Source organism: Pseudorasbora parva, chromosome 7 (genome assembly GCF_024679245.1).
Source record: "Pseudorasbora parva isolate DD20220531a chromosome 7, ASM2467924v1, whole genome shotgun sequence".
Classification (NCBI taxonomy): Eukaryota; Metazoa; Chordata; class Actinopteri; order Cypriniformes; family Gobionidae; genus Pseudorasbora; species Pseudorasbora parva.
Window position 1 is genome coordinate 22,089,123 of NC_090178.1, and position 260,580 is coordinate 22,349,702.

At 38.3% G+C, this 260,580-nt stretch overlaps 8 protein-coding genes across 16 annotated transcripts; 4 read left to right on the top strand and 4 right to left on the bottom strand.

Moving 5' to 3' along the window:
* Positions 1-331: 331 nt before the first annotated feature.
* invs (inversin) lies at positions 332-41,389 on the bottom strand. 2 transcript variants are annotated; one of them, XM_067448587.1, is made up of 18 exons: positions 41,225-41,389; positions 39,961-40,074; positions 30,061-30,145; positions 27,166-27,329; positions 25,258-25,431; positions 20,095-20,262; positions 19,820-20,000; positions 19,607-19,716; positions 18,261-18,432; positions 17,854-18,009; positions 15,637-15,866; positions 15,411-15,517; positions 14,382-14,591; positions 12,801-13,030; positions 9,206-9,923; positions 7,341-7,546; positions 2,954-3,058; positions 332-1,528 (listed from the first exon to the last, which is right to left on the bottom strand). In XM_067448587.1, the coding sequence occupies exons 2-18, from the start codon at positions 39,961-39,963 to the stop codon at positions 1,410-1,412; spliced, it is 3,138 nt and encodes a 1,045-aa protein (XP_067304688.1). In that variant the 5' UTR covers positions 39,964-40,074; positions 41,225-41,389; the 3' UTR covers positions 332-1,409. The 2 variants fall into 2 exon arrangements, with proteins under 2 accessions (XP_067304688.1, XP_067304686.1); XM_067448585.1 differs by having other exon boundaries at positions 27,166-27,332.
* A 181-nt stretch (positions 41,390-41,570) lies between these two features.
* On the top strand, positions 41,571-60,268 carry erp44 (endoplasmic reticulum protein 44). 2 transcript variants are annotated; one of them, XM_067448601.1, is made up of 11 exons: positions 41,571-41,723; positions 47,879-47,951; positions 48,120-48,159; positions 49,526-49,641; positions 50,717-50,901; positions 51,041-51,156; positions 53,875-54,049; positions 54,604-54,715; positions 56,050-56,191; positions 56,778-56,880; positions 59,390-60,268. In XM_067448601.1, the coding sequence occupies exons 1-11, from the start codon at positions 41,667-41,669 to the stop codon at positions 59,495-59,497; spliced, it is 1,227 nt and encodes a 408-aa protein (XP_067304702.1). In that variant the 5' UTR covers positions 41,571-41,666; the 3' UTR covers positions 59,498-60,268. The 2 variants fall into 2 exon arrangements, with proteins under 2 accessions (XP_067304702.1, XP_067304703.1); XM_067448602.1 differs by having other exon boundaries at positions 59,393-60,268.
* A 6,744-nt stretch (positions 60,269-67,012) lies between these two features.
* stx17 (syntaxin 17) lies at positions 67,013-86,107 on the bottom strand. Of its 2 annotated transcripts, none has more exons than XM_067448589.1 (8): positions 85,998-86,107; positions 80,898-81,084; positions 80,534-80,599; positions 73,754-73,979; positions 73,540-73,649; positions 73,407-73,457; positions 69,568-69,654; positions 67,013-67,745 (listed from the first exon to the last, which is right to left on the bottom strand). In XM_067448589.1, the coding sequence occupies exons 2-8, from the start codon at positions 81,021-81,023 to the stop codon at positions 67,509-67,511; spliced, it is 903 nt and encodes a 300-aa protein (XP_067304690.1). In that variant the 5' UTR covers positions 81,024-81,084; positions 85,998-86,107; the 3' UTR covers positions 67,013-67,508. The 2 variants fall into 2 exon arrangements, with proteins under 2 accessions (XP_067304690.1, XP_067304689.1); XM_067448588.1 differs by lacking the exon at positions 85,998-86,107 and adding an exon at positions 85,356-85,494.
* A 7,130-nt stretch (positions 86,108-93,237) lies between these two features.
* On the bottom strand, positions 93,238-118,762 carry nr4a3 (nuclear receptor subfamily 4, group A, member 3). Of its 3 annotated transcripts, none has more exons than XM_067448590.1 (9): positions 118,427-118,762; positions 115,494-115,646; positions 114,575-114,656; positions 110,914-111,755; positions 105,527-105,656; positions 104,581-104,744; positions 103,939-104,135; positions 99,428-99,606; positions 93,238-95,045 (listed from the first exon to the last, which is right to left on the bottom strand). In XM_067448590.1, exons 3-9 carry the CDS (start codon positions 114,636-114,638, stop codon positions 94,774-94,776), a joined length of 1,848 nt encoding a protein of 615 aa, XP_067304691.1. In that variant the 5' UTR covers positions 114,639-114,656; positions 115,494-115,646; positions 118,427-118,762; the 3' UTR covers positions 93,238-94,773. The 3 variants fall into 3 exon arrangements, with proteins under 3 accessions (XP_067304691.1, XP_067304693.1, XP_067304692.1); XM_067448592.1 differs by lacking the exon at positions 118,427-118,762 and adding an exon at positions 116,470-116,487; XM_067448591.1 differs by lacking the exon at positions 114,575-114,656.
* Positions 118,763-119,760: 998 nt separating this feature from the next.
* alg2 (ALG2 alpha-1,3/1,6-mannosyltransferase) lies at positions 119,761-209,727 on the top strand. 2 transcript variants are annotated; one of them, XM_067448594.1, is made up of 5 exons: positions 119,761-119,952; positions 122,188-122,239; positions 122,414-122,520; positions 204,722-205,047; positions 206,727-209,727. In XM_067448594.1, the coding sequence occupies exons 4-5, from the start codon at positions 204,739-204,741 to the stop codon at positions 207,624-207,626; spliced, it is 1,209 nt and encodes a 402-aa protein (XP_067304695.1). In that variant the 5' UTR covers positions 119,761-119,952; positions 122,188-122,239; positions 122,414-122,520; positions 204,722-204,738; the 3' UTR covers positions 207,627-209,727. The 2 variants fall into 2 exon arrangements, with proteins under 2 accessions (XP_067304695.1, XP_067304694.1); XM_067448593.1 differs by lacking the exons at positions 119,761-119,952; positions 122,188-122,239; positions 122,414-122,520 and adding an exon at positions 203,949-204,137.
* On the bottom strand, positions 198,856-203,802 carry sec61b (SEC61 translocon subunit beta). The gene is made up of 4 exons (XM_067448595.1): positions 203,654-203,802; positions 201,397-201,494; positions 200,973-201,077; positions 198,856-199,207 (listed from the first exon to the last, which is right to left on the bottom strand). Exons 1-4 carry the CDS (start codon positions 203,654-203,656, stop codon positions 199,120-199,122), a joined length of 294 nt encoding a protein of 97 aa, XP_067304696.1. The 5' UTR covers positions 203,657-203,802; the 3' UTR covers positions 198,856-199,119.
* Positions 209,728-231,258: 21,531 nt separating the features above from the next.
* Positions 231,259-236,313, top strand: LOC137082982 (DOMON domain-containing protein FRRS1L). Its single transcript, XM_067448596.1, has 5 exons — positions 231,259-231,695; positions 232,530-232,614; positions 233,127-233,265; positions 233,346-233,592; positions 234,655-236,313. Exons 1-5 carry the CDS (start codon positions 231,491-231,493, stop codon positions 234,825-234,827), a joined length of 849 nt encoding a protein of 282 aa, XP_067304697.1. The 5' UTR covers positions 231,259-231,490; the 3' UTR covers positions 234,828-236,313.
* Positions 236,314-238,293: 1,980 nt separating this feature from the next.
* tmem245 (transmembrane protein 245) lies at positions 238,294-259,681 on the top strand. 3 transcript variants are annotated; one of them, XM_067448598.1, is made up of 18 exons: positions 238,294-239,239; positions 241,089-241,206; positions 241,594-241,689; positions 241,778-241,900; positions 242,085-242,264; positions 242,349-242,518; positions 245,596-245,619; positions 249,746-249,850; positions 249,972-250,054; positions 251,310-251,400; positions 252,330-252,428; positions 252,522-252,653; positions 252,733-252,855; positions 253,250-253,395; positions 255,541-255,641; positions 256,922-257,096; positions 257,882-258,069; positions 258,149-259,681. In XM_067448598.1, exons 1-18 carry the CDS (start codon positions 238,646-238,648, stop codon positions 258,175-258,177), a joined length of 2,577 nt encoding a protein of 858 aa, XP_067304699.1. In that variant the 5' UTR covers positions 238,294-238,645; the 3' UTR covers positions 258,178-259,681. The 3 variants fall into 3 exon arrangements, with proteins under 3 accessions (XP_067304699.1, XP_067304698.1, XP_067304700.1); XM_067448597.1 differs by having other exon boundaries at positions 238,300-239,239; positions 257,882-258,073; XM_067448599.1 differs by lacking the exon at positions 245,596-245,619 and having other exon boundaries at positions 238,301-239,239; positions 257,882-258,073.
* Positions 259,682-260,580: the final 899 nt, after the last annotated feature.

Consider the following 260,580-nt stretch of genomic DNA (forward strand, 5'->3'; position numbering starts at 1 on the left):
ATACTTGTATTATTCAATGATGCATTAAATTAATACAAATGTCACTTTTGATTGTTTTAAATATTTATATTTTAAATAACTGTTTGTACTTTTTAACTTTTTTATTCATCAAAGAAGCCTAAAAATGTATACGTTTTTCCAAAAATATTAAGCAGCATAACTGATTTCAGCATTGATAGGGAATGTTTCTTGACCAAATATATTAAAACAATTTCTGAAGGATCATGTGACACTTCAGACTGGAGTAATGACTGCTGTAAAAGGAATAAAGAGGAATAAATAACATTTTAAACTAATAAAATAGAAAACCGTTGAACCGTTTCAATGGTAATAATGCTTGAATATTACTATTTACTGCATTGCTATTTAATGATGAGCATAACCAAAAACAAAAACATTTTGTTTCAAAAACATTAAATTTAATTTACCGACCTCAACCAGGATTAAGAAGAAATGCTCCGTCTGTAATCCCATACTCTCTTGAGTAGGTACTTATATAGTATGAATGTAATCAGGATGTATTACTTTTGCCATTATCATTATTGTTGTCATTATCATGTGACCTATCAGCGTCAGTTGCGTTACTTCATTGCCATATGCAAATAGTCTCCCATGGCCTCATGGGTTAGTAAAGTGTCCATCATATGCACACTTCAGAATAATGCCAGAAGCAGGTCATCCTGGTATTGTGTACTGTGAATTCAAGCATGCATCTTTTATCACATATTGTTTTTAGCCTACTATATAGAAGAAAAGAATGCAATTTTGGATGCAGCCAAAGTCTGCGAGGTATGACTTTCAACAGCAAAAATGGCAGCAAAATCTTTCCCTTCTTAACACACAAATTGAGGTATCTTTACTTTTACAAAATGTATTTTACAATACATCAATGGTAAAAAGAGTACAATGATTTATAGTGATGAATAAAATGTAATAATATTCCAGCCCGCTCAAAAATAGGGTTGGCGATAGAGTATAAGAAGATATAACTAGATCTGTGACAGAATCAGAAATGGGCTGAAAATGAGTGTTTCAAAGAGAGGGGTGTCTTATAAGTCTTTTGACATCTTTACTGTAGCATAGTAACACTCAGCGGTCTTCCATGCAGGTGGTCTCATTATGTAAGGCGTATGTCACCCTTACGACAGGTATATGACCTGTTGTTGACAGAATGAAAGGTTATCTAATATATTTGTTGTGTTTATGATTTTAACCTCTAACCTCTGCAATAATCAAGGTGATACTGCAGATTTCACATGTAAACCCTGACACAGATCATGTGAGTTCACTGTACCTCATGCAATAGTTTAAATAGACATCAAATGAGTGCTTTATCATCCCTGTGTATCAAAAAGATTTAGATCCTGTAAAAAAAAAAACTCAAGCATGTTGGTGTCCATTTTGTGGTCTCATTTCTTAGTTCTGTTCTGACTGCTTTGACTGCCAGCACTGGGTGGGCGTAGATGGTATGAATATTGCTTTGCCTGACTTAAAGAATCCACCAGGCTCACACAGTCGATGGCGCTCACTGTGGATAAATAAAGCACACACGTATGCTATAGGTCAAACATTTGGAATAATTCAGATTTTTCACAAGTCTCAGGTCAATTCAAAACCAATGCAGACAATCACCAGATTACAGTGTCACTTCTCAGACAGACCATGACTTGACAAACACAGAAAACCTTTAAACAACAACATGAAACATGTCCAAAATTGTTTTATTTTGTTTAAATATAATAATTTTTCATTTAGTACTGCCCTTTGAAAGCTGTTTTCCCAGAGGAAAAAATAAGTACACTTTACCTTAATATGCAAATTCCAAAAAGTTTTCACCCCCATTTTAGTATAAATTCAGCCTTTTCTCTTTTTTTGGGCTATATATAAACATATTTTATGTAAAATATCTCAATCAGGACTGTACTAGATAAAATAAAAAATAACATTTTGCATGATCCCTCTTATTTTGTTAAACTTATTCTCATTTTCACAGATTCTGCAAGGGGTATATAAACTTTTGAGCACAACTGTACATTAAAAACAGTAATATTGTGAATTATTGGAACTAAAAAAAAATTATATATGAATATATTTTAAAATGTAATTTATTCCTGTGATGGCAAAGCTGCATTCTCAGCATCATTACTCCAGTCTTCAGTGTCACATAATCCTTCAGAAATCATTCTAACATGTTGATTTGCTGCTCAGTTATTACCAATTATTATTATTGGGGTTCTATTTATAATATAATATAAGTATATGTAACACTATATAATGTTGCCTTTTATTATCAATGGTGAAAACTGCTTTATGCTGCTTACTGATTTTGTGGAAACCGTTATTTATTCTTCTAATTTGTTAATTTAAAGCAGTTACATTATTAAAGGATTAAAATAGATTGAAGGAAATAAAGAAAAAGAAATAAGAATGGTTAAAGTTCCAGCTCTATTGTAGTTATGAAGTAGGCTAAACTATTTGCAAATAGTTGTACATGTATATACATGTTTTTTGTTTAGTTTTTTTAAATATGCACACTCATATTTTCGTCTATCTAATACGTAACAATTTAAAACGTTTCTTGTCATCGTATTCAGTTATGATTTACAAAGATAATGTCGTATTTTCAAATAAAAATGTGAAATTTCATTAAAAAATGTCAAGTATTTTGTATCATATTACTGTTGGACGCTGAACATTTTTAACGTAGTGTTAAATATTAAATGTTTATCTACTTATATCTTATTGTCCCCTCAGTGTCTATGGTGATTAGGGCCCTGGTTTACACAACAATATTAAGCAATATAACAATAATCAGAAATGTTTTTTGAGCTCCAAATCAGCATTAGAATGATTTCTGAAGGATCACGTGACAATGAAGACTGGAATAATGATGCTGAAAATGTACACCACCAAAGGACACAAGCAGTGATTATAAACCCCAGTAGCTACTTACACTGTTTGTTTGTTTTGAGTGACAGATCCAGCAGCACTTGGCTTTGGCTCTGTGGTTTAAGCACTGCAGCCCGCAGAGAGTGCCCTCTTTTGGACGGGGCGCCACCTAGACCAAATATAACAGCAGTGTTTATTGCTTTGGATGTGGTCACATGCACATTTTTTTTGCTTGAATGGATCAATATCTCTACATTGACATCACGACTGATACTAAAGCTGTTAAAATAACAAGATCTGGAGCGTTTGGTATCAAACGTGCAGGTGTGTGTGAGCGTGTTTCCATCTGGCAGGTCGAGGGGAGGGAGGTCTGCGTTTGTGAGCGAGAGGAGACAGCTCGACATTCCGTCTGACAGCAATGAACTTTTCAAAGCACTGTGACTGTCAGGGAGGAGCGAGGAGGGGAACAAGTGTCTGTGTGTGTACGTGTACGCGTGTGTTTGAGAATGAGAGCGTCTCTGGCCTGCTCAGCCATCATCACCTGTTCATGTCTGCTGAAGGTCAGTTGCGTTAACTGGGTCGAAACTCCACCTTATCAACTGATATGAAAGGAGGGGTGACGATGTGTGCGTGTGTGTTGGAACGTCACATAAAACATAACACCCCTCTGTAATAATCTTATTAGTGATGCTTGGCCTACTTTTAAACTGAACTTGTATCTTACATTTGTGCTACCGACAGGAATCAGAACTCAAATCATGTGGCTAGTTAGGGAAAGGTATCCTATTACATTTATAAGCGATCAGATATACAGTCTTGTTCAAAATAATAGCAGTACAATGTGACTAACCAGAATAATCAAGGTTTTTAGTATATTTTTTATTGCTACGTGGCAAACAAGTTACCAGTAGGTTCAGTAGATTGTCAGAAAACAAACAAGACCCAGCATTCATGATATGCACGCTCTTAAGGCTGTGCAATTGGGCAATTAGTTGAATTAGTTGAAAGGGGTGTGTTCAAAAAAATAGCAGTGTCTACCTTTGACTGTACAAACTCAAAACTATTTTGTACAAACATTTTTTTTTTTCTGGGATTTAGCAATCCTGTGAATCACTAAACTAATAATTAGTTGTATGACCACAGTTTTTTAAAACTGCTTGACATCTGTGTGGCATGGAGTCAACCAACTTGTGGCACCTCTCAGCTGTTATTCCACTCCATGATTCTTTAACAACATTCCACAATTCATTCACATTTCTTGGTTTTGCTTCAGAAACAGCATTTTTGATATCACCCCACAAGTTCTCAATTGGATTAAGGTCTGGAGATTGGGCTGGCCACTCCATAACATTCATTTTGTTGGTTTGGAACCAAGACTTTGCCCGTTTACTAGTGTGTTTTGGGTCATTGTCTTGTTGAAACAACCGTTCCAAGGGCATGTCCTCTTCAGCATAGGGCAACATGACCTCTTCAAGTATTTTAACATTTGCAAACTGATCCATGATCCCTGGTATGCGATAAATAGGCCCAACACCATAGTAGGAGAAACATGCCCATATCATGATGCTTGCACCTCCATGCTTCACTGTCTTCACTGTGTACTGTGGCTTGAATTCAGAGTTTGGGGGTCGACTCACAAACTGCCTGTGGCCCTTGGACCCAAAAAGAACAATTTTACTCTCATCAGTCCACAAAATGTTCCTCCATTTCTCTTTAGGCCAGTTGATGTGTTCTTTAGGAAATTGTAACCTCTTCTGCACATGCCTTTTTTTTAACAGAGGGACTTTGCGGGGGATTCTTGAAAATAGATTAGCTTCACACAGACGTCTTCTAACTGTCACAGTACTTACAGGTAACTCCAGACTGTCTTTGATCATCCTGGAGGTGATCATTGGCTGAGCCTTTGCCATTCTGGTTATTCTTCTATCCATTTTGATGGTTGTCTTCCGTTTTCTTCCACGTCTCTCTGGTTTTGCTCTCCATTTTAAGGCATTGGAGATCATTTTAGCTGAACAGCCTATCATTTTTTGCACCTCTTTATAGGTTTTCCCCTCTCTAATCAACTTTTTAATCAAAGTACGCTGTTCTTCTGAACAATGTCTTGAACGACCCATTTTCCTCAGCTTTCAAATGCATGCTCAACAAGTGTTGGCTTCATCCTTAAATAGGGGCCACCTGATTCACACCTGTTTCTTCACAAAATTGATGACCTCAGTGATTGAATGCCACACTGCTATTTTTTTGAACACACCCCTTTCAACTAATTCAACTAATTGCCCAATTGCACAGCCTTAAGAGCGTGCATATCATGAATGCTGGGTCTTGTTTGTTTTCTGAGAATCTACTGAACCTACTGGTAACTTGTTTGCCACGTAGCAATAAAAAAATATACGAAAAACCTTGATTATTCTGGTTAGTCACATTGTACTGCTATTATTTTGAACAAGACTGTATGAATAAAAATAAATACTAAATTATAATAAATTAATTTAAAAAAAATTGCATCAGATATTTGTTTTAAAACACACACACACACATATATATATATATTACATTATCGTTCAAAAGTTTGGGGTTTATCTTATGCTCACCAAGACTAATTTATTTAATCAAAAATGCAGTATAGCAGCAATACTTTGAAATATTATTACAATTCAAAATACATTTTAAGAATATTTTAATATATTTTAAATGGTCACATTAATTTTTTGAAATCATTATAATATGCTGATTTGGTGCTCAAGAAACATTTATTATCAATGTTAAAAACCCTAATGTAAAAAGAACAGCATTTATTTGAAATAAAATCTTTCATAACAATATGAATGTCTTTACTGTCACTTTTGATCAAATTAATGCATCCTTGCTGAATAAAAGTATTAATTCATTTAAAAAAAATGTTTTGAACGATATTGTATAATGTTGCAAAAGCTATATTTCAGATAAATGCTTTTTTTTTTGGAACTTCCTATTCATTAAAGTATCCCCCGAACAATTACACAACTGTTTTCAACACTAATAATAATCAAATTCAAATAAAATCAGCATATTAGAATGATTTCTGAAGGATCATGTGTAACTGAATACTGGAGTAATGATGTTAAAAAAATCACCTTTGCCATCAGAAGAATAAATTATATTTTAAAATATATTAAAATAGACAACAATTATTTTAAATTGCAATAATATTTCAAAATATTTTTTTCTGTATTTTGTTTTAAATAATAAAATAAAAATAAAAATAAATAAATAAATAAATAACTTACCGAAACTTTGAAAATAATAAATTAATAAAATAATAAATATATTATTTATTTATTAAGTTTGGGTAAGTTTTTGTATGTTTTTTAAAGAAGTCTCTTATGCTCACCAGAGCTGCTTTATATACACACTATATTGCAAAAAGTTTTGGGATGCCTGCCTTTACATGCATGTGAACTTTAATGACATCCCATTCTTGACCGTAATGTTTAATATGGAGTTGGCCAACCCTTTGCAGCTATAACAGCTTCAATTATTTTGGTTTAGGAGTGTGTTTATGGGAATTTTTGACCATTCTTCTAGAAGCACATTTGTGAGGTCAGGCACTGATGTTGTATGAGAAGGCCCAGCTTGGGGTGTCCACTCTTATTCATCCCAAAGGTGTTCCATCAGGCCAGTCAAGTTCATCAATACCAAAAACAAACTCATTGGAACAGGATGGGACCATTCCCAAACTGTTCCCACAAAATTGGGAGTATGAAATTGTCTAAAATATCTTGATTTGCTGAATCATTAAGAGTTCCTTTCACTGGAACTAAGGGCTCAAGCCCAACCTCTGAAAAACAACCCCACACCATAACCCCCCTCCACCAAACTTTACACTTGACACAATGCAGTCAGGCAAGTACTGTTCTCCTGGCAACGGGCAAACCCAGACTCATCCATCTGATTTCCAGACAGAGAAGCGGAATTTGTCACTCCAGAGAACACGTCTCCATTGCTCTAGAGTCCAGTGGTGGCATGCTTTACAACGCTTTGCATTGCACTTGGTGATGAAAGGCTTGAGTGCAGCTGCTCAGCCATGGAAACCCATTCCATGAAGCTCTCTACGTACTGTTCTTGAGCTAATCTGAAGGCCCTACAAAGTTTGGAGGTCTCTAGCTATTCACTCTGCAAAAAGTTGGTGACTTCTGAGCACTGTGCACCTCAGCATGTGCTGACCCCGCTCTGTGATGCTGACTTGCTGTTGTTCTCAGTTGCTTCCACTTTGTTATAAAACCACAAACAGTTGACCGTAGAATATTTAATAGTAAGGTAATTTCAAAATGCAAATTAGGGCTGGGAAAACATACACATTTCTGCAATTAACACAAACTCTTTAATGTGTAATGTCTTACTTAACATGACTAATCATGATTAAAAATCATGATTTTCATCCTTGTCAACAGTTCTAGAATTAGAACACTCACCATAGATATTTTGCAGCACAGAGCTCTTTTTCCCTGCATTCCTGGTAGAAGCAGCTTGAACTTCAGAAGTTGTATAGTGGTTGTGGTCATCATGAGTGATAGGCCACTCCCATAATAGCTGAATCAACAGGGCTGTGATTTCAGCAGATTCCTCCCCTTTCACAGTCCTGCACAGGACCTTACGAAGACGACCCCGAATACAAGACCTGAATGGAAAAACAGGTTAAGCTTTCACAAGCACATAAGCACCAGCAAATGCAGCGACAGCATATTAAAGATGTAGAATCAAATGAGCAAACCACATTACGGTTCATTAAAAGGACTTCAAGAAAGAATGTGCATATACCTTCTTTGTACTCTGAATCCCATTATTTTAGTGAACCTATTAAAAGACAGTGCACTCATGGGCCTGCATTACACTCCCTACACACACACACACACACACACACACACACACACACACACACACACACACACACACACAAATAGGAGGCATATTCTGGTGACCTCCCCTCGGAGGTGTTGATGTGCTGGTGGGCACAAAGCCATGCCACAACACAAACGAGGAACATGTGGGCAACATATGAGCAGACACAGACCAAATCTGCACTTTTCTTGCATTTTCTGTGCTGATTTGGAGGGAAAATGTATGCAATCATGTATGCAAAGTTTGGAACTTAACATTAATTTATCATGTTTTGAACTTAATTTATTGTCCATTTAACTGTAAATAAATAAATAGATCAATCTGAACACAATTTTACGTTGTTTTTATATCCAAAAGAAGACACACAGTAGCTATGTTTATATGCATCCAAATAATCAGTTTATAATCATATTGATGGCTCAATTGGACTGAAAAGCCTTCATGTAAAAGCCTTAATCGATCCAACAGGAAAAAATGATTTCATAAAGATTCATAAAGACCTTGTGCACATGCTCAGTGCCATGATAGCCTGGTCCTACCAGACTCTCCTACATTTCATTTGTATAGAGAGTCTGGCCACTCTCCATTGACAAGCGTTGAATTCCTTGAAGGCGGTTACTCTGCTGATGTTTAAAACGATTGGGTTCGCCATAACCAATCGCTAACGTTTGGTCGTGACGCATGTCATCTCAAACATCAGCACGACATCAATGTCATCGTTCTCAGCCACACCCTCTGTTCGCTGATTGGACCGGTTAAAATTTGACCAGAGAAAACCTGAGAATATGCCGCAATCCCAGGCGGAGCACTGAAGGAAAATGAAAATTGAGCGGAAGTACCTAGGAGGACGGAGCCAGTCTAGTTCCATGATGCACGCTTACACATTTTACATCATACAAACGTGCATGTTTATTCACGTCTCATGCCTTATAAACTGTCCAGTGGCCATATTTACTAAATATTTGCTATATTTTCTATGTCATCAAGGAAAAATCAACAATAATACTCACAGTAGCTCTGGTGACAACAATCACAATGACTTTCGGTTCTGAACGCGCCAACTGGAGATTAACTTTTGTTTGGGATACATGTAATGCACATGTAAACAAATGTGTAAATGGGATTGCAACGCTTAGGGTTCATATAAACAGAACTTTCTGATAACAAAATGGATTGGATTCATTCCGATTACTAGAAAAACATGAAAAATGTGAATATGCCTAGTTTAGGAGACTGTAGTCTCCTAAACTAGGCATATTCACTCAAACATTTTTGTCTAATGACTGTCTGACTGTTTCCCTGGAAAGTATACTTTCCAGGGAAACAGTCAGACACAGCCATTAGACAAAAATGTTTGAGTGAAAAATAGTGTTATTGGCCAATCAGAATCAAGTATTTAATGTAGTAGAGACGTAGTAGAAGCAAAAAACATCAGTACCTCCTCCATGCTCTCTGTATCACAACGGCCGCCCGGTTTTTACCACGAATGCCGTCTCTCTTCTTTTCCTTCTCTTTGTCCTGTGTTTTTTTTCTTGCTCTGCTCATCAATCTCTCTTTGTCCAACTCCATCCCTGTACATTTCTGTTTCTCTCTGCCAGTCTGTTTATCTCCCTCAGTCCTTGATCTTTTATCCTTTTCTCTGTCCATCTCTCTTTCTGCCCGTTTCTCTTTTTGTCGTGTGACAGAGGTTTTTTCTGAAGTGGAGTTGGAGACATTATATTGCTGGATTCCAGTAAATTTGTGATCTGATGCTGGCTTGTTCCCCTTGGACGGTGATCTATAAACGCCGTCTGTCGGTGCCTCGGTGGAACGCAGTGTAACCTGGGTCACTGGTTTTGAGTGGGAAGCTATAGTCCTGGGTCTGGTGTGTGTGGCTGGTTTGGGGGTTGTGGTGGTCTCCATGTGGCCTGGTGCTACATTGGACCCTGTGTGGACTGGTTTGGCGCTGCCTGGTCGACTGGACCCAGCAGGGGATCGGCGCTCATATGTGGATTCACATTCCACTGATACACATGCGTTTGGGCCACACGTCTCCATCACACACACCTCCTCTGCACTGCCTGAACACTTCTTGGTACTCAGATGGGTCACTGTGAGGCCAGAGGTCACGGGGGGGAGAGAAGCGTCAGGTGTTTCGGCCGCTCTCGTTCTGCGCTCTGACAGAGAAACAAAGCAATTTGTTAGAGATGACAGTGCAATAACATATGGTGGCACAACAGAAGATTATTCATTCTTATTATGGCCCTGCTGAATGCTTGATTCTGATTGGTAGACTATGGAAGCTTGTTTCCACCCCAGAATGCAAAAATAAAAAAGGTAACTGCATCTTTTTATCTCACAATTCTGACTTTATACCTCACAATTCTGACTTTATACCTCACAATTCTCACTTTATAACTCACAATTCTGACTTTATACCTCACAATTCTGACTTTATATCTCACAATTCTGACTTTATACCTCACAATTCTGACTTTATATCTCACAATTCTGACTTTATACCTCACAATTCTGACTTTATAACTCACAATTCTGACTTTATAACTCACAATTCTGACTTTATAACTCACAATTCTGACTTCATACCTCACAATTCTGACTTTATACCTCACAATTCTGACTTTATATCTCACAATTCTGACTTTATAACTCACAATTCTGACTTTATACCTCACAATTCTGACTTTATACCTTACAATTCTGACTTTATATCTCACAATTCTGACTTTATACCTCACAATTCTGACTTTATAACTCACAATTCTGACTTTATAACTCACAATTCTGACTTTATACCTCACAATTCTGACTTTATACCTCACAATTCTGACTTTATATCTCACAATTCTGACTTTATACCTCACAATTCTGACTTTATACCTCACAATTCTGACTTTATACCTCACAATTCTGACTTTATACCTCACAATTCTGACTTTATTATCACAATTCTGACTTTATATCTCACAATTCTGACTTTATACCTCACAATTCTGACTTTATATCTCACAATTCTGACTTTATACCTCACAATTCTGACTTTATATCTCACAATTCTGACTTTATATCTCACAATTCTGACTTTATACCTCACAATTCTGACTTTATACCTCACAATTCTGACTTTATACCTCACAATTCTGACTTTATATCTCACAATTCTGACTTTATACCTCACAATTCTGACTTTATACCTCACAATTCTGACTTTATACCTCACAATTCTGACTTTATATCTCACAATTCTAACTTTATACCTCACAATTCTGACTTTATACCTCACAATTCTGACTTTATATCTCACAATTCTGACTTCATACCTCACAATTCTGACTTTATATCTCACAATTCTAACTTTATACCTCACAATTCTGACTTTATACCTCACAATTCTGACTTTATAACTCACAATTCTGACTTTATAACTCACAATTCTGACTTTATACCTCACAATTCTGACTTTATATCTCACAATTCTGACTTTATACCTCACAATTCTGACTTTATATCTCACAATTCTAACTTTATAACTCACAATTCTGACTTTATACCTCACAATTCTGACTTTATATCTCACAATTCTGACTTTATATCTCACAATTCTGACTTTATACCTCACAATTCTGACTTTATACCTCACAATTCTGACTTTATACCTCACAATTCTGACTTTATATCTCACAATTCTGACTTTATACCTCACAATTCTGACTTTATATCTCACAATTCTGACTTTATACCTCACAATTCTGACTTTATACCTCACAATTCTGACTTTATACCTCACAATTCTGACTTTATACCTCACAATTCTGACTTTATACCTCACAATTCTGACTTTATATCTCACAATTCTGACTTTATACCTCACAATTCTGACTTTATACCTCACAATTCTGACTTTATACCTCACAATTCTGACTTTATATCTCACAATTCTGACTTTATACCTAACAATTCTGACTTCATACCTCACAATTCTGACTTTATACCTCACAATTCTGACTTTATACCTCACAATTCTGACTTTATATCTCACAATTCTGAATTTATACCTCACAATTCTGACTTTATACCTCACAATTCTGACTTTATACCTCACAATTCTGACTTTATACCACACAATTCTGACTTTATACCTCACAATTCTGACTTTAAATCTCACAATTCTGACTTTATATCTCACAATTCTGACTTTATACCACACAATTCTGACTTTATACCTCACAATTCTGACTTTATATCTCACAATTCTGACTTTATACCTCACAATTCTGACTTTATATCTCACAATTCTGAATTTATACCTCACAATTCTGACTTTATACCTCACAATTCTGACTTTATACCACACAATTCTGACTTTATACCTCACAATTCTGACTTTAAACCTCACAATTCTGACTTTATACCTCACAATTCTGACTTTATACCTCACAATTCTGACTTTATATCTCACAATTCTGACTTTATATCTCACAATTCTGACATTATATCTCAATTCTGACTTTATATCTCACAATTCTGACTTTATATCTCACAATTCTGACTTTATACCTCACAATTTGCAGATTGCACATTTATAAAACATTGTAAACGATAATTGAGGCTTTTTATCTCACAATTGTGGGTTTATATCTCACAATTCTGACCTAATAAGCAAATTCTGACTTTATAATTTCCAATTGCAAGTTTAAAAAACATATAAAAAACAATTGAATTGCAAGATGTAAATTCACAATTGTGAGATAAAAGTAAATTAAAATATATAGCTGCCTTTCATATTTTAGGATGGAGATATTTAATTTAATTAGACAATTTTTATTATTAAGAATTTTATATCAATATTACAGTATTTTTATTATTGGTCATTTATTGGTTAGTAGCCATAACATGAAAATAATTATCAGCTTATTGGCATCAGCCAGAATGAAAAAATGTGTTTTAATAAAATGTATTGACAAAATAATGTGCACTCAAGGTCAGCATTCCTTTTCATCATGCCTTCCTTTTTATTCATAAACTAAACTCACCAGTTCTATGTTGTTTCTCTCTCCTGCTCTGTGAATGAATGTTCTGAGCACCGGGGGACTTTTTGTGTTTGTGTCCTTTTACCGGCGCTGGATCTTTAACCCTCTGCTCCGTTTCATCCAGTGAAAGTTTTTCCACTCCAACTGCAGCCATTGAGATGTGCTGCTTCTGATCCGCCTCAGCCAATGAGAGCTGCTGCTTTGCCTCACGTCTGCGTTCCTCCTCCCTCTTCCTAGATAAACCAAAAAACACACAACACACATTCATTGACTTGACACATACTTATCCTGTTGATGATGACTGTCCTGGATCATTTACTTAATGTTTGTTGTGGCTGTGAGTGCTAGGTCAAATATCTTGATAAGGTTATGATTAAGAATATTCTAATACACTTAAACTACAGATTTAAAGTTTGGGATCAAAAAGATTTATTTTTTAAAAGAAATACTTTATTCAGCAAGGATGCATTAAAGTGCGTCAAAAGTGACAGTAAGACATTTACATTGTTAAAAATATCCTATTTCAAATAATAATGTTCTCTTGAACTTACAATTCATCCAATATCCTGAAAACATTTATCACTTTTTTTTTTTAGAAAAATATTAATCCACAGAAATGTTTCAACATGATAATATTAATAACTATTTCTTGCAGAGGAAAACAGCATATTAGAACGATTTCTGAAAGGTCATGTGACTTGAGTAATGATGCTGAAACTTCAGCTTGGCATCACAGGGAATTTTTTTATCAAATACATACAGCCTTGGTGAGCATAAGAGACTTGTTTAAAAATAAAAAAAATAAAACATGAAAAAAACCTTACCGACCACAAACCTTTGCGTACCTATTTTCATAAAAGTTAACCTATGGTTTTTAGAGTCCGAAAAATTAAGAATATTTCATCTGCTTTTTGTTCTAATTATTGCTTGGTACAGTAATATCTCTTTCAGGTCAATATCTGAGTTTAGCAAGGCACCATTACACATCGCTTCATGGTTTTTAACACCTTTCCCTAGCAGAAAACAAAAAAGAATGAGTAGATGGATAGACTGCAGGCAGAATAACACAGATAAAAGACAGAAGGTTAGAGATGGACTACGCAAATACGTTTAGAGGCAATGCAAAGAATGTATGTTAATGTGGGTATGCAGAGTCTAGAAAAGAGAGAACATATTCCAAGCTGTGTATGTGTGTATTCATTCTTCCTCAGAGCTGACAGACTCTAAATGTCAAGCTGTTGAGCAGCTGAGTGTTGCCCAATTAACAGAAAAGCAGGGAGGATGAGTGAATCTCTCTCTCTCTCTCTCTCTCTCTCTCTCTCTCTCTCTCTCTCTCTCTCATCTCATCTATTTCCATTATTGACAGCAAGAAATTGATGCTCATATTCCTCAGCAGGCAGGTAGATAGATGAGCTGGTTCTCAGCAAACACACATAATTAAACAACACGTATTATATTCATGCAAACATTCCGTGTCAGCTTCACAGATCAGCCTAGCCACATCAATCAGCACTGGCTTGTGGGTAAGAGAATATTTGCACCCCACCATTTATCTTATCTCTTTCTTTTCAAGGCAGGTCTTACTTTGCAGCGTCCTTGCGTAGTTGTTCATGTCTCATGAGGAGCTTCTTGCGTTCTTTGAAGGCCCGTCGGACCTTGTAGCCCTTGTAAAGAGCCTGGATGGATGAGGCGGCGATGTCCTGGATGGCTGCGATGGACAGAGCTCCATGCTCCAACAGAAACTGGGTCAGTTCCTGATGCTCCCCCAGCAGGGCATAGTCTAGAGGAGTGTACCTAGTTATTTAACACAGGGGGGGTTACAATTTTTGATACCAAGGACCCCCAAAAATTATATTATAGATAAAATTTATATATCACATTTGGGGTAAGTACACTGTAAAAAAATATATTTTCTAAAATAAGTTATAACAACATTTGTTTTTACATTGTATTAACTCAAAATAAGTTAAGAAATGTTAAACTTAGTTATACAAGATTAATCTAAGTTGAAATAACATTCAAGAGTGAGTCATGAACATGTCAAACAAGAACATGTCAAACTGCCAAACTGCTGAAATCACGTGACATTGGCGATCCGAATCATTGATCGATTCACTGATTCATAACGGGTTGACACTTTGTTTTGAAATCAGCCCATCACTATATAAGTCGTTATTTAGTTTTTTTGCGCACAAAAACTATTCTCGTCGCTTCATAAAATGATTGTAGAATCACTGTAGTGAGATGGGCTTTGTAGCGACGTCTTTAGTGTCTTTTATGGGTCTTGAGAGAGGAAATGACATTGGTGTCAATGAAGGCCTTTCTGAGCCATCGGATTTCAACAAAAATATCTTCATTTGTGTTCCGAAGACCAACGGAGGTCTTACGTGTGTCAAACGACATTAGGTAATTAGACATTAAAGTAATTAATGACAGATTTTTTTATTTTTGGGTGAACTAACCCTTTAATAATATATAACAATAAATGTATATTTTTGTAATTCTTAACATTTTAATGTCAGTTTTTTAACAAGATTTGAACCTGCAGTCTTTCAGCTCTGTAACCACTAGGTCACACCACAAGAATGGTGTGCATGTGTGAATGTTTGTTACCTTTCCTCAGTGTGCTCCATATGGTTGGGGAAGGTCCCACACCCCAGAAGCAACTTCACAGCATCCAGATAACCGTTATTACAGGACCAGTGGAGCGCAGTTCTCCCCTTAACACATAAGCACACACAAAAGTAAGACTATTTTTCAGTCATTCTTGAGCAGGCCGCTCATGGGTCATGGCCAGTACATGTTCAGTTTTGGCTTTGGGCTTGCTTTACAATAATACCTCCTTGTCCTGGATATTGGGGTCAGCATCATGCTGAATGAGCAAGGCCATGCAGTTGATGTAGCCGGCATATGCCGCACACTGCAGGGGAGTTCGTCCAGCGTGGTCCTGCAGGTTAGGACTGATCCCGTTCTCCATCAGCACCTCACATACCTCTGCGTTACCGCCCAGTGCCGCCCAGTGCAGTGCAGAGTGACCATCTATGTCTACCAGATCAACGCGTGCCCCTCCTAAACATATTCAAGATGCAGATTTACAATGAGCAATCAAATTTTTCTCCCATCTCATTTTTTTTTTCTTCACCAGGACCCTTTAGGGACTCCGTAGATTCCACAGCTGATGTGTGCCGTTTTTCTTTGCTATTTGCTTTAAAAGAGTTTTATCTTGTTCAGTAAAGTTTTTTGATTGCAGACTTTTTGATTGCCCTTGGATTTGCATCTCAGTTCCATGCAATTTCATGCAGTTTTATAGGCAACCTTGGTCGTGTTAATTCATATTAGCACAGTTGGTTTTAAATTAAAGGTGCAGTATGTAATATTGGCAGTTAGTGATTGAAAGGGGTACTGCAGTCCAAATTCTAAATATTGGAGAGGGTTGTTTCTCCCCACCTCTCCTCCTCGGATTCGACGCTCACACTGGTTGCCAGTTTGAGAACAACCATTAATGAGCGCAATGGACAATGAAAGACAATCAAGCCTTAAGGCCAATTTATACATCTGCGTCAATTGCACGCAGAAGGAACGCTGTACCATACGCATAGACGCGTTACATATTCCGTACCCTTCACCGTACCTGACGCGCACCTCTCCAAAAATGTAACTACGCGTCAATTCTACGCAGACCACAAGCGCCGTGATTGGTCTGCCAGAACCCCTCCCTCAGGTCTATAAATAAATAAATCTGCAAATCTATGTTTTTAAAATGATGTTATGACATTACTGCCGTGAAACTTGTTCACACTGCTAAGAGTAAAGCGTTTCTGCCAAATCCGAGGAACCCGAGGGTAACGCATATATGACGCAATTGACAGTCGACTCCCTTAGACGTCCCGGCTCCTTGGTTAAAATAGCAATTTACAAATAGTTGAAAACATTTGGGATATTGTAAGAACTCAACAGAACAAAATATATAACACTGGCCTTGTGGTTTTTTTGTGGTTAATATTTTACTGCAAAAATACTACATAGTCACCTTTAGAAGGACATATTTTACTACATATTAATACTCTTACTACTACTACTACTCTTAATTAAGCCCTAATCCTGATTTAATTTAAACTCTGTCTAAAATAAAATGATTTTTATTGTTTGTTTGTTTTTTTGCATATTTGTATTATTTTCCTGGTCAGCACTGTCTATAGGGAGGATAAAGGGGCATGTAATATAAATAAATATTTGCATAATTTGTAATTGATTTATTATTTGAAACTTTAATATTAATTTATGCAATCGCATGCCTTGATTTTTAGTAAAGTTACACAGTCATAGCATTAGCCATAAATGCAATAGTACTAATAATTGGCATCATTTCTTTTGCCGTTTTGGTTTTCGCCCTTGGTCTGTTCTTTTTTGGTTTCGGCCAAAAATTTTGATTTCGGTGCATCCCATTCTCTACTGACAAGGTTCTGCTTGGTATGTTGGCAACACGCTTCAGAAGATGCCAAAACTAATAGTTTCATTGTTGGGACTAAAAACCATAAAACTGGAAGCCATAAAAGACCACGAATCATCCAAATGCCACATCCAGGTAAAAAAAAGAGGGCCTAGAGTTTCATTGAGACTTGAGATTAAATAAACTGCTTAAGTATTGTAGAGCTTGTATAATTCATTTTAACATGCAGTTACACATTGTCTGTTAAAAACAAGAAAGTGGCTGGTAAAAACATTGAGTGGTAGATTTTGAAAAAAGTTAATTTCCATCCCTGGCACACGCGGTCTAAGGGTGACGTCACGTATTTTGCAAAATGCACAGTTAGGTAATCTCGCCCTCCATACGTTGCTAAACAGATATGCAATATAAACGATACAAAATTGGCCTACGATAGAGATTTTAATTCTACATTCTACTACACCTGTTTATTAAAGGTTTGTTGCAGATTAGAACAAGTGCGATCATGAGGTCTTAAAATATTTTGAGAAGGTCTTTAAAAAGTCTTAAAAAGGTATTGAAATTAACTTCAGGATTCCTGCATATACCCTGATGTATGCAGTTACAGACCTTTGATTAGTGTTAGGATGACATCTCGATGGCCCATCTCACAAGCGCGAAACAGAGGTGTGTGTTTCATTACGTCCAGCGGATCCACCATGGCTCCCAGCTCTAGCAACAAGCGCACAGTGGACACATGCCCTGAGAGAGCAGCCGCATGAAGTGCTACACACACACACACACACAAAGGAGCACATTAAGACATGGGGACAAACCGTCAACTCTTGTTATGGCTGTATGAGGGTACATACATAGGATATGGCTGGTTAATTGCTTGATTGAAAAGAAAATGCAATTATCACTGATCTGAGCTGAAACTAACACGTTTAGGCCAGGAATGGGTAATTGTGTTCAAAATGAATATCTCTCTGTGTGTACGTGTGTGTGTGTGGGGGGGGTATAACTCTCTCACACACCTGTCCCTCCATATTTGTCAGTCATGTTGATGTCGAGGTCCTTTTTCAGATCCAGCATAATTTTGATGACATCATCACTGCCCTTCCCAGCAGCCCACATGAAGGCTGTTCGTCCCTCCAGGTCGGGCTCATCGCGCACAGAGTGGTGTTTTAGGAACACTGCAACTGTGTCCTTAACAGACAGAAAACACAATAAATACATCAAATCACACATTATCAATTAAATAAAGCAATAGGATAAGTGGCTATGTGTTAGTGATGTTTGCCTCAAATAGCTTATAATTTGCTAATATAAATGGCAGCAATAACAGTAATCTCATAAAAGACACCAATGTTCATCAAACAAAAACATGTATTACTAATAATCCCAAATTATATTTGTATGTGTATAAATAAATAAAACTGCTAATAATACCAAATTTAAAAAACATTTTTTTAACTATGTATTTGTATGTAAATATATGAATAAAATGAATAAATAATTAAACAAACAAATAAATGACTAATAATAATCCCATAAATAAATAAATAATCTAGCAAGTATATTTATATTTGTGTATATATAAATATCTAAATAAATACATTAACAAAAAAAAATTCTACTACTACTAATAATACCCCATAAATAAATAATCTTGAAATTTTTATTTATATTTATGTGTATGAATTAATGAACATTTTTAAATTTGGATGTATATATATATATATATATATATATATATATATATATATATATATATATATATATATATATGTACATATACAAAATTCATGATGAATTAATAAAATAACATTTTTATGTGTATAAATAAATAATAAAGAAACAAACATTAATTAATTAATATATTTATTTGTAATGTATTTGTTTGTTCATTTATTTATTTATTTACATATTTATACAGCTCTGGAAAAAATTAAAAGACTAAGAGGTTTTTTTTATTATTTCTTATTAAGAGACCAAGAGACCAAGATGTCTTTAAATTTTTTCAGAGCTGTATATACACAAACAAAAATAAATGTACTTGCTAGATGATTTATTTAAGGGATTATTATTATTAGTCATTTATTTTTTTGTTTACTTATTTGTTTATTCATTTTATTAATATATTCACATACGAATACATAGTTAAAAAACATTGTGTTTTTAAATTGGGATTATTAGTAGTTTTATATATTTATTTATTTATTTATTTATTTATTTATTTATTTATTTATTTAAATTGATGTTCAGTTTCAACCTTTTCCAACAGATCTGATGAAGTCAAATTAAAAGAAACAAATGAAAAACAAAACACTCATTGTTCAATGAAACTAGATATTATTTTACACACTCAAAAATGTCTTACAGCATAGTTGCTCTGAGCTCCATAGTGAAGAGGTGTTGCTCCCTGACTGTCTGATGGGATCATCCCAGACTTGTTCCTCTCCAACAGGAGGTGGACAATCTTTGCGTGGCCTACACAAACACATACAAACCCATGTTAACATCTACACTTAGGGCACTTTTTTTTACTTTAAGCAGTCAAATTGTGCATATGCATGAGTGTAAATGTGTGTACCCAGCAGTGCCGCCCAGTGCAGTGGTGTCCTGAACAGATTGTCATAGGCTGTCACGCTGCAACCCTCATATGAAGTCAGGACATCAACAACCGCCTCATTCCCATCAGCCACTGCAAAGTGCAAAGGGGTGCGTCCCTCATAGTCCTGCCAGTTCAACAGAGACTCGGTGGGAGCAGCTTCCTACAATATACAAAATTTAGGGACATACTGACGATACTTTAAATGTATAATTTAAGTCTGAAGAGTACAAGTGAGGTTATGGCCGTGGACTCACCAGGATACAGCGCACTGTACGTGTGGCATTGGGGTGTTTGTTATGTGCTGCCCAGTGTAGGGGGATCTTTCCCTCGCTGTCTGGAATCCCGATGTTTGAGTCGTGCTTGATCAGCAGCTTAACATGCTCAGGGTGATTGTAGAAGGCGCTCCAGTGCAGTGCTGTCTGCTGTAGAACAAACAACATTCAATTTCGAAGATTACATTACCAGTTTTACTGTTCACTCGTGTTACACTGTAGCTACAAAGCTGATTCATGGCCTTCAAGCAAATTGGGGCTTAATGTGATAACAGCTACCAAGCTGTCAATGAACTGTAATCAAGAAAATAACATTATGGTGCTTTTCCAAAAACACAAATATAAAAAATAAAAAACACAAAATGAGTGAGGGCATTCGTTCTTTATCATATCACATCAGTCGGCCAGCTCCCTCTGGGCTTTGAGGGCCAAGACCTTCTTTAACTGCAATACTACCTGGCCCGAATATGTGGATTTTTTCATCACATTTCTTAATGGTGATTTTAGGGGAAGGTTCCAGATTTCCCCCTACTGAAGCCCCGCCCATAACTGGTGATGATCAGCCTTATTAGCAGCTACAGCCCTGAATGAGCCGCGGCAGTCCGCCATTTCTCTTTCCTTGCAGTAGCAGCTGGAGATATACAATATGTGCGCCAAAAAAACATTACAAATGTTCTGTTATTGAATGTACAAACAAACATAAGTGTCCCCATAGACTCCTGGCATCTCAGCCACTGAGGACACCAAAGTGCTATATATTTGAGCAAATCATTTTACGCTGAACTGCTTCACAAACGAGAGTCAGTTCAACGCAGTTCGCGCACCCAGATCAAGAAAGGAATGTTCTTATATATATACTTATATACTTTCTTATATACATATAAAAAAGACGTTTTACTCACATAAGTTTGTTGCACCATTCCTGTCGGATCAAATATAAAAGGCACATTGTGTCTGCAAATCTAACTGAGACTTGTTTACAAACGTTTCCGCAGTGAAATTAAGCAAACACGTACATTTCTTCCACACGTGAGCTGGAACTTCATTAAAAATAAATGTAGTATCACACATTCCTAATATTAGATTCCAAAGGAAGCTTATGCAGCGACTGTTCTTCCACAATATCTAGCTATCTTTTTCAGCATGTTTATTGCTGCTGGCTAACGTGATCCGATGAGTCGGTGGGCGCGGCTACTGAATTACACGTGCTTATTATTCTGTAGAAGCATGTTTCGCCAATAGATGATGTTAGGGTGAAGCACACGATCATTTTCTGGGCCTGGAGTCTATAAAAGATTTTCTTTGACTAACAAGGAAGTTTAAAACTCGTAAAAACTTACAGGATATTCTTATATTACCATGACCTTTTATATATATATAAAAAAAGTTAATTTCTCGATTCATCACCCCTTTCAGTCCATGTAGGGTGTCGCATTGTCATTTTAGGTTTCAGAAGGGTTTTCACAAGCGCACCCAGGCCCAATCCCATTGTGCAGTTTGCAGTCGATATCCACTCTCAATGCGCACTTTTGCTGAGCACGCAGGGGTGCAAGCTCCACAGCAGACTTCTTTCCGACAGTCAAAGCGCCGTTACTTCACGAAAGTGCAGACTCGTAGGACAGGGCCTAAAGTTGTAACTTCTTCAAAGTTAAAGTCTCTCCATCATCGATGTCCAATTCCGGTTTGAACATGTAAGGCTTAACACTGTTACTGACAATTTCTGAAAATTGCCTGAGTGCATGGGCGTAGATTACGCGGGGGACGCGGGGGACATGTCCCCCTCACTTTTAATAAAATGTATTTTCGTCCCCCGCACTTTTACTGGGTCTCACCGATCCTAGTCGACCCGCTCCGAGCGGGATCCGAACCGGCGTTACCTGTGCGGGGGCGGGCAAGTTAACAGGGACGCTAAAAACAGCTTTCTTTAATCTGGGTTGATAGCGCGCTTCTTGAGGTCACGGGCAAGTGTATTTACATAGAAACCAATGTGAATACATCAATATTTAATTTCAAAGACAAAAAATAATCTATGCATGACCTGTCATTTTATTCGCATCTAAATATGAGGAGGCTCTCACAGAATGTCAAACGTGGATTCGTAGAGGTAATATCCAGTCACGCTGGAGCTGCAGCTGAAGGAAAACAATGAGTTATGAAACGTGACGACGACAATCAGACGATTGCGGCAATATAGCATATATATATGCTTTTTGTGTGTTTTTCAAGGCATCTCAATGTAGGCTATTGACAATAAAGTATAGGCTATCATATGAATTATGCAGCTTTTAATGTTTAGTATCTTCTGCTCACCAAGGCTGCATTTATGTAATCAAAAATAGTTCAAACAGTAATATTTTGAAATAAAAAAAATATTTTGAAATAAAACAGCTTTTTTCCTATGTGAATATATAGTAATTTATTCCTGATCAAAGCTGAATTTATCATCATTACTCCAGTCTTCAGTGCCACATGATCCTTCACTATTCATTCTCATATGATGATTTTATAATCAAGAAACATGTATGATTATTATCTGTGTTGAAAACAGTTGTGCTGCTTAAAAATGTTGTGGAAACCATGATAGCCTACATGTTATTTTTCAGGATTCTTTAATGGATAGAAAGTTCGATGGACAGCATTTATTTGCATTCATTAAATAAATTATCTTTTGTAATATTAAAAATATCACTTGTGATCAATTTAATGCATGTCTGATCATCAAAAGTATTAATTTCTCTCTTTTTTAATTTTACCACAAATGTTTAGATGGTTTCCACAAAATTTAAGCAGCACTATGAGCAGCACAACTGATAATAATCATAAATGTGTGTTGATCATCAGATCCTCATATGAGAATGATTAGTGAAGGATCATTCTTCTAGTGAAGAATATATATTTTTTTTACATTGCATAAAATCTATGGAGTCTTAATGCACAAGTGTTTGTAGGCTAGTATATAAACCAATCATAAAATTGGCACAAAAAATAGGAGAATAATATTATAGATATTAATTAGTGGTTATTGTTCAGCAGTGTATTTGATATCTTGCCCAATTAAAAGCAAGAGATGCGATAAATTATATTGGTCCAAAAAATAAAAATCATTTCTGTCCCCCTCACTTCTGAAAAGATGGCTACGCCCCTGCCTGAGTGAGATTGTCCAGTTTTGTTGTTGCTGAAACAAACTGTCAAGGCTCTACCCTCTTCTGGAAAGGTGGCTTGCAGCAGCAGCTCATTTAAATGTAATGGGACACACAAAGAAGTTACTTTCTCATAATTCCAATTTTATATTTTGCAAATGTGAATTGTAAAATGCCTTATAAAAACTTAATTCAAGGTTTGCGTTATGATACAGCAGCATCTCAGCTTCACACATTAAACCACTGTTTGTATATACACAGTATATCAGTTGTAGATTCCAAATGCCTTTTTTGTGTGAGTGTCAGGCCAGTTTGGCACTGCTTGAGACTCCTGGTAGGTAGTCAGAGGTCAAACCCATCCTTTTCAGTATTACTAATATTTTTGGCTTGTCTGATAAATAGCTTGAACTGTTCTTCATGTGTTAGTCACTTTGGATGAACTGTCTGGTAAATGGTTACATTTAAATGGATGCTGGTCTCCAGCTTCTTCACATACTGAACCAGCAGGAGAAAACTGGTCAGCCATCTTCACCATAAAGACAGTTTGATTTCAAAATTAAAAAGGTTTGATTTTAAACACATGCCCTTCTCTCTTCATCCATCACTCAAGTTTCCTCAGCAATTTACAAACGTAGAAAGTGAAGACCGAAGACGCACTAGATGAGCTATTTTTGCATCTGGCCACCGAACAAGCCTCATCACGAGAAATCATGATTCTGCTTATCAAATTATTACAAAACCAACAGACGGATAAAGGCCTGCAAACAAAACTCCCTTATGTGACTCAATGGGAGCACTGATACAACCACAGTGCGCACTCGCGCACACACTCATGCTAGCGTAATCACAACCATACACACACACACAGAGAATAATGATTTAAAACAGGAGCCTTAATAACCCTGGTAGCTTTGAGCAGTTTGTCTGTGGAATGAGATTTTAAATGACGCCGTATCTAAAGAGTCGCTGTATGTGCGTAGATCATCGGAAAGTAAACTGGGGTGAATGTTTACAGTAATTGGAGCCAAAGTGAATAAAGCTGCATGTGGTCTGGTAATCTGGAGCAGTTGATAGTGTTTCCCAGGAAAACACGGGGCCCACATACGCATCTCTCCAACCTTTCCTTTTGCTCCATGGTGACCAGCTTCTTTTTATCTAGTCTGTGTTTGCTCATTTTAATACTATACTATAGATTTTTTTATTATCAGTATTATAGCTCATAGAGTAATATTACAAATATTTCAGTAAAGTACAAAATCAGTACCAACCAGTAACCAACAGTTATTTTGAAGTGCAATATTTCACAATTGTACTGTTTTTAATCAAATAAATGCAGCCTTGATGAGCTCAAGAGATTACCACAAATTTGAGTGAAGTCACCCTTTTGCGCCACCATGTTTCTACAGTAGCCCTAAACAGATAAACATCTCTACAGAGCGCTAATTACTCTCTGCTGTTTTAGAAGACAAAATCTTTGGCCTGTGTAAGCCACCGTAGCTTCTCTATGCTTCGAAAAGGGAGGGGTGAGCGTTTGCAATTCTCAACCTCACCACTAGATGCCGCTAACATTTACACAGTGTGCCTTTAAGATCCCATACATCCCGTATTTGTTGTGAATTTGGGTTGGTGATTCTCTCTGTGATTCATGGAAGACTTCTTTTGCATGCAGCGAGTGTGACTGTCACTCCACACACACACATAAGGTTAACATTGCGATGCGATTCTGAGCCTTGTAGGCGCCTGGCAAGCTCTCTCAGCAGCTCTGAGAAAATATCTTTTATTAGACAATTTAAACAGAGCTCATATCCTCTAGAGAAACATCAGAGGGTGCACAGACCCCCTGCTGCTTTACGGCATATATACGACCACAAACACACACGCACACATACACACACCACCTAACCTCATGTTCACCCCTGATCCCCACCCAAGCCATCTGTATACGAGCCACCGAGTGTGTAAGTGAGCATGTGCAATGTCTGTATCTGTGTGTATCGTTCGGTACCTTATTCCTGTCCTGTGTGTCCACCTCACCAGGTGCCATGTGCTTGAGGAGCAGAGACAGAGGTTTGGAGCTCGAGTGACGAGTTGCCAGGTGCAATGGAGTCATTTCCTCCAAATCCTTCAAACGCCAATCGGCATGGCGTGACAATAAGAGTTTCATGAAACGCACATTGCCCTGCAAAGCATTTGCACATGCACAAATACATAATCAACAACTTTTAACTTTAATTGCAGAAATATTTTGTCTGTTTGTAATGAATGGAGGATCACAACAACCTAATGAACAGCAGGAATCACACTAGATGTACTCCAAAAGTTATATTAAAGATTCCAAATACTTTTCACTATACTATTTAACTTTAATTCAGTTAGAGCTGTTAAAATAGTTTTTACTGCTTAAAAATAGTCATTATGGTCCAACTTTAAATTAGGTGGCCTTAACTACTCTGTATTTACATCAAAAAGTGCTTCGCATCAAGTAATTAATTAAAATGTTAGTACACTGTAGTTAAAGGGATAGTTCACCCAAAAATGACAATTCTGTCATTATTTTCCTAACCCTCAAGTTGTTCCAAACCTGAGTTTCTTTGTTCTGCTGAACACAAAAGAAAATATTTAGAAGAATGTTTGTAACAAAAGGAAGAAAACAACCATTCACTACCATAGTAGGGGGGAAATACTATGGAAGTGAATGGTTGTTCTCTCTGCTTCATTACAAACATTCTTCCAATTACCTTTTTTTTTTTTGTTAAGCAGAACAAAGAAACTTGTTCCAAATACAGGTTTGCAACAACCTGAGGGTGAGTAAATGATAACAGAATTTTCATTTTTTTGGTGAACTATCCCTTTAAGGCCCCCTAATATAAAGTGGGTGCATCATTATTTTAGCAATTTAATTTGGTTTATCTAGAAATTACATATTTCACCTAACTACTAAAAAAAAGAACCATAACTACTTTCTAAATACATGCATCCATGATATTTTTGTTAACAATCTTTATTTTTATTTTTTATTTTATTTTTTTAAACTATTTTCTGGTGAAACAACTGACTTCTCTGTCCAGACGTATGTCCGACTTATCCAATCATTAATTCGGCTTAAACCCTGCCCCCTTTATAACAATCGACCGCAAGCTCGCATTCAGATCTGCCTCCATCCAATTTAAAAATTATCAATACAACCAAGTCCCTGCTCTACATTTTTTTTATTTTATAAAAATCCCTTTCACTCGGATGAAGACCATAAAAAAATATCTTTATAATTCATTTTAAATTACACATATATTTTATCAAGCAGATATTTGATCTGCATTTTACTAAAATGATAAACCATCCAAAGCCAGCAAAATATCTACATGGAATCAAAAACGTTGCTAAGCGCACCCAGGGACATTTATTCTTGGGCTGTGTTTGGGATAGAGAAGGCTGTTTATCCATCTAAAGGGTCTGAATGTGTCTGAGTGCGAACGGCCCTGCCCTCTCATCAAGTATCCTCCCAGGCCTCCTTAGCTCCTGTGTAAAACATTCTGGGGAGAGCCCTTGTGTGTGTGTCAGGGTTCTCAGTCTCTATTCCCAGCCCAATTAGAGTGTTAATCCCTGAGCTACAGCTCTTATTGATCTAGATGTCAGAGTGTTACCCATCAATCCCGTCCCTCCCTGTCTTCCTCTCCTCACACTCGTCTCCTTTCCTCTCCACTCTGCTCTGCTGTCCAATCCTCTCCTCTTGTCTCATTCAAACCATCCCGTGTATTAAGTCAAAATACCATTGCACTCTCATATTTAAATCTCAGGGAGAAATGTGTCAACATCACAAACACTAGAGGGCAGTAAACCCTAACACCATCCTTTCATAAAAGTGTCTATCATAAACGGGTAAGCTCAGAGACATACGGCTTTGTGTGTGTGTCACCTTCTGTGCTGCAAGGTGAAGAGCAGTCCTCTGACTGTGGTCAGTCTTGTTGACGGCTGCGCCAGCCTTAAGCAGCACCTCTGCACAATCCAAGCGGTCAGCCAGCACACAATACATCAGAGGAGTCCGGCCAAACTGATCCTCGCTGTCCCGCAGACGAGACTCTGCTGTGAACACAAAACACAAAAACAACTCAACCCTAACCTGTTGAAATCCACATTTAAAGGAATAGTTCACCCCAAAAGGAAAATGCTATCATTAATTTCTCAACCTCATGTCGTTCCAAACCAAACAGAAGTCTTAAGAACTAGTACTTTGACACACGTCAAGATTGACTGAATCAAGTTCGGTTGAGCTTCCGCTTATGTTCGCTGATCAATGTTTAAATGTGAATAAAGGCTGAAATTCAAGCTATTCATCATATAAATTGAAGAAGTCTCTTTAGAAAATGTGGCCTTAACCTCTCAATCCATGTGGGTTTATTTTACGATCTCTTTAAGAACTTTTTAAAATGTCAATGTGGTAGTTGTGTAGACTATCAATGGAGGGACAGAAATCTCTTAGATTTCATCACAAATATCTTAATTCGCGTTCCGAAGATGAACGAAAGTCTTATGGGGTTGGAATGACATGATGTTGAGTAATTAATTTTCATGTTTGGGTGAACTAACCCTTTAATATAAAATATAATAAGGTAATAGGTAGTGATATATTAAATAGTGAGTGATATATTGAATATTCACAGTAGATTTATGATATAAAACTAAGCAATCCCAGGGGAAAAAGATAATACTAATAAATGTATTAAAAATGCATTATAGTATATTTGTATTCTATTGTATTGCATTTAATAGTACATATTTTTCACCTGGGATATCATATTGATTTTAATTGAGGTATTTTCTACCCATCTTTTATGAATGTGAAGTGTGAGCTATAGTGGACACTTTGCTATCCCATAAGGCCATGGGAGTTAAAATGTAAGCAGAGAAAGATTTTTTGTATCATCCATAAATTGATAAATGGTACTTGTTGGAACCTGAGTCAATGATCTCCATGGTTGTAGTTAGTACATCATATGTCAAAAAACATACAGGTCAGGACAATGCAAGATGCCAGATGTATGTCGGAAAAAATATTTATAGTAAAGAATGTATTTTAATGGTCAAGAAACAAATCACTAATTGAATTCAGTACATTCCTTGGAAGCATGCGTAAATAAATGAAAATTCATTTCACAGTAAAGAGTGACTACAGTAAAGACCTTTACACTAAAACTAAAAATGTCTATTTAAAATAAAATGCTGTATCAGAATTTCCACAAAAATATTAAACACCACAACTGTTTTCAACATTATAAGAAATGTTTCTTGTGCAGAAAATCATCATATTAGAATGATTTCTGAATAATCATGTGGCACTGAAATATATAAAATAAAACAATTATTTAAAATTGTAATGATATTTCACTTTAAAAGCAACAATATTTCATTTTTTTCAACAACATTTTCAATCACAAAGCAACATTGGTGAGCATAAGAGACTTGTTTCAAAAACATGTGAAAAATCTCACAATCAGATCACACTCACAAACCTTTGAATGCTAGTGTATTTTTTAGATATATCATACAGACTTACATAGAAAATAAAGTGAATTGCATGGAGCATTATGAGCATGGATATACAGTCATGGTCAAAATTATTGGCACCCTTTAGAAAATATGATATATGATTGCTGTGAAAATAAATTGTTTATCCACCGGAATATAAATATGATGAAACATAATGACAGGACAAATACCTAACCATTCATCACAATGAGTAAAATCCAAAAATATAGTTCTGATGTGCAGCTAAATATTTTTGAGCTTCACAAAATAAGTGGCTGTAAGAAAATAGCTAAAGCATTAAAAATCCCTATTTCCACCATCAGGGCAATAATTAATGAATCCGCCTGGAAGAGGATGTGTGTCTATAGCGTCCTAATGCACGTTAGGAGGAGAGTTTGACGGGCCAAAGGCACTCAAAGGATCACAGATTGTAGAAATGTATTTAGTCTTGGGGTCAGAAAGACTAAAGAAAAAAAAAATCAAAAAGCACCTACATCCGCACATGTTGTTTGGGAGGATTTCAAGAAAAAATCCTCTGCTTATCCAAAAACAAACTCCTGCATATTCAGTTGTCACTTGGTTCTATGGTCAGATGAAGTTTTTGGCAGCACACCCACCAGATGAGTTTAGTGCAAACAGGGATACAAGGTAGCCCATACCCCTTGTTGTGGGCCTATTTTTTTTTTGCTGGAGGTCCTGGACATCTTGTTCAGATACATGGTATTGTGGATTCTAGCAAATACCCACAGATAAAACAATCAAAACCTGACGGCATCTGCTGGAAATCTTATAACTGGCCATGGTTGGATCTTCAATCAGGACAAGGATCCAAAACAAACATCAAAAACCAAAAATGGGTCACTGAGCACAAAATGAAGTTTCTGCAGTGATCCTCCCAGTCCCTTGACCTGAACCCTATAGAAAATGAGTGGGGTGAAGAGTAGAGGCCCCAACATGGAGCTGGGAATCTGAAGGATCTGGAGAGATTCTATATGGAGGAATGATCTCTGAACTCTCGTCAGGTGTTCAAACTCATCAGGCATTATAGGAGAAGACTTTATAGGAGGGTGCCAATAATCGTAGCCAATGTGTTTGAGAGAAAAACAAATATTTCAAAATGAACATTTCTGCTTTATTAATTACTTTACTTCAATGAAAGGTTAGATTCTAGAATTTTTTAATTAAAGTCTGCATTAACAATGCAGATTTTCACATATCTCACATATTTTCACAGGCTTTTTGTTCGTATTTACCAAAGGTGGCAATAACTGTGTGTGTATGATACCTGTGATCAGTTTCTGTAAGGTGTTCTTGTCTCCATTCACAGCGGCCGCGTGCACCTGAGATGGATTCTGGGGGAGCAGCATCGCCTGGTGCACAAACACACATCAGCAGTCATGCAATATGTTTACTTAGAGGGCCAAACATCATGATTATAGGCCTAAAATCTAAACTCACTCTTTTTGAATCAACCTTTGAACAGTGACCGAGCTAACCATTGCATCCACTCGCAGTGGTTCAGCCGGGTAATGCTGGGTAATCCTCAGACAGGAAGTAGCAGGGAGGGCGCAAATCCCCCACTGGGACACACCCTGCCCAACTCATCTCTTATTCATGCTCATCAATATTGCAGGAGACTAAAAAAAAATCAATTACGTACACAAATCCACACTAAATGTGTGTGAAGCGTGTTTATGACCGCAGAAATAAAAGAATTCAATGAGCACTATAAACCATTCATACAACCCTCTTTACTTTTGCCATTCATTCTTGTCTTCTCTCTCTCTCTCTCTCTCTCTCTCTCTCTCTCTCTCTCTCTCTCTCTCTCTCTCTCTCTCTCTCTCTCTCTCTCTCTCTCTCTCTCTCTCTCTCTCTCTCTCACACACACACACACACACACACACACACAACTAATTAGCCGCTCTGTTCTCACGCACCTCATGAGAGGGTAATTGGGGTTAGTTAATGCAGACTCATAAAACTACTAAGAGTTGCAACTACTTCAGTAGCATGTGTGTTTGTGTGTGTATGTTCTGATTAAAGCCTTTAAAAGCCTTCTCCGATACACTATAATTCAGCTTTATATGCCTCCATGTACTTAAATGAAGGAAATCAGACATCACAAAAAAACATGGGCGCACACAGTCTGCTTTTGGGTTCACGATATGGAAAAAAGACAGCAGGGGGATGCCTTTGACAAAGGTGTGCGCGTAAGGGAAGAGCTCTATCTGTGCGTGTACTCGCAAGAGTGTTTGCGTCTGACCGCACGTTAGTGTGTGTGTGTGTGCTTGATCGCGTGGGAAGTGATTTTCCGTGAGAGAAGGTTTTTATGGAGGCTTCGCTCATATCGACCACAAGCTTTCCTCATTTTCCTCCAGACTACGACTCTTACATACATGCAAACACACACACACACACACACACACACACACACACACACACACACACACACACACACACACACACACACACACACAGGGACTTAATAACAGCAGTGCCTGGCATACAAATCAAACGACTTTCCCTCAAATCGAATGCTAAATAAAAGGGCTAAATAAAAGTCTAATTTCAGACTTCTTGGTAGTTCTCAACATGATAATATTTTTTTAATACATTTTTTTAATGGAGAGAGAAAATCTAATATAAATTGTAGTGGCATTATATTGATGATCATCTGAATGGTGCGTACTCATTTTTGACTAATTTAATTAACAATCTTTGCTATTGTAGATTATCACCGTTTAGAATTTAAGTGTGAATCATTTTAACGAACTAGTAATTCACTTAATAATAACATTTACAGCTGTAACAATTCCAAAAATATACAGCATCTGTCATATTAACTGTTTTACAAAAATGCTCAAGTGAAAAGCTGTATAATTATTCATTTAAAATAGTTTTAGATAAAAGTGAACAAAAAAACAAACGTGATATAGAGTCACCAAATAACTCCGATTTAGTCTTTCGCATCTTTCCATTGAAACTCTGGAACACATTAAGGATTCATACAATGTACACAAGAAGGAGAGCACTTCATCTTAAGTGTGTACGAGTGTATGTGCGTGTGTGCGTGTGTGTGTGTGTGTGTGTGTGTGTGTGTCTGTGTGTGTGGGCAAGCATCCAGCTTGTCTAGCCCAGCCAAATGACTCCCCACCAGCATCTTATTGAACAACCAGCTGAGTCAGGATTTAGGGAGAAAGAGAGACAGAGCAGGGAAAAGAATAAAGAATAATTTAGAACAAACCACCGGGTCAGAAGTTGAGCTTTGTGCACATTTGTCAGTAAAGCAGTGCCTGGCATTGCAATAGCAGATCTGTATGATTCACATCAACCCTTCCCTTTCCAAAAACAGTGCTTTTATTCAAATCTCTTCAAGTATCTTGCTGAGAGACACCAGTTCTTTCATCTAATGCCCAGAGGGCAAATCCTCCATACTGTCTCCAAGGAGAAAAGGCTCCATGCTGTGGATGCATGCAAGCATCCCTGCGGATGCCATCCATAGTGTGTCTTGACTGACATGATCACCTTGTGCCTCATTAGCTGGTCTCCCATAATGCAGAGCGACAAATGAGCCCCTCTGGTGAACGAGGTGTGCCTTCCAATGGGCAAAGTAATGCAATTATATAGTTCCAAAAGTGTCAGTCACAACAAGTGAAAAACATAAGTTGTATTAAACAGTTAAACAATACACACTGTCAACATGTGACATCTTAAGATGCTGAAAAACACACTGCACATTAGATGCCATCCGTGCAGTAGAGAATTATGTGCATACATATATAAATACACTTTTTATTCAATATTGCTATTTAAAACATACACCAATCAGGCATAACATTATGACCACCTTCCTAATATTGTGTTGTTCCCCTTTTGCTGCCAAAACTACCCTGACCCATCAAGGCATTGATGCCACTGGACACCAGAAGTTGTGCTGTGATATCTGGCAATAAGATGTTAGCAGCAGATCATTTAAGTTCTGTAAGTTGTGAGGTGGGGCCTCCATAGATGGGACTTGTTTGTTCAGCACATCCCACAGATGCTCGACTGGATTGAGATCTGGGGAATTTGGAGGACAAGTCAACACCTCAAACTATTTGTTATGCTCCTCAAACCATTCCTGAACCGTTTTTGCTTTGTGGCAGGGCACATTATCCTACCGAAGAGGCCACAGCCACCAGGGAATACCGTTTCCATGAAAGGATGGACATGGTCTGCAACAATGCTTAGGTAGGTGGTGTGTGTCAAAGAAACACCCACATGGATGGCAGGACCCAAGGTTTCCCAGCAGAACATTGTCCAAAGCATCACACTGCTTCCATGTGAACCACGTGATGAAAAAATAAACATGATTCATCAGAGCAGGCCACCTTTATCCATTGCTCCGTGGTCCAGTTTTGATAATCACGCCTCCACTGGCGCTTTCAGCAGTGGATAGGGGTCAACATGGACACCTGGACTGGTGTCTTGTAAGAAACTAGTCAACACTGACTTTTGAAATCTGAATTTTGAACTATTTTTATTTTTAATCACACAATCAATCAATCAATTAAATGTGTTTAAAATGTATGCAGTAAAATAAATAAATGAATAATATAGCCTATATATAACTGAAAGCACACAAAAAAACATTCAATTTCAAAAAGACATTTCAAGCTCATTTCAATACAAATTCAACTGAAAATAGTAATGTCATCATGTCAAAGCTTACCCTAGAAATCTAGACGCACCCTAGCTGCAGCAAATCTAATTTGCCACGAGTGTCGTCTAGCAACTCTCAATTCACTTCTGAGCTGTAAACGCCAAACTCTGGTCGGGCCAATCACATCGTGTATAGAGTCGGTGGGCGGGGCTTAACATAATGACGGCCGAGTGCTTCTAGTAATAGATACGGCGAATGTTGAATCTGTCAACGAGCTCTGCTTCACTTTCGTTGCTCTGGTTGGTTGTGGCGATATCAAATTGCGTGCACACTGTGCAGAGGGAGTTCGAAAGACAACCGTTTATCCCGCCCCTCGGATTGAGCCCTGTCAATGGTGAGTTTCCAGACCAAACATCTTGATGTGGGTCTGGCTTGTCAGGCTAGTCAAAGCTGGTTACCTCAATGAAGATGGCCTGAATGAGTCCAACGAGTATGCATTTTTAAGTTTGACCCATTCAGGCCATGCGTCGATTTGCAGGCCAGTTGTGAACAAGATAGGCAGTCATTACATTGTTGACAGCATCAGCCAATCATGACCATCTTTGCTTTAGGACCATCAGCTCAGAGACCACTATGAGAGACAAAAGGAATGTTGCCTATTTGATATCATATTGTGTATTTGAACCTTTAGTGTATGTGAACCTTTTGTACAAGATTCTGTGCCATTTCGAAGGAAACACCCTTGTTCTTTATGTTTCAATGAGGGTATGGCATCATTCACTGATAAACTGGGGCTGGTGGTGGCTCTCTCAGGTAACATGGCAGTTATTTGAACTGCAGCTGCTGCTGAGACTGAGAGATGGCACGGTCTGAGTCCCCGGAGCACACTTGGGCCAGGTTGCTGTGATAGGTCTCTTGGGGGCCGGACTCATAGTGAGGGGGGAAGTATCATGGCAGACCCTTTCTGACATCTCTAATGAGGCAGCCTAGAGAGAGATATCTCTCTTCCACCCTCCCATTCTCTCTCTTACTCCCCCTTCTCTGTATCTCCGTCCCTCGCTTTCTCTCTTCTCCATCTAGTCACATAAACACGCACCCAAAGACACACAAAGCCCCCAGGCTATCCCCTATCCTCCCTACAGCGACTAATTGGGCCAAATCTGTGATCTAATTAAACGTCCAATTAGTAGGAGAGGGGCCATTTAGCCGCTGGCTACACCGCTGTGCGCGGGAAATAATGTGATTGAAAAACAAACAGAAAATCAATGAGAAAGAGCGAGAGAGGGGGGAAAGTGAAGAAGAGAGAGAGTCAGCGGAAATGAAAAAGATGAAACAAGATTTGAATCAGTCGGGTGTTTATAAGGTTAGAAAGCAATGACCGACACGCACTGTGTTCCCTCACAGATCTTGTAGATGTGTGTATCTGCCTGCTCTCTCCCTCCGCAACAACCCCTTGAACACATGCTAATTACATTATTCTCCAAACACACACGTTAACTGCATTATTCTATTGGTGCAGTCAGTAAGTACATTATTCTATTAACACGCTCAAAGAACCATAAAAATCAGCACATCATCAATTATTAACAGCTCACTTAACCCTGGAGAGAGCCAAGCTTCCCTCAGAAACATTCACTTACCCTTCACTTCATTAAATATTAATATAAGGACCACATTCAACATGGAGGCCATATCGAATGGATTGTTTTGATTCATACTGTACATGCTGAGGCTAAAGGGTCACAAGGGTCAAACTAAAGTGGGCATTCCAAATTTGAGTTGTATCATTTGTCATGACGCAATGCAATACCAAATTGTGTGAACATATTTAAGTTTTAGCTCTAAATTAAAGGATTAGTTCACTTCAAAGTGATAATTTACTCACCCCTATGCCATCTAAGATGTTCATAAATTTCTTTCTTCACTGGAAAAGAAATTCAGTTTTTGCAGAAAACATTTCAGGATTTTTCTCCATATAATGGACTTCAAATGCAACTAAAATGTTGAAGGTCCAATGCAGTTTTAAAGGGTTTCAGAGGGCTCTGCACGATCCCAGCTAAGGAATAGGTTCTTATCTAGCAAAACCATCTGTCATTTTCTAAAACAAAACAAAAATGTATATAATTTTTTACTTAAATTGCTCATCTTGCGCTGCTCTGCGACGCACCACGGATTGCGCAATCACGTCGTAAAGGTCAGGCTAAACGTAGGCGGATGTGCCGCCCCCGTGTTTACAAAGCGCTCATGCAAAGACTAATACAAATATTCTTTATAGCAAAAAAAGGTGTAACAATGACGTCGGACGATTTTGAAGTTGGAGTTGGAGTTTTTTGTGTAAAGGGGAGTTTGTATTAGTCTGTGCACGGTTTCTTGGTGCAGTACATCCGCCTACGTCTAGCGTGACATTTCTGACGTAATTGCGCAATCCGTGGCACGTCGCAGAGCAGCGAAAAATTAACAATTTAGGTTAAAAAGACAGAGGATTTTGTAGATAAAGACCCTATTTCTCGCCTGGGATCATGCAGAGCTTCTGAAGCCCTTCAATGCCCTTTGAAACTGCATTGATTTGGACCTTTAACCCATTTAAGTCCATTATGTGAAGAAAAATCCTAGAATGGTTTCCTCAAAAATGTATTTTCGATTGAAGAAACAAAGACACAAACATCTTGGATGAAATGGGGGTTAGGGCATTTTCATTTAAAAATGAACTAATCCTTAAAGGGGGGATGAAACACTCAGTTTCAGTCAATCTCATGTCAATCTTGAGTACCTATAGAGTAGTATTGCATCCTTCATATCTCCGAAAAGTCTTTAGTTTTATCATATTTATAAAAGAAATATGGGCTGTCCCGAGCCTTTCCGGAAAAAACCGAGCGCCTGGAGGCGTATCGTGTGGGCGGAGCTAAAGAATGACGAATGTGCACAAAGCGGTGACGTCCTCAAGCGTGGAGAAACCCATGCTATCTCAGCTAATACAGATAATGATCCACAATCAAATCTGAGGCTGAAATAAATTGAACAGGAGAAACAGCAACATCAGGATGTCCGTCTCTGTGGTATGTACTGTATTTAGGGGCCTTTGTGTGTCTTTACGCGCAGTTTATGAGGACATGATTTGGTTTATGGACTATTGTATGCAACTAACGTTAGACCTTAGAGGTAGCAAGCAAAACGGTTTTGCACGTCAGAGTCAGAATAGTGTAACGTTATACAGAACAACAATGGAGTAACCGTTAGCGCATTTGAATGACGAAGCACGTGATCGTATTGTTTACTGATGTTTACTCATGCGACGGTAGCCAATAGCAGAGACATTTGAAGTTGATCTACTCACCGGCTGCTTCCAAGGACCGAACCTTTATCGCTGGGACCGCTCTGTCAAAAACACACTTCTTTGGTATGATTTGGTGAAGTCCTGTGACAGCAGTGACCGTGGAAATCCACTTTGCGACGCGACTGAAGCGATGCCTTGAGGCTTCCCGTCATTTCTGCGTTCAAATCGGTTCAAATGCCTTCCCGGAATGCTGTGCTGAAGCGTTGAAGTCGCTCGACGTCACCCATAGGAATAAAGTGGAGCGCGGCGCGTCATAAGTGTTCACGGACGACTGGATCTGCACCTGAGAGACTGTTTACGCCGTGCATTTCCTCTCTCTCCCTCTAGTTACGCGCGCGCGCACCCTACCGGGAGAAGAGCCCGTACGGCCCATACAAGGACAATCCGATCTATTTAACGTCAAGTAGACCCATACTCGAAAAAAACTCACCGAAACTTATGAGAAACCGGAAGGAGTATTTTTAACACAGAAATACTCCATCAAACGTCCAACATTAGTTTTTGAAACTTTGTCTATGTTTAGGATGGGAATCCAAGTCTTTAACAGTGTAAAAAGCTCAGTATGCATGAAACAGCATTTCACCCCCCTTTAAAGGTAGGATAGGTAGGAATTGGTTAAAAAGCTTTTTTCCCAAAATTGTTTAAACTTTCTTTATATATCAATACATAATTAAAATGTAAATACTCTGAAAAAGAAAGTATAAAAAAAATAGTGTCTGTAGACCTCTCACGACTGTTTTAAAGACAGCTCATTATTTACATTCACTCCACCTTCTCCTTCCCTGGGCTCTTTCCAAAGCCACACCCCCAAAATACATGGCCGCGCCTCACCGACCAATCAGATGGAAGACGCATTATTTACCTCAGACGAGCAGTGTGCATGTAGTGACATCATGTCAGAATCACATGGAATAAAACATCTAACTTTATCAGTATGAATATAAACAAATAAGATGTCTTTTAGTTGGCTACTCACTATCAAGCTAGAATGGTAAAGTTTAAAATATATTTGTGTTTGATTTGGTAACGCGCTAGTTATATTTATGAGGCAAAGAAAACGGGTAGCATCATGTTTTTCCAATAACATCAGTTATACTGTAATGAAGATGAATTTCGTGTAAGATTCATAACATATACAGTGTTTTGCATATAAAAGTTTCCATGATGAAAGCATTGTTGCTAAAGCTAACTTAGTTCTAAAAAAAAGTTCCTGGATGCGGTGTACTAGCTTTTACACATGCATTTTGTTATCTAAAGTTACATTTTGCGAAATTCAACACAACAGCAATCAACTTCAGCAAAACATATTGAGTATTTATCATCTCTGCTAATGGCTAAGTGTATAACATTGTAACTTTATGCTAAGTAATGTTATGTTAGCTATATTAGGCAGCTTCATGTGCTCTTGATACATGCTTCATGAAAACATAAACCAAAAAAATGTATAATCAAAATGAAAGATTACCTGTCTTTAGAAATACAGCCAGCAATGAGTCGTTTTTCAGGTCCCTCAGTTCTCACCATCATTAAAGATATTTACTCGTGTTTAATTTCTTTGTTTATCCAAAGACTTTCTGTGCATTGCCTTTACCTCGTACTGTCTTCCTTTTTTGCATTGTTTGCCTTCGCTGACTGTAAAACCCTGCACTGTGAATTTTGAATGCTCTTTCTCTGCCATTATTTTGCCTAGGTTTCTTGCCTCTTGAACTGCTCAAATCAAACGAGCGTGCGCATGTGGGCAGATCCTGTAGCGAAAGTGGTGGTCGCCATGGTAGCAAGAGAGAGTGACATTCGCCCAAGCTAATCATTTGTTTCGTCCCGAACGAAAATAATGAGCAGTGTTTATTGCAGATTAAAAAGTCTAGAGTCACTCGGTTTTTATACTCTCCTTTGCAGAGTACTTACATTTGAATTATGTATTGACATATCAAGAAAGTTTAAACAAATTTGGACAAAAGTGCTTTAGATCAGTCCTACCTATCCCACCTTTAAATTAGGCATATATTGTACATGTTATTACATTACATTATTGTTAACATTTATTTAATGATATATATTTCATAACTTATGTGAAGACAATATGTATCTGATTTAGACTTTTTTTGCCAAAAGCTGAAATCTTCTGGTTCTCATAGGCCCTATACCTCACGATAAGTGTATAATTTACAGCTTCTTAATTACATTCTACATCCACACCTGCTATTTTACTCTGTGAAATGCATATTGTTAATGTGACAAAATATTTAAAGAGAGTAATTTATAACTCTTTGATATGACGAAGTGTGTTGGAAATCTCTAGAGACATTAATGTGTCAGTAATATGCAAGCTTTTAATACACCCACAGTTTCTTTTTAATAAAATTAACAAAACTACCGTTGTCAATATTTATACCACAAATAACTCTTAAAGGGTTAGTTCACCCAAAAATTTAAATTATTTCATGAATTACTCACCCTCATGTCGTTAGACACCGGTAACACCTTCGTTCATCTTCGGAACACAAATGAAGATATTTTTGTTGAAAGCTGATGGCTGAGAAAGGCTTCAGAAAGGCCTCCATTGGCATTCAGTACATCCCCACTGACCCACTCACAGGACCCATAAAAGGCACTAAAGACATCGATACAAAGTCCATCTCACTACAGTGGCTGTACAATAATTTGCGATGATTATACAATGCAACGAAAATAGTTTTTGTGCACAAAAAAAAATCAAATTAATGACTTTATCCGCCAAGTTATTGTCTTCCGTGTAGGTCTCGGACGTGAACTCACGCGATAGCGGCACTCCTTTTTGCTTCCGGGTCATGTATCTGAACGGTGGAGCTGCAATGAAGTCGTTATTTCGATTTTTGTGTGCACAAAAACTATTTTCGTCGCATTGTAAAATGATTGTACAGCCACTGTAGTGAGATGGACTTTGTATCGATGTGTTTAGTGCCTTTATGGGTCCTGTGAGTGGGTCAGTGGGAATGTACTGAATGCCAATGGAGGCCTTTCTGAAGCCTTTCTCAGCCATCAGCTTTCAACAAAAAATATCTTAATTTGTATTCCAAAGATGAACGAAGGTGTTATGGGTGTCCAACGACATGAGGGTGAGTAATTAATTAAATAATTTTCATTTTTGGGTGAACTAACCCTTAAATACATAATACAATACTCATAATCTCTTCTAAATCTCAGCACAGCTCTTGGTTTCTGACACTTACCATTGTGATGTCCAGGAGGCAGGGGAGGCCTTATAGCAGATGTTACCCAGCTAAGTGAAGCTTGGCTGGGCTTGGCATAGCCGCAGCTCCCCCTGGCAGCTCTGATCTAGTGTTCTGCAGGAGAGAGAGAGGATCACTCACACACAGCGCACAAACCACCTGCTCTGACCTACTGTGCCAAACATTACCAGTGCTCAATGCCAAGGCCGACTTACAGAAGTGTGCTGACATAAAACGACAAAAATTGGAGTCTTGTAAGAAACTAGTCAACACTGACTTTGGAAATCTTATTTTTCTGACTTTTTTTTTTTTTTGACTTTGGAACTATTTTTATTTATATTGAAACCTGTTGTCTGTTAAAGCACACAATCAATCAATGAATTAGATGTGTTTAAAATGTATGCAGTAAAATAAATAAATTATATATATATATATATATATATATATATATATATATATATATATATATATATATATATATATATATATATATATATATATATAATTTATGTCAACAATACCAAGATAATTGCATTGCTTGTTGTTTCATTCAACTTTGTCTAAGATGTCCCTTAAAATTCCTTAGAAGAAATGATTACAGACAAAAAAATAGTAATTTGCTGAAATAAAGTAACAGTATTATGCTTAAAATGGATTATACAGCTTTAATAATTAACTCTTGGGAGAATTTAATGACATTTGTTTTAGTACAGATTGATAGCTTCGGCTTTATTACTTGTACCTTGGCAAATCTGAGCACAATATGAGACACTGGCATTGTTGAGAACTCTTCTGACACTCTAAATGAGACATTACTGAGTAATTTACTTAAGAGAAACAGTTATTTGCTATTTTCTTTCATTTGTATCAAACAGCCAGAATAAAAAAAACTGCACAATTATCAAAAACACTTTTTAATGCAGTGTTGACACTTGACAGTTTGTTTATTTAAGTGTGCGTGGTGTTTCGATTGGTAGATAAATCACTATTACAAAAGTCATGTTTATGAATCATCTGCAGAGCTCACTGACATTCACGAGCTCTTTGTGTCTAAGCTGCAAATAATTAAACAATACTTTTAACAAATGCAAACATAGTTGCATATCTGCTGTAGCCTAAGTTACTTCAAAGACAACAAATGACTGTCAATGTTTTGTTTTTTTAATCATTCATTAATCTCGCGTTTGGATGTGTTTGCATGTAGCTTGATTGCTAAATATTCAAAAGTCCCGTTATACAGCTGCGAAACGATGATGCAACTTACCAGTTTCAAAGTGAAACACAACTAATCCGACATTTCTATCCCTGATTTTAAACATCACTAACGTTTTCAACGCATTGTAGTGTGTTCGCTGTTTTCGTAATTTTGGGGACTTCAGCCTCGCTGTGGTCAATGATACTCCAAAAACTCTTGAGACCGCAAACACATCTGGGCACGTATGTAAATAAAACTACAAATACCAAGGACCACATTATTCCCACACGTTCCATACTGGGATTGTAGTTTTTTGATCAAACTAAATCTAGTTAGCTCAACAACAATGGCCCCAGCATGAAACAACATTTCCCATAATTCCAAGCAACCCGGAATTCCAGTTCCCGTGGCCGTATGTACTGCCTGTTTCCTGCAGCAGAGGAGAAGGAGGTGGTGTCGAGAGACTGGCAAGATCCAACAACATCGTAACCTCAACCAACACCACTATACAATGAAATTATCATCAATAATTCCCGCTCCCGAACTGCACTACTTCACCCTCCTGCTGGTATGTGTATAAGTATAAGTAATCGCGCGCTCGTTCAGTAACACACTTCTGGCAGGTTTGATTGTGATAGCTAGCTCACATATAACGTTAGCTATTATGAGGGTTTATGAACTTGGATGTGATGCTCTTGATTTACACTGTTATTTAACGGGTTATTATACGAAGGCCTCTGGAATTTGTGCAACGAACGACTTCGACTATGTCCACTCTGAAGCTAGGTCTAATGGCCTAACGTTATAGTGAATGTAGGCTGGCTACAGAAAGTGCTAGACAGCTGGCTAATGTAGCTAACCAGCTATTAGAGTTACCACCGGTCTTGTAGTCATGATGCAGCTGCAATTATGGGACATTTTAGGAGTTTATAGGCTGTGGGTCAACTATTCCCATTTAATTCGCAACCGTACGCGCATATAAACAGTGTCATTTTATAAACATTGTCATCTTATGTTGTCATTTAGGATGTCTGCAAGCAAACCAAGGATCGCTGAATCATAACTTTTATTTTTAGCAGTCTTAAATACAGTGTTGAAAGGGTCAAATTACATTTACTCTCATGAGTAGATAATGACGCAAATAAAGAAGTTTTAGATGGGTAAAAGAAGGCGCTACGTCACTCGCAACGCAGGTTTGCAACCTTCTTCCAAAAGTTTTTAAATGTTAAACGCAACTTGTTCAAATTAACAAGTAATTGAGGTGCTTGCATGTGTCCTGTTCCCATTTGTAGTTATAAAGTTTCACAGACAGCGACTGATGTGAGCCTGTTTAACTCGGAAAGGCATTTAAACAAATGAATTAAGCGTTTGAAGTCGTTTTAACAATAGGAGCTCTACACAATCCAGCTGTCAACCCTTTATAACCTAAAGTAAAGAGATGGATATTTTGGGGTTTGTTTCATCCGACTTCGCACTTAAGAAGCCGGTTGGTGAACTTCTCTGTTGTGGCCGAATCCTATTGGCTGTCAACCCGGAAGTGAGCCGCGCTGCTCCGTTTAGCACAGCATGATGTGAAAGCAGCAGTAGCCTTTCTGCCATTGTAGGTTATTTTTCAAGCTTTCAGTTTCGACAAGTATTTTTAGAAATTAAAAGGGCCACGTATTTTTGTAGACATTCTCATAAGTTGTAAAATGTCAAGAATTAGTTTTCCTTTTTGAACGTAATATTTATCAACATAGAGCACAGGTAGTAGCTTTGAGATTGACCTCTAAGCACTTCAGTCACTTTCTTTATTCATCATTTCATAAAAATTATTTAAAATGCTCGTAATCCTAACTTCTTTGATGTCACAGCACATACTGTTTCAAAACAACTTCATGATAGCAATAAATGAACCAATTGTACATACAGTGTGAAGCATTACTGGTTTGTTTATGATTTCAACCTTTTCAAGTAATGCTTTCAAGGTAATCACAAGTCATTTTCACAATGTTAGTAAGCTAGATAACACTACATTCATGACATTTTCTTCCATATTGTTAGTGTAATGGATTATCAAAAAGATAAATGAATGGCAGGGACTTTTTGAGACGTAAAAGATGAACACAAGCTTACAGGAGCAGTTTTAAATAGATTAAATGATTGGAGAAGTACTGCATATGCCACCAGAGAGAAGTCTGGTTTCACAATACTATTACACATTATAAGGTCAAGTATATATATCAGCTGATGAATGATAAAAATGGCTAATCAGTATCTACCTGATTGTTAAAGGGTGGTAAAACACGATTTCACTTTAGCTAGTGTGTAACGTTGCTGTTTGAGCATAAACAACATCTGCAAAGTTACAGCGCTCAAAGTTTAAAGCAAAGGGAGATATTTGCTTTTAAAGAAATCAATTTCTAAGGACTACAGCAAAGGCCGGTAGGGAACTACAGCCTTTTCCTCCAGACAAACATCAACAAAACATAACATAACAACATCAGCGGGTTCAATATTTACACAAACCTTCCTCCGAGAATATTAAATAAGGGGGGCAAGGCCATTTTTTATTTCTGTGGAGAAGAGTAAGCTGGAGGGCACTAGGCGGTTAGCCAATCACAACACAGCTGAGCCAATGAACCAATCAGAGCCTATTGCTTATTTCTGAGGGACTGGCTTCATAGAACCAGTCAACCAACAGACTTTTTATTATTATTAATAATGCCATAACCAGAACAATACAATGAGACATTCATTCAAATAAAAAAATAATGACTGAATACATAAGCTTAATCAACAAAATATTGTTTGTTTATTTCAGTCCAGCAGACCAGCGCAATGTTTGCCATTAAGTTTAGCAAAAGCATATTTGTGATATTTGAGGCTCGATGTGCTGCGGTGATACGCTAATTCCTGGTTGTATTCCGTGTCGACGCTTCCAAATATTGCACACAACCATGCTCTTGTTTTTTAAAACAAAATTTCCCATCCACGGGACCAAGCAAAGCAGTCTCATCAGCTTCTTTGTTCATGTTCACTCATGGTTTGTTGTTGTCGTGACTCCGGAGCGCTAGTTGGTGTTCCAGTATAATCGGTCCGTCGAAACTCGTTCATTGAAAAACGTTCCGCGGTGCAAAAATGAGTGTGGTTACTTTTTTTTTTTTTTTTTTCATAATTAATTAATGCGTTAAAGTCACGTAATTAATTAATCTTAATTAACGCGTTAAAGTCCCGGCCCTAATATTAATATGTCAAATCCACTCAGCTGCAAATTAACATTCAATTTTTTTATTAAACGCTCCACATCAATCCAAAATATTTTTGTATATATGCAATGGAAAAATAAATGAAAAATTGTTTCATTTTCACCATTACAGAAATTACAAGAGTAATCAATATTTAATTTAAATACTCGTTTTTACAAGGAGGGACAGAGCAGTGTAGAATAAAGGTAAAATAATGCTGTTTAAAAATGAAGCATGAACTCACGATACAGTGCACCCCACAAACACAACCAGGCCTTCGAAAGAATGCTTTACCACCCCTTTAAAAGCTTGAAAGCGGCAGACATAACTGTAGCACACGCTCATAATAAACAAAACACTATCATCTATTGGTGTGGATGCTATTATCATGTGCATAATTCTTGGTGTGAAGGGGCCTTAAATCTCTCATCAATCCTGGCTTTTAACCATATACTATAAAATACTCTGCAGTCCGCACTTCGCTCCACACTTATTTTTGTTTATCTGAGTAGAAACTCCCAGCATTAGAGCTGGGCTCTTTGTGATGAATCTCAGTAAGAAACGGATATGCACGGGTCCAAATTTGTTTACCGAAACTACAGCGTATGTTGGGTCTAGCTGTGATTTTTGTACTTTGTGATCCGAGCGGGTTAGATCAGCCCATGTGGAGCTGTGTGTTTGTTCTGTTTCTGTGGCTGTGGCTGTTGTGACAGTTGGAGACTTGAGTTCTGTGCGAGATTAGCCAGTACATTTAGGCAGTGTTGTTTAGCAGCTGCCTGTTTTTTTTTTTTTTTTTGAAGAGGATCACATATGCCAGTGGCCAGTGTGAGGAGATCTACATCATCGCAGTTGGTCTTGCCGTTCTCTCATAGCCAAGTCATAGCCTCTCTGTTTAATCAAGGAGAGGTGAAGCATCTATCGTAATATCATTATATTTGTCTTCAGGCTATCTCTGACACAAACAGGATGTAGTGAAATATAGCAACAGGAGACTCATCCAACAGCCACCAACTCTACTTTAACGCTTCACATTACCAAACCTGTTCACAGTTTCTTTTGGATTGGTCACATATGTTAGATAGCCACAGTAATTGGCTTCAATTAATTTTGGTTGTAATGTGCTCATTTTATAGTAATAACACATTTACCAAATTAATAATACCAACTAACCAGTGAGATAAATGACATCTTCACATGGCAAAAAGAAACGTCTAAAGTTAAAAAAAACCAGGGTTACAGGGTTGTTACAGCCAGGCTGTCACAGTTATGTTAGTTACAGTGCAAGTGTAATGCACATACATCTTAAAATGCCATTTATTAGCATGGAACTTTAAATATAAAGTAACATTTCCTTCTAGTAAAGAAATATTCTACTTAAATAAACAAATATAGTACCTGTCAAACGTTTGCAAACATTAAAAATAATTATTTTTTTAAAAGAACTCTCATATGCTCACCTGGGATGTATTTCTTTCATAAATTACAGTAAAAACAACAATATTTTGAAGTGTTATTACAATATTTTCTATTTCAATACATTTAAAGATGTCATTTGTTTCTGTGATGGCAAAGCTGAATTTTCAGCATCATTACTCCAGTCTTTAGTTTTATACGATCCTTCAGAAATCATCCTAATACTGATTTGATGATCAAGAAACATTCTTTAAAAAAGAAAAAATAAATTGAATGTTTCACAGTTTTGTCAGGTACTGTATAAATAAAATATTAATTAAATCTGGAAGTACATTATATACTAAAATGATAATCCGTATAATAATAAAACATGTTATTAATTATACTAAACATTTTATATATGTATGTATGTGTGTGTGTGGGTATGTGTGTGTGTGTGTATATATATATATATATATATATATATATATATATATAATATATATATATATATATATATATATATATATATATATATATATATATATATATATATATATATATATATATATATATATATATATATATATATATAATATATAATATATAATATATATATATATATATATATAATATATATATATATAAATTTGTACTGCAGATATAAAGCTGATAAAACCAAAGCGGTCTTCACCCTTATGAAATGTTATGATCACATAACCCACTACTCCCTGATAGAAAGGCATATCACTTTTATATCCTTTTCATATTTTTTTATCAATTCTGTATTTGATCAATTATTTTATTTGAGTGGTAGTATGTGATTGTCATTTAAATTGCGATTACAGTTATCTCAAATGACATTTAGATTAGATTGTAAGTTTATCAGTTCACTGTTACTAAGTACTCCAGCCTAATGTACTTTCCCATTTAAGGGGCTAAAGTACTTTCCCATCTAAGGGGAAAACTAGTTGGAGCAATAATAGAAAATATATTTTTATATTCTCATCCTTATAGCAATGCCACTAGACACTAGATTTTAGTCTTTAATCTCATTTTGACAGATAATTAAATACAGACTGGACTTGTTATAAGCACATTTTGCTTCTACTTATTTAGGATTATGGTGAAGCAACAATTTGCATGTTGTTTGCTTAGAGACATCCTGCATTTAAACACGCCAGAAGTATTCAGTAGAGGCTAGCGGTGGTGTGCCACATAAAAGCTTTAAAAACTGCCACATTGGTCAGCAAAGATTTATTTGCCATTTCTCAAATAATTATCATATTAGTCTTAAAAAACATTTAGGTACGTTAGATCTTTAATATTTTTGCCTGTACTGATAGTATTAAATATTTGTCATTTAAAGAAGCTACTGTCCCAGTCTGAATTTATCCCATGTGTTTTTCTTAATGCTTATTTGTATTTTTTCATAATGGACCATTTAAGGTTATTAGCATAAATAGGCTATCGTTAGTTTCCCATTTCAGTCCTCAATTCTGTCATTTTTATAACAAGCCATATTGCCAACTTTTCTCAGTTACAACTTTTCAAGCTTTTCAATGTATAATTATTATGTCGTATTTGTGTAATTGTTTATTTGTTTAAAATATATCTTTATTTATTATTAGTAAGAAACGTTGCACTGTTATTTTTTGTTCCACAAATTTTCTGAATTGTTGACTTGATGAGAGGACTGTTTTCCATGCCACCTTGACTTCTACACACAAAAAATAAAAAAAAATTGTTAAGTTGTTAAATGATGCAGGAGTTACAGATACTTTAGTAGGCTTATTCTACTTAATTTGAATAGTTCGCACCACTTACTCCCGCTGTTCTTATAATTCAGCTTTATTTATGATGTTGCAGTTCCTAGAAAATTACTTGGATTTTATTTGCAACGTCCATTTTTATTCTTATTCAGGGCTTTCCATTTTGGCCTCTGCATGAAAACCTGTATTTTTTGTATCAGATAGATTATAGATTATGAGTATGACTGTATGATGATCATTATCAATAATGATTTACCACTGGCTCCTTTATGAGCATTGTTAATGTTATTACTCACATGCACATACAAATGAACCATCTCTGTTGTTGCCAGGTAACGGGTCTGTATACTCCTGGACGAGGAGAAATAACCAGTCTGGATGCTGTAAACATCGATGACATCCTTAGTGAGTTCTTGCCTTGTTTATTTGTGTGTTTAAATGAGGCCGTTTCAATCAGCAGTCTCAATCAGACGGTTACCGCACCTGTGTCGTGCACGTGGGTGTGAGTTATCCAATGGTGCTTTGTCATTTTAGTAGATCAAATGACATTAAACCACACGTTTCTCTCCACAGACAGTGCAGGGGTGGCTCTAGTCAACTTCTATGCAGACTGGTGAGTGTCTCTGTCAGCTTAACGCCTCCAGATGTGTGTTTGTCAGAAAGGGTAATGATGATGAGAGTTGTTGCTTTACTTGCTGGACCTCCATATGGGTAGCTGACATGAAATGCTTAAAGAGATAGTTCAACCAAAAAAGAAAAGAAAAATTCTTATCAATAACTCACCCTCATGTCTTTCCAAAACGTAAGACTTTTGTTCGTCTTCGAAACATAAATGAAGATATTTAATGAAATCTCAGAGATTTATGTCCCTCCAGTAATAATACTTTGATGTTTTACAAATTTCATAAAGAGAGCACAAAACCAATCCATATCAATTGAGTGGTTTAGTCCAAATTTTATGAAGAGACTGCATCGCTTTATATGATGAACATATTAAATTAAGGCTTTCATTCACATATAAACATTGATCAGCGAACATTAACAGAATCTCATCCGAACCTGCTTGACACGCAAGAAAAAAACCTCATTGGCTCTTGTGGAAGCTCAAATGTGCAGTGTAACACAAGTATGAACCTCATTGATTCTCGCATGTCGAACATGCTTGAGCTTCTGTTTACCACAAGTGGTGTGTGATTTGATCAATGATGAAACCAATCTCTTATATAAAGGGATCGTGTCACTTCAGAAGATTTGGACTAAACCGCTCAATTAATTTATATTAGTTTTACAACATCTTTATGAAATTTTAATGGGATAGGTTACCCAAAAATGAAAGTGATCTCACCATTTTCTCGCCCTCATGCCATCCCTGATGTATATGACTTTATTTCTTTAGTTGATGAAAGGAAAATAATCCATCTCTGTGAGTTCATATAATGCCAATGAATGGATGTCGCTCGGTTGACGCTTAAAAAACTACACTGAGTGATAGTGACGGTACTTCATAACCCCAGTGGATAAGTCAAATGACTTCTGAAGTTAAACTATAGGTGTGTGTAAGAAAAATAATAATGTTTTAAACTTTTACATATAAGCCATTGCTTCCGGTCTAATGTCCTACAAGTCTAATAACGACAATAATGTAGTTTATTTGAGGGACACTAACATGGAACATAGGTGGGTTGTAAAGTTGGACTTGCAGATATTGATTATTTTTCTTTGTTTATCTGAAGAAAATAAGTCATGTATATTTGGGATGGCATGAGGGTAAGTAAATTGATGAGACACGTGTCAAAAAATTAAATTTTAAATAAGTCTACATGATGATGATCCACAAAATGAACAGTCCTGAAATATTAAAACTTTTTTTAACTGTTTAGAAACAATAAACACAAAAATAGCACTGGCATCTCATGTTCTAAGTCTAAAGTATCTGTATCCTGTTCTGAGGTCATTTTTTGTATGTATTTTTTTCACAGGTGTCGTTTCAGTCAGATGCTACATCCTATTTTTGAGGAGGCGTCGAATATAGTGCGGGAGGAATATCCAGACGCTACACAGGTGGTGTTTGCCCGGGTGGACTGTGACCAGCACTGTGAGTTTATACACACACACACACACACACAAACACACACACACATTGGTTTAGCCTTTGAGATAAAGCAAATTAAACAGAATTATTGATGTCTTGTAAAGTGTTTGATGGTTTAATGACAAAACTGCATCTTCTGTGAAGTCAAGGCGGCTCAAAGATACCCCACAGCGTGGGTGTGTGTGAGTGAGAGAGACCGCGTATGACTGATTCCAGCCGATCGGCTTTGGAGTATTTACCCCCCACATTGGTTGACTTTCATTTCTCTGCCCCTCCCCCTTTCCTTATTGCCTTCTCTCTTTCTGTTCTCTACTTTCTTTAATTCTTACCCTTTTTTCTCTCTCTTTAACCCTTTTTTAAGTCTCTATACTTTGACTCAAGACCATCTTTCTCTTTAAAACGAGCCTATCCCTGACCTCTGAGTCTGACCTATTGATCTTTCCCTCTCATAACCTATAAAGCTAAATATTCATAGATTGGCACCTATTTTGTTCTTCTAAACGCAGAGCAATCTGGAAGGTTAAAGTGTTCTTCTGCACATGGGTCCTAAAACTCAACCTTCTACGAACTGTAAGCCAAACAGAAATCAGTGTGACCAAAAGTCATGTCATCTCATTCTGTTGGTTTTCAGTGATTTAAACACACCTTTAGATGTTCACCTTAAGGTGTCTACAGCACCTGTTTTTAAATGTTTTTGAAAGAAGTCTCTTATGCTCACCAATGATGTATTTATTTTAATCAAACATACAGAAAAAGCTGAAATATTGTTAAATATTATTACAATTTCAAATAATTGTTTTCTATTTTAATACATTTTAAAAATGTATTTATTCCTGTGATGATTAAGCTGAATGTATAATGTTACAAAATTGTTTTTGTCTCAAATAAATGTTGTTCGTTTCCAAAAAAAATATTAAGCAGCACAACTGTTTTCAACATTGATAATACTAAATCTTTATTGAGCAGCCGCATATTAGAATTATTAGATATAATTATATTTTATAATTACGATATTAGATTTCTGAAGGATCATGTGACACTGAAGTAAAGCCTGCTGTTTTTATGTCTCTCCCAATAGCTGATATAGCCCATCGCTACAGGATAAGCAAATACCCCACACTCAAACTGTTCAGAAATGGCATGATGATGAAGCGAGAGTACAGAGGTCAAAGGTCAGTAACCGCCATCGCTGATTTCATCCGCCAGCAGAAAGTGGATCCAATCAAAGAGATAGAAAATCTGGAGGAAATCAGCACGGTAGATGTGAGTGTTTCAAAATCACAATACTATACAATTTAATTTCTGTGGCGCATTTTAAGTCCAGCAAAATGCTTTTCAGGTTTAGTAACTAAGAAAACGTCAAGTCGTGCTGTGTCATCGTACTTTCCTTCCTCTCTTTCAGAGGAGTAGACGCACCATCATTGGTTACTTCGAGAAAAAAGACTCTGACAATTACCATACTTATGAGAAAGTGGCCAACATCCTGAGAGATGACTGTGTTTTCCTGGCAGCTTTTGGGTAGGAGAAGCACTTAAGATACTTAAAGTCTCACCCTATCTGCTTTGTAAATGCATTCATTGATCTTATTGTGAATGATTTATCCATGCATACGTTTCTAAAAAAAGCCATAATTAAATCTCCAAATTTGATTCTACATAAGTCCTTCCCCTTTCTTACAATCTTTCATTCAGAACTGCCTCAATCAACAACTTCTAGATAGAAGTCCCTTGGGCCTTTTAAAGGGAAAGTTCACCCAAAGATGAAAATTCTGTCATTTACTCACCCTCATGTCATATCAAACCTGTATACTGTCATATTAACAGTGGAACATTAAAGGACATTTTCTAAATAATCTTCACGCTCTTTTTCCATATAACAGTACAGTTGTGGGTTGTGGCCATATGGCTTCAGAAGAAGCACAAATCATATTGGACTACTTTTATGATTTAGTCCATGGTGTTAAGTATGAACAGAAAACATCAAATGGGCTCGAAACGACGAGTATGGTTTAGGGATGCTCATTTCCGTTCATTTTCCCGTCAGACAACCGATGCTCATTAATCGATTATTAACCATTAACTAATAATATTATAATATACCATGGGCGTCGGAACCATTGTGTGTAGGTGGGACAAGACCCACCCACTTTTTAAGACCAATGATATTGGACCCACTCACTTTTATCGTTTCTAATTCAGCACATGTCTGCTTACCTTAACTACCCCTTAACCGAGAAACTTATTATTAAACACATGTTAAACGCTTTATTTCCCCTTTTCTAATATTATCTATTTTTTTATTGCAAAATAAATACCTTTCCGATCTGATATGTGATGGGTTAAGCGAGTGTGGCAAAAGGCGGATTCGAACATATGCTCGCGATATGCGTCTTACCCCTACTCTACAGCCACGGTAAATAATTTAGTGATTTCTGTATTTTGTCTGTCCCAATCAATCGTTTAGTAAACGGCACTTTTTCTGTCTCGACACAGAGCATAAAAAATATGCAACTTATTCATTATCATTTATCTGTGAAACTGTTGATGTCTATGGCAGTTAAATGAATATAGCCTTTTTATTAGACTATTGGTATTGACTGGTTTGAGGTCTTTTTTGGTATAGGGGGATATGGCCTAAAAAGCACCATAATGCAGGAAATTACATCTATAAAATCTTTTTTTTTTTTTCTGGGGGAGAACCCCCAAACCCCCCACAAAAGTTAGTCCCACACAGTAGGCTTCTTCTTTCCCATTGCTTCATTTTGCAAAATATGTCATTGTTGGGACATGTGGTTGCATGTGTCTACGTGCCCTGGGAGTTAGCAAATACAGTTTTTTTTTTAACCATGCAGTAAACAAGCAAACAAACCAAGCGGCAAACTCCTGTGATCTCTCTTGAAGCCAATACGGAAGTAATGTAAACTGCAATTCCTCAACTGGTCACTAGGGACAGGCTCCAGGAGGGAGCAGAATCATAGGCCATAAAAAAATATGGACGACTCGACATCATCCGTTTCCACTTGCCAGATTTAAAGCTTTCAGGCTGCCTGCACGACGCTGACATCTTGGAACCGAGTATGCGCAGTAGAGATTTCGGGACCGGAGTTGCGCAGTGTAGAGCAGGAAGTACAGTCGCGATATCAAAAGCCCGCCCACACTCTCGCAGATGCAGAACAATTCATTATGTTGGTGTGAAATAAACAGTTATGGAAATGTAGAAATTAAAGCTAAAGCTCCAATCTGCTCCCAAAAATTCCAAAAAAAGTCTGTTAGTGCCTCAGTGACAACTTCACTCAGAGACGTTGATCTCAGCTGTCAATCATGACGTCACACCCCCTGTTTTTATAGCATCAGATAAAGAACTAAAACTAAACTTATTTTAAAAAACGAACACTTGAAATGAAATCGTGATGATAACTGCCTTCAATGACAAAAAATATTTGAAGTGTAATTTTATTGTTTAGTTTGCCTCGCGTCCATTAGAAAACACAGAGGGGTAACTATACTGGGACCGGTCACCGGGGGACGATCGAGGCGCAAAAGCTTCAGTATCTGAGAGGGAGACTGCAGCCTTGAGCAGAATCTTATTGAGCCCCATGTTAAAATTCCCTGGTACAAAAAAAGTCCCATTTACAGCCTGGTACAAATTGTGGTTTTGGCTAATAAAATAATATGGCTAATTTTACCCTTCATGACAACTGTGAGGGGGGTGAATTTTTCATTCGTTTCCTTTATAAAAAGCCTTAAAGTTCTGCATAATTAAGGGCATGGTTACTTTGAGTGACCGGTGGATAGCCATTTATCCGCCGTCTATAGTCATTGGGTCACCTAAGCTCCGCCCATATCCCACCTCTTTGCCCATTTTCTGTTATCCGGGAGTGACTCGCGATGATGCGCTCGCAAGATTTCGACGCCCAGCTCGTTTCTACGCTTCAGAACGGCTTATCGGATTCCTCTGGGTGACTTCAAGGACACTACGTCCATATTTTTTACAGTCAATGAAACAAACGTGTAAAAAAATAAAATCAACTTTAAACCGTTTAACTGATAGTGTTAATTGGTCAAAATCGGTTAATGATTAAACGGTCAATATGAGCATCCCTTGTATGGTTAGTTAGTAAGTAATGACAGATTTTTCATTTTTGGTGAACTATTTAAGTTAAGTCAAGTGAGTCCTGCTTCATTACCTTTTCTCGCATCAGTCGCATGTGTTCTATGCCTTTCTCTTTTTTTTCAGGGAAATTTCAAAGCCTGAGCGGTTCAGCGGTGATAATATTATTTATAAGCCAATGGGAGAGAATACCCCTGACATGGTATACATGGGCTCGCTTACAAATTTTGACCTCAGCTATGCCTGGACACAGGACAAGTGTGTGCCGCTAGTCCGAGAAATCACATTTGAAAATGGAGAGGTATGATTTCCTTTCTCAAAATATCCGTTTTGTGTGTGTGTGTATATGAACTATCACATGTACTTTCTTTCCATTTTGTTCGTATTGTTGTTTGTGTACATCTAACAGTTCCGCCGAACAGCCAATTCATCATTTGCATAAGAAAAGTCCCCTCCCCCTCAGTGTACTTTTCCCACACTCAAGCTCATCTGAGTGTGTACGTTTCAAGTGTGTTTGTGTTTTAAAGACGTCCGCATGCCATGTCCTTTAGTAGGTGTGGGTTTTTTCTCTGATTTACTTGACCGCATGTTTTGAATATCTTCAGTCTCTGTTGCTTGGTGATATGGCAGATTCTCTGCAATCTGCTCCACTGACCCACCTCTGCTCAAGTGCACTTCACCCAGCCATCCTACACACTCTCAAAACCTATTATAAAGCACTTATTTCCAGGCCTCGAATTAGTACTACCAATGCTGCTAATATTTTGTATGATATCACTGGGACTTTTCACTGTTTGTATCACTCTGCTTGTCTGTTTGACTATGATTAGAATGTGTGTTTTTGTGTGTGTGAAGGAACTGACGGAAGAGGGCATCCCATTCCTGATCCTCTTCCATCAGAAGGATGACACAGAGAGTCTGGAGAAATTTCAGCAGGAAGTGGCTCGCCAGCTTATCAGTGAAAAGGGTATGGACGGGCCAGACAGGGTCAGGGTCATTTTTCATAATTCATACGTTGGATATCGCTTATGTGTATAGTATTGAAATCCAAAATGCTGTTTTGAATCAAAAATGGGTAATTTCTATGATTTGTGTGGATCAGATGAGTTTCTTTTTTACAATATAACCATAATAATAATAAATATTTATAATTACACTTTATTTTAGGGTTCAATAATTGCCTATTAACATGCATATGACTAGGATATTGGCTGTTTATTTGTACTTATAAAGCACATGTTAATGCCTAAAAAAAAAGACAAAAACACGGTTTGGAAAATAGATTCATGTTGTACATTCTCATTATATAATTTTTGTAAATCTTGAACACACAAAAATTACGGACAGCAGCTTTAAGTGAACTTAAAACAATCCTCACATAAACCCATTACAATAAATGTCATATTTACCTGTGCCCGTCATGCCTGTCTAACAGGAAGGAACTACACCATTTCTGTCGATCTTGAGTATGCATAGAGTAGTATTGCATCCTTCATGTCTCTGAAAAGTCTTAGTTTTATCATATTTATAAAAGACAAATACGCTCTACCAAGTCTTTCTGAATAAAACCGAGCAGTTGGAGGCGTAATGTATGGGCGGAGCTAAAGAGTGACGTGCACGCCGATAGCCAATAGCACAGATATTTGAAGCAGTTGTTCCAAACTTGTATGGATTTCTTTATTCTGCTGAACACAGAAAGATATTTGGAAGAATTTTATTTTTGGAACCAAGCAGATCTCAGCAGTCATTGAATACCATGGTATTTTTCTCCCCACTATGGTAGTTAATACGTAATCGTATGTGTTAACAGCAGTCATTTTTACACATTGATTGGTCTGAACGGACAAATCGCTTGGACATTTGTGTTGGTTTGAACAGGCCTTTAGATAGCATTGAATTCAGGCCTGCCTTTCTCAAAAGCATTAGAAGCATAAGTAGATCCTAGACCAGTGGCACCAATTGTATCTATGATCTATTAAGGTTAGGGTTAGGTTTACGATGCTTTTGGAACACGCAACCCTAGAATGGTTCAACTTTAAAAAATGTTTCAAGCTGTTGCATTCTATTGTGCTTTGTCTAGCTGTTTTTGAACCCAAGAACACACCCAATGTGATCACCTAATCTAATCAGGGCCTAATTTACTAATCAGGTAGTCCTTCAGATAACTGTCCCACCAACTTGTCAGTTTTGCTCAACCCTAATCCAAATGTACTTTTGATGGCCAAAAATGCTGTTTAGATCAGCTCACAAGGTTTTGAAGCTCTAAATTGACTTTCTTTCTCTCTCTTCTCTCTCTCGCAGGTTCTATAAATTTTCTTCATGCAGATTGCGATAAGTTCCGGCACCCTCTACTGCACATTCAGAAGACCCCCGCCGACTGCCCCGTAATTGCGATCGATAGTTTCCGCCACATGTATGTCTTCCCAGAGTTCAGCGACCTCGCGTAAGTATTGCGTTCGTCCGTGTGTCTTTTAATGCAGATTATTTCAGCCTCCTCCCTGCAGGTTATCTCTTGTTCCAGACACCTAGCAATTAAACCATGATTATAGACTTGGCCCCACAGCAACACGCACTCAAAAAGAGAGCGATGGAGCTTCTTTGGGCTTCATCTCTCAGCCAGTTACGGCAATTAATTTAACGGCTCCTGACTGATGGCTGTTATGTGCGTGAACGTAGTAGCTTAGTTTTCATAGGGTTATAACAATGCTATTACAACATCATAACTATTTATGACACCAGAGGCCGTATGACAGAAAGCATCATAATTCAGTGCATGCCTTATTTTATTAAGCACATCCTATTATCCAATAAGGACCTTATCAGCCTGCCTCCCATCAGTCTTTGATGCAGCTGATTGTCCAGGGGTCCGCGGAGTCTGGGGCAGTACAGATGATGCCATTATCTTGTTAAAATGCTGTGGTTTTGGAGACTGTCGGTCCTCTCGGGGTCTTATCACTCATTAAATCATGATGCTGCTTGTTGTTGCTTATTTTTTGGACCGTTTTATGATGCCTTGTGTGTATGAACAGGGTTCCAGGAAAGCTGAGGCAGTTTGTATTGGACCTGCACTCAGGAAAGTTGCACAGAGAGTTTCATCACGGCCCAGACCCCACTGACAGCACTCCAGGACAGGTCAGAGTTCACCACAGCTGCTGGATGAGTGTGCATTTGATTTATAAAAGGGATTTTTTTTTTTTTAGGCTTTTACTAGGAAAGGGCAGAGAACTTTGTAAAGTTTTAAAGTTCTTATTTCATACAAAATACCCCCCCCCCCCCCCCTTCTTTTTTTTAGTCGTGTTTCATGACTTTTTATTTTTATTTGCTTATTCAATAATAACTTTATTTAAATTCCCTTCCGTGGACACAATATTTCAAGCTTTTTTTTAAACTAATTTTCTCCCGCCACCCATACATCAATAAACATTTAATGCGTTTTTTATTGAATAATTTATTTGTAATATTTTCAGCAGAAATTTGCATTCTGGCAGCAAAAGCGCATGTACTGCATATAGCACCGCATGTCAGCCAACACCTGGGACGGGTTGGTGAACTGTCTTACAGACACCTGGACACTTTTAGATGTATTTTTAAAAGTCAAACTAATTTGCACGCCTTCTCAAACACAATGCAACTGATGTTCTGTGGAATATTCAAGTAAACAAATTGACAAATGCACCCACCCCTAGGTTCGTACTAGTTCCACAGTAGCACCACTGATCAGTAGTTTGGAGTATGTAAGATTTTTATAGTTTGCATTTATTTTCTATGTTTTCTATTTTTATATGTTTTAACATGTCATTTATTTTTTCTAATGGCAAAGCTGAATTTTCAGCAACTGTTATTGCAATCTTCAGTGTCACAGGATCCTTCATAAATCATACTAATATGCTGATTTGGGTCTCAGGAAACAATTCACATTTCATTTATACTTTATTTTGAAAAGTATATGATTAATAGAATGTTCAAAAGAACATTTGAAATATTTTTGAACAATTTAAAGGCATCAACCTGCAACTCTACTGCTACTTTCTACTGCTTCTGTTACACTCTTGAGGGAACAAATTGCAGGCTGACTTATCCACCTGGTGCGCTATTGGTGGATTTAACACAATGACTAATAGAGAAGCGATGGGTCGTTGCCCATTGATCACGCCTCTTGTGGTCTGATTGGTTGAAAGACTAATCGATTGCGTACAGTCATTCAAATAATGCCGGTTGATCACGCCTCTTGTGCAGTAGAAAATACAGAGCAGACTCCCCAGAACAATGTTCAATCTTAAAGGGTTAGTTCACCCAAAAATGAAATTGATGTCATTAATGACTCACCCTAATGTCGTTCCACACCCGTAAAACCTTCGTTCATCATCGGAACACAGTTTCAGATATTTTATATTTTAGTCCCAGAGCCTAATCAGTCAATGCCCACTTTACTGTCCATGTCCAGAAAGCTAATAAAAACATCATCAAAGTAGTCCGTCCATATGTGACATCAGTTAGTTAGAGTCTCTTGAAGCATCGAAAACTACGATTTAATTCAGCATTGTCTACTCCTCCATGTGCCTCCAAAAAGAATCAAACGGTTAATGAATCAGTGAATCGATCAAAGATCCGGGTCGCCAATGTAACGTGATTTCAGCAGTTTGGTGCTTCAGAACTGCTGAAATCTCGTGACATTGGCGACCCAAATCTTTGATCAATTCACTGATTCATTAACCGTTTGATTTCTTTTTGGAGGCACATGGAAGAGAAGACAATGCTGAATAAAGTGGTAGTTTTTGATATTTTTGAACCAAAATTTATTTTTGATGCTTCATGAGATTCTAATCAACCAACTGATGCCACATATGGACTACTTTGATGATGTTTTTATTACCTTTCTGGACATGGACAGTAAAGTGTGCATTGACTGCATTATGCTCTGGGACTAAAATATAAAATATCTTAAACTGTGTTCCGATGATGAACGGAGGTCTTACAGGTGCGAGTCATTAATCACATCTATTTCATTTTTGGGTGAACTAACCCTTTAAATTGAGCTTGGTCTGGTGATAGCCAGACAAGTCTTTACTATTAATTTTGATCAATTTTAAGCAACCTTGCTGAATAAAAGTATAGTATTAATTTCTTAAATACTGAATCCAAGCTTTTGAATAGTAGTGTAAAACTGCACTTCATATCAGTATCATTGCTTATAATTTCGCATCTCCTTTGTTAACAAATTACTGATTGTATTTAACAGCTCATCATTATGCTCCGTTGGTTAATCAGCTTCTCTGTTTGACTTGTGCATATCGAAGTGACATTTGCTGAAAATCAGTGTTGTCCAATTTTGCACTGATTAAAGTATCCCATAATGGCGGGCACTTTTACTCGGGTTGTGAGTTCAGCACACTTCCTGGTCAAAATCTCTGAAAAGAATCTTTCTTTTAGACTAATTAATGCAGACGTACATTAATTAAAACTATGACTGAATGAAATGTGCACGCTGACATTTCAGTGCGTGCACAGCAGAATGATCCCGGTGACCTCTGCTGACAGGAACACATCCATCTATCTGTGGTATAATGACTGTGTGAACAGTCGCTTTACAGATCCAGGTGATTTGTGGTTGTTTATTCGCCTGTCTCTGTGTGTATTCCAGCAGGAGGAGAACGGAGAGGTGGCCAGTAATCCCCCAGAAAGTTCGTTCCAGAAATTGGCCCCCAGTGAAACGCGTTACACCATCCTCAGGGACCGGGACGAGCTGTGATGTCACAACTGCATTGAGACCCAACCCAGAACCATACAGTCAGCTGGCGCCAACCTGGCACTGCCGCTGCCTGTGCAACGTCTATTTTCATAATTTTTATTTTTAGATAAAAAAAGGTGAGAAGGTGAACCCCTGAGCTTTTTTTGGGGTGGGAAATGAAGAGCGTTTTTACATTTGTTTTTGGAGCTTGTAAATATGTTTGTGCTCTGTGGGTCTTGTCTAAATTAAAAATTATCCCTCCTTTTTTTTTTCCTACATTTTTGTCTACCCAAGCCCCCTTTTTGTAGGAAAACATTGGTACATTGGTTGTCCTCTGTTTGGAACGCACATTGAGTTTATTATGGATCTTAAATGCGGGCAAGTGGAATCATCGAAAAATGTAGTCCAAGAACAAACCTGCAGTCGCCCTGTGGCGTTTCACTCCAGTCCTCAACAGTGTGTGTGTGTGCGTATGAGAGCGAGCGAGCGAACGAGCGAGAGAGAGAGAGAGAGAGAGAGAGAGAGTGTGTGTGTGTTATAGCACATGTATGTTACATGTGTTTATTAGTCTGTATTCATATGTACTGTACCGTTCCAGACTTGTTAAAATTCACGCTCGCTGAGATCCTTACTGGCTAGTCTCATATCATCCCATTCCATCAGGGGGAGTGGTCAGGGGCGGGTTTTTGTGGGGGTTGGGTTTAGAAGGTTGAGGATTATTTGTAAATCTGTCATCTCCGAGGGGACAAGGAAACCAAAAAAGAAAAGTAAATTAAAGAACGTTTTACAAGATTCGACTTTGTCTGTTTCATTCAATTGTAATCCACTTTTTTTCTACTTTTGCACTTACTAGGTCACATCTGTACTTTAAAAGACATCATAAAGGGTCAAAAGTTAGTAGGTCTTAAAAAAAAAAAAAATAATCCCAACCAAAATTACAGTAAGTATACAAGGCTCTTCCTGTTACGTCACTTTAAATAAAATAGGACTTGTCACTTTATATTTGTAAACCCTGGGCACAAAGAATCCTGGTTTGTCTTGCTTCACATTTCACATTGTTCATCGTTTTTACCCGGGGTTAACAATCAATTCTGGCCTGGCAACACGGGGGGAAACTGCTCCGGAGCAGGGTTTCATAACAAAAAAAACTTGCTGGCCTTGGTAAAAGTTCCTTTACCTGGGGTTAAAAGTAGTTTTTAGAACCATGATTACCCAGGGATTAGTGCAGTGTGGAAAAGCCCAAAGATTTTTAGCTTAACAGGATAGTCTACCCAAAAATGAAAATCATTCATCCCTTTCTTCTGCAGAACAAAAATGCACACATTTTGTTGGTAATCAAACCGTTAGATTTTCATTGACTTCCATTGTTTTTTGTCCTTATGATGGAAGTCAATGGGAACGATGTTTGGTTGACAACATTCTGGAAAAAAAAATGTTTTGTATTCCATAGAAGAAAGTCATGCATGTTTGGAATGACATGAAGGTGAGTAAATGACAGAACTTTCATGTTTGGGTGTAATCGCGCTTTAAAGTTGCTTGACCTATTGTGCATTTTAATCCAAATGCTATATCCTCACGATCTAATACTGTAAATTGGTGAGATATGGCAACACAATATTTCCTTGTGAGCACTTCATACTACATTTCAACATTGGGCTACCCTTTCAAATAGACATGCCAATCACGAATGTGGCAGACCAAGATGACTAAACTGAGATGAAAAAAAATTAGGGTTTAAGATAACCAAGAAACTGAGACTGACACAAAGAATGTAATTGCTCAAAAAGCCTTGTGTAATCAGTTGTGTTTTCATAAAATGTGTCATGATCTCAGTGTAAAGATGTGTGTGTCAAAAAGTCAACAGATCACAAACTACTCAGTATGTGTGCAAAAATAATACATTTAGGGGTATAATAGCTTGTCACTGGGGCAGTATTCTCAAAGTTAAACTTGTGTACTTTACCGACCCCTAAAGGAGCCATATTAGTGCCTTGTTATTGTCCCAGTGATGAGCTAAAGGTTTTTTTTCTTTTTCTAAGAGTGTGGGGGCAGCAGCATCATCCAAATGTCACTGACAAGGCTCACAGACACTAAAGAGTGCATGCAGCAACTTCAGACGGAGTTGTCAACAGAGAGAGATTGTGATAATCCAGACTAGACAAATAACTAGCAATCCATAACAATCCATAGAGAAAGGCCTAGTCGACATTTCAGCCATCGGCACAGATCCTCAGCAAAGACCACAAGAACCGCACAGACCCCCTGAGCCCCCAGCTGAAGATTTGATATATCTGAATTCTGACAGGTGACATAACCTGACCTGAATCATAACACTTACACATATCATACACACAAATCATAACACATAACACCCACAACTGAGCCTAGATGGTCTCCCAAGGTGTTTTCCCCCCCTCCATTTGGTCACCTGATGGATTTTGGGTTTCTTGTCACTGTCGCCTCTGGCTTGCTTATTTGGGGACATATTTAACAATATTATTAATCTGACTGTACTGACACTGCTGTGTCTGAACTGAGCTGGACGATGCTTTATAGATGAAGTGAACTAATATAATTGGTGATCTTTTCAGCGGAACTGAATCAATGATGAACTGACTTCAGATGAACATGCATTTTGCTATCGCTGAAAGCTGCTTTGAAACAATCTGGATTGTATAAAGCTCTATATACATAAAGGTTACCAGTTGTATTATTGCCACTTAGTAACGTTTTCTATTGACAAATAAACTGATTAAGCTTCTGGGATAAAATCTTAGAAAATAAACTACTGTCCACCAGTGTTGTTATTAACTTTTAAAAGTGTGTTTGTTTGTTTTTTGGTTAAAAAAAAAAAAAAAAAAAGTTAAGCTGGAATGAAATAAGAATATCAGATGAAAAACTTGTAATATAAATGTTTCCTGAACAACTAACCTAAATAAGATAAGAGACTAAAACGGAAAAAAATAAATAAACTAAAGTTGTTATATAGATATATTAAAGAATCTAATTTAAACTTAAAGATTAAAAAAAAAATGAAAAACTATAAAAGTATTTAAATAAATACTAAAATATCACTGCCATCTATCTAAAATAATGTTAAATTCAGTTTTCAGTCTTCTTTGCATAAACATACTCAAACTCAATCTTAGATTTATATTATATTCTAAAATGTAATTGACAATTTACCCAAAAAGTACAATTCTATCACCATTTACTTACACTCATGTCATTGTGAACCAGTATGACTTTTTTCCCCTGTGGAACATAAAATACATATTCTGGAAAAAGGATACAATCCAGTGTTTTATTTTGGACCCCATTGACTGGCAGTAAATGGACAAAAACAATTCCACAGAATGAAAGTCACAGGTTTGAAATTACATAAATAAATGATAACAGAATTTTCAGGTCTTCTATCCATTTTTATACCTATGAAGAGAAAGAAAAAAAAACTAGAATCCTAGTGACCAGCTCGACAACAGCAAATGTTACCTATTAATTAAAGGTGTCATGAACTGGCTTTTTATATTTTTTTATAATGTTGTCTGAGGTCAACTTATGACGTCATAAAAAACATAACTAATAAGTAGTAATAGGCTATTTTCTACACTGGTTTTGAGGCTCTCTCCTTAATGCTGGGTTTTGATGGGCGTGCCGCACGGAAGACGCCCACGGCTAGGATTGGATACGATTTGCATATTTAATGAGCTTCAGCTCCCCTGTCATCTTCACATCATAGACTGTAAAAATATGACTGTTCACATGAGGGAGGGATTGCTTTGAAAGCCGCTGTAATAATTCTCTGATGGGGCTCTGTCTCAAAACATATCTATCAAACAAACACAATGATTTATATCTGATCCGCCCGTGATTGATTGATTTTTTTATCACTTGGCCCACCCGATCGTTGGATATAAGCGTGAAACACACACACACACACACACACACACACACAAAATGGAGATAAAAAAAAACAATGTTATTTTACTATTTAAGGTTCACCGGCCTGCCGATGTGTGTCGTTGGGCTTTGCGAGCCCTGGGAGTCTGAACCCGAATCGCAGTGAACCAAAAAATAAGGGATTCTCCAGCCTGTGACAGCGTGCTGTTCTGTTAGATACGTCACATACACATAATCAATACAATCTGTAACAATGCAATACTATCGCATATAAAAACATGTTTTACTCACATAAGTGTGCTGCACCATTCCTGTCGTATCAAATATAGAAGGCACAGCATTGTGTTATGATCTCGATATGTCTGTCCGGTGTGGACCTGAATCTTGTTTACAAACGATTATCTTGCTATCTTCAATGTGTTTATTGCTCGTTTAGCTCCACGAGTCGGTGGGCGGGGCTACAGAAGCAGAGTTTTCCAGTTAAAAATTGCACATGAACGCCCTCTGATGTCGTGTTTACCACTGGGAATTTCGGAAATAATTTTGATACCCAAGTTCCCGAGATGGCCGTGGCATAACCGTCAAAATTTGCAGATGGGAGACGAATTTCTGCTGTGGCAGGTGTTTTATTCGTTTTTTTCTCATAACAATTTAATTGTCTTGTCTTGTCATTAAAGTAGTACACATTTACATAAATTAATAATCATTTGAAGCATATTGTGTATTTTAAACACATCGAAAATCGCATCTAGTTGACCATCATTCCAGAATACTGAGCAAGCTGACTATCTAGATAGTGTGGTAAAAGTAACTATACAATAGGATCATGTATGGCTGAAAACTATTGCCATTTTAGTCTTTTTAGCAGCCTTACCTTGTCTACATTATGCTTTTATTGTAAATGTAATTATAAACAATATGCTTTCGTGTTGTGCTGCTATGTTTGCCAGTGATTCTATGATTTTCTGGGACCGGGGAAATGACTGAAATGGCTATAGTGTTAAAATAACATTTTCCCAAGACGCACAAAAGTATGAACCTGGCGTCCTCCATTCTTTCCGACAACATAGCACCTGAACACAACGAGCTCGTAATCACGACTTCTGAAGTGGGAAGTAGGAAACTTCCGATAGCATGTGAAGGCAGCAATAGTCTCACCCTTCTAATACGTCATTGATTTGAGAGCCTCGTTTTCTGGGCCTGGTGTCTATAAAAGCTTTTCTTTTACTTACAAGTAAGTGTTCAGCTCTGAAACAGGATATTCCTGTTTCAGAAACCTCTGTACAGGATATTCTTATATTACCATGACCTTTTATATATCAAAGGCTCAAGGGAAAGTTGATTTCTCAATTCATCGCCCCTTTAATAACACCTCTAAATGTTAAATATTTAGTACATTTTTATAACAGCAGATATTTTTAGGCTACTCAAAATGATTGGTTGGTATTTAGAAGTGTGGGGAAAACAGCTTTGAACATAGAACATACTACTCTTTCCACAATATTTTATGAAATATTTATAGCCATTTTCAACTATAAACTAAGTTTCTAAATTCCAGGGACACGGATAAGTTGTGACTATGTTTTCTCCCCTCCATTCTTATCTTCAGACATCAAAGATTCCTTTTATCTTCACTTACTTCTTTATAGTAAAATGGAAATGATCTGAAGTGGGTGTTTGAAGGAGACACAAGAAAAAGTCTCTCTGATGTCATGTAACATCTTCCCGCCTACAGCAGGAACCCATGACATCACGACATGGAGATTACATCACAGCGCACCACAGATGGCCTGCCATGTTTTCCACTTGAGTGTGCGATTGAGTATACGCACAGAATATGGAAAGTGCAACGTGTCTGATACTCGGGCTGTGTGCAGGTCACTCGCACGGGACTTTCCCTCCCTGAGCAGCAAAGCCGAACGCATGCAGAGCTCAGCACTTGGGCTATCTCACTTGTGCATCACGCACAGGGTGGCTTGCATGTGCTGCTGGAGACGTTTGTTCGCCCCTTCTTAGGGGAAGTCCAGTGTGTTGTGATATGAGGAAGGCGTGGGGGCCAGTGTGCATCTCAGACCCAGCTCCGCGTTTCTAAGGGGATCCCCCATGCTCACCCCAAAAACAACGCGTGAGACCGGGGGCAGCGGCCATGGCTCCAAGTCAGGACAAAAACAGATTCAACATTGTTTTTCAAAAACAAGAAGCTTTTTGAGCTTTCCAAATGGCACTGAATCAAGTGTACAATGTGCTTCCTACCTTTTTGAGTGAGCCAGCACCACGAATGCGAAAGGACTGAACAAGTGTTTGACAACAGACAGCATTTTATTTTCCACTTTGCTTTTGACAAGTGAAACTAAAATAAGGATCGATAAACCATAAAAGGCTATTGTTCTTTTCTGCTGGTCCTTTGGGGCCATAATCAAATAACATTCAAATGTTGTTTGTGCTGAAGGAGGTCTCACAGTGCATTGATTTCAGTATTAGATTTGCCTCTCAGAGGCTTGTGTTATCAAAGCCTTACAGGGAAACCTCACCCAAATCTATCAGCCACCCCAGCAGCACACAGAAAGACACATGAAATACACCAGCAGCCACAGGTTGGAAGGGTTTTATCTAAACCTAAGCGTTTTCGATCAGAGTTGTCATAATTTACTCACCCTCATGTCATTACAAACCTGTATATATTTATTTGTTCTGCTGAACACAAAGAAAGGTATAAGAACGTTTGGACTCTCAAAAACGTTTGGATCTTTAGGTACAAAAATGGCATCTTTGTACCTTTTTTTACACCTAAAAGGTTCATAGCAGTACCTTAAGGTACATATTGCTACTCTAAAGTACTAATGTGCACATTTTAAGGATGAAAAAGGTACAAAGATGTCCTTTTAACAGTACTGCCCCAGTGACAAGCTGTTGTTCCATAGATTTTTTTTCCCATACTATGGAAGTCAATGGTGCCTCACAATTGTACAATTTGTAACAAACAAATTTATACAGGTGTGGAACAGCTTGAGGGTGAGCAAATGATGACAGAACGTTCATTTTTGGGTGAAATATCCCTTTAACCGCTAAGAAAGACCATAAGAAATCAAACATGAAGAATTTTTTCATTTATATTTCCACCATAACAGCTCACACAAAAAATTACCAAGGAGGCAAATTTTCTTCTCCAATGTGCAATTATAATTCAACTTATCCTGTAAAAATGTAGCGTTGTGTAAAGTATTGCTATAAAGACCTCGTCTGTGTTATAAATATTTAAACAATCATTAATTTGTATTTTGATTATTTATTACAATGGCTTACAAGTGTCACAACAATTAATTAAAACTGTACTTATTTTAAGCAGCCTGAGACATTATGAGATATCAAAATATCACTGGTTAAGGCAAAATAAAGTATTCATGGTTTGGAGCTCTACGGGCTATGGAAACTAGATATTACTGTGAATTTCATAATTTCCCATTGATAATGATGTGTGACTGTTTTTTATTGTACTGAGTTTCTCACTACTGTGCTTTGCATCCATTCTCATACCCATGAATGTTGTGATACATACAGACCTTATAAAGTAGTTTCATTTAAATCTCATAACATATTAAAAAGATTAAAAAGAAATCCATCATAGTTAAGACAGAACAGGGGCATTTTAAGTATTTATAATGGGATTGTGTGGTAAACGGTAACATTAAGCATAACAAAACCTGCATAACTGTAATAAACAGGACCATGTCACTGACTGCAAATCCCCAGTATATATAACAGATCTTGTGGTACAGTGAAATAATAAACCCTTACACAACAATCACCTATTACCTATAATCTCTAACCACCTCTAACACCTACAGTTACATTACTGCTACAAAGGTCAATCAGCTGTTTGGCAGCAGATCAGATAAAGGCCTTTTTTTGCTTTGGCATAGAAATGACTGATGGGTTAAGGCAAAAGTAAAATTGGCAGGTCCACTTTGTGTAGCACTTCTCATATGCAGGTTTGCACTGCATGTAGGAGTTATTCTGCAGTTGTGGTTGCTTTATGTGTGTATGTTGAGCGTCTGGTATTTCAGAACGAGCGTGGGTCGGCAACACCGTCGTCTCGTGGCCTCCTCGACAAAAACAAATGTGCTCGAGTATGTCACTGAGTGTCGTTCTTACTGTTGTTGTTGCTCTTAAGCTGTTGTAGCTGCAGGTCAATTCTTTCTTTCCTCTTTCGTTGGATAATGTTGCCCCCGGCAAAACCAAGCAGTCCACCTCCCACTGCAGTGGCGACCCCCGCCACTTTAAATCCCGCTAAGAGTCCCAGTGGCCCCCCAAGCACTCCCCCCACCACCGCACCTGCCACGGGCAAAACCGCCAGCTTCAAACGAGCCGCCTGTGGAGAAAGAGCATAACAAATATAACGTATACATGGGTCAATAAGTGTGTCCACAATAAAGGAAAAATATGTTCTAATATATTACAATTGATACAATTTTTATCATTTATTTTTTTTAAACAACAATACTGTTTTTTATACATTTGCCTGCATGTTTGTTGCACCACATGAATTTTCAAATATTAATAAGCAGTCAAGCTAAATAAATCCAAATATATTATAGGAAATATAAATGTATTTAAAATTATTAATTTATTATATATATATATATATATATATATATATATATATATATATATATATATATATATATATATATATATATATATATATTTTTTTTTTTTTTTTTTTATTATTATACAAACAATAATAATAAAAAAAACTAAATAAAGTTTTTTATTGTCAAGAATTGTATTCCTTTAAGGCTTTTTTTCTTCATTATGATATCAGGAAAATTATCCTGACATTTTTCACTTTTTACCTAAAAAATAAATAAGATACATCATATCAGATCTGTAATAAACTCGCTGTGTAAACTGCATTTTCTTTATATATGTATTACTAGAAAAAAGTCACCTCATGTCATTGACCTACATGCTATGTGCAGGAAAGCAACAGACAGGTGAGAAATTAATCATTTAGGTGGCATCAATATTCCAAAACGGTGTTTGAACTAACACACTTTTCATGTGCTGTTTTTCTGATAACCAAACAATTATAAAGTCTTTCATGTCCGGTTTCCATCCAAACAGGAACATATGCAGTCGTATGTAAACACGCGCACAATATTAATCGGAGATCTGAAAAAAAGCCACGGTGAAATTGGACGTGTGCAGATCAAACTGGAGCTGGTAAATGAATTGTTATCAGGTAAAAAGAAAAACTCCTTTAGCCAGATTATTCTTTAATTAGCACAACGAAACAAGCCTCCCGGCACGCGCACACGCAATTTAATTTCAGTGAAGATATGTAAACTTTAAAGGCAGGGTCGTCCATCAAATGCCACCTTTCCTCTCTTCTCATCTCTCTTTCACCCGTTCTCATGCTCTCGTTCTCTGTCATCTAATCATATTCACAAGGCAGGGTTAACTGAGCAGTTAATTATGCTTGGAGAGAGAGATTGAGGAAGCAACTCCTGTTATTTGGATCTGCCTGAGCCAGCACTTTAAGGACTGTGTGTGTGTGTGTGTGTGTGTGTGTGTGTCAGAATATGTCTTTAGCTGTGTGTGTGTGTGTGTGTGTGTGTGTGTGTGTGTGTTGTTGACCACCCCCTGTCCTTTTCAGCAGTCACAGAGGTGGGTCCACTTTCTACACGGGCATCAGACAAAATGCTCAATAGAACTGCATTAACTCTCAACTCCAAAAAAGAGAAACATTTCAATTGAGACTCGATCAATAAAACACATACAAACCATCGTTTGCACGCAAACACACACGGCCCATGCTTTTTTCTGTCAAAAGTTGGCACTCCGTGGCATGTGTATGTGTGTGCATATGTATCGAACCCCCAGCAGGAACTCGAATGCTGTTTATAGACTCTCTTTTACACTCTTTAGACTTCCATGCGCTCGCACACACATCGACTCCCTGTGAGGGGCCGACCAACACACATCGATCCCTCTCCACTCCATGCCTTCCGCCACCATCGCCACCCCTCTCTCTCTCTCTCTTTCTCTCTCTCTCTATCTCTCACTCTCTCTTAATTGTGGTTTCCTTGCGCTCTGAGGGGGATCAATAGGCTGATGGCAGGGTAGGCCGAGAGAAGCAGGGGGGTAGAGTGGAATCGATCCCCTAGCAGGAGTGTCCCCTCTCCCCTTACCTTCCCAAGGCTCTGGGTCCCCTCCTCTACATTAGCAGCTGCTATGCTAACATTCGCCTCAATGCTGTCGATCTTCTCCTGCTGAGCCTAAGACAGAAAGAAGCAAGTTACAGAATGTCCACATACGCACATGCAAAGTCCAGACAAGATATATGTATATATGAGTAGTTGATAAATGGACTTGAATGAAAAATGCTGTTTAAAATAGTTTTATATGGCATGTCAAATTGGCATCATATCAACTGCCCATATATGGGTCTACAATTATATAATGAAAGAAATTCAAAAGCTTATCCCATCAAAAACATAAGACACCTCATAAATAGCAATAGTAATGCAAACAAAGACATGATCAGTAATCTTAGTAGTAGGTAGCTGGGGGTTCGAGTGCTGGGACAGAAGGGTGAATGGGAGGGGGCTGGTTGTCGGGGGTAACTGGGTGGTCTGTCGGAAGCTTATAAAATATTCAAAGAGTGGCAGCTGTCTCTCTGTCTAAATCAGTGTGAGCTCAAAGTAATCACTACACACACATGCACACATAAACACACACAATAGAGACTGCTGGAAAAATCTTCTTTAACTCTCCGGCACAGAGTTGCATGAGCCTGGCACCTGCCCCTGTGTGGCATGTGTGTGTGTAAAAAAAGAAATCTGTATTTGCATTGCTCTCTGCAGCTCATGGCGACTGTAAAGTTAGTGTTCCTCTTCCTCTTCATTTTGAAATAATTTGTGTGTATGTAAATGTGTCTGAGTGTGCTTTCTCAGGACTCAACAATAAGGATGGCCTGCTGGCCCAGGGCCAGTTTGAGAGTGTTTCAGATCAGTTGATGAACTGTCCCTATCGGACCGGTGCTGCGCTGCCACTAAATCTTATATGTGTTGATCTTCTATATGTGTTTTATGCCGTGCAGCCTTAAAACATATGGGTTTCTGTGATTTATTAGACATTGTTGCTGTAAATTCTGCAGATTTAAATGTCACAAAATGTTATGTAGCTGGGCAACATAGATAGCATAGCATAGTTATATCAGAGTTGTGAAATTTTGACAGCATCAGTAAGAATGGGATGAAAAAGGATAACCAATCAGTAATGTTTCAAACTGCATGACATTATCCTATAATGTATATGCATATGACAGATAGACAGACAGACAGACAAAAATTCCATGGCTAACTGTAAGTGGTATTATAACAAAGTGATAACAACTGGGAACAATAGCAACTCAGCCTCAAAGTAGTAGCAGAGCAGGGTCACTACCTGCTGAGGCACACAGTGTGCAGAAGTCGCCAAATTTCTACAGACCTCCAAACTTTGTGTGGCCTTCAGATTAACTCAAAAACAGTGTGTTGAGAGTTTCATAGAATGGTTTTCCATGGTTGAGCAGCTGTATCCAAGCCTTACATCACCAAGTGCAATGCAAAGTGTCGGATGCTGTAGTGTAAAGCACGCCACCACTGGACTCTAGAGCAGTAGAGACGTGTTCTCTGGACTGACGAATCATGCTTCTCTGTCTGCCCATATAATGGACGATTCTGGGTTGTCTGAGTCTGGGTGTAAAGTTTGGCGGAGGGGGAATTATGGTGTGGGGTTGTTTTTCAGGGGTTGGGCTTGGTCCCATTCAGCATACCAAGACATTTTGGACAATTCCCAGCTCCCAACTTTGTGGGAACAATTTGGGAATGGCCCCTTCCTGTTTCAAAATGACTGCGGACCTCGACCTTGTGGAAGCCTCCCCAGAAGAGTTGAAGTTGTTATAGAGGGAGGACTGTAGTTAGTTAGACAGATAACCGTGTGATTGAATACCCTTTCAATCAGGGCCTATAATAACATTCGCTAAGTGGCAAATGCGTGTAAAAAACGTCATTGGCGACATTTTTATGAGTTACAATAACAATGTTTGAACGTGAACAACGCTCTGTACAGTTGACAGGTCAGTACTGCATCATTACTAAATCATCCTATCCAATGTAAATATTCAAGCACTAGAACACACAAAAGAGAATTTGTTACTCATGCACTATGTGAGTAGTTTAAACATCGAATCGTGATTTTTAAATTGCGATGTTTAAATCGCAAACCTTGAAGCCCCGTCTGACAGCGCGGAGTCTCTTTCTTGCCTTCCTGCACTTGAAAGGACAAATTCACTCAACAATATATGAAAAAATGTGAGTATCCTAGTTAACATAGTCGGTTATGTCTTAAGTGAATGTATGTTGCTAAAGAAAACATGATCTGTGCATGCATTCGATCTTAAAGAGACAGAATCCTAATAATCCTGCTGCTTTCTTAACGTTAATCAAACAACAAAGGACATGGGGAAAAATTCACTCACTGCTCTTCAACTTAGGATATGAAGGCTATGCAGTGTTATTTATTGTATTAGCCTATTATTTTATTAGCCAACAGCATCTAAAAACAGTTAGAACTTCTTGAAGAGCCCTGTTTATTTCATTTGTATCGTTTTTGTATTGTAGCCTATTTATTTGTGCTATTTCTTGTAATTTATTATTTGTTCTTATTTTATAACTGGCTGTTTACTTGTCTTAAAAAAACATGTAGGCTATTCAATTTATATTAGTTAAGCTAGTAGTTTTAGCTGTGGCATCAAAATTAGAATTGGATTGTGAATTTTCACAAGTATCTAAAATATTGTTGTCATAACTGCCTGTTTCATGACTTGTAAAAAAATATTTTTGGCCAGTACATTTTCTCTCAAGTCACTGGCCATTAGCAGGTGTGGCAAAAAGGCAGTTTTATTAAGCCTTGTTTCTGTTAATGAAATTATGCGATGTATCACTGATGGACAAGCCAAAACACTCATCGCTAATCAAAATCCAATAAGCATTTATTTATTAGTCATCCAAGCACACCTTCCCACTTAACTCTGTAAACAGACTATTTTAAGACACTCACTAATGACAAAAGCTATCGATGGTTTTCTTTTTCTCTCCCTCCCTCCCCTCAGGAGTAGACGGTAATCAGCACCGTCTGCTCACAAGCTGTATGGATGCTCAAGAGAACACACAGTCACACAAGTAGACCTCCTGGGTTCATCTGTGGCTCAGTGTTAACGGAATAAACGATACGGTGGGTGTACTCTACAGAGAGGTAAGCGCTAATAAGGCTGGCTATCATCATATTATACTTACCACTATCCAGATCCCATCATCGTTCCCCAACAGGGTGTGAAGTGTTTAGCGACAGCCATTTTACTTGCACATGAAGAAACATACACAATAATCTGAATATCTGATATTTAAAGGTACATTTTTGAAGCATTTCTTTGAAGCATTTCCGATGTATGTATGTATGGATGGATGTATGTATGGATGTATGGATGGATGGATGGATGGAATGATGGATGGATGGATGGATGGATAGAACTGAAGGTGCACAAATCATATCTGAGAAGGCAATGCCCCCTTTTGCGCCCTTATGGTGACAGACCTAGAATCATAACACTGTCTGCACTCCCCGAAAAACACATGCTCTCTCCTCTTTTACACCCAGTTTCCAATTGCATGTTGTTCTAATAACGGCTGTTATACAGCATGGATTCTCATTAATCCTCACTGGTTAGCACATGGCTGACAGACTGTCACCAATCTCTCTATGTCTTCTCAATCACACATATACACACACACTGATGGGATCAATAATACCACCATGTTGGCTCTCAGGAAACAAAGCCATTTGTCTGACAGCTCTGCCATACTTAAGGGTTTTGGTCAGCAACCTTTATCGACACACATGCACAACCATACATCGTTTCTCGCTGTCTCTCCCTTCTTTCCAAAAAACAAAGAATGAATAATTTCCATAGATGTGTGATACTTACATGAACAATCGTGGAGAACTCTTGCACTAAGCCGTTCAATTCCAGTAGGTCCTAAACAAACATACCACAAAAATCACACATACATACTTACGTTTTTTTTATTCAAATATATTTACGTGTTTGTAAGTGTTACCTCAGCTAAACTGTCCCAGGACTCAGCGGCGTTCTGTTCGGGAGGGATTTGGGGCAAGAGCAGCTGTGTTTGAGTGACAGAGGAACCAGGGACATCTGCATCACCATCACCTAACCCATCACATGAAAGTAAAAATGCTTGCAAACCCTAAAACTAAGTGAATAAAACTAAGCTAAAACCTAAATAAAACTAAGACACACCGAGAAACACATACTGTGCAATTTATCTGAGGCAGTGCCGAGAGTTTCGTGAAAGTCTGTGTTGATAGTTTCATGAAAGCAAGGCCTATTGACAGCATCCGAATGAATCTGCAGGAACTCTTGAATGGCAGTGGAGGCTCGATCCCTGACTGGCTGAACAAGTTGTTCCAGAGCTTCAGAATCAGCACTACGGACCCGCCCACACAATTTCTCCATCTCCCGCAGGTTAGATCGCAACTGCTACAAAGAGAAATAAAAGAAAGTCTGTGTTAAAAGTGGATCCATGTTTTCATTCAAAACCTATAGTATGTCCCTCCTATACAACCTTAACTTGTTAATTTGAACAGCAAAAATGTGATACATAACAATATGGAATATATAACACTCTGAATGATTAGGTCTATGATCCAACCCAGTACTGTCAAAGATCTGAAACCCAAAACCTTGCACTCTTTTTTTCTCTCCATGCAAGTACAACTAAATGCACATTTATCCAGATACATTCTCATTCACTGACAATTTCATGTTCTTCAGTTTAAGTTTGGCAACTTTAAATTTATCAGTTTTAAGCTTAAAGGGACAGTTCACGCAAAAATGATAGTTATGATTTACTCCTCAAGCCACCCTAGGTGTAGAGGTGCTGGTCAAATAATTTGAATATTTATCAAAAAAGTTGATTAATTCCACTAATTCCAGTTTCACTAATTCCATTCAAAAAGTAAAACGTGAACATTATATTGATTCATGACATACATACTGATATATTCCAAATGTTTTTTTATTTTAATTTGGATGAATATATCTGACAACTAAGGAAAATCCCAAATTAATTATCTCAGAAAATTACAACATTTTGAAAAGGTTTAATATTGAAGACACCTGGGGTGCTTCCCAATTCTTATTTGTGCATCCTCGTTTCCTTTCCTAGCTTCCTTTCCTCGCGCCTTAGCTCCACCCCTTCGGGATGCGAGGAAAAGACGCGAGGACGGAGGAATTGAGTCAAGTGAAATAATATATCCTCGCTCCCTTTAACGTCACTTTAAAGCGGCATCAGTTAATGATGACTGCACCGCTGGATTTAGTCTGGATTCTTGAACATTAGCGATAACTATTTATATTGTAAGCTTCAGCCTTCACAAAATACCACATTTGTCCATATTTTCATTATTATTACCAGTTATTATCAACAACGAATTCCAGTTATTAACTGCTTTGTATTCATTGTATAGTATTAGTTTCTATTTGTTTCTTTCATTTTCTTGTGCTTTGATTTAATTCTGCAACTGTCAGGTGTTATTATTTGACATACATTTGTGTCTTGTACATGTAAACATATTAATACTAATGAATAAACTGTGGCACATATGAAGGGGGAGGAGAATTAATACTTGCGTCACGTTTAGTCGATAAAACACTTCCACAAAGGATACTCCAGTGTATCCTCGCTCATGACTCCTCAGGAAGCTCCTCACTCCTCGATCCTCGCCTCCTCGCAGTGCAATTAGAGAATTGAGATGTCCTACAAGATGGCTGAGCTCCATCGGTTTCCAGGTCATAGGATGGAGGACGGATGAGCGAGGAAACGAGGAGGGATATTGAGAAGCACCCCTGGTGCCACACTTTAATCAACTAATTAACGCAAAAAACCTGCAAAGGCCTTTGAATGGTCTCTCATTCTAGTTCTGTAAGCTACACAATCATGGTGAAGACTGCTGACTTGACAGTTGTCCAAAAGGCAACCATCAACACCTTGCATAAGGAGGCCAAGACACAAAAGGTGATTGCAAAAGAGGCTGGCTGTTCACAGAGCTCTGGGTCCAAGCACATTAATAGAGAGGCGAAGGGAAGGAAAATATGTGGTAGGAAAAAAGTGTACAAGCAATAGGGATAACTGCACCCTGGAGGGAATTGTGAAACAAATCCCATTCAAAAATGTGGAAGAGATTCACAAAGAGTGGACTGCAGCTGGAGTCAGTGCTTCAAGAACCACTACGCACAGACGTATGCAAGACATGAGTTTCAGCTGGAGCATTCCTTGTGTTAAGCCACTCTTGAATATCAGAAAGCATCAGAAGTGTGTCACCTGAGATGAAGCACTTTCGAGCACTTCATGCTTCCTGCTGCTGACCAACTTTATGGAGATGCAGATTTTATTTTCCAACAGGACTTGGCACCTGCACACAGTGCCAAAGCAACCAGTACCTATTCTTAATTGGCCAGCAAACTCGCCTGACCTTAACCCGATAGAAAATCTATGGGGTATTGTAAAGAAGAAGATGCAATATGCCAGACCCAACAATTCAGAAGAGCTGAAGGCCACTTTCAGAGCAACCTGGGCTCTCATAACACCTGAGCAGTGCCACAGACTGATCGACTCCATGCCAAGCCACATTGCTGCAGCAATTCAGCCGAAAGAAGCCCCAACTAAGTATTGGGTGCTTTACATGCTCATGTTCATACTTTTCAGTTGGCCAAGATTTCTAAAAATCCTTTCTTTGTATTGGTCTTAAGTAATCTTGACATTATCTGAGAAACTGAATTTGGAATTTTCCTTAGTTGTTTTTATCATTAAATTTGTTTAAAGAAATAAACATTTGAAATGTATCAGTCTGTGTGTAATGAATGAATATAATATACAAGTTTCACTTTTTGAGTGGAATTAGTTAAATAAATCAACTTTTTGATTATATTCTAATTATATGACCAGCATGTGTATATGACTTATATTAACGAATACAATATGTGTATATTACTTATATTAACGAATACAATCTGAGTTATATTGAGCTATATTAAAAAAAATCTGCTCTTCCAGGCTTTATAATCATGCCCAAAAAAGTGCATCCATACATTATAAAAGTAATGTCCATATCCATATTTGAAACTTTATAAACTTAAATAACTAGCTTCCGGCAGATAGTCTATGCAAGCTGACCCCAAACAAGTAACCTCATGATGCGATGTAAGAGCAGCGTAAGCTTTGACGCCTCTCACAGTTCAAACAGATAGGGTTTTAAATTGCTCTATCTTCAGTGCGTGCATGTTCCTCAAATATGTCAGGTCAGGGGTTACCCTTTTGCCATAAAGCGATGCGCACAGCAGACGGTCGCAAGCTAGTTATTTTAGTCTATAAAGTTTTAAATGTGGATATTTTTCTTACACAGATGCATTGCTTCGCTTCATTTATTAACCCCCCAGAGAAGTATGGAATACTTTTAGAATGGATGGATGTGTTTTTTTTTTGGGCTTCAAAATCTAGTCCTCCATTCACTGCCATTACAAAGCTGGGAAGAGCCAGGACATTTTTTAATATAACTCAGATTGTATTCGTCTGAAAGAAGAAAGTCATATACACCTAGGATGGCTTGAGGGTGAGTAAATCATGGACTCATTTGAATTGAGAGTGCAAAATTAAATTAAATTGAATTAAATATACAAATATTCATAACAAACACAGGATTACTACACATCTTGACCAATTAATTCCCATTGCTTTCTAATGACCTTTACAGTTGTTACTAGATTTAAAAAAAAGAAGAAAAAAAATATTATTCTTAAATTGACTCAACAGACACTGATATTTTACACTAATTTTACACCCAATTTACCCAAACAGCAAAATCCAACTAATAGAATATAAATCAGCAGAGAGAGCTGAGCGCTTTTAAACATTAAAAGAGGTTAATACTGTATTTCCACATCGAGATGCAAGGGTTCTGTTCTTTTTCTATATATGCAAGTTTTCTATAAGCGTGAGAACCCAGTAATGATTTATTTTCTCATTAATTCCAAACCAGATCTTGACAAAAAACAGAAGTTATAAATAAACAAATAAATGGTGCTTTGACAGATCCTGTCGGCTCACGTCTGAAAGCAGACATCTAGCAGGGATTACAGATCAATTCATATGTATTGAACACAGAGGTCAAAGTTAACAGCCGGCCAATCAAAGTGTTCCGCTCGACTGCACTCATTTCACACTCTGAATAATCATCCTCAGGATCATACCTCTTAACTCATTCACACACACACACAGAACGCTAAAACATTAATAACATATGCAGCTTGCATTGTAATAAAGGATGGGGACAATAAGGATCTGAAAGACAGCATAAATCTTCATCAGCGTCAGCACAATCAACTCTCCCTCTCAATCCACCTTCTATAGGTGTCTGATGAAAGCAGTCTTAAGGATTTTTCCTCTCTCTCTCTCTCTCTCTCTCTCTCTCTCCCTTGGGAGCTACTTTAACAATGTCTGTCTTGTTTCCGTCTATTGTCAGTCGTCCACATCGCGCTGACACAGAAACACTTGCAGGCTCTCACATGCTCTCTGCAGTGGTGGACACAGGAAAGCTCTCTGGCATCTCTGGGGGGACCAGAACTGGGTGCTAAGGTCACACACACACACACTCACAGCACATAACACACGCCAAGGACTGCCCCGAGAGAGACAACGACAGACTCTCAGAGACATTAACACACAGGTTGCATGCTTGTCTGGCCATTAGGAAGAGAAAAGACATCATACGTACACCAAGGCATACACCAGAGGTCTGAGTCAAACATTACTTAATATATAGACACACTCACAGCTGTATCAGAACAGGTAAGACAGCATGTTATGAGATCTTTTTATCACGTTCAGATAAATTTTTGGATGCACAGATTGCTTCACTTTCTTTTAATCTTTAGTTTATCCTGGATTAAACCCGAACAACATTATTACTGTTCTTTTTTGTTCAATAATTGTTGCTTTTAAAGAGCCACTTTATTTATAGCAGAATGCTGCTCTTTTACAATGAACAATGCTGTTATATAATGAAATTTGCGATTTTCAGTTAACCATCATTTCAATTTCAGTCTGTTTTTCACACAAATCTTGAAAGACTTGGAATATAGTGCACGAGAAGTTTGAAAACCACTGTAGCTCAGACATCTTTTGAGTTTCATGGAAGAGAGTCATACAAGGTTACAGTTAAAGATAACAATTTTTCAATTTTGGTTGAACTGTGCCCATATGATGTGAAGATTTATTATGCAATTTAATCATAGCAACAGCCAGTTACATCACTAAGAATGTTTTGTCCAAGCAACATTCCACAGTGCCTTGTGGCACATGGGAATGTTTTCAAACCAGTTCACTACCCTGAGAACATCAACAAAACCAACAATAAAATGGAAAGACATTTTCTGTGAACTGAAACAACACATATGAATAAACACAATCTGCAGCCAAGTTCATCCTTGCAGTTAATGGTATTTGTCCCACACTTTGCAAGCATGACTTTCCGAACCATAAGAAATGATACATATTTTATGAGCATACACAACTTTTCAAAAGGTTTGGCGTAAGTAAGGTTTTTTTTTTAAAGTATTTTTGACTTAAGAAGTCTCTTATGCTTACTAGGATGCATTATACAGTAAAAATTGTAACATTCTATTTTCTACAATAATAAATACTCTAGTCTTCAGTGTCACATAATCCTCCAGAAATCATTCTAATACGCTGATTTTATGCTCAAGAAACATTTATGATTATTTTTATTAATGTTGAAAACTGTTGTGCTGCTTAATATTTTTGTGACAATATGATACATTTTACTCAGGATACTTTGATAATATAAAGTTCAAATTGAACAGCATTTAAAAAATACAAACTGATTCCAAAAAAGTTGGGACACAGTACAAATTGTGAATAAAAAAGGAACGCGATAGTTTACACATCTCATAAACTTATATTTTATTCACAATAGAATATGGATAACATACCAAATGTTGAAAGTGAGACATTTTGAAATGTCATACCAAATATTGACTCATTTTGGATTTCATGAGAGTTACACATTCCAAAAAAGTTTGCACAGGTAGTAGTAAGAGGCCGGCAAAGTTAAATGTATATAAGGAACAGCTGGAGGACCAATTGGCAACTTATTAGGGTCAATTGGCAACATGATTGGGAATAAAAAGACCCTCACAGAGTGGCATTGTCTCTCAGAAGTCAAGATGGGCAGAGGATCACCAATTCCCCCAATGCTGCGGTGAAAAATAGTGGAGCAATATCAGAAAGGAGCTTCTCAGAGAAAAATTGAAAAGAGTTTGAAGTTATCATCATCTACAGTGCATTATATCATCCAAAGATTCAGAGAATCTGGAACGATCTTTGTGCGTAAGGGTGCATCATAAAGAGGAAGATGTGACAAAGAAGACCTAAGACAGTTGAGCAACTAGAAGCCATATTAGACAAGACTGGGACAACATTCCTATTCCTAAACTTGAGCAACTTGTCTCCTCAGTCCCTAGAAGTTTGCAGACTGTTATAAAAAGAAGAGGGGATGCCACACAGTGGTAAACATGGCCGTGCCCCAACTTTTTTGAGATGTGCTGATGCCATGAAATTTAAAATCAACTTATTTTCCCCTTAAAATTATACATTTTTTCTCAGTTCAAACATTTAATATGTCATGTATGTTGTATTCTGAAAAAAATATTGAAATTTGAAACTTCCACATCATTGCATTCTGTTTTTATTCACAATTTGTACGGTGTCCCAACTTTTTTGGAATCAGGTTTATTGTAATGACATAGTAATCTTCTGTAACATAGATGTCTTCAAAATTCTGAATGATATTGTAACTATGAAAGGGTACATTAATGAACTATAGACATTTTCATAACTTTTTAAGATTTTATTAATTGCCATGATTTCTGGAAATCCCGATAATCACTGAAATATTTATTTATCGTCCACCATCATAATTTTCCATTTAAATCATTATGTTACAACTTTGTTGTACCTGGACAGTGCGGCTGGAGTTGATGTGCTCTTGGTGCAGTTTGTCCCACTGACTGCTTCTCTGAAACTGCAACAAGGAAGCTCAATTAATTTCACAGCTTTAACTGTTTATGGACATTGAATAATCTCATGATCACAGCCTGGTATTTCACAATCATCTAGGTTTCCATGGCTATGCAAGCCCTCCAAATACCCTGTTATCCTATTATATGTTGCTCAAGCAGACTGACTGGGAAAGATTTCAGATACACCATGAGATCTTCAGCACTCGACTCCCTATGGTGACCGCGCACACAGACACATGGCTCTCTCTGTTGACCATATGCTGGGCTTTGCTGTCGCTGTTCCTGTGTGAGTGTTTGTACCTTTTCTATGTTGTGTTGGTGCTGGTGGAGTCTCTCCAGGTCAGTGGGGATGGCCACTTTAATGAATTTCAGAATGGGGGGCTCCAGGCGCCGGAATGGTAGCTTACCACCCTCTTCCGCCATCATGACTGTCTCTTCTGACCTCTTTTATAAGGTCACAAGCTTAACATTCATACTCAGTCTTGCTCTAAAAGAGTCATATATATACTATATTAAATACAAAAAATTAAATGTTATTACATTTGTAACATTTTATAAAAAGTTACGGTAACACTACTATAACATTAGTTAACATTTGTTAATGTATTAACTAACAATGAGAAATACATCTGTTACAGTATTATTCATCTTTGTTAACTTGTTAACTTAATAACAATGCAACTGTTCATTGTTAATTTATGTTAACTCAAGTCTATTAAATAATAACAGATAAAACTCAAAATGTTGCAATTAACATTAACAGACTAATTAATGCTTCAGAAGTATTTTTTATCATTAGTTTATGATACCTAATGTAGTACAACTGGAACCAGTGTTACAGTTACAGTGCTATAGTGTAACTTAGTGTTACCAAAATTGTTAATACAAAAATATGATTGAAGATAACACATGATGAAATGTAAATTGAGTTTTCTTTTTTTTTTTTTACATTTAAAAATGTTTTCTCTATGAGACAGCAAAAAAAAAAAAAAAGTGTTGGGACGTTGTCATGCAACAATTATAGTATCAGATGGTAATGGTTCTTTAATAAAGTATCAGTACCATTGGATAACTGATTTTTGTCCAAAATATATATGTCCAAAAACATGGTATTACTACTATGTTATATGAGGGTGTTTCTGCAACTACGGGCACTTTTGACTATCCCAATTTTTAAAAAATCAACCTTTTTGAATTTACATTTTAACCATCATGGTCTGTAATACACATAACAATGTACACAAAATGTAATGTAGTCATTAAGATTTTAATCTGGAACATGTTTATTTTTTATGTTTTTGGGGTCATCTTCTTAAAAAGTGTCCTTACCGCAACGTTACAATAACGTTCATTTCATACATTTTCCTTTATTTGTTTCTAAAAAAAAATATCATATTTAAATAGCTTTTTCAAATTTTACACAGTTTTGTAAATACTGATATAAAAATGATAATATACAAAATAGGGAATTTCATGTTTTTTTCTATGCCATGTAAAAAATTTACAGTAACCTTAGATGTCAATTGTCTCCATACGCACAAAATTTAACATTTATTTTTTTTTTGTAACAGATTTTGCAATTTCAATGTGTAAATCATGTCAGCTTAAGTGTTAAAATATTTTTTTTGCAAATGAAAATGTGAAAAAAATAGAAAAAGAGCAGTGCTGCAGTAATGACATCTTGTGTCGGTAAGGACACTGTTAAAGTGCCACGAAATCAAAAACAGGCTAAAGAACAACAGTAAAAGAAACAGGTATTGCATGCAAGATACTGCAAAAATGCTACTAAATAACTCTTTTAATTAACTCTTTTAACTACTTTAAAAACATTTACATTTAATCATTTAGCAGACGCTTTTATCCAAAGCGACTTACAAAAAAGGGGAGAGCAATAGAAGCAACGAAACAAACAAGGCCAACAACCTGTAAGAGCTGTAAGAAGTCTCAGTTAATTAGCACAGTACACTATTTTTTTATTTTTTTTTGGGACAAACAAACAAAAATTAATGGATAGTTAAGTGCTAAAAACATTGTCTCCTAAAGTTGATGCTGCACAAACCTTAGTAATAAAATAATACAAACCCATAGCACTAACAACATCTCACCACAACATTTTTTTCTCATTAATGTACACACAGCACCCCATAATGTCAGAAAAACACAGAATTGTTGAAATTTTTGCAGATTTATTAAAAAAGAAAAACTGAAATATCACATGGTCCTCAGTATTCAGACCCTTTCCTCAGTATTTAGTAGAAGCACCCTTTTGATCTAATACAGCCATGAGTCTTTTTGGGAAAGTTGTTCACACCTGGATTTGGGGATCCTCTGCCATTCCTCCTGCAGATCCTCTCCAGTTCTGTCAGGTTGGATGGTAAATGTTGGTGGACAGCCATTTTCAGGTCTCTTCAGAGATGCTCAATTGGGTTTAAGTCAGGGCTTTGGCTGGGCCATTCAAGAACATTTTAAGGGTCATTGTCTTGTTGGAAGGTGAACCTTCGGCTCAGTTTGAGGTCTTGGGCACTCTGGAGAAGGTTTTCGTCCAGGATATCCCTGTACTTGGGCGCATTCATCTTTCCCTCGATTGCGACCAGTCGTCCTGTCCCTGCAGCTGAAAAACACCCCACAGCATGATGCTGCCACCACCATGCTGGTGATATTTTTCTCCACACATACCGCTTAGAATTAAGGCCAAAAGTTCTATCTTGGTCTCATCAGACCAGAGAATCATTATTTCTCACCATCTTGGAGTCCTTTAGGTGTTTTTTTAGCAAACTCCATGCAAACTTTCATGTGTCTTGCACTGAGGAGAGTCTTCCGTCGGGCCACTCTGCCATAAAGCCCTGACTGGTGGAGGGCTGCAGTGATGGTTGACTTTTACAACTTTCTCCCAGCTCTGCATCTCTGGAGCTCAGCCACAGTGATCTTTGGGTTCTTCTTTACCTCTCTCACCAAGGCTTTTCTCCCCGATAGCTCAGTTTGGCCAGACGGCCAGCTCTAGGAAGGATTCTGGTCATCCCAAACGTATTGCATTTAAGGATTCTGGAGGCCACAGTGCCAAGTGGAGCAGAAATATTTTTGTAACCTTGGCCAGATCTGAGCCGTGCCACAATTCTGTCTCGGAGCTATTCAGGCAGTTCCTTTGACCTCATGATTCTCATTTGCTCTGACCTGCACTGTGAGCTGTAAGGTCTTATATAGACAGGTGTGTGGCTTTCCTAATCAAGTCCAATCAGTATAATCAAACACAGCTGGACTCAAATGAAGGTGTGGATCAAGGATGATCAGAAGAAATGGACAGCACCTGAGTTAAATATATGAGTGTCACAGCAAAGTCTCTGAATACTTAGGACCATGTGATATTTCAGTTTAGATTTTTATAAAAATCTGCAAAAATGTCAACAATTCTGTGTTTTTCTGTCAATATGTGGTGCTGTGTGTACATTAATGAGAAAAAAATGAACTTAAATGATTTTAGCAAATGGCTGCAATATAACAAATACTTTCCGTACCTACTATAATATATATATATATATATATATATATATATATATATATATATATATATATATATATATATATATATATATATAATATATATTTCAGTACTAATACTGTCATTTAATTTAAAAAGAATGTAAAGTAAACCTTGAATTTGTCTCTACCGCGACACAAGGTCTTTACCGCAACACCTAAATTTGCTGCGGTAAAGACATGTTGCGGTAATGACATTTTTGCTAATATTTTAGCTAATTGCAGCTAGCAAGGCCTACTACATTAGTTTTGACTCTTAGCATCTTGATATACAATAATTCAACAGTAATTTAAATTTATTTTTTGAATGCAATCCAAAATACACAGTTATTAAGCTGAATGGTAAGGACGCACAATAAATACTAGAGCAGAAAAGATCATGTTTACCTTATTTTTTTGGCATCTTCTGAGTGAGGTAGTGTAGTGGCCCAGTCTGTCAGCAATGTGCTCAAGTGATAATTTCTGTTTCTATAAAAACTAGACTTGTTTGTGTTTGATGACATTTCATAATAAAAGTTTTTTTTCATTGTTGCGGTAAGGACTCAAAAGTGTGGGACAGGCACATTTAGTTCAAAAAATCATAAAAATGATCAGTAAATAATACAAATAATTTTAAGATGATTTAAATGAATCTGTATATTAAACAAGTCCATTTGAAATAATATCAAATTTTAATTAAATTAGCTTATGTTATGTATCTCAACATTGAGACCACAGGTGTGGGACACTAACAAAAATGGTGTTTTGAGCTATAAACGCTTCATAATATTATATTAAATCACATTACTCAGTAATTATATTTTTTGTCAAGGTGTGTAATGGCACTGTGAATATATTTATAAAGCATTATATGACAAATTTTAACATAAATCTAAAATTTCACTGCTGGGACTTAAAAGTGCCCGTAGTTGCAGAAACACCCACGAGTAGAAAACATGTAGACCACAATTTGATACTAAACTGCAACTGTCACATTATGTCAGCTGTCAAATAAATCACGTGTAAGTGAGATATGGATGTTAAATCATTGTTAGTTGACAAACCGGGACTTAATTTAACATTTTACCTTTAATAATCAATATTAATAAAATCCCTAGGGCAAACAGCTGTCCTAAGTTCAGCTAACGTTAGCTTGCTACACCCCCAGAGACTTCATTCTTAACGCTGTGATTGTAAACCACTTTGTCTGTGACTGTCTACAGTTTCACATAACTCTTCCCTTACCTGTCGAGAAAATGGTACACGGCGATCTCCTGCTGTCGATGATTTTAGTCGCTGTCATCAACTTTGTTTTTGTAAACAGTGGTTTCGCTTTTTGCTATGTGCAACGACAAAATGTGTCCGGCTATGCGGAACGAATACTGTTTTAAAAGAGTAAACGTGCTGGGAAAATTTTACTTTACAAACAAGCAATGTTTTGTTTCGAAAATGCTTAATGCTTCACATTAAATAGCAAAACTGTACATAATTTGATATGACTTAAACTAAGGTGTAATGTTAGATAGGTCATTATAGGCAAACTCACTCAGTGTTCGAGGTGTGGAGTTGCAACATAGCTTACTGCTGTTTCTAAGATGCCCCTAAAAATCTTCCTACAAATCAATATCTTCAATGAGCTGTGTAAAAATGCACAGTAGCCTACATAGCCTATCTTTTGCCAAGAAAGTCTACAACAAAATTTTCCAGAGGTTTGGATTGAGGAAGTTATATGAGTATAACAGTATGATAATGATAAAATAATTGCACCACATAATCACAGTATACTTTGCAAATACTACTCCAGGCCTTTTAAGCATAGTATGCATATTAAATATGCAAGAAAGTAATATGAGTTATTATCTTTTGTGTATGCAAATATATTAGGACCTTATAATTAGGGTTCAGGCACAAGGCACCTGCTCTTCAGACTCCCAAGGATCAGTGTTTCCGGCTTTAAGGACAACCAACACCAACGGATTAACCACATGTGAGCACCGAGATCCAACCAAAGCCCACGGTGTGCTCCCTCCCTCCTTTTCTCTCTCTCCCATGCGCTCTCTGGGTATCTTTATTTCTGTGTCTCCCAAAGGCTTTTTGAAAAGCTCTGGCTCTATGGGTTTATTTTCCAGCCACACAGAGGAACACAAACAGAATGACATAGAGATGTAACTACCATTTCAGTTTATAAAAGAACCTACAAAGAAATCACCCACACAACCAGCGTGAAAAGCCACAGTGCAGACAAGTTTCATAAACCTCTTTTACAGGTAGCCTACAAACCACCATATCTACATGACTGATAATCACTCCTCTGCTCTCAAATTGACTGTTTACTATCATAATAAATCAATACAAATCTACAAAGAAAAGGTGTGTATTATTATTATTTTCTTTATGTATTTTGTATGCATATTTATAGCCTAAATAAAAAATAAAAAATGTAGGCTATTTATAGATTATATATTACAATTTGCATACTATATATTTTCTAAGTTATTTTATTTTTTCTTAAATACGCTTCCATTAAAAAGATTTTGTCAATAAGATTTTGTAAAGAATGCATAAAATTGATCAAAAGTAACTAAAGGCACAGAATGTAATTTTTCACCACTAGAGGTCACTTATTCAAAACAAAGGCGTAGCTTGGAGATGCCTTGTTTTTGCTGAGCTTTTTCTTATGCCGCAATCGACCGCCTCCGTTTTTTCCAGTCATGCGTACGCTACATTTTATCATATTACATTATACATTATTTGAGTGAGTTCAATCAATCAATCAATCAACTTTATTTATATAGCGCTTTTACAATGATGATTGTTTCAAAGCAGCTTCACAGTGTTGAACAGGACAATATTGCAACAAAATTTGATTTGGCTAGTTTGATTTGGATAGTTTATAGAATTAAATATGACCTAATTAATACATTTGTATATTTACCTATATATATATATATATATATATATATATATATATATATATATATATATATATATATATATATATATATATATATATATATCCTCAAATGAAAGCCTGTAGTCAATTAAACGCCGGGCCTCTGATAGTGGCCGGGGGCGTGGTCAGCACAAACAAATACAGGCCGGTCTTAAATAAAGGCCGGGGGAAATTGAGTGGATAATCTCCTATATGGCGTTAATTTAATGCGAAACCATCCTGATGCCACGCGCCCGATGCGAGTCATGCCAGTGCGACACACACTAATTCTGGTCTCTTATAGTTAACCTAAAAACTTTACAAGGATTGCTTTGTAAATTAAATTGAGAATATAACGGATGCATGTGCCATTTTAAATAGGCTACTGTAGTCTATGAGAGATGCGACGTCTGTGAAAATGCCGTGTAAGGCCGGCTACAAATATCGATCTTCACAATGCGTGCGCCTCAAAATCTGAGCAGCGCTGCGTCTCACGCCTTGTTTATACTTTCGCCTGTCTCCTCTGCACGAGCCTCCGCTGACTGCACGCGCTCCTCCCCAAACGGACGAGGAGTACCTGGCGCACTCGCCCTTGTGCTATTCTTTGAAACGACAGAGGGCGATTCGGAGTAATTGTTCTATAAACCAACGCGTCGAGAAGAAGTGGGCTATTGTGCACAGGTGATGATATTTATTTTAGTACATTTCATCAAAACCACACTACAAAAGAATCGTGTAAAACTCAGTAAACCTTGGCTTGATATTATTAGGCTACTTGTGACATGAGAACAAAATATGCACTAAATTAACGATCTCTTAAATAATTCCTAATTTCACTAAACTTTAATGTTGTGATTTATATATTTATTTGCTTAAACCTGGATCTTTATTTAAAATGGCTTATTTCTGCTTTTGTAGGCTCATTCAGTAAATATAAGCACCTAATGTGCAAACTGGGGGCCAGTGTGATGAGACGTCATGCTCGAGTAGATTCGGCGAGAACTCATTCATCTTCGGATGGAGCTGCGCGCGGAATTACTAAAAATGCGTATTAGTTTGTTGTATGGTGATACTTTTGCAAATGTTTCTTAAAAAAATCTATGATATTTGTCCACTGGAACGATCACTTTAAATTGAAAACGGTTTACATAAAGCAATTATATTTCAAACAGATGGAATTAAAAATACAGGTCTGCCCCTAATAAAAGGCTGCTTCAAATAAAAGCCGGTTCCCATCGGCAGTTCAGGTAAATAAAGGCCCCGGTCTTTATTTGAGGAATTACGGTAGTTGAATAACTTGGATCATAATTTTAGTGTCCCCAACTGAGCAAGCCAAGCCAAAGGCGACAGGCGAGTTGAAAGTTATGTTATAATGCTTCTCTGTGCATTTACTTGGCGGCTACTATGAGACACTAAATTGTTTATTTAGTTTTGAAGGTCTCCAATAACAAGTTTCACAGACTGTAAAGAAATATGGATGAAGTGTCTGTGACGTCACCCATAGGATTCTGAAGACCAGTTTTGAAGCGTAAAGTAAAGACGAGCAGGCTGTTGCCATCTTGGCATCTTGGCTTAAACTTCAGCTCCGGAGGCTTTCTAAAGCTTAGCGATACACTGTAAAGTAACGATGACATTTACACAAATCCCAGCGTGAGTCAGAATCAATGATGAAACCTTGGAAGGACTAGTTATTCAATCTGAAACTTGAGCTGGATGTTTCTCAGTGATTCTTCTCAATTTGAGGTTCATTATGAGATGTTTCTACTGTAATTCCTCACCATCAGCCTTAACATGTGTGTGTGTGTGTGTGTGTGTGTGTGTGTGTGTGTGTGTGTGTGTGTGTGTGTGTGTGTGTGTGTGTGTGTGTGTGTGTGTGCACTTGTTTATATTACATTGTGGGGACCAAATGTCCCCACAATGTAATATAAACCTGAGATCACCTACATCAGGGGTCCCCAGCTGGCGGACTCCGGTCCGGATCCGGACTGTGAGATGCATCCATCCGGACCGCAAAGCCTTTTGACATAATGAAATAAATAAATGCCAAATGCGATTTAAAAAAAAAACATAAAAAATAAATAAAAATAATCACATTTATATCAGGCAGCTCAGTAAAACCGTTTTTCCTATGTTGCCACGGTTGCGTTGACAGTTAAAGGGGTCGCACACTGGACACTCAGCTCAGCTCTGCGTCTCAGGTATCTCACACCGGACGCACACATTATATACGCACAAGCTCAGTTTTGAATCGATGTCTGACATAACAACTGCACGATGGGTGTATCTTGTAGCACAGGGTGAAATCTGATTTGAGGGAAATATAATATAAATGTAATAAATCGTGCAGCTCGTGGTATGTCCGTTTTTATTTCGGCTCCCATGTTAACGTTCAGCTCAACTTTTGAAATGTTATTTGAGGTTATTTACGTTCTTCTGGATTTAAAGGAAAAGTTGAAATAAAGAGATAAAATGTTTCTTGCACTTTTTCATTTTTCCAACACTGGTGGCACTTTATTTTTAAATGTTTGTGTTTTTGGATAATATTGCTAATGATTTTTTACCAGTGCATTTTGAAGCACAGAGAGAGCAGTTCTGAAGATAGCCTACATTTAGTAAGGTAGAGACTGTTACTGTTTATCTCAGTTCAGCAGAAAAAGCACTTTAGTTGCTGCTAGTAATGTTGAAATTAATGTATTTTCAGTGCAGATTTAGAGATGAAGGCATTTTTTCATTTATCATATTTTTTGTCAGACATGGCTACTGGTTGAATTAGATAGTTTGTACCAACGCAACTTAAACAGAACAACCTCAAAATGAGATACATTTAGTAAAGGATTACCTATGTTTGCTTTAACAATATGAAAAGAATTGTTTATCTATATGAGAACTATATTATATTTTGTTCAATAAAGACATTTTTTTTAATCTACACTAATTTCTTTGGTCTGGCAAAAAGACATCAATTCATGTTTTTAGGTATATAATTGTCCGTCCTCGGCCAGTGAGGAAGGTTTATTTACTGGACCCCAAGCTATTTTAGTTGAAGACCCCTGACCTACATTGTGGGGACCAGCCAGCAGATTTATAAAAATACAAAGTTATGTTTATCTGAAAATGTAAAAATGCAGCGTGTTTCCTGTGATGGGTTGGTTTAGGGGCAGGGGCAGTGTAGGAGGATAGAATGTACAGTTTGTACAGTATAAAAACCATTACGCCTATGGAGAGTCCCCACAATTCACAAAAACAAACGTGTGTGTGTGTGTGTGTGTGTGTGTGTGTGTGTGTGTGTGTGTGTGTGTGTGTGTGTGTGTGTGTGTGTGTGTGTGTGTGTGTGTGTGTGTGTGTGTGTGTGTGTGTGTGTGTGTGTTTCTAATTTACGTGCACATGTGGGAACTGAAACAATACAAGCACATACGTTAGCCCAGCACTAACATGAATGACTGATGGAACATTAAAGTTTGCAAAACAGTAGTAATTTGCAAGACAGTAATAATGTGAGTTAGCCAAACTAAACGCATTGTAGAGCACAGCATCTTCTCGACATGATGCTATCCAGTATCCGGAGGAATCAGCTGTAGTGTTTGAGGTGGTTCAAGTTCTCTATGGTGTCTGTGTGCGCAGTAAGTGGACAGACAATATGCTAACAGTTCGCCTTGACGTCACAACTAAACGGCTTTAGTGTTCCCATGGTTTCTACAAAATAAAACCGGAAATTGTGTCATTGATAGGTGACACACGGGCACGGTCCATTTCTCTGGATTAAACCATTTGTGAAAACATTTGGGATAATGTAAGTACACACATGGATAATTTAATCCAAAAATCTTACATGTTGTGCCTTTAAGTACATTTATAATGTAACAAAATATTATTTTTCAAATAAAAGCAGTTATTTTGAATTTTCTGCTCATCAAAGAGAAAAAATATATAATTGTAAGAAATGCTTCTTGAGCAGCAATTCAGCATATTAGGATTATATCTGAAGGATCATGTGATACTGAAGACTGGAGTGGCTGCTGAAAGTTCAACTTTGCAGTCACAGGAATATATCTTAATATATTTTCAATATATATTGATACACCGTATAATACATGTGCTTACATAAATGTGTGATCTTTAAATATAGATAAAACACTGATTGAGCAGAGACATCAAGAAAAGAGAGCGTGAGATACATAAAGACAGAGAGAAAGAGTGGGAGGATGGAAAAACTGAAAGTGTTTGTGGTGGAATCTAAAAGAGCTTTTGAGGGGAGAATCTGAACCCAACCACCTGGCAGCCTGCAGTAGGTTCAGCGAATCAGTCTTAACTTCTGACAAGAAGCAGTGCTCTCCATCTCTCCAGAATGTCCCTCCCCCACAGGCCGAGGGGGAGTCCCACTGTAGTGGAGTAATACCACATGCCTGTGTAGGGACCAGTCTTCTTCATATCTCCATCATCTTCACTTGAACCCTACCACCCAAAAGGCCAGACCACATTATTTCAGATGAGATTAGAATCTGGAATACCCCTCACAGTTCAAACAGGGCAGAGCAGCCTACACCCATGCTTAATGTCAAAACAATATGGGACCTAGTCTGTTTAAAATTTTATGACTAAATGTGCACATTTTCTTCAAATAATAAAAAAAAAAAAAGTGTTTGCCTGTGCCACAGTGCTAAGGTGTTTTCATGCATTCTGTGTTTTCATAGCTATACGGTTGCTGGGTGGGTTCGTTTATCTGTATCTCTGATCTGTTGACCAGCTCTTTTATGCTATGTCATAATTGGTTTATCAGGGGGAGAATTCAATATTACTGGGTCAATATTATGATTAGATTTGGGGGTCGAGTTAGAGCTTTTTTCAATATCTTTGAAACCATTCTAATATTAGTTATCGCATCAAGCAGTATTAATAAATATATAAAATAAAAGTTTTTAAACATAAGATCTGTCAGGTAATCTATTTAATAAACCTTTATTTTATTTATTCAAATTCCATATTAGAATTAATCAGCATCAATAAATAATCTGACAAATCAAAATTTTAATTTATTTTTGAAATAGTTATAAAGAATGATCTCAGCTAATGCAAATGTGCTCTTTAGCATTAGAGATGATTTGCATGTGTGTGTGTGTGTGTGTGTGTGTGTGTGTGTGTGTGTGTGTGTGTGTGTGTGTGTGTGTGTGTGTGTGTGTGTGTTGTGAGTGCCAGTCCCACTCTTACGCTAAAGCTTTGTTTCCAGACTACACGATGTGAGTCCAGCCCTGCTGATCCCCTCAACACACTCGCTAACAGTCAATCAATATATCATGAGCCACACAAACACTCCACACCATACTTACAGGGAAATGAGCTGTGTGTGTGTGTGTGTGTGTGTGCCCCTCCCCTGCAGCTCTAATACAGGGTTTTAATGAAGACTCCAGGGGGGTCGGCTACCTGTCACTCTGAATCGATCTGCCCTCCTCCAGACTGACAGCTTCACCAACCTACCATCCACCTGTCTTAAGTGTGTGTGCCACTGTGAGTGTGTTTATAACAGCCTCTGAAAGCTTTATATATATTGTTATAGAAAATAAAGAAAATGTTATAGAAAATGTTATATATATATATATAATTTTTATTTTTTATAAGCAATAGCCTTTGAGATAGACACACACACACACACACACACACGAGTGTATGGCCAAGCCTTTTGTAACTATCTATTAGTTATTTAAAAAAAAAAAGATGTGTGTGGACACGTTTATGTGCATGTATGCTCATGCATGCTGAGCTTTGCTTTTGACAATCCAAGACAAATTAGGAGGGTGATGGAGGAAGACAGAGAAAGAGCAGCCGTGTGTGCGAGTGTGCCTCTGCACCGAAATGTCACAAAATGGATCGATGAGGCTTAACGAGGACCGTGGGCCTGATGTGGTCAGAATCCCCCAAAATGATCTGAATCTTACCCCCAGCTCAATCTCGTACCTGAACCTCAATGCAATGGGGCCCTTGACCAGAACCCCCACCCCCCCACACACATATTAGGGTACTTGATGGTATTGGACTGTAAGGACACCTGGCCCGTCAATGCTTGTTGAACTTTACGAAGGGGGAGTCCCTCGTTCTCATCCTGAGTCGCGACAACAAACATAAGAGAAAAACACTTCTGACGCTTTTACGCAGAGGTGAACAGAAAAACGACACTTCCACTCAAATAATCAGAAGGTTTTTTTATGATTTCAAAGTGCTGAACAGAGCCTCCAGTGAACCAAAGAGAAAAAAAAAAATAAACAAACCAAAAGAGACATTGAAAAACATGTTTTTTTCTTTTTTTCATGTTTCTTTTTCAAAAAACAATGCACAACTTGTACCACAAGATTTGAAAAAGCTATCAGATAAAAACACTTCAAAATATTAGTTTTGTATTGTGTATATATATATATATTTATATATTTATATAATTTGTACTTTCTCATCTGTTCAAACTGCTGCCGTATGATAAAGTAAGCGAGAACGCCCAGTCAGTACGTGTGTTCAAGCCCTTGTGGAGCCGGCAGTCTTTGCAAAATAAATACAAGCACAGGCGAGAAGGAGAAAACCATGCATATAATCCGTTTTTACTTTTTTGTACATACAAAAGACATTTTTGCAACAATGTCCTCCATATTAATAAATGGCAAAGACAGTATAAACATACAAAAAGCATGAACGCGGAATGTTTCATTCCTTCCATCCTCTCTCTGCACCTGCATCTCACCGGCCTTCTCTTATCCTCCTCCTCTTCCTGTTTTTAAGTGCTTGAAGCCCAATTCTAATCTTTTAGTCTGTTATCCTAATGATAAAATCCCTTGTTTTTTTCTTTATAATAATAATAAAAACTACAGTAATTTCAAGTCTGTGGAACTTCGTCATTAAAAAGTTAGTGAGCAGACTGGGCTAATTCATCTCAATTGAAACCGTTACCTTACAAGGTGAGTCTTAGTATTAAAATAATTTAGAGTTTGAAATAGGACTGGAACAAACACACAAACACACACACACACACACACACACTCACGTTCTCTCCTCTCTCTCGTCGTTTACAATAGCACTTAGTAAATTGCACTTGTTTGCAGGTTTTTGGGGTGAGATCAACTGTGATTCTGGACATTAATGCACTCTGTCGTTCTGTCTGTGTGGCGAAGGCCTCCCTCAGAGACACTCCTACGTGTTTTCTCACACACATCCACTTCGCTTCTGCCAACGACAGTTGATATGTCATAATCTGGCATCTGAAGCTGGCGTTTTGGATCCGCGCGTATGTGTGAAAGGACAGTTCGCGTGCGCTTGTGTGTCTGTGAGTGTATGTTTGTGATGAACACAACTGCTGTCATTGAGGTGGATTGTGGTGGAACTTTTGGACCGCCTGCAAAGGAGCCGTAAAAGACACACTTACACACATTCTCGCATCGTAATACTTCTCCCGATGTGCCACACTGAGCTATAGGCATCACTCTCATTCCCAGTGCGTTTTACGCCAGATAAGCTCAAACCCTGCCTCGTATCTACACTATCAGGCGCAGAGCAGAGATTAAAAGCGCTTATATGATTGGTTTCTCCTCAGACACGTTTGTTTCCTGTGAGGATTTAGGGACTCGTGGGAAATCGAGTTCAGTATCACTGTTAGCTACTGGCTCTGTCCCTTCCCAGGGTGAGTTTATAGCCGTTGTGGGCGTGTCTGAGTGAGCTTGTGGGCGTGTCAGTGGTGTGCAAAAGTGGGCGTGGTCATCAATAGGGCAAGGTGTCCAGAAACCTATCGATGAGTGGCGGGGGTGGGACCAGGTCCTCAAGCTTCAGGTAGAAGATCCTCTGTAAGCCTTGCGTACGCTGAGACCGAAGCTCCGCCCTCAAGTTCAGCACAGCTCCCACTGGGGGTGGGGCCTTGACAGTTGAAGCCACACCTCCCGCGCAGACCGAGCTCAGATGATCTCGCAGGCAGCAGATTAGTTTGGATTGCAGTTCCTCCACTTTTTTGGGCTCCTTCAGACCAGGACATTGTTCTAAAATAAGAGGAAAGAGCGGGAAAGAGGTTGAGTGCTTTTAAGTTTATTTACGTTTAAAATGTCGCTACATCTGCACCACAGAAGAAGAAAAAAAAACACATCCCATACAGACACATGACTTAAAGGGTGAGTTCACCCAAAAATGATTTCATTAATTACTCACCCTCATGTCGTTGGACACTGGTAACACCTTCGTTCATCTTCGGAACACAAATGAAGATATTTTTGTTGAAAGCTGATGGCTGAGAAAGGCTTCAGAAAGGCCTCCATTGGCATTCAGTACATTCCCACTGACCCACTCACAGGACCCATTAGGGCATTAAAGAAGACATTACAAAGTCCATCTCACTACAGTGGCTGTACAATCATTTTACGAAGTGACAAGAATAGTTTTTGTGCGCAAAAAAAAATCTAAATAATGACTTTATCCACCAAGTTATTGTCTTCCGTGTAGGTCTCGGATGTGAACTCAGCGTTAGCGGCGCTCCTCCTCTTCCGGGTCATGTATTCGAACGGCAGAGCTGCATCATATTCTTGCACATCCGTCAAGTTCTCGTCATTAACTTAGTGGATAAAGTCGTTATTTTGATTTTTGTGTGCACAATAACTATTCTCGTCGCATTGTAAAATGATTGTACAGCCACTGTAGTGAGATGGACTTTGTATCGATGTCTTTAGTGCCTTTTATGGGTCTTGTGAGTGGGTCAGTGGGAATGTACTGAATGCCAATGGAGGCCTTTCTGAAGCCTTTCTCAGCCATCAGCTTTCAACAAAAATATCTTTATTTGTGTTCCAAAGATGAACGAAGGTGTTACGGGTGTCCAACGACATGAGGGTGAGTAATTAATGAAATCATTTTCACTTTTGGGTGAACTAACCCTTTAACTCACTTTGTATTACCGTAGCAATATCTGTGGTTGGTTTAGGAATTGAGAAACATTTTTATTTCACTTTTGAAATAGTACTGAAACCAAATTATTTTCCTGCCGTTTGGATCACTAACATATATAATGCCTCAACATGAACAAGTGACTGATATAGACATAATAACATATTACATAAATTAAATATTATTAATAACTATTATAGTTCTAATTCCTAATCAGAAGCCTAGTGAGACTTTCTACCACACTTCAAGCTACACTTTGTGTGTAAGTGCCCACAGTATGTCTTTAGAACCGAAGAAGTGCAATGGGATGCTGGCTTGCTGTGTGTGTATGTGTGTGTTTGTGTGTGTGTGTGTATGTGTTCCAAATCTATGCCTATGTCTGCATTCAGCCTACTCCCTCTCTCACTCTGGCTGTTTTTTTTCCTCGCTTTCTCTGTCTCTCCCTCTTTCCTGGGGGATGATCGATGGCACTCTTTCACCACAGACACTTTTAGAGGGTCGATAGACTGAGTGGAGAGAGGGAGAGAGAGAGAGCTAGAAAAAGAGAGAGGTGGGGACTAGAGCTCTGCTGAGTAGCACTCAATTCCTCTACAGAGTTAAGTGCTGCTCCATAGGGGCATACAAACACACACACACACACACACGTTCCTCTGTAGATTGTGGCAGAGAAAGGGGAGGTGAAGATTGGGAGCTGGGTGGGTGACTAAATAAATTGATTGATATATATATATATATATATATATATATATATATATATATATATATATATATATATATATATATATATATATATATATATATATATATATAACCGTTTCGTTTCCCACACTTAAATTTGCTGTCTTTAAAGTCAACATGGTTTCTATTTTTATTATTTTTATTGTGAATTATTCATTGGTGCATTGGTGGATGAAATATTTGTCTTCGTAATCTTTAATCAAAGTGTAATATTTAGCATTTCCTTTGAAACGATTTCACATTTCCACTAGCCTTTTCTCATTAAATATGCAGTTTCAATGTTTCATTACAGAAGTAAAAAGAATGTGATATGACATTTATTTTCTTTTTTAGATTTCACATTGTTTGTTTTAACATTTAACAAAAATCTGAATATCGCAAAAACATTTTTGCGAATAAAGCTTCCACATTCCATCCACATTATATTGATCGAATGACTCATTTACATGACTTATTGAATTTCATTTCAATGAAATCTGAAAAATCGCAACATTTAAAAAACAGTGTTTCTATTGCATGTAATATTTTCTTCTAAGAGAATTATTCAGTCATGACTAGCTGAATTTTATGCAAAAAATCTGAATATTGCAAAAATGTATTTGCGAATGAAACATGTTACAATGTCCAATGATACATTTTCTTCTCTGAGCAAATGGTCAAATCACGTGACTTTTGAGTCAAAGTCACGTGACTTTTATTGAAACAACTATGATTTTATTTCATAAATGCTTTTCCAACATCATTTGTTTTAATTTGATTAACAAATATAATTTGTTTTATTTGAGTAGCATCTCTGTGTGTTTCCACTCAGCAAGTTTTATGCAATATTCCAATTCTTTTAATGCTTTCCAGAATGTGCCCATGTTTCTGTACGTGCTGTGAAAGGTGTGTTGGTCTGTATATAGGTCGACCTGCTGTTTAGCCTCTGTGTTAATAATGCATGGTAAGACTCGAGCACCTGCTGACCCAAACACACACACTGTCCTACTTTGTCAACCAATAATCAACTAACTCCACCTGTGCTCAGAGAGGAGAGGCGCACAAACCTCACACCATCTCTGTGTCTCTTCTGTGTGTGATTAATGGGGATTATTTCTGCTGCCCAGGTAAACCTAATCTCTGACAGCACCTGCCCCACACCTGTGATCACTGTGACGACTAGGGCTGGGCGATATGGCCAAAATTTCATATCCCGATATAGCTCATTTGATATCCCGATAACGATATACATAACGATATAGCAATTTTTCTGTTAATTCAGTTTATGAATAGTCTATACAAAATTGCAATGTGGAAATGCAGTTTGAAATGATATACAAAACAAATAAAGGTAGTATGGACTACATTTTTATTTTATTTAGAACCTTTTTTTTCAAGCAAGACTGTTGGTAAAGTTAACACCTGCCTAGGGATGTTAACCGATGACCGTTTGACCGATGGCTGACCGTATCAACGTTAACCGATCAAAGTTGTCGGTTAAAATAAATAAAAAAAGTGATCTCTAAATTAGGCTATTATAGACAGTGGACTAAACGCTACTACAGTTGGCCGTCTCATTCCAAAATCTTTTTGTGTGATTGAACATCCCTCGCACTCAATTTTTCATAACTCGCCTGTTTGTACTTAATAAACCAATAAAAACATTCTGCACGAGGTCACAGCGTTTGGGTTTGCGCGCTCACAAGGTTTGCAAAAAGTAAACACTCGAGGTTAGAGCCAGAGCAGACGACAGTATGAAGCGTGCATTTGGCTTTAGATGGGCTTACATTTGGAAATATCTTCATTTCAGCGGTAACACATAAGGTGTTGATCGTCTTTCTTTATTATTGTTAGCACTACCTCGAACTAAAGCGGCGTGTCTTCGGAGCTGTCATTTTCTTAAATGAGCCGCGGCAATGATTCAAATGAGCTTCTAACGCTGGACAAACGCCTTTATTTTCAACGCGATCACCTTGTACCCAAACCATTTCGAAATTAAGGAGCCATTTGTCCTCAGATTACAAACAAGCTCCTCTGCGGCGCGTTTGCGGGACTCGTGTTTCGCGCTGTGGGGGATTTTAAAAAAGTGACGTGAGTGGAAGGGAGACGGCAGCGCTTGGACAGTGCGTGTGTGTGTGTGTGTGTGTGAGAGTGAGAGAGAGAGAGACAGAGGGAGCGCAGCTCGCGGCTGTTATTTCAAATAGCGCAGCATATTTTAAACTAATTGGTTAACCGGTTTCAACCGGCTAATGAGGCTCGGTGGTCGGTCAAGAAAATGTTTAGTTTTCGCCATCCCAACACCTGCCATTAAAATATTTCAATAAATGGCTATATGGTGTGCCAAGCGTAAAAGCCCGTAGCAGCGTCTGTGTCTGAAGTTTGCTTTGAGCGCATGCCACCACTCTGGCATAATTACTCTGAGAATTACCCTGGTCTGAACCGCGTCTACTACCGTCTCACGTTTGTTTATGTATTGCAGCGTGCATGGGCATGCCGTGGCGTGAGGTGCATCTTGACGTAAAATTCTGCCGTAAACGCCTTATCGTGGCGTAAGCGATAGAGCCTTATATAAAACGATAGACATTTTCTATCGTCCAGACGATATATTTCGTCATATCGCCCAGCCCTAGTGACGACTGCTAGCAGCCGCACAAAAGGGGTGTAAATATACAAAAACAAGAACGACAACGGGAAAAAGGAAACGGCAGGAAGTAAATGTGTGCGTGAAATGCATAGAGAGGGGTTTGGGTGCGTTTCAGAGGTTGTGTGGTACCTGTGAGGAGCACTAGGGCACACAAGCAGGAGAACGCAGGCATGTCGAGGTTGAGACCCTGCAGGTGAGCGCTAAAGTCTCGGATAGAGTCCAGCCATTCTCCGAAGCCACGTAGACACTGTAGCCGGTGCAGGACCAGGCCCGTGCAAAACACAAACTTCTCGTCCACCAGCATAGACCTGAGCAAAAGAGATGAAGAACTGTTGTTATTTATACTGCTTCAAGGTGCTGTTTGAAGCCACGAGTTCAGCTGCCACCTTTCATCTTTTAATTAATCGCCGTTCTTCTCGTTCCCTTCAGAACAGGTACCTGTTTCAATTTAGTAAGCCTCTAATTCTGTACGTAGCCACACACACTATCAGAAAGCACACACAGTCTTTGCTGTGACACACGCTGATTATCACCTCTCTCTGATTCATGTGATGATGATCTGCGCTATGATTGGCTGCTGAATCTGTGTTTAAGGCACACTGCACGGAAACAATTACCATAGCGACAAATGAAAGCCAGTACAGGGAAGAGCACATCAAAGATAGGAATGGACCTAATTATGCCAAGCTTTCCCAATTAAAGCTTTTAAAACATTCCTGAGATTACACTCACACACTCTCTCTCTCTCTCTCTCTCTCTCTCTCTCAGGGTTGGAGGGTTCTGGGTCAAAGCAGTAAAGTTTTATCTTCACGGTCTCACTGAAATCTCAAGAAGAACGTTTGTGTGTAATTGAGGCAAAACACCAAAAACACTCGCTCTCCACTCATCCAACGCTCTCTTCTTCTTTTTCCTCTCCTTCACCATCCACTCATCCTCTCTTTCTCTTCACTCTCAACCCTGCAATTTAGGAAGAAAAACTTCCTCTCTCTTTTCCCGTAGAGTGCTGGCTTCTGCTGCGCGAACTGTTCTTCATTAGTCTGCACGAAAAACACACACTTGTATAGACGAGGAGAGGAGGAGTAATGGAAAGGGGATGAAGGGAAATACGGCGAGGAGGAATATTTGAGAGTCATCTTCCAAGCCGCTTTTGAAGCCCAATGGGGTAAATAATCAAAATGTGTGCTTCATTAATGCAGTCTAATGGTTTTACGCCACTACACTTGAATGCATATGTACAGAAACCACAAACACACTGCTGGCGATTTTATTTTGGAAAGTGAGAATCACTTTACCCAGCCTATTCACTCCAGTAGAGCGCTTGAAGTGAGTACTATGAAGGGCTTTACGCTCTTGTGTGTGGGCGTCTGGAAAACCCTACATGAAGACGTACGTCACTTTTAAAAGCGGAAAGTTACCTTAATAACAGCAGCAAAATGTATGCTTATAGCCCTTAAAGGAACTAAAAATATATTTTTAAATAATTTATTTATTGATTGTTTGCTTATACATATTTGTTTTTGACAATATGAGTAAGTAAATATGTCTTTTTTTGGGGGGGGGGGCTATCCCTTTAAGATTGTTATAGCAAATAAAATCTTAAACATTGCCTTGTTGTGTCTTAAATTCAAACTTCTTTTAAGCACGATGTCTCTCACATTCACATTTTATTCAGTTTATGTACACTACCATTCAAAATGATCAGGTCAGTAAGATTTTAAGACATGAATACATTTTTGATTAAAAGTGACAGTATATATTTTTACAATTATATTTTAATTAAAAAAAAATGTTTCAAATAAATGTTGCTCTTTTGAATTTTCTATTTACCAAATAATCCTGGAAAAAAGTCTCATGGTTTCCACAAAAATATTAAGGAGCTGTTTTCAACATTGATAATAATGAGAAATGTTTCTTGAGCAGCAAATCAGCATATTAGAAAGATTTCTGAAGGATCATGTGACACTGAAGATTGGCGTAATAAGCTGAAAATTCAGCTTTGACATATGACACTGACATATTTAAGATATGAGATCTTAAGATTTTAAATTGTAAAAAATATTTTACAGCGTTCCTGTTTTAAATATATATATTTTATCAAATAAATGCGGCCTCTGTGAGCATTACAGACTTCTTTCAAAACATTTTAAAATTGCAGGTAAGATACATCGCAAGTTTAAAAAAATCACCACTTGTTGTAAAATGAATCATGAGGATCCGCCACCCAGGATCACATGATCATAAACGCCAAATTACTTTCTTGCATGTAACAGTCACTTCACTTTATGAAGGGTTCAAAATGCCATTTGCAATCAGTCCATTATCTACAGTGGCATAGAGAAAGAGGGAAAAGAGGAAGTGAGCAAACACAGAACGAGTGAAAGCTCCTCATTATTACAGAACAAAATTAACAACAGCACCCTTGAGGAGGGAAACGCACACATTCCTTTTACATTTGCGTCAGAGCAAGTCGGTCTCTTTGCCATCCATTCATTCATTAGCCTCAATGTGGCCACGTGGCCTAATATGTGTATGTGTGCATTTGTGAGCCACATCAGATACCGTTCTTTGGTGTGTTTTGGCGGTGTAGTCTATTTTCATCATGTGAAAACCGTGAACGTTTGCGAGCGGAAAATGTGCAAGTATTGTGAAGTCGCCACACATTGTGAGCGCGTATCTTGTGAGTTTTCAAGTGTCCATGACGTAAGCCCGGATGAATCCCCCCACTTAAATGAGTCAGAACCCTAGTCTGCAGCTCCCTACTGAGGCTGTGACGCCACCACCCACTGCCCTCCCTCCCCGCACCTGCTCCTACACCATCAGAGAGGGAGAGAGAAACACAGAGAGAGCACCAGAGCTAGTTAAACAGGGAGCAGCTGAGCTGAGACAAAAATCCACTTCCTGTTAAAGCAACATCAGAATGTCACTGAGTCACTGAGACACATCCACGCACGCACATTTCTCCTTAAAGTCAAGAAACAACAGGTTACTTCAAGTTTGGATTCAAACCGTTTCGGACTTTTGAGTAAAACGGAGATGCAACTTAACAATATGCAAGCGTTTGAGGTATGTAATATAAGTGATCGTCGAAACAGAGCTGTTTCTGCCACAAATAATGTCTTGGGAGGGGTAGGTGTTTAAGCTGGGGTGTTAACCTATAAACTTAAATAAGTGAATTCCGCAGGATCTTCCACACAGTGTCCATAGTAACCTTACAGTGCTGAATAGAGTGCGAGAACACACACTCGCGCTCACGCACACACACTCATTGTTGCATAGGAAGTCACAATGTAACTAATAGCGACTGCAGCATATTACGCAATATAAATCCTCACACTGCCTGTGAATGACTTCTTTCACAGTCATAATGATACTTTTCACCTCGATCTAATTTCTAAACCAGAAAGAAAATCCTAAGAGACTTATGCGACATTAAAAGCAAGTCATAGAAAAGTCTGTCATAGTCTGACAGTTGCTATGAGATATTATGAGTGTAAAGTGTAATTGCTATAACCGTTTCCTCCCACAGCTGTAGCCATTCTGAAGAGAACTGAAAATGACTAATTAGGATATTATCACAGGCATACAGAGTATTTGCATGTGGGCTGGGCAATATAGCAAATATTAACGATATATTGTTGTTAATATAATATTAAGCAACATTGTGAATATGTTGATGGTTCTAATGCACTATTTGGCATCTCTGATTAAAGCAAAAAAGCAATTAGAGTTCATTCCTGAGAATCAGTTCAAACTAATTTCCGATTCATAATTCTGATTCAGTGATTCACTAGTGTTATCAGAAATGTTCACTGAAGTCTTTATGTGAGATTTTTATATATTAAAATATTTAACTATTGTGTGTGTGTGTGTGTGTGTGTGTGTGTGTGTGTGTGTGTGTGTGTGTGTGTGTGTGTGTGTGTGTGTGTGTGTGTGAGCCTGTTTATGTGGTTTACTAACTACATGTCTATTACACTGCTATTACACTATAAATGTGGTTTATGAGGACATTTCAAATGTCCTCATATTTTAAATAGCTTTAAAAACATACTAAATTATGTTTTTTGAGAAAGTACAAACCAGAATGTTTCCTGTGATGGGTTAGGATAGGTTTAGGGGTAGGGGCAGTGTAAGGGGTAATACATAATACGGTTTGTACGGTATAAAAACCATTACGCCCATGGAGAGTCCTTGTAAACCACATAGACCAACATGTGTGTGTGTACTTACATTTTTTACTTAAAACATTGGAATTTTTTTTTTTTCTTGTGCAATTTAATAATTAATGCATCAAACATTTATATAACAACAACGACATTAAATATCATTCTTCTTTATATTTATTTAGTGAACAGTAAAGAAACTAGATTTTAAATGCAGTTTTCTTTCTTGCATTATACATTTTGAATCTACTTGGATAAAGTCATTGAACCTTTGCTTTTAAACAATATTAGATAAATGCATAAATATTGAGATATATACAAAAAAATATTTTGCTAAATGTTTTGCTATATCACCCAGGTCTATTGTTATGGATGTTTTAGTGTATGCTAAAGTTTGCATACTTTTGAAGTCAGAGCCATACACCGAAAGTCTACTTTAGAAGTATGAGTGATTTGAGATCTGTGTGTGTCTGCATGTACCTGTTGGCGAGGCGAAGCACAAAAAGCTCAAGGAAGGCAGAGTCAATGAGAAGGTTCTGGTCATCGTGGTGAAGCTCAGAGAATCCAGGCAGCCGTTCGGCCCAACAGCGCGTCACCTCCATGGAGCCGGTTAGCACTCTGTAGAACATCTGGATCTGCTGAGACTCAGATAGACCCACTGGCTCCACCGCACTAAACTACAGGAAGAGAGAGACAGAGAGAGAAATGAAAATGGTGAACCCTCTGATTCATAACAACTACTATATAATAAACTAATATTTGCATTTTTTAACCATTCATGGAAAATATGCTGGGACGTATCCATCATGAGTAAGTCACCATCTTTAACCCTTTCTCATAGTTCTAAATGACTCTAAAATGTGATTTCGAACATTTTTATAAATTCAAAAGTGTGCCTTGTCATTTATTGCAATAAAAAAAAGTGTCAATCTTTAAAAATAATTTTTTGGAAAGTACAATAAAATTAAATACAAATCGGGAATGGTTATATTGTTGTTTGAAGTCAAAAGAAAAAGTATGATTTTTTGTTTTGTAATTTAATAATTCATGCATCCAGTGGTTAAATAATGATTTCTGAAAATTAGCCTCATTTGATGCCAGGCTTTCCCCACATTTAGGTACCTGACTGTAGTCTAGTTCTCGGGGTGTAGATTGGGAATAGGCCCGCACTAGTGCGTTCAGCAGGCTGAGGGGAGGTGATGGGGGCGAGGGCTCTGGCTGCAGGGGACTCTTTGGTTTAGACGGCAAGCGACCTCTCCTCCCCTTCAGGTTGTCTGTGCGCACCACTGTATCAAACAAAACAAACAAACATAGTGAACACAGGTAAAACATTTAAATAATATTAGAAATTATTATAATTCAGATCATACAATGCAATTTCCCAATTAGTGATAATGTATTTGAACACCTATACCTAATAGTACTTTACACGTCTGTTTAGCAGCTTTTTAAAAACTTCAGAAGTTTCTCTCTATCTTTTTCTAGTGCTTGACTGACCAGTAGGGGGCAGTTTAAAGCTGCACGATTGCAGGTCTTGGAGGGAACTGGGTGAGCAAACGTGAGAGATAATGAGAACAATGTAGCCTATGTCTGTCCTAATCACCGGCCGAGGTGGATAAGATGATCTAAGGTGTGATCTTTTTAAATCAGATGGTATTCACACTTAAATTCTACGAGAATTAAATTTCCCCATGAACACATGTGCTTGTGACTGTCCTGTGTGTTGTGTTATTACCGGTTGTGAAGCTGCTGATATGCTGTGATTGCAGAGGCGAAGCACTGCCGGTAAACACCTCCATTATAGTTTAATTCATGCATTCATACTAACCAACCAAACCAGCTACGAGCCAAATCTGTATTAATCCACTCTGCTTCTTGAGCGTACTGTGTGTATCTGGAGGTTTTAAGTCATTAACATAAAGAGTGTCTATCTCCTCTGCATCAGTCTCTAACCAGAGGTCCATCCGAGGTCATATGCATCGGGGCCTATTGTGTGATAATTGGCTTGAGTGGCTTGGCCAGACACATATTATAGGTGTGTGTGTTTGTGTGTGTCTGTGTTAGATACCTTCTTTCACCATGCCTACACTGAGACACTTCTGGAAGCGGCAGTACTGGCAGCGATTTCTTCTCCTTTTGTCCACAGGGCAGTTTTTACTGGCCAAACACACGTACTTCGCATTCTTCTGCACCGTCCTCTGCAGCCACCGACAATAAAAAAAGAAAAAGGAGAGAGAGGGGAAAACAATAAGCTAACAGGTCTAAACATTTCATTTATTTAATTTGATCCCATTTTTGGCTAAGAATTAAAAAGGAAGCTTGCAGGTCAGATTTTAATTACAATGTGAAAAAGCGCCAGCTCCATCAGGATAATTAGATAAAATTAATTTCCCAACATGCCTTGCCTGCAGGAGGGACAATTTTATTAGCGCAAGCCACTGACAATGAAGATCAGTGCAAAGCGTGCTGAGGCCGCTCCCGCGAGACATCCCGCGCCGCATGATAAAATTGTTTGTGAAACTCGCGGGTCAGCTCACGGCACCTCGGGGTTTTGGCGGATCGTGCCTCTGCAATAACCCCCCCTGGAGTTGTTTTCTCCTCGGCTGGATATGCACGATTATTACTGACCTTATTAAAATAAAATAAAAATGATCTGCGAGCACTCCCGTCGCTAAAAACCGTAGAAAAGAGGAAAAAGACTACACAAGCTTCAGGTTAAGACATCAAGTGCACGTGCTACCGCTGAGCCAAAAGATTAAGCACTTGCGTGAGACCAGTTAGTTCTGTGGTAATTGAGGTAATATCCCAAACAAACAAAAACAATGCTTTAACAAGCTACAACTGCGGTCAGTTTAATTGTACTAAAAACGTAAATCGACAATGCTGGATTCATTGTGCAGTTATGCAACCAGTAGTTAAAACTGTAGTGGGAAACATAGCCTTCATGATAGTCATCTAGGTATGAATTTTATTATATCTTTACAAACAAAACAAAAAGGTTACAGTTTATCTTTGTGTATCAAGTGATAGGCCCACTCAAGTCATTTTATTTTCTAGTTTAATCCGACTTCAATTTTTTGGTTTGTATTAAAGCACTTTCAATAAAAACTTTAAAGACACATCATAAAACACAGCTGTTTCCAACAGGTGTAAATGAAATCAATTAAACCACCTGCTTTTCCCAGGAAGCTTAAATTTTACCGTCAGGTGAAGCTACCCCCCCCCCCCCCCCCCCCAAACACACACACGTTATCCTTGTGATTTGCACGGCTTCTTATATTTCACTTAAATTGAACATAAAACTACCACGGCGGTGTACTAGAGTGGACTAATCTCCCAGTGGGCACACAAATACACTTGTTAGCTAGGGGAGTCTACTCAGTTACAGCTAGAGTCACACTGATTCAGTATGACTTGATTAGAATACAACCTGTGGAGCACATCATCTCAAAAACACCCTGGGCTTAGTCGGAAAAAATGCAGCCACCTCGTCGTTTCCCTCTGAACCACATGCACGAGTTATGTGAATGCAACTCCATTCTATACTTCATAGCCGGTTCAGACTGTGACAGATTCTGTCTGTCGGTCACGGTCAGTGTACAGTGCTCAAAACAAAGGTTTTATTGCTGCAGGAGCTCGCTAGATGAATAGACATCTCATGATGTTCATAAAATGAGATAAACGGCTGTACATATGACGGCCATTAAGGGACAGAAACATCTTCTGTGTGTGTACGTGCATGTGTATTTGTGTTTATTTATGCTCTAAACGATGTCACAGTGCAAAATTGTCAAGGTTACAATAGGTTTCAGACTTTACTTTTCAATGGGAAAAGGATAGCTGAGGTTATTGTAACTTTTATGAATATATCTATCAATTTCTCCCCACAAACAAATGGCAAAATGCTTGAATAACACACAACACTCCTTTATATATTAAGATTCCGAAAGGAGCTTTTCACAGCAGTGCCATAGAAGAACCATTTGGTTTGAACATAAAGAACATTTTATTATTCAGAAGAACTATTTTCCACTGTAAAGTATATTTTGTGTATTGAAAAGGTTCTTCAAGGAACCGTACATGCCGATACAGTGTTTGTACTGTCTAACTCCCATCATTCTCTAATGCAAGCACACATATCTACAAACGCACACACACTGAGCTGTGGTCCAGTGCACAGCAGGGTCCGTAGGGTCGGTAAAGACAAGCAGTTGTGGATTCATGACATGTAACATGTGCTAATGGCCCTGTCGCACATTAAAACCCCTTAGGGAACACATATCCCCCTCTCTTCGTCCTTTCCTCTCCTAATCAGAGATGATCAGACCATCTTCTCTGGCCCTCTCCTCTGGGTGTGTAATTAGACGTGTGTGTGTGGCTGTTCAATGGGAGAGGTGGAACTGGGTCATCATTAATTGGTTAAGTATGTGTGCCTGCGTGTATTGCGCACTTAGACTGTATTATAAGATGACTGTGTCTGTGAATTAAGCACATTTTAGTGTGTTTATTATTCAGCAATGCCATAATGCTGGCACAAATGCACATCTGTCTTTGTTGCAAATGATTTAATAAATGCAAGTTCTAATTCAGTTACTAGCAGTTAAGAGCTGTTAAACTTTTATTCCAGTGAAGCGGGTTGAATGTGGAGGTTTTGTGAATGAGCGAGCCTGTGCCGACCCTCCATTAGGTAGATTTTCAGACTAAATATTCTTACTCGGAGGACGTTATGAGTCAGAGAGCAAATTACAAACCAAATAAATGGTGTGAAAATAAGTGATGTGAGCAAATAAGAGAGAGAAAAGATTTTGCGCACTGAAATTTTCCTATTATTTACAGTTTTTCATTGTGAAACAGCAAAACAGTTTGTATTCAGATGTAAAGTAGAATCATAAGTGAAATGATTTAGAGGCTGTTAATGAACACAACTAAAGCCAAGGGGACAAATCTGAATAAGTGGTTAAATGCATCCACACACCATTAAAAATGTATCTTAAAAACTAATGTACTAGAAATCAATGTGCATGAATATCACAATAAACCCTATTGTGTAAAAACACATTTATGAGAATTTTTAAAAGAGTTAGCAGTTTGACAAAAGCTATACACTGCCACACAATACACCAGCTTGCATTAAAATTCACCTGCTAATATTTATATTGTGAGTTAATGAGTTGCCTGAGATAATTAAATGGTGAGTGTTTTGTGAGTTAGGGGTGACGCCTGTGTGAATGCATAAAAAATAAGTATGCTGATCGTCTAAGACTTGCCAATGTGCATATGTCATTGTTTGTGGATGTCATTTGTGTGTGTGCATGTGTGCCAGTGTTGCAGTAATAGCTACAAAGCCTCAGGCTTGCCAACCCCTGCTTTTATTAATTACTAAATAAAAACTAATTGTGAAACTAATTGAAAAGAGGCATAATTTATTTCTGCACCAGACCACAGGCCATTTTCAATTATTTCAGCTCTGCCACTCTCGCTCCTTCACTTCCATTGTAAGTCTTTCAGCAAAGTCTTTGTATATTTTAAGTCTTCTCACTGTTTCTGTAATATTAACCTAAGCAAATTAAAAATAATACTTACCTTTTAATGTGAAATATTTTAGATTCAATGTAAATGTTAAATTGAATCCCAATTGAAACTTTCTATGCTACAGACTATCCTCAGTCTGTGTGTGTGTGTGTGTGTGTGTGTGTGTGTGTGTGTGTGTGTGTGTGTGTGTGTGTGTGTGTGTGTGTGTGTATGTTTCTGGCTACAGCTCCAAGCTGCTATATTTTAAGTGCGCGCCGCTGTCACACCTCTAACTGGTCACCGAGGGAAACGACCCTCACAGACGCCGTGGCAACCGCCGCTCAGACGATTTGTGAGAGCACTCAAAGACACACACACACACACACACACGCACATTTCACACTCAGTACACACAAGCCAATGCTTTCATGAAAAAGGCTGAGCAAACCTGTCACAGTTGTGCCTCTGAAACTGAAACTAAACAATTTTTCAGTTTTTGTGCACATATTTTCTATACAGCTTCTTGTATGTCACATAGGCCATATCCCAACCCCCTCTTCAAAACGAAACAACAAAAACACACACAGCTCACTGAAGAATCACTATTCACATAGTGGGCTTTAACCTTGGTTCAAACGCCTGCAGAGTGTGTTACAATGGTTGGTTAACCCTGAGCCTCACACTCAGAGAACGAGGTGCGATCGGTGTAGAGCCGCGTGAGGCTCTTCAGCCAAGAGCTCCTTTCAAAGCAAAAACAAAACTAATGACCACTAATGAATACACAATTAACAAACACTACCCTGGCCACACCGCCACATAAGAGACAAAAAAAACAGCCACACTGAGTGACACACACTGTACAATAAACCAAGTACAACCCTCTTACACTCCATTTAATGACAGACACACTCAAATACACAATGAGGCATGCTATTCAAATAAAACACACACTGAGGAACACGTATCAATCAACATAAACTCAAAACACCCACTTCAGCGTCTACAATACTACAACCATGTGCAATACTAAGAAAAAATGTAAAGCATTATGGGAAATCCAAATGAGAGATTTCCCAACTGGCAAGTATTTCCTGTCAGTTCATTTCTTTTACTAGTTTATTTCTCTGATTTAAAGGGATAGTTCACCCAAAAAGAGATATTTTGAAGAATTGTTTTTGTCCATATGGGGATAGTCAGGGGTCTAAATCAGAGGTTCTGAACCAGGGGGCTGGGGAGGCCTCAGCAAACTTCCAAAGGGGCCATAGCTTAAAAGTATTTCAATTAATAAATTATTATTAATAACGCTAATTCATATTCAAATGCTTAAAAAGATAAAAAATCATAATTTTAACATTTTTTACTCCTCAATAACTACTGTTATTGAAACTTCTGGATTAAAAATCAGTTCAAGTTAATAAAACAAGTTTGAAAGCCTGCAGTTTTGCCATAATTACAGCAGAAATTCTCTGGTCCAGAAAGTCACTGGTCCAAAACAGCATATGACCCTACTAAATTTCATTGTACGAACAAAAAGAAACTTTGAAACATTTTCTAAAATATCTTCTTTTGTGTTCCGAGGAAAAAAGCAAGGAGAGGAAAAATGTATACATGTTTTCAATTCATGTTTCATTTTTGGGTGAACTATACCTTTAAAGGCCCAAGTACACGTGAGTCAGTTATCCTGCAGTGGAATCCTCCTGTTTGCATTAAACAGAACAATAAAACGCAAGTACAGCCCTCTTATACTCCATTAGGATAGGGCTTGTTGTATGATTCTTTAAGTGATAGTGTGTGTCACTAAGGATTATTATTATATTTGCAATGGCGTACTTGCGTAAATAGTAGTGACAATGATGGAACTTGGGTGCGTCTGTATTTGATCTGGTCGAGAGTTTTAATAAGAAAACGAAAGACCTCTGCCCTGCAGAGATGCTGAACTCTTACCTTAAAAAAGCCTTTGCAGCCCTCACAGGTGCGCACGCCATAGTGCTGACAGGCTGCGTTGTCTCCGCACACCGCACAGGTACCCTCTCCGGAGCTGGTGCGACTGGGCGGAGATGGCAAACTCTCTCCCAGAAGTGGCGGGCACGGGCCCATGCCCAGAGAGCGGAACGCCAGGCCTCCCGGCTTACCCATGTTCAGCGGGTACATGTGCGAGTGCGTATGGGAGTGCACGTGTGAGTGTGTGTGCGTGTCCAGGTTGGGTGGCACATGTGAAGATGAAGAGGAGGATGACGGAGAGCGTTCGGGGCGCAGCGGAAGGCCGATGGCGCTGTCGTAGCCGCTGGTGGACGGTGGGGCCGTCTGCTCGTAGAAATGGGGGAAGCGAGGGCTCTTCAGTGGGCCTTCAATCAAGCAGGGCTGGGGAACTGGGGGAAGACTGTGTTCATCCCACAAGAAAGAGCTGCTGGGTGGCCCGGGGTGAAGCGGCGTGGGGGGCGTTGAAGGGGGAGACTGCTTAAAGTACATGGAGCTTCCAGCTATTGCTTCGTCGGATGGTGCCATGGGTGGGTAAGACTCCTCCTCCTTCTTGATGATAGGGCGTTGAGGAGGGAGTTGATACAGACAGGAGGGTTTCGGCTCAAAGCCGCCCTCCACAAACACATTAAAACTGGGCAGGGAAGTAGTGGCGGCTGCCGCCGAGATCTCCCCCCCTCCGAGCTCACACTTCGTGTAGTCTGTCGCCATGAGGTCAGCGCTGTAGTCACCATGGTAACCAAAGGACTGGGCGGAGTAGCTGGACCCATGAGGTGCTGGGCCGTACTGGGCCTGAACGCAGGGCATGTCTACAGAGACGGGGAGAGATGGAGAGAAAAACGAGAAAGAGGCTTAATGACTATCATATTGCCTTTTGGCTGAACTTTGTCTTCAGGTGTGCAGAGGATGTGATGTCAGAAACACGGCATTTCAGTACTATTCTGTTAGTACCAAGTTAGTAGATAAACCATTCCTGGAAACATGGGTTAGGCTGTGAGCTGGTGGGCACACATGCAAAAAAAAAGTAAAAATGCACGCCTCATTCCTGGCCTGGATTCTCACTTGTTAAAAAGAGCAGATTAAAAGATCTTCTGGATTCAAAATAATTCTGTCATTATTCATGTACACTTATATTGCACGATTTTCTTTTCTCAGTGGACCTCAAAGATATTTTCAGCACCTCTTATTTTATTTATTTATTTTAAGTACAATGAAAGTTACTGAGGCTGACATCTCCACTGAAGAAATTCATACATAAGGACAACATAAGGGTGAGTAAATGATAACAGAAGGAGCATTTCTGGGTCTGGTGAACACTCATTAATAATCATAATTATTCAAATATGTCCTTAGTCACATTTTTTTCTGGATTGGAATTGCAGGCCACTCTTGTCAGCAAACAGTCCAACCCAACATGTGCCTACACTTAACTCACAAATCATTTTTTAATTATCTATCAAAAGTCATAACATTTCGCTCACTTTGCATAATAAATGCATAGATGTAAGCATGAAAACTGCCAAAAAAATACGCGCACGAAAAAGATGCTTTCTAAACATAACGCATAAAAGTTAATCAAAACAATTTTAGATAAATATTCTAGATCATTTTAATATGTGCACCAAGCACCTGTTGAATAATATGTTCTTATTAAAACCCACGAGGAACTCCCTTGTTCCTGTTCATTCGTAGTAGGCTGTCTCCTGAGCCAGCTTTGCGCTCCAGGAAAACCATATTGCCAGCGCGCGCTCTCAAAGTTATATAACCTACAACTGCGCGCCTTGACACAGCTGTTTAAGTGCGTCTGTGCAGTTACCTGAGTCCGCTAGGAGATGTGTGTGTGCGTGTCCTTTGTTTGCTTATTTTCCCTAGGTGGGGAAGTGTAAACAGACCCGACGTCGGATTGACGCTGTCGTATAGTGATTCCGTAATGCTTGTGCCTCCAACACGTCATGTGTGTTTAGTAAAATCAGGAGGCTTATCAATTATGAACGCCTCTTTACCTGTGATGACTCGGACTGGGGCGCGCGCGTTCCATTTCCTAAGCAGTTCGCTGGCTATACATACAAACGCATATTGTGGCATACAGCATCATGGATAACTGTGAGTTTAACGTCGGTGAATATTTCTGTCACACCACTGGATTCAAAGGATATTGCACATAAACAGACAGAGGTTACCTAAAAATAAAGAAAAAAATAAAGAAAAAAAACTTTTCTTTTTCTGTATTGTGTGTATTGTGGCAGTTGTGTTTACTTTTCTTTAAATTAACAACAAACATACTCCTTATTAACCGCCTTACTTTAAATATTATTTTAAAGTTATAGGCTAATAGCTTAACTCATGTTGCTATGTTATTTTTTTCACTATTAAATTTAGCTATATGAACCTGTTTATTGTAAGTTTGGATGTCAAGATAAGCTAACCGTTTACAGATAAATATAATAAAAACCTACTTGGGTTCAGTGTACAAATTATGAAATTACTTTCAAGGGTGTAAAGTTAAATTAATTTATGTTACATTTTGGGCTGGGTGCATGTTCAACTGGTTGATCTCGCGCGCAACCCAAACAGTATTTTAGCGCCCCTAGTGCACATAGCAAACCATCAACTAGCCTTAAAGACGATTTAAACTAAATTGGTTTTAAATATTGCCAGTACTTCTGTTTTATCCATGTCAATCCATGTACCTCAACTTATTATATCCCCAATTTACAACTTGACACAATGTGGGCTACAAGAGAAGAGTGAAGACCCCTTCATGGATACTTACTGGGGAATGAATGGTTTCAGGGTCAATCTGTCTCGCGCTGGATGGAGCATTGCAAAAAACGAGTCAAACTTCCTTACACCACTGACATCACACAGAAAAAAAATATCTTTCTAACGTGCGCTTGAGATACACATTTTCTTCTCAAGACAATTGATTTACCGGAACTCCAGCCTAAGCAGTGTCATTCTCGTTTTACACTTGCAATTAAGATAGCCTAATAACAGTAATAGTAATATAATAATAATAATAATAATAATAATAATAATAATAATAATAATAATAATAATAATTTAAAAAAAATCGAATCCCCCTAAGTCAAAAATACGCCAGCCTGCGATATAATCAAAGGTAGACGTGCTGATAAAGTTGTTGCTTTTTTTTTTTGAAGATCGTGTTAAATATGGCATTTAGCCAATCAAGCTTTAGCTGTCTTTTTGACACACTTAAAGGTCAGCAATTTATGTAACACTAGACAAATCCGCGCGCACACACACACACACACACACACACAAAACAGGACACTTTCTGTCAGACTCTCTCGTGTGTATCCGTTTATGGTTAGTTTGCGCACGTGCAAAGCCCACAGCACGTCGATCCTCTACCTCAGCTCCACATTTCACCATGACACGGATAATAAAAATGGAAACGGAGCCAACGTAACGTAAAAAGTCCAAATATTAAAAAGGTCTAGACCACATAAAGTCATACTGAAACGATGCTTTACAGCTCGAGTGAGTGAGTGAGTGAGTGTGTGTGTGTGTGTGTGTGTGTGTGTGTGTGTGCACCAGACAGCCTCACACAAATACACACGCAGGCTTAAAGAAAGCGCTTTAGAGGGATAAAACAGTTTCTAACCTCGAGGTGTGCATTTTAGATGGACAAAATGCAGCTGTTCCAATAACTGTGATCGCTTGTTCATTGTCAGAGTGCCATAGATCTAACAAACAAAAAATCAACGACATAAAAAAATAAATGCACATGACACTAACCAGTATGAATTTGCTCTTGAGGCAAAGAAGCAGCAGTTGGTGCAGCAAAAATACATTTGCGCAAACTTTCACTTTCTATACACTAAGGCAAACAGTGCTAACAGCTGCACGAGGTTGCTATGACCATGAAGAAGACAGTGTGTTGTGATAAAATTGGTAGGGTAGCCTACAAATAGCCTATAAAATAAAAGCTATAGGCCTAATATAGATTGCGCTCGTTTCATGTATTGGAACACAAGTGCATGATGCATTATCTGCTATATAAATGTCCAACCATCTCGACTCATGTTTTAAAAAAGAATTTGATGAGCAATGTTGTACTGAGACGACAATGCCTTTAAAAATCAGTTATTGATCCAGTTATTTGCATTTATTTCCGAAAACACAAACCAGCTCTCACGAAAAAATAGTTTAAACTACACCACATCAAAACTCTCTAGACATAGTGATTATAGTTTTAAATATAGGCTACTGACAGATTCGTTTTAATATAGCCTAGGCCTACTTTTAACAAGTACAAAAGCATATCACTGAGATTTCCTGACATTTCCAAGTTTCCAAAGTATAAAACAAACCACTTAACAGCACGTTCATCGGCGATAAGGTATTCAAAATTATAACAAACTTTATTATCTTACTAGTCGGTTTACATTGAGTAAATGTGATGCTCTTAAAACTAGAAGTGTAGGCTATGTAGTTTAATATAAAAGGTTTAAATGTGAAAAACATATCAAGTATGTTTGGAAAAGCTCTCCAGAGTGGATTTTGTTTTGTTTTTGTGGTACCTGATTGGGCTTTTGCTCGCTGAATCGTGGTCGGTTTCTCGGCTGGAGGCTGCACGCGTCTGGGGTTCGAGGCTGCTTCAGCACACGCGGCGGGTGAGGTATCCGGTAACCGGGACTCAGACCTGGGCTGCAGGCGCTCTTCCGAACCGGTGTCTGGAATCGGGAACAGAGAATGATTTAGTTCTCTACGACAAAAAAATAGAGACATACTCCAACTTTTCTGATAGTGTAGATTAGGTGAGTTAAACTTATTTTATTGTACTTTTTCTAGTTATTTACGTTTTAAATACAAGTGTGCAAGACAATAAACAAGAGTTAAAGGTTAAAAGAGCGTTCAGGCTCTACCAATATTTCCCAAGTCTAAGCAATTTTTTTTTTACCATGCAAAATGTAAAACAGATGCATTAGGTCACAAAAATTCATTTACTGGCATTTTGTATATTTTTTTTTAAATCAGAAAATAACACAAATGTCCACATCATTAACTTATTAATTCTATTCACAAATAGGCCTACTGGAATATTAGGTTACTTAAACAGAAATATAATAAATAAATAAATAAAAATAAAACGTTGACAACGATGCAAACGCAACCTTTGGAAACAACCCAACATTAATCAAAAAAGAAAAACCCAAGTAGGCCTTCAAAAAAATGGACAAAAATTAAAAACACTCGATGAAAAGTAATGCATTCAAGTCGAGAGGAAATACATTGTTTAAGCACACACACACACAGACACACACACACACACGCACGCGCACACACACTAAACAACCACAAAATCTCACACATGCATGCAATCTATAACGGATTATTATTATTTTTCCTTCTGGTGCTGCATTCGACCATGAAGATTGAACAGTTTCTAGGCGTCTAATAAAATCTTGTCATGCAGTTTTTTGTTGTTCCATTAGCTCCAAATAAAAGGCAATCTCGGTGACAGTTGGATAATATTCACCTGTGCACTTCACTCACCGTAGTCTGACTATCCCCGTCTTTGGTCAAATAAAACACAAGCGCAAAGAGCCCACCGAATAGTTTTTAAAAGCGACTAGCGCCCCCTCTCTGACAGTGGCGCGCTCGCAAAAAGCCAGCCCTCGAAATGAGCACTGTCTTCAAGTCCCTCAAACTGCCAGAATCAAAACCCAGAAACATTCATGTTTTGGGAATATTAAAACGGCAGGCAGTAATTTATGGTTTCATTGACAGCTGTAGTCAAAAATTAAACAGGCCAAAATTTTGGAGAATTTCGAGCGTCCTTATAAATAAGCTATTTTATTTCAAACATATAGCACATCGTAGGCTACTATGAAGCTGGCAGCTTTCTGTAGACTTAATTATGTTTGTTTTTGAGTTCAACCTTTTGTCCTTCTGAGGTTAGGTTATGTGTGATTTTGACAGAGCGTGTTTCAGTGTGTACGCATGGAGCCGCCGGTCCGCTTGTGCCCCGGTAACCTAGAGAACCGCGAGAGAGCACTGAAGCACGCGCTTTGTAGAGGCGCTCCGTTCTGCGTTCAATAAGCGCGCGAGATAGAGGCTTTCCAGCAAACACACAAAGAAAGGGAGAGAGTGGAGATAAAGGGATGGGAAAAAAACAAAACAAGTACAGTAAATTAGCTTTGAGAACGGGATTTGACACCCGACGGGGACAGAGACCTGAGGGGAAAAAGAGACAGAGCCTTTACCAGGCTATGTACTCTGTGACCCGATCTCGCGTGCTTTGGAATAAAACTAAAGTAGGCTACAACTCACTTGGATCACTTCTATGATCAATACAAGGCTATTGGCGTATCATACACATCTTGGGGGCGGGACCACTCTCACTATTCTGACATGTAGGCTATACTGCCAATGCAATAAACAGCCTAACCTACTTCTGTATAGCTTATTACCAAGTTTTACGTTTTAATTAGGCTAATGTGTATATAGGTGTGCCCATAAATAGCCCAAGTGTCATTGCATCGTGTGCCTTGATTCATACTGAAATGAAATTCACACCACTTACTACAGTGAAAGAAAGCACATGAGCGTGTTTCTTGTGTATCGGTGTTAACATAAGATTGTAAACACCACACAGACACTCCCGATATACTCAGTCACGTTTTATAAACTCAGTCATGTTGTTTGTTCAGAAATTACAGATTTTAAGGTCTTCTAAAAGCAGGGAATTACAAACTTTACAAATGTGTTGGCAGCCTAGCTCCTTAAAAGCAGACCCTGGCAAGAACTAGCCTTTAGAGTGCGAGAATGGTAAATATAAGTCCTAAGTTATTTGCGACGACATCGTGAATGTTTATATTTGATTACTGGCAAATGTGGATTTCACTGTGTATATTGGCGCGCGGTCCTTCCGTAGCTATAGCTTCATGGCAGAATGAATGAAGATCGGTCATCTCGTTGAAACGTGGCAAAGCAATATTGACGAGACTCTATATCAAATAACTTAAAGCATTCTTGATGCAGATACTACTACAAACGAAAAAAAAAACATTCGCGGAATATTAAGTCACGCTTTTAAGAAACGCGGAGCGCGCAACACTCACTCCGTCTACTGGGCGCATCTCACGAGACTCTCTGCCGGCCCCGCGCGAGCTCACAGCGGTTTCACCGGGGTGAGTAAGAGGCATCTCATTTCCATGACAACCTGAGAGAATATTATAGGCTACCTTTCGCAAATTAAAATCGGATTCACGCCATCCGTCTACAATGACATAGCACACAAAACAGTTTATTTACGCGGTGGGGGATCGGACATTCAACAGGTCCGGACCAGAAAGTTCTCTATAACATAATGTCATGCAGAAATATATGAATGGAGAGCGCAATACAAATGACACATAACAGCCAAAGCATGTTTCAAGAGATTTTACATTTCAATGCGTTCAGTTGTGCGTTTGTTCTATAAAGCGTATTGAATTAAATTCACACTTACTTGATTTCTGTTGAGGTTCCGTCTTTACATATGTTTGTAAAGCCCTAATAATTCCTTGTACATATCCAACTGAATTTTGTAAAAACTGAAAATAGTGGTTGAATGGAAGTTGGCTTTAAAGTCGCAAAAGTTGATGGATTTTCAATAAAAAATATTATTTGACTTATTTTCCTCTTAGCTAAGAAGAAAAAAGTACTCCGTGGTTCTGTCAGCTCCACTATAACAGAGTCGGTGTTAGTAACGGAGAGGATGCGCTGAGCTTAAGTTGCAATGTGCCTTTGTTTATGTGGCGCGCTGAACGAGAGAAAGTCTAATAGCACATTTATGTGTGTGCCTCTACATAGCCAGCCTGGAATGCGCTACGTCAATGTGACGCCATGGGAGAGGTGACGTCGAGCCTGCTTGCACTAGCGCTCCCCCAACCTCGCTGGTACAGTATACACATAGGCTAAGCCGTACAGTCCATGCCAGGAGAGAGAGAGAGAGAGAGAGAGAGAGAGAGAGAGAGAGAGAGAGAGAGAGAGAGAGAGAGAGAGAGAGAGAGAGAGAGAGAGAGAGAGAGAGAGAGAGAGAGAGAGAGAGAGAGAGAGAGAGAGAGAGAGAGAGAGAGAGAGAGAGAGAGAGAGTTCCTCTGACTCTCTATCGGAGGTACTCTGAAATCGCGCGGTAGGGCATGTTGTCGAGCTAGTGGAAATTAGCACAATAACATGTAATTCGTGTCACAATAACTCCAGAGCTGATGGAACACAAATATTTGAAATGTTCTTATTTTGTTAGCCGGTGCCGATTTATAAAACAAGTTAATTGATAATAGCAAAATGCACATAAGTGTTGCCTCTTAATTTTTTCTCTCTCTCGCAATATTAAACAATAGACGTTTATTAAAGTGTGCACGTTGTATGAACTTGCGGGCTTCAAAATGTTTACTTAAAAGATATTGGTAAGCAAGCCATTGGACAAGCAGGCTAGCCCATAAAAAATAAAACAAATAAAAAACATTTTTATTTTTGTACTTATGTAAGTAATTTGCTAAAATTTCACTATACTCAATGCAAACAAAGATATAAAACAATAATCAAATATAAATTATAAAGCTGTGTGTTTGGGTGGATTTAAAACACCAGTGTGCTTTCGCCGTGCTCACTAAACAAAATATTAAATATAGCTAGCGTACGCCATACTTAAAAAAAAAATCATCAACAGCCAATCACAAGACGCGTAATTTCTTGGCCACGTTCTAATTCTGGCCAATGATTAGCTCTTGGAGGCGTGGTGAGGACTTGACGCACTGAGGCGCGTGATTGACGCAATCGATGTTACTAAATTTAGCGAGATAGCAGATCCTTCATTCATTGCGCCTGGGCGGGGCCGTTTATTTTGGACATTTGATTGTGTTCCAGCCAATCCAAATATAGTCGTAGACAGGTATTTTTAGCGGAAGCGTGTCCCCGTTACCTCTTACCAGGGAACAACCTTATGATATCCCCATACTGTAATGGGAGAACGTAGAGAACCGATAGCCTCAGGTAATTTCGCTGTCCGTTGGCTCAAAATGAAGCATTAATTCGCAGGTTTTCCGTTCTAACCATGTTGTTTAACTCGCATGGCTCTCCGGAAAAGCAGGATAGAATGAATTCGGACGTCCAGAGGACACTTAACAGGTTTCGGTTGTTGTACTAAATGTGTTTTTAGGTCGAATGTTGTTTAAAGGCAACCGTTTAAAAGGAAAGTTCGTACTTAGCATGAGCAAAAACGGTCATTTTCTTCCACAGCTCACGAAAGGCTTTTTCAAAGATGTTGTAAATAAGTTCTTGCTAAGCACGGGGATCAGGGTCCATATCTGAAAAACCATATATGCCTGAATTAATATTCTTCCAGTTTGGAGCGAGCAATTGGTATGTGCTTGTAAAACTGTATTGCCGAAATAGAACGTTTTATTTATATTTTAACCATTCCCCAATTTCAAGAAGTCCAGTAGAGTACACCGGGTGCTAGTTGCGGAGAAACATGTTCCGCGTCGCGAGACCTGGGGCTAGGTATGGAAACGGCGCGCGCGCGGAGGGAAACTCGCTCCTTTTAGCGCTGCTGCTTTGCCGTCACGGGGAATCCCCTCTCCGTGACCCTCCCCCGCCCTTTTTAGACGCGTTAGGAAGGAGCGGGCTAACCGGGTCAAGTGGTATCAGCCTCCTTCCTAAGACCGGTTCTGCTCGCAGTGGATAGAGGCATCTAGTTAAATGAAATACACTTTAAAGAACCAGAAACGGGCTCAGCATTTACAGGTATAACATATAAGTGCAAAAGTTAAATCTGAATGAAAGCAGAAAACAAAACAGTCAAAGTCAAAAGGGGTATCATAACTTCCTAAATTGGGAAAACATTTCTTAAAAATGTCAGGGAATTGTGATTTTCACAATGTCAAATTATTTGGTAAAAAAGGTGTGAGGATGTTCTGTCTTGATAAAGGCACACTTCTCATGCGTTAACTTTTTTACATTGACATTGGTCTTTAGAAAATAAAACATGGCCCCTGATTGCTGCTAGTAAGCATATGACTTAATTCATATTTTTAACTAAAAGGCTCTGCACTAACCATAACATCTGTAGGCCTATCTTTATTATAACAGAAATGCACATGCTTTTTCATTTTGCAATCAATGCGATCACACCTAAACATCTTATGTTGCTCATATCTTTAGTGGAGGTTCTTTTTTAAAATGTCACACTCACTCGAACTGGTTAGAACAGTGAACTTCCTATAGTACTTCCTATATTACTGCTAATGAATAGTAGGCCTTACTTTATTATTTCACATGAACGAATATATACACAAATGGTATCTGTGTGGGGAATATTATGAATAATGAACACATATATGTAGGTCTTGAACTTTACTCTTTACGTTGCAACAACAAGGAATTTCAACTTAAACTCCCACGTTTTCCGGCAGTGATTGTATAATACATATACGAATATGAGTGACAGAAATGGCTTTATCAGCACTGACTCATCAAAAAAAAGGGAAAACTGCTTTCCTTGACTGAGAATGGGATAATAGTCACATGAGGACTATTAGCAGAGTCCAGTAGTGATGTCTACAATTAATAGTATTATGCCTTAAACCACAATGGGCAGGTATGTGATTGTAATTTGCATTGTGGGCATATATTCTCACATAGTCATACATGAAACAGGTAGGTGCGCAGAAACTTAGTGTTATTTTATTGTACAAGTGTTAAATCATGCATATCACAGGTTTACAAGCTTAAAGGTCAGCTTGCTTAAGTTTGTGAGTGGGCGTTTGTACTTATGTTTGCTGCTACACTCAAGCAATGACCTGGATGTGAGTGAAATCCTCATATACCTGCTTAATTTTTTATTTTATTTTTAATATGTGAAGTTTAATTTTACATGTTCCAATGTCCATGTATGTGTTGTGACTATAACTACTTAGCAGAAAAGGGCAGTTTCTGTGAGTGGAAATATAAATGTCATTTTACTTTTCTTCTATAAACCCATGTGTGTTAATAACAGTTAAAATGGAGCGCACATGCTTTTACTGAGCACAGTGGCGGGAAATGTTGCTCGCCCTTCAAGCATTCAAAAGCTTGTGCAACAGGAGAGCAATGGTTGATTTTGGCAAAATTATAGATTACATTTCATTTTATTTTACTAAACCATTTCATGTGCTTTCATAACACTTGGAATATTCAACAAGAGTGGTATGAGATTTTTTTTATGATACTTTTGCATCTTTTTTTAAGCTTGGAGGGGGTCACCATTCACGCCAATAAATGGACAAGTGCAAGCACAATGGTGAGTAAATAATGACTGAAATTTTAGTTTTTAGTCAACTAGTCAACTTTATTAAAACTAGAAACAAACTTGTTGAATTGTCAATTGTTATTCCATGTATGTGATGTGATTTCACATGTACATCTAATCTTTGAATGGAATGGGAAATAAGCATATTTGACTCCCTGTCCATAGTGGAGGCCTCAAGTTCGAGGCTTGACCCGAAACCCGGCTGGGTTAGAGAAAAACCAGCAGAGAAGGTGGGAGTGGTATGGATATCGGAAATCAGCCACAGGACTGAGGTAAGTGGTGTTCCTCTGATGCTGGTTGGTTGGATTGTCATGTTCCTCATGAACTATTTTGTGGTATTTTATGACAGTGGGGTTATTTGTGCAAAGCCCAAGCATGAATGGAACAGTTTAAAGAATTAAAATTAATTTTTGCTAGTTTCATTTTGGTAAAATTATGTCAGTTAATGGACATTGTGTCAGTTATGAAAGGTAAAAATATAAAGGCACCAAAATGCCATCCTGTAATGTCTTTTACGTTGTCATCAGACCAAATAAATTGTTTAGTGTATTTTATGTCCCCATGAAACAATACCTCATATTTTACACTAAATGTTAATCAACTTCCATGCCGCATTGGTACTTATTCTCTAATGCAATTTTTATTGTGATGCAAATTTTTTATATATGTGTAAAAGCATTACAATTGTTTATGTCTCAAACTCCACTCTACCCTGTTACACGGGTACTACTTGCCCTTTAACATCTTCAGCATATTAAATCACGCTAGAAGTGACATCATTTCCTTGTAGGAAAAGCGACTCCAAGAAAAAAGTAAATTTTTCTCATTCATTTTTGGAAGACTTGCCTAATAACATAAAACATGGCATGTCCACCCTGTTGTGTCAATAAATACTGGGCATGAAAACTGTGTCTTTTTCAAGTAGATTTTATATTTATTTATTTATAATAACTTTGATACTGTAAATGCAATGTTGTTTATTGGCTTAAAACATCCACCTAGTTACACATTGCATTGTAAAAATGTAATTTGGGTGGACAGGGTGGACAAATAGCATAGACCACATGTGAAATATTTGGTCAGGATTGTTAATTATTATCAAAGGAACTAAATTAAACAAAAATTCTTTAAACTAACTAAAATCTACCGAACAGTAGGAATGAGCATCTTATTTAGTTTACAATGAATGTCTGGCAACCACACCTTCCAGTTTTTTTAAACCGTAATTTTAACCGGATTTTCACGGTGCATGAAGCATGTGGGTGTATGCGTGCATCTCTTCCTCTTACCACTCCTCAGTATTTGTGTTGCCCCCACTGTGTGGGGTGTCAGAACAATTGTACAGGAATTCTGACTGACAGTTCAGCAGGTGTTCAGAGGTGAAGTATGCAGACTGCTTTTGTTTGGAGCGTTCCATTGAGTCAGAATGATAAATAAACTAAAAAAAAAATCATGGTTCATGAATGTGAGGACTGACTATTGATCCAATTAATTTTGCAGTATAATGATTAATCATAACTTCAAAAATTGAATACAAAACAAATAATCTCTTAACAGCGCAGAAATATTCATATATTACCGAATATTATAAAAGATAGTTCTGTCAGAACTTCTAAAAAATATTTTTATTCGCACCCTTACCATTAATTAGAAGATTCATTAAACATTAAACAAATGCACAGACATACCAAACTTATGAATGAGGCTTTCCCAGTGAGTAAGCAATCACAAGTTGATTAGCTATTTTAAAATCTTTGCTGTATATTGTATAAGTGATACCCATGTGCAAACCTCTTGGAATGCATGCACAGTAGTTTTCTTTGTGTGCATGTTTGTTTTTAACTTTTCAGGGGAGCAGACCATGACATGTATGTTGTCTGTTGGATAGGTGAATGAGAGATTGAGTGTGTGTGTGTGTGTGTGTGTGTGTGTGTGTGTGTGTGTGTGTGTGTGTGTGTGTGCGCAAAAAAAGAGATGTACTCTTTCTTAAGATAACAAAAATTTAACATTCACCTTGTAGCACACCTCATAGAGACTCATAAACACACAAACGGATTACTTCTTTATGTATGTTGCAAGGGTTAGTTTAAAATGTCAGTGCGTTGGTGTTCTTAATTGCTTTTATTAATGGAGACTGACTTTTATTTAAATGCTACGAGTAATGACACATCTACTGCTGTTGATGGATTTGGTGAAAATATGTCCTTGTTCTCACAGCTCAAAAGTTCAAATCAGATTTTTGATTTGTTATTTGAAATGGTACAGTGGAGCTAAAATTTCTTTCTTGGGGAACACAACATATATCTGTACCATTGTTTTCCTCTACTTTGAGGTACATACAATCTACTCTTTAGGGTTGCCACCCAGTAAAGGCTACCTGTTTGTTGTCTTTTTTCTTTTCTTTTTGAGAGTTTTGGACACCCCACCCCCATGTGAGTGAAATCCTCAAACATAGGGTATACCTGCTTGATTTTTTTTTTTTTTTTTATAAGTGTGAAGTTTAATTTTACACGTTAAAATGTCCATGTATGTGATGTGACTATAACTACTTAGCAGAAAAGGGCAGTTTCTGGGAGTGGATATATAAATGCCTTTTTAATTTTCTTCCATAAACCCATGTGTGTTAATAAAAGTGAAAATGGAGCACACATGCTTTTACTGAGCACAGTGGCGGTAAATGTTGATCGCCCGAGTGTGCAATGTCGTGGAATGTATACTCCAAAACTCATTTTGGCTTGCATATGATACGCTGTTTTTCACGTGCATATGATGCGCACTTTATGGCGTATTATACATACGAACCCCCCACCCCACTACCCTAAACCTACCCAAGAGAGCGTGTCATATATATACATCATATGCACGCGAAAAACAGCGTATCATATGCACGCCAAAATGAGTTTTGACGTATACATTCCACGACATTGCACACTCTTACTATTTATACGCATTTATGTGTGATCGGGTTGAGCATTCAAATGCTTGTGCAACAGGAGAGCAATGGTTGATTTTGGCAAAATTATAGATTACATTTCATTTTATTTTACTAAACCATTTCATGTGCTGTAACTGTAATTTAAGCTTTTTGATAAGACTGTGAATTTTTATTTTTAATTATTACACAACTAAAAAACCTTTTTTATGTTTCATGTGGAATCATAAAATGGTTAGAAAATGTATTTATAAATACTTTTAAATATGCACATATTCCCAGGGTTTTCAGATGATTTTTTTTCCGTTTGGGATTTGTGTAAATAATGTTAAATCAGTTTATCTGGGATTACTTGGCGCTGAAAACAGATTAATAAAATGAATAAGTAATAACGAATGATTCTAAATTCTGATTGGATCGTGAATGTTCTGACTAAATTAAACTTTTTATAAAATTCTATATGTAACAATATTTACTCTCAGAAAATAAGGTACAGTGGAGGTACAATTTTGTTTCTTGGGGAACACAACATATATCTGTACCATTGTTTACCATTTGTTGTACAAAAAATCTACTCTTTAGGGCTACCACCCAGTAAAGGCTACCTGCTTGTTTTCTTTTTCTCTCCCACCCCCCCACCCCATAATTATAAATGGGCTAATTATCTCCCAATTACATTTTTAAACGTATCTGTCTCAGTGGCTGAATAGTGCTCATCGCTGTCAGAATGAGTGAGTTGGCCAATCAAATCAAAGAAAGTGGGGCTTATAGTGTGAATTCCAGTGCGAGTGCATTGTAAGATGTAAGTAGCTAAACAATGAATATTTGACAACTGTTTTATGATAGAAACATTCAGCGTTCGTAATTATTTACATAATTGTTTTAACTGAATTAGACAAGGCAGGAAACGTTTTAAATATTTTACATATTAGACATATGAATGGAGAGTGAATATAAAAAAATAGATTATTTGCAAGTAGTTTACTTCATAACAACAATAGACATGGAACTTTTACCGTTCTTATTTCTTTTTTTTAATTTCCTTTAATCCCTTTGAATCTTTAAATTATTGAATTCCTCTAAATAAACCACCAAGGCCCCCCTAACCATGGTAAAATCACAATGACACTTGGCCTTTTGTGGATTTCGTGACTTGAAAAGTTTTTTTATGTAGCCTCTTCTTAAAATGCAGCCCATGTGTATAATCGACACTGTTTATTTCAGTATTTAGAGTGTATTTTCAGACACCCACTTTTTTGGCTTTTTGATTGTAAGGACAAGTCCATGAAAGTGGAAAACTTGTCTAATGTCTTCTGACCTTCCGTCGTAGTTGTGAATAAGCACATCGGCATCTTGACCTTTAAATCTGGGGTCACTCTCAGTGATAAATTTACGCTTACAAAGGGCACATTACTCATCATTTTGGTGAAAGTTGAGGGAATAGTTTCGGTGATGATAAAAAGCAATCTCACATATTCATACAATGTGTGGGTTTTTAAGATCCATACCTGCCATTGTGACTTTCCCAGCAACAGTTGTAGAAAAAAACTGCCGCCTAGCATTTTTTAACCAATAAAGTCCAGCCAGTTTTCGTCATATTCCGGAATCACCGTCTCTTGCCTGGTTTCACACCAAACCGGTGCCACTCCCTTTTTCTGACACACGATGTAATCAATGTGTGGGACGTTGCCTTTAACTAAGGCATTACTTACATAACAGTTGCCTGTTTTATGCAATTTCATTCAAAGGATTTCAGATGGGGGAAGGGGGTACACAGGTTGAGCCTGCAATTATATTTTCAGCAATGATCCTGAAACCTGCATTCTGAACAAATGTCGGGGTTGCCTTGAGGCAAGAAAAAAAAAATCTGTAAAACCCACACACAAACGTACAGAGGTTATGACATACTAGCATTTAGGTAAACAGCAAATACTTTTTCATCCTTTTAGTTTACCAAATGACTCATGGCTCATGTTCAGACAGGGATTCCCCAAACCCTTTAATACAGGCTCACTGAAAATCATTAGATGTACAGTATGACATTTTAAAACATTTTTAAAATGTATAATGATGTACATAAAAGAATCTGTCTATGAAAAAATCTATAAAATAGAGGCATCAGTATTGACATTTTTTGCAGGTCACAACAAAACCTAAAATTAACCTAAAATTCTTTTATATACACTATATTGCCAAAAGTATTGGGACACCCCTCCAAATCATTGAATTTAGGTGTTCCAATCCCTTTCATGTCCACAGGTATAAAATCAAGCACCTAGGCATGCAGACTGCTTCTACAAACATTTGTGAAAGAATGGGTCGCTCTCAGGAGCTCAGTGAATTCAAGCGTGGTACTATGATAGGTTGCCACGTGTGCAATAAGTCCATTTGTGAAATTTCCTTACAATTCAATATTCTACGGACAACAGTTAGTGGTAGTATAATAATGTGGAAGCAACTGGGAACAAAAGCAACTCAGACACAAAGTGGTAGGCCACGTAAAATCACAGAGCAGGGTCAGCACATGCTGAGGTGCACAGTGCACAGAAGTCACCAACTTTCTGCAGAGTCAATAGCTAGAGACCTCCAAACTTTGTGTGGCCTTCAGATTAGCACAAGAACAATACGTAGAGAGCTTCATGGAATGGGTTTCCATAGCCGAGCAGCTGCATCCCAAGCCTTACATCACCAAGTGCAATGCAAAGCGTTGGATGCTGTGGTGTAAAGCACGCCGCCACTGGACTTTAGATCAATGGAGACGTGTTCTCTGGAGTGACAAATTCCGCTTCTCTGTCTGGAAATCTGATGGATGAGTCTGGGTTTGCCAGTTGCCAGGAGAACGGGCCTGACTGCATTGTGTCAAGTGTAAAGTTTGGTGGAGGGGGGTTATGGTGTGGGGTTGTTTTTCAGGGGTTGAGCTTGGCCCCTTATTTCCAGTGAAAGAAACTCTTAATGCTTCCGCATACCAAGACATTTTGTACAATTTCATGCTCCCAACATTTTGAGAACAGTTTGGGGATTATCCCTTTCTGTTCCAACATGACTGCATACCAGTGCACAAGTCAAGGTCCATAAAGACATGGATGAGCGACTTTGGTGTGGAGGCACCTGACTGGCCTGAACTGAGTCCTAACCTGATAAAACATTTTTGGGATGAATTAAAGCGGAGACTGTGAGCCAGGCCTTCTCGTCTAACATCAGCACCTGACCTTCTAGAAGAATGGTCAAAAATTCCCATAAACGCACTTCTAAACCTTGTGGAAAGCCTTCCCAGAAGAGTTGAAGCTGTTATAGCTGCAAAGAGCCAACCCCATATTAAACCCTACGGGTTAAGAATGGGATGTCATTAAAGTTCATGTGCATGTAAAGGCAGACGTCCCAGAACTTTTTGCAATATAGTGTATGAATGCAAGAATTATGTAGCCTGACGTGGTCATACTCAATTCTAGTCAGAATATGAGTCTGATACTGCTCCATTGGGCTGTGATTATGAGGCGTGTTTCAACCAAACCAGGAAAGACATCAAGACCTACAACCAATCAGAGCAACGGAGCGACGCATTACGTTAGTTGTCAAATGTCAACAGAGCTCAACTGCACTGTGTTGCCAAGTCCACATTTTTTTTCCATGGGTTGTTTTCCATGTCCTCTTGTTGAAGCGACTATTATGTGATATATAGTACATTTACATTTACATTTAATCATTTAGCAGACGCTTTTATCCAAAGCGACTTACAAAAAAAGGGGAGAGCAATAGAAGCAACAAAACAAACAAGGCCAACAACCTGTAAGAGCTGTAAGAAGTCTCAATTAATTAGCACAGTACACACATTTTTTTTGTCTACAATATAGACCCATGAATGCGAATTTTAGCAGGCAACCTTGCCAAAATAACACATTTTATCCCTCTAACGCCAAAAAGCTATTGTTTAGGGCTAGTAGTTGGCGGGTTTTGTTGTAAAAACTTGGCAACCCTGTCTGCATGTGCGCTGGAATTAACAATCTTTGCCGGTGTTGAAAAAAAAAGAATTTAATGATACACAGAGTACTTACCAACATGATCATCATTTCAGAGAGAAATAGTGAAGGTGAATGCATATACAAACAAGCTCTCCGTTTAGGATTTGAACAAATATAATCCAACCAAGCGCCGTTGATGACGTGCATGATTACGTTACTGTTTATCATCTATCCATCATCGTCTAAAGCCCGTCCTGATAATTTGATTGGTCCGAACAGTTTCTGTTCGAGCATAATCACTCCTCTATGGATCGAGTCCAGACCGAACCACCCGAGCTTAAATGTTGTGAGCTGGGCTGAGTTCGGCTGGCATCCAGGCTAAGAATTAGGCACAATATAATGCAATTTGGTATTTAAATTAGTTTGAATCAAAATTAGTGTTTTTCTTCTTATTTTTTATAATTGTGAATGCATTTTTGTTTGCTTTTTCTATATAATGAACAGGGTGTGCCCTGTTTTCCAGCATCTTGACATTTCGGATGTAAATGACTCATATTACATTGTCTTCTCATATCAATAGAAATGTCAGTTTGATATAGGAGTTTGATCTTAGTAGAAAGTGGGCGATGAGGTGACCTTTGAACTTTTAAATTCTGACAGTAATTTTTCACTCAAGCTTTAAGTGTATAAATGAGTGCAAGAGAGTGTTGAAGTGAATGAGAATTTAGTACTCTGAACCTTATCTTGTATTTTTCCCTCTGTGCTGTGGATTTTTCTCTGCAAGAATATCAAAACTCTAAAATTATGTTTGAAAAGGTTCACAAACATCTTTAATTAGATCAGTCCTTTGGTGTCTGTTATTAGATTTATGATAATTTTTACTGTATGTACTTTCTTACATTTAAATTTATAAAGTATACATTTTGGTTAGTATCTAGAGTTTGTATGCAAGATAATTTATGATTTATGTAATTAAATGAAATTTATGTTTAGATTCTCAAGATTATTATTTTTGCAAGACCTGGTATGTTACAGATTACACAGTTTATATTTACTAATGGTGGCAAGTTAACTCTGCAACATGGCTACAAATTGTGTCTGTTTTGTGTAATATTTCTTATGGTTGCATGTTGAGTGAATGTATGTGGGGGTGTATGTGTGTTTGTATGTTTCTAAGAGGATATGATTCAGATGTGCTAGTTTGAATGTGGAAAGGGGATGGTCTTATCTAAATGTTTGGACAGAGATGTTTTTGTATAATAAATAATTGCATTAAGCGTCACTCTGCCATGTCGGTTCCCCCCACCATGGCTGCTTTCACCAGTAAACCACATTAAACATTACTGTCTCCTGATTTTATAGGGCCAATAATAGGTCAGGACCAGGACAATACACCTAGCATACTACTCTGCATGTTTAATGAACTTACGACATCTGAGATTGACCTGCAGTTATATCAAGGTACCGGTAATAGATCATAAACATAATCTGGCTTTGATATGACAGTCAGTTGTATGGCTCACATGACTCACAATTAAATGTCAGAGACAGGTTTTGTGGGAGGAGACACACACGCAAACACACTATACTTCTTCTGTCTTGTGATTACTGGAGGTTTTAGGAACCAAAGGCTCTTTATTTAGGCTTTCTGTGTCAAGAAGGAAGCTCATCAGCTTATCGCCCTCTTTAACTAATGCACAGAGAAAACTCTGTATTATTAACGAACACTTCCAAACACAAAACTCTTTTGTATTGATGTGAGGTTACGAGGGTAAAAAATAATACGCCATCTGATGTTTCCTGTGTTTAGTGATATGATGGTTTCTTCAGTGCTGGATCAGTGGACAGCTGGATGACTGCCAAGTGTGCAGTACAGTGGTTACAGTGTGAATTGAACCGATCTTCACTCTAGAGAGAGAGGGACTTCCCCATATGACTCCATTACAACATTGAAAACTCATTCAAAGTACTTAGATAAGTAATGCACAAGAGATGAGGGCAGACTACTAGTTGTTTAATGAAAAATTATGCATTAGCATTAATACAGCTCATAGTATTGCTTGGCTACTATTTTAGATGCCCATAAAAGGATCAAATGTATCTGTTTAATGCAAACTAAGGCACTTTGGATATAATTGCTTCTATAATGTAAAAAGAATCATTAAAGCAGGTTGTTTATGACATTTGAGGAGCTTTTGTGCACATGAGACATTGAGTCCAACCCGGGTAAAGCCTTTATCCCATTCTCCCCCTTCCTCTACATTTCACTTCACTTCTACAATAAATTAAAAAATATACACTCACCTAAAGGATTATTAGGAACACCTGTTCAATTTTGCATTAATGCAATTATATAATCAAGCAATCACATGGCAGTTGCTTCAATTCATTAAGGGGTGTGGTCTTGGTCCAGACAATCTCCTGAAATCCAAACTGAATGCCAGATTGGAAATGAAAGGTGATTTAAGCAATTTTGAGCGTGGCATGGTTGTTTGTGCCAGACGGGCCGGTCTGAGTATTTCACAATCTGCTCAGTTACTGGGATTTTCACGCACAACCACTTCTAGGGTTTACAAAGAATGGTGTGAAAAGGGAAAAACATCCAGTATGCAGCAGTCCTGTGGGCGAAAATGCCTTGTTGATGCTAGAGGTCAGAGGAGAATGGGCCGACTGATTCAAGCTGATAGAAGAGCAACTTTAACTGAAATAACCACTCAAACAAGGTATTCAGCAAAGCATTTGTGAAGCCACAACACATACAACCTTGAGGTGGATAGGCCACAACAGCAGAAGGCCCCACCAGGTACCACTCATCTCCACTACAAATAGGAAAAAGAGGCTACATTTTGCATTACCTCACCAAAATTGGACATTTGAAGACTGGAAAAATGTTGCCTGGTCTGATGAGTCTCAATTTCTGTTGAGACATTCAGATGGAAAAGTCAGAATTTGATGCAAACAGACTGAGAACATGGATCCATCATGCCTTGTTACCACTGTGCAGGCTGGTGGTGGTGGTGTAATGGTGTGGGGGATGTTTTCTTCAGGGATGCAAACAGCGTGATTTGCATTAAAAAAAGTAATTCTGGATTGCCTCCACCAAACAGTAAATATGAGCTAAGTAAATCAGAACACTGAGCACCAATGCACGCGGGTGAACCGTTAGTGTTTCTTCTGGCTGCGTATCTTTTACCATCTATGGTATTTGCCACTGCAACAGTTCTCCCTGAGACCAGAGTTCAGTGCTGCGCCTTCCTGTTTTAATTGCAAAGTTCTAGTAAGATCACTGGGGGTTAGGATATTGTTGGTTTATAATGTTATACAGGGTTTTTCCTGCATAGAGAATTAAGAGACGGCTGCCTTCGTCTGTTGGAAAAACTCAGACAGGCAGATAATTGCTCAGATTCGGCCTGCCATGATAATTAAATAATCAGAAAAATATATCGTCACATGATCCTGCAGCAATCACTCTTATATTATGATTTGATGGTGGTACAAAGTCATCTAAAGCCATTCCATAGCTGAATGTGCGGGACAAGAATATTATATTTTTATTATTACCATCGTTAAATTAAAATTGACAGAAACTTGTCTTCCCTCCACTGCAGCTGTCAATCATCATCTCCGTTCAGCATTCAATCTGCGCGTCGCGTTCGGTTACGACAGTCAGCAGGTAAAACTCTTTTCAAGATCATATATTGCCATTATAATACTTGTTCTGTAAATAAAGGGCTGTGGATTTGAGTTTATAGTTGTTTCTGAACAATGTTGTACTCGTTATCGGATGACAACACATTGGCTACCTTGTGGTTAATTTACCTTTCTCTTTTTTGACCATACATGTGTTTGCATCCCTGTTTCTTGGCACACTTTAGGCCCCTTAGTGCCAATTGGGCATCGTTTAAATGCCACGGCCTACCTGAGCATTGTTTCTGACCATGTCCATCACTTTATGACCACCATGTACCCATCCTCTGATGGCTACTTCCAGCAGGATAATGCACCATGTCACCAAGCTCGAATCATTTCAAATTGGTTTCTTGAACATGACAATGAGTTCACTGAACTAAAATGGCCCCCACAGTCACCAGATCTCAACCCAATAGAGCATCTTTGGGATGTGGTGGAACGGGAGCTTCGTGCTCTGGATGTGCATCCTATAAATCTCCATTAACTGCAAGATGCTATCCTATCAATTTGGGGCCAACATTTCTAAAGAATGTTTTCAGCACCTTGTTGAATCAATGCCACGAAGAATTAAGGCAGTTCTGAAGGCGAAAGGGGGTCAAACACAGTATTAGTATGGTGTTCCTAATAATCCTTTGGGTGAGTGTATATACACTGATCAGGCATTAACATCAGGCACATTATGACAGGTGAAGTGTAAGGATTTGAGCGAGCTTGACAAGGGACAAACTGTGATGACTAGACGACTGGGCAGAGTGTGTCCAAAACTGCAGCTCTTGTGGGGTGTTCCCAGTCTGCAGTTGTCAGTATCGATCAAAAGTGGTTCAAGGAAGGAACAGTGGTGAACCTGCAAAAGGGTCATAGGCGGCCAGTGCTCATTGATGCACGTGGGGAGTGAAGGTTGGCCCGTGTGGTACGATCAAACAGACGGAGCTCTGTACAGGTTGCTCAAGAAGTTAATGCTGGTTCTGATAGAAAGGTGTCCGAATACACACATACACATACACAAACCATCATAATGTTATGCCTGATTGGTGTATGTAATAATAAACCAGTGACACATTTACTGCTCAAACTTTGCAGATGTTTTGCTGTTTGAATATCTTGTTTGGACAAATTCTTATTGATCTTATTGATGAAGCTTATTGATCATCATCCACCTTATATTGAATTAGGACTCATGAGTGTTGGCTGAGTTTGGCTCTAATTAAAGAACTGTTTGTGCACTATAAAGTTAAAGATTTTCTTATAACAGAGGCATACTTCTAGTTACAGCCTAACAGATGTGTTCTGCCCTTGAAGGTGTTTGAAGCCAGACTCAGGGTCAAACTCATCTCTTATTGCCTGAGATTCAGCAGCCGGCAGTCTGATTGGATCCTTGGCACAAACAATCCTCAGGCTCGATTGGCTGAGATAATAAATCATATCACCTGTCCTGTGGTCATCCCATGAACACGTGCCCATGGGGACTGAGGTGTTAAACTATAACCATAGCCGTAAATATCATCATACCCAGTTTATCTAAATTATAGATAAGGTAGGTTTAATGATATTACGCCATATCTTTTTGAAGTCTTTTAATAATTAAGAGTAATTCTCACACACATACTCAACCATGGCGCTCTGATACGCGCGCAGACAGGAAGTTTGAAACAGTGGGGCTTTTGTTAGTGATTTGGCTTCAGTGGTTTAGAACACGGTATAAGGGAGCTAAGAGCTGCTCTATCTCGCATGAGCACCTTTATCAACACTCCTTCACTTTCACTCCATCCTTACTCCTTTTTTTCTTCTTCTTGTATTCCCCTGCAGACTTTATCTGATTTTCATTGACTTAAAACGTATGGCTTTCTATTGAACTGCCTACAACCCTACAACAGTCAATCTGCAATCTATTAATCTCTTTTAATCCCTTGCCTTTAATTTTTATTCATGCTCAAGCTTAAACTATTGATTTTCTGGTATAAAAAGTGGTTTCATTAAGCATGAATTGAAACAATATAAAAAAATGTAGTTTATTCAGCAACAATTTGAACAGAGTGAGAGAGAAGAGACTGCAGACTTTTTTGTTACTGTAGACGCTACTGGCCAGTCGCTGTGGTCAGGGTCAGGTTTGATTGGCGGCTGATGAATGAATTTAACACAGTGGGCCAGCCGAGTGTGCAGCCCATGGGTGGTTAAAGTTACAGGTAGTAGCGTCGCATGCTGGGTTAAATGGTCACAGAAAATCTGTCTCCATATAGGTGGTTGGGTCCATAGGACAGGGTGCAAGAGGACAAAATCATGCCTTACAGCCCTGCCGTTGAGGCTAGAATGAAGAAATTAAGATTTGATTACTTGAGAGTAAAACGCACTCTTTTGGATTCACATATAGTTTTGTTAACATTTGCTTTTCTGTTCTGTTAGGTCATTTTTTGTGTGAATGCAATTTTGTATTAGAATTAAAGGTGTGTGTGTGTGTGTGTGTGTGTGTGTGTGTGTGTGTGTGTGTGTGTGTGTGTGTGTGTGTGTGTGTGTGTGTGTGTGTGTAAATGGAAAAGCAGAGGTAGATTGTTCTCTTTTTTCCCCCAAGTGGGGTACTTTGATGGTCATGGAAGTTCCCAAATGGATGAGAGTTTAAAAGAAGCCAAAAAGATCTTGTTACACACACACACACTCTCTCCCTTTCTCACATATGCACTCAGTGCTGCTGAAAGGTTAAAAATGGGCGAAGAAAGGAGACACATAGATTGCTGTCATTCTAGGTCAATTCAGCACCAAATATGATATGTTATCAGGGAAGGAAAGAAGAAAATGGAATAAATATGACTGGCAGGAGCTGCTGAACAGGTGCATTCCACTAACCTGAACCTGTAGTAAACACTGGAAAATTCAAACGAGGCGTTGAGCGTGCATGTGTCCAACTGTCAAACTCCACGCAACCACTTATCTTTTCATCTGCTCAGAAGTCCTGTTTTTCTTCCATTAAGCAAAGCTGATAACTATAAAGGCATATCTCCACCTCAAAGTAAAAACAAACAAACAAACAAAACCATTGTGCCTTTATTTCTCATTATTATATGACTTTATCTTATATTTTACATTTGTCACAATCTGACTACTTCTCAAAATGCCTCTTTTTTTCATAATTAACTTTTTCTCATAAATACAACATATACTCATATTTCATAAGTGAGACTCATAATTGCAATTTTCTCCCATCTACTTTATTTCTTTTGAATGCACATATGTATTATTGTTGTATAAAAATATCCCCCAAACACTAGTTTTATATATTTTGTTGACTTGTGAACTTACATTATCCCAAATGTTTCCAAAATGTTTAAATCCAGAGAAATAAGGTATTCTATCCAGGACACGGACTGTGTTTGTGCGTCGCCAATCAATGGCATCATACCCGCTTCAACCTTGATTTACCATGTAAACACCAAAGATGATTTAATATATTATGGCGTCATCTTTAATATATAAAGGTGTCATCAAGCTACAGCTTTGTTTTCAATAAGTGACCAGACCAGTGGCGAAAAATGACATATTGTGGCTTTAATTGTGATTGCCGTAATTGAGACAATCCTTATATTGCACATTTGACTCATTGTGACTTTATATCTCACATTTGCATTTTTTTTCTCTTAAATCTCATGTAATTTATTTTTAATTGTGATTTATATCTCACTTTTGCCTGTATTGTATCACATAATATGATATACTATGACTTTTATTTTTACTTTTTTTAATTTAAACTGACGTGGAAACAGGATTCTATAAATAACTGCTACAAATCTATATTTGTCAATAACTATTTTTGTTTGCCTATTTATGTTCAGTATCCAGGTCAAATGGCTAGAGGCGTGCTGTGATCATTATACTCAAACCACAACCTACGTAACAGAACCCTTTCTGCACTATTAACGGAAACAGTATTCAAATCACCCAGGCAATACTATGCATGTCCATCAGACCTTAGGTCATAGCAACTGTGCCATTGATAATAAGTTCCTTTACCACTGGAATGGTATTTCATTCAAACTTTGGATTCAAATGAGTGGGCCTGGACTGCCACAAAGAGATGAGGTCATCTTCAATATACAGTATAACTAGCCATCACCAACTGTGATGGATCAGGCTCTCTCTAAATATTGGCTACTCACTGTTTATATTCTGACCAACATAGCTCTAGTTTCTTCCCCGGCGAACTTAATGTTTGTTACAAGTTGAATAAATGGAGCAGATTTGTTTATATTTGCTTGAGAGTGAGCAGCGCAGTTAGAAGGAGACCTTGGTATTTAAGAGCTGTTTCACCAATTAAAAATGTGAGGAATGCATTAAGGGTTCTTCCCTTTTAGAACTTACTGATGCTAGAAATAAACTATTACACATTCTCATCGTTGATTAACCTCTTAACCTCTGTGTAACTCTGGTTTTGTACAGAATGAAATTCTAGTTTACTTTTTGTCTTCGCCCCAAATGGCGCCCGAACCTCTTCCTTCCACGCTTTAGTGATGTAATGCAAATACAGGCGTTTGGGTAAAAGTGGGGCTTGCTTGACCTGCTTGAAAGTGTGACATGATGACCCAGGTTAGATTCAATTCAAACCTGGGTCCCCATAGCCAGCTTAGTTTAGCTTTGTTGACTAGTCAAAAAAGGACCACAAAAAAATGTGTTACCATTATTACTTCAGATCTGTCAAACTGGTTATGGAAGGTCAAAGTATGGAGTGCAAATAGTATACAGTATTATGCACTTTGGCAGATGTGGTTGCCTTAGTATTGCCATACTGTGCACAGTATGAATACTATACAATATACTCTTGTGTCACATGAGAACATAGAAACAATTAATTTGCATGGCTGCGGACAGCTGAATTCAATTAGATCTAAAAAAAATTCTTGGGCAACCAAGCACTTGCTTTTCTGTTTTGCTTTTCTCGCTGTATTCACACCATTTGAATCATCCTCATATTTACAGTTTTTTTTCATCCAGCGTTGGCCGGTTTCATGTAACGGTTAGGTGGATGATGCTTGAGTTGGATATCGCTCTCTCTCTCTCACTCTCTCTCTTTTCCTATGATGCAATCTCCCTTGCTCATGTCTGTCGTTCCCTTTCTCTTTCACTCATTAGTCGCCATGGTGAATCAAACTATCATCGCCATGACAACTCAGGCCTTCAACAGCCTGGTTCCACACCAAACACGCAAAGGTCTCCTACGCACGGCTGCCCAAAACGCCGCTTTGTGTGTTTTTGAGCGTGAATGTTTGTGTGTGTGCATATGTGTGTATGTTGGTAAAACACAAGGGCTGTTAGAGAAACAGTCTAATTACAGATCTGTGATTTATGCAATAGCATGACCTTGTTTACAGCGTGGCGTCCTGTTTAAATTTGTCACAATAGGACTATTTTTCAACCTCACTTACATTTCAACCAAACGTGCAGGGTTTTTTCCCCCTCCAAATTGCTTGTGGACTTATTAGATATTATTTTGAAGGTGTCATGGTTATTTTTTTACTGACTGGTATGTTGTAAGATATTATTTATCCAGAGCAACACACAATTTCTAAACCTAACCATTTGTAAAGTCTGAGGCTGTTTGATAATTATAATTAAACATTGACAATTAGATAAATAATCAGGATTGTTTCTGTGTGCTTTGAATGTCCTTTTATGGATGAAACGCGTAGCCTACCTCAGTCTGGTTGACTGCCTGACCCTCCTCCCACCAGTGTCTTGTATACCTGTAGAAAGGGGAAGTGGCTGGTCATGAGTCTCTGGTGACACACCCACGCTTCTACAGGTTACCACGCATTTTCAGTCTCTGTCACAAGTTACAATGGAACTGAAATATCTCTGTTTCACTCGAACACAGACACCCCTATTTGGGGAGTTGCATCGGGAGTACATGTATTGTAGTAAGTGCAACATATATATGCAAGTATGTAAAAAATAAATAAATAAAAATAAAATGTTGGGTAGTTTTTATGTAACTCACCTTCTGGGTCATTTTTTTCTGTTAATACAAATGATAAACCCCCTCACATAGGCCTACCTACCCAGTGCTTGGTCAATGTAGCCCAAAGCTGAGTCTGTGCCAAACTGGTTAAAACTAGATACATTTGTCAACGGTCATTTTGCTTTCTGCTCTAAGTAAATCCTGACAGTAGTTCTTTAATGGTAAAAGTTTGTTTGCAACGGCACAAGTTGTTAATAAATATGACCCTTAGAGAGTGTGTGTATATATATATATATATATATATATATATATATATATATATATATATATATATATATATATATATATATATATATATATATATATATATATATATATATATACACACACAGGTCCTTCTAAAAAAATTAGCATATTGTGATAAAGTTAATTATTTTCCGTAATGTAATGATAAAAATTAAACTTTCATATATTTTAGATTCATTGCACACCAACTGAAATATTTCAGGTCTTTTGTTTTAATACTGATGATTTTGGCATGCAGCTCATGAAAATCAAAAAATCTCAAAAAATTAGCATATTTCATCCGACCAATAAAAGAAAAGTGTTTTTAATACAAAAAAGTCAACCTTCAAATAATTATGTTCAGTTATGCACTCAATACTTGGTCGGGAATCCTTTTGCAGAAATGACCACTTCAATGCGGCGTGACATGGAGGCAATCAGCCTGTGGCACTGCTGAGGTGTTATAGAGGCCCAGGATGCTTCGATAGCGGCCTCAACTTTCTCTTCACAATATCCCTCAGATTCTCTATGGGGTTCAGGTCAGGAGAGTTGGCAGGCCAATTGAGCACAGTAATACCATGGTCAGTAAACCATTTACCAGTGGTTTTGACACTGTGAGTAGGTGCCAGGTCGTGGTGAAAAACAAAATCTTCATCTCCATAAAGCTTTTCAGCAGATGGAAGCATGAAGTGCTCCAAAATCTCCTGATAGCTAGCTGCATTGACCCTGCCCTTGATAAAACACAGTGGACCAACACCAGCAGCTGACATGACACACCAGACCATCACTGACTGTGGGTACTTGACACTGAACTTCAGGCATTTTGGCATTTCCTTCTCCCCAGTCTTACTCCAGACTCTGGCACCTTGATTTCTGAATGACATGCAAAATTTGCTTTCATTCAAAAAAAGTACTTTGGACCACTGAGCAACAGTCCAATGCTGCTTCTCTGTAGCCTCAAAGTGGCTTGACCTGGGGAATGCGGCACCTGTAGCGCATTTCCTGCACACGCCTGTGCACCGTGGCTCTGGATGTTTCTACTATGATACAGCACTCTGGGAACAGCCTATTCGTTCAGAAATGTCTTTCTGTGTCTTACCGTCTCGCTTGAGGGTGTCAATGATGGCCTTCTGGACAGCAGTCAGGTCGGCAGTCTTACCCATGATTGCGGTTTTGAGTAATGAACCAGGCTGGGAGTTTTTAAAAGCCTCAGGAATCTTTTGCAGGTGTTTAGAGTTAATTAGTTGATTCAGATGATTAGGTTCATGATATGCTAATTTTTTGAGATAATGCAATGAATGTAAAATATATGAAAGTTTAAATTGTATCATTACATTATGGAAAATAATGAACTTTATCACAATATGATATTTTTTGAGAAGGTCACTGTGTATATATATATATATACAGTGCCTTGTGAAAGTAATCAGCCCCCTTGAACTTTGCGACCTTTTGCCACATTTCAGGGTTCAAACATAGATATAAAACTGTATTTTCTGTGAAGAATCAACAGGTGGGACACAATCGTGAAGTGGAATACAATTTATTGGATATTTCAAACTTTTTTAACAAATCAAAAACTGAAAAATTGGGCATGCAAAATTATTCGGCCCCTTTACTTTCAGTGCAGCAAACTTTCTCCAGAAGTTCTGTGAGGATCTCTGAATGATCCAATGTTGACCTAAATGACTAATGATGATAAATAGAGTCCACCTGTGTGTAATCAAGTGTCCGTGTAAATGCACCTGCACTGTGCTAGTCTCAGAGGTCCGTTTAAAGCGCAGAGAGCATCATGAAGAACAAGGAACACACCAGGCAGGTCCGAGATACTGTTGTGGAGAAGTTTAAAGCCGGATTTGGATACAAAAAGATTTCCCAAGCTTTAAACATCCCAAGGAGCACTGTGCAAGTGATAATATTGAAATGGAAGGAGTATCAGACCACTGCAAATTTACCAAGACCTGGCCGTCCCTCTAAACTTTCAGCTCATACAAGGAGAAGACTGATCAGAGATGCAGCCAAAAGGCCCATGATCACTCTGGATGAACTGCAGAGATCTACAGCTGAGGTGGGAGACTCTGTCCATAGAACAACAATCAGTCGTATACTGCACAAATCTGGCCTTTATGGAAGAGTGGCAAGAAGAAAGCCATTTCTTAAAGATATCTATAAAAAGTGTTGTTTAAAGTTTGCCACAAGCCACCTGGGAGACACACCAAACATGTGGAAGAAGGTGCTCTGGTCAGATGAAACCAACATTTTTGGCAACAATGCAAAACGTTATGTTTGGCGTAAAAGCAACACAGCTCATCACCCTGAAAACACCATCCCCACTGTCAAACATGGTGGTGGCAGCATCATGGTTTGGGCCTGCTTTTCTTCAGCAGGGCCAGGGAAGATGGTTCAAATTGATGGAGCCAATCAATCAATTGGATGGAGCCAAATACAGGACCATTCTGGAAGAAAACCTGATGGAGTCTACAAAAAACCTGAGACTGGGACGGAGATTTGTCGTCCCACAAGACAATGATCCAAAACATAAAGCAAAATCTACAATGGAATGGTTCAGAAATAAACATATCCAGGTGTTAGAATGGCCAAGTCAAAGTCCAGACCTGAATCCAATCGAGAATCTGTGAAAAAAAACTGAAAACTGCTGTTCACAAACGCTCTCCATCCAACCTCACTGAGCTCGAGCTGTTCTGCAAGAAGGAATGGGCAAAAATTTCAGTCTCTCAATGTGCAAAACTGATAGAGACATACCCCAAGCGACTTAGAGCTGTAATTGCAGAAAAAGGTGGTGCGACAAAGTACTAACTTAAGGGGGCCGAATAATTTTGCACGCCTAATTTTTCCGTTTTTGATTTGTTAAAAGTTTGAAATATCCAATCAATTTCGTTCCACTTCATGATTGTGTACCACTTGTTGTTGATTCTTTACAAAAAAAATTACAGTTTCATATCATTATGTTTGAAGCCTGAAATGTGGCAAATGTTCAAGGGGGCCGAATACTTTCGCAAGGCACTGTATATACAGTTGCATAGTTAAAAAAAGTTCACATTATGAAAAAGTAAATAAAAATGGGCACAACTTAGATATGCACTTCCCCTTATACTTCTGAAAAAGTCAATGGATGTGTTATGCGTCAACTACCCAAAAATAAATGCTTTTACTTCCCTGTTACAAAAATAAATTTAGAACTGAATATAGACCAAAGAAACAATACTCCATCTGACACAAATTGTGAATCTCTCTCTCTCTCTCTCAAACACAAACACAGTCTTTTGTGATGTTCAGCCCATCATGGATGCAGCTGTCATGCTGTAATTGTCTAAGTGTTTGTGCGAAACATGGAAAGTTGTTTGTTGCAATGGTGAAATTCGTGGGTGGAGAGAAAGGCAGCTGGTGACTCTAGTGTACAGTTGCCAAATGTGTATGTGAGTGTGTATATGAGCGTGTGTGAGGGGGTGGGTTACGCACAATGGAAAGTGAACTCTGTCCACGTGACGTTTGTGGTGTTTCCTACTTTCATCAACCAAGGAACTGGAACTAGCGATGACGAGTGAACCGTTAACATCCTCATCTCTCTTATAGTTTTCTCTCTTTCTCTCTCTGTCTTTCTGTTTCCCTTTCCTTCTTTTCTTCTCACTCCTTTCCCTTTCAGGGTATATGTCTCTCTGTTTCTGCTCTGTGTGGTTTAAGGTCACATGACTTGATGATGACAGACCATGTATGGGTGGAGACTGAGCTGCTTTTTATGAATGAAATGTGTTGTTTATGCTGACTGAGCTATTTTTGTGCATGAGAGAGAGTGTGTGTGTGTGCGCGCACATATATATGTGAGTGAGTGCGTTAACGTGTACTTGTGTGCTCAACCACAACATTTCCTTCTCTTTTTTCCTCTCTGCTGATTCATTCTGTGAATAACAGCTCTCTATGTTAACGTTTAACACATTCGTCGACACACACTCTCTCAAATGAGGTGACAGGGTTTTAGATATAGACTTCTAAATTTGTTGGTGAGTGTGTTTACTCATTGAATCTATGTGTGTGATAAGGCAGCATCCTGTTTCCAGTGGGGGCTTGTGTAACAAGGCACAGTGTTCCTAGTGACGTGTATTTGTGTGTGTCAGTAAGAGGATATTTATTCCACTTCTTGTCACTGTAGCTCTATGAGGAAACCACAGACAGATCTGCATCTAACCTAAAATATTTCACTTTCTCCCCGCACACACTTGACTGTGCATATTCACAGGATAACGAAATCCAGAATCTTTTCATCTTATTTATTCGGTCAATACAGAATCTAAATGTTGTCATAAATGTGTAAGAGGATGTACAGTGATCTAACAGGGGTCTGTCCCACTTATATGAGAGTCCTTTAAACAAGATTCACTTATATAGACTGCAGTTCCCATTTGTTTGATCCACACACAAAAAAACCTGCAAGGCGGTTTGTTACCTGAATTAGGATGGGCTATTAGTTCTAATAGTTATAATGTTATAATGTGCTTACATATGAAAACTGTTAAATACTTTTATATAAATGCTTTGTATATTTTATACATTACTGTTTAAAACCAGTACATTTTTTATTATATTTTGTTTCAGCAAGGATGCATTTAATTGGTCAAAGTGGTCCTTATGTTCCTTAGTTTAACATGATCCTAGTTTAACTTTAAGGACCATGTGACACTGAAAAATCAGTTTTGCCGTCACAGGAATAGATTGCATTCCGAAAATATTAAAATAGAAAACAGTTGGTTGTGATGGTTCCTGGTGCTCAATGCAGTGTTGGTCTTGTTTCACACTCACTTGATTCTCTTAAACCCTGGTGCATTTGCATTCATCTTACATGATAACAAACGTGCATGGCGCATGATAGTAAACAGAATGTGTTTTTAATGTATGTGCTCCGCATGAAGACAGCTTTCTGCCGCTTGCAAACTCACATTCATGAAAATCATGAAAATCTTGCAAATCCAGTGCAGCTGAACTCTAACCACCTTCTACAGGTAGTCTCGGGTTTGGTGCACTCCTGGATCCGTATGACACTTGACACAAAATTTCACGGTACATATACTTTTCATACCATCACATTTGATAAAGGCTGTTAATCTAAATTCATTCAAGATTTATTTTACTTATTATGGTCAAATAATATTAACAGACTCTGTTATGATTATTAAGAGACTTAGTCTGTGGAATATCTACCATTACCATGCAATATTTAGAACAACCTCCAGCAAAGGACAGTGGTAAAAAGTACAGTAAAAAATACTCTCATGTTTTTACATTAAATTGACCTAGATGGCCTGTTAGTATGTGTAAATGGCAAGTCGTAATATTTGGCCTGGCATATATGTGCATAGGCAATGAAAGTGATAAATGTTTAATCTGTTTGTCAAGGAGAATATTCCAGAACAGGACTATCATTCTTCACATACAAGCATGCTATATACAGGGCCAAAGAGATTCAAAATCAAAAATTCTCCGTCTCAAAACTTGAAAGTCTCAGATTATACTTCCAGTTTAAGCTAAAAGAGACCACCACACATTAAACATTACATTGCAGCCTACAAAGATGATTTGTTGGAAACTGAACTGTAGGAGAAATACAAGATTACAAGGAACAAAATTGGTCTGAAAACTGTATTCTATGCAGAATAGTTCTGTTTGTGTTTGTTTAAGATTTAGAAATAGAATAAAGGAGTGCTGCTCTGTTCTTTTTGTTCCTTGTGTCGTTTGTTCCGGTGGAAAGACACTCATCGTCAGAATTATGACTCACAAGTTCACAAAGCCCCACAGAATGAAGTCAGTGAGACCCCACTGACAAACGTGCACACACAAAAAACATACACATTTACACTAATGAATAAAAGCGCAGCAGATGCTGTGGAAATTGTCCAGGTTGTATATTTGTCGTCATGGAGGCCAGTTTATGTCTTTCATGTATACAGAATATGAAAACTAGCAGCACACGCACTCACATTCTCCACCAACCTACTCAAAAAACAGCCATGTTCCATTGTGCATTGAAATGGTCCAATGTTAGTTAAATGTTTCAGGATGCGGCGATACAAAGCCAGGGAGCAAAGCTGCGATTTGGGCTTGAACAGAACAGTCCTGCAGTCTACAGAGTGCATTCTTTTCTGACCTTTACCCAAATGCCAGACAGAACAGATAAGAAACTCTGAAAATGTTATAGCAGAAGTGACGCAGGTGCAAATTAAATTCATTTTTAGTCTTTTAGTACTTTGTGAAGTCGTAGCATATTTTGGGGCTGAAAGGACAGATGGCTACACCTGTTCTTAGCATCTTTTGAAAGGGGTTAGTGACAGACACAATAAATAAAAAATATATATTACCAAATGCACACTGTAGTGAAAAGTTTGCTGAAAGTCACACAGAAACTAAAATAGTCATAGATTCTGTATTGTGACATACATCAGAGTATGCCGAAACATTTATCATTTTGGATTTTGTGATGTAGTCATTGTGAGGGTGGGTTTAAGCAAACTAAATGATTGGAATAATGTGCCATACTAAATTATTGTAATAGTGTGCCATATTCACTATAAGGCAGTTATGACATTTTGATTAAACATTATAAGGTCAAAACAATAGCACTTGGATGAATCATTCACACAAAAATGTCTGTATGCAGACAGTTCATCATTCATGAGAGAAAATGGAATGTTTTGCTGAATTTCTCAGAATGTTTAAAAAATGCTTGTTTCTACAGGCTTTCCCCAGGTATTTACAATTTGATTAAATGCCACACAAAACAACAAATGTTTGCTTTCATGTGCCATCACATTACCCGGCCTGGATTAAGAACACGTAGGGCCCTGGGGCTACTGCAAACCCAAGGCCCCACATAGTAGCACATTAACAGCATAAATGCATTAACTCCATATAACAGGTTTGCAGAAACAGCAACAACTTTTGAGCATAAGGCACAACTGCCTTAAGAGATTTTACAACCAGAGGTCCCAAATTTGAGCTATTTTATACTTCCACGTGGAACCATGCCCCCCAAAATAGCTCAAATTTGTAGGGTTTTTTTTGTAAAGTTTTTTTTTTTTTAAAGAAATTTCTCTGATCTATATAAGTGCATTTTAACATGCTTAAAGGCTAAAAAATCTGTCATACCAGCTCTCTCCTCATTTCATCACCTTCATTCTATCACTCTCTCATTTCCATCACTCTTTCACTCTTTTGTCCTTATCTTGCCCTGTCTCTTCCCCTCCTAAAGCTGAGCTCTGACTAGTCTGTTTATTGTTTAACATTTCTATTCTAAAACAGCTGTTAAATATGACATGTTTAGTTTAGCTACATCTCACAACATTTACTGAAGCGTTACTTGACTCGCACTGCAAAATGCAAATTTGCACTTAGCAGCTTTTGTGAACGCCTGTCTACTTTAATTTGATTGGCCATCTCAAATATTATTACATTGTCGAGCGGTGACAGACCACAGACAGGGCAGCTCAGATAAGAAAATACCTTTGCAGCACTAAAGTAGTGTTAATACTCGTCAAGTATTTCACAATAGTTATTATGTACAGCTCAGAAAAATACAGAGGTCCGGACCTCTGTGACCTCATAGCTGACCACGCACATAAATTCAGTCGTGTAGGCAGCCTGTGGTTTACTTCGACACTTCACTGTACATGGTCAGAGCTGTACAGTCTGGTGCAGCTAGTTTCGCCACAGAGCCTGTACAAATGATGTTGCGCTTGTATTAAAATCAATTGGATAATTACTTCGGATACCATATGCCTCAGGAGCATCTGAAAATCTGTCAGTTGGGTTGCTGTTCTGTGTCTGAATGAATTCTAGCAGTTCAACACCGACTGGACGTGCTCTGCGGTGAGGAGCGCTGTCAGATTGATATAGTCCAACTCCATACTGAGAAAAGAGATCCTCTGCATGGGGGAGAGTTTGCTCTTTTCCCAGTTGACTGGTTGAGGTGACTGAGCACCATGTCCCTGTCTTCTCACAGCGGCTCTCTCGACTGGGCCAATATGAGCCAATATGCGAACACCACACTTTCACATAGGAGTATAGGTTGCGTCCACAACTATCGTGAAGACACTGGGCAACAGGGACCACCCTAAGGGCAGGATGTACTGATATGGATGTCCCCAGAACACAAAGTGTAGGAGAGGTCTGTATCGAGGTTGAATTGAGACATGAAAGTATGCGTCTTTCAGGTTGATCGCTGCAAACCAATCTGGGGGACGGATGCAGCCCAAGATGCATTTCTGTGTCAACATCTTGAACGGCAGCCTGTGGAGGGACCAATTCAAAAGAATTTGCCAAAGTGGAGTCTGAGTGTGCGGTACAATGCTTACCTTTTCCCATTGGAGGGCAGAGAGGTTGTGTGGTGGCCTCTTGAGTGCATCCTGGACACAGACGCTGCCCTCCGTTGGCAATGATAGAGGGACCTGAGGGTGACAAGGCATAGCCATACACCGCCAAGCGGCTATATCTCTTGGGACCCAGAGATATAGGAATCTGCTCTTTTATTGACAATTTAATTATCTGGAGCCAGCAGCAGAACAAAAACAAAAGGAATCAGAATTTGCCACACGGCCCTTCTACAACTGAATGTGCAGTGAGGTCCATCGCTACACGGAGCTCACACAAGAGCTCTGGGTCAGGGCTACCCTCATTCATGTCCCTCAGTGCCTGGGCCTAATGCACTTGTAATAGCGTATTGACATGCAGAGCAGAAAACACCTGTCCACAGGCTCTGTGTGCCTTGTCTGCGAGAATGAACAAGAACATACAGGTCTTGGATGGGAGACGCGAATTACCCCTCCAGAAGGAAGCGGATGCCGGAAACAGTTGCATCTTGGTGGCCTGCGTGCGGGTAGTGAGGTGTGAGGAGGTATCAGATTGGTTCATGGCAGAAAAACATGCTTTCCATGACCTGGTAATCTCCTCATGAGGATGAATGGCACAGTGGCAGGATGCTGAGAACCAGAATGACCCGCTCCAAGAAACCAGTAGCCCAGCCTAGAAGGTTCAGGACAAGGTGGAGGATTCCACATGAGTCCAACCTTGTGGGGAGCCTGTGCTAGCATAGCTGTCAATTCTGGGTCTAGAAGGCAGTAACGTAGCCGAGATGACTGAAGCTCCCACTCCGATGCAGCGGTGGGCATCTATTCATCATGGTGCTCCGAAAGAAACGACTGGACGCCCACCCTGTCTAGAAGGCCAAACACGCTCTTTGGGAAGCACCACAGACTGTGGCATTACAGTGGTGATGGGTCCATGGAGATTGCCTCAGCGGGGAAGCCCTCACCGTGATCCTCAAATCACCCTGGCCCTGTGCCAAAGTAGCCCTTTGCTGCTGGACAGCGGGCAAAGAACTAGATCGGGGTATGGGTAAGGGGACTCTCCACAAAAGCTGCCTCAGCGTGCTGAATGCCCAAACACGTGCGCATAGAAAAGACAACAGGGAACGACCGCATCCAGAAACACATCGAAAGACATATTGAATATATGCTTCACACCCATGCCACTCTTTTAGGGAGATAACTTTCTTTAAGTGCTGAAGCACCCAGGGCTGGCCACAGTGCACAGCAGGAAATAGTACAGCCTGCTGGCACACTCAATGAAGCGCCCACATTCCAACTGCAAAGCAACACTCTTTGTAGACACTCCAACACCTGGTACAGAGAGGTAGCCTAACTTGGTTTGCACTCTCAGAAAACTGCAGATACATCAGTCTCGGCTCCGAAGTGAAGAACAAATGTGCGCTGCGTCTACTTCCACATTTATACTCACGATGCAGGGCAGGGTGCAAGATACAATATCTGACATACATAGAACGTGACCGACTGAAAGGGAATATCTGTCGCTGCTTTTGTTACATCATGACTTTATGTTAAGGATAGGATGGAAGTGTACTAAGTGGAAGTGAAGTAAGTAAATACAAAAAATGCTCACATAATAAATATCAATGGTTCCAGGGCATCAGGACATCCAGGTTTCTGAGAGTCTTTGTATGTGAATGTTTTAAGTACAAAAAGTATCAATGTGAATGCCCTGATCTTGGGTCAGTCCGATAGTGTTTATACTTCACTGCTTCTTTTTTTACTGTGGAAATCCTGATCTTCCTGCTTCCACCACAGAAATGTCAATGAATGTTATGGATTTTATTCACAGTTCCCTTGATGGTAGCAGTCTGAACTAACAGGCTGCACATATACTCACAATGGTGGCATGCTGATCCCGGCCACTGCACAATTTACAAAGTCACGCTGTGACAGCAGCAAGTTTGACACAAGCACAAATGAAAAATGAGAGGTTTTGAAAAAGAGTAGAGACAGAAACACAGATGTCAAATGAAAAGTTTATTGCCTCTAGTGTTCTGAGCTGAAGGGAATATGAGAGTCAGCATTGTCTCCCTATGGGTATATCTTGAGGAGAGAGAGAGAGAGAGAGAGAGAGAGATAGAGAGAGAGAGAGAGAGAGAGAGAGAGAAGGCAAATGAAAAGTAAGAAAGAGTGAGACAGTACTGAGATGCACTCTGGGATGATTTTATTTCTAGAGTGCTGTGTTCTGATTTCCTTCCCAAAGACAGTCGGGCGTTTGCTGACGATTCGGTCCTAAAACAACAACGTGACCATTTCAATGCTGGGTGGCCTGCGTATACTTGCGCAAAGCTTCTCAGAATGCTGTATGTACATGCGTATGTGCGTGTGTTTCTGACCGTACAGGGAGACAAAGAGGCTCATTCAGGCCCAGTGTGACTGATCTATTACTTGAGATATAGTCAGAGTTCACACAGCAGACTTTGGTAACTTCAACCACGCTGTGGGAAAAAAAAGAGAATGTTCCGTAACCCGGTTTATATAAAATAAATCAGGTCAGGGGAGGTTACATATTGAGGTTACACAAATACAACTTTTGGCATATTTTAGCAGAATGTTTGGCAGCATTTACACATGAGGTAAAATATTTAGCAGGATTCACCAAGAATGAATTGCACCTACTAACATTATAAAATCTCAGAGTGTGTTCTCCATGTGACAGGTGAGCTGCTGATGGAATTCTCAGTCAGCAGGAGGAATAAAGAGGAGGTAATCCTGTCAACATGGAGTGACGACATGGGGGACACATTGCAGGTTCTTACGTGGAATCTGGATTAGGATTACAGAAAGCTGACTTCACACACTATGTCACTGATGAGGGAATTCCATCCAGGATTATGACACACATACACATTACATTATGACCACTAATAGGTGAAGTGGTTAACACTGATTATCTCTTCATAACAGCACCTGTTAGAGGGTGGGATATATTTGGCAGCAACTGAACATTTTGTCCTCACACTTGATGTGTTAGAAGCAAGAAAAATGGGAAAGCATGAGGATTTTAACGAGTTTGACAAGGGCCAAACTGCGATGGCTAGACGACTGGGTCAGAGCATCTAAAAAACTCCAGCTCTTGTGGGATTTTCCCGTTCTGCATTGGTCAGTATCTATCAATAGATGTCCAATTAAGCAACAGTCGTGAACTGGTGAAAGGGTCATGGGTGGCCAAGGCTCATTGATGCACATGTGGAGTGAAAGCTGGCCCGTGTGACCCCATCAAACAAACAAGCTACTGTAGCTCAAATTGCTCAATAAATTAATGCTATTTCTGATAGAAAGATGTCAGAGTACACAGTTTTAACACAGTTTGTTGTGTATGGGGCTGCATAGCCGCAGACCAGTCTGGGTGCCCGTGTTGACCCCTGTCCACTGGCGAAAGCACCAAAAGTGGGGATGTGAGCAACAGAACTGGACCATGGAGCAATGGAAGAAGGTGGCTTTGTCTGATGAATCACGTTTTCTTTTACATCACATGGATGGCCGGGTGCGTGCGTCACTTACCTGTGGAACACATGGCACCAGGATGCACTATGGGAAGAAGGCAAAAGCTGGTGGAGGCAGTGGGATGCTTTGGGCAATGTTCTGTTGGGAAACCTTGGGTCCTGCCATCCATGTGGATGTTACTTTGATATGTACCACCTCCCTAAGCATTGTTGCAGACCTTGTACACTCTTTCATGTAAATGGTATTCCCTGGTGGCTGTGGCCACTTTCAGCAGGATAATTTGCCCTGCCACAAAGCAGGAATGGTTTGAGGAGCGTAGCAACGAGTTCGACTTGACCTCCAAATTCCCCAGATCTCAATCTAATCGAGCATCTGTGAGATGTGCTGAACAAACAAGTCCGATCCATGGAGGACTTAAAGGACTTGCCTCACAACTTACAGGACTTAATGGATCTGTTGCTAAAATCTTGGTGCCAGATACTACAGCACACAACATGGGTCTAATGGAGTCCATGCCTCGAAGTGTCAAGGCTGTTTTGGCAGCAGATGGGAGACCAACAAAATATTAATATTAGTCATAATGTTATGCCTGATCGATGTATACACACTACACTACATTGCAAACAATAACTGGGTTTCATTCACGAACTGTGCATATACAGTTTGTGTGTAAAATCTGCATATGCTATTTTCAAGAACAAATTGGTTTGTGAAAATGTTAATATGTTTTTATACACAAATTTGTTCTTGAAAAATTTAATATATGTATACTCCCATACATACAGTAAAAGTGTAAGAAAAGGTACATTATTGTGCTTTATAAAAAATTACTGGTAAGTGCTCTCATTTCAAACACTAAAAATAACTAAAAATGCATTTGGTTAAGAAGCTAAATTGAATTTTTGTAAGTTTATTTTTCTTACACCATTGGTTTTTTTTTTACACTAAGTGCAAATAGCCAGCTTTTTTGACAGAGGCTATTTACACTAACTTCACCTACTGATATCTGGTTGTGATATCCAGACAAAGTTGCAGAAGATTCTAGTTTGTAAACAGTAAGAATAGTGTAGGGTTAGACGTGTGGCAGAAATATTTGATGCGAATTGACGCAAGTTCGAAGCCGAACGTGCCAAACTCGCTCTACTCCCTTTTCCCTTTCCCCCTTCCTTTTCCCTTCATATATAAGATCAGAAAGGCATTTATTTTCTATATAAATTAATAAAATATTCAAAAAGTAAGAAAAAGTGTCTAGTATGTGTTTGATAATAGAGAGTTTAATAAAGAGATCTGCCACTATATAAAATTCTGAATAGCATCTAACTATTTACATTTATTACAAAGAAATTACTGCAAATAGCCACTGACTTTTTTTCTTCTTGTTTTAAATCTAAATCTAATATTTAGTGTGATTTATACTTAAGACAAGGAATAACACCATGGGTCAATATGTAGTGTGGTAACAGCTTGGTTTATAACCTTATTTCCCACACAAAACCACAATATACCACATATGTGTAGGCCAATCACTTATTTTGACCTTAATAGCCACAGACATTAATATAAATTGTGTCAATGTTTGTGTCTGTGTTCTAGATATACACAAGCACACTCACAAACACACTGATGGTGATCTTGTAAGGTCAGGCTACCCCATTAAGCCTATTAGCCATCCTTTAGAAGTGTATTTGTCCCTCCTTGTAGCTATTTGTGGCACAGGAGAAGCCATGAGGCAACAGGAGCTGGGGAAGCCGCAGCCGGAAACGTTTAACTTGTTTAGCCAGGACTGCCCTAAGAGCCTTGATCCTCTCACACGTCACACCAAGATATGCTAACTCGTAAAGGCTGTCTTAAGAGTCTTTCCCCGTACGCACATTTGAGTCTAAACGTGGACACCTTGTAGGAAGGGATTTGAGATCAGAAACACAGCATGGACAAGAGGAGAACATATTGAGAGAGGGCAAAGGCTGAGGAAGGAGTTTGGTAGATGCCAATAAACCTGTTCAGAGCTTCTGGATGTGTTACATGTTACATGCACAAAATGTTGAGGCATGTGCACTACCTGTGAAATAGAAATAATGCAGGCAGGACTTAAACCTGTACCCTCACAAACACAACGGCTCTGCACGCGCCTTGACGAAATACTCTACCCACATCACCACATGGCTCTGACACTTTTTATCTTGTCGTGTGCATGGGTCATATTTTAGAAAATCCAACTTTACAAGAAAAAAATACTACATACTAAATAGTGTCTTAATAAAAATAATAAAAAGGTTTAGGGTGTATGTTAACCTAATTATCCCCAGAATTTGTGTGTGTGTGCGCCCTTGTTTATATTACATTGTGGGGACTAAATGTCCCCATAAGGATAGTAAATCCTGAGATCACCTACATTGTGCTACCAGCCAGTGGTCCCCACTTTTCACAAGGCTTATAAATCATACAGGATGAGTTTTTTTGAGAAAGTAAAAATGCAGAATGTTTCCTGTGAATGGGTAGGTTTAGGGGCAGGGGCGGTGTAGGGGATAGAAAATACGGTTTGTACAGTATAAAAACCATTACATCTATGGAGAGTCCCCACAAAGATAGTGAACCAGACGTGTGTGCGCGCGTGTGTGTGTGTATATGTGTATGTGTGCATGTATACGTGTGTATAAGAGCTCAACATACCATTGACTCATGCAGGTCTGTGTGTATGTGATAAGCCACAGTGGCACTGGGTTTAAGGTTAGGGCCCCCTGTAGCAGAGCAATGTAGCTGGGAAGGGGCCCGGGGCTCAGGGTTCTTCTCCTAGTCTGACTCAGAGCTCTAATAGAGTGGCTCTGTCTCCTTACCATCTCTGCTTGTAATCTCATTAGACCAGCCCAGCAGCACATAAATTAATAAGACACACTTCTTACCTCTCTCCCTCCTCCACAATCTTCAGACTGCTTGGCTATTTTTTTAATCAGAAATACATTTCAAAATGACATTCTGTGTGGATTATAGTTATTATCGTCCAGTGTGAGGTAACATTACTTTTGAAATGAAATAATTAATTAGTTTTTTAGCATTTAGTGATGATTAAAAAATGGGCATGTTTATCATATAGTGATCTACAAGTTATGGAAAGCTTAAAGATTATGGAAGCTATTCATATTTATTTAATAATAATAAAATAAATCCCCCTGTAAGTTTCTCTCTCAGTCTGTCTGTCTCTCTCTCTCTCCATGTCCCTCAGGAGACTGTATGAGGTGATTTGTTCTGACAGGCTCAGTCTGAACTGGGGGACGAGAGTAGAGTGGAAGGGGGGGAGGGTCCAATGGTGATTTACCGATCCAAGTGGCACATTCCCCCTAAGGGAAATGCCCCCCTCACTTGGCATACACACACACACACACACACACACACACACACACACACACACACACACACACACACACACACACACACACACAGTCATCTCTATCTCTCTTTCTAATAATGTCTGTCTCCAGCACACAGTCAGCCCACCCAGCTTCATTGTACAATGTACTGAGTCCTTTTGACATCAGGCATATTTCAAAAGAGCACATTAGACGGTTTCGTTGTGACTTGGGTACCTGTTTGTAATATGGAGTGTGTGTTTTATTAGTGACAGACACTGAAAATATCTTGCTGCAGACAGGTCATTTTTGCGTAACGTTACCAATACCATCATACAAAGCGTGTGTTTCGGTTTATGTGTGCACATTTGTGATTGTGTAAACATTAAACAAACACCGGATTTGGAAACGGGCATTTACGCTTTACTGTTCCATTTGTTTATTTTTTCCATTTTTTTTCCAGGCTGCTTTGCATTCATATTCCACTCTCTTGTGTCAAAACTTGGGATATGGAAAAATGATCTCAGAGAGAACTGAATAAGATGGGTCAGCTTACCTTCCTTCTAGGTGATTTATTTAGAAGAATGTTTGTGTACTGCAATATATACATGTATATGGACATCTGTGTGTGTGTATATATATATAATATGTTATTTAAATTTAAAGCTAATATGTTATTTACAATATATATATATATATATATATATATATATATATATATATATATATATATATATATATATATATATATATATATATATTGTAAATAACATATTAGCTTTAAATTTCACTAAATTTGCCAGAATTTCTTTGTCCCCTACCTAAACACTTTCACTTTCCCTCTACAATAAAGTAAGTTAATATTTCTAAAGTAATTGGTGGGTTTGGTTAAGATGCACTTAGCTGTATACGTAAAATTTTTGTATCACATCAGCGTTTCGTCCACACTGATATTTTTTGAAACCGTGTCTCAGAGTAGATACATCTAAAAAACAGACTTGTGTTAACGTGTCCAGCCAATCTGTATATTTTGTGAAACGGTGATGTCATCACACCATGTCCCGCGCAGTAAAGACTATGGCCCTGTCCCAGATGTCACCCTAAACCCTCAAGGTCTTCCTCTGATTCCACACTTTCACAACGTAATGCTGCTTTGACTGCCAGGTAGAAGTCCTCTGCGTAGCTCACAAACTTGCAGGATCAGCTGAAGTGTGCAACGAGGGCGCATAGCAGCCGCAAAGGGGGCGCTTACAAGCACCCTTCTTTAAGCTTAAATGAGGAATGGGACACCTTACAGTCTTGTGGACTTAAAGGGATAGTTCACCCAAAAATAAAATTAGATGTTTATCTGCTTACCCCCAGTGCATCCAACATGTAGGTGTGTCTGTTTCTTCAGTAGATCACAAGTTAAGATTTTAACTCCAACCGTTGCTGTGTGCCAGTCATATAATGGGGTGAATAGGTAATGATTCTATGAGAGGAAAACATACAAACAAAAAAACATGCTTAGGCGATCGGTTTCTGTGAGAAACCGAACCGTATTTATGCTTCTTTTTTCTTTTTTTACCTCATATCACGACAAGTCTCATCAAGTTTTCCCATCAGCAGTAACTTTCGTCTGATGAGGAGGTCAAGTTGGCACGAGATATATACCATTCAGATTCCTCATTCGATCGATCTGCGCAGGCACTAATGAGGATTCTAGAACAGCAACGGTTGGAGTTAAAAATCTTCATTTGTGTTCTACTGAAGAAACAGACACACCTACATGTTGGATGCACTGGGGGTAAGCAGATAAACATCTAATTTTCATTTTTGGATGAACTAACCCTTTAACAGACACGCACGTAATGGCCATTTTAAGCCCACAAGACCGAAAGTGTGCATGAAGTGTGCCATTTGGAACAGGGCCTATAAGGAACAACTCTTCTTTTCCACTTTTAGTGTATTTATGTGGCAGAATTACAGCGCCACTACTGGCCTGGCATGTATACTACATCGTTTGGGTCGGTTTCAGTGGTTTCGTGTCAATGCAGATATTTCTTGAGATGAGGAGGAATAAAAGATTGGATAGGGAAAGTGTGTGGATGTGGCCTTAGTTGTCTTTTTGTTTATGTGTTTCATTTGTGTTTTAATTGCAGTTTAGTTCTGATTCCGTGGTAACTTATTATATAGGTCCTTGTTTATTACTATGTTTACCTATGATTTATACCTGTGTCTTCCTTAGTTGCCTGTGTTTGTCTCAGTGTATCATCTTTGTCGATATCCTATCTCCTGATTATTTTAGTTTGCAATTATATTCAGATTGTATGATTTGTGCATTTTGGGTTACCATACAAATATGTGACACAACCACTGATCTATATAGAAAACATTATATAGATCAGTGGTTTATCACTGATCTAGTTTCACGTTTATCCAACAAAAGTTTCAGGTTTATCCAACAAAAGAAAAAAAAAATTAATGTATGAATTATACAAATATGAAGTTTCAGTTTTCAAGTGATCAAACGAAAGAATCACTATGTGTCTTTATTTTTAACTTTATCTCATGATTTTAAACTTTGCCCATATGTATGTGAAACAACTTGTCTATAAAGCTTTGAAACTAGGGTTACAAAATGTATGTGGTCATAAATGTCTGATTTGTAAACAGGATGTTCATCATACATTATTGATTAATTTTACTTTTTTCTTTGAATCCTGATGCTATATAAGATCATTTTGTGTTTTAAAGGTGTTATGAAGGTGTTATTTTATTTTTATTTTTACTGTTGTCTGAGGTCAGCTAATGATGTTTGTGTGGTTTTTACATTCAAAAACATAACTAATAAGTAATAGGCTATTTTCTACACTGGTTTTGAGGCTCTCTGCTGAACTCTGGGTTTTGATGGCCGTGCTGCACTGGAGACTTAGAAGTAAATGCCCACGGCTAGGATTGGATAAGATTTGCATATAATGAGCGCTCCCCTGTCAAATCTATGCCCCTGTCAGTTCAGTTCACATGAGGGGCAGAGGGAGGGATTGTTTTGAAAACGGCAACCGGAATGATTCTCCCGACCACAGGGCTCGTAAACGTCTTTATCAAACAAACACAATGATTTATTTCTCATCCACCCGCGATTGATTGGAATATTATAATATTATAATGTATTAATTGGCCGGCCTGATTGGTGGATATAAGCGTGAACCTTCAAATGTCAAGTCAAGAGAAAGTGAACAGCGCAGCTTAAGAAATTAATATTATTTCACTATTTGAGATTCACCGGCCTTTTGGTACCCCGTCTAGAAAACACACAGCCCCGGGACGTTGGGCATTGCGAGCGCTGGCCCATACATGTCTGAGTCCAGCGTGCTAGAGTTATGTTCTGTTAGACACGTACATACAAAAAACATGTTTTTACTCACATATGTGTGCTGCACCATTTCTGTTGGATCCAATATAGAAGTGTGTAAATCTCATTATGTTTTTCAAATCCAGCATTGACCTGAGACTTGTTTACAAATGATTCCGCAGTGAAATGGAGCGAACACGCACGCATGCATTTTCTTCCCCACGTGAGCTGAAACTTCATTAAAAATAAATGAAGTATCACACATTCCTAATATTAGGATCTGAAGGAAGCTTATGCAGTGACTGTGTTCTTTCACAATCAGGAATAGCGCAATATCTTGCTATCTTCTTCAGCATGTTTATTGCTGCTGGCTAACGTGATCTGAACAGCTCTATGAGTCAGTGGGCGGCGTCTACTGATTTAGACACGGTGTAGAGGCGGTGTTTCGTAACAGATGACATCAAGATGCGCACACGATCGTTTTCTGGGATGGGGGTCTATAAAAGCTTTTCTTTGACTAACAAGGAAGTTTTCAGCCCTGAAACTTACAGGATTACCATGACTTTTTATATATCAAAAGTTCAAGGGAAAGTTGATTTCTCATTTCATCACCCCTTTAAAGAACCCAAACAGTTTTACTTTTTCTCCGTTAACGGATAATACTTAGAAGCATTACATAGAAAGAACATATTAAAGGTCCCGTTCTTCGCGTGTTTTCGAAGCTTTGATTATGTTTACAGTGTGCAATATAACATGAGTTCATGTTTCACGTGTAAAAAACCACAGTATTTTTCACACAATTGACTTATCTGTACAGCGCTGTTTTCTCTGTCCTAAAAACGGCCTGATGATTTCCTTGTTCTATGAAGTCCCTCCTTCAGAAACACGTAACGAGTTCTGATTGGGCCAGCGCTTCCCGTGTTGTGATTGGACAGCAGCTTAGCGCACTTTGTCCGGAAAGGTCCCGCCTCTTACCATAACGGGGAGATGCAAGCGCTGAATGCGCGCTCTTCTCCATGTGGGAGAGCAACAAGACCACGCCCCCTATTTTGCGTGTTCTTGTGGGCGGAGGGTTAGTCAACAAATGGTTCTAGTGACGTCATTCCTGAAGGAAGTCCAGGGGTGTAGTCCAAACCAGCCGTTCGCTGTAGGCTTTGAAAGGGAGCTTCTGTTAAATAAAATAGCTCGCTTGGCATTGAACTTTGAGCTTTATAATTTTACAGGTATTATTTATGCTCTAACAGCAACATTTCACACTAACTAAAGTTTGAAAGATGGAATCGCAAAGAATGGGACTTTTAAGGTTATTCTAGCAAGAATTAATAAGGAATCCTTATTTTTCACATTGTAAATTTATCTGTGGCTTGCTTACATACAAATGGACACATGCATACATACCTTGCTCAAGGTCAACAGCCCTGGGTCAGCAGAATTAGTCAGACATTAAAAGATGAGTAAAACTCGTTTAAATAATCAGCACTTCATCTGGATAAATCCAACATAGCCATATGCCCTTGCCAACACTCTCATTATAACACTGCTGGGAGCCAGAGAATGTTCACTGTGTGTGTGTGTGCGCGCGCGTGTGGGTGTGTGTGTATGAGCGTGCGCGTGTGCGAGTGAGTGAGTGTGCTTAAATGTATATACAGGGTGCTTTGATCATTCTATGTGTGTATGAAATGTGTTTTCTTTATATTTCTACACCTGTGTCAGTATTCAGTATGTTTGAAGTACAGAGAGTGTGAGAGTATCTCTCTCTCTCTCTCTCTCTCTCTCTCTCTCTCTCTCTCTCTCTCTCTCTCTCTCTCTCTCTCTCTCTCTCTCTCTCTCTCTCTCTCTCTCTCTCTCTCTCTCTATCTCTCTCTCTCTCTCTCTATCTCTCTCTCTCTCTCTCTCTCTGTGTGTGTGTGTGTGTGCGCGCGCGCGCGCGCGCGCGCGCGTGTGTGTAGTGATGTGTCTGTAATGAGATAATGTTTAATTGGCAGGAAGAGCACAGTGCCACCGGGTCAAACAAGATGATCGGACAGAAAACTTCTGGGAGTGTTTAAGGGCCAATTACACACAAACACCCATAAACGTGCATAATGGTGTAAAAGGGACACCATTCATTTTGTCAATATTCATTCACAGTCAGCAATTTAATTATACATTTCAATAAAGTGGTATAAAAATTAAGTAATTGAAGTAATTAAATAATAGTGTTTTGGACTAACAAAACATTTATTACTTATTATTTATTTGATGGATGAATTTTTATGTTCATACAGCATTTTAGAGGTCAGTGGATTGAAAAGTATCTGTCGGAATAGATAAGTCAAGCTATTTTTCTATTCTTGCGATTTCATTCAATTTCCTTTAAAGGTGCAGCAAGCGATTTATGAAAAACGCTGTTGAAAAAGTGGATCGGACCAAACACCACTACACACTTGCAGCCATTCAGAACTAGGGGTGTATCACCTTTGATGGGAAGGAGATCGAGTGAGCAAGAAGGAGATTTAAAGAAAGACTGTTAAAAGAAAGAAGACTTTAAGACTACAAAGAGAAAAAGTATTTTTGGAGAAGAAAAAAAAGTTACGATAAGGCAAGAGCTTTAGTATTAGAAAACCTTTCCAGCGCTGGGGAAACCTAAGCACAGCCTGAAAATAGACGCAGCGGCGGCATTGTTTCTGCTCATTACGTTACACACATCCACTCTTGCATTACGTTTTCATACATTTTGGGGGCAGAGCAATGTAGGGAGGGGTGTGTTTGTTTGGGTTGATTTCAAATATCAACCGTGTTCAACAATGAACCTTAGAAATCACTTACTGCACCTAGAAGCATAATGAACTAATAATGAACAGTAATTTGACAGCATTTTATATCATTTTAACAAATATGAACAAATATTGTAAAGTGTGTTACCAATATAACTGCAAGTGCCTGTTAGCAGCAAAGAAACATCTAACACCTTCAAACAGTAATCTTCCACATTGTGCATTAGAAGCAACACCCATATCAATTACAAAACCAGTTTCTTGGTTCTCTCGTTGTTTGAGCGTTGTACCTTCAAATTTAGCCAGGCATAGATTATAGAGAAAACCAACAAGAGAGTGAGAGAGACAATGCACTGATGACTGAAACGCGCTGGCTTCTGACAGCTGCACCGACCGCCTGCGTACCTGGTGTTACATGTGTTTCCCTGTAGCAATGCTGTGTTACGGATTGCTCCCTGATGTCTCTATTCATCTCTGTAAAGCCTAGGGCTGTTCTCTTGCCCTCACTCATGCCTACGCACACACACCTGTGTTCAGTGGGCCATCGGTTGTTAGTTACTGCTTTGACTGACAGTATGGATAGAAATCTTAAGTTATTTTGTTCTCCGCAGCCTCTCTGAGCCAATATAGCTCTTAATGAACCAAAACACTCCAGAGACTTCTGCCCTCAAGCTCAATATCACTGCTGTAGTCATATTGGAACTTATATTCACGTTTTTAATATGCTTCATAGATCTTAACTATACTTTGTATGGGATACAGTTTCAAGTCATGTGTTTGATGTGTTTTGGTTCATGAGATGAATTTTTTTTTTCTCTCACTATACCTGTGCATACAGTCATTCTGTACTGAAACACAAAATATGCTCTGTCTTATGTCTCTTGTGTTGGCGTGTGGTTTCCTTCCGTTGGTGTAGTGCATCCTGATTAATATATGAGATATACAAACAATCCGAGGCAGAATTCAGCGGGGAGGTTGACTGAACCCAGTGGGCCTACAACTTTATTATAATATTCATACTAGATCTGTAAAGTTTGTGATGTCATACTCTGATGTTGGCTTGGCAAAGCCTTGTCTAAAAGTTTAGATTAGTTTTAGCTTTGAGGCTTGATAGATATAACATGCATTATGGTAAGTAATGGAGTAAGACAAATAGTCACCTCACTAGCTAGATGCATAGTATCATATAGATTGTCAGACATAAACCCAATTCGTGCCAGATTAGTATTATCTGCAGACCCTGTGTGATTTAGAAATCCCCCCCACACACACAGACCTGAATTTCGTGTGGCGCATTCGCATGCGATAATTTGCACTCAAATTTACTGATATCTCCCAGATATGATGTCTATAGGTCTAGCTGTATGATATATCATATACAGAAGATTGTTACACTGCATGCTGCTATACATCATCCATTTCCATCTAATCAATCTTTTGGTTTTCGGTCTTCTGATGGTTTTTAGCTTTCTCATTCTGCAAGTTGTATAGTTGTATGGTGTATAGCGATCAAAACACTCCAATGCAGCCTCAATTCTTTGCCAAAGATGGATAAAAAGACACAGAGGAAACAAAAAACTCCCATTTGCGAGGGTATTTTTACAAATTACAGTCATGGATTGGTGGATAGTTGGTTGGGTGGGTGGGTAGGTGGATGGATGGATGGATGGATGGATGGATGGATGGATGGATGGGTGGTTTGTTGGTTGGTTGGTTGGATGGGTGGGTGGGTGGATAGATGTCTTAAGATATAATACATGAAAGAATAGTTTTGACCATCAGAAAAAAGTGATCATGCCCATATAAGGATGAGGGGCAGGAGCTTCCTTCAGCCTGAGTAATATCGATGAGAGAGCTCCTAAACTTGATGATATGAATGTGGTGGTCATTTTATTGTGTGTTGTGTAATAGGTTTAATCTGGTGTGGCTCTCACTCCTCAGGCATGTTCAGACGCCTCACTTGCAGCAAACTTCAGAAGGAACGGCTCCAAACTCATACACATCAAAGCTGGGATCTTTATCATTTTGGATTTCATTTGGAGTGTGTGTTCACTCCCCATACCATACTAGGTCTGGTTGGCTAGAAGAGCGTGTTGAGGAGCAGTGTCTGTGTGGGAGTTTTCCCATAATTCTGAGTGCAGAGGGAATTCCTGCTGTAGTCCTTTTTTGAATGCTCAGCTAAGTCTTCCTGATTCTTCAGTGCTTCACGTGATGCTGATGCGGTAACCGTGCCCACAGATGTATTCCGAAAGGGGAAGCGTTGAAGACTATGTGAGGAATTCCAAATATGTAACATTCCAGGTGAAGAACATAGTGATTGTGATGATGTATTAGGGACATAGGAGGTTCTTTCTGATAAGGAACCGCTAACAGAGTAGTCTGAATTCCACAGAAAGATTTACACTAGTCTGGTGGGTGTTTTTTGGCCATCAATACCAAATCCACAGAATCATATCCTTGCACTGCTGCTACTCTGAGTGAACTCTGCTGGCTTAGCGATAACATATTTGTAGCCATTAAAAAAAAAAACTGTGCACATGCAAATGCAAGCATACACACACACTCACACCCCTCAGAAGAATCTGCTTTGATCTTCAACAGCAACAGACAAGCTTTGCACAAGGTGTCTGTTTGTCTGTATGAGAAAAGAGGAACAATTGACCAGAGTTGGACGGGGGAAGGATGCAAAGCAATTCATTTGTTGTGTATACATGGGCTGTTTACTTCAGTTTCTTTTGTGTGACCCGCTTACATAAGCATGTGGCATGTAGTAAAAAAAGAGACAAATAGAGTATGTTTGTGCTGAGATAACGCCTCACAGACCCAACCCATAATGAGGGCATGTTTAGGGCATAAACTCAAGGCCAAACCACACACAAAAACACTTCATTTAGGGCAGGTAAGCTTTCGTGTGCCAGTAAAAATTCTATATGAAGTGTATATCAATCTACCACACAGATAAGCAAATCTTATCCATTAGTGAAAAAGACCATATAAAAAGAAAAAGTATTAGAACAAAAACAAATGTCCATTTAGCATTAGCTTAGCTTTAATGTCAGTTTATTTAAATGTTTTTTTTATAATATTATTCATTTATATTTAGTTTTTTATTTGAACTTTAATTTTTATATTTTTATATTCTGTTTTTTATTGTTCTTTATTAATTTATTTAATTTATATTTTAGTGACTTTAGTTCTTTATTTCAGTTGGTTCTCAATGAATTCGTGCCATTCTTTCATAGTTTTTTTATATTTAATAATAAAAGTAGAAAAAAGAGCAAACAAAGCCTTTTTCGTTTTTAATTTTTCAGATTTTTTTTTTGGGGGGGGTACAAGATTTAAACTAGTTTTTTTGTTTGTTTATACTTTCAAAGGTATAAAGCTGATAAACAGCTTGAATATTTGATCTCCGCATGCGGGTGGTAATGTAACGCTGCTTTCCACTGATTGTTCAACCAAAGATCAAATCGTGCCTTCATTAGTTGTTCCTCAGTTCTGTGTAACAGAATATAATCCTCCGCTGCTATGGATTCTTAAAGCATTTATTGCAACTACAGGTGCTGGTCATAAAATTAGAATATTATCAAAAAGTTGATTTATAAATAAAAAGTTGAAAATATGTATGGTAAAAAAAAGTGTACAAACAATAGAGATAACTGCACCCTGGAGAGGATTGTGAAACAAAACCCATTCAAAAATGTAGGGGAAATTCATAAAAAGTGGACTGCAGCTGGAGTCAGTGCTTCAAGAACCACTACACACAGATTTGTACAAGACATGGGTTTCAGCTGGCGCATTCGTTAGTGTCAAGCTGCTCTTGAAAAACAGATGGCGTCAGAAGTGTCTCATCTGGGCTAAAGACAAAAAGGACTGGACTGCTGCTGAGTGGTCCAAAGTTATGTTCTCTGATTAAAGTAAATTGTGCATTTCCTTTGGAAATCAGGGTCCCAGAGTCTGGAGGAAGAGAGGAGAGGCACACAATCCACGTTGCTTGAGGTCCAGTGTAAAGTTTCCACAGTCAGTGATGGTTTGGGTTGCCATGTCATCTGCTGGTGTTGGTCCACTGTGTTTTCTGAGGTCCAAGGTCAATGCAGCCATATACCAGGATGTTTTAGAGCACTTCATGCTTCCTGCTGCTGACCAACTTTATGGAGATGCAGATTTTATTTTCCAACAGGACTTGGCACCTGCACACAGTGTCAAAGCAACCAGTGCCTGGTTTAAGGACCATGGTATCCCTGTTCTTAATTGGCCAGCAAACTTAACCTTAACAGACCTTAACCCAATAGAAAATCTATGGGGTATTGTGAAGAAGAAGATGCGATATGCCAGACCCAACAATGCAGAAGAGCTGAAGGCCACCATCAGAGCAACCTGGGCTCTCATAACACCTGAGCAGTGCCACAGACTGATCGACTCCATGCCAAGCCGCATTGGTGCAGCAATTTAGCCAAAAGAAGCCCCAACTAAGTATCGAGTGCTGTTCATGCTTATACTTTTAATGTTCATACTTTTCAGTTGGCCAAGATTTCTAAAAATCCTTTCTTTGTATTGTTCTTAAGTAATATTCTAATTTTCTGCAGATATTGAGAAAATTTGGGATTTTCCCTAGTTGTCTGTTATAATCATCAAAACTAAAATAAATAAACATTTATTATAAATATATCAGTTTGAGTGTAATTAATTAATATAATATACAACTTCAACTTTTTGATGATATTCTAATTATATGACCAACACCTGTATTTTATTTAGGTGCCTGTTTTATTTACCAACGGATAAAATCTTTGTGAATGGGTTCTGTTGGGCTACGCTTTACTTAGAGCATTTATTTGTTTTAGAGAGTTAATTCAACCTTTCGTTATAACTGTGCAAACTAGGACAACTACTCAGCTAGATGTTGCCTTTTTCCCCAAAAAGAAAAGAAAAAAGGTGACGTCCATTATGGCCCTGTCCCAAATAGCACCCTAAACACTTGTGGGCTTCTTACGACTCCCCACTTTTGTGACGTAACAGTGCTTTAGAAGTGCCGGGAAAAAGTCTGCTGCGGAAGGCTCTGCAAAAGTGTGCATCGAGGGCGCATATCAACCACAAAGGGGCTCTTGCGTGAATACCCTTCTGTAACCTAAAATTACAAATGGGACACCCATGGACTTAACAGACATGCGCACATGGCAGCCATTGTAAGTCCACAAGACCAAAAGTGCATATGAAGTGTGACATTTGGGACAGGGCCAAAGTGTTTTTTTGTGTGTCATAAAATAATACCATGCAATTTGTGCCGCATATTCCAAATGTTCTGAAGGTATACTGTAAGGCTTGGTGGAAAACAAAACAAAGATGTACTTTATTTTTAAGTGAGAATCTTGGCATTGCAAACCTGTGAACATTCATGCAAGTGGGCAGTTCACGCCGCACACGAGCACATCATTATGAGATATTAATTATAATCAATTTTAAAAGAAAACAAGACCTACAGGCCTATACACTTCAAAAGAGCATGGTCAGAATTATTGGCACCTTTGGGAAATATAAGCAAGAAGCAAGGAAGGCTGTGAAAATAAATCTGCATTGTGTATCCTTTTGATCTTTCATTTAAAATAAATCACATAAATCTAACCTTTCATTAATGTAAAACAATAGAAAATGTTTTTCTCCAATACACATTGGCCACAATTAATGGGACCATTTTATTTAATACTTTTTGCAACCACCATTTATCAAGATTCTGCCAGCTCTGAGTCTTCTCCTATAATGCCTGATGAGTTTGAACACCTGACGAGAGTTCAGAGATCATTCCTCCATATAGAATCTCTCCAGATCCTTCAGATTCCCAGCTCCATGTTGGGGCCTCTACTCTTCACCCCACTCATTTTCTATAGGGTTCAGGTCAAGGGACTGGGAGGATCACTGCAGAAACTTCATTTTGTGCTCAGTGACCAATTTTTGTGTTGATTTTGATGTTTGTTTTGGATCCTTGTCCTGATTGAAGATCCAACCACGGCCAGTTGAACAAGATCTCAGTCACCCAAAAAAATAAGGTGGTTTTTATCCCTGTTTGCACCAAACCCATCTGGTGGGTGTACTACAAAAAAAGTTCTGTTTTATTAGTTTCATCTGACCATAGAACCAGGTCCCTTTTGAAGTTCCGATCATGTCTGACAACTAAATTTGCTATATGCTGAGAATTTTTAAAATCTTTTTTGATGCAATTAATTTGATGCAGATGATTTTTATCAACATGTGCTGATATAGGTGCTGTTTGAATTTTTGTCAGGCTTTCTGTCCCCAGTTCTCTAATTCTCCAGCTGTGATCCTTGACGAGTTTTTATCCACCCAAACTCTCCTCCTTACCGTGCATTAAGACAATATAGACACACGTCCTCTTCCAGGCAGATTTGTAACTTTTTAGTTCATTGTAACTTCTTAATTATTGCCCTGATTGTAGAAATTTGGATTTTCAATGCTAAAGTTGGAAAATCAAAAAGAAAAAACAAATGCAAATTATTTTCACAACCTTTTTTGCTCATATTTAACTTATGTTAGGAGGAGAAATAATATAGGCCTATAACTTAAGTCAATGTATTATTCAGTTCTTTTTGAATTAGTATTTAAAATTATTTAATTTACAACATATGTATTATTTTATATCTTGATTTATTATATTTAGTTGCAATAAATGCTTTATTTCTGAGAAAAAAAGTAAACGGATGATACATCAATTAATCTAATATTTATATTTATATTTTATTTTACATTTTATTTTTTATTTAAGGTTTGTTCTGTTTTGTGTACAGAGGGACAGAACGATTATATTCAGGTAATTCTGGCTTATGGCTACGTAATGTTTCTTTAGGTTTTGCTTTCACAGACAAAGAAATGAAAAGAAACACTTTCCATTGACAGTGTCTCCGTTGTTACACAACTTACAAATGTACAGGTCGATGCCAGAGAGTCTAAGAGCATCATCTCCATATAATGCACTGTAACCATACCCCTGTGTTACGTGTGTGTGTCTGTGAGACATTAATAGCTCGCCTGCTGATATATCTGGCTCTCTTTCCATCACACTCTGTGTCGTCGCACCACCTGATTCCTCTTTGGGTTGGGAGGAGGGGCAGGGTGTAGTTTAAGATCCCCTACCCCACCCAGCTCATCCAGCAAGCTGACAAATTCTTCTATGGCATCCTTGGGTGTGTGTATACTTTGGCAAGTGGGATCCCTTGTGACTGTTTCTTGAGTCCAGTACTCACAGAATGTGCCAAGGGTTTGCCCTGCCTCGAGGGTATGAGGTGACCCCATAATATCTCTCACTGACACACACACACACATAAAGGCAGCAGCTTTAAATTACAAAACACACTCGTCGTCGTCTTACTGTTAAACTCACAGTCTTTTGATGTTAAGTGAAGGAACGTTATTAATTGAAATAACATTTTAAACATAAAAAAAAGTGAAGCTAAATTCCATTCAATGGATAATGCATTTGCTTTTTCTTCCCTATTTGTGACAAGAAAGGGCTCTGAAGTTGTACAGTAGGTACATTGATAAATTCAGATTCAGAATCGCTGCACACTTGAGAGAACAAGGGAGTGCTGGGTTAAAAGTTATCTGTGAGTTTTACATTTCATAATCTTCCTCGAAATCTCCATTATAAAACGTCCTCCTTTTTCTTTTTACTAAGCTAAAGGAAATGCATTATAACAAATAACCATTACATATCAGAGCTGCGTGCATACATGGACGTATATTTAATTTGCATGTGTGTCTGAAGTTACGCAATATGACACAAGTGTTCCGTCATGAGGTGGCGGTTTTGTGGATGCTCCCACCCGGTCCAGAAAACACTGTGGGCCATTGCTTTTGGATGTTTTTCACATCCAAGTTCATCGTGAGTTCAGCTCCCGAGAGAGGTGTGAGTGTATCCGTATGCGTCTGAGTGTGTAAGAGGGGTCTCTATTCCCCAGACGCCGCTGAAACGTATCACTAACACTGGTATAACGCTAGCCAAACTCTTTCCCGGGTTTTATTTTTAACTCCGCCGCTGAGACAAAGAGTCCAGTCACTGCTGCCCCTGAGAACCAGGCCACAGGAGCCCAACCAAGTCTGGCTGCGTCACACACTCCCGTGTGTGTGTGTGTGGCGCAAGAGCAGACGCGCAAAACGGGCCAGAGCGGAGGAGTGGAAAGAGAGAAAGAAAGAAGCCTGGCGTGGAGTCATCGCTGTGGTGAGAGCATCAGGGGCAGTGGGCCATCGTGATGATGTCATAGAAGGAGGAAGTGGTTTGAGTTGTGTGATATAAGGGGGGGACAGTTTCGCCAAATGCAGATGGCAGACCATGCGACATTACCGTGGGTCCCGTCTCAATACGTAAAAGCTTTAGGACCGAACGTCTTATTCTTCTTTGAGAGGAGCTTGCATACGTCTTGTTACGCAACCCACCAGATCCAACGCACAGATCCAAAACACGCATACATACAAGGCTTCTTGTTTGCCGAACCCCATAATCCCCTCTGGTAACCGGTTCCCCCTGCCAACTACTACGCCCTCACTCTTTCTTTCCTTTCCTTTCTTTAATTTTTTTCCTCTTTTTCACTTTTTTTCCACCTCATAATGACGCACTCCTCACATAATGAAACTGTTAAACAAGGGGACAGGCTCTCTCTCTCTCAGGGTGAGTAAAACGATAGTGCTGCTCTGTATTTGTGGCTGGCTGCATTCAGAGGGAGGCTATTTTTAGTCTTGGTGGAGCTATTTGGAGGCGCTACTTGTGTCATCAGCAGCACCATGCCACGCGCTTGCCATCATATGGGCAGTATTTTTACACTGAGATTGAACACTTGCAAACTCCGAAACTCACGCTCGGGCTTATAAATGAGCATGCATGTGCAAACCAACAAGGACATCAGCACCTGAGCCAGAGGGCATGAGGAGTATAACCTGTGTTGGCCCCATCCTTTCCCTCTCTAATAATATGATAACAAATACCACTTTGCAATATCAAGCAGCATAATGGACTGTGTGTGTGGGTGCCTGTTTTTGAATGAGGTGAATTTTAATTGTAATGGATTTGAAATTCGTTTTTTTGTGTGTGATGGATAGGTTTAGGGGTTAGTGTAAGGAGAGAAAATATACAGTTTGTACAGTATTAACACCATTACGTTTATGGAGAGTCCCCACAAAGATAGTGAACCATACGTGTGTGTGTGTGTGTGTGTGTGTGTGTGTGTGTGTGTGTGTGTGTGTGTGTGTGTGTGTGTGTGTGAACCTGTTTATGTGGTTTATGAGGACATATCAAATGTCCTCATAATTCAAATGGCCTTAAAAACATACTAAATGATGTTTTTTTGAGAAAGTAAAAATGCAGAATGTTTCCTGTGATGGGTAGGTTTAGGGGCAGGGGCAGTGTAAGGGGATAGAAAATACGATTTGTACAGCATAAAAACCATTACGCCTATGGAGAGTCCCTGTAAACCATATAGACCTGTGTGTGTGTGTGTGTGTGTGTGTGTGTGTGTGTGTGTGTGTGTGTGTGTGTGTGTGTGTGTGTGTGTGTGTGTGTGTGTGTGTGTGTGTGTGTGTGTGTGTGTGTGTGTGTGTGTGTGTGTGTGTGTGTGTGTGTGTGTGTGTGTGTGTGTGTGTGTGTGTGATTGCAGTAATTAATTTCATTAACCCATGAACAAAACCCTGGCAACATTTTTGATACTGAAGAACAAGGGCTTGCAAAATACTCTTAGGCCCTGTTTACACCTGCTATTAAGATGTGTTTTTGTCGATCTGATCTCAAAGCAGCCACATAGCCATTTACACCTTGTGTTTAAAGTTTCTTTTGTCCACTTTTGATCATTTGTTTCCTGATTTCTGAGTGGAGGGGTCTTATGTGTGGGTAAATGTATAGGTCTTTTCAGCCCTTTCGAGCTAATGGATGAAATAAGCTCAAGCTAATTTACATATTAGATGATATTTTTTACATATTTTTAAAAAGATGACGGAGAAACATACAGAGAGCATCATCTTTAATTTGTGCTCTGATGCAGATGAGTGCGTGTTAGAAATCAGGAATGGTGAGAGAACATTGTGCTTTGGTATGTATTATCTTCAAACCAAACTTGTGTCTTCAGCCAACAAAATTTAAATCCTGTCTGGCTAGTGGGAGTCCCATAATGTTTACGCATGACCCCATGCGCATCTCTACATCTTAAAACCACTGCAGTCTATTGTGTTTTCGATTACCTCTGGAAAAAGTGGATAAGCTCAAAACTTTTCAGACCCCAATTACATTTGTATTAAAGGAGTAGGTCACTTTAAAATGAAAATGACCCCATGATTTACTCATCCTCAAGCCATCTTAGGTGTAAATGACTTTCTTCTTTCTGATGAACACAATCTGTTTTATATTAATAAATATCCTGATGTCTCCAAGCTTTATAATGGCAGTGGCGGGGTCCATTGAGTTTGAAGTTTAAAAAAGCACATCCACCTATAATCAATGCACTTGCAGACCACCTTCCGTATTCCGAATAAAGAGTAACTGGCACGACGTATTACTAGAACGTAGAGGCGTTATACTTTCTGCTTAAGTTGAATACAGAAGACAGTATTTTACTGTATTACATTTAATATTATTAAATTGTTTAATAGTATTAAATATATATATATATATATATATATATATATATATATATATATATATATATATATATATATATTTATTTATTTTATTTTATTTTTTATTTATTTTTTCAAAAACCCAATCTATTCGCTTCTGAAGGTATTTATTAACCCCCTTGAGCAATGTGTGGAGTATGTTTATTATGGATGGATGTGCTTTTTTGATCTTCAAACTCAATGGACCCCATCCTTTCCATTATAAAAGCGTTAGGATATTTATTAGTATAACTCTGATTGTGTTCGTATGAAAGAAGAAAGTCATATACACATAGGATGGCTTGAGAGGGAGTAAATCATGGGGTCATTTTCATTTTAAAGTGAACTCTCCTTTAAGTGTCATCTACTTTTTATCAGATTGACAAAAAATGCTTCTTAATAACAGGTTTAAACAGTGCTTTAAATGTCTGGGTCTGTGTATGTCTGGGTCTGTGTGTATCATGTAACAGAATATGTCTGTATTACAAGGGTCACGTGTTACAGGAGACAGCCAAACATGAAAAGTACATTTGAGAGGATTTGTTTAGACAAAAGATTCTGATCCATTATTGATGAGTACATTACCAGAGGAATGAGAAAAACAATATCCAAAACCACATAACTCTCCAAGACTATCAATGTTTCTCACCACTTTTTGCTCTGTCTCACTATCTCTTTCCCTCTCACACAATTATACATACTGCCTACAGGGAAACAGCTGTGGCACAATGTGGAACTAGAGCTTCTTGCTTCAACACACAGGCGGCTATCACAAATATAAACTTTGCGATGGGGCATTTGATATTTGAATCTAAGGCCCAAGACATGTACTCAATTAAATGAACGCAAACATTTCAGCTATATGCAAGTTGGATTTCACTGCAAATATGTGGTTTACATTTTAAGCTTTGTCAGATGCATCTTGCTTTGCTTTCAAGGTATATATTTTGTAAGTTCATGCATTCCCTAGGACTCAAACCCATGACCATGGCATTCTGACCTAGAGCCTGTAGACATTTCTCTTTTCCAGATCGATGAATGTCAAGGCAGGAAAACAGTTTGAAAATAATCTTGCTCAGCAAGTTAGTGAAGCTTTTGACATGTTCAGCTTTTAACATGATTAATACGTTTAAAGGTAAGATTCTGGTCAAAACTGGTACTGCAATCACTTTCAAATTACCGTAGAGCGGTGTTGATATAAAAGTTGATATAACTTTAAATTGTAAGGCAACCTGCTGCACAGCTTTTTTGAGTTCACTCAACTTTAAAACAAAGTAGATCACTTAACTCAATTAACTGAGTATGGTCACCCGTCTATGTGTGGATAAATGTATGTTTTTCCCCCCATCTTTTGATCTAAATCAGGAATAGTGAGAGAACATTGTGCTTTGGTATGTTTTTCATCTTCATGTCTTTAGCCGACAAAGTTTAAATCCTGTCTGGCAAGTGGGAGTCCCATAATGTTTACGCATTAGATCAGTAGGCGGTCTTTTGTTGCTGTTCGAACAGATTCGGACACATGAGTGTGGCCTTTTCCCTTCCCTTAGAAAACTCTTCCACACAAGCAAACAGTCACAGATACATGCTGCTGCATGTGAATTGAACTGATGTACAAGGACATGCTGACACTTGCTGAACTGCGTCCAATAATCAGGATTCTTGTCCAGCAAAGATTCATGGCCCATCTAACATAAATGTACATACATTCAATTCATGGCATAAAGAGATATTTTGCAAGCATTTTTTTTCCAGCACTCTCTGCTCCTGCATTGATGCACATTTGTGGTTCTGTTGGACGCTTTACTTGAGCTGTTTACAACTCTAGAAATTGTCCCTAGGATGTAATGCTCTGTTTTTGCCTTATTTGGAAGAGTCGTGAATATTAATGTAGATTTCTAACTTTTGTCTTTTGACAAACTGTTATGTGCTACTTGGAGTTTCCAATGCTAGCATCTTGCGTTAGATCTAGACAACACAGGGGATATTATTGTAATGTTGTCTTGAAGAGAACTTCCAATTTAATCAGAAATGGGTTCGACAGTCAAGAAGTGGATAAAATCACTACTTACTGTTTGCAGGAATATGGTTTGGAATCGGCAATTTCTTCAGTTTTAGACGCTATGCGAATCCTGCTTGATTTTGTCCTAGGTTAGAAAACTATCCGTGGTGAAATGGGCTGAGAAAACGAACAACTTTGAAATAATTGTTCCGGTAGCCGATTGTAGATAAACTTCAACCATGACTGTTGACATTGTTTATCTGTGGGAAGGCTATGAAAAGTCCTCACGTCCCCTGCACAGGCTGGAACCTGACATTTGTGTCCATGATCTGCCGATTTCGTTATCCTCGTGTGACGCTTGTTTTTATCTGCTGAACTCCTGACGGTTGCGCACTGCACAGTTCCGCCGGACAATGAACATGGGCTGACATGCAAATGTTGGGGGCGTACATATTAAGGATCCCAGCGGTTACGTGAATGTGAATATGGAGTTATGATGAAAATAGCCTGGTTTTCTGTGGTGTTTTTCACAAACAAGATTTACATATGAAGGAGGAGGCAATGGTGTTTGAGACTCACTGTATGTGATGCCCATGTACTCAACTCTTTTTATTTAACTATGGCAAGGTTAATTACATTTTTCATTAACAATGCATTATTCAATAACATGCTAAAACTAGAGATGCACTGATCGACTGGCCAGGGATGGGAATCGGCAGATTTTATGCATGATGTGTTTGTTGGCAATGACTGCAGCTCATCAGCTGCGAATTCTTGTTCTCTTCTCTCTGATGGTGAAGGGACACCCGCGTCTTCTTACTCACTCGTCTCATTCGCTCCTGTAAATAGTGCTTGTATTTCCCATAATTTTAGTCATTCCCGAAGGTTTCGTGGTCACACCAAAAGCATGCGCACCACTGATCTACAATGGTGCATTCACACAGGCCATCTGCATTAATACTTCTCCTTTACTTTGAATGGGTGATGTAATTTGTTGCCTAACTGAATTGTGAGTTGTGCATGTCATGCAGTTGAAAATGGTTAAACTTTTCAAGCGCCAGAGCAGGCGTCAGCAGATCAGATCGCCTATACCAATGTAGCGTAAGTGGAGTGCACAAGACTCTCAAAATACAAAATGATGTTAAAATGCCTTTCTTGGCGAGTATTCAGTTAAACACAGTCAGTTGTACAATGGTATTAGTTATAACATATAATACAGATAACGCATGTTGTATAACAGTATAGTGGATCTGTGCATAAACTCTAATATTACTGCTGCTGTCTGACATGCTAATCATAGAACAAAAGACAAAGAAAATCAATCTCTACTCTTGACTGAATGTTTTATAACATTCAGTAGTATGCTGTTAGACCCACCTGAAAAACTTAAAGCCATGTTTATTTCATATCTCTCTTTATTGCATTGTATTTATTTGTGCTGTTGTTTGCAATTTGTTTTTATTTTATTACTGACTTTTTTTAATGAAAATAAAATGTTGCAATGAAGAAAAGTAGATTTTTGTTGGCCAAAAAATAGCACTTTTTGCATCTCTAGCTAAAACTATTCTGAGAGTTGTGATGATTTAACTATAATTATTAGGCTAAAATTAGACAAAAAGCGTAAATACTGTGGTTCTGTAAGTTTTTGCTTTTATACAATCAAGTCTGTTTAAGTAATGTGTTTTTTATTTTCTATTCTAGATAAATATTCAGAGACATAGGTGTAAATTTTTTTATTTATTCTATTCAGCTGCAACTATAACTATAAGTAAACATTTTAAAGTCAAGTCACCTATAGCGATTTATACAAAGTAGATTTACAGTGATAACATGAAAATTATGTATTGTGGCTGTTATTCAGCTGAAGTCTGTTCGGTGATGATTTAGTTCCTTTGTAATGATCATTAATTTTTAAATTAGTTCATTTTATCGTCCATCTCAGTTCAGTTCTCATGCAACAGCATCAGGGCAGTTGGATCAGTAATACTGAGGAATATTAATATTGTTGAATTAAAGCCATGTTCTTACCAACAGGTAAGAAACGTGGCTCCCTATCTTTTAGCACCCGGGCCAGTCAGTGATGCTTTAAAGTCATTTCAGATTCAGGCATTCAGAATAACATACAATATATACTTTTTTGTAATTTATTTTTTTAACTGTGTATTTTTGGTGAAATGCTAGGAAACCACATGTAAATGGGATTTGTGGTTTTCACGCAGGCTGAGGTCATTTGTAATGGCCTTTAAGAGAAAGACTGAAAGCCAACCAAAAAAATGAAACAATGAGAAAACGCTCAGGCAAAGGAGACTTCCTGTTGTCAGATGGACATCTGCCCAGACTGTGGTCTACAGGGCGTCACTGTAGTGGCCTAGTGAACGTGTGCTGTATGTGAGCAAGTTGCTGTGATGCTGGATGACGTGCTCCCTTCTGGTCTGAAGGAGGGTGTTTACGGGGTAAAATCAAGTCGGAAGAGAGAAATGAAAGCTGGTGCACGTCAGAAAACATTATTATTCAGCTGCCCTCTCAGCGCAGTCTACGTGCTGCGGTAAGCATGTGTGTATGTTTGTGCGTACATGTCTGTTTGACTGTGTTTATCTGCAAGAGACAGTCTGATTTTTCCCATTTGTCTCACGGGGACCTGAGACAGCTGCTGTAGGCGGAGCTTGTTGACCAGCACAGCTGTGACCTCACAGCCCAGCGTCGTCTCTCTGACAAAGACGCAAACAGACACACACATACACACACTATGGAGTTTCTGGCAGCGAATTACTGCATTCCATCTGTCCCTGATGTGCAGTGGTCAAGATTTGTCTGGGTCAAGGGTCATGTGTCTGTGAAGGCGTGGTCAGCCTGGAACGCTGCTCCGATGTCATTTAGCCTGGACCGTGCTGCATGGATGACATAATGACGTGTGCAAACAGCACTGCAGTGCAATGTAACTCTCAGGGGGGGTGTATTATGGGATACTATGTAAATAGGAGAATTATATAACATGTCCATCATATTGCTCTCCCAATGCTGGAAAACCACACAGTTATTCCAAGTGCTGTATAATGTTTGGAAAAAGTTGAAACTTTCTGCATGTGATTAAACATGCATGTTCTTGCTAGGTGATGGTTTATTATGAAAATGGTTACCATTAATAGCATAATAACTTGCTGTTAGCCATCAAACAAAGATTGACAGAAAGACAAAGAACATGTTATACTGCCAAGTGTGCGCTGTAAAGTTTTTTTGTTATCATGGTCATTTTTTAACACTTTTTTTTCATCATTATAGGTCACACTTTAGATTAGGGTCCAGTTCTCACTATTAACAACTTTTGACTCGGTAAACTCCTTATTAATAGTTAGCACAGTAGTTGTTAAGTTTAGGTATTGAGTAGGATTAAGGGATGTAGAATATGGTCATGCAGAACAATGCATTAATATGTTCTTTATACACCGATCAGGCATAACAATAGGACCTTATATTGTGTTGTTCCCCTTTTGCTGCTAAAACAACCCTGACCCATCAAGGCACGAACTCCACTAGACCCCTGTGCTGTGATATCTGCCACTAAGATGTTAGGAGCAGATCCTTTAAATCCTGTAAGTTGCGAGGTGGAGCCTCCATGGATCGGACTTATTTGTTCAGCACATACAACTGGTGCTCAATTGGATTGAGATCTGGGGAATTAGGAGGACAAGTCAACACCTCAAACTCGTTGTGCTCCTCAAACCCTTCCTGAACCATTTTTGGTTCTGAGCAAAACATTGCCCAAAGCATCCCATTGCCTCCGCCTGCTTAATCGGAAATGGAATTCCCGATCAAGTGGGTTCCTATTGAAATTAATGCATTTCGCCTGCAAAACTTTGTCAAATAACCGTAAATGTGACCGCACCTAACTGCTAATTGCATTTGTAATCTTGGCATAATTGTGGAAACCTGATGAGAATAAAAGTTTGCTTAATCCTTCATATCAAATACACACACACACACACACACACACACACACACACACACATTACACATTCATCACCAAATTAAAGTGCTGTTGTGTCTTATGTTACCGCCACTGTATGATCCCCCATATTTGTTTACTAAAATGTAACAGATACCGCAAATCAAGATAGCGAGGATATACCTTCTCATCAGCCTTTTAGATAATCTCACTTCTGTGCATGTGTGTGTGTGCCTGTGTTCGCAGGGCTCATGCTCAATGGTGCAAAGCCCAATTGTTATCCCTGTGTGTGTGCATGTGTGTGTGTGTGTTATGCTGCCACAGTCTTTCCATGTTATCCTGTATGTAATGCATATTTTATAGACGGGGAGACCCCATCGTGAGGTGACACGTTCCGGACGCATGCACTGATAAACCCAGGACAACCGCCAGCTTTCCACACCAGCATCCACCTAGAATCACACACTCAACACAGTTTTTGTTTTCCTATGGCTGTATGCACAACGGACTAGGTGATGAAAATATGTAGGCCTACTATTGTGCATCCCTAGTAGTTTGTTAGTTCCACGCAGGGCAGAAGGGTGAGAGAAGGTGTAGCAGCAGTCAGACAGGTCTAGCATGTCATCTGTGTCTCTTAATAATCCCAGCCAAGTTCCTTCACACACAGGAGCTTGTGTGCGAGGGGCTCTCGTGATCATCAGGGCTGTGCACTTTTGATGATATAGTCCCTCTGCAGGGCTGAACATAATTAAATTAGATTAGAATTTATTCAATTAAGTCTTACCGAGCAATTATAAAAATGTCTTCTGTAGTGGAACAAAGGTTTTTGGAGACTGCAGCTTCAGGTGAGGGTACACACAGACAGTCTGACGTGCTGTTTTAACATGTTAAAGGGATAGTTCACTTTAAAAGTTTGTTCACTCAAACATTCTGTCATCATTTACTCACCCTCATGTCGTTCCAAACCTGTTTGACTGTATGCAAAACCAAGACATTTTTAAAGACTAGTTTTGCTGACAAAATACCACTTAGGCTATGTCCACATTTGAAAATGACGTCCACAAAAAAAGTCAGAAAACTTACTGTGCATACACGATACCGAAGTAGTTATGCTATTCCTCTGCCATAATATTTTTTAAGCAAAATATCTCGCCACTAACAGTGTCCAGGTCTCACTCATTCACCATTCTATGAAGTTTTTGCCACAGGACATCAGTTGCAGGTCAATTTTATGTCATATTTGTAGGAGTGTAATATGAAGATTGTACAAAGTAACATTTATCTTTAGCAACACTGTGAAAGTGAAACGTGTGCTGATTTAAAATATCCAGACACACAGGTTTCACATAAAACAATTTAGTTTGAACGAATTGAGGAACTGGCAGCACAGGTTTAATATCTGCTGACTGAGGCACTGAAGCAACGGATGTCAGCGTGAGACTAAATCAAACTAAGTTTTGTAGGAAGAGAGATGTTATTCTGCTTTAGTTGAGAGCCCTTTTTGTCCACAGAGAAACAAATCACGAAACGTCTCTAACCTAAAAATATATTAATATATAATAATCTCCACTACAACCTGTTCTCTGAAAAGTTCAGTTATGCATCAATGACCAACGCACACGCACAACTCCTTAGCCAGTTAAGCACGCTCACTACCATATTCAAAAACAAATAATATCAGCTGCCTCTCTAATGTGCACATTCAGAAGAAACAAACACATATACATTAGTTATTCACCCCATTCTTTCCCCGCTCAAGGCCATCAATCTTTTAAAAGAACAAATATCTGTGTGCTAAATCTGCGAGTTTGCATTTTTCTTTCGTGCATGAATCATTCAGGATGGCCGCTCAGTGTACCCCTCCCTTTCCTCGCCCCAGAGCCTCCACCGCTGCCTACAGCCAACACATCAAAGTAATCAACCTCACCTGACTGACCACGCCTCTCAGCTCAACGGGACCAGCGCCGTTTTATTTTAGCCCTGAAAACAACATTCTGTACTTGAATTATAATGGGCCTAATTCAGAGATCAAGGTTAATTGCAGCCGATTACTTGTCCTTTGATTAGCAAGGCTTTGCCTGCTTTAGAGGTTAAAACCGAACAGTTTATTCGTTGAATTGTGAATATCAAAGGTTTTCGCAAAAAACAAGAATTCTTCTGATCTAAAACGAAGTGTGTAGATTATAAGTGAATATATATCAATGCGTGATGGCTTTAGCAATATAAGCTTATACTATTACTAGCTGATTATTAGCTGTTACTGACACACACTCACACATGTAAAGGAGTTGAAGTGTTGTTCTGTCATGACAACTCTCTGAGAGATTGGCATGCAAATGGATGTGTCCATGTTAATTTGATCTTGGCGGAATATATCTGCTATGCTGCTGCAGAGCAAGTACTGAGACTTGCTCCTGTCAGTACATTCCCAGACATTGCTTTGAGCATGTAAGACATGCTGCTGCTGCTGCTGCTGCTGCTGCACATGTAACATACAATTAACCCCATAGCAGATCTATACAGGTGGAGCTGGGGAAGGTGGAGGATTTCTAAAAGTGCGCTGCAGATTGCTAACAGTAAACAATGCCAAGTATTTGAAACGTTTGAGCAGCAAGCTCATTGGCTGCTGATGGCACAACAACCAATCAGCTGTGCTATGTAGATAACGGTTATAGTTACAAACTGAATTAAGTACCTGCCTGCGCCATCTAGAGTTAAATGACAGAACTTTGTATTTGTGGAAAATGGTCCTTTACAAATGTATGTCACATTGTGACGTCACAAATTGATTAGAAAACAAGTCATTTTAGGAGCTTGGTATCAACAAATGCTAGTTTTGCAGTGAGGAGGAATTTTTCAAGTCTGAAACGCAATTTGACCATTGTGCAGCATCTCGTGCTGGAGACCCTGCCTTCTTTTCCATTCATCAGCAATGCAGCTCTGCTGTTTTTTGTATTAATATAGTAACTGCAGTATAGTAACTGTTATGTGGCTTGTGCTTTTAAGAGCAAAACCGTGTTCTGTGTGGTCATCCCTGTCACTCAGAAGAAGAAAAAATGTAGCGAAAAAGAAACTAAAGCACTTCTCTTCATCCAGGATGGATTTACGATGGTTGACATCACAGAGTTTACCAGTTGTGTATGTTCCTATTTTGTAATTTACTGTAGATAAAAGTGTATTATGTCTACATTTCAAATGTAGATGTTCAAAAATTGATGTTATGAGGAGGAATGGGGGTTCAATATTTCAATATTTTATTCAGAATATAACATAGATGATCAAATGCTTAAACTGAGAAAATTTATAATTTTAAGAGGAAAATAAGTTGATTTTAAATTTCATGGCATCAACACATCTCAAAAAAATTGGGACAAGGCCATGTTTACCACTGTGTGGCATCCCCTCTTCTTTTTATAACAGTCTGCAAACGTCTGGGAACTGAGGAGATAAATTACTCAAGTTTAGGAATAGGAATGTTGTCCCATTCTTGTCTAATATGGCTTCTAGTTGCTCAACTGTCTTAGCTCTTCCTTAGGTCTTTCTTCTTTATGATGCGCCAAATGTTTTCTATGGGTGAAAGATCTGGACTGCAGGCTGGTCATTTTAGTAACCAGATCCTTTTATGCAGCCATGATGTAGTCATGCAATATTTGGTCTGGTATTGTCATGTTGGAAAATGCAAGGTCTTCCCTGAAAGAGACGACATCTGGATGGGAGCATATGTTGTTCTAGAACTTGGATATACCTTTCAGCATTGATGGTGCCTTTCCAGTTACATATGCAGGCTTCTGAACTGAGCGCTGATAACAACTTGGGTTGTCCTTGCCCTCTTTAGTCCGGATGAAATTTTGATTCGTCTGACCACAGAACAGTTTTCCACTTTGCCACAGTCCATTTTAAATGAGCCTTGACCTAGAGCAGTGGTTCCCAAACATTTTGTAGCACACACCCCTTTCTAATGTTTGGTACCTGTCTAGCACCCCCACCACATTATTTCGGTTAAACATCCCATTTTTAATAGCAATAACTAAATACAAATAGTCTCTGTATACAAGAAACATCAACATTTCAGTTTTAATATATATACAGTATAGAGTTATAGTATAGAGGGGGGTTCGGGGGCATGCTCCCCCGAGAATTTCTTTAAATTTTCTAATCTACATATGGGTTTTTTAAGACATTTGAAAGTCAAAAAATCATTCACAATATTTACACATTCATTATTAATCTTATGCATTATATGAAGAAAACAGATTCATTCATGTTTCTTGTCCTCTCACATTGACAGTATAGCTTTATCACATTAAATCACATAAATTATATAGTTTTCCTGATTATTTTTATCGGCAGTTTAACATTTCAATCCTAAAACAGCTGCCAAATATGAAATGTTTAGTTTAGCTACCACACCATACCTGGAGGAGGTCCATATTCCACAAGTAGGAATATAGTGTGGCCCCTTTAAGAGATACGTGTTCCCTATTGAACTGCTGGTATTTTGTGTGTGTGTGTGTGTGTGTGTGTGTGTGTGTGTGTGTGTGTGTGTGTGTGTGTGTGTGTGTGTGTGTGTGTGTGTGTGTGTGTGTGTGTGTGTGTGTGTGTGTGTGTGCGCCGAACTGTGCCGTGATTCACATGAACAGTGTGAGAAACACGGACGCGGGAGCGCTCTTGTTCAGAAAAGTAACCTACATATTAGTTCTAGCCGGTGTACATCTCCACAGATGATCCCGATGTAGATGGCTCACTGTCCTTTCATTTCTTTAAAATGCAAGTTTTTAAGCAGGTGTCCATTTTGATAAATGTAGAAAGCGTAAGAATGAATGAATGGTCACTCACGCCTAAAATGAAAAGGGCAGGTCTTTGACGCAGATGCGCTTGTAAAATGAAATGAAAATATGATTTACTATCATTTACTACAGCTTGTAATGTAAAATTTGTATTTATCAATAATACTCTGACATGTGAATTTTATCTAAGTTAGATACGTAAAAATAAAAAATGAGAAAAAATTTCTGCCATTACAAACATTCTCTCGCGCACCCCCGGTGGTCAGTCTGCGCACCCCAGTGTGGGAACTGCTGACCTAGAGAATACACCTGTGCTTCTGGATCATATGGCTTCTTTTTTGACCTATAGTGTTTTAGCCGGCAACGGCTAATAACACGGTGGATTGTGTTCACCCTTCACTGGCAATGTTTTCTGAAAGTATTCCTGAGCCCATGTTGTGATTTCTATTACAGTAGCATTCCTGTATGTAATGCAGTGCCGTCTAAGGGCCTGAAGATCATGGGTCTCCAGTATGGTTTCCCGGCCTTGGCCCTTAAGCACAGAGATTGTTCCAGATTCTCTGGATGATATTATGCAATGTAGATGAGGATAACTACAAACTCTTTACAATTTTTCTCTGAGAAGCTCCTTTCTGATATTGCTCCACTATTTTTCACCGCAGCATTGGGGGAATTGGTGATCCTCTGCCCATCTTGACTTCTGAGAGACAATGCCACTCTGAGAGGGTCTTTTTATTCCCAATCATGTTGCCAATTGACCTAATAAATTGCAAATTGATCCTCCAGCTGTTCCTTATATGTACATTTACCTTTTCCGGCCTCTTATTGCTACCTGACCCAACTTTGTTTGGAATGTGTAACTTTCATGAAATAGAAAATGAGCCAATATTTGGCATGACATTTCAAAATGTCTCGCTTTCAACATTTAATGTTATCTATATTCTATTGTGGATAAAATATAATTTTATGAGATGTGTAAGTTATTGCATTCCTTTTTTTATTCACAATTTGTACTATGTCCCAACTTTTTGGGAATCAGGTTTGTAAAAAAAAAACTGAAGCTTTGAAGAAAGTCTTTCAGGACAATGATCCCAAATACTTGAAAGGCCTGAAATGCCAGTCAAGGTTCTGATCTTAATCCAACATTGTGGCTGACCAGCATCATTGGAGTCTGAAGAACCTGCAGAAGGTCTGCCCAGAATAATGGGCCAGAAGCAAAGCTGGCTCAAAGTCTGCAAAACTGTTTCTACAAAATATTAACATTTGTTGAATGTGCGTGAGAAGAGTGAATCTATATTCCTTCGGCAAATCACTCTCATACGTGTCCACTCATCATTATAGACTTTTGTATGCAAGTTGGTCAGTCAGGTCTACAGACATTTTTTAAAGTAGCAGTTATCTTAACTGACAAAGGGTTTTTGGTTTTTTGGTTGTTTGGATGTTTAAGACACTTTCACTTTTTCTGTAGCACAAATTAATATACCTATAGTGAACTCAAATAAACTCGAAATATATTTGTGAAAAGTATGATATATTTGATACATGATTTTTTTACAGCATTCTTAAATGGATGTAAATTTCAAAAGCAGTTTTTATTTGAATGACAAATCTTTTGTAATATTATAAATATCTTTACTATCACTGTCACTTTACAGTGTTGATTCAGTACCACTGAAACAGACTTCAGCTCAACAATGAGCTGCTGTACAGTTGAAATAAACGTTGCTTGCTTGTTTTTTAATCATAAATTTAATGCATCGTAATAAATAAAATAATAATTATTTTATTATTATTATTATTATTATTATTTATTTATTTTTTTAACTTTGAAATTCAAACACAAGTAAAAACGTTCTCATAGAAATGTTCATCTTAAAAGGATTCAACCAAGACCATGTCTGATCTCCCCGGCTACGCTTTGACTGCTGACTGTGGATGAATCAAACTGATTTTCCATGACACAAAATTAAGAGTGTCCTTTCATCTGCTCTTGTAAGCAACTGAAGACCTAGATAAACACTCAAAACATAAGAACACACAACCTTGTTCATGTAAGATCATGTAACATTTATATATGAACATTTATATCTTTTTTTGCTATAAAAGGGGAATGGGGGACAGATTTATTTAAATGTAGCCCCCTTTTATACGTGGTTGGCTTTCCAGAATGTGCAAAGAAAACAGAAGAGGGATAAACAAGTAGAGATGTACTGTACTGCAGTGGACAAGGAGAGAGGAAGGACACAGAGCAGTGCAGAGTGTGTGTGAGACGTGACAGTGACACCCCGATCCTGTGTCCACCCCCTGCCCCGTGACATCACCGGGTGATGCTGGCTGGGACAGCAAGAAAACACACATGCACACTCATGCTTCCATAATCCCTGTCTCCCTGCTGTCCCGAAAGGATTACAACGGTCACGTCTGTTTAGACATGTGAAAGCTGAGAGAAAGAGAACAATTCGTTCAGTTGGAACTTGGGAGTTGTTTCCACAGTTTTAATGCCAAAATGTTAAAATATTTTATTCAGTTCTCTTTATTTTTAATAGTTCTCCCAAAAAAGATTTTGAATTTTTTTTGGTCATCATGCTCTCTAACAACAGAAAGAAACTGTTAACCAGATATGTCAAAAAAAACGTCTTTTTTTTTTACTTAAACTGCTTGTCTTGATTTGTTGTAAAAAATTATATTTTAGTATAATCTATGTATATGATTATATTATTTATTCATATTTTAAAATTAGGTTTTTATGATTTTTTATTGACTTCCATTTTCATTTGAATTAAATTTTTAGTAATTTTGTCATGTTTTTGATATATATATTGAATTGAAGCAACTGCCATGTGATTGGTTGATTAGATAATTGCATTAATGAGAAATTCAACAGGTGTTCCTAATAATCCTTTAAGTGAGTACTCACCTAAAGGATTATTAGGAACACCTGTTCAATTTTATTCTGCTGGAAGGGTTTTTGGTTTTTTGGTTGTTTGGATGTTTAAGACACTTTCACTTTTTCTGTAGCACAAATTAATATACCTATAGTGAACTCAAATAAACTCGAAATATATTTGTGAAAAGCATGATATATTTGATACATGATTTTTTTACAGCATTCTTAAATGGATGTACATTTCAAAAGCAGTTTTTATTTGAATGACAAATCTTTTGTAATATTATAAATATCTTTACTATCACTGTCACTTTACAGTTGAAGCAACTGCCATGTGAAGTTGGTTCAACTGAGTACTCACCTAAAGGATTATTAGGAACACCTGTTCAATTTTATTCTGCTTCAATGCATTTAGGGGTGTGGTCCTGGTTAAGACAATCTCCTAAACTCCAAACTGAATGTCAGAATGGGAAAGAAAGGTGATTTAAGCAATTTTGAGCGTGGCATGGTTGTTGGTGCCAGACGGGCCGGTCTGAGTATTTCACAATCTGCTCAGTTACTGGGATTTTCACACACAACCAATTCAAGGGTTTACAAAGAATGGTGTGAAAAGGGAAAAACATCCAGTATGTGGCAGTCCTGTGGGCGAAAATGCCTTGTTGATGCTCGAGTTCAGAGGAGAATGGGCCAACTTATTCAAGCTGATAGAAGAGCAACTTTGACTGAAATAACCACTCGTTACAAACGAGGTATGCTGCAAAGCATCTGTGAAGCCACAACACACACAACCTTGGGGCGGATGGGCTACAACAGCAGAAGACCCCACCAGGTACCACTCATCTCCACTACAAATAAGAAAAAGAGGCTACAATTTGCACCGTGCTCGCTAAAATTGGACAGTTGAAGACTGGAAAAAAGTTGTCTGGTCTGATGAGTCTCGATTTCTGTTGAGACATTAAGATGGTAGAGTCAGAATTTGGCGTAAACAGAATGAGAGCATGGATCCATCATGCCTTTTTACCACTGTGCGGGCTGGTGGTGGTGGTGTAATGGTGTGGGGGATCTTTTCTTGGCACATTTTAGGCTCCTTAGTGCTAATTGGACATCATTTAAAAATGCCACGTCCTACCTGAGCATTGTTTCTGACCATGTCAATCCCTTTATGACCACCATGTACCCATCCTCTGATGGCTTCTTCCAGCAGGATAATGCACCATGTCACAAAGCTTGAATAATTTCAAATTGGTTTCTTGAACATGACAATGAGTTAACTGAACTAAAATGGCCCCCAAAGTGGTCAGATCTCAACCCAATAGAGCATCTTTGGGATGTGGTGGAACGGGAGTTTTGTGTCCTGGATGTGCATCCCTTAAATCTCCATCAACTGCAAGAGGCTATCCTATCAATATGGGCCAACATTTATAAAGAATGCTTTCAGCACCTTGTTGAATCAATGCCACGAAGAATTAAGGCAGTTCTGAAGGCGAAAGGGTGTCAACCACAGTATTAGTATGGTGTTCCTTATAATCCTTTAGGTGTGTGTTTTTTATATATATATATATATATATATATATATATATATATATATATATATATATATATATATATATATATATATATATATAGTTTTATTATTATTGTTCTAATTTTGTTTGGTTTTCATCTAATATTTATATTTTATTACAGAGTTATTTCAATTACCAAGCTTGTTTTTATTGTTTTATTTAACAATAGCAAAACTGCAGAAATATACTATATATTCATAAAAATGTAAAATGATGATAACTGTACAATTGTGCTATCAGTTAAAGATTTACACATGCCCTTGGATGACATGAAATCTTTTATTTTGGGCCTTTTTGTCCATGTTGGGGCATAAAAGCCTATATTCAGTTAATGAAAAAGCAGCCAGGACATTCTGTGAAATATCTCAACTTGTGTCCCAAGTTAAATTAGTTTGAAGCAACATGAACGTGAGTAAATGACAAAGCTTTTAATAAAATTAAATCAACAAATAAGAATATATTCTCGGCTGACAACTGCACCTGACTAGTAGCCTCAAAAAGCAAATTACACACTCATGCATGTTCTGTCTGGCTCCACTACCCATGAAATACACACTGGGAGTGTGTGTTGTCTTGTGAGATCTAATTCAGGCTCCACAGAAGCATGTGTTACAATTGCTGAGGTCTTTGGTGATTTATAACATGTGTTTGTGTAATAGTGCTGAGTGTCTGTTAGTCTTGCCTTTGGCCCCCTCTCATTAGGCAAGCCCCTCTCACGTCTCACCACCTGACTGGCCTCCTTGAGCATACTGGATGCAGTAGTGGAAAAAAAGCAGGCCCTAAAAATAACGCTCACACACTCATCCACCTCAGGGATGGGACAGAACATGCGTGCTGGTGAGAGGGGGGTTAATATTAGAAAGCACATACAGTAATAGGAAGAGGGTAGACCGACCGCTCTGCCTGCAACATTTTAATCTGTGACTTGGGATCTCCTCGTGCCCCCCAACGTCATACGAACGTAGCGCATTCTTCAGCAAGTCACACGTTCGTACAGACACACACATTCCAGCGGCAGTCACACGCGCTGTTTCATCACTGCTGGCGTTGCTGCCTCCTCAGCGCACCGTGCTCTGCTATTTCTGTCTGTCTGAACCTGGAAAAAGATAGTGGTGGACAAATCGAGAGGAAGAGAGAAAGAAAGGTAGGGGGTATTCGCTCCCCACTGCCAACAGTCACACTAGGCCAACTTACTGTCTGTCAGCCGTCCAGAGTTACAACAGTTCCAGATGATCAGCCTGGTTTGGTATAAACCACCACCGTGCCAGCTGACGTTTGGCCACGTGCCACTGTTCAAAATGAAGACGTGATGACACCATTATCACCTTGCATCAGATGATGATATTGAGCCCATTGGCTCGCAGTCGTTTGCTTGTCTTCTGTCTGTTCTTCTGCTCTCCTGCGCACACGGTGGCCGGTTCTTCCTCATTAATGATTGACTGATCAAAACTGGCATTCGGTAAACAGTTTTATTGGTTTAGGACAGAGGTCTTGAACCCTGCTCCCGGGGACCCACTGTCCTGAAAAGTTTATTTCCAACCTGCTTCAGCACACCTGCCTGTGTACGTTCAAGAATCGATCCTAACAGGCTTGATTAGCTTCAGCTGTCTTTGATTAGGGTTGGAGCAGGGTTGGAGCAGGGTTGGAGACCTCTGGTTTAGAAAGTAAACCAGGCCTCTGTTTGGTTCTGCATTGCAATTTTAGTATTAGAGTATTAATATGTGAATTCATGCACACACGAGGTAGTCAGATTCACAAACAAAAGACCCTTATGAGCTGACTCTTGTAATGAATAGTTCATTTAATTTCACTAGGTAATAAATCTTTGGCACCATGGGAAACATATTCTTGAATAATTAAATTATTAAAAGGGATTTAAGGGAATAAAGAAGGAATAAGAATGATAAAAGTTGTTCAAGGTCTAATTATAGCCTATATGTGACCCTGGACCACACAACCAGTCATAAGGGTTAATGTTTTGAAATTGAGTTTTATACATCATCTATAAATATTTCCATTGATGTATGGTTTGTTAGGGCAATATTTGACTGAGATACAACTATTTGAAAATCTGGAATCTGAGGGTGCAAAAAAGTATAAATATTCAGAAAATGCATATTACTACTAATCATTAAGTTTTGAAATATTAACAGTAGGAAAGTTACAAAATATCTTTACTTAATATCCTAATGATTTTTAGCATGAAACAAAAATGGATTATTTTGATCCATACAATGTATTGTTGGCCATTGCCACAAATATACCCGTGCGACTTGATTGGTTTTGTGGGCCGGGTCACATATAGTTGTTAAAGTAATCCAATTAAACTCTTTGCTAATAATATTTTTTTGACATATTTACTCTTGTTTGTATGTATGTTACTGTGGGTCGTTAAACATATTTATCATAAAACAGTTGTCAAATATTAAATGTTTAGCTACTTATATCTAGCCACACGCACACTTTTAAAAACTAAAAGTGTCGTGTTTGAATTCACACTAATCTTCAGTGACCATTAAGCCCCGCCTTCTTTGATCTGATAGGCCATCATTTTGGAACTGAAGGGCACTGTTATTAGACTGCTGCGGCAGAACAGATAGATTAAAAATGTTACTTTTTTTACTTTTTCAAATGTCAAATATTGGGGGTATATTTATATTTGGTCATTTCCAATTATTGTCCCCCTCAATACCTATGGTGGTTATGGCCTTGGTGAAGTCTCACGCGACTGTAACAACGTCACAAGGTGTTTCATTGTATATGAATGTGTACAATGTAAATTGTACCAAAGCGTAGGAATGAAGGTTCCCTAACCCCACCCCTAAAACATATTACTGGGCATAAGCAGATCATACTGAAACGTACAATTGAGATTTATACGAATTAACCACCAATTTGCCAAAACATAAAATTGTTGTGAATTGCCAAGGGTGCTGTACACTGAAAAAAGTGACAAAAATACTTTGTCATTTATTTAAAGTACATTTTTATATTGGACTAAGTGAAAATCATGATTTCTGGTTTAAACCTGTTTTGTTCAGGTTTCCTTAAAGTAAATAACAAACACCCTAGGCAAAATTAAAAGCAACAGTTTGAGTTAAATAGCATTCTTAACTTAAACCAAAGTTTTTAATGTCACGTGACCCCATGACGTCACATCAACGAACTCCTTGCCGAGGTGGAAAGACTAGGATAATGACTAAGGGCCCTGGTCAGACAGGGCCAAAACTGACAAATAAATTTGGCACCACGATCCATTTTAATGAAGCAATAATATAGTCTGCTTCATGAACAAATGACTCTTATGAGCCGGATCTTTTAATGAATAGTTCAGTCAAAGATGGGATGATGGGAAGTTAAAAAGATGGGAAGTTATCAGTTTCAACCAGAATGACGAAACCTTTACTTAACTGAATCAGCATCAGACTCACTGAACTGAATATTCAGTTACGACCATATCAAAATGTCAAAATGAAGAAAGATTTCTGTCATTATTTATAAGCGATGTCAGCTGCGGAACATAGTGTCCCTCGCTGTGTGTGTGTGTGTGTCTCAAAGGGCCTCAGTATAGCATTGGTATAGCCTTAGTGTAGGATCGATAGCGGCTGTCTCTCCATTCCACGCTTTATCAACCATATGATCCATTAAAACCAGGCACTCTACTAGCACGCTTCCCTACACACACACACACACTACCATCCTGAAGCTGCTGCTCTTCTCCCGCCATTCCACACCAGTTGTCCGCTCTGGCTCCCTGAGGAGAGTAGGCAATTCCAATACGGCTCAAACTCATTGAGCCATACGCCCAGTTACACTGCCAGACACACACACACAGTGCACACGAGGCACAAATGGACAGAGACAGAGACCGAAACAGAAATACACCCATACATCAGAAGCGCACAGATCAAACAGACAGATTACTAATGGAGGCCAACAATCAGCTTTCTTTTTGACTTTAAACACTTATCATAGATTCGGTCTGAGCCATAAATGGGTGAAGGTGTCATAACCACAAAGTCTCTGTTACATGGGCGATTCTTCAATTAGAGGACAAAATAGAGACAAGATACTTTAATGAAAACATTTCGACTTTGCAAGGATGCTATAGCACTGTAAGCGAGGGGATGAAATTTGAACATTTTATTGTTGTGTTTATAGTGTTGAAATTTAAAATTTTCTGACTTGGTAAGTTTCCCTTTGCTCTAAATGTATTAAAAAAAAAATTAAATCAGAGAAATTCTACTTCAAAATTGTACTCTATTTTTCCAATGAATCTAAAAATCATATTTTCATTTAGTGATAATTTGCAATTTTTTGTAATAAATAAATAAAAACTTATAATAATTCACTGTCCCCGATTTGTATCACCATCATGCCAATCATTCTAGAAAACTTTTTTTCTTTTTTTTACTTGTATGTTTATTAGTTATTACAGGTATAGTTATTTTAGAAATAATATACATCCTGGTGCAAGTTTGATAAAAATGTAATCTTTCGTATATATAGTAAGAATTGTATCTCTAGATTCAATGACATTTGATAAATGTTTTAACATACAGGAAACGTTTTAATAGTCTTGTGTGAGCAGATGTGTATATTTAGGGTAACAATTTTGAGATTATCATGAATTTCTTAAGAACAGTGAAACTCCTTTGGCAGAGATCTCGGTGAGGTTCATGCTAAGTTATTTGAAAAGATTGAGAATGCAGGAGGCTAACTTCCCACAGACAAGGAGTGGCTTGCACAGCACTATCTCTTGTTCTACTTATGCAAATGTCACTGTCATCACCTCCGGGCTATTACAGTCATCCTCACACGATATTTCTCTTTCAAGAAGACAAACCGCACTGGTCAGTTTTTATTTCACATGTATCGTAGTATGACAGTGACATGGCACAGATGCTGCTGTAATGTGTGACACCTGGGTTGCTGTGCATGTGAATGTGATTCACCTGTATTTCAAATAACTACTGAAATATCCAAGGTGTGAATCATGTTTCAGTTTGACAGTGTTAAGTGACCAGATTAAGACGAGCAAGACCAGGCCTGTTTAGACCTGCACTGAAAAAAGTATAACTTTAGTGTTGTTCGTTTAATGTGTATTTTCTCATTGAAATAGCTTAATTTTTTTAATTTTTTCATGTCAAGTAAACATTTTAGCTTAGATTTATGGTTCAATCAGTTTTTTTACATTGATAGAATCTAAATGGGCAGCGGGACATTAAACTGAATTTATTAATTTGATCAGAGCATTTTTTTTAGATTAAGCAGGATTTGCACATGCGCATTGTTGACTTGCAGATCCCGCTGGTTCAAAAAAAAAAAAAAAAAAAAAGTCTGAGAACTGTCTGAGAAGAACACAGCACGAACTTGAGCGGTGGCCGTGACGATAACGTTACATTTCAACGGACGTCAGACCCATCCAGCCAGGCTCCGAGACAGAACTACGAGGAACATTGATAAGGTAAGAGAAACTTTGTCTACCGTTAACGTTTTTACCTCAAGTATATCTGACGGGACTTGAGTCTGGCCGTAATTTCAGCGCTAACGCTTGATAGCGTGTAAATTAACTTTTAAGATAGCACTCGAAATGTTCGTAATCTTCATTCAAACTATAACGTTCGGTTATTTTAGCCCCTCATTGGGCGGGTGAGTAACGTTAATAACCTGCATGCAAACTATCTAAATTCATTTTGTGGGGGCATTGACCGTGTCAAGGGAAAGAGTTAACAATAACATTTCTCGAAACAAGTGCAGTTATAGCCTATATAAGCTACAATATTTTCTGCTTAACTTTTATTAGACTCCAGTTCAAAAGAAAAGTGTGTTTTTTCGCTGAGCACATTCTCTGCAGTCCGAGCGCGCTGAAGCGCTTGCTCATATATCTGAGGTAAATCATTAACACCATCACTGCTTACAGTATTGAACTAAATACATTACAATCGGCTAAAACGAATAAGCAGGTTACTTTTCTGAAAAAGAGTGCTCCCGAGTCTGTGTTTCTCACAGTTTGCGTGAATCGCGGCACAGTTCCACACACACACACAATACCGGCAGTTCAATAGTGAAACTCGCAGCTCTTAAAGGGGCCACACTCTATTCCAGCTCTTAAAGGGTTAGTTCACCCAAAAATGAAATTAATGTCATTAACTCCTCACCCTAATGTCGTTCCTTACTTTTAAGACCTCCATCTTCACACACAGTTTAAGATATTTTATATTTTAGTCCCAGAGCATATGCAGTCAATGCCCACTTTACTGTCCATTTCCAGAAAGCTAATAAAAACATCGAAAATACATTTTGGTCCAAAAATATCAAAAAGACTTTATTCAGCATTGTCTTCTCTTTCGTGTTCCTAAAAAAAGATTAAAACGGTTCGTGAATCAGTGAATTGATCAATGATTCGGATCGCCAATGTCACGTGATTTCAGCAGTTTGGGAGTTCGACACGCGATCCGAACTGTTGAAATCACGTGACATTGGCGATCCGAATCATTGATTAATTCACTGATTCATGAACCATTTTAATCTTTTTTGAGGAACACGTCGTAGATTGAAAGTCATAGTTTTTGTGATACTTGGACCAAAATGTATTTTCGATGCTTCGAGATTCGAATTAACTAACTGATGTCACATATGGACTGCTTTGATGATGATTTTATGAAAGTGAATGTTTTAGGTCGGCATATAGCAGAGAATAGACTGGGCACACGACTACTCGTTTACGTATGGCATTTGCCATACCCTGGCATTCCACATTTTTAGACCTAACTGTTGATTCACTAATGAGTTGTTGTTGTTGTAATTTAGTACGGTTGTGCTGGGGATTCTGTTTTGTGTTCACCATCTTCTAAACTTATTTCTGTATGCTCTACTTTTAAGATCAATTTAAGTTCATGCGAATTACAACAGTTCCTTTGGTGACAAGTTGGATTACAAGTTCTTGGTGCAGTTGGACAAGCACTCCACCAAACTGTTGGAGGTCATCAGGAGCAAGGGAGGAGTCCACCAGGACATTGCAGGTTTTAGATGAGGTATCTATGAATTTGATAATCAGTGGGATCCATGGCTGAATAGTGTTTTTTTTTTTTTTTTTTTGTAATTGTTTAATTTTAATTCATAGTTATTGTTCTTACTCAGACTGCAGACATCACCATCAGAAGAGAATGCATCCTCAAATCTCTGATCTACCTCGGCGAACCTTTTGCGCACCTTTTCAAAGAATACCAGGTAAGGGCATCTCTCTCACTTGCTCACACAAATAACACCTACAGACTAACATGGTCATAGTCTAGGTTTTCCTAGCCACTTTTAATAAATAGGGGTGTGATGAGAAACTCAGCTCACAAGATGAGATTTTAACACTATTTATGAGAAATCTTTGATGCTGAATTTTGAGCTGTGAACACTTAGACCATGTCCAGATGTACCAAAACAATCTTTTTTTTCCTTGTCTTCCCTGGAACACTGTCAAAATAAGTGTGTCCAAAGGAATCCATTTGCAAATGACTTAACACCTATATGCTATGTAAAATCCATGCCTGGTCCTCTCTCTTCCTTCACTGTCGTCGCTCCTCCTTTTATTCTCCCTTCACTCCTCTGTGAAAGCTCTGAGACCAGTGTGACGTGCAGTTGGCACTGATCATCCAATTACTTACCGGCCTCGCTTTGCTCTCACTCGTCACGCGCCTATTCAAGTTCAGTTTAGAGTGTGTAAGAGCTGAAAATGGGAGAGTTCTGAAACTATAATGTACTTATTTTCTCTTTCTTTTTTTATGCAGGAAAATGAGATTGAAGAACTGGAGCAAACAACCATGGCGATCTTTATCACTGGGAAAGAGGATCCTCTTCATCCACCAAAAGACATTAAAATTGTCATTGAAGGATCAGAGGTCCGGAACCTGCTTGCTATATTGCATAGGTTATATTTAAAGGTTTAGTTCGCCCAAAAACGAATATTCTGTCATTAAAGGTCCCGTTCTTCGCAATTCTATCTTTCAAACTTTAGTTAGTGTGAAATGTTGCTGTTAGAGCATAAATAATACCTGTAAAATTATAAAGCTCAAAGTTCAATGCCAAGCGAGATATTTTATTTAACAGAAGTTCCCTTTCAAAGCCTACAGCGAGCGGCCGGTTTGGACTACAGCCCTGCACTTCCTGCTGTAATGAGGTCACTAGAACCGTTTGTTGACTAACCCTCCACCCACAAGAACACACAAAATAGGGGGCATGGTCTCGTTGCTCTCCTACGTGGAGAAGAGCACGCATGCAGCGCTTGCATCGCCCCGTTATGGTAAGAGGCGGGACCTTTCCGGGCAAAGTGCGCTAAGCTGCTGTCCAATCACATCACGGGAAGCGCTGGCCCAATCAGAACTCTTTATGGGTCTTAAGAGAGAGAAATGACATTGGTGTCATTAAAGGCCTGTCTGAGCCATCGGATTTCAACTAAAATATCTTCAATTGTGTTCCGAAGATGAACAGAGGTCTCACGAGTGTCGAACAACATGAGGATAAGTGATTAATGACAGAATTTTTATTTTTGGGTAAACTAACCCTTTAAATGTAGAGCTTACAGCTCTGTATCAGAAACTGATGCAGTGATCACTGTTCACTGTCTGAGGAGCAGTTCCAGGATTTGTCTCTGGTGTTCAGCTGAAAGAGACTGTTCATCATCATATACATTTATGGACATGAAATACATTTGTATCTTAATATTTTAATTGTATTTTAGGATGTTTTATGGTGAACTGTGTTGTCAGGACAAACATTCCTAATTTAATATTACTACTAATGTGATGTCATCAAGTGGTGATTTGATTATTTGTAACAAATTTGTATTTTTGTGTGAAGCAGACTGTTCTTCATACATGTGAACATGTTCATTGAACAATAAATATAAATGTGTTCTAAAGGAAAGTGTTATGATAGTCATTGATCAAAATGTTTTAAAAGCTTTTTTTTGTTTTGATTATACATTTTAAATAATGACATCTTAATTTGAGACAACCTAAAATAATTAATTTACTTTGGCCTATAAATATTACTTTGTTTTAATTTAAATAATTAGTTTATCCCAACATAAAATAATGATTTGTTAGTTTGATCCAATTTAAAATAATTAGTTTGTTCCAATCTAAAATAATTAGTTTGATCAACCTTTAAAAAGTGGTTGCATGGATTTAAACTTTTCAAATTAAACTAAATTAAATTATTTACTTGAGTCAATGTAAAATATTTCGTGTGATCGATTACTTCAATTTTTTTAAGTTGATCCAAGGGTTTTATTTTTTCAGTGTGGTATTTTCATCCATCTGTGGTGTTCCAGGAATATGTATGCGTTTTGCCTATATTCGTTATATTCCCGTCAATGTTCAAAACATTGAGTAGGTGGACTTTCAATCAACAACACATTAACATTTACACTCCAAATGTGATGTCGTAATGTGCGTTTCAATGTGATTTGAGTCATCGGATCGCAAAGCGTTTTGGGACCCCCTTTGTAGATTTGACCAACTTTCTTGTTCCAGTATTACACAGAATTTCCCCAAGTGGAAGGGTCCACCATACCAACTTTTGGGGGTGGGGACAAACTGCACTCTTTCCTGAACCACATCCTCTGAAAGTGAGTTAAATCTGCATTTCCACCTTGACTTGCTGCTGCCAACCTGGGGTTTCCAAACAAATCCACTAACTTTCTGGTTTCCCCTTTCTTTTGAAATATATTTATTGTATATTTAATTATAACAAGTAAAAATAAAAAAATAAAAAATGATACAGAGAATGTTTTGAAAGTGATATCACTGAAGTAGGGGTGAATGTTTGACAGTGTTTGTCCGCTGAGGAAAAAGAAAGAAAGAAAGAAAGAAAGAAAGAAAGAAAGAAAGAAAGAAAGAAAGAAAGAAAGAAAGAAAGAAAGAAAGAAAGAAAGAAAGAAAGAAAAGTATCTGCATAGAAAATGAGCCATGTGGCCTTTTAAAAGTGTGTGTATGAAAGCATGAGCTTCTGCATGCAGCTGTTGTTGGTGATATCTGTGAGTGTGTTTTCTCTGGGGCTGTCCCTCTACACAGGCAGTGGTTAGAGCTCAGGAAATGGTTTCAAGAAAAAAGAAAAATAAATGAACAGAAAAAACTCTGAATCTCGAGGTGTGAGCATGCTCACCCAAACACGTTTTTAAATTTCAGCTAAATTTGAAAACGTTTCAGTGTGACTTCCTCTAGTCCTTGAATATGCAAATGCCTTGGATAAACATATCCGTGCCAAAATAAATATACATAAATACACTAAGGGTGCAACATATGACCAAATAAAATACACAAAAAGATTGTTTTTTTAATCGAAATATTAAAAAAAACTCAAGTAGCTACGTTAGAATGGACACAGTGTTCTTTAAATTTGCTGTGCGCTTACATTATGGTCACTCTTTTTGTATCTGAGCAGACATTTAAATTATTGTACGTTTAATGCATTTGTCATAAACACTGGATCTCAGCCTAAAGTAGCACATAGAGCCCAGTAGACAACAATAGAAACAGACGGCATGCAATCTCTTTCACAAACACTCAAATGCACCACTCCTTATATGGATCCATTTTTAAGATGATGCTGAATAATTCGGAGTGTGTTGTTAGCTGTTGGGATTAGAATGAACCAGAGGGAAACCTTACTCTCAGTTAGGACATGAATAATGAAGAACACTGGCTCAAACTCTCTCAGCTTCTCTCTCTCTCTGTGTGTGTGTGTGTGTGTGAGAGAGAAGCAGAGAGGCTGTTTATTAACTCGTAAGAGTGTGTCACAGCGCCTCCTACAGGCTAGTGAGCTAATGTTTAAGCTTTCGGGTGAAGATTATGATTGACGTTCGGTTCTATGAATACACGGTAGCAATCTTCAGTTTTACGTGTGTTTATGGATATTATCAGCAAAAACAATGTAGAAAATTTTAATTTTCAAATATTAATTTAACAAATATTAATTTGATCAAATTGATTATGAGGTAAATTACATGAACTTGCTTGTTTTGGCTAACATGCCTCACTAGGCTCTACAGTATATACCCTGTGTATCACCAAATATACAAAAAAAAAAAAAATAGAATATTTTATGTAGATGTTAAATGAACATGTATTTCAGTGTTGCAAATGTAAGAAATGCTAATCCCTTTTTCCCCCCAAATGAAGATTTCTGTTAAACTGAGGCTATGCATTTGTATCTTTCAACCAATCGATAAGCCATATGGAGTCCCTCATGAATTAATACAGCATGAGTTTTACAATTCTACTAATCACTACAATTTTAATAACCACTTGCCTTGGTTTTCCTTTAAACACAACTCTGCCACAACACATTTATGTCCAGCTTCAACTCAGTCCCCCCCATTACAGGCTGCAAGTTAAACCTGTCCACTTCAATAAAGTATCCTATAAAAAGCTCAGAAGTGAAACCATGCAGTTACAGATTTTCTGGTTTCTGGGGTGCATTTCTATGACAAAAAAAGAAAAGAAAACTACCCATTTACAACAGATTAGAAACATCTGATGTGACATTTAAAGGCAAAGCCACCTATCAAAGTTTTAAAAATAAATAAATAGAAAGCCAAATACAGGTCCTTCTCAAAAAATTAGCATATTGTGATAAAGTTCATTATTTTCCATAATGTAATGATAAAAATTAAACTTTTATATATTTTAGATTCATTGCACACCAACTGAAATATTTCAGGTCTTTTATTGTTTTAATACTGATGGTTTTGATTTTGGAGCACTTCATGCTTCCATCTGCTGAAAAGCTTTATGGAGATGATTTCATTTTTCACCACGACCTGGCACCTGCTCACAGTGCCAAAACCACTGGTAAATGGTTTACTGACCATGGTATTACTGTGCTCAATTGGCCTGCCAACTCTCCTGACCTGAACCCCATAGAGAATCTGAGGGATATTGTGAAGAGAAAGTTGAGACACGCAAGACCCAACACTCTGGGTGAGCTTAAGGCCGCTATCGAAGCATCCTGGGCCTCCATAACACCTCAGCAGTGCCACAGGCTGATCGCCTCCATGCCACGCCGCATTGAAGCAGTCATTTCTGCAAAAGGATTCCCGACCAAGTATTGAGTGCATAACTGAACATAATTATTTGAAGGTTGACTTTTTTTGTATTAAAAACACTTTTCTTTCATTGGTCGGATGAAATATGCTAATTTTTTGAGATTTTGGGTTTTCATGAGCTGTATGCCAAAATCATCAGTATTAAAACAAAAGACCTGAAATATTTCAGTTGGTGTGCAATGAATCTAAAATATATGAAAGTTTAATTTTTATCATTACATTATGGAAAATAATTAACTTTATCACAATATGCTATTTTTTTGAGAATTACCTGTATAACCTTTTTTTTTTTTAAATGCCCATGGTATATCATTGTGAGCAAGATTTAGTTTTTGCAGAGGGACGCTTGATTTAGTGTTGATGGGACATGACTGCAGGCTCAATGGAATTGAGATAATAGCACACCTATTACGTCACATTCAGAGACTAGTGGAGCTGAACCAGCTTGCACAGTAACGGCACGTCTGGAATGCACATTTGCATACAACCACTTCTTATCCCACAAACTAAAGATATGCTAATTATGCCCTGTGATGCAAATCAAACCCTCTGATTTTTTTCCCCTACTGAAGATGAAAGAAAAACAGTGGTAACAAATGTTTTACAGCATTTTATTGTACAATTTTACATATTAGTTTGTACAAAGGTTTAACAAAAAAAGATGGTTGGAGGAGGATGCTGAGATTTTTTTTAAATGAACACAGGGTTGTAGTGGCTGGGTAAAGGGGAGTGGGGGTGAAAACCCCTTGAAATGGAGGTTAATAAAGAAAAAGGTGTTGATGGTCAGAGTTTGGTCCAAGTCCAATGGCTTAAGATTTGGCGGCAGGCTTCAGGGTCAGAGTCCAAAGGTCATGCGGGTTTAGGAGCGTGTGTACTTTCCCCAGATGTGAAGCATGAATACAGATGCGATGAACAACAGACTCATCACCAAAACAGGTACTGGGCCACTGCATGAATGGGGAAAGAGAAATAGATGCATTACCGTCAGAGCTCTATGATTTTTTTTCTTTTTCCCGGACAAGAACCCCTTGTGGAGGATAGACAAACTAAAATCAGTAACTAATTCTCAAATTTCAGAAGATCCTTGATTACAATATGAGAAGGAGTTTAAATAAAAAGTTTGTCGCAAACTTCCTCCCTGTGGGCCAATCAGAACTGCTCGTCTTGATCATGTGATCATAATTAGGTAATTAGGATTCTAAATGCTGGCAAGTAGGATACTGTTAACGAGCTAGATGGAAAATGTGGGGCTTTATTAAAGCAGGAACTGACCATCCCCTGAGTCGCTAGGCAGCTGCGTAACCATGCCGACTGAAGGCCCACCCCTCAGGCTTTAATTGATGTGACCTTTTCCAACGGAACTTTAATTAAGCTCAAAACACACAGACACACACACACACAAAATCTAAAGAGTGAAAAATACTTCACACACATAACTCCAGACTCTCTTACTTACAAGAGACTCTTGACTGTAAATACAGCCACTGTAACCATGCACACTCAAATCCATTGACATACTCGGCTAATTCGTACATACGGAATGAACAGATGTAACATTACAAACTAGAACAGCTCTTTATAAAGGAGAAATTGCCATAGGTGAACACTATAACAGAAGATAGTTGCGTTGAGAGAACAGCTGTGAATACAGGCACACACATACACAGCTGTAGGAGGGGAAACGGCAGGAGAGACATCAAATAAAGACGGAGGTTGAGCCCATGAGGCCAATTTCCTGTCGTTAAAATTTCATGTTTATCCTTATAAATGCTAAACCTCTCAGAACCCGTCCCTTTCGTGTCACTTCCTGTTGAGCTGAGGGGATGAATTAAAAATGAGCGTCTGTGTTGGTTCTTTGCACATTAAGTACCTCAAATTAAAACCTTCTCTTATTGTCCTTAAATCAAGCAATAAAAATATGTCTAGCATGATTTCATTGCTAATGTTTTTATTGGTATGACTTTAAATCAAATTCTCTCTTATTACAATAAACATCTTAGAATGATTTAACATTTGTAAAATTGTTTTCACATTTTCAAATTGCTTCCTTTCTCCAGTCTATTTTCAAATGCAAGCCAATTATATATTTGAATAACTGAATAATAAATGTTACTCCAACAGTACTAACAGCACTATTTCTCCAATAATTTATAGCTAAACAAATAAATTATTTTTTTATTTATTATATTTTTCAAGTATATAATACCATTAAAAATTTGTTTAAAGAAGTATAGAAAAAAATACAGTACTACTGTGAAATATTACCAATTATAGTATAAGTTCTCTTTCTTTTTGGTGATTTTTGCCTTTATAATATTAGGATAGTACAAAGTGGACAAGAAGCAAGGTGGGAGAGGGGGGTGGGGGGTTCGGGAAAGGTCCACAACTCGAATTTGGGTCGCCCCAATATTTAAAAATTATAATTTATCCCTGTGATTGCTGTGCTGCTTAATATTTCTTTGGAAAGCATTTTTTCGGGATTCTTTGATGAATAAAACCTTTTTTTATTTTAAAGACAACAGCATTTGTTTTAAATGAAAAATATTGTGTAATATTATAAAAAAATATATACTGTCACTTTATAAATGTAATGCATCCCTGCTAAATACAAGTATTAATTACTTTCAAACAAAAAAAAATTATACGTTTTATATTTTGCTCTCTCTTTGAGTAGAAAGAGTTCTATATTCTTCGGTGTGAGTGAGTACTCACACTTTAAGTCCCGGAGAGTCCTCAGTGTAAAAGCGCCACATCCCTCCTGTACCAGCTGATGCTGTGGATCTGCCTCCGCTGCGTGCGCTGCTGCTAGGGGCTTTCCTGAGGGAATCGACAATAAGAAAATAGGTTTTAATATACAAGACAAATAAAAGATATTATCAAACACTCAAATTCAATTAAATGCCAACCAACTAGAGCATGACTATCAGTTCTGAGAGCAACTTAATCATACCCTGATTATGTCAAATTCACAAGACAAAGATTGAATAGAACCAAATGATTGTCAACTGTGACACTTTTAGAGGTCCAAATAAACAACATCCCTCAGTTCTGCTGAACTAATCACAGAAAACTAAGAAAGCTATTTGATCCAGCTTGGTGCATTAAGGTACAAACAAAACTGTTGTAAGGTGCTTACCTCTGTCTGGCTGATGTGCCGGCAGTGCGGGGGGCCACGGTCTTACTTGGGGAACGGCTGGCGGCCCCAACATTCGTTGCACTAGATGCGGGTCCAGGCTGAGATGACAGATAAATAAAAGGACTTTAGTAAACCAAATGCACTGTGATTGACTTAATACAGGCCCCAAAATTTGCATATTGTGATAAAGGTAATTATTTTCCATAATGTAATGATAAAAATTTAACTTTCATATATTTTAGATTCATTGCGCACCAACTGAAATATTTCAGGTCTTGTATTGTTTTAATACTGATGATTTTAGCATACAGCTCATGAAAACCCAAAATTCCTATCTCAAAAAATTAGCATGAAAATGACTGCTTCAAAGCGGCGTGGCACGGAGGCAATCAGCCTGTGGCACTGCTGAGGTGTTATGGAGGCCCAGGATGCTTCGATAGCGGCCTTAAGCTCATCCAGAGTGTTGGGTCTTGCATCTCTCAACTTTCTCTTCACAATATCCCTCAGATTCTCTATGGGGTTCAGGTCAGGAGAGTTGGCAGGCCAATTGAGCACAGTAATACCATGGTCAGTAAACCATTTACCAGTGGTTTTGGCACTGTGAGCAGGGGCCAGATTGTGCTAAAAAAATAGAAATCTTCATCTCCATAAAGGTTTTCAGCAGATGGAAGCATGAAATGCTCCAAAATCTCCTGATAGCTAGCTGCATTGACCCTGCCCTTGATAAAACACAGTGGACCAACACCAGCAGCTGACATGACACACCAGACCATCACTGACTGTGGGTACTTGACACTGAACTTCAGGCATTTTGGCATTTCCTTCTCCCCAGTCTTCCTCCAGACTCTGGCACCTTGATTTCCAAATGACATGCAAAATTTGCGCAACAGTCCAGTGCTGCTTCTCTGTAGCCCAGGTCAGGCCCTTCTGCTGCTGTTTCTGGTTCAAAAGTGGCTTGACCTGGGGAATGCGGCACCTGTAGCCCATTTCCTGCACACGCCTGTGCACGGTGGCTCTGGATGTTTCTACTCCAGACTCAGTCCACTGCTTCCACAGGTCCCCCAAGGTCTGGAATCGGTCCTTCTCCTCAATCTTCCACAGGGTCCAGTCACCTCTTCTTGTTCTGCAGCGTTTTTTGCCACACTTTTTCCTTCCCACAGACTTCCCACTGAGGTGCCTTGATACAGCACTCTGGGAACAGCCTATTCATTCAGGAATGTCTTTCTGTGTCTTAGCGTCTCGCTTGAGGGTGTCAATGATGGCCTCCTGGACAGGGTCAGGTCAGCAGTCTTACCCATGATTGCGGTTTTGAGTAATGAACCAGGCTAGGAGTTTTTAAGCCTCAGGAATCTTTTGCAGGTGTTTAGAGTTAATTAGTTGATTCAGATGATTAGGTTAATAGCTTGTTTAGAGAACCTTTTCATGATATGCTAATTTTTTGAGATAGGAATTTTGGGTTTTCATGAGCTGTATGCCAAAATCATCAGTATTAAAACAATAAAAGACCTGAAATATTTCAGTTGGTGCAATGACTAAAATACATGAAAGTTTAATTTGTATCATTACATTATGGAAAATAATGAACTTTATCACAATATGCTAATTTGTTGAGAAGGACCTGTATTATGCCCTTTGGCATCAACAGAACCTTTCATTTCCATCTGTAAGGCATTACACGCCTATAAGAACAATACGTTAATAATGCTATAGCAAATAACGTTACCTTAAATGGCTGATATATTCTATCAAGATATACACTATGTAACTCATATACGAGCACAATAAATTCGTATTAAAATATATAGATCATATATATTGATCATATATCACTAGATGATCAATTCTAGATACTAGTGAGTTAATGCTAAATAGACTTAATAGCACAAGTTAGCATTCACACTAAAAGAGTGGGCCAGATTTAGACTGAAGAGATGGTGTGGGGGTCCAAGAGAGCCACGTCTACCAAACAAATGCGGTGATTGCAGCTAGTGAACCAACCCAAACAAACTGCATATGAATCTTCTGGCACGAGACTAAATACTATTCAAACCCCCCACTGCTAGTCATTGAAACTCACGTTATAAGCTACTAAGCTGTTAAATGACTGAACTAACTTGACTAGTCTAATAACGGTAACGCTACGTTATCACAGAGCATGACAGGCTAGACAGCTAGCAATCCAGATATAACTGTAATGCGGGCAAAACATTATTTATAAAGCTACACAGCTACGGAAAAACTGCATTAAGACACTTACCATTTTATTTAATAGTGTATGTTTCAGGAGACTGCGGGTAAAAAATGAATCGAGGTGACTGCCTCAATAACTGAACTCCAGCCGATCCAGACAACTACACGAGAAAGACTATTGATGACGTTTCGCTGAAAAGGCCACGACAGCCATGGAAAGGACCCTCATAGGAGCCAGTAGAGCGCCTGACCGGAACTTTGATCCTGCGTGTTACTTTAAACGCAATTTGGATGCTTTTTTAAAAGTAATTTGATATAAAACGTTAAAATACACCATAACGAAGGCAAATAAAAGCATCAATTGTAGCATACAATCAAGATTTATTTAGTGAAAACTCAAAGGCGGGAGGACAGAGTGCGTTGCGTGTCACGTGTAATTGATGATGTGTACAAAGCAGGGCAGACATTTTGGCTCAAACAGGAAGCTAGTTTAACTAAATCGCGAACTTTGAGCCATATTTGATAAATCATACAGACAGCCGTGGGTAAAGGTAAGCGTTTTTTTCGTCTGGGTGTTTTGTTAACATACTGTAAGCACGATATAAGTTTGTGTAAAGAAAATATTATATTGTATGTGCTCAGTGCAATGTTATTACTACTTAGTATGTAGAGTATTTACTGAGTCTACTATGTATGACATTGTATAAACATAAATATTTAGTGTCTTCCCAATTCTGATTTGGCGTGTCGCGCTTGTTTATTGATATCTGAAGACATTTAATGATGTAGGACTGTAATAATAACAGAAGTAGAGTTTATGACATGAGTTCCATTGAGTCAGTGTCATAGACACGTGAACGAGCCTCTGCCTTGTTGCAGCAACACAGAGACATGATATACTTGATGTAATCAAGATTAAGATGTGATTCGATTAATCATCTGAGTGACAATTGGGTTATAGACAGTATTTATAAATAGCTGTATAAAATAGAATTCTATGAAATATTTACATAGCTTAGCAAATATTTGTAATAATAACTAGGTTTTCTGGAAAGCAGTAAATGGAAAATCTAGTTGCTTTGTGTTGAGCTGAAAAATGAGGTGTAACTCATTTGACCTCCTTTTGACTGAACAGGTTCTGGCCAGGACAGGATGGCTCGGGTGGTGTTCCTGCACCCTGATCTGGGTATAGGTGGAGCGGAGCGTCTGGTGGTGGATGCAGCTGTAGCTCTGCGATCTCGTGGCTGCAACGTTCAGATTTGGACGGCACACTATGACCCACAGCACTGCTTCTCTGAGACTCTCTCACCTGACCTGCCTGTGGTGTGTGTGGGCGACTGGCTGCCCACCAGCATGTTTGGCTATTTCCATGCTCTCTGTGCATACCTGCGCATGATCTACCTGACTCTTTATCTTGTGCTCTTTAGTGGGGAGGAGTTCGATGTTATTTTCTGTGATCAGGTAACTACTAATACTACTAAAAATAACTACTAATTATCAGTGTTATTTTTGTATTGTCTTTGTATAGTATACATTTGGAAATACCCTTTCTTTTTATGTTTTTGTTTGTTTTAGTTATTAATATTTTTATTTAGCTTCAATTTATTTTTATTTAAGTTTTAGTACTTCAACTTAACCCTGTTTATTTCAGTTAGTTGCAAAGATAATACATTTTTCATAATTTTTTATTGTATAGATCTACTACAAATACCAGAGTATTTGTACTTGCTGTACTTATTTTTCAAGTATCTTTTATTTTCATTACTTTATTACATTTCCATGCATGCATAATATGTGACTTTTTACTTCACTATATTTCATAAAAACATCGTTAATTGTTGTTTCAAACTGAAGAGATCTAGATATCAATCGCACAGAATCTGACTAATCTGCAGCTATTCTCTATTCAACAACTCATTGATTCAATGATCAGGGGTGCGTTTCCCAAAATCATCGTTAGACAACTATGGTCTCAAGCTCCATCATTATCAGCATAGTTCAACGACTCGGGTGTTTCCCGAAACCACCGTTCCAACGAACATTCGCAAACAGCATTGCAAATTTGAGTGGTTGGAACGACAGCTCTCAACCTGTGGTTAGAAGCAGTTTTTTTTTGTTTGCATGACATGGACTTAATAAATCCTTATCTTAAACAAAATAAGCAAGCTGACATTAATTTCAAATACATACAAATGTAATTTATGCCTTTTAAGTTTGTCAAGATTTTAAACACCGTTTTGAAGAGTATGTTTGTGCTCTAGTGCGTGAGCCTGTGATTGAATGAAGCAAAATAACTGGGAAACATTAGAATTACTTCTATGTCCATGCCATCTCAAACAAATTCATTAAAAGAAGTTATTACTCTTACTTGTACGACAAATTTGTGACAAAATGGTTTCGGGAGTTGTGACTAGCTAGTTGATTTTTTTTTTTTCAACGATGCATTGTACTAGATAATTAAGCAGCGGGTTACGTCGTTGTACGGGAAACGCACCCCATGTCAGATTGAGTCTCTAGATAATTTTTAACAAGTGAATTGGTCAAGTCTGACTCAAAATAAGAAAAGAACCAGGAGTAAAATTACAACTTTTATTATTCTTTATTGTAAAATGTAATGTTATAGTTAAATAAAAATATTTAGCTTGTACATAAGTTGTTTGAGAATGGAACATTGCATAAAAAAATCATAAATTAATATAAAATATGCTATAAAAACCATATATGAATATTTGAACCAGGAGGTAAATAATTAGTCTTCATTCAAGTCATCATCCTGAGGAATCCTGAAATCTCAAAAACTGCTTGACGATCTCTCATTGAAATAACACATTTTAAATCGGCAACAAAATCTAACATGAGCTGTCTCTTATATGTTGTTTCTTATCCTCAAATAGCGTTTAAAAAAAGCTTAAGCCAATGTGCATATGCAGTCCTAAGTGTGAGTCTCTTATGTCAGTTGCAATGACATGATGACTTTACCAATTGCAGATTTTTTAGTTTTTTTTTTATTTAAGCAGGATTTATTTCGCTATATTGAGCACTACACTTTCTCACTCATAAATAATAGGACTGCACCACTTTGTATAACATCTTTGGTTCTCAGCAAAGCCATCAGGTTTAATTTCATCTCCTATTTTCAGGTTTCAGCATGCATTCCCTTTTTGCGTTTGGCACGTCACAGGAAGAAAGTCCTGTTCTACTGTCATTTCCCTGACCAACTTCTAACTCAGCGCCGCTCTGCTTTAAAGCGCCTATATCGTGGCCCCATCGACTGGTTTGAGGAACTGACCACAGGCATGGCAGATCGAATTTTGGTTAACAGCCAGTTCACTGCAAGAGTCTTCAAACAGACGTTCCCCAAACTAGCTGAGCTCCACACCGACGTCCTTTATCCCTCTTTAAACTCGGCAGCTTTCAATGATGAAGTGGAGGACCTCAGCGGGCTGCTCCCTGAAGGGCGGAGCTTCCTCTTTCTGTCGATCAACCGCTATGAACGCAAAAAGAACCTGCCACTGGCGCTGCAAGCGTTAGCAGCCCTGAAGGAGCGTCTGTCTTCAGGGGAATGGGAGCGCGTGCACCTCGTAATGGCCGGGGGTTACGATGAACGCGTTGTTGAGAATGTAGAGCACTACGAAGAGCTGCGCTCACTGGTGGCCTCGCTTGGCCTGGAGGACCACGTCACCTTTCTGCGCTCTTTTTCAGACAAACAGAAACTGTCTTTGCTGCATAGCAGCACTTGTGTACTGTACACTCCCAGCAATGAACATTTTGGCATTGTACCCATTGAAGCAATGTACTCGCGTTGCCCCGTTATTGCAGTTAACTCGGGTGGACCGCTTGAGTCTGTGGCCCATGAGGAAACGGGCTTCCTCTGCGAACCCACCCCTGAGTGCTTTTCCGAAGCAATGCAGAAGTTTGTTACAGACTCTAAACTCAAGCAGCGCATGGGGCAGGCTGGCAGAGAGCGGGTACAGCAGCGCTTCTCACTGCAGGCCTTCACTGAGCAGCTCTACAGTCATATCATCAGCCTTACCCAATAACCAATTATGACATCATAAAGGCCAGTCCGCTTTGGACCAGCACACGGATTCATTCTGCCAGTCCGGTTGCTGTGGAGGGACTAATGAAAGTATGTCGTCTCTAATGAAAGAAAAGAGCAGCAGGAGTTATCATGGCTTAAGAGTTCAATACAAGCCTTGAAGAATGTGGAGCACTCGTCTGACCAAGAGGGTAATGAATTATTGTGCGGCGGCCACATTGATCAAGCGGGTCATTGCGAGGCCTAAAGAGACCATATATGTGTGTCTGTTTTTTTTTTTTTTTTTTTAATGCCAAAGGACCATTAGAGAGTTTCTCGGGCAGAAATCGATAGACAAGATTCTGTGTCCTGCTCTGTTCGCCCGTGCTTTTGTTTAGTGATAACAATAGAGCATGTTAAGAGTTATTAAAGTCTCTAACTAAAGATGCTCATAACAAGTTTGTTTGAGTAGAAAAAGAAAAAGTTTTCCTAGGACATTGAAGGTCATATGCTGTATTGGGTTTGAGGTTGTTACTGACTGTGTATCATGACCTCATGCTATTGATGCAAGACCAAAGCCCGGATTAAATGAGATGCTGTGTCATGTTTGACTTGGTCTATTGAAGCTTTTATATTTGTATACATTGGATACAGACTGACCAGACAGAACAGTAGCCTGTTTACTCTAAATTAAAATAGATTACTGTTGCGTTAACATTTCTATTTTAATGTAATTTGACCAACCGTTTTGTACCTGGTCTTTGTCAGCTCATTGGCCTCACAGGGCTGTTTCCAAGCTGAATCAGAAAATATTGGGGAAGTCACAGAAGTGGTGTGTGATTATGTGTCCTTCTGTACAGATATGATTATTCGTAACAAAACCGTTATAGATTTTCAAAATAAAAATAAACAATGGATCTCAAACCAAACAAAAGACCTTTAGAAAATTGAAGGCAGCATTTAAATGGGGTGATCTGAATGCAGTTAGGGAATTCAAAAGGCCGTGAGAGTTCAATTGAATAAGGACTAAAATATGGATAAAATAAACAATTAAGTGGTAATAATTTTAGATCGACCTTGCAAGGTAGGAAGGAAAGGTAGGGCAAGATATATTACACTGAATGGGTTTAGTTTAGCAAAGAAGTTTGCTGATGGGTTGAAAACATTTAAATTTTGATGATTATGATTTTATATCAGATATAGTTTAAAAACAAAAAAATACAAGCAGTCTGAGCCTTTAATGTCATCCAGTGTGTTTACACTCATAAACGTCCCGGTCCAGATCATTTTGGAGGAAGGGTGTTGTGTACATTGTGTGAGATATTCTAGTTCCTGGGGCTTCAAGGAACCTCAATGATTTTAGGCCGATAGCTGTTATTTCAATACTAAGTAGTTAAGGGTGAACATTTACAGCAGTTCAAAGATAGTCTTGACCCTTTGCAGTTTGCATTTGATCAGGGCAGGGGTGTTGAGAATGCTAACCATATTATGTTTAATTGTTTGTTCCGATTCTTGGAGAAGCCAAAGACCCATGCTAGACTGCTATTTATTGGTTTTTCTTCTGCTTTTAATACAATACGGCCCCATTTATTGGTAGATATTGCAATTGTTGACATTCACAATTACTTGGGGGTGGTTATTGAGAATAAGTTGAGCTGCCAACCACATGTTTTGGATGTTTGTGAAGGGTTCTAACGAGAGCTTATGATGATACTGTTTTACAAACAATTTATTGTATTCTGGCATAATGGTACTTTAAGTTTGACTAACAAAAACAGGTTAAGTAGCCTTATGAAGGTAGTAGGCAAGATCATTGGTGTTGATCTGACTGAACCTTCCGACATTTTTCATAGTTATAGAGTGCCTGTAAGCAGGACGAAAACAACTAAAGGTTAATTTATGACTGGCCACTAAGCTAAACTGTTCAGGCCTGGAGGAGAGTGTACTTATTAAGAATAGAGTATGATATTTTAATGTGTGTGTGGGGGGCAATGTTATTGTTTATAATTTGTAATTTTATTGGTGAAATAGTATATTTGATATGTGCATGGATGTGGTGGTTAGTGCTCTTGCTGCAATCATATTTTTCCTAAATGGGACAATAAAGCTGAGTCGAAATCTGAGTCTGACCATTTTATTTTCAGATTTTCCAAAACCCCTGTTTTGGGATAGTTCATATAAAATGAAAGGCATTATTTAATCACCCTCATGTTGTTCTAAACTTGCATGACTTCCTTTCTTCTGCTAAACACATATTTTGAAGAATATTTAAAATGTTTTTGTGCATACAATGAAATACGTGATTTGGACCCCATTGGAAGTTTCGCTTACATTTATGTAAAAAAAAAAAAATCGTAATTCCCCCCCCCCCCCCCCCCCCCCCCCGCCCCCAAGAAAAAAAGACTTTTTCGAACATCTCCTAGACGATTTATCTCAAATCAGATAATCTATAGACCATGCTGGCAAAAGGTTATCGAAAGCTTTTTGATCAAACCCAATCTTTCTTAAATTACGTGCGATTGAATTCAGCGAAGAACATGCCAAATTGGACACAAGGCTATAGAGTATTCAGACCAAACTTGGTACGTCATCACAAGCATGATTTGAGGCTTTATGCAGTACAGCGTCACCTACTGGTCAGAAGATATGAAAAATGCTATATTTAAAAATAGATTAAGCGTATCATTACGAAATTCTGTGTGGTTAGGACCATGCCATGAAGACACTCAAACAGTGTCGAGACTAGCCCAGAAATCTAGACGCACCCTAGCGGCAGCAAATCTAATCTGCCGCAAGTGTCGTCTAGCAACTCTCAATACACTTCTGAGCTGTAAAAGCCAAACTCTGGTCGGGCCAATCACATTGTGTATAGAGTCGGTGGGCCGGGCTTAACCGGGCTAAAACCGGCGAACGGCTATCTTTCGAATCAGCTTTGACTCCTACTACCCCGACTCTGGAAGACTTGAAGTTAAGCTTTTCTCTGATAAAAGAACAAAGAAAGGCACTGAAGTCATTCTTAAGAAGGGAAGATGTGTTCTGAGTTTTGCCGACCGGATACGGCAAAAGTTCTTGACGTGAAAAGTTCTTTGAGAGAAAAAATCTTTATACTGGCTCTGCTTCACCTTCACTGGTTGGTTGTAGCGATATCCAATTGCGTGCACACTGTGCAGAGGGAGTTTTGGCACTTAAAGGGTTATTTCAGCGATTAGCATATGGCTTTGTATCAGTAGAAACCCTGGAGTATATTCGAAATATCGTGCTCCCCACCCCTGTCAATTTGCATCATCTTTAAAAAATTTGGCCAGAGGCTAAAAACTACAGCCAGCAGAGGGAGCCATTTCCACATGTTTTCAATCGCACATGGGGAGTGGGATTGCACCAGCTTGCAGCTGCAGGCATTCATGTAAACGGTGCGGCCAGCGGAGCAAAGTGAGTGTTTTAACTTCTCAAATTAATTCCTATTAAAAGTTAAGCTTCCAAAGGCATGAACTGAAAAAGCGCCAGACTGAACATGTGCTGATAATAACTACTGCCTCAGCTCTCATCATGAGAGCTCTTACCTCAGCTCATTCACGATGACTGCAATCTTACTCCTGCTGCGTTTGTGACACTCACTCAGCTGCTAATTCACAATATATTGAACAGACGCGTTCAGTTTTTAATTGTAGTGTCTGTTCTCTAACTGGACTGATTTTAATGAAGATGAACACGGTGGTGAGAAAGTGATTAGTGATTCAGTAGTGGTGGCTTTGGGAGTGGTCTCACAGGGCAACAAAGCTTTCTGGGAATTGTAGTCTTTCATCCCCATGAGACAAAACATTTTCTTTCTTTTCTCAGTCTAGAAAGCACCAGATTCAAAAATAATGTCACATTTCTACTACATTAATGACCCAGTTTAAATACAGATTCATCTTCCCAGCGCTGAAGTACACCTTTAAAAAGGGTTCTATTTTTTAGAGGTTCCAAATACGTAGCGCCGATAGAACCTTTTCTTCTAAGAATGTACAGTGATTGTATTTGTGTTTTTTCAGCCATTTTGACTAAAAGAATCGAAAACCTTCTTTAATTGCTTATTGTTGATGTTTTTCTGAAGCTCCCAGCCATGCGTGCATGTCACATTGTTCCTTTCTGATAATTGCTGCTTGTAGCTATTTTCTAGTTTTCACTTATTTTAAAGTTTGTTTTGTCTTACTTCAAATAATTTGAGTCATCTTGACGCCCCTTTGAAGTTTGCTGCTTAGTAGGCCCTAGGCCCCTGATTGAGAAGAACTGCTTTAAACGACCCATCCGCTCGTAGGAAACGGAGTATCTGCGATAACCTCAGAGGTGAGCGCACTTGAGCTTGCTTGCTAAATTAATAAAGGGTGAGGGGTGGAGGGGGTATTTTTAAATAGGCTTTAATTCTGCATCGCAGACGGTCAGATGTATTGCCTCGCTAGCGTCACATCCGTTTTGTTGGCAGTTTGGGAGCAGTTTTTGTTGCATTTCCTCATTAACACTCAATGCGTTAAAGATGAGGACCTTATTTTTAGCCTTGCACTGATTGGGTTTTAATCATACATAAAAAGAGGGGTTACGGGGCCAGCGAACATGTAAATCAAGTGGGCACAATAACAAGGTCAGAATGCACAACCTTCAAACCTCTCGCTAGCTCTGCCTGTGTTAGGGCTTAAGATATTTGGATGCGATCACTGAATAGGAGAACGAGGGAAGTTTTAGTTTTTGCTGTGCAGATGTGACAGACATGACCTGTAATTAACCGTTTTCATCAAGCCTGCACTCGAGAACACAATAAACGAGACATATTGTTTGCTGCAATCGCACATTAATTAAAATATAAGCAATACATTTTCTCCAAACTAGCTCTGCAATGGTGTCAAAAAAGATGGAACTCTCATTCATTTATAACTGTGATAAATGTTGGCTTTCGGACTAAGAGAAATCTGCGTAAAACACACGCAGCACTGATTGCCAGTTGAGCATTTGCTGATCAGTAGTAAGTCTCATAATAACAGCATTTGTTCCCAAAGACGCGGCATAGAGCACAGTGTAAAAAGGGAATAGGAATAACATCTTCCCCCTGATGGATACACGCAGACAGGAATATCTCTTGACTGTTTTGTATGACATATTAGTTTACAACCATTTGTATTCATAGCCTGTCTTTTAGTGTTTTCTTATATGAAACGTTTGCAAATTATGATTTCAAATTTTACAGCTTCAATAAAATATTCCAGCACATTAGCATATATCTGGTGGGGATTATTGGTGCACTGTGAGGGGTGGGCTTTGATTTACATTTGTGGTATAAAACATAAAAATCGTGCTCCTTTTTATTAAAAATATAGCAATCAATAACATCTCTCCGTGACAGGTTATGAGCAAAATGATAGCCTCAATAAAACCAGTTATTTATAGCCAAAGATAAAGAAACATTACGTGTCAAATTTACAATTGACAATGGCCCCATGCAGGAAGGTTAGGAAATGGGATTTAGTGTTATAGTGTATGACTGTTACATCAAATACATAAGGGACCATTTTTATTCAGGTGGCTTTGCGTACCATTGAAGCTTTGGATGTCATTTTAACTGAGTGAAAGTTGACCCACACAAGAACACAAGACCAACCCCTTCAGGTTTTGCTTCTCTGTTGAGGTGGTTTGCTCTGATCTAAGTGCCGTGTGTGTGTGTGTGTGTGTGTGTGTGTGTGTGTGTGTGTGTGTGTGTGTGTGTGTGTGTGTGTGTGTGTGTGTGTGTGTGTGTGTGTGTGTGTGTGTGTGTGTGTGTGTGTGTGTGTGTGTGTGTGTGTGTGTGAGAGAGAGAGAGAGATGCTCATTGCCCTCAGTGATCCTGGCTGCTTTCCAGCCCTCAGTTGGCCCTTAATCAGCGAGCTGTCACTCAAACATAGGGAGTGACACCACGCATATTTACCAGTCACCTGGGACCCCCTAAGCTACCCCCATCTACCCTCCCTGGGCACAAAAAACAACTCCCCTCAGTCAACCACACACACACACACTTAGCAAACCAGGTTTTGTCCAACACACACACACACACTTGATACCCATGGACTCCACTCTAGAAAGTGTTTTGCTGTATTGCAGGTGTGTGTTTACAGTAAATGTATTTTAATTTAAGCAGTTCGATCCTGTTGTAATCAGCAGGCCTGATCGCGCGAGGCTGGCAGCGGTTGGCAGTGTGACAGTGATGCCAGCGAGCCCTCGGCCCAGCTGGAGATCAGTGCTCACCTGACGAGGGGTCGCGTCAATCACCCATCCCGTCCTGCTTGCCGCGCGCCCCCCGACACCGCCTATTTACCCTCAAACAAAAGCGCCGTTCAACTTGAAAGCGTTGCGCGTGTGAGCGGGTGTGTGTCGCGATGGCAGAATAGATTGAGCTGTCAGAGCAGTTGCTCAGAGGGAAGATTAATAACCAACACAAACAATAACGTTCCCGCCATCACCATAAATATGCTAATGACCGTTATCAATACAGCAGCTAATGGAAGCGCAGGAATTACAGAGACGGCCAAGAGAGAGGGCACGAGGGTTAGCCATTTATTCACAGACCGCTCTGATAAACCCACAGCGAGGCCCCTCAATAAAAGCACCCACCCTTAAAAGATATCAGCTCGCGAGTAAAACAACACTTCATTGTGCGAGTGTGTGTGTGAAGAGGTAAAGGAATATGCGTGCCAAGGATTTAATTAAGAGTCAACGGGGTGAGTGGAGCTGTTGGGTCGGGAGAGAGAAACTCAGTTGTTGAGATAATGACATTGTGGACCACTGACGTTTATTAGTAATCAGGCATCTGTTTTAGAAGCTGAATAAAACTCAGAGAGAGAGAACTTTTTTACAGCCATAAAAAAACCTAATCTGTAATTTGGATGGATATGTGGATGTCATGGCTTTCAAGTAAAATATAGACTAATTTAAACATTCTTAACCATTAAACAGGCATGACTGGAAAATGATCAGCAACAAATAATTTCGTATTTCATGTGGTAAAACATATCCAAATTAATTTTTATTTTTTTAAATAATTGATGTAGTTTTGATTTTCTGAGTTGTAACTCCCAGGTCACTCAGTGTCCCCCTTCTCAATATATTTTTATGTGTTTTGAGTAACACGTTTTTGCAAATGTTAATATTTACATGTAAAACTGATATTTTTTTTGTTGACTGCATCTTTGCATTTCTAACTACTTGCAGAGATTTTTTTCTTTTTCTTGCAACTCTGCAGAAAGGAAGCCCTGCAGGAGTAGGGTTGGACTGGACACCTCATAAAATGAGTGTGTGAAACTCAGCAAGAAAATATCTAGTTTAAAATGCGAAGCTGTAGTAAACAGGCAGTTATAATATCAGTTTTACATGTGAATATTAACATTTGCGCAAAAAAAAAGTAATTCAAAATTCATAGATTGAGAAGAGGGACTGTGTAGGCATGGACGGCCTTTAAGGGTCTTCCCTAAGGGCCCCGGTCCTGGAACGAGATTTCTACTGGCCCTCCCACCCACAACCTACCCCTCACTCGTCACCCTGCAATTCGCAATAGTGCAGTGACCAGTACAGGGAGCCCAGTTTACCTTAAAGGGGGTCGCACACCGGACGCGGAGCTCGGCGGCGCTCGGCGGCGCGCCACGCAGCGTCTCAGGTATCGCACACCGGACGCGCACATTTTAAAAGGCTAAGTTTATTATACATTTCCCCAAAATATGTTTAGACTTTATTCAAGCTGTTGAACTCAGAATGTAAAACAAATGTGTCTTGTAGCAAAGGTTGAAATCAGTATACCTTAACGATAATATACTTTTAATATAAAGCCTTGAAATGGCGCTCTGTGGCGCGGCAGGATTTAGAACAACTTCCTGAGTCGCCGCGGACAGGCGCCGAATGCCGCCACCGGTGTGCGTACACTCATTGAAAACAATGTGTTCGAATTTTAAAGACGTGGCGCGCCGCCGAGCTCCGCGTCCGGTGTGCGACCCCCTTAACACTATTCACTGTGGATGATCCTTTTTTAAATGGTTAATTCACCTAGAAATGAAAATTCTTTCAAGAATGACCTACCATAATGTCGTTTGACACCCGCAAGACCTCTGTTCATCTTCGGAACACAGTTTTATGGGCCGTACGGGCTCTTCTCCCGGAAGGGTGCGCGCACGTGACTAGAGCGAGAGAGGAAATGTAAACCCATAAACACTCTCAGCTGCAGCTCCAGTCGTCCGTGCTCACTTATGACGCGTACAATAGTCCATAAACCGAATCATGTCCTAATAAACTGCCAGTAAAGACACACAAATGTTGACAGGCCACTAAATACAGTACATACCACAGAGATGGACGTCTTGCTGTTGCTGTTTCTCCTGTTCAATTTATTTCAGCCTCCGGATCTGATTCTGGATCATATCTGTATTAGCTGAATCTGATCGATAGCCATGGGTTTCTCCACGCTTGAGGACGTCGCCACTTTGTTCGCGATCGTCATTCTTTAGCTCCGCCCACACGATACGCCTCCAGCCGCTCGTTTTTTTCCGGAAAGACTCGGTACAGCCTATATTTCTTTTATAAATATAATAAAACTAAAGATTTTCGGAGATATGAAGGATGCAATACTACTCTATAGGTACTCAAGATTGACATGAGATTGACTGAAACTGAGTGTTTCACCCCCCCTTTAAGATATTTTATATTTAGACAGAGAGCTATCTTTTCCTCCAGTGAATGTGTGTCCATGTCCAGAAAGGGAATAAAAACATCATCAAAGTAGTCCATATGTGACATCAGTTGGTTAATTAGAATCTCTTGAAGGATCAAAAATACATTTTGGTCCAAAAATAACAAAAACTACGACTTTATTCAGCATTGTCTTCTCTTCCGTGTTTGTTTTCAGATTAATATATATTTACTTATCACAAAATCTGAACGTCCTGCACCCATGGTGCCCATGCTGGGTTTAGGTCAGGCTGACTAATTGATTACAGAAAACTTGAAACAAATCATGTGACCAGCACACCAGGCTATGATAAAAGGATGAAAAGATTTGATGAAAACATCTTTCTTATGCCCCAAACAAGACACTATGGCCCCGTTTACACGATCGCAAAACACAGATATTTCCCTGCTTTTTGGCCTGTCATTTACACAAAAACGCTGTTTTTATCCCAGAAAACTATTATTTCTAAAAAAAAGCTCTGGCCAAAGTGGAGATTTCTGAAAACGGCGGTTATGTGTTGCCGTGTCAACTGGGAGAAACTGGGTTTAAGGTTCTCAAACGTCACATTATGCGCCATGTCATGTGAGCGCCCTTAGAGTTAGTTTGATCGTGGATGCTGTTAAGGTGGAACCAATTTTTACTTTTGTGCAAACACTTTTGGCCTGTTCGCTGTCTGTCCACACAAAAGAACCTCGTGCCACGTCTGTTGTTTTGAAAGGAACAGGAAGTCGCTCGAGCTTTTCGTTGTTGTCGATTTTGAGGATTCTGATTGGCTTGCATGGCTTTATCCTTCTCCCTACACTGCCGCCCTTAGGCGCTCGACAGTGTATTTATGCGGGTTGATGTAAACGGCAACTTTTTTGAAAAAATGTGCACAATGTTATTTTTGAAAATGGAGATTTGTTTCTCTAAATACCTGGTTATGTGTAAATGCGGCCTAAAGAGTATATAACTCGTGGTTCACATTGCCTGTTTTAGGGTTAAAAATCAGATTATTTCGATTTGGGCTATATTTTGAAAGCCAATTTTCATTTTCCCAGACCCATGCACTGGCAAAATAAGGCTTAAAACAAGAACAAAATGGCAAGTAAATGGAAAAATAAACAAGAAATTTGATGTATCGCATACAGCTATTGTTCTAGACGTTAGACCTGAGATGTTTTTTTGTGTTGTTGTTTTTTAACCAGATAACAGGGCAAAAGCTACATGTGAATGTTTGCTTTTGTTCTCTAATTTTTGCTAAAGGGCAACTAGCCTTCCCCGTTTTTAGGTGATGATAATAATGGCATGTTTTTAGTGAATGTGTATAGAAGCGTTTCATCAGAACAGAAGGTTAATTCAGGATAATAAGGACATTGGGGACTATTCAAGAAGCGAACTGGCATAACACTTGATTAATACGGGCAAAGAGATGAAGTGATCTTGCAAATCACACCCAACAATTTACCCTTTTTGAGATTTGATAGGGGTGTGAATATGGTTAAAAGCAAAAGAAATGCCAAAACAGAGCTGTCAGTGTGACGGTGTGGAGAATGGGATAGAGGGACTATGGGCTAGCTGAATGAAATACACAACTTTAACAAGTTCCAGAGGTGTGAATTAAGTACACACTGATGGCTCTTAAACTGTGTAATTGCTAATTGGCTCATTACTGTTCTCTAATGGTTAATTGTGTTGTTGCGGATGGCCAGCTATCGTTCAGATTCCCATGAGAAGGATAAAGGGGATATATGATTATAATGACTCACTGAGGTAGCAGAGAGTTTATAGCTATTGTGAGTGTGACTGTGACTGTGATCACGTGTGCTTGATAAAATGATGCTGTCAAGCCCATGAAGAAAACACCTATTCTGACTGATTTCTGAGAGACTGATCAAGCACACAGTTCTGAATAAAGATTTTAATCAAATTTTTAATTTAATTATTTTTATATTAAAGATTTGATTACTCTAAGCTTTGATTATAAAACAAAGATTTGTTTATTCCTCCTCCCCCCCCCACACACACACACCCACTTTTTGTTGTCCTCTGCATCATCAACCAATGTGAAATGTGACCATATTAAGTATAACGTTGGTCCTGCTATAAATCATAACTACTCCATGATTTAGGCCAAAAAATAAAAATGCCTTGGGAAGTTTAAAGACTGAACTAAAATTACTAAAGCTAAAACTGAAATAGTAAGAACACAAAAAAAAAAGCACATAACTAAAACTGAAAGAAAAATAATTTCAAAATCTTGAATTATAAATAAATAAATATAAATAATAATAATAATAAATAAATAATAAATAAAAACACTAACAAAATGGCTCATTAAAAAAATATTGTAACTTTAACTGTAAAAGACTGTAAAAAGGAGACAGTAAAAACCTGTTAATTGGTTAATAGTAAGTTCATTTGGAGAAAAAAACTGTAATAGATCTAACCGTACATTTTGTGTACCTTGTAGTATCAACTTAAAACTTACTGTAAAACATAAACTGACATTCCCACAATTCCCTGTGTGACACTTTGATGGTTTTTAATTGCAATAATGTTTAATTATGTTTAAGTGTTTTAGTGTTCTTAGTGTTAAAAGTACTAGTGTTAGTGTTAAAAGTACTAAACAGATTTTAGTAGCATTGTGGCCTTGCTAATTCAGCAGAAAGGGGCTGTTGGATATACCGGTTTGGAAAGTTTTTTCTTTTTCTTTTTTTTCCCATAAATTGCAGTTTTAAATAGTCAAACTTACAGGTTGTTCTGTAAATATGTTTAAAAAAATGTGTACAGTATTATTCTGGCAACCACAGCCACCAGTTTTATTTTGTAAAAACACTTTTTTTAGTGTCACTGGTCTAAAATGTATATATATTTTTCACTGTCTGCTGTCTTTAATGTCACAGCTCAAAACAACCTGACTACAGTACTGAAGACCCTTGAGTCCCAATACCCGTCGCCCTGTGCCAGCCTAGCAACTACCATTAAGAAGAATGGGAATGCTTTGACTGAACGGGAGAGCGGGAAAGAAGAGGGTGAGAAAGAGAAAAAGAAGATAGGAAGAAATCTGAGGGAGGAAAAGGCAAACAGCCAAAGGAAACCAGATTGAGTCAGTCCCCCCAGTACATCACAACCTGAAGCCATTTCTTAATCTTTCCTTTCTCGCTCCCCCCCTGTTGCTCGCACGCCAGCTGTGTCTATGCGAGTGTTGAGGGCCGATGTTGTCAGCTGTCAGTTACAATATTGATGCTGATTGGGCTCAGCTCCGGACGCTGAGCTCATAAAACCGGTCTCAGGAGGTGTGTGTGTGCGCGTGTGTGTACCTGAAGGTGTGAGGGTATCTCCTGGGTGATTTTCACTAACTTAACCTGCAGTAGGGCTGTAATTAACTGGGGCTAATTATTGGCAGGCAGGGGTTAGGATGCTTATGAGAGATCCCTGTGCTGCCTGTGCAGATAATCACAGCTTAGGGGCCTGTCAGAAGGTAAACTCTGTGTGTGTGTGTGTGTGTGTGTGTGTGTGTGTGTGTGTGTGTGTGTGTGTGTGTGTGTGTGTGTGTGTGTGTGTGTGTGTGTGTGTGTGTGTGTGTGTGTGTGTGTGTGTGTGTGTGTGTGTGTAAATACTGGGAAAGCAGCATTGATGGATTCAGGTAAGCCTATAGCCCCATCTAGTGAGATTCAGGATTTGAATTCAGCAGTTCTACAGGCATCCTTTTCACATTCAGGAAATGATACATATGCTACGGCGGTATTTTAGTATGAAAGTGGACTGCTAATGTGCTAACAATTGTAAATATCGTAATTTATTTTCTCAATGCCTGTAATGAATCTGACAGCAAACAGCAGCTGTTAAGCTGAATTGATTTCATCTCTTAATCATCATTCCCCCATTTCCTGTCATTCGAACAGACGCATAACATATTCAATTAGCAACTGAACCCCAGCCAGCAATCTATATCAGACGGAGGAGAGGCGAGAAAGGAAGGTGCTGGAAGGGGAGAACACATGGGAAATCACTGCGCGCCACGGCACTGCAAACATCTGTACATGATCCACAGAGGAGCTGCTGATACTGAGGGTCAATAGAGAGGGGTCTAACAGGACAAAGACACTTGGATGTGTCATTTCCTCTCATAATCCCATTCCTCACACTTTTTGTCCCATATTTTTTAATACTGAATCTGTTAGTCTGTTAAGCGGGGATAATTAAGTCTTTTGTGCTCACCAAGGCTGCATTTTAAGTGTTTTCTCTTTGAATATTTTTTTTTAAATGTAATTTATTCCATCCTGTGATGGCAAAGCTGACTTTCCAATAGCCGTTCCTGCAGTCTTGATCCTTCAGAAATCATTCTAATATGCCTAATATGGGGATGCTCGAGAAACATTTCTTATTATCAGTGTTGAAAATGTTTATGCTGTGTGTGTGTATGTCTATGGAGAGTCCCCACAAAGATAGTGAACCGACACGTGTGTGTGTGTGTGTGTGTGTGTGTGTGTGTGTGTGTGTGTGTGTGTGTGTGTGTGTGTGTGTGTGTGTGTGTGGACAAAATGTCCCCACAAAGATGGCAATATCCGAAATCCTTGTCCTTGTGGGGACATTTTTAGGTTATCTTATAAATCACACAGAAGGAGTTTTTTTGAGAAAGTAAAAATGCAGAATGTTTCCTGTGATGGGTAGGTTTAGGGGCAGGGGCAGTGTAGGGGGATAGAAAATATGGTTTGTACAGTATAAAAACCATTACGCCTATGGAAAGTCCCCATAAAATATGGAAACACTGTGTGTGTGTGTGTGTGTGTGTGTGTGTGTGTGTGTGTGTGTGTGTGTGTGTGTGTGTGTGTGTGTGTGTGTGTGTGTGTGTGTGTGTGTGTGTGTGTGTGTGTGTGTGTGTGTGTGTGTGTGTGTGTGTGTGTGTGTGAATTTAAAAAAAATAAATTTATAATTTTATTAGACAGGGATGCATTAAATGATTAATATAATATAATAAATGATTAATATAATAATAATAATGATGACGAATCATTAAATTATTAATATAATATAATAATAATTTGTTTGTTGAACTTTCTATTCATCAAAGCATCCTAAAAGCATCAGTTTCCACAAAATATAGTAAACACCATTGATCAACATAATAAGAACCATATTAATAATTGAGCTGCAAATAGAAATCTGAAGTATCGTGACATTGAATGCTCAAATAATATACATTTAAAAGATATTAAAATAGATAACACTTATTTTAAATTGTAATATTATTTCACAATAGTACTGTTTAATTGTATGTTAGATCAAATGCTTGGTGCACAGTGACTCCTTTCAAAAATTGTTTTTTTTGTTTTTTACGCAAGTATTCCAAACTTTTGATTGGTGCTGTATACTAGCAGATTTGTAATTTACAACCATGACTTCTTTTTCTTCACTAAGATAACGAGAGAGATACCGCAAGAAATCTATATAAAGATGTTTTGTTGTACAGGATGCATATCCACAATGGAGCTTTGTACAGTGTGCATTTATTAATTAAGAGTTATTATGTAGTGTATTATGTATTCATCACATTTTATATGTACCAATTACAACAGGAACTGCAGGTTATTTTCATATCTACATCAATTACATTAACAAACACTCTGACAGTAGATTATTTATGCACGCGTGTGCAACTGTTTGTGTGTGCAAGCAAAGAAATCATGATAATGATAACCTCATTAGTGTCTGTGATTACAGTAATGATGTTAGTACACAAATGCACTGGTCTCTCATTAGGAGAATCTGTCCACGGGGCAGAGCAGGGGGGGTAGTGTCTAGAACCTAATTCATCAAATCCACATGGAGACACACACAGAATGCAGTTTAAGTGCATGCTGGCTGCGTACTATCCATACAGCAAAAGGTGATGCACTTTTGGTCATGTGCAGTGACAAACAGTAACGGTTAAAAAAAGAAGAAAAAAAAGGTAAAGTTATGGTATTGACATTATTTGAAGTTTTTGTGTGGTCCAAATGGATGGGTCTCAGTTTCTTAAAAGTAACGTTATCTGAGAATGACTGAGGGTATGGTTTAACTCACGTAGGCAAGATCAAACTGAGCATCAGAACGGGGAAAACATTTGAAACACATGGTATGGTTGTTGGTGCCAGACAGGCTAGTCTGAGTATTTCAGAAACTGCTGATCTACTGGGATTTTTAGCAGTTGTGTGTGAAAATCCCTTGCTGATTCCAGAGGTCAGTGGAGAACGGCCAGACTGGTTTGAGCTGATAGAAAGGCAACAGTAAATAATCTAGCAGCCGGTGTGTGCAGTGCAGCTAACGTTACTCCTGCAGTGTGTGACAGCTGCTGCTGCTCAGTTGTTCTTTACGTTAGTTTAGGATTCCTTCGTTGTTGACCGTTCAGGACCGCAGTGAAGTTATTTTTAAGTAGGATAGAGTAAGAAGACACCTGAAACTAACTTCACCGCGATCAGTTCAGGTCAGTTTCTACCGGGAGCGAGTGAGTCGAGGCGAGCTGACATTTGGGACCTAACGTTACTAATGTCACTGAAATATACCAAACTAAATCAGCTTTATTAATATATAGACGTATAAATGAGATAAAGACAATATTTCATGTTACATACCTGAGATGTGTTCCTTCTTCCAAAGATGAATGCTTCTGATACCGTTGGCGGGTGGCGCGCGCCTATTTTCAAAATTCAAACAGCCGCGATCCCCCAATGCTATGCGCGGTGGCTGTAAAATAACGCTTCTACAGTGCATTTACAATAATATTACAGGACTGTCCATACATTTCCCATCATGCATTTGTATTTACAGCAAAAATACGAATACAATACGTTGTTGTAAAATTTATTGTAAAATTACATCAATTGCTAACAGTGTAACTCAAATAACCACTCGTTACAACCAAAGTCTGCTGAAGAGAATGTCTGAACGCACAGCACACTGAACCTTGAAGCAGATGGGCTATAGCAGCAGAAGACACGCTGTACAGGAAAATGAGGAAACAATTCACACGGGCTCTCCAAAGTTGGACAATAGAAGATTGGAAAAACGGTCTGAAGAGTATTGATTCCTGCTGTAAAATTCACAGAGAGTTAGAATTTGACAAAACAACATGAAAGCATGGATCCATCCTACCTTGTATCAACGGTTCTGGCTAGTGCTGGTGTAATGGTGCAGGGGGTATTTTATTGGCACACTTTGGACCCTTAGTACCAATTGAGCATTGTTTCACAAGTTTGTTTACCCATATAATTTTTAAGCTATTAAGGTTAAATGTATTTGGCTTAATTGCTTTCGATAGCTTGAGGAAGCGGCTTCCCCCAGTGGGACCACTAACACTTGGAAGATGAGTCTAGTAGCAATGCCTAAAATATGTTGGTGGAGTTGGGGAGGTAAAGGGATGCCAAAACAGATGATGCCAGAGCAAGGTGAGTGGCTGCAAATATGCTCTAACAGTTAATTGAAAGGTTAGATGGGTTCACTCCTCCCAAAATTACATTCAGGAACTTCACTTAAAAGCCATAGCCTACCTGAATATTGTTGCTGACCATGTCCATCCCTTGTCTACCATCTTCTGATGGCTACTTCCAGCAGGATCACGCACCATGTGTCACAAAGCTCAAATAATCTCAAATTGGTTTCTTGAACATGACAGTGTGTTCACTATAGGCCTAATACTCAAATACCTACTCAAATGGCCTCCACAATAACCAGATGTTATCATCTTTATGTATTTATAAAACGATTTTCCACCAGGAAGAAACCAAGAGGAACCAGTTGAAGTATGCACCACGGCATGTATTTGTCATGTAGGCTAATGCATTGTGACACATGAATTGAGATGTGATTGAGTGTGTATACCTTTAGACAGACTAATCACCCAGACAAAGCATTTTGTCAAAAAAACACATCAGCAAACATAGCCTGGGTTTAAAAAAGTGAAACATTAAAGTGTACGAAAAAATCCGTATTAGATATGTTGGAGGAGACTATGGAGACTCTTTTTTTTTCTTTCCCATCCTCCCTCGTCATCCATTCTGAGGGCAGCCGGAATGATTGACAGCCCCAGCCGTGAACTAAGCCTACGTCGGTTAGCGATATGGCCTCCACGGGTTACCATGGTAAACGACCAAGATTGGTGCTAAACTGGGTAGTTTGATTGAGTTAGCGCTAATTCACGTTTAATGACGCTATTGATTGGAACACACGGGTGTTTGTGTTCTAACAGCCTCTGTCAAACCAATCAGATTAGCTGAGTACACCTGTACAACCGCGGAAACAAATAGCGCAAAGCAAACAGATTGACGGGACCAGCTCGTATAGCGAGAGAAAAGCTGCGATCGCTCCAGGATCAAATAGCAATCAAGCGGCAGTCAGACAAAGCGGAGATATCTGTGACCGGACTCCAAATGAGCCCGAGAGACAACAAGAGGAACAGAAAGCTCACAAGTGCTCGCCCTCGATCTCTATTTGCTCAAACTAAGAATTGAAGATCACTCGTCGCGGTGCTCGCACACACATAAGGCTCAATCTATCACCACAACACACTCCCTTGGGAGAATGAACATATCCGACCATCACCAGATTAATGGGTTAACACCAGGCACGTGCCCATAATGTGCTCCCGGGGACGCGGAGATTAGGCCAGTCCCGTCTTCAGTGGGCAACAGACGTCTATCGATCCTTCTCTGTGTGTGTGCGTGTCTGTTCTGTGTACTAGACTCAAAGCGAGGGAAAGAGTGATGGGTATGTCACCAGTGCTTGCTCTGCTGACAGTACGTAAAGACTGTTGACAAGTTAAGATGAAGCCTCACACACAGGCTCTCTCAGGAATAATAGGGCCCTTTTTCTTTCTGCCAATAACCATGACGTGTTTTGGGGTGTGTGCACGTACACTCAAATAATAGTAAAATATAGTACAATAGGCGGTAGGCTAATGGGCCTAGGCCTATAAGAATAAAAGCAAAACCTGAGGTGAAAACCAAAACCATTTCATGGTGTGATGTGAATCTGGTTATTATGAATGTTGAGTAGGCCTTACATTCACCTTAAAAAATAATATTTCACTTCAAAATTATTTGAATAATTTTGCTTATTAAATTAACATTTGTATTCTGGCAAACTTTTAGGAACACATATCAATGCAGCTTTTCATTTGAAATATGATATTTTAAGTCAAATCAACAAGCACAGCAAGTAGCCTAACTCTTGCAGTTAATGCATTTTGACACAGAAACCTCTCCCAAAACATGCATTAGCCTACAGCATTAATAATTATGGTTATTTTGTTTTATACATTATATTTTTGCTGTTTATTCAAATATATATATTTCTTAAAGGTGACTATGTAGTATTTTTACAGTAAAATATCCAAAAACCACTAGGCCAGTGTTATATATTTTGTTCAGTGGGTTCTAACAATATCCCAAATGTTTCCAAACTTTTTGTAAATTTTTAGAAAATTGCAATTTTAACCAAGGAGCCGGGACATCTGAGGAAGTCGCCTGTCAATTGTCATATTTGAGTTACCCTCGGATTCCGGTTTTATTTGTCAGAAATGCTTTACTCTTAGCAGTGTGAACAAGTATCAAAGCAGCCGCTGAGCGAACGCAAAGAGTAACGTCATAACATCATTTTCAACACACTTCAATATATCTAATATGATAAACAGAGCTGCATTACCTCATACTCATGACCGGAAAAGTGGAAATGGCGCCAGTGACTGTGTCCCATCATAATAAAAGTTCCGTTGCTCGCAAGCCGTGTGTTTGCGCAACAATCGCTCCAGCGGCCTTTCTCAGCTCCACAACACTCGGTCCTGCTCTGCTTCATACTACAGTAACATTAATAATCACATCCATGAACATGATTTCTGCTATGAGGTGAAGAAGACCACATGTCCCAAGATTCTGCACTCAAACTTGCAAACTACACCTTTGTTTTGAATAGGCGCCCTCTAGCGGATGGAAAAATGACATAGTGCAGCTTTAACATATAAAATATATATTTTTATTTTATGATGTCATTGATTTCTAAATGCATGTCATTGATCTTACTGTGGTATTCATCTATGCGTGTTTCATTACAAAATTACTTTTTTTAACCAAAATATAATATTCTCTTTCAGAGAAACAACAGACTAGCCTGACAAGCCAGACCCACATCAAGATGTTTGGTCTGGAAACTCACCATAGACAGGGCTCAGTCCGAGGGGCGGGATAAACGTTTGTCTTTCAAACTCCCTCTGCACGCGATAGGATAGCGGTACACCAACCGGAGCAACGACGGTGAAGGGGAGCTCACTGACTGATTAAACATTCGCCGTATCCGGTCGGCTAAACTCCGAACACATCTTCCCTTTTTAAGAATGTCTTCAGTGCCGTGCTTTGTTCTTTTCTCAGAGGAAAGCTTAACTCCAAGTCTTCCGGAGGCGCAGGCAGAGCTGATTCGTAAGGCCGCCGCAGTTCGCCAGTTTCTTTGTTTACTAGAAGACTGTGTTACTAGAAGCACGCAAACGCAACTCGGCCGTCGTCATTATGGCCCCGCCCGCCGACTCTATAGCCTACCTACACGATGTGATTGGCCCGTCCAGATTCTGAGGAATACAGCTCAGATAGGAATTGAGAGTTGCTAGACCACACTTGCGGGCAAATTAAATTTGCTGCCGCTAGGGTGCGTCTAGATTTCTAGGCTAACAACAGACTTCACTCTGGTGACAACGGTGGACTTCTCCAATCCTTTAGTTCCTTAAACTCCGGCAATTTCTTACCATCGTCCGCAAGCTCGCATTCAGATCTGCCTCCATCCAATCAATAACCGATGAATCGAACCATAATTTTTTACTCAGATGTACGTCGCAATACTGAAGAAAAGATCTGTTGCCATTCTTGTTATATTAACTTGATGACAGTACATGATTTTGGTCGTTGATGAAAAGGGTACGTCTTTAGTCGTTTCTTGAAAATGGCTAACTACTCAGCAGTTCAGGTTGAGTTAGGCAGGTCATTCCACCAGCAGGGAAAAGCCAAGGTAAAGACCTGTGAAAGAGATTTTGTGCCTCTTTGGAATGACACCACAAGAAGCCATTCACTTGCAGAGCTCAAGCATCTGGAGGGCACATAAGTCCTGTTCTGTATGGCAATCATCAGTGCCTTGAATTTGATGTGAGCGGCTATTGGCAACCAGTGCAAATTGATGAAGAGGGGAGCGATGTGCGCTCTCTTTGGCTTGTTAAAGATCACTCTCGCTGCAGCATTCTGGATCAGTTGGAGAGGATTGACAGTACATGCTGGAAGGCCTGCCAATAGGGTATGACAATAGCCCAGTCTTGATAGAACAAGAGTTTGGACAAGGGGTTATGTAGCATGCTCCAATAGGACAGGCCAGATCTTAAGCTTGAAAACTATTTAAATAAAGGGAACAATCTACATGGTATTGTTAGATCCCTTTTTTATAATCTAAAACAATGATGATAAATGATAGAAGTCTTGGTAGCTTGACATTTTAGTTTAGACAGTGACATTTACTTTGAATAATGAAAAAGTAGACAAACACCTATTTTTTAATTAATAAGTGAAAATCAAATACATCATTTGATATCAGATTCTGCATGCTGAAAATAAGTTGGTATATGTTAAAGTGCACGTTGTGCCTTAAATGGAATTTAAAATAGAATAGTGCCTAGAATCGATTTTCTTCAATCTTTCTTGTTTGCCGATGCGGTACTGATTTGTTCTATGGTCAAGCAGGTTCTAATGTAACATACTTCTCCCTCTCTACCTCTCCCTCTCCCTCTCTCCAGTTGTCTTTCTCTTTCCCCTCTGCGTTTGTGAATGGGACCTGCGGCCATTGTCTCTGTGTCAATCACACACTCTCACACACATACCCAGGAGACACACAATTGACATTTGGCGGATTGCTCTGTGTGTGTGTGAGTGTGAGAGCGTATGTGTGTGTTTTAGGTTATTAAGATAAGGCAGGTATGCCGTAGGTTCTTCATTAACATGTTAGGGGATCTCATCATCCTTTCTCCTCTAGCACTGTGGCCGTAATTGGGTAAGGCTATTAGACACAGAGTGATCACGCCTGTGTGATGGCAGGAGGGGGATGGTGGCGTGGCCAATGGGGGAGGATGAAATCTTATAACTATATGACACAGTGTGTGTGTATGAGAGCACGTCTATATCAAGTGTGTATATGTGTGCTGATGGGATAGGACTATTAAAGCGTATGTCGGTTTAGGTAGACTTTAATAGTCCTGCTAAGCAGCGGGTAATTGGCCGTATCCGGAGAAAATAGAAGAGATTGATTTAGAAGTGTCTGGGTTTAAGTGGACACCTCGGAGGATGGAATTTTAAACTGTAACATCAGGTTATGTAGTGCCACTCGGCATCAGTAACTGCACAATATGAATAAGAAAATGTGGACCAATATACTGGAAATGCCCTTAACCACGTGATTCTTAATAAATCAAATCTGTTTTTTTATTTTTATTATATAGAGTACATTTTTGAATGTGCACTCCTTTTTTATATCAATGGCTTTATCTTTGATCTGTTTTACTCTATTTTGCAACAAACTTGTGATCTCCCTCAAATTGTTCTAATTTAGACATTTTCTTTCCCTTAATTGATGATTTGTGAAGGATCAGTGCTGCTGGGATATATCCTCCTGGGACCCAGGGATAGACTTTTGTCCACTGTAGTGCGCATAATATTTTTCTGAATTTCTCTGATATCATGCATGTCAGTTTTAAGTCTGGATGTCCTGTAAAGAGCACATTCAGGGCTTTGCAAAGATACCAAATGTTTTGAGGTTTTACCAGGGCAACTCTTTGGTCTTTAAAAACAGCTGACATTAATATTTAGCGCACAAAATTTTATGTAAATATGAAAATGGATACATTTTTTAATTGTTTGTTATAAATCAGCATCTCGTTTTTAATCAAAATATGTCTTTCTCATACAGAACAGGACAACGATTTCATAAATGTCCACTGCTGTAGACGCCAACATTTAAATTATGTTTATCAGGCATTTTGATGACACAACAAAGGAATAGACAATATTCCTATGAAATATTAGATATTATTATGAAAATGTTGCCAATTACTCCCATTATTACACTTCTTTTTTCATTACATGTTGCAACAAGAACATTAATATGCAAATTAAATACAGTGTATAAATACATTGCATTGAATGGGAAAATCCATGTATGGCCATTTTATCCACATACTGCATAAAGTAAAATAGTATATCAATGCATTCCGTTACATCTTTAATAACATAGTTTATAATCATATTTAAACAAAAATATTTGTTTTTTAAACATATTTGTTTAAAAAAAAATCCTGAAACCTAAAAATTGAACAGCCTACATGTAATTTCATGTAATTTTATTTTGGTGTCAACTGGTGTCAACTACAGAAATAATTATAACATATAAATAAAATATAAATCTTTTAACAACAACACATTTTTTTTTTTTTTTTTTTTTTTTTTTTACTGGATCCGAGATATCTGTTTATCGTTTTTCTGTGCTGGTTGCAATTGTACTCGGTAGTAACATGGTAATTTTTATATAGACTTAACCCATACTATTTAGATACTGGCTATAATGTCAAACATCAAAATTCTGAGTGAAGTGAGACAGTGGGCTTCTCAATGTATCTTGTTAAAACAGTAGGAGAATAAATGTTGAAAAATAGAAACATATAGGCAAAAAAATCAGTCCAAAATTGAAGCTTAATTTAAGAAGGAACAAAACATCATAACATAATGTAATTTAAAAGGACAGTTTAAAAGCAACACTATAGTGAATACTTTCAAAATTGTTTAGCTACTGCAACGTGATGAAGTCTTCGCCACATCTTCTTTCCGTTTAGAAATGAAACACTGCCATCTAGTGATTCGTGTGAGGGTTCATTTCTCCCCCACTGTCATTGTCAAAGGCACAAATCTTGAGATCAGAGATTAACTAAAAAATAAAATAAATATATTAAAAAAAGTATAATAATACTTTAATGTGTCATAAAAAGTTACACTTCCCACTACAAATAATGTTTGAGTAACTGATACAAACGAGGATAAGATGGCTGTAGTTCCTACTTGTAGATTTATGTCATTACATTTAATAATGTAAAGCCTATAGCTGCAAACTTCTTTGACATACCTTTTAAAATATGTTTGTTCCTCTAAAATCTAGGTGGTATAAAATGCCACAAAATGATGATTAATTCATCTAAATGGGCTTCTCAAACATTTTTTTTTATCCTAGAAATAGCCTACTTAAATATAGGCTACCTCATCTGCAAATCATCATAAGATTATTAAGACTATTATTAGAAGACTAAGATTATTATACATTTGACTAAAAACGCTTTTACAATATTTTACAGTATTAGACCTAGGCCTATAGGCTATGCCTATTTATCACCATTTTATTTATTTAATTTTATTTTTTGTTTTTATTTATTCTTACACATGGTATTCTTATTTCTTATGGATATCACTATTTCAATTCATTTCTAAGCTATGTAAAGCACTTTGAATTGCCATTTTGTATTACTTGTGTGCTATAGCCTAAACTTGCCTTGCCTTAATTTTGCCTAGTATTTGTTTAATAGCGTTTGCAAATCACATTTAACCAATTAGAATGTTTAACATTGTTTTCCGAGACTGTAGTTTATTTACACGCGTAGTGCGATGCTATTGGAACGAAATACTGGCGATCTCTATCGATTGACGTGCAAGGCGAAGAAAACACGTAGAGAGGGGAGGAATAATGTGTGAAATCAGCACACGAAGGTCCCATAGATTCAGAAATGTGTAATGATGTGATATTAAACTGAAAACTGCTATTGCTAAATAGTGTATACAGTTCATATTGTCACTGAGCGCCGTGTCATTGCCAAACAACATCACTATCGGTTACAAATCTCACCTTGAGCGGATTGGTTTAGCCCTATTCATTAACGGCACCCGACCCTCGCGCCTTTCAGCACCCCCTCCCCCGCGGACCAAACGAAACGCTTTATCATGAAAGCGATTTAATTAGCTACATTTTATTATTTTTATTTATCAGTCTAAGTATCAGTAGCCTATTGGAATGCGACTAGTAAATCAGAACCGATTCTCTTCTCCTGTACAATAACCATTATCGTATCAGTAGGTCCAACGCATCCAGCCATGTATCTTCTGCATCCGCTGCTGCAGATCTCTGTGCTGCTAGATGCGACACTGTGGCTGGCGGTCTCTGCCAGCCCTACCGATGATAATGTACTGCGGGCCGGCCATGGAGAGCACGGAGAACCGGGGCATGAAGAACCACATAAGGATTCCTACAGCACATTCGCCTCTGAGTTCCTCGAGTCCAGATACCTCTCAGACGAAGGTACGAAGGAATTAAACAGCGATGCCTTCATTGAAATCATGAATGTTGTTTTTGTGTCGTTTCCCTGTAAACGTGAGTGCAATTCTTAGAAGCACTGAATTCGTACTGAATGGTCAATGCCCTCCCTCGGCCACAGGCCTTTTAATTAAGTTTATATTGTAATATATGTTAGTGATAATTATTAGCAATACTTTTAAGAGACTCGTTTTGATTCACTGATATAGGCTAATCTTTCCCATGTATATAGTATAAAATCAGCACCTTGGTCAGCACCCCACAAGCTTGTGAAACTATCCAGTTATCAGCAGACTTCCCAAGTCCAACCACCAGCCTATTTTAGAAGTATAGGTAGGCCTACTGTCTGCAGATCCCCAGACAGTGATTCTTAAAGGCACAACAATAGAATGGAATAGAAATGGATACTCTTATCGCCTCATGACTAGGCCGATGTTGTAGGTACAATGTTCAGAAGTATAAAAGCATACTCAATCTACAGCTGATTTGAAGCGATATGTATTGTGAATAGCTCTATAAAAATACATGTTTATTTTACTGAACTGAACATAACTAATAACTAAAATAAGATTTTAAATGAGATCAAAACAATTGTCAATTTTAAGCAGGGAATTCATGTATGCAGCACACATGGTGGGACAGTGTTCAGTTGCATAAATGTGTAAATATAGAATGCTATGTGTTATGTTCAGAACAATACAATATACACTAACATTAAAAACTTTGGGGTCAGTAAAATGTTAAGGTTTTTGAAAGTATCTTGTTCTCACCAAGGGCCTAGGCTGTTCATTAATGTACTGGTTGTCTGATGTCTTGCAGGTTACCCCTTTCCAACTGCACCCCCTGTGGACCCATTTGCACGCATCAAAGTTAGCGACTGTGGTATAACCAAAGGATGCATCAGGTGAGTGAATGGAACAAAGTTTAAACTTATTCAATGAACAATAGACTATTGTGGTGTCAAATGGTGTATTGCATGCTGTAATCTGCTATGCACACCAGTACACTCAGCCAATGGTGCTGGTTCTCAGCAGCATGAAATATACATGCACATGTAGAATCTTTGTAGGTCTTTGTTAATGGTTATTCTTAAAGGGATAGTTCACACAAAAATGAAAATTCATCAAATGTCATCATTTACTCACCCATACGTTGTTCCAAACCTGTATGACTTTCCTTCTTCTGCGAAACACAGAAATAAACAGTTTTTGACCATGTAATGAAAGTCAGTGTGATTCAAAACTACACAGGGGTCCACTGACTTTAATTTTATGGAGAGATAGACAGATATTTTTCAAAATATCATATTTTGTGTTTCACAGTATAAATCAAGAATGACTTGAATGTGAGTACATAAATAAGCTGGCCACATTTTAAGAGTGACACAATTTATTTATAATCTTTCTGTTGTTGTAGATATGGCAAACCAGGCTGTGACGCAGAGACCTGTGAATACTTCCTGAGTTTCAGACGCATTGGCACAGATGTGGAATTCGAGATGAGCGCAGACACCGACGGATGGGTTGCTGTCGGTTTCTCCTCTGACAAAAAAATGGTAAAAAAGGGAGGGAATGAATATATGGTGTGAATGTTTTCTCACCTGCTAAGAAATACACAATCATATTGTTGTTGTAGGGAGGTGATGATGTCATGGGCTGTGTTCATGACGATAATGGACGTGTACGGATCCATCATTTCTATAATGTGGGCCAGTGGGCCAAAGAGATCAAGCGCAACCCGGCACGGGACGAGGAGGGCGTTTTTGAAAACAACCGCGTCACCTGCCGCTTCAAACGACCTCTTCACGTGCCACGGGAGGAGACCCTGGTGGACCTGCACCTAAGCTGGTACTATCTGTTTGCTTGGGGACCTGCCATACAAGGTAAGTCATTCAGCCTGATTACAATTTTCTTTAGTGTGTAATATTGGTAGCCTGATGTGGTCATACTCAATTCTAGTCAGAATATGAGTCTGATACTGCTCCATTGAGCTGTGATTATGGGGCGTGTTTCAACCAAACCAGGAAAGACCTCAATTGGATAGACCTACAACCAATCAGAGCAAAAGAGAGTGGCGCATTACATTAGCTGTCAAATGTCAACAGAACTCAACTGCACAGTGTTGCCAAGTCTGCGTTTTTTCACGCGAGTTGTTTTCCATGTCCGCGGGTTGAAGCGACTATTATGTGATATATAGACCCATGAATGCGAATATTTTAGCAGGCAACCTTGCCAAAATAACACACATTTTACTCCCCAAACGCCATTTTTTTCCGGAGAACCCCCTGAGAAGCTATTGTTTTGGGCTAGTAGTTGGCGGGTTTTGTTGTAAAAGAGTCGGCAACTCTTTTGCAGTTAGTGTGAGGCTATTTTGAGCATTGTTAGTGGTATTAACTAGCGATTTAATTGAACTTCCTCTGTGCCCCATCAACAAGCGTTATAAGCTAATCTATTTTTAGAGATAAAACTCTTTACATTCTATTTTTATGGAAACGCATCCCAGAGAACAATCGACTCGGTAACCATGTCTTAATTACCCCTAGGTTCATTTTTCACTGGAGTTGTCCTTTAAATAGAAATGATGCTTCTAACCGGCAGGTCGAAGGCTGTAGTTCCAACCATGTAAGTTTGCAACACTGTTTGTCAGTGTTTACTGGAACTTTCCAGGAAATGGCAAATCGTTCAACTGTGTTGGTAATGACAGAGCTTGTGACTATAGTTGGCTAATGATGCTATTAGGAAACGCACCCAGAGCGTTTTTCACATTGTTGGAAAAGTGGTGCTGCAACATATGTGAAAAATTTGGTTTTTGAACATCCAAATATGAAAACCTATTCTAATAAACTCCAAAAACAAATTCAAGACTTTGAAAAAGAGCATAATAGGTCCCCTTTAAGGCTACAAATTCAGCCCGGTTTATGATTTTGCTCTGTTCTTCTTCTCAGGATCCATCACAAGGCATGACATTGACTCCCCACCGGTGTCAGATCGCATGATTAGCATCTATAAATACGAGGACATTTTCATGCCTGCCACAGCCTATCAGACATTCTCCTCTCCCTTTTGCCTCCTCCTCATCGTTGCTCTTACCTTCTACCTGCTGATGGGCACACCATAACCAGAGAAGAACGAAGGAATACAACTAACCATGGAGACACTATAAATATGACTGTGTGCTAGCTTAACAGTATTAGAAACAGGCCGCAATAAAAAAGATGACAAGAACATTGTGATTCTACAATATCCTCAATCTACATAAACTAAAATGGTATTTTGACTGCAGATTAATATTCAGTTATATACAAGTAATGATTCAAGTAATGAGTCAACCGTACACTTATTATAAATTACAATATATTATATTTTGATAATAGAGTTGAGGACCCCCGTATGTTACGCCATGGTAAATTTAGACACAATTGTTGAAACAATCAGAGCCAAATTAATGTTAATATTCAGTATACCTAATGCGCACAGTGAAATTTTGCGTGCAAAACAATGCCAATGCATGTAGCACAGCTTTCTGTTGGTCAATGCAGAGAACTCATGCGAAATTCTTGATTGTGTGGGTTCATATTGAAATGACTGCATTTCACCCACAAAAATTTACCGCACAGCTGTAAGTGTCCAAACCTTTCCTGTGCCACATATCATGACACATTATGACCCACTATAGAACTCTAGAGAGAAGTAAACTGCCTCTATTGTTTGTAGTTTCCACTATTTTCCAGTACATCATAGATCTGATGAACATTTATTAAGGCTGTGAATTTTCGAGGGATGAAAATGAATGCCTGTGACTGACTACGCAACTTACAGCTTAATAGAATTTGCCCTCCAGCTCCAACATAGTACTCATAACACATCACTGCCTTCCAGTTAGCCAGCATTGCCAGCTCAGTATTTGATGATGCATGCCAGCAAACCAGCCTCATCTGAGCCATTTAGCCAGTGTTCACAGGAATAGAAAATCATCTGTTTTTATTCCAATGAATCGAACACTTTCTATTCCAAGGACTTCATGCCATTGCAAAACTTGCAAATGTTCCAAGAAGTGATTGCTGCCTGTGTAGAACGATTTGGATCACACCAGTTAGCGTGTGATACAGTTCTAATTCTTTTGAAAATATCCTGAAAAACATTTATATAGCAGACTGAAGAGCACCATGTAAAGATCTTTAGAAAAGTATTTTAAATACACTGTTATATTTACCTGAAGGAAAATGTACTTGGAGGAGTGATATGAATCCTTTTTGATGTTTGCAGGCCGGAGATAATTCTATAATGTAGCATGAATGGGGACATTGTGTGCTAATGATTATGGAATAATATGTTTGCCAATGTTATATTTTAATATACTTTTAAAATGTTGACATTCGATAGTATTAGAGAATATGCAATAATGAGTGTGCTTAGTGAAGGACTGTGAGCCATTGTTATTTCAAACTTTGTCATACAAGTGAAAACATTATTAGAAGCTTACATACATTCGTACAAATTTACTGTGAATTCTCTCCCTAATTGGAATCAAATATGCCTGTTTGATGTTCCTGAACCCATACACATACTGCACTTTTTAATAAAACCATGAAGACTGAAAAACAGCGGAAAATGTGTACTGTTGTTTTGTCTGGATAAAATTGAAATGTTTTGCTGATATGTGAACTTTTTGTCCCCGTCTTGAATAGTAGTGGGGGGTTTTAATCATCCCATTAACTCCAATCTTTTGATTTGTTTCACTAATACACTATATTGCCAAAAGTATTGGGACACCCCTCCAAATAATTGATTTTGGGTGTTCAATCACTTCCATAGCCACATGTGTATAAAATCAAGCACCTAGGCATGCTGACTGCTTCTACAAACGTTTATGAAAGAACGGGTCGCTCTCAGGAGCTCAGTGAATTCAAGCATAGTACCATGATATGCCACCTGTGCAATAAATCCATTTGTGAATTTTTTCACTACTAAATATTCTACAGTCAACTGTTAGTGGTATTATAACATAAGTGGATGCAATTGAGAACAACAGCAACAAAGTGGTAGGTCCTGATTGTATTGTACAAAGTGTAAAGTTTGGTGGAGGGGGGGGGGGGGTATGGCATGGGATTGTTTTTCAGGGGTTGGGCTTGACCCCTTAATTCCAATGAAAGGAGCTCTTAATGATTCAGCATACCAAGACATTTTGGACAATTTCATTCTCCCAACTTTGTGGGAACAGTTTGGGGATGGCCCCTACCTGTTCCAACATGAGTGCACAAAACAAGGTCCATAAAGACATGGATGAGCAAATTTAGTGTAGAGCAGGGGTGGGCAATTCCACTGGAGGACCACTGTCTGGCCGAGTTTAGCTTAAACTCTAATCAAACTGAACCAGCTAATCAATGTCTTCAGGATTACATAAAGGCTACAGGCAGGTGAGTTTGATATGGGTTGGAGCTAAACTCTGCAGGACAGGACAGGACTGGTGTAGAGAAACTTGACTGGCCTGCACAGAGTCCTGACCTCAACCTGATAGAACACCTTTGGGATGAATTAGGGCGGAGACTGCGAGCCAGGCCTTTTCATCCAACATCAGTGCCTGACCTCACAAATGTACTTCAAGAAGAATGGTCAAAATGCCCATGAACAGAATCCTTAAACCTTTTATAAAGCCTTTCCAGAAGAGTTGTTATATTTTTATATAAAATTAAAATTAAAATGTATTACAGAAATGATTAGATATGTTTGCAATGTTCATTTTTATTTTTGTAAAATGATCATTTAAATGTTATTTTTCTTAATTGCATTTACACTCACAGTTAAGATAATTGCGATTGCATTTTCATTAAATGTCCCGCAGTAAATGTAACGAAATTCAATGTGGAATTGAAAATGCCATACTAGCCGATCAAATCTCGCCCCCACCATGTCAATCATTACATCAAGGTGGCAGCAAAACTAGAGCAAGGCATTTATTGGCAGAAGAAGTGGAGCAAGAACACAGAAATTATCTAATCATTTCTGTAATACATTTTAATTTTATTTTTGCAATTTATAAGCATTAAAATATGTTTAAATTATATTTTAAAACTAGTGTAATAAATAGCAAATGTAAATTATATTATTTTATATTATTTATATAAATTATATATTATATCAATTTGAATTATCATTTTGCTCCAAATGTTGCACACATGATAAGTAAAATGTAAATTGAAATACTGAAATGCATTGCCATTTTACATATTGCATTGCCATTTTGAATATTGCTACACATATGCACTACTTCATTCCGTGATTCTTTCGGCATAGACATCAATATGCCAATAGATGGCAACAAGTGACTGTCTTTTTGTTGTGCTAAGAGTCACGAGTCATTGATTCATTCACTCATTCAAACAATTTATTAAAAATAAAGATTCGTATGACAAAAATATCTTATCTTTACATAACAGAAATACAATTACTCCTGATAATAATATAGAGATATTACATTATTTAAAACCCATATACTTATTCCTGTTTCACAGACAAAATTAAACCTAATCCTAGACTAAAATGCACGTTTGAGTTTTAGATGAAAGCAATTTGCACTGGAATATTTTAAATATGTAAATAGCCTAAATATATCATGTTTGGAACGAGCAAATAATGTCAATTTTCATTTTAGGTGAACGATCCTTTTAAAGATTCGTTCAAAAACGCCTATTGACTTACGAATGAACGACTTTCACACTAATGAAAAACGAAAAACAAACAAACAAAAAAACAAGCAAGATCTTCGCTCGTTTATGGCATTTGAAACATATCGTACTTTTAAAGTTATTTTAGTGCAAAAACATTATTGACTCGACTACAGTTCCCAGACCACTTCCTAGACTCTACGTCACTCTTTGCCCAACCCTCGATATGTAGTGGATCCTCCCGGACTGAAGCGGAGCGACGCCAGCAACCATGGCAGACACAGAGGACCCGGGTCCAGGCACGGCCAATGAGCCGGACACCGCGCGCACAACCCGGCCACACTTCGTCTCGTTTAGCGAGACCGTTCAGCCAGCAGTCGGGATGGTTAGCCAACTACTGAGCCAGCAGTCGTCCCTGAAGTTCGACAAAAACATCAAACAGGCCTTCTACAACACGGGAGCGATGATCTTCGTGGCGATCTGTTGCGGAGCATCGGTGTTGGTCTACTTCATCCTGGAGGCTTTTCTACGGCCACTGCTGTGGGCAGTGCTGTGCGGCACTTTCCTGCACCCGTTTAAGTACTCGCTAGCCCGCGTCGGCCGAGCTTGGCTCAGCAAGCTTCAGGACAGCGGAACACCGATATTGGTGGGCACTCTGCTTGTACCGGTGTGGTGCGTGAACTACGGGGTGGAGACTCTGGGGGAACTGGTCGTAGATCGGCTCAATGTACTGCTGGCAGTTGGGGCTGGTGTACCCCTTCTTTATTTCTTGTATCTGTTCTGGAGCGTCATTGGCATGCAGGTGATACTCGGTCACGTCTGTACAATCATCTGTTTCGGCCTGGATTGTTTCAGCACCGCGTGGGTGAGTATAACTTACTGACACGTGAATGGGAAAGCGACACGCCTCCTGTCCGACCATGCACAGCACAGGTGGACCGTAGTGCTTGTGAAACAATTGTTAAAAGTTCACTCATACATACAACAGAATAGCGAACATGAAATATAATAATAATGACACTTTGATAAAATAATAACAATTTGAATGTATAGTGTAACAACGATTGATTGCTGGTAGGTTATCTGAAGTCAGATGCGACCATACGGTTGACAGGTTTGCAATGTAAATTAAGGTTCTGATGGATAAAATAAAGGCACAGTCAATAACTCCAATGTCAGGTAACAGTAGTGTAATTAATGAAAGTTACTGATACATGCAGGCTTTGCCCATACATGTATGTATGTATGTATGCTATATATATATATATATATATATATATATATATATATATATATATATATATACATACATACACACACACATATTACATATACACACACACACATACATATTATATATATATAAACTAAGAATGATACCATTTATTGGTTTCACATTCTTTCTGGAAAATAAAGCATCACTACAAATTCTTAGTGACCAGTAGTGTTTTAGAAAATATTAATGTCACAAATCTGACTATGTATTTTTAACATCAATGTAAACAAACAAATGTTTTTATGCAAATAATGCAGACACAAAACTGAACTAAAGGGATCTCATGCTTTCTAAGAGGGGGCTTGTGCACATGTTTCGGTGTGGCAGACAGCACAAGACTGTAAGGAGTTGTTTTTCGCAAGTCATTTCGTTTAATAACTCTTTTTAACGTCAAGCAAGTCACATAAGTAATAGTTGTTTGCCCAGTCCATTCTCTGCTATGTGTGTTGCAGCTTTCACCTAAAAAATACACTTTTTCACAATGCTGAAGTCACCTATGAAAATCATTCAGATATTGCGTGCCATTGCGACATGCATATAGCGATATTTACATTTGCGATATTTCAATAATTTATATTTATTGTGCAGCCCTAATATATATATTACACATACATATATACATAAATACGTACATACTTACATACATATATGTATGAGCAAAGCCTGCATGTATCAGTAACTTTCATTAATTACACTACTGTTACCTGACATGGGAGTTATTGACTGTGCCTTTATTTTATCCATCAGAGAACTTTAATTTACATTGCAAATCTGTCAACCGTATGGTCGCATCTGACTTCAGATAACCTAACTACATGCAAATATGTTTGTATACAAAAATTTCTTGAACCCATGCTCAATATATCTGAGCATGACATCCCAGATACCAAAAATATGGCCTTAAGGTAACACAGCCCAAAGGATAGATCATAGCACATATTTCAAGTTCTTCTAAAGGCTACAAGAACTCTACTGGACTAAATTTCACCCTGACCTTCAATTTAATAACCTCACTCTCATTTTTCCCCACTAGGGTTTAATTTAATTCATACATGTCATGTGATGACTTTTTTTTTATTTGAAATTGTCATCTGCATCAAAAGAACCTTGTGATCTGCTCATGATAAGAAACACAAAGCTCTGGATTTGGCCAGAGATCTGGCAGTGGTGCTCGTTTTATTTAATCAGACCTAAAGGAATGGGGAAGAAAAATGTAGGCTATATATAAATATATAATTTATAATTACATGTAAAATAATTTTCATATTTGGTAGAAAAAATCCTTTAATGAAAGTGTGTTGATACACTCTTGCAGTGTGTATAAGGGATAGGAACATACTAAGGGTTTTTATGAATATAAATAGATTGGTGGCAAATGTTTGGAGCAGGCACAGTACTGGAGATGTCCAAGTGTTCTCTCTCTCTTTCTCTTTGGCAGGTTGGCACGTTAGTTGTTGGCTATGTGTTGGCTGTGGCCTTTAAGTGGACGCCCAGCATGGAAGGTTTCTTGCGTTCCCTCTCTGTGCCTGTATGGACAGCACTTATTTTCTACCTGGGTAAGACCCTTCTGTTTTGAAACGGTAGAGGATTCTGTTTCGTTGTATGTGGCGTTTCTTGTAGTCCACCGGCAGATTATTTGATTGTCCATGCTGATTCCAATATCTTAAAGTGCAGATAGGTCAATGGCCAGCATAAAGCTAATATATAGAAATGTTTAACGAAGACGGTTTACTAAGAAAGAATGGGCAGTTCTATAGGTGGTGGGGGTTCTTGACGCTGTTAAAATAAAAGTTCTTCCAACACTCATGAGCCAAACAGAAAAACTTATCGGCTGATGTAGATAATTATAAAAGGACAGATATCGTCTGCTGAAATTTTAGCATTGACCTACAGAGCTGTCAATGAAGGAATGCTAAATAATTTCCCTCTTTTCTTCCCCTCAGTCTCTCTGACAGGGTCGTGGCGGGTCCCTTTGTTTGTCGTGGTGGTGTTACTGCTAATAGTGGGCTCTCAGGAGAAGCCTGTTGTTCCAGGGAAAGGTGAAGAGAACAGAGGCTCCAATATGAGTTAGCTCTGTTCTTGATGTCCTCTGAGTTTGACCTTTGTTCCTCTCCTCTCTCTGTATAGGCGAGCTGTCTGGTCAGGTTCTCTCCTTTGCTGCTAATACGATCTTCATGGCAATTTCTTGCAGTAACGTCAGCCATGTTGAGAAGATACAGGAAGAGACAAGTACCAAAGAACATCCCAAAGGTGACAAAAAGAAAAAAGACCAGTTTTAGATTCAAAGTCATGACCATGTTTGTTATTTGCAGTGCCGATTTTGTAAGAAAGTCAGCAGGATCCTTTTTCTCTTTCGTTTTCACCACCCAAAATGTCTGTGCATCCCTAATCATTAGTCCCTAATCGGATTTATCCACTCTTCTTTCTCTCACAGACTTTATGGACTCTCCGAAGGGGATCTTTACTCGGCGTCGCAGCAGACTAGAGTTCGGGAGTTTCCAGCCCAAAGAGAAGGCCAGTGATATCTACTTTGTGCTGCTTGCGTGGGCTATAGTGTTGGTGCAGATTTGGCTCAACCTCTGGATTTTACAGTTATTGCCCATCCCTGTTGCTGGTAAATTTTGTGTTCATTGTCCTGAAGTCACTAGTGTGAAGATAGCATTCACATTTTCGTAAATGAGTGCTATTTTTTTTCTAGTTTGGGTCTTGAAGAAGATGGTTGTCCGTTTTGGGATGAAGGACTTCGCTAGACGGATTCTTGTGAAATGGTGGTCGGTTTCTGAGAAGTTTGTCAAAGACAGACAGGACGCTCTGCTGCCTGGACCAATCAAAGGCTTAGCTCAGTTCTTGCTTCGGGTAGACACTAAGGTAACGCCTTATATAGATACACCCACACAAAAGCACTCGCCTGTCTGCTGACCCACTGTCCTTCACAGCACTTGCCTGATAGTTTGTCGCCACATGTGCACATTTATTTTTGGAGGCAACAGAGATGTGTGATTACAAAGAGGAACTGAACGTGGTTGTGGCTTGCTAATTCTTTTTTTTTCTTTTATTGTGCTTGCACAACTTAGGCCTAAGATCCTGTACCCATAACTGACAATAAAAGCTATAGAGGTCAGATGTGGACATGTAGAGGCATGTTGGGGAAATTAGTTATTCAACAGACGTTATTCTATAAGAAAATGTCATTAACCTAATAGTTGTAACACAATTAAATGCACTTCCTGTCTCTCAGATTAGCTCAAGTACTTGGATCAAATCGAAAGAGTAACTATTTTTAGTCTTTGCATAGGGATTTCTAGTTCAAGTTGGTAGTTTTTGTTTTCCATCTACTGTTTGAGGTTTATGACAGGAAGCCAACTCGACATTCCCAAAAATATTATGTGCCCTCAGTTTCTTAATGTCACTTTCAGTTGAATGGGTTTCAGTCTAACGTGAATGACAACCCACAGTTGCAGCCAATCTAGATGAAACCCTACACCCATAAGAAAGCATTTCCACACCCCTGACCCCATAGTAATCCAGCAGAGTAACCAAGTGTCCCAGAACTTATTTTTGCCTTCTCTTATTTCTTTCACTAGTAAGTGTTGAGTCACATAAGCAAATCTATTGAAAACAATGCAAGGTCTAAAATTAACACATTTGCCAAGAAGCACAAATTTTGAGTACAAATTTTGTTTTGTAGGGGAAATAAAACTATTGCTTGCCAGTAGCTGGTGACTTTACAAAGAACTACAATATATTGTAATATATGGCTTAAATCAAATTGTAGTAAATATAATCTGGCAGAAGCAATTAAAATTCAAGTCATTAATCTGCCACTAGTTGCCTGATTTCTAACTTTGATCTCATTTACAAATTTACATTCAGAAGTTTATTTAAAGGTGCAGTGTGTACATTTTAGCAGCATCTAGTGGTGAGGTTGTGAATTGCAACCGCTCACCCATCCCTTTTGAAGCAAACAGAGAAGCTACGGTGGCCGTCACAGGAGAAAGATGTCATCGTCTGAGAGAGCAGAGTGGCTAGAGCTCTGTAGAGCAGTTTGTCCGTTTAGGGCTACTGTAGAAACATGGCGACTTAAAATAGCGACTTCACTGTATGGGGACCCATGGTGTATGCAGATAGAAATGGCTCACTCTAAGGTAATAAATACATAAAGATTAATTATGTAAGGTCTTTAATACACCACTCAAAACATATTTATGTATATTATATTGCATTTCTGTCATATTACACACTGCACCTTGAAGAAGTCTATTTATGCAAGAATTGCTCTCACATGGAACATGGCACATACACTACTGTTACATTTTTTAGGAAGTCTCTCTTGCTTTCCAAGGCTGCATTTATTTGATCAAAAATAAATAATTAAAACAAAAATAAAATACAAATTTATATTATTTTACTTAAAGGGTTAGTTCACCACAAAATGAAATTGATGTCATTAATGACCTACCCTAATGTCGTTCCACACCTGTAAGACCTCCGTTCATCTTCAGAACACAGTTTAAGATATTTTATATTTAGTCCGACAGCATATGCAAGTGTATGCACACTATACTGTCCATGTCCAGAAAGGGAATAAAAACATCATCAAAGTAGTCCATATGTGACATCAGTTAGTTAATTAGAATCTCTTGAAGCATCGAAAATACTTCCTTGTTTGTGTTTAATCCTCAAATAAAGATTGAAACGGTCATGAATCAGTAAATCGATCAATGATTTGGATCGCCAGTATCACGTGATTTCAGCAGTTTGGCATGTGATCCGAATCATGAATCAATCCGCTGATTCACAACCGTTTGAATCTTTATTTGAGGTTTGAAAACAAACTTGGAAGAGAAGACAATGCTGAATAAAGTCGTAGTTTTTGTTATTTTTGGACTAAAGTGTATTTTCGTTGCTTCAAGAGATTCTAATTAACCAACTGATGTCACATATGGACTACTTTGATGATGGTTTTGTTCCCTTTCTGGACATGGACAGTAAAGTGTGCATACACTTGGATATGCTGTCGGACTAAATATAAAATATCTTAAACTGTGTTCTGAAGATGAACGGAGGTCTTACGGGTGTGGAACGACATAAGGGTAGATCATTAATGACATCGATTTCATTTTTGGGTGAACTAACCCTTTAAAATGTCAAAAAAAATTGTTTTCTATTTTATATAGTTTGAAATGTAATATATTTCTGAGATTGCAAAGAAGAAACATATATTAACATTAAAGTTGAAAACAGTTTTATTTATTCTTTACTGCTTCATATTAATCTGGAAACCATGATACTGTTTTCAGGATTATTTGAATAGAATGTTTAAAAGAGCATTTATTTGAAATAGAATTAGTTTACTGTCACTTTTTTTTAGTCCCAAACCTTGAACAGTAGTGTATGTGAAATATTCCTTGCATTAATCCCAGAATGATTAATTATTTTTTGCTCTGAGTTGTCACTAACATGCATGCACAGAAAAAGCAACTAAATAAACTAAAACAACAATAAAATGTGTTCGTTTTTTTGTGGCTGGTAAGAAATATAATCCGTTTTCTTAATTCACTCACCATTAGCAGATGTGGCAAAATTTTGGACCTCAAAATGGGTATAAGTAAATGAAACTTAGTTTCATTTATTAGTTTTGTTTATTAGTTTTGATGGATTTTTTTCCCCCATCACTATCATATCCCTCGCTGATTGTCCACAAGAATGAAAGGAGGTAAAAAAGAAAGTCACTTACAAAAAGATAATTGTAGCACTTGCAGATCCCCTTCTAAAGCCCACCAGATCCCACCTTCTCTAATATGAATATCTTCCTCAAATTCCACCATCTTTCACCGGTCTTGTTCTGATTTTGCCTGGAAATCACGTTGATGTTTGCTGCTTTCCTGAAAACTGATTGGTTTTTTCTAATAACCGTTTGTCTCTCTCTGTCTTCCTCCTCAAAGCTCTGGCATTGGCTTAACAAGCAGGTAAATCATTTGTGATGGCAGGCGTACAAGAGAAAGAGAAATATAGAAAGAAAGAACAAAGGGGAAGAGAATGAAAGAATGACAGTGTGCTTTCATTAGAAGCTTTGGAGTGATGCTTTCCCCTCTCTCCACTGTCACCCCTCCATCTTTGAGCTTCTGCTTCACTGGCTTATGGCTGTTCCTGCTGTGTGGCACTTTGTGCTGTGGAAGAAAGCATGTGCCTCTGGATGTGACTGAGATGCTGACGTACTAAATGTCAGGGAAAAATGCAGAACAAAACCCCAAGAGAGTCCACCGCCTCTTCCACAGCTCTTGAAGTGTGCTGGGCTGCTTGTCTTCAAAGTGTGTGTGATGCATTTAGGGAGAGAACAGACAGAGCAGTGGGAATGGAGGGTTGGGTGAAGAGATGTTCTGGTCTGCTGAGACCCAGGCTGGTGGTGTGGCTGCTGGGCACTTCAGGTGCAGGCTGGCTTGGTAAAAGGGTTTTTGTTTTGGTTGTTCCTAAATAGACACACAAGCTGCCTGCTGCCCTCTAAGGTGTAAGTGATCATCTCCATCAGTGACTCTCCATAGGAAATGCCGCACACCACACAAAGAGCGCTCTGCTGCTGCATGGAAAATTCCATTCCACTTGATTTCAGTAGTTTGAAGTTAGCATGTTGCTAAGCTTATAACTTGACGCTCCAATAAGAACACACAAATATTGAGTAAAATAGTTTAATTTTAGTTACATTAACTTATTTATATTGATACTTTTTAGTGTTGAATAAAATGTAGCAATAATAATCAGACAGTCAAAGTATATAAATATAACTAATTGCACTAAACTCTTTAATTGTTTTGAAAGAAAAAAATATTCAGCAAGGATATATTAAATTGATCAGAAGTGACGGTAAATATATGTATTATGTTATATTTATTTTATAATTAATAAATAATTAGGAGTATTAATAATCCTGAAAAAAATTATCACAATTTCCACAAAAATAATAAGCAGCACAACATATTTTAACATATTTATTTTTTAACAGATGTAATAAGAAATGTTTCTTGAGCAGCATATCAGAATGATTTCTGGAAGATTATGTGACACTGATGGCTTCTGTGATGTTTTGCCATCACTAAAATAAATTACATTTTAAAATTTATTTAAACAGAAATCTGTTCTTTTAAATCATAACAATATTAAACAATATTCCTGTTTACTGCATTTTTGTCAGAAAAATGCAGCCTTGTTTTTAAAATGATTAAAGATTATCCTCACTATTAAAAAAAAACTTACGAACCTTACATTTTTGAAAAGAAGTACACATTTCTCTAGCATCATCGGCCTTCTTAAGTTTACATTTTCTTTATATTTGCTTGTTGCACTGCATTTCTGTGAAGAATGTCATGGAACAAACACTTACAAAAATGAATTCAAGAGAAATAACAGAGCTAGTATCAAAATATTTGCTTCACCTTTGAGTATATGCACATTCCATTATTCCTTATTGTGCATAATTATATGCGTGTTGTTTCAAAGGAAAAAAAAAGAATATCTTTGCAATCACCAAAATGTAATAACTTGTTCCACTTGTTCCATCTATATTCCATCCTGCAATTATTTAGCAATATATATTTGGAAAGAGATATTGGAAATAATTTGTCAGAAAACTCTGTCAAAGAATACTTGTTTGGTTGTACATGTTCCATGTATCATCTCTTGGGTTGAGTCAGATTAAGATGAATCGGTCTGTGGCTCAACAGGAGCAGATGGTGATGAAGTTATTTCCAGGTCTGATAGTATGTCCCTCCCCTCAGGAATCTTTTGGCACTGGCCAGCATTATTTGAAACCGCGTTTCGGGCCCTTAGCGTTTTGGAGAAGGAATGATGTGGTCCTGTCTGGATGCCTGCTGTTGTTTTTTTTTAGCCTTTAATCTTTATTTTAGTTTCCTTAATGATGTGCTCTGTGCTAATCCATCATCAACATTCACAGTTTTGTGTGTGATGTTAACACTTAGCGCTAACAGGAACAGGGAAACGGATTAGATATGCAAGTGCCGCCCACATGGCAGACAGAAGCTGGGTGAGCAGAGAAACCAAGTCCACCTGCCAAAAACAAAAATATGCCCACCACATCCTGTTTCCTGACATGATGATCATCAGTTGTGCTATTAGCTCTTTTACTCAGTAGTTAGTCTTGCTTAGTCATCCAGCATGTTAGCAGGTGTCAGAGGGCTTTAAAAAGAAAAGTTGGCATGATTTTGACTTATAAGGCAGTTACATGTATGCATTTTCAACAGTTTGTTAACTATATACATTTTTTCACAGTCAAAAAAACTCAAATAAGGCTGTATAAGAACTCAGAACTCATCCCAAGTTTTTAAAGGAATAGTCTACCCCAAAATGTAGTTTTTAATTGATGATGCCAGTCTGTTCATCACACATTGCAGGGCTTTAGAAAACTTAAAAATAAGCTATTTTTGTCCTTTTTTTTTTAACATAACAGGATAAATACACTTCCGCATTGTTTTTTATTGCATTATCATTTCTACTTCTGTTAACAAAAAGTAAATGAGAATAATTGGCCCTATCATATACCCGGCGCAATGCAGCAAGTGTTTTTTTGCTAGTTTCAGCCCGATGCAGTTATCATTTTCACGTTCAGTTATTCTGCGGCACTTTGTTTAAATAGCAATTTCATTTGTGCACCCATGGGCGCTGGTCTGAAAACGAGGTGTGTTCAGGCGTGTTGCTATTTTAAGGCAACTGAAATAGACTATGTGCAATAAAAAGTCAATGGCGCAATATTTATTTATTTAAAGAGAGGATTGGTAATATGCACCTATAGGCGGGTCCACAACATGTGTACACTTTGCCCATTACACACACAGCAACATACAAACATTTTTAGCGATGAAAAATTAAAGGATTCCTCTCTTGAGAAGCGTTTCTTCTTTCTGCTCGCAAATTCCGCCATGTAAATAGTGAATCCACCATGGCGTCAGCGCAACTGTCTTTTAGAGGAAATTGGAGATGAGACTCGAATAGGGGTTGTCCCTAATAAGAGAATAGGGACAACCCTTTTAGACCATGCGATGAGCACACCGACCATTTTTCCTGTCGTTAAACTAGCAAAAGTGGATTCGGACGTGCTCTAAGAGCACTTTAGACCATGTGCTCAGATCATTAAAATAGGGCCCAAGATATTTAATTGATGAGTGCACTTCCTTTAATTATTTTACTTTAGTTAAAGAGGTTAGCTAGCCTGATGTAGTCATACTCAATTCTAGTCAGAATATGAGTCTGATACTGCTCCATTGGGCTGTGATTATGAGGCGTGTTTCAACCGAACCAGGAAAGACCTCAATTGGATAGACCTACAACCAATCAGAGCAACGGAGCAACGCATTGTCAAATGTCAACAGAGCTCAACTGCACTGTGTTGCCGAGTCCGCGTTTTTTTCCGCAGATTGTTTTCCATGTCTGCGGGTTGAAGCGACTATTATGTGATATATAGACCCATGGCAGAATTTTAGCAGGCAACCTTGCCAAAATAACACACATTTTACCCCCCAAACGCCATTTTTTTTCCCAGAGAACCCCCCGAGAAGCTATTGTTTTGGGCTAGTATTTGGCGGGTTTTGTTGTAAAAACTTGGCAACCCTGTCTGCATGCACGCTGAAATGAACGATCTTTGCCGGTGTTGTGAAAAAATAAAAGAATTTGATGATACATATACATTGCATATACAAACAAGCTCTCCGTTTAGGATTTGAACAAATATAATCCAAGCCCCTTTGATGACGTGCATGATTACGTTACTGTTTATCTGTCCGTCATCGTCTAAAGCCTACGCTGATGATTTCGTTGGTCCGAACAGTTTCTGTTCAGAGATGATTACTCTTCTATGGATCAAGTCCAGACCGAACCGCTGACCTAAAAAAATTTTGGGCAGGGCTAAGTTCGGCTGGCGTCCAGGCTAGAGGTTAGCATTTTACTTTTAGGTTTTCAGAACCAAAGGATTGCGTTTGGTCCTCGGGTTTGGCAGAGGGAAGCAGGTTTCTGTGTTCACACACACACTTGCATGATTGATCAGATTTGTTTTGTTGAAACTGATTTCTCTTTTTTCTCTCTTTGCAGATGATCGTGTGGCTGGAGCGTTCCTTGGATAAGCTGATCAGTATTTTCATTATCTTCCTGCTAGTAACTGGCACACTGCTCATGGCCTTGCTGCTCACAGCTATGGTACCGTGTTTCCAAACCACTGTCCTTGGGCTGATTATTCCACTGCGTGAAAGACATGATCCGTGTCTGATCCCAGCCTCCGTGTGCCATCATCTCTTACTGATTGTGTTTTTGTTCACAGGTGCACCAAGAGAGTGTTCATATCATAGAGGTCACCAGTAACCTGATCAACGAGACTGTGTCCAACCACCCAGAGTGGGCTAAGTAAGTTGAACACCCTTAAACACTGAGAGTTAGGAGTCTTCTCGAAATGGTGAGGGAGTGAGGTTTGACCTACATGAGCATGCAAAGTCCTCATATTGTGGTGTGTATTCACACCCCAACATTATAAAGACATGCTGATGTCCTTGTAATTTAAATGTGAAAAACATTTTTTTAAAATTTAAAAATAAAGAGTTTTGTGTGATGGGTAGGTTAGGGGTGTGCGATATATATCGTCTGCGATCATATTGTAATTGCTGTTTTAACGAATCTGACATTATAGAGTATATCCCTTACACACACCCAGAGAGTGTGTGTGCACGTACACTACGTGATGTAGTCTTAAACTACTTAGATTACTTACGAGTAAATGCTTTCACTGCATGTGAGGCTATATTTATATAATTTAATATTTTTAATAAATATCACCGGAAGAATCCAGATATCTAGCATAACAAATGTGATATTGATTTTATGCAAGTTTACTAAACAATTTAATATTAAGTGACTTACATTTTAGACATCATGTTGCCCATTTTTACTCTATTTCACCAACAAGAATAGTTCAGTACAAAGTCACCCCCCCCCCTTAAGATAGTCAAATTATTCATACCTAAATGAATCAGTCGTTTGAATGAATCGCTTGAATCTCAATGACTCGCTCATTAACAGTGATTAACAGTTTTAATTTCACATTTAAAGAATCTTTTCATGTTTTAAATCATTTCAAATATCAGTATTCAACATCATGTGTTTAAAACATTATTTTTTCATAACTGCAGGTTATTTGTCACCTCTAAGCTCATTAAACAGTCTGTGTAAATGCCACTTCAAATGCAGCTTCAGTTTCCTCTCCATTGCGAAGATGAATTTTGTTGATCCTTAATTAATTTGATTGGTAATGGCCCTATTGTGTCTTATTATTATTATTATAATTGAATTTGATTAAATTCATGAAATGAACACAAAGATGATGCATGCATATAATTAAGTTAATATATATATATAATATATATATATATATATATATATATATATATATAATATATATATATATATATATATATATATATATATATATATATATATATATATATATATATATATATAAAACAATATCGTCTAGTTATCGAGAAAATTTGTCAATATCCCACACCCCTTGTAGGGGTATAGAGTATAAGGATTGTACAGTATTAAAACTATTATGCCTATGGAGAGTCCCCGTAAACCGTGTGTGTGTGTGTGTGTGTGTTTGTAGCTGGCTCCCAGAGGCCCAGGTTGTTCAGAAGGCTCTAAACTCTGCCGCCACAAACGTTTACCAACACGGGAGAGAATGGATCACGCATAAGGTCAGAGTTAAGAGTTTGCAATGCTGTCGAAGACTATATGAAACAACATTCATAATAAATTTAATGAGACCGTTAAAAAGAAAGTGAATGGTGACCAGTGGCTGTGAAAGGCCAAAAATGAAAACAACAAAGAGCACCATTACAAATACCATAACCATATTCTATACGATTCTTGTGGTATATTCCATGTCTTCTGAAGTAAGAAGGCACTTTTGTGCCACACAGAAGTGCCACTGCTCTCAAATAAAAAGAAAAATAATTATGGAAATTACATTCTTTAAAATAATATATATAAGTGTGTAATATAATTGCAATTAAATGAAAATGTATAAGTAAAAGTCATATTAAATGCATTTAGGTGAACTTTACACAGTAACTCAGTTTACATAATGCTTTAGTATGTTAGTCAACAATCAACATAAATGTACTTCTTTAAAGCACGACACAATTATTAAAACATGAATTAAAATGTACGTTAAGTATAGCTAAGTGGCCTTTTATTTCAACAATATTATATTAGCTGCAAGCTCAGATTTTTTTTTTTTTACTTTACATATTATGCATAATTACATAAAATTAACCCTCAACCAAACCCTAATCCTAAACCTAACCTTTTTTTGAAACAATCATGAAAAGTAACCTATCATTGGTTAAGATATTTTTAGTTAATATGCGTAATAATTTTATGCTCCAGCAACCTTGGATACTTCAGCAGATTTTTTTTTAAATTAAATTTGGATTAATCATTATTAAACAAATCTATTTGTTAAATAACAGATTACTCAATTTAGCATTTACTACAAAATGAAATGATTAATTGGAGTTAAATTTGATTTCATGTTCATGTCTTTAATCTTCTATTCTTTTTCTGTGTAAAATTGAATAAGCATTTGTTATATGTGTATATTTTATGTATGTGTGCATTGTAGCTTCATAAGATGTTGGGTGATAAAGTAAACAACACAGCCGTGATCGAGAAACAAGTTCTGGAATTGTGGGACCGTCTCTATCAATCCTGGATTGTTAAGGTAACAACAAATCCATAGTCAGTTAGTCACACACAATCGCTGACTTTATCTTTTTTTTTTTGGTGATCCAGCCAGTGTGTGTTTGTTTTGTAGAATGTGACTCATACTGGACGGCACCGTGGACACAAGCTACATATGCACAGGCAGAACAGCTGGCTAGGGGACATACTGGACTGGCAGGACATCGCCTCATTCGTGCAGGAGAATATTGAGACTCTGCTCTCGGTTAGTCTCCAGTGTGTGCGTATGTGATAGGGAGTTGCTTTATTTGGCAGATTAATGAATATGCTGTTTTCTGCGTTAGATATTGGAGTCTCTGTGGGTGGTGATGAGTCGAAATGTTGGTTTGCTGATATCAACAACAACCACGCTGCTCACCGTGCTGTTCCACAGTGGCACCGCACTGCTCAACTTTGTCCTGTCTTTGGTAACACACACACACACACACACACACACGTCTGGTGCACTATCTTTGTGGGGACTCTCCATAGACGTAATGGTTTTTATACCGTAAAAACTGTACATTCTATCCCCCTACACTGCCCCTACCCCTAAACCTTCCCATCACAGGAAACATTCTGCATTTTTACTTTCTCAAAAAACTCATCCTGTATGATTTATAAGCCTTTTGAAAAGTGGGGGCCGCTGGCTGATTCCCACAATGTAGGTGATCTTAGGTTTTACTATCCTTATGGGGACATTTGGTCCCCACAATGTAATATAAACAAGGACACACACACACAAATTTGATTGATGGAATTGAATGTTGATTTGTGAAGTGAAATGGTGATTTTAAATATTTATTGTCTCTGGATGTATAGGTGATTTTCCTGACCACACTTTTTTACCTGCTGAGCTCCAGTGGTGAATATTATAAACCTGTGAAATGGGTAATCAGCCTCACACCCCTCTCCCAGCCTGGACCCTCTTCAAACATCATCGGTCAGTCCGTGGAAGAGGCCATCAGGTAAACACATCCATGTGGAGCTTTGGTTTGTCTTAAAGGGTTAGTTCACCCCAAAATGATAATTATCTCATGATTTACTCACCCTCAAGCCATCCAAGATATATATAATATATCAAGTTTTATATATATCTTCCAAGCTTTATAATGGGAGTGAATAGTAACTTAGCCTGTTTTTGGCCTTTAAAAATCTAAATATCACTCACTCCAATTATAAAGCTTGAAAGAGCCAGAATATTTTTTTAAAATAACTAATTGTGTCTGGCTAAAAGAAGAATGTAATAAACACCTAGAATGGCTTGAGGATGTAATTTTCATTTCTGGGTGAACTAACCCTTTAAAGTAGGGCTTCTCAACCCTCAATATAATATAGATTTAACACACACACACACACACACACACACACAAAGAGGATACTTCCAGTTTCTAATAATAATAATATATATAGTGTATATTTCCAGAAGTTTCAAGAACTGTATGTTCTTTAAAAAAAATAGTTGTTAAAGAAAAACATTTAGAATTTTAATTAAGATTGTTTTAATATATTAATATTTATTTTGTTCATAACTATGTAAATCTAAAGGATTTTAAGACATCCTGCGGTCCCTTTAGAATGGACTGTTTGCTGAGGCCCTCTGGTTGAGAACTAGCCTGACAAGCCAGACCCACATCAAGATGTTTGGTCTGGAAACTCACCATAGACAGGGCTCAATCCGAGGGGCGGGATAAACGGTTGTCTTTCAAACTCCCTCTGCACGCGATAGGATAGCGCTACACCAACCAGAGCAACGAAGGTGAAGCAGAGCTCGCTGACTGATTAAACATTCGCCGTATCCGGTCGGCTAAACTCCGAACACATCTTCCCTTTTTAAGAATGACTTCAGTGCCGCTCTTTGTTCTTTTCTCAGAGAAAAGCTTAACTCCAAGTCTTCCAGAGTCGCGGTCAGACTTGATTCGAAAGACCGCCGCCGTTCGCCAGTTTCTGTGTTTACTAGAAACACGCAAACGCAACTCGGCCGCGTCATTATGGCCCCGCCCACCGACTCTATACACGATGTGATTGGCCCAGCAAGAGTTAGGGGAATACAGCTTAGAAGGGTATTGAGAGTTCCTAGACGACACTCGCGGGCAGATTAAATTTGATGCCGCTAGGGTGCGTCTAGATTTCTAGGCTAGTTGAGAACCACTGTCTGAAAAGGAATTTAAAGTTAAATACAAAAATGTTACAGTTCACACAAATATGATTTTACAAACTGATTAAAGGCAAAAAATGCATGGAAGTCTGTATGTGGTGGAAGCAGAAATTAAATCCTCATCATTTACTCACCTTAATTTTGTTCCAAATCTACATGACTTTTTCTTTCCTTTGTGGAACATTAAATAAGATTCTTTGAAAAATGTTGCAATTTTTTGCCCATACTCAATTTTCAATGTTGATTGGATGCCAATGTTTTTCAGAATATCTTTTTTTTGTGTTCTGCAGAAGAAAGAAAGTCATACAGAATTTGCTTTTGTGGTGAACTACCCCTTCAACGGCAGTTAAAGATGCTGTACTTTGTAATCACCACATGAGGGCAATACTGTTCTGCTTTTTCTGCCATTTTTCCATTTGTACAGATAATTTAACAGAGATCATGATCGGAACAACTGAAATGGGGGTGAAATTGACTGCTATTAATATGCTGGTTAAGAATTTCGAAGGGGTTCATCTACAGGTAAGGGTGACCCAGAAAATGGAGAATGAATGGGGTCAAAGAACTTGCTGTAGTGCTGCGGTGCCCTTGAGCGTGACGCTTCTCCGGTGGAAATTAGCATAATATAATTGGCTTAGATAAAATAAAAAAAAACATGTTTTTTTTAAAAGCACAATAACATCACTTTTCCCTCCATAGACAATGTCACGAGCTGTGAAAATCAAATGAGGAGAGGAATTCAGTGTTTCCATAAACTGTGAGCTCAGTGTGTGTGTATGTGTGTGCGCGCTGATGCTGCCATCACCCAGAATGCACAAAGATGTTTCATTAGAACCATTTTTATGAGCGTCATCACAATGAGACTTATTCATTCTGACTCCAGGCAGTATTAGGCTAACTGAGGGAAGAAAAGCCCTCTGTTTTCACTCTCTGTCTCACCCTGTTTTCTTTGCAGGGGTGTATTTGATGCCTCTCTGAAGATGGCTGGATTTTACGGCCTTTATACTTGGCTCACACACACAATATTTGGCATCAACATTGTCTTCATCCCCTCAGGTAAGACTAAAATACACACAGACATAAAGACTCTGCCTGTCTTTGACATGTTTCACACTGCATGTTTTGTATTTTCACACTGACAGCATTTCTGCTTTGGCTCTAAACAGAAAATATGCTTATAGTAGAAGGAAATCCAAGGCCCTCTTCTTTAGAAAATTATAAAAAGCCTTTATTAAACTGTCTATTTCAAGATAGAAAGTATAAAAGACATGGGGGGAAAAAACAACCCACGCGTAGCGTCCCAAACAGCCTTCTTCAGGGTATGTATTACAATCAAACGACTTACTCTTACTGAGATGCTGATTAGAAACACCTGAATGACAAATCACATGCACATAAAGAGAAGGTCCACTAGGAGATTACAAAGCAACAAAAGGCATATCACAAAAAGGGGCTGAAATATATTTCTTCATTCAAACCAGAGTATATTGTGGCCTGTAACTCATATATATAAAATGTTTCTCTCTGTAAAAGTAATTTTAATCGGTCACTACCCCGAATGCTCTTTTTGATCATTTCTAAACCCTCAACCATTAGGCCTTCTGGATTACTATTGTGCACATTTTGAAAATGTTTTGCCATAGGGTAATCTAAATGAGCTTTTCTAATGTCATTTTTATGCTCCGATACTCTGTCTTTGAGACGTCTCTTGGTCCGGCCTACATAAAATATATGCTTACTCTTGAGTATTTCTACATTCTACATGGGAAAAGGGGATCACATTTACAAAAACCAAAAAAAAGCTTAGCGCTAAAACTGTCACGCACACAGTGTGAATGCTGTAAATATGGAAAACAACATTTGCATGTGGTGTCAAATGTCCTTATTGTTCATATAGTTGTATACACTATACATCTTTAATACTTTTATTCAGCAAGAATACATTAGATTGTTTAAGTGACAATAAAGACATCTAGAACTTTAAAAAATATTTCTATTTCAAATAAAACGTTTTGTTCATCGTAGAAAAAATTGTTTCCATAAATATATTAAGCAGGACAACCGTTTTCAACTGATATTTTATAAGAAATGCTTATTTAGCAGAAAATCTGCCTATTAGAATGATTTCTGAAGGATCATGTGACTTCAAAAATTATTCAAATAGAAAAGTTATTTGAAATTGTACTTTTTTTACTGCATTTTTTATCAAAAAAATGGTGAGCATAAGAGACTTATTTGAAAAACGGTTAAAAAAATCAACTCGACCTCAAACTTTGTACAATTCTTTTTTTTATGTTGTAGTTATTCCATCTCATATTTGTCTTTGTCATCTGCAGCAATGGCCGCTATCTTAGGTGCGGTGCCGTTTTTGGGGACGTACTGGGCGGCACTGCCAGCAGTGTTGGATTTGTGGTTGGCCCAGGCGGAGGGAGTCAAAGCTCTGCTGCTGCTCTTCTGCCATCTTCTGCCAACATATTTTGTTGACACGGCCATATACTCCGACATATCAGGGTGCGTTTGTCTTGTTATACTTGTAAACATACACTCACTGTTTTTTTGTTTAGTTTTTTTTACATGTGCCTGTGGTGTCCAAATTCATTTGAAAGCTTAAAGGGACAGTTTACCATTTTGTTATTATTTACTAACCCAGAATATGCCTTTTCAATTGTGTGTATCTGTGTTGGGAGTTGGATTTTATCTGTCAGTCTATCAAGTCAAGTCACCTTAATTTATATAGCACTTTTTACAAAACAGATCATTTCAAAGCAGCGTTACAGTGATAATAAGAGTTTTGGCTATGTAGCAGATCTAGAAAAAATATATTGTCTGGCTGAAGGAAATTTGATTCATTTCCATTGTAAAAAATCACTATTATTTACATTAGGGCCACTTACAAAACACAATTAAAATAGAAAACTTTTAATGCGTTATGGCCGCTTATTTGCATGGCAACAGTGTGTGGTGGCTTGCGAACGCAAACTTTGAAATAGTTTTTGAAATGATACCGTTATTATCTTTGTGTAAACTTCAAAGAGCGTGAATCAATGAGAAGGGTGATGGCATGCTCACAAATATTATGTGTTTAGTCTGTAGGCAAAAAAACGTATGTGCGCAGGCCCATAGTTTACCCTTACTAAATGACCACAAAACTACCTGTCCAGCATGCATTATATAATGTTTTTAGTCGTATCCATGTGAACGAGAATAATTTTGATAACGTTTCATCTTTACAGAGGGAAAGGGAGTCTATCAGCAACATTTGTTTTCATCCTTTTTGTATATATCTTTATGTGCAGAGGTGGTCACCCGTATTTGACAGGCCTCGCGGTAGCAGGTGGAGCGTATTATTTGGGTTTGGAGGGTGCCATCATCGGGCCCATCCTGTTGTGCATACTGGTGGTGGCATCCAACATCTACAGCGCCATGCTCATGAGCCCTAGCAGCAGCCAGGCAACTCCAGTGCAGAGCCACTTCCCTGTACATGGCAGGTGATATAAGCCTCTGTTGTGTCTCTAATAACTACCTTTTCATTGTATTCACCATTTGAACTGATTGATTCTCAGGTCATTCGGAGAAACCCCAATGCAGCTGAAGAGAAGCAATGAATAAAAGAGACGCTTGAGCAGCCTGTTACACTTGTTAACGCCACCCCTCGCTCTGGGATATCCCATACAGCACTGCGGGACTATACAAGAGGAAACGTACGGATGCTGAAACTTCCCATATCTACATCCCAAGGGTTCACATGGCAACAGAATTGCTGCGTTCTCTGCAAATGCAGCTCTCATAGCGCATAACTTAATTATGCCCCTTGGTGTCACCTTCTGTGCTAATAGTTCATTTACCACTGAGCACTGTGATGCTAAATTTGGGCAATGCTGAAATACCAGGCTCAAAAACACGCTACATCACTTGCACACTCCAGTGCAAAGTTTAGTTAGCACGCCTGTGCTTTGTCTAGCACTGTACTGGTGAATTATGCCAGTGCTGTGATGCTACCTTTAGTTAGCACACTAACAATACTACATGTTTACATTATGCTTTACTTTAGCAGCGCAGCAGGGTCCCATCATCAGACCATGTTTTCAGACTATAGATCACTGGTGTTTTTTGTTTATCTGGTTGTACTGATAATTTATCCCATATTGTGGATGTGTTTGGCACGGTTGTCATGTAAATGTTATATGTGTGTGTGAATGAAAGGACGTTACTCAATTTTATTAATCAAACATTTGTTTAAAGCGTTATATACATATACATATGGAGAACTACCTTTCTGCAGAGTTTAGTCCCAACCCTGCTCATAATGGATCTTTTGCTCTTTCAGGTTTGTTTGATTTGATATTTCAATGGGACTGAACAGCACTCGGACTGACCTATACAAATAACTTTATTCAGGAGGAGTATTTGTTTATGAACAAATTCTATATACTGTAAAGTAGCTTTAACTATAACAATGTGAATCTAACAAACAATAGACTTAGTGTTTGCATCACAGTTCCATATTTATCTGGTGTTTTGTTTTTATCAGCTTATGTTCAGATTACCTCAAATGTTTTAATGAATTTGTCTCCAGTTCTGTTGGCCATGTGTGAGGTACATTGTGATATTTATGTACTAAAGTTTCTTACTTATGCATTTTTTAAGCTCTGTTTGATTTTATTTTGTTTCTATTGTATAACTTTCCTGCTTAGGATTTTTTTTTGCATTAATAGTTTTGTTTTAATATGTGGCCAATTTTCCTTTGTGAATACAGTAGTATTTGCTGTATGTATTGTTTAATGATCAAACATTGGACATAATCATATTTTAACCAGTTGGCAGAGAAACACTGTTATGTAGAGCTGAAGGCAAAGAGAGTGATTAAAAGCTGCAGGCTGCTTGTTAACAGATGAGCAGAGATGCCTGTAAGTCAAGCTTGAAAACATTGCACTGAAAAGATAAAGCAGGCACTGCTGTTTTTCTTTCTTTTTTTTTCCTTTTGGGTAGAATCTTCAAAAAGCCTGTTCTGTTAGAGATGTCACTGAAAAGTTGATGCACTTTTTTTCGGTTCATGCCAATATATAATGTTTTAATAAAACTGATTGAATTTTTAATTGGCTACGTTTGTATCTTTCTGGATGAAGAAACTCAGTGTAATATTGAGTTGTTGTTTATCAGGCTCATTTGGGGATTTGGATGTTGCAACTCACTGAATATATTTTAAGCATTAGAGAACACAGTTCCTGAGCTGATCTTAACACTCTCGTCGGAGTCACAGTTATGTTCAAATGATTGACGTTTAAAGCGTTTATGTGGGGTACTTCAGCGCTGGGAAAATGAATCTGTATTTAAACTGGGTCATGTAGTAGAAATGTGACTTTTTTGTTTATTAATTATGAATGGTGCTTTCTAGACTAAGATGAGACGGAACATTTATTTTTGTCTCATGGGGATGAAAGCCAACTTTTCCCAGAATGCTTTGCTGCCCTGTGAGGCCACTCCCAAAGCCACTGCTACTGAATCACTGTGACTGGATCACTTTCCCCACCATGTTCTTTTGCACAAAATCAGTTGAGTTAGAGAACAGACACTATAATTAAAAACTTAATGTGTCTGTTCAATATAATGTGATTTAATGCTTCGGATTAATTCATGATTCGAATCGCCAGTATCACGTGATTTCAACAGTTTGACACGCGATCCGAATCATGAATCAATCCGCTGATTCACAACCGTTTGAATCTTTATTCAGCATTGTCTTCTCTTCCAAGTTTGTTTTCAAACCTCAAATATTGATTTTGGTTTTTTTGGACCAAAATGTATTTCCGATGCTTCAAGAGATTCTGATTAACTAACTGATGTCACATATGGACTACTTTGATGATGTTTTTATTCCCTTTCTGGACATGGACAGTAAAGTGTGCATACACTTCCATACGCTGTCGGACTAAAGATGAACGGAGGTCTTACGGTTGTGGAACAACTTTAGGGTGAATCATTAGACATAAATTTA

What these genes read in the sequence shown, in the direction of transcription:
- LOC137082982 (XM_067448596.1), top strand. Translation starts at nt 231,491, where the DNA reads ATGTATCTTCTGCATCCGCTGCTGCAGATCTCTGTGCTGCTAGATGCG. An exon ending in CAGATACCTCTCAGACGAAG is followed by an intron (nt 231,696 to 232,529) that starts GTACGAAGGAAT and finishes GATGTCTTGCAG; the next exon opens with GTTACCCCTTTCCAACTGCA. An exon ending in TTGGGGACCTGCCATACAAG is followed by an intron (nt 233,593 to 234,654) that starts GTAAGTCATTCA and finishes TCTTCTTCTCAG; the next exon opens with GATCCATCACAAGGCATGAC.
- stx17 (XM_067448589.1), bottom strand. Translation starts at nt 81,023, where the DNA reads ATGATGGCGGAAGAGGGTGGTAAGCTACCATTCCGGCGCCTGGAGCCC. An exon ending in ACCAACACAACATAGAAAAG is followed by an intron (nt 80,600 to 80,897) that starts GTACAAACACTC and finishes TCCTTGTTGCAG; the next exon opens with TTTCAGAGAAGCAGTCAGTG. An exon ending in ACTCCAGCCGCACTGTCCAG is followed by an intron (nt 73,980 to 80,533) that starts GTACAACAAAGT and finishes TTCTCTTTGTAG; the next exon opens with CAGTTGCGATCTAACCTGCG.
- sec61b (XM_067448595.1), bottom strand. An exon ending in GGCACATCAGCCAGACAGAG is followed by an intron (nt 201,078 to 201,396) that starts GTAAGCACCTTA and finishes CGATTCCCTCAG; the next exon opens with GAAAGCCCCTAGCAGCAGCG. An exon ending in GACTCTCCGGGACTTAAAGT is followed by an intron (nt 199,208 to 200,972) that starts GTGAGTACTCAC and finishes CCATTCATGCAG; the next exon opens with TGGCCCAGTACCTGTTTTGG.
- nr4a3 (XM_067448590.1), bottom strand. Translation starts at nt 114,638, where the DNA reads ATGAACAAGCGATCACAGTTATTGGAACAGCTGCATTTTGTCCATCTA. An exon ending in GCTGCAAAGGCTTTTTTAAG is followed by an intron (nt 105,657 to 110,913) that starts GTAAGAGTTCAG and finishes CGGTGGCTGCAG; the next exon opens with AGGACGGTGCAGAAGAATGC. An exon ending in TGCCCTAGTGCTCCTCACAG is followed by an intron (nt 95,046 to 99,427) that starts GTACCACACAAC and finishes CTCTTATTTTAG; the next exon opens with AACAATGTCCTGGTCTGAAG.
- invs (XM_067448585.1), bottom strand. An exon ending in GCACTGGGCGGCACTGCTGG is followed by an intron (nt 19,717 to 19,819) that starts GTACACACATTT and finishes GTGTTTGTGTAG; the next exon opens with GCCACGCAAAGATTGTCCAC. An exon ending in TGTGCTGCAAAATATCTATG is followed by an intron (nt 3,059 to 7,340) that starts GTGAGTGTTCTA and finishes TATTTGGTCTAG; the next exon opens with GTGGCGCCCCGTCCAAAAGA.
- alg2 (XM_067448594.1), top strand. Translation starts at nt 204,739, where the DNA reads ATGGCTCGGGTGGTGTTCCTGCACCCTGATCTGGGTATAGGTGGAGCG. An exon ending in ATGTTATTTTCTGTGATCAG is followed by an intron (nt 205,048 to 206,726) that starts GTAACTACTAAT and finishes TCCTATTTTCAG; the next exon opens with GTTTCAGCATGCATTCCCTT.
- tmem245 (XM_067448597.1), top strand. Translation starts at nt 238,646, where the DNA reads ATGGCAGACACAGAGGACCCGGGTCCAGGCACGGCCAATGAGCCGGAC. An exon ending in AGCACTTATTTTCTACCTGG is followed by an intron (nt 241,207 to 241,593) that starts GTAAGACCCTTC and finishes TCTTCCCCTCAG; the next exon opens with TCTCTCTGACAGGGTCGTGG. An exon ending in TACCAAAGAACATCCCAAAG is followed by an intron (nt 241,901 to 242,084) that starts GTGACAAAAAGA and finishes TTTCTCTCACAG; the next exon opens with ACTTTATGGACTCTCCGAAG.
- erp44 (XM_067448601.1), top strand. Translation starts at nt 41,667, where the DNA reads ATGAAATTATCATCAATAATTCCCGCTCCCGAACTGCACTACTTCACC. An exon ending in AAACATCGATGACATCCTTA is followed by an intron (nt 47,952 to 48,119) that starts GTGAGTTCTTGC and finishes TTCTCTCCACAG; the next exon opens with ACAGTGCAGGGGTGGCTCTA. An exon ending in AGGAAATCAGCACGGTAGAT is followed by an intron (nt 50,902 to 51,040) that starts GTGAGTGTTTCA and finishes CCTCTCTTTCAG; the next exon opens with AGGAGTAGACGCACCATCAT.